Here is a 288,358-nt window from a genome sequence, read left to right on the forward strand (position 1 = left end):
TAGGTTAGTGGTGGATCCGAGGATGATGAGTTCTGTCTTGTCATCATTCAGGCATAGACTGTGGGAGACCATCCATGCCTGGATGATGAGATACACCCTGTTCACCAAGACCAAATCCCTGTTGTAATCTCCCGTCAGCGGGATGAGGATCTGGGTATCATCTGCATAGTTGGTGTAGGTGATACCCAGACCGTCAAGATCATCAAAAAGGGGCTTAGTGAACACGTTGTACAGTGTGGGGGAGACGCATGATCCCTGTGGGACTCCGCAAGTGATGGGGATGGGGTCAGCTGATGCTGTGGTAGAGAAAACACGCATAGATCGGTTGCTCAAGAACGACTCAATCCAATTAATGGCTTCTTGAGAGAAGTGGGCAGCCGAGTCCAGGTGTTTGCAGAGAATTTTGTGATCTACTAGATCAAATGCTGCAGAAAGGTCCAACAAGAGCAGTAGAGCAGTTTTCCCATCGTCTCTTAGGGTATCAATTTGGGCCTTAAGATCGATGAGGGCTGTCTCTGTCCCATGTTGGGGTCTGAAGCCAGATTTTCGGATTCCCAGGAGATAGTTCAGTTCAAAGTATTTTTGAATTTGTAGATAAGCTGTCCTATCTAGTATTTTGAGGAGGAATGGAACGGTGGTAATGGGTCTGTAGTTAGTGGGTATAGAGGGGTCAAGGGATAGTTTTTTGAGTAGGGGGAGGACCCAGGAATCTTTTAGATTGTTAGGGATGATGCCTGAGGCAATCATCTTGGATATCACTACTGAGGAACTCTATTGGAAGTACATCACGAGATGAGAGTGGGCAAAAGGTTGAGTTGAGGTTGGGGGTTGTAGTGTGGTGATTGCTTGCTCCAAACACATTGTGTGAGCTACATTGAATATTTTCTGCGCAGGTGCTGGAGCCCCTCTCCCTTTTCTCCCTTCCTACACTCTCACCATATATAGTTTTTCCCTCAGCTAACTTTGCAAATCTGTGCAAAGTCCAAGCGCAAGATCCTAACTTTGAGGCGAAAGCTGGTAACATACCCCCCTCGACATGAAGTGGAGCATGTCACAGGCACGGACACTGTTTTTGCAGAAAAAGACTGCAGCCCATTTAAAATAACGGGAGAGGCCGATTTCTTAATAAAAGAAATACACCAGTTTTTAGGGTCTAACCAGGATGCTTTGGTGGGGTAGTAAATAAATCAGCATTTCATCATGGAGGAAAGACAATTAGCAGCTTGGGGGGTGGGGGGGGGGTCTGACTGGCGTATGTCTCAAAGAAAACCTTACAGCCAAAATCCAAAATGAACCACAATCAATTGAAGACCTGTTGAATATTTTAGTACCCCCTATCTGCCCTCATAATGTCAATGACTAAGATAAAGATATTGGTAGTGTAAATGGCTTTTTGTTAACGGCTTCTGCCAAAATCTCCCCGCACCACAAACCCACTGTTGCCCTCCCGCCCTTTACTAAGGTAACTATCCCCCATCCCACACTAGAGCTGACTACCTATGAGACGGAGCCACAAACAATACCAGAGGTCGGAGATGTAAGTTCAACCTTCCTCACAAGTTGTTATCCTTCTCGGACACAGGAGGGGTGGGGGACTCTCCACTTAAGAACATTTTCAAGAGCAATTGCTTGGTCCTTGAGATTTCATCTGTGCCTGGCCCAACCCAAGTGGTTAACAGTCTTCCCCACATTCGCAGAGAAATGTAGTCCTCTGGACCCAATGGCCCAAATGGATTCGGAGGCAGATGACGTGCTCGAAGATAAGTTCTCTCTCACCAGTAGCGTGTGGAGTGAGAATATGATGAATATGTGTTCAGTGAACAGCTCTTTTCTCTGCCTAACCCCATTAAGGAGTTCCAAGAAAATTAGCCAATGTATAAGACCCAATCCTGACTTATTTGCTAAGGAAGACTGCATCGTTCAAGGATGCATTTATAAACAAGTGCTATCTGAAATTGCAGACATCAAAAAGCTCCTACTGGTCCTGTTAGAATCTCAAGCGAAGGGAAGAGGGGGACCTACGGGGAGCCTCACACTGATCCATGGGATGTAAAGGGGTTTCACAAATCACCCCTGGAACATCCTCAGAAGTTAGATATTCATGGTACATTGACAGCTGAAGATAAGGCTGATTCCCACAAATCTGATATTATGAGTCAACCCAAGGTTTGCCAGCCCAATGTGCATATCCATCTGACACCGCACCATGGTGAGCAATCTTTCCAGAAGCATATATCCAGGGAGGCAAACAAGGTCCCTAATGTTAACACTATGCACACTATACAGGAGGACTGGGACACAAACCTAGCGGGTACCCAAGGCCCTAGTTTAGTAGAAAATAGAGCACACTGACCCTGTTTTAGGGAATGCATGATCAGTTGCCAAGACTATGGGGGCTAAGGAAGGACATAGTATTTCTTCATGGGGTTCCCAAACTGCCTCCGAATAAGTGAGTACCAATGGGTGCACTTTCAAATAAATGCTTGCATTGGCTTCGTACTGTAAGGGGCTGTGCTTTTGTAACCAGGGAAGCCAAAGCAAGCTGCCATAGAGTGCGGAACAAGGGTGATCACTCTTGTGACTAAGTCGAGCTGGAATTTTGGGATCAAAGAGTGGCCAATGGAGTTCTGGGTACAGCCAGGAGTTGTGGATGGACTGTAAATAGCAGGATTGCAATCAGTCCTCACGCCCACCCTAGAACTGCTTGACTATTCGGAAGCATCTCATATAATTATCTGGTGCAAATCTAGCACCATTGGGGAAAAGGTCCAATGGCAACTGTTGTGGCTCTGGCCTGTGGTGGTTAGAATTCTTGCGTAAAAATCAAAAAGGGATTTTTTCTACTTTTTGGACTTTGTGTCCCATTAAGATCAGCAGGTCTTGGGGGCCATGACCAACGCCATACTGATCCTTTCTTATGCTTCCCTTCTGATGTGATGCATTGTTAAATTTAAGTAACTGTTTTGTTGTGTTAGGATGTACTTTGATGGCCTGACGGCCGAATAATGTTATTTGATGAGGCTATATGTTCTTAAACCTGAAAGTGCATGCTCACTCCTGACTAGCCTCGGTGGCCCCAAAGACCTTTATTTAGTGCTGTCCCTTAGAGTGTAGTCCAAGGCCTCGCCAGATTTGATGGCCTGTACATTATGATGAATTCTCTATTACTGGAGCGCAGTCCCACCCAGGACAAGCATTGATGGCCCCAAATGCTTGATGAGGCCTAACAACTGAGCATAATCCCTTGGTTGCCATGGTTTCCAGATGACACGCCATACCTGAATTCTCTGGAGCCTTTGGTTACCATAGCTGCATTGTTAGATACGACCACTGGTGTCTGACTAAGAACAGAGCAATCTTTTTTCCTCCCTCCTTTCTCATCACAAAGCTCTGCCCTGAGCCAATCGGAAGACACAATGAGCGGTAAGTGAGGTGACCAGTCAGGCTTAGGTCTGAGAGTCATCAATTCTGAAGGTGTATTTTCAACCTCTCAACTGTGCTTTACAGATGGAGTCTTTGTTCTGGGGCCTGTTCGTGCTATGGCTCGTCAGCAGTGCAGGTAGGTGTTTGAGTGGCTCAACCCAACCACACATTGTTTCTCTCCATGCACAAAATGTGTACATAGTGCTCATGGGGCTCATTCTGATTATATACAATAATAATAATAATAATAATAATAATAATAATAATAATAATGCCATGTTTGTACATAGCACTTCATACCTGGGCCCTCCCACTTCCAAGTCTTATAATAATCGGTTTTATTATATTATTACCCAGTGCAGTCAGTGTGTTATGCTGGGGGACATAGTGTAAATGGGGCTGCAGCTCATGTCGGTTTAGGTATTTGATAGAGGCTGGAGACAATAAGGCTTTCTCTGTGCCCTTTCACCTCACAGATTTGTTAGATATCAGCAATCGAAGTCAAGATCACTAGACTAAAGCATTATTAACACCAATAGTGCATTCTTGCCAACATTCTGTGACCAAAAAGATGTAGGATTTTTCAAGTTTCAAAAATAATACTTTGCATAACAATTTCTTCACTGGAAAATACAAAACATACATTGTTGCCACCACTGGAGCATTCTAAAATACGCAACCCATCAAACAGCACAACATGGAAAGATGTTCAAATGGTTAAAATGTATAATTCTGAATGGTAAATTAACACTGAATTCAATTACCTAATTTCACAGAAGGTAATCACACAGAGCTGTTGGGCATCCTTTGCCACTGTTCTGTAGCAGCATCCTGGGCAATACATATGTATTCCTGCAGTGCAAGATGAATAACTGAACACCATGGAGACTGATACCCTCCTCAGTCTCATATGCAGATGCTGTGTGATGGTGGTCCGCTCTGCCACTTGCCTTCACTGGTGGGTCACCTAAGGCCTGTCCCGACCAGAGTGCAGGGCAGAGTCATGTAGCTGTGAGGTCAGTGGATTGGTCTGTGCCCATCACTCAAAGTAATCACTTACATGCCCACTGCACACACCGACTAATGTGTTGCATGCTTTGTCCTGGGCCGGTCTCAAGCAGCCTGCCTAAGAGTCACATACATTGCCTGCCCCTGTAAAAAGCAGTAGGATCTGTCATCCAAATCTGTAGGCGATAGGACTGCTTAAAAAGCAGTAGCCTACTGCCTAAATCAGTAGGGTTGGCAAGTATGATACTGTTGCCCTGTATTTAGTGGCACGCTTCCTTATGTTAAGGCAAAGGAATAAGGAGGGTGCAGAATGAAGGAGCAAAGCAGAAGAGGCACAGGGGGAAGGAGCATGACTGTAGCAAAGTATGTCATGGAAACACTGCTGTCCATCCACAGGGGGAGGAGCACAGAAGGATGGGCACAGAGGAGGGTAGACTAATATAACCAGAAGCAGCCCAATGTGTCCATGTAATATATCAATATTTATTTATTCATTTATTTGCATTTGTATAAGCGCTCACACAGCCCAGGGGCATCAAGGCGCTGTTACATGAATATGTCTTAGTTGCAGCATAGAAAAGGGCGATCTGTTACATTAGCCCACATACATGTGTTGGTACAGTGTTTTGGTAAGTGGCTTGGTTACAATTGCCTTTCATTGGTCAGACAATCTTGAGTGGTTCTCTTATTACAGAGAGGCTTGGATACATTGTTAGGCACAAATGAGCTGCGGACATCCTACAGAATCATCTTTTAGATAAACAGTCTGGTTTTCACTGCCTTGCGGAAGGGTATCAGGTAATATTATCCCCATATATATGGTCGCCGTAAATAATATCGCCGGGAAAAGGTTGCGGCAATATTACATGGGTGACCATATATATGGGGACAGGGGCAAAAAAAAAAATTAAAAAAGAAAAAAAAAGTTTGGGGGTTGCGGGGGTGTCCCCCGCATGTTCCATGCAATAATGTCACCACAAAAAACTGCCATTTTTCAGCGATATTTTTGCATGGCGAGATTTTTGTGGCAACATTATTACATGGAACCTGCGGAAGGCAAGATGAGAGGGTTAATTTCTGATGGACTGAGGCAGTGAGTTTCATTGTCTGGATGCAATGAAGGGGAAGCTTGCACCACCACCTCTTGCCCGTTTAATTCTTGGTACTGGTAGTAGGTTGGCATATGGGGTTCTAATAGGTCTTGCTGCTGGAGGCAGGAGGACTCTATCGGAGAGGTAGGAAGGTGCGGTGTGATGGATGCACCTATGAGTGATGGCTAGTGTCTTAAACAGGATGCGCTGGCGGACAGGCAAGCAGTGAGCATCTTGTCAGGATGCAGATATATGTTCCCTTTTGGAGATGCCCAGTGCTGCACGGAGGGCATTATTCTGGATGGTTTGCAATTTGTCTAGGTGACGGAGTGTGAGAAGCCTAGAGTTTCTAGTGCATTGGCAAGGTTTTTTGCTGGAGTGTTCTTGGGGTCGTGAAGCCCTAGGTTTAGGTCACCTGCTAGGATGACCTTGGATGAGGTCATCTATTTATGGGAGCACTCATGCCCAGATACTAAGGAAGGCTACCTTCCAATTTCAACCTATCTCCGAATCTGTGCTTACACAGAACAGGTAAACACCATCAACCCTCCAGACTACCCACAGAGTCCTTAGTGCGGATGTAAGTGGGTAGTGACCGAGGAGGCACCTCAAAAACGTCCGTTGGCATCCTGCCTCTTACAGTCAAAGCAGGGACATAAACTAGAGGGGAGTTGTAGACGCAAATAGAACAGATCAAAGATAAGGCCTTGCTCTGATCTGGCACAATTATTGCTTAGCCATCCATTTGTCCTGTAGAGGAGGGTAGAGCATCCGTGCAAGGCACCTGCAGCAGCAGGCCTGGGTCCTTAGGCACTCTTTGGTTTACATACTAGTAAATCACTCCATATTTCCCTGCTCATATTGAGGCACTATATGTTTTGGAGAAATTGCACACATTAGTATGCTATCCCAGAGGCCTGCCCAACAGATAAAACGTTGTGACAGGGGGGAAGAAAATAGTGTGTTTAGGCAAGATATATAACATCTCCCTCAACAGCACGGAATCTCAAGATGAGTTATTTATGTCTCAGAGCTGATTTGGCCCCAATCTATCTTCAATACTGATCACACATAGCCTTTAGAGATGCCGTTTATCATATCTCCACTAGTTGGCTCCTTGACATTCAACAGGGGCGCAAGAACCTATTCCTTCATGCGCTGGCAGCAGGAATTCTGCAAGTGGGAGGAGAGTGTGACATAGGCATTCTTTCAAGCACATAGGTGTTGAACCGCCCATTGCTCTATGTAACAGTGGTGACTTCCGGGTTCAAAGCTTACCCTGTGTACCTATGATAGCGTCCGGTCCGTGGGACCTGCTGGACCCTACACATCAACAAGAGTGCCTTGTTTTCAACTAATTGATATGAGATCGTTGTGATCCCACCATCTTCTTTTACTGCCACGGAAAAGTTTGCATGGGAAATGCACCAACACAAAATGTTCGTACACCCACCCACACCCCAACACACCCCCACCCCCACACCCCCACCCACACCCCAACACACCCCCCACCCACACCCCCACCCACACCCCCCACCCTCACCCCAACACACCCCCCACCCACACCCCCACCCACACCCCAACACACCCCCACCCACACCCCAACACACCCTCCACCCACACCCCCACCCACACCCCAACACACCCCCACCCACACCCCAACACACCCCCACCCACACCCCCACCCACACCCCAACACACCCCCCACCCACACCCCCACCCACACCCCAACACACCCCCACCCACACCCCAACACACCCCCCACCCACACCCCCACCCACACCCCAACACACCCCCACCCACACCCCAACACACCCCCCACCCACACCCCCACCCACACCCCAACACCCCCCACCCACACCCCAACACACCCCCACCCCAACACACCCCCACCCACACCCCAACACATCCCCCACCCACACCCCCACCCACACCCCAACACACCCCCACCCACACCCCAACACACCCACACCCACACCCCCACCCACACCCCAACACACCCCGACTCACACCCCAACACACCCCCCACCCACACCCCCACCCACACCCCAACACACCCCCCACCCACACCCCCACCCACACCCCAACACACCCTCACCCACACCCCAACACACCCCCACCCCACACCCCCACCCACACCCCAACACACCCCCACCCACACCCCAACACACCCCAACACACCCCCACCCCCACCCCAACACACCCCCACCCACACCCCCACCCACACGCACCCCCAACCCACACCCCAACACACCCCCCACCCACACCCCAACACACCCCCACCCACACCCCCACGCACACCCCCCACCCACACCCCAACACACCCCCACCCACACCCCCACGCACACCCCCACCCACATCCCAACACACCCCCACGCACACCCCCCACCCACACCCCAACACACCCCCACCCACACCCCAACACACCCCCACCCACACCCCCATGCACACCCCCCACCCACACCCCAACACACCCCCACCCACACCCCAACACACCCCCCACCCACACCCCCACCCACACCCCAACACACCCCCACCCACACCCCAACACACCCCCACCCCAACACACCCCCCACCCACACCCCAACACACCCCCACCCACACCCCCACCCACACCCCAACACACCCCCCACCCACACCCCCCCTCCCCAACACACCCCCACCCACACCCCAACACACCCCCACCCACACCCCAACACACCCCCACCCACACCCCCACGCACACCCTACTTACCTTGCACCAGTTCCCTTTCACTTTTGTGAACTGGAACCGGCGCTGCAGGGTCCTTTTATTTCTTATTCTTTTTTTGCGGACAGCTGCAGGGGTTACCCTCTGCAATCCCCATTCCCCATACTGTATAGTATGGGGAGCGGGGTGCTGCGGAGGACACCCCCGCGGCCCCCGCAGTGTTTTTTTTTAAATGCATGCCACCAAAGGTTCGAACTTTTAGTGTTCGAACCTTTGGTGTCATGCATTTGTGACCTTTTTGTATAGGTCAAACTTTTTTTCGGTAATTTCTATCGATACTGAACCTGGCAACCCCCAAGGGAATGGAGAAGTGGCGAAAATAACAAACACAGATTCTAAGCTTCCTTTTCTTGCAGTATCTGCAGGTGTGAGAAATGAGAGCAAGGTATGCATGCGATACCTCCTTATAATACCCACTCTCCCAGACTCCAAGGATGTTCAGTGCCTGAGCTCCTCTGCTAAGAGCAGAGCAGAGAATTTGTAGGTACATTCCAGGAATGCTTGAACCTGAGACCAAACTTTTAGTTAACATAAGTTCATGTGAATCCAATTTCTTACAGTCTTTTCTCTCTGGATGAAACTTTACATGAAGACTTTCTAAGAAACTGTCCCTATTTAACTCTTACTAACTAGCCAAGAATTATCTAGTAATCACTTGTGCAATTTCCACTGCTCAGTCAGTAACCTTCTTGGCAACTCTTGAATAGCGTCTTCTGTTTTTACCAAGAAGATAGTCTCTCTCTGTTTATGAATGTTCAATAACTTCCTCAGAAATCAAAATAAAGAATACAGAGATTTCTACTTTTCAGATGAACAAGCACTGCCCTAGTTTTCTGTCCAGTGTTAGCGGAGACACTGATCTACGTGCGTTTTACCAAGGGCTGCCTTTTTCTTTCAAAGAAGAAATGCTGCCCAGAGCCCCGCAGAGGCGCTGTTCTCTGTGGTGTAAGGCGTCTTCCGAAAAGATCTCTGTTTTACACACTCCTGGGCACACACGTTCCTTTATGCCGTTCTGCTTGGCAATGGCTCTCACTGGCTTCATTTTACCCCGGCTGCTCTGCCTCCAAAGAATTAAGAGATGCAGGCTGAGCTCAAACTTTTTCAACGGAATGAGGCATTTAGGAAATTCTGATCTCCAGTTTATTCGATGGTATGAGGAATCGAACTGATAATATTCTGAGCAAGTAAGCAGCAACTACCAAGTCAATAAACTCAGAATTTTCCTGATACCTAAATTCTGATGCACTCCCACCAAAGTCACTGCAATGTCCCTCGAAGTGTCCCAGTTTCTTTCGTGTAATGTGGGCTTGGGCCTAGTAAATTGGAGCTTCTTGAAAAGAGGACCTTCCTGCTGGACACATACTAATGAACGACAGTTTCGAATGCTGTATGTTACCTCTTTGTTCAGACTCCAGCCAATCAGCAAACAGATTCTTCTCCACCATGTTGGCTTGGGAGAGTTTATATATTCTGAATGTGACGGGTTAAGGCCTATATCAACTAACTTCTTCCACCCAAAGAAAATGTAATATATTCAAGAAAACATAATTATAAATTCTAGTGAGTAAAGCGGCCACCCACCCTGTGCACCACCTCTATAAAATATTGTGACCTGACAGACTGGGAACTAGAGTTCGAACCTGGTGTGAGCCTGAGCAACTGGGCAAACACCTCATGAATTGGGTGACCCTTAATCAACTGGGTCCAGGATTTCATCCACCAACCATTGATTTATTAATGCATTCGTGATTCGTTTCAGTTTTATTTCGGTAATTTTACTATTAAAGCCAACATATTAAAAAGATTATCATGTTAAAACACAGTGCCATCTCAAAGCAACAGAACGGAAGAACACATCATACAAAGGATAACATCGAGACCAATCGCAGGGATACTCTGGTCAGTGTACTTAGGACACCGAAGCAGGAAATGGACCATCATGTCTTCCCTGGGGCCCGAGCAGTGGGGGCAACATGGGTTAGAGTTGGTGTTCCACCTGGACCTCACTGCAGCTAAGGGCAATATGTTATGTTATGTTATGTTATTTAGCATTTATATAGCGCCTTATATACCATTGGTATGGTCTGAAGGCGCTGGTAGGTTGAACGCCCTTGGGAACCGAAGTTCAGGTCAGTAGAGAGAGTAGAGAGAGTCCAAAAGTGCGTGTGCGCACCAGGTATGTGTGCAGCAGGTGCGGAATTCAAGTGGTAGCTGCTTCTTAGCTGTAGGTGTGGTGGTTGAGAGATCAGGAGTATGTGTTCGCTCTGGTCGGCTTTATCCAGAACGAGTGTGGCTGCGTTAGGCCTGAGGAGAACGCCTGGCTGGGGGTGTGAAACCAGCAATGTTTACTTAGAGTGATGTGGAGTAAGCGGGAGATATATGAGAACAGTTATACCGAATGGTGTCATAGTATCTCTGTGTTCTAGATGAGTGGTGGTGTAAGGGAGAGAGTAAGCGTGGGGTGTGGTATGATGTATGTTTTCAAGTGTTTCCTTCATTCCAAAGCATATTAAGTATGTCACGCTGTTACGTGTGGGCAGGTCCGTCTATGCATTTTTGTTCATTTCAGGTGTTCGATTGTCCTACACATTCACGTCTTATTCATGTGCTCTGGTTCACGTTGCGAGCTCAAGTCTGACCTTCATTCTCCAGTGTGCTTCACTCATGCTCTCATGTGTTCCATCCGAATGCAATCCTGTCCTTCTTGCGTATGCACACCAGTCTACCCTGCGCTTGTACTTTTGTCTGCTTACACGCTCATCTGCTCAAACACTCATTCGCTCCATATACACATCCGCTCCATACGCTCATCCACACTACACATTCACTTTTTCGCTCTCCTCATTCATCCGCTCTCGACACTCATCCGCTCTCGACACTCATGCGCTCTCCACACTCATCTGCTCTCCACACTCATCAGCTCCCCACTCATCCGCTCCTCGTTCATCTGCTCTCCACACTCATCTGGTCTCGACACTCATCCATTCTCCACCTTCCTCCGCTCTCCACACTCCTCCGCTCTCTTCTGCTCCCCACATTCAACCGCTCTCCACACTCGACCGCTCACTGCACTCAACCGATCTCCACATTCATCTGCTCTCCACGCTCATCAGCTCCCCACACTCATCCGCTCGCCACACTCATCCGCTCTCCACACTCATCCGCTCTCCACACTCATCCGCTCTCCACACTCATCCGCTCCCCACACTCCTCCGTTCTCTACATTCCTCCGCTCTCCACACTCCTCTGCTCTCCATAGTCCTCCGTTCTTATCGGCTTCCCACACTCATCCGCTCTCCACACTCAGTCGCTCTCCACACTCAGTCACTCTCCACACTCGGTCACTCTCCACACTCAACTGCATCATACATCTCTGCGTTCTTCGCATTCGGTCGCTCTCCACACTCGCTTCTGCGCTTTCCACATTCAGATGTTGTTCACTATCAACTGCTCTCCACGCTCCTCCGCTCTCCATGCTCCTCCGCTCTCCATGCTCATCCGCTCTCCACGCTCATCAGCGCTCATCCGCTCTCGGCGCTCATCCGCTCTCCACGCTCATCCGCTCTCCACGCTCATCCGCTCTCCAAACTCATCCACTCTCCACACTCATCCGGTCGCTCTTCATACTCAACTGCATCATAAGTCTCTGCGTACTTCGCATTCAGTCGCTCTCCACACTCGCTTCTGCGTTTTCCACATTCAGACGTTGTTGACTATCAACTGTTCTCCACGCTCCTCCGCTCTCTACACTCATCCGCTCTCCACACTCATCCGCTCTCCACAGTCATCCACTCTCCACACTCATCCGCTCTCCCCACTCATCTGCTCTCCACACTCATCCGCTCTCCACACTCATCTGCTATCCAGACTCATCCGCTCTCCACACTCATCCACTCTCCACACTTATCTGCTCTGCACACTCATCCGCTCTCCACACTCATCCGCCCTCCACATTCATCAGCTCTGCACACTCATCCGCTCTCCAAACTCATCCGCTTTCCAGTCTCATCCGCTCTCCAGTCTCATCCGCTCTCCAGTCTCATCCGCTCACCCGCTCTCCATGCCCATCCGCTCTCCATGCTCATCCGATCTCAGCGCACATTCGATCTTCACGCTCATCCGCACTCGACGATCATCCGCTCTCAATGTTCGTCCGTTCTTTACGCTCACCCGTTCTCCACGCTCATCCGCTCTTCATGCTCATCCGGTCCCCATGCTCGTCCTCTCTACTTGTTCGTTCGCTCTCACACGTTTGACTGGCCGAATGTTCATCAAGTCTATATGTTTGTCCGTTCAATATAGTTCTACGCCCTCGCCCTCTTGCTCTTTCCGGTTGAGTTCTATGCACTTTTGCGTTTTGTTTGCTTCTCTTTATTTGCGTAGTCGTTAATTCTACACGAAAACATCAACTCAATACGCTCAGCCGCTCTATACACCCAACCATTCTTCATAATGATTGGCATTATTATGCTCAACTGATTCATCCGGTCATCATACTTATTTGATCTTTCTAGTCGTCTGTTCTTCCACTCATGCACACTTCCACTTAGTGTATTCGTCTGTTCTTTACGCTTCATCCATTCTAACTATTTCATTTATGTCATTCACTGTATTCCCTTCTCATTCATTATGTCCCTTTCATCGGTTCAGATCTCCTAAGTTTCTCAATGACTTATTCCTATTTTCTGTTTCACTGTTTTGATCTTCTTTACTCGTTTAGGCCTGTTTGTCTTTCTAGTTTACATTCAAGTTTATTTAGCTGTCATTTCTCGCTTCAGGTAGTTTGATGGGTCGTTATTATTGTGATGATGCTAGATTGGTTTTATGGGAAGAGACAGGTTTTCAGTAGTTTGCGGAAGGACGTTAGGTCCTCAGTTAGGCGGATGTGGTGTGGGAGTGAGTTCCACAGGGTTGAAGCCAGGGCAGAGAATGATGATCCGCCTAGCCTGATTGAGTTTGTCTTGTGAATTACTAGGAGGCCGGCTGAGCTTGATCTTAGGGTGCGAGTGGGATGATAAGGTATTAGTTTGTCTTGCAGATATTGCGGTCCAGTTTTATGTAGTGCTCGATGGGAGAGGCATAAGGTTTTGAAAGCCACCCTACGGGCTACTGGAAGCCAATGCAGTGTTTTAAGCGCTGGGGATATGTGGTCTCTTGGACTGAGCGCAAGTAGCATTTTGGCCGCCGCATTTTGTGCTCTTTGGAGTTTATTCAGTTGGTAGGCATGGATTCCGAGGTATAGGCGGTTTCCGTAGTCCAGTCTGGATATAACGATTGATTGGACAGCAGAGACTCTGTTGGTAAATGAGAGGTATGGAAAGACGCGCCTAAGGGTTTTAAGGTGGTAGTGGCAGGACTTTGAGACATTGTTGACTTGGCGCGAGAGTGTTAGGTCGGAGTCGAGGGTGCATCCAAGATTTTTCACTGTTTTGGAGGGTGTCGGTGAGTTGCCCATGGCAGGTGGCCAGGGTAGTGGGTGCGGAAGAAGGTCGGAGTTGCCGCAGACCATGATTTCTGTTTTGGAGGGGTTTAACAAGCAGTGGCTTTGGGTCATCCAGCGCTCTATGTTAAGGAGGCAGGATGCCAGGTCGGGTTGGGAGTTGGGTTTCGAGTTCAGGAATTTTAGAATTAGTTGAGTGTCGTCTGCGTAGTTGTAACATAGGATGTTGTGTGAACGAATTATTGGTGGGAGGGTGATCAGGTAGAGATTGAACAGGAGGGCGGATAGACATGCTCCTTGAGGGACTCCCGTGTCGACTGGTCGAGCTTGGGAGGTAAAGCTGGACAGTGTCGTTATTTGGTGCCTGTCTTTGAAGAATGAGGCTGCCCATTTAAGAGCGGTTCCACAAATTCCTAGGGAGTGGAGGCGGTCTAGGAGGATTGAGTGATTGATCGTGTCAAAGGCAGCGGATAGGTTGAGAAGGATTAGAGCGGCACATCCCGCCGAGTCTGCTGTCATTTTAAGGTCGTCCCAGATCGAGGTTATGGGGGTTTCAGTTCCGTGACGTGTTCTGAAACCTGATTGGGCGGGGTCAAGGAGATTGTTGGCTCCGACAAAGGCGTTTAGTTGGGAGTAGGCGGTTCGGACAATGAGTTTGGCAAGGAATCTGGTGTTTGAGATTGGGCGGTAGTTTTTGGGCTCGAGAGGGTCGAGCGAAGGTTTTTTAATTAGAGGTTTGACGTGTACCATTTTGAATGCTTCGGGAAAAATACCGGAGGAAAGGGAGGCATTTATGATAGACCTCGCGTGTTCTCCTGTGCAGGTGGAAGCAAAAATGTCTTTAAGGGTTGTGGCTGGGCAGGGGTCTAGAGGGGATCCAGATGGTTTGCGGGCGGATAGGAGTTTGAGAAATTGTTCTGGTGATATTGGACTAAAGGATTCGAACGTTGGTTGAGTAGACGTTGCAGTTGACGGGCTGGCCGTTACGGGTGGAGGATTGTCAATTGGCTGTAAGAGAGCCAGTTTGGTGTTTAGAGTTTTTGTCATTTCAATAGCTGTGGTGTAAAAGTGGAGGGAGAGTGAGTCACACAGTGATTGTGACGGGGTTGGGACGGTTGTATTACAAATTGGATTGGTGAATTCGGAGATGATTTTGTGGAGTTCTTTGCTCGGGTTTTTGCAGTTTAGGATTCGGGTGTTGTAGTGGGCTTTTTTAGCTTTCCGGGTTTCGGCCTTGTACCGGTACAAGTGTCGGGCCAAGGTGGTCCTGCTCTCGTGGGTTTTCTCTTTTTGCCAATTGCGTTCTAGGTATTTGTAGTGTCGTTTAGTGGTCTTCAGCTCAGGAGTGAACCATCTGGGGAACGGGCCACGGCGGGTTGATGGTTTGCACGGGGGGGTGAGTCGCATCAGAGATGCGTTGAGCCATGAGTCAAAGGCCTCAGGTGTTAGTTGGTTGTTAGGGCGGCAGGTAGGTGGTGGAGACTGGAGGAGTGCCTCGGCTAGGTCCGGGGTGATTATTAGTTTTTTCCAGCATTTGCGTAGGTTCGGAGGTTCAGATGCGGGTACGGGAAAGGGGCCGGGTGTGGGGATGGCAAACGAGAGAATGAAGTGATCGGACCAGATGGTAGGAGTGGGGGGCTTTAACTGAATCTGGGTGTTGGAGCTAAAGATGGCATCGAGAGTGTGTCCAGTCAGGCCGTTTATGTGGGGTTGGAGATTAATTGCATCTAGACCATCAATCAGGGCGTATGTCATAGGATTGGTGGGGATGTCGAGCCATATGTTGAAGTCTCCGAGAAGGGTGAGGTTGGGATGCTTTATTTGGAAGGTGGCAATAGAGTCGCAAAGGTTGTTTGTGAAATGTCTATCGTAGCCAGGGGGCCTGTAGATTATTAGGAAGGTGTGTGAGAGCGACGGGGAGAGGGATAGTTTAACCAGGAGGGATTCGCAGGATGGAATGGAGGGTTGGTTGTCCATGATTGAGGCGCGGAAGAGAGATTTGAAGACGAATGCTACTCCCCCTCCCCTGGACGGACGGTTCAGTGGGGTGAGGCAGTAGTCAGGCGGAAAGGCTTCATTTGCGATTGGGCTGAAGTCATCAGAGAACCAGGTTTCAGTGATGAAAACTAGGTCTGGTTTGACAGAGGTGAGGAGGTCAAAGATGCAATGTCTGTTTTTTGCTACAGAGCGGGCGTTAAATAGGATACAGTTCACATCGGCAGGGAAGGTTGGCTTTGGTGCTGGAGAGGGATTGGGCGGAGCGGGAGAGTAGAGGGAGAGGGGTAGGGTTGGTGATGCTAGGGAAAAGTGGGCGAGCCCAATCGTGCTGTGATAAAGAGAGATCTCATCATATTAGGATACATTGGGTCCAGGTAATCTTCCTAGCTCTGGTTCTGCTTCATGGCCCAATATCTGCAGAACCGGGATGACAACTGGATTTCCCTTCCAATATCTGCTTCTTTTTCAGCCATGAAAGCACGCCGTACACTGCTCTTTGAATTAACATAAATAGTGGCCGCGTTGGTCCAGAAGTATGGAAGGCCAAGAACTAGGAATTCCTTTTTATTTTACTGCCCCCTGGCATTTAAGCAGGTTCACATTATTCCATAGCCTTAGCCAGAAGAAAACCGTCTTTGCCCAACATAGTTTTTAAATGGGCTGCAAATCCAAGTCAAGTCAAATCTGGAAATGTGGGTAGGGGGTCAGACGGCCCAGTATGTTTTTCAAGAATCCTTTTTCAATTACAGACAAATTGGAGGAACTGCCCCACACCCATGGCTCAGCACCAAAGACTGCAGCTTGTCGTTGTGTCGCTGTGTGTGTAGCCCTTGTAGGCCTCCAGGGCTACACACACAGCCCCAAATCCATGTTCTTTGGCAAAGTTGGCTATTACACCGCTGTACCTGGTTACCGTGAGTCCTGCTTTCAGTTGATTCTTAGGCCCAGGTAATTGTATGTTTTAACCTGCTCAATTCGTACTTTACCCAGTACCTGGTTAATTGTAGCAGGTTTTTCCCCCCCTTTCCCTCTGAGGGCCCTGGCCTTGGTCTTTTGAATGGTGATTGTCAGGGCATTTTCACTACAGAAGTCCGCAAAGGGGTCCAGCCGGAGGCGCATTCCCGTAGGAGTAAATGACAGTAGGACTGCGTCGCCAGCAAACATCAGGACAGGAATCATGACTCGTGCCAGTGTGGGGGCATTAGAAAGAGTCTTTAGGAGTTCATTGATTACACCATTTATAAATAGGTAAAAGAGTAGGGGGGCCAGGACACAGCTCTGGTGCACCGCCATTTAAATATTCACTCTCCTAGACAGGGCCCCATCTAACCCACAACAGATTTTCGCACTATTGCCCTGGTGTAATATCCTAATGGCATCTAAGAGATTTTTGGGGATACCCAGATGCATTCATTAATTCATACATTTCACATCTGTAGCACTTATTACATGTTGTGATGGAGTCCCCTGCATAAACTTGGAATCCCTCAATGGGGTGGTCAGCGGGGCTTGGTGCCACCCAGAGCTAGTTGTTGCTGGACTTGGAGGAGGCATACAGAAGATCCCTAGACCACCCCACCTCGATTCCTGATCTGATGCAGGGGGTGGTCATAGGAAGGTTTACCTTCTCACTCCCCCTACAGACATGCAGCTTCACCAAGTTGATAGTAACAGGGACCCTTACAAGCCCCCATTACCTCATTCAGTCAATGGTGGACCCCAAGAAAGGGAGCTGGCCATGACCCTCAGAAAGGCTCCTTTTGCTAAAGTAAACTTGCCCAGAGAGCCATTCTAGCTCCTTGATCAGACACAAGACTCAAGTGTGAGAAAATAAACCTTTCCTTTAACATTAAAACATTTCAGTGTCCCCAACATACAAGGACATACATGTGTTGATCTGGTGGGGATAAAGGAGAACCAGTTGACGTTATGCCTTGTAGCTGTGCTGCCTGTGGTGACCCTACTGTTACACAGCCATGCCCCAACCCTAGAGAAGATAACGTGGGAGGAGTCATGACATAAAAAAACAAACACCTTATTATTCCAGTGTTGTGGGAAATACCAGTTTACAAGTTCCCTGCGACAAGAGAGGGTTAGACATAATTAATAATTCAAAATGGCGGCTGGTCCTCCTATAGAACTAGGCGAGACACCTTTCAAGACACAACCCCCAATCTATCGCTATCGCCCAATCACCTACAGCACATCCCTCAGAACCCTGGTGTTCCCACTACTCTTAGGCACACCTCAAGGGGAGGGGAAATCCTACTCTCTAAGAAAGCCAGATAAGTTTGGCTGCACAGGTTGTGTGAGTAGAGTTGGAAGATGGAGTTTGGTAAAGAGTGCCATGAAATATCAGTAATGAGATATAATATGATATAAGTCATAGTTGGAAGATGGAGTTTGGTTAAGAGTGCCATGAAATATCAGTAATGAGATATAATATGATATAAGTCATTTATAACGCACCTGCACACAGGTGTTTATAGGCGCGACAAGACAAGGGAGGGAAGACAGAGGTAGAACAAAACAGTGGATCTTACTAGGCCTTGCGTTATTCAGACTGTGCAAGTGCAACAACGTAAAGTGGAGGAGGAAGGGAGGAGGGGGAAGTGCCAGGGAGATGGAAGGGGGAAGTGCAATCAGGGCTGCAATTCTCTGAGTAAGTGCAGCCAGGGCAGCACGGCTCTGGGTAAGTGCAAGGAGGCAGGGGGCTGTAGGGTTAGAGATACAGCCTCTAAGTGCACAGTGGGCTCGGAGGCAGTGTAGGGGAGACTGATCATGGAAGAGCCTGGTACCGAGTAAAACTCTAAGGGTAATAAAGCAACCAGTCGGCACAGCAGACAGGTAGGTCAGCAGGGGAGAGAGAAAGAGAAAGTAGATGAGAAAAGGATGGTCTTGAACTGCTTCTAAAACTTTAGGTGGCCCGGCTCAAGTTTGAGAGGAGGAGGGAGGACATTCCAGCGAAAGCCACCTGCAGAGGAGAGAGATCTACCCCCACTCTCTGCCTGGAGAAGCATCTGACCCTCAGAGAGTAGCCGAGTGAAGGGCTCTAGAAGGAAGGTATTTTGGAAGAGAGAGTTGGATGTAGTGCGGGCCCTTGTGGATGATGCAGAGGGTATTGAACGTGATCCTTGCAACCACCAGGAGCCAGTGGAGAGATTTCAGGGCTGGAGAGATACAGTCCCTGGCCTTGAGGCCAAGGGCAAGCCTTGCAGTCCTGTGCAGGATTCTGAGAAAGAGACTGTTGCAGTAGTCTAGCCGAGAGAGTACCAGGGCTCTGGGGAAAGTGAGAAAAGAAAGAATACCTCTGAGCAGGGGCAGCTGGTTTCTTAGCAAGGCCCATGATGTGAGGAGAGAAGGAGAGAGTGGAGTCGAAGAAGACACCAAGGTTTTTAGCCTCACAGGAAGGCAAAGGAAGAGGGCGGTTAGAGAGAGAGAGAGAGAGAGAGAGACAGGGAAAGCGGGAGCAGAGTCCCAATGAGAACGATCTCTGTCTTACTGGCATTAAGGCAGAGATCATTGGAGGCACACCAATCCTGAATCGCGGATAGACAGACAGGAATGAGCGAGAGAGGAGAGGAGGCTGAGGGGAGCCTGAAAGTGAGCGAAGTGTCATCCGCATTACACTGAAAGTTAGAGGAGAGGGTAGAGATCAGGTGGGCCAAAGGGGCTAAGTAGGCATTGAAGAGCCAGGGTGAGAGGATATAGCCCTAGGAAACCACATGTTGAGAGAAAGGTGGTGGAGAGAAAGGATCCAAGTTGGACCTGGAGGGTGGGTCAGGAGGAAGGAGGTCAACCACTCCAGGCCTGATCCGTGATGTCCAGGCACTAGCATAACATGGGCCCCCGCAGCCCCTGCGGTGCAGGGGCCCCCGCAAGCACAAGTGCTGGGAGGGGGCCCCACTTGAAAGAAAAAAAAATAGATATTTTTTTCTCAACAAAAAAAAATAAAGTTTTGTTTTGAATTCACCCTGCATTAATAAAGAAATTATTTCTGTAACAGAAATAATTTCTTTATGAAGGCAGAGTGACTACAAAAAGAAACTTTCTTTTTGAAGGCCGAGGGCTCCCCCCAACCCATGACATGGAAGACCCTAGTCTGGAGGGTTCGATGTCATGGGGTGGGGGTGGGGCCCTATGACTTCAAAAATAAATAGTTTATTTTTGAAGTCACTCTGCCTTCATAAAGAAATTATTTCCGTTATGGTTCGGTCCTTAACTGATTAATTTCTTAATGAAGTTAGAGTGACTTCAAAAAGAAATAATGGGGCTCATTCTGACCATACTGGCCTGGAAACAACGGTGCTGGTAATCTTACCGGCACCATTTTTTCCGGACTGGCAAATTACAGGTCTACCTGCTGGGGTCGCTGTGCCCGACAGGTCTGACCCTGCCAGGCACAGCTGCCACGGTAGGCAGTCCCGTCACGGAAGCACCTGCACCGTTAACAATGGTGCCGGTGCTTCCGTGTCCCCAATCCCATGGAGTCCTATGGGACTCTGAGGGAATGGGGATTACCGAAATTACCGGCACCTGACTTCCCAGCCGCTGGACTGATAAGAGCCCGGTGGCACCGGGAAGTCAGGCGCTGGTAATTTTTTAGGGGTCTATCGGCAAGCCACCGGTAGCACCGGCATGGTTACTGCCGGACCTGTAATGAGCCCCAATTTCTTTTTGAAGTAATAAGGCTCCCCTCAACCCCATGACATGTGTGTGTGTAAGTGTATGGTGAAAGGGTGCACACTTAAATCTATAGGTGGCTGCTTGTCTGAGTGTATGGTAAAAGGGTGTACACAAATGTATGGGTCACTGGGTGTGCGTGTGTGCGTGTACAGTGAAAGGGTGCACACTTAAATGTATTGGTGGCTGCCTGGGTGTGCCTGTATGGTGAAAGGGTGCACCCTTAAATGTACGGGTGGCTGACTCAGTGTGCCTGTATGGTGAAAGGGTGCACACTTACGTGTATGGATGGCTGCCTGGGTGTGCCTGTATGGTGAAAGAGTGCACACTTAAATGTATGGATGGCTGGGTGTGTATATGGTGAATGGGTTGTGTGCTTGTGTACAGGGGAACAACAAAACCTTCATTTCAGGGGGCTAACCTTTCAAATGTTGGGAGAGGCACTAACTTCATGGGTGGTGGGGTCGGGCAACTTTATTTGTGTGGGGGCATCTAACTTCTTTACGCATTTAAATGAGACTATTCAAGTGCAGCAAGCAGTTAACTCTCTCCTTTAAGTCTCCATTCTCTCTCCACCCTTCCAATCACTCCCCTGGCATGCAAGTACTAGACCCACATCGTGATTTCAATTGCCTAAAAAATGTGGCATTTCAACGCAGTTACTAAAAGTGAAATGCTTTACGCTGGTAATTGCTGGGCCCTTATTAACAGCAAAACTCGGGTGCCATTTAACATCTGTGTCCTGTTCTGTCCAGCAACTGCTCTTAAGATCAGCCAGATCGAGTCAAAATAGCCCAAAATGTCAGGGGGAGGAGTGCTGAAGTCCAGTCAACTGAATGGTGTTGCACCACTACTTGTGTTTAATGCCTTGATTACTGCTAGCCCTTTTCTTCCTCGTCCCAGTACTTAGGTATGAGGCAGTACTTGTATACTCTGCCTCATAAACAAGTACTGGGATGAGGTAGAGGTAAATGGAGGTAATGCCTGATTTAGCTACCTGTAATATTCATTACTCCTAGTCCCACTTCCTCATCCCAGTACTTACCTATGAGGCAAGGAGCCTCATACATAAGTTCTGGGACAAGGAAGAGGGACTGGAGGTAATTATTGGCCAAGGAGCTGATTTTGGAGGTTGGGGTAAGGGGTGGGAGTGAGAGGGGATGTATGGGGCGGTGGGATTGTGCGGTAAATCATAATGGTTGTCCATGTCCAGGCTAAGCAGGCATGATATGTGCTATTAGTGGCTAGAGAGGCATTTTGGTGCAGCCCGTCTAGTCATTCCTCAGTTTGGTATGACTTTCTTTTAAATGGGAATTTCTGATAAAGCAGTCCTGCTAAGTGTAATTACCTGGCTAGATTGGCATTTGGGTGCTGCCAGTCTAGCCATTTCTTACTGCGGCAAAATGATATGATAAAAGTCATTTATAACGCGCCTGTACTCAAGTGTTTCTAGGCGCGACAAGAAAAGGGAAGGAAGATAGAGGGAGGACAAGACAAACTATCTCACTAGGCCTTGTGTCATTGTGAGAATGAGAGGTGCAAGAGGAAAGGGAGGGGGGAAGTGCTAGGGAGAGGGGAGGGGAAAACAGGGATGCAATGCTCTGAGTATGTGCAGCCAGGGCAGCGCAGCTATGGGTAGTGGAAGGAGAACAAGGGGCTGCAGGGTTATAGTTACAGCTCCTAAGTGCATGATAGGCACAGAGACAGTGCAAGGGTGACCGATCAAGAAAGAGCCTGGACTCAGAGAGACTCTGAGGGTATCCAAGTAACCGGTTGGTACAGCAGACAGGTAGGTCAACAGGTGAGGGAGAGAGAGAAAGCAGAGGAGAAAATTAAAGTTTTGAGCTGCTTCCAAAACTTCAGATGGTCTGGCTCAAGTTTGAAACTAGCAGGGAGGCCATTCCAGAGGGAGGCACCAGCAGAGGAGAGAGATCCATCCCCCACTCTCTGCCTGGAGAAGCGTCTAACCTTTAGAGAGTAGGAGGTAGCTGAGCGGAGGGCTCGAGAAGGATGGTATTTTGCAAGAGAGCGTTGGATGTAGTGCGGGCCCCATCCCCAGAAAGCCTTGTGGACAATGTAAAGGGTCTTGAACTTGATCCTTGCAGCCAACGGGAGCCAGTGGAGAGATTTCAGGGCTGGAAAGATATGATCCCTGGGCTTGAGGCCAAGGATAAATCTTGCAGTTCTGTTCTGGATTAGTTGCAGATGATGGATAGTAGAGGAAGGCAGAATGAAAAAGAGGCTGTTGCAGAAGTCCAGCCTAGAGAGAAGCCGGGCTCTGGAGACAGTGCGCTTCTGGTGGAAAATGAGAAAGGGAAGTGTCCCTTTGAGGGGGAGCAGCTGGTAGTGGAACTTCTTGGTGACATCTGAGATGTGAGGAGAGAAAGAGAGAGTGGCATAGAAGATGACACCAAGGTTTTTTGCCTCGCAGGAAGATGAAGGAAGAGGACCCAAGACGGACGGTCAGAGTGAGAGAGGGAAAGCTGGTGCCAGGGTCCCAATGAGAAGTATCTCCATCTTACTGGCATTAAGGCACCAATCCTGAATCGCGGATAGACAGTCAGGAATGAGCGAGAGAGGAGAGGAGGTTGAGGGGAGCTTGAAGGAAAGCTGAGTTATCCACATAACACAGAAAGTTGGAGGAGAAGGTAGAGATCAGGTGGGCCAAAGGTGCCAAGTAGAGGTTGAAAAACCTGGGTGAGAGTATAGAGCCCTGGGGAACGCCACAGGTAGAGAGAGGTGGCAGAGAGATTGGGACCAGGTTGAACCTGGGAGGGGTGGGGGCGTCCAAGAGGAAGGAGGTCAGTCACTCCAGGGCCTGATTCATGATGCCCAGGTTCTCACGGAGTTGATTGATCAGGATGGCGTTGTTGACCGTGTTGAAAGCAGAGGAAAGAAGGAGGGTGAGAACAGAAGGAATGCTGGAATCAAGGTTAGAGAGCAGATCTTCACGGGTGTTCAGGAGAGCAGTTTCCATACCTCTGGCAGCTCTAAAGCCAGACTGATGGTCATGGAGACAACCAACATATTAAGTGTGGTGAGTAAGCTGGGAAATGCCCAGCTTTTCCAAGAGCTTTCCCAAGAAAGGAGTGATGGAGATTGGGCAACAGTTTGCCAGGCAGGTAGGATCAGCAGACGGCTTCTTGAGGAGTGGGTGTACAAGGGAGTACTTAAGGGGAGAGGGGAACGTTCCAGTGGCTAAATAGTGGTTACAGAAATCGGCCAAGGCTGGAGTGAGGGTGTCAATATGGTCCTTGATGGTTCTGGAGGAGCAGGGGAGCACCTGTGTGGACGAAGCTTTCATAGATCGGACTTGTCTAGAAACCTCGTCAGGTGTTGTCAGAGAGAAAGAGGAAAAAGGAAGGGGAGAGATAGAGATGGCCAAAGGGGGCCGAGAGAGGAAGAGGGAGAGGAAGATGAGATAGAGGACAGAATGTCCTCAGATTTAGCGGAGAAGTGAGAGGCCAGAGCCATACAGAGGGCTTTGGAGGGAACAGGAGAGGTAGAGACCGCAAGAGGATTGACCAGTTCCTTGCAGATTTGAAAGAGTTTGGCCGTGTTGGTAGAGGCAGCGGAGACACAGGCTTTAATGTGTGCTCTCTTCTTGATGAGTATTATTGCTTTGACTGGCATTTTGGTGCAACCAGTCTAGGTATGTCTAAATGTGGCATGGCATGCGTTACTGTAATGTTATTACATGTCTACACTGGTCTACATTGTGCAGCCAGTTGGACATGTTTTCATTGTGGCATGGCATTTTTAATAGCAAAGCATTAATGTTCTTGTGCACTGTTGGTGACTTACATATATTGGATTGGTGTTACCCTGCAAAACAATTGCAAACACTGTGGCTTTATAGCCAATTTTTCTCAGAAAGTGTGCTGTATATTGCATCAAAATACATATGTATATCTTTCTCCTAGTGCAGTGTGCGGCATACCCCTTCAGCAGCACGTTTGTGTATATTGCGCAAGTGTGACAATCTAGGCCGGCCCAGAGTGTGGCGCAACCCGTGATTTGTTGCCGAGTTGGCGGGGGCCCCCTCAGCATGGCTTGCAGGGGGACCCCCACATTTTGTGTTACACCACTATAGTCCAGGTTCTCAGTGTCGTTTGATCAGGATGGCATGATTGACCGTGTTAATAGCTGAGGAAAGGCCGAGGAGGATGAGGACAGAAGGAAGGCTAGAACCAAGATTAGTGAGCAGATCTTCACGGGTGTTTAGAAGAACAGTTTCTGTGACTCTGGCTGCTCTAAAGCCAGACTGATGTGTTCTATGTGAATAGACCTCTTTTTAAAGGTCTCAAGAGAAAACTACCGATTTACATTGCCCAATTTTCTTTTGATCGGACGACCAGCATTGTAAACGTCTTTTTCTCTTGAGACCTTTAAAATGCGGTTTCCCTTTTTCTTTTTTTACATATACAGGGGGTTTCACCCCATGAGCCCCCCATTGTTGCTCCCCATCCCCCACCCCCAGCCCCCAAACCAAAACACATGCATACACACACAAACCAACACACATACACCAATGAACCCCCATCTCTCAGTCCCAGCCCCCTCGCCCCAGATCCCCACCCCTAAACCAAAACACATACATACATTCACACACACCATCACACACGCACCCTCACACTTACCCGTTCTGTTGGTCCTTTACTTCTAGGTCCCGGCCTGCCTGTCAGCCCTGCGTGCACTTGTGTGCGGCAGGGATCTGACAGTTGGATTTAGAAAAACTACTCCACGCAGTCATGTAACAGTCTTTCTAAATCGTTTTTTAAGTGGAAAGATTTTTTCAAAAAGATGTTTTCACTTAGGACCAACTGATATTCATGGAGACAACCAACCGATTCAGTGTGGAGAGTAAACTGGGGGATGGCCAGTTTTTACAAGAGTCTGTCCAGGAAAGGATAGCGATCGGTCGATAGTTGGACAGACGGGTAGGATCAGCTTGAGGAGAGAGGGGAATGATCCAGTGGTGAAAGAGTGATTGCAGAAATCAGCTACAGCTAGAGCGAGCATGTCAGTCAATGTGGTCCTTGATGGTTCTGGAGGAGCAGGGGAGCGCCTGTTTGGACGAAGCTTTCATAGATTGGACTTGTCTAGACCCATTGTTAGGTGTTATCAGAGAGAAAGAGGAGAAAGTGGAAGGAGAGGGAGTGATGGCCAGAGGTGCGACAAGAGGGGTAGAGGAGTGAGAGGACAGGCTGTCCTGAGTTTTTGAGGGGAAATGAGAAGCCAGAGCCACACAGAGGGCCTTGGAGGGAACAGGAAAGGTGGAAACTGGGGAAAGATTGGTCAGATCTTTGCAGATATTAAAGATGTTTGGCCGTGCTGTTAGAGCCTGCAGAGATGCAGGTTTCAATGTGGACTCTCTTCTTGGACAGGACAGAGAGTCTGTATTGCCTTTGGAGCAGGCGGCAGGCCAGTTTGTCAGAGGATGCGCCCAAAGCCCTCCACTTCCTCTCAGCCATCCTGCACTTGTGTTTCAGGGCGGCGAGGTCGGAGTCATACCAAGAGTTGCACTTGGAGCTAGGCTTCAGAAGAATTCTCATGAGATGGACAAGGACATTCAAAGTGTTGGCGATAGAAAGATGCAGGTTAGAGAGGGCAAGCAAGAGTTGTCATCAGGGGGAGATGAGGTGTTCAGAGTAGAGGAAGTTCAGAAAGGATAAAGTTGGCATTCAGTGGAAGAGGAGGAGGAGAAGAGTTGGCTGAGAGTGGAGGAGTTGGATTATTTGCAGGAGATAGACACTGGTGTGGACGTTGGGCAAGAGGTTTCATGAAGAAACCCATCTCATAAGAGGAGAGAGAGGATATGCAGGCCTTCAAAACCTGTGGCAAATTTAAAGGAGCTAGAGGGAGAGATATCATCACCAGACTTGAGGAGATGGGAGGAGACCAGATGTCCCCTCTAGCCGGAGAAAAGGGAGATTACAGCATCCTGGGTTGGTCCAGGATAGAACTCTGAGGAGCTGGGTGGAGGTAGGAGATGGTGCAAACTCACTTGGGTCCAGGGAGATTATTTTAAGAGAAGTCAGAAAGGGACGCTTCAGGGTCCAAAATTCTAGTGCAAGAAGGTGCCCAAGAAAAAGCCAGGTTCCAACTCCAGAGATCAGCCAGGGAGAGGGCCCACCCTAGCAAAGCTCACCCACTGAATAAACCTCCTGGAGGTGTCCCAACGACTGATCCAAGCCAAGACTGCAACAGCCAAGAAGGGCTCACCTAAGTACTCAATCAAAAACTAAATTGAGCACTCCGAAAATCCACAAGCTGAAGACAAAGACCAGGGTTTGAATAAAAAACAAAAATGACCTATTGTGCAGTACACTTTTTTTTATAAATCCCATTCCACTACACTACCTTACTCAAAAGCGGTGTTTGGTTCAAGTGCAAAACAAAGGGGGGTCTGGGAGTCTCTCTACCAGCATGAACACAGCCCATTGACCTGTTCTTGGGTGGATGGCCCCTGGAAGAGTCTCAACCAAGCTTTAGCTCACTGTCCCTTTCACAGAGGAGAAATATCCCTGCATATCAGTCTTTGTCCTGCCCAGGGGCAGTCCGGCACCGAAATGCTAGGCAATTCTTCTCTGAACAAGAGTACCAACAGCAACCCCATACAAGTGTTTCAGCCTTATTGGGCATCATCAGTGAGGTGGAGCTGTGCCTCTCTGAGAACAGTGAGCAAGGGGTCCACGTCTGGATTCCCCAGGTAACTTAGGGTGAGACCCTAAGTCACTTAATATGCAAAACAAAGGGGGGAGGGTCTGGGAGTCTCTCTACCAGCATGAACACTCCCCATTGACCTGTTCTTGGGTGGATGGCCCCGGGAGAGTCTTAACCAAGTCTTTAGCTCACTGTCCCTTTCACAGAGGAGAAATATCCCTGCATATCAGTCTTTGTCCTGCCCTGGGGCATTCCAGCACCAAAATGCTAGGCAATTCTTCTCTGAACAAGAGTACCAACAGCAAACCCATACACATGTTTCAGCCTTGTTGGGCATCATCAGTGAGGTGGAGCTGTGCCTCTCTGAGAACAGTGAGCAAGGGGTCCACGTCTGGATTCCCCTGGTAACTTAGGGTGAGACCCAAAGTCACTTAATATGCTAAACAAAGGGGGGTCTGTTAGTCTCTATACCAGCAGGAACACGGCCCATTGACCTGTTCTTGGGTAGATGGCCCCTGGGAGAGTCTCAAACAAGTCTTTAGCTCACTGTCCCTTTCACAGAGGAGAAATATCCCTGCATATCAGTCTTTGTCCTGCCTGGGGCAGCCCAGCACGAAAATGCTAAGCAATTCTTCTCTGAACAAGAGTACCAACAGCAACCCCTGACACCAGACCATCAAACTGGTTGCATTCTGCCAAACCTGTGCCATCCCAATGGAACAGACCCTTCATCATCACCTAATGGAATGTGAAGGGACTCTGGCCCTGAGGATAGACAAACTTGGAAGATTCGCTAGGGAGGTGGATAGATTCACGTCTGAGCATATATGCAATAGGATGATATCGGGCCAGGAAATCCTCCTCACATCAGCAGTGGTAGAAGTAATGAGGGCTCTCAATCTCATAAACTAGTTCGCTGAAAGTGAAGAAGGGAGGCCACATAAATACAAACCTGAAGCAAATAAGTGAGAAGAATAACCAGAGACTGTGATCTGATAGAATACAGCTGTTCAGAATTTTGCCACGTGGACATGTTTATTCTGTTTTAATTATTTATTTTCTATTTTTATCCTTTGAGCTTTTTATGCATTTGAAGGAATCTAATGAAAAACAATTTTGTAAAGGTTTAAATGCTACCAAACCAAATACAAATAAAAAAAAATTTAAAAAAAGATTGAGGTTAAAAAAGTCGGGTTTCCAGAATTGGAGATGCACGTGGAAGCGCTACTCTCCAGTTTAAGGTGGTGTCAAGCTTCATGCAGGCCAGCCAAACAAACATCCCCTGATTGAGTCCCCAGTGTGAGCTATTGCACTGTGGCAAGCTGGTGGTATAGACTTTGCGATGATCCACCAGAACCGTCACTGCACTGTAAATTCTTGTTGAGTTCTCAGGGTGTCCTAAGGTGTGGTTTTTGAATCTACTGCAGCTGAAATTATAATAGCAGTTCTGTCAGAAGTATTTGTGCTCATGGACTGCTGCTAACTCTGAGGTGGTCCCCCGTTCCAGAGCAAAACATTTAAGGATTACATGCTAGCATTTGGTATCAAGCACATATGCATTACACCATGCTGGCCCCATGAGAATGGTGAGGTGGAGCGATGTATGCACTCATTAAAAAAGCTCTTAGACATAGCCCTTGAACATGCTATAGTGCTCAACAAATCACTGGTGACGTCCTACTGGCATATTGGACAACCCTGCAAGAGCCACACCTCTTTATGTCACCACCGCAGCCCAGGGGCTCTAAAAGGCTTTTCAGGTATGCCTGCGCTTAAGTTGTGCTGTTTGTGGTCGGTGTTCTGAGGCGTGGATAGCTATTTTTGATCCGTGGGCAGTCCCTGTTTTACGACATTAGAAATGGGGAAACAAATTTCCAGTAAGCCGTGATAATTTATCAGTCCCTAAAAACCTGCTATTGCCAGGACCAAAAGTGCTGAAAAGAATGACTTAATTTCAGAAATAGAAACCCTTTCAGTGGATTTTTAATCTATTGGAACAGTGAATTTGAAAGATGTATCTGCAGTTGCAAACAAGTCTATGATTATACAAGACCAATCACCATCCCCACATGCATCCTTACACCAAATGGCCGACCAGACTTTAGGTATGATTTAAAGAAATAAAGAAAAGAAAGAAATACTGTAGACAAGATGGCGGTCGTTTGCTCTCTCCCATTTGAGATCCCTGACTCTTGTTTCCCGAAACAGGACCCAACTATTCCCAATTAGGACTGTCAACAGGATAAAAATGACAAGTTAGATAATAATGAGCGTGCTGAAGAGGGCGAAGCCCAACTCTGGATTGATGAAGGAGTGACGCTTACTAATAGGTTTAGCGCACTGTTACATTGTTTCCCTAATGATGGCAAGGAGCCCCCCTCCCCGACCCCAATGTGTACCTAAGGTCAAAAATGCAACAAAACAGACCCATCAAATGCCAATTAATACCATGGACTCTGCTATTGATTTCTTGTCGGTTTTAAAACTGTCTGCTGTGACATTTTAAGGAGATTTCTTAGAGCAGTAGAGGTGTTAAACAAATTAACTAATGTGATCTGTTCAGGTTTTTTAACAATTGCAAAGCCAAAACGACAGATGTATGCAGGATAATCATTTTATAGTTAACCAGGTCAAAGAAGAAGTCAGGAATAAGGGTGTTGGAAAGTTGACTGGTGAGCTTACAGGAAAAGTGCACACGAGTTCCGAGCCTGTAGCAACTATACCCGCAGGGCAGATTTCCTAAAATACAGCCGCACTCTCAGCCCATAAGTTAGTGGTGATTGGTGCCAATGGTGGCAGAAGTAAGGGGGTGCAAGCCAGATCTGATGGTTGGAGGAATACAAAGTTGAAAAGCTGAGCCGGTGGGGGCGATGGCAGAACATTTTATATTGCAAAGGTAAGAAAAGTCCCAGGAAACCAATGGGAACGACCAGATTCTTTGACAAACAAAGTCATACATTGGATTTCATTATGTAAAAGGTTGCTGCGGTATAATTAGAGAAGATTTAATGAATATTTCAGGTTACAAGAACCAACAAAACAGCTATATGATATAATTAAGGTTGATTTGAATAATCCGGAACTGGTGGAGGATTTACTTGCTGTTAATTGTCACTGCTTACCCCCATAGAGGATATAGATGGTGTTACGGAAAAATATAAGGGAGGATGCAGCTATGCCCGATCATATTTTGCCAACTACCCCAAGGAAAGAGGTGTCCAAGAGATATTCTACTTGTGTGGCTGAAATCAGTGTAAATGTTTGTTCTAACCTCACTTGACATCATTACCCCACATTGGGCCTCATCACAAGTTGGGCGGTATCCCGGTGGTAATTGTGCCGGGATACGCCCAACGCAATTAGCGCTACCGCTACTCGACCCTGTGCAATTTGCGCCATATCATGAGTAGTTGTAAGGTGATAAATCCCCATTTCCCATTGGGTCCAGTGGACCCAATGGGGATGGGTGGCCCAATTACTGGAGATGAAAATACCACAGCGGTAATAGCACCAAAAATGCCCATACCACTGGCGCATTCACCTCCAGCTCAGAGCTGTAGGCGAATGCATTGAGGTAGGGCCATACTCAGGTTTTTCTCTAGCTGTACAGAATACTATTCTCTTTAAGAAAGGAGAGAAAGGTTTGACTATAGTTACCTGGAACATAGCAGGCTTGAGCCCAAACATAGAAGACACTAACTGGCACAATTATATCAAAACTTTTAATATAATTTGTTTCCAAGAGACATGGTCCACATCAGTACATATCTTAACTGGGTACCAGGTTTGCTGGCTTCTGGCTCCTAAGGGCCAGTTGGGTAGACACTTTGGTAGCCCAAGTGGGGGTCTGACTATAAGTAATCGTGCAAACTTGGGATATGAAATTGTAGCATGTCCTATACATAATCCTGGCATCTCTGTCGAAGGTTTTGTGAAAATAAGGTCCAGCAGTTTATCTGATGTAATATTTATTTAAGAACAAGTAAAGGGCGTGTTGAACTTGGACCCATAAAAGTTTTGAAAACCTCTTCAGATCAACCTAATGCTTCACTACCAAATAGCATTGGGACTAGGATTTGTATAGCAGGGGACTTAAATATACATTATGAAGCCACAGCCATATTGGAAGCTATATCGACTAAGGAGGATATATCTTGGAAAATATTGGATTTAATGGGTCATCTAATTAAATGCCAATGTAGAGATTCCACTGAATTTGACACTATGGTCATGGAATAAGGCCTGTGATGTCTCCTGCAGAGTCATCACAGAATCCCAGCCTAAAGTCGCCTCCCATGTGGCCAGTGAAAAGCAGATGTTATCTGATCCTAACCCTGGGGGTGGTATCAGGAGGGAGGATCACATGTGAGGAGCAGGCTGTCAAGGGAATGTGATGACTCTGTCAGGGGAGACACAGTATTCATCCTCTTCTGAGGATAAGGTTTTGCTAATGACTGAGTATTTAACGGCATGTTGTCACAATAGGGGCTCCCCTCCCGGGCTTAACCAAGGTGTCAAGTATGAGATCCCTTTTTGTAACCATAACAAATGACTATAAGGGAAAGGGAGTTAATGCAACTGCTTTTAGTAGTTATGATTCTACATTGTGCTTGGATTATAAATCCAAAAGAAAACCAACTAAGAACATTATGGACTTCAAGTCCCACAGTGCTCTTGGTACTGACTGTAGGAAGAGTGGTCCAGAGTTACCAGACTGGAGTGTGCGGTCTAGAGGTTTCAATGATCCACACCTGAGTGGGACCTTTAAACATTTAAAGGCCCTTGAGGTACAGGCCATGCGGTAGAAGCAGCAGGAGGAAGCAGAGGTAGGCGCCGTTGCTTTACCAATAGCGGGACGCTGTGCCGAAAAAGTGGCAGAGGTTGTGGTGCCTGGGAGATGCAGAGGATGTGCAGTGGAAAGCAGCGTTGAGGCCAGCTGTCCTGAAGGAGAAAAGCTCTCTGTGTTCTGCATCTCGTCCCAGTGTGAGATTTTTACTGGAGCGAGGGTGGAGCAGCATGTGCTCCTTTGATCGATGACGCGAACAGTGGAAGGCTGACTGTAGCTGTCAAATGCCAGGAAAGACCCGACGAGTGAAGAAGCAGCATCAGCGAGTCAGAAGGAGACACCGGGATATACTGATGAGTTGACCTGGTCTAGGTGACCACAAGGAACTCTGAAGTAGACCAGTGTGCAATAAAGCATTTTTTGAACACCAAACCTGTAAATTAAAGCAGACTGAATGTAATTTCCCAAAAGGGAGATGTTGAATAGAAGAACGTATGTAAAAGGAGAGACCCAAAAAGGAAATATTGTAACACGCATTGTCAAAGCCAAAGAGGAGCAATAATAAAACAAAGGGGATACAATTTTCCAAAGAGGGATCCACCCAGAGGACATTATAACCTGCATTGCCAAAGCCAAGGAAAATCAACGCAATTTGAATGTAGAAGTCCCAGAAGCTGTACACCACATTACCAACATTCAATAGGTTGTGTATAAAGAAATCAGAGACTGCAGGAGAAAAGCCCTCCTTGTAGAAAGGATCAATGGGTAGATAACTGTAACCTGCATAGACGATGGTAAACTGATCCATGTGAGAATCATTCATTATTGATATGATATGGCATTTGTAACGCGCGCCTATACACAAGTGTTTCAAGGCGCGATGAGGCAGGGGGGGACAAGGGGAAGACAGACAACGATCGTACTAGGCCAGGTATCATTCAGACCGCGCAAGTGCAGGGGTAGGGGAAGGGAAAAGTGCAAGGGGAAGGGGAGGGGGAAGTGCAGTACAAGTAAGTAGAATAAAAATAAATAAATAAATAGGGCCAGCTGGTGGCAAGTGCAAGGTAAGTGCAGGCAAGTGCTGGGAAGGGGGGGCTGTAGGGATACAGAGACAGTCCCGCAGTGCAGGGGATGCGATGCCAGGGAGGCAGTGCAAGTGGAGAGTGGCTGGGCCCAGGACCGAGGTCGGTGACGGTGGCCCAGTTGCAGATTCAGTGCAATTTCAGTGTAGAATTTAGCAGGGGAGAGGGACAGAGAAGGCAGAGGCAAAGAGGAAGGTTTTGAGGTGCTTCCGGAACCGGAGATGGTTCTCCTCAAGTTTCAGGGAGGCAGGAAGGCTGTTCCAGAGGGAGGCCCCTGCCGCGGAGAGAGATCTACCCCCAGCTCGTTGCTTTGAGAAGCGGCTGACCCTGAGGGAGTTGGAGACGGATGAGCGAAGGGCTCGGGAAGGAAGATATTTAGGGAGAGAGAGTTGAAGGTATTTTGGCCCCAGGTCCCAGAAGGCCTTGTGGATAATGCAGAGGGTTTTGAACTTAATCCTCGCAGCCACTGGGAGCCAGTGTAGAGATTTCAGCCCTGGAGCGATACGGTCCCTGGGCTTGAGGCCAAGGACAAGTCTCGCAGTTCTGTTCTGGATGAGTTGCAGAGGGCGGAGAGTGGAGGCAGGCAGATTAAGATAGAGGCTGTTACAGTAGAGAGAACCAGGGCTCGGGAGACAGTGAGTTTCTGGGGGAAGGAGAGGAAGGGAAGAATACCTCTGAGGAGGTGCAGCTGGTAGTGTGACTTCTTAGAGACATCAGATATGTGAGGAGAGAAGGAGAGTGTAGAGTCGAAGATGACCCCGAGATTTTTAGCCTTGCAGTTAGGAGCAGGAAGAGGGCCAAGAGAGGCCGGCCAGAGAGCTGCAGGGAAGGAGGGAGTGGGTGTGCCAATGAGTAGAATCTCAGTCTTACTGTCATTAAGGCAGAGGTCATTGGCGGCACACCATACCTGGATAGCAGACAGACAGTCAGAGATGAGGGAAGGAGAGGAGGAGGCCGAGGGTAGCCTGAAAATGAGCTGGGTATCGTCCGCATAGCACTGAAAGTTGGGGCAGAGGGCGGCGATGCAGTGAGCAAGGAGTGACAGGTACTGGTTGAAAAGCCAGGGAGAGAGATTAGATCCCTGGGGAACACCACAGGTGGAGAAGAAGACGTCAGAGAGGAAGGACCCAAGTTGGACCTGGGAGTGTCGATTGGAAAGGAAAGAAGTCAGCCACGCCAGAGCCTGACCAGTGATACCCATGTTATCACGGAGACGGTTGAGCAGGATGGCATGGTTGACAGTATCAAAGGCAGAAGAGAGATCGAGCAAAATGAGAACACAAGGAGTGTTAGAATCAAGGTTGGAGAGTAAGTCTTCACGGATGTTCAGGGGAGCAGTTTCCGTGCTTCTGGCAGCTCTGAAGCCAGACTGATGGTCATGAAGGCTACCAACAGATTCAGCATGGAGGTTAAGCTGGGAGATGGCCAGTTTCTCCAGGAGCTTGCCCAGGAAGGGAGTGATGGAGATTGGGCAATAGTTAGCCGGGCAGGAGGGGTCGGAAGAGGGTTTCTTAAGAAGAGGGTGCACAAGGGAGTGCTTGAGGGGGGATGGGAAGACTCCAGAGGCGAAGGCGTGGTTGCAAAAGTCAGCCAGGGCGGGAGCCAGGGAGTCGATGTGGTCCTTGATAGTTTTGGAGGAACAGGGGTGAACCTGTTTAGACGAGACTTTCATAGATCGGACTTGTCTGGAGACCTCGTCAGCAGAAAAAAGGGGAAAGGCAGAGAAGGAGGGAGGAGGGGTGGCTGCAGAAGGGCCAGAGGAAGAGCAGGGAAGAGAGGGAGGGAAGTGATAGGAGGAGAGTGAGGACAGGATGTCCTGAGTTTTAGAGATGAAGTGAGAGGCCAGTGCCGTGCAGAGGGCCTGGGAGGGGACAGGAGAGGTAGAGACTGCAGCAGGGTTGGCAAGCTCCTTGCAGATTTTAAAGAGTTCAGCCGAGTTGTTAGATGCCGCAGAGATGCGGGCTTGGATAAGGGCTCTCTTGTTGATGAGAACGGAGAGACGGTATTGCCTTTGGAGCAGGCGGCAGGCCAGTTTGTCAGAGGATGAACACGAAGCACGCCATTTCCTCTCTGCCACCCTGCACTTGTGTTTAAGGGTGACGAGATCTGAGTCATACCAGGAGTTACATTTGGCTTTGGGCTTCAGGCGGATTCTCATGACAGGGGCAAGGATATCAAGAGTATCAGATATAGCAGAGTGGAGCATGGAGAGGGCTGTGTCAGGGTGGGAGTCAGCCGAAAGGGGAGGAGGGGCGAGAAGGTGGCAGCGAAAGCCTCAACTGACACGCGCTTCATGGGTCGGATGGCCGAGAAGGTGGGTGGCGATGATGACGGTGGCTTTGCCTGAGGGGTAGGGAGGGTGAGGTGGGAGGATAGGAGAATGTGATCACTCCAGGAGAGAGGAATAGAGAGAGGGACGGAGAGGGGAAGGTCAGAAGAGATCAGAGCATCAAGAGTGTGCCCTGCAGAATGAGTAGGCCCAGACGGGAGAATAGAGAGTGAGAGAGAGTCGCATAGGTCACGAAAGAGTCCAGTGGGGGGACAGGAGGCATCTAGGTGGATGTTGAAGTCACCAAGAAAGAGGAGTTGAGTGGTAGCGGACAGGAGTGACGAGGAGAGGTCAGCCCACTCAGAGAGGAAGGAGGAAATTTGACCAGGTGGCCGATAGATGGTAGCCACGGTAAGGGAATGGCTGGGAGAGATAGAGAGTCGGCAGACAAGACATTAAAAAGAGGAGTAGGTCTGTGTAGGAATGACAGTGGCAGGAATCCACTCAGGGAAGATAAGGGCAACACCCCCCCAGCACGGTTAGGCCTGGGAACGGAGAGGATCATGTAACCATCAGGTAGGAGTGTGTAAAAGCTAGTGACAGAGCTGGCTGTGAACCATGTCTCAGTGAGACTGAGGACGTCAAGGTCCCGTTCCTCGAGAAGGCTACAGATATCAGAGGAATGCTTGATGGCAGAGCGAGAGTTAAGAGTGGCAATTAAGAGTGGCTGCCAACCTTGAAGGCCTTCCGGGGAGGGGTACAGATCAGAGGTACGCCCTGCGGAAGTGTAGAAGAAGGAGGTGAAGAAGGAGCATGAGAGGGGGTAGGGAGGGAGGGTAGAGGCAAGGTAGACGAGGACAGAGGAGGGGGGACAGCAGGAGAGGAAAGGAAGTTGATGAGGCGTGGGAAGCGTCACAGTATTAGGTATTCTTTTGTGAAGCATGTTTGTGGAAGAAGTTGTAAGCCGATTGTGTTGCAAGTCAAAAGACTTACCCCAGAAGTTGTTGTTGGTTCAACTTTGCCCATTTATGATTTAAGGGTGGAAAGTTTGTAACAAGCATCCCCACTGAGTACGAATTGTGGAAGTAGGAGCTTTATCTTGGCAGGCGAGTACACCAGGAAAGGGAAAAGTTATGGTTAGTCCTAGCAGGTGGGTAGACCAGGAAGAAGGGGATTTGAATCACTCTGAATGTGGTGGAAGGTTGTGGTGGAAGAGAAGTGGCAATTCCACTGCTGTGTTTCTGATGAAGAATTGTATAACCATCCTGACTAAGGTATTACTTATGAAGAAAAAAAGATGATGTGATAAAAAGTGATTGGTTTTCAGAGAAAATAACTTTTACATTGACTTTCAATTTGATGTATGAAGAAAGAGTCAATTTGGTGTGCCAAGCAGAAGGTTGTGACAACTTTAACAATTGTCTTAAGTGTGAGAAACCTTTTTCAATTATTATTGGGTGCAAATAACTGTGTATTTTACCTTAGGTGGTACTTGGCTAGTGAAAAGAACTTCCCTGAAATTGAACTTTGGTTTGAATCATCCTGAATTGATCCAGGGGAAGGTGGATCCAATCCTGGTCACAGAGATTTCTGTTTTACATTTTTATGTTTGAATGCATATGTTATTCTGTGCAGTTTGAAGTGGCAGATACATTTGGACATTGGGTCATTTCCCTTCAGCCTTAGATTGATAGGTAGGGAACTCCTTGTTAGGTTAGGGAAATATAGTCATTTGTCTCACTCTTTATCATTTAATAAATGGCAACTTGTGAGAAAACTCAACCTATGTGTCCGTCACCCATGTCTGACTCCTCATAGGGCTCAGACCAGCCAATGGCCATTTACTAAGAGATAGGCCTGCCCTACCAACATATAGAAGGGACGGCTAAGATCACACATTAATTATATTCAAGTTGGATAGGAATGTTCCAAATTTCTCAATGATTTATGTGTTGATATGAGACCAGAGAGCAATCATGATCCAGTGTGGTTGAGTTTTTGTAACATACAAAAATGTAATAATACTGTTAACAATGAGGTATGGATATGGGAAACGCAATATGTGGTGCTACACATAGGATAATATTAATAACATTGACTTAGATGAGAAAGTTCTGCTTATCTATTCTAAAGTCCCAGTTTTTAACATACAAATGACAGAAAACAGTGTTGATATAAATACAGTTTTATGATGTGTTGACACATGGCATTTTATCTTTTGTTACTAGCTGTAGTAGGTCAGCAAGATTGAAAACAAATTATGGTAGTGGTTGGTTTGACGATGATTTTAAAAGCGCTAAAGATAATTTGAAAACTTGTATGATTGTAACCCAAGTGAGATCTCAAAATGGTGAAAACAATATAAAGAGCAATTGAAGAATAAAAAGAAGCTTGTAGTGAAAAATGTATGTACTTCTTTAAAGATGCGGCGCATTGCAAAGATCAAAAACCTTTTGGAACATTGTTGCTAAAAGGCAAGATAGTATGCATGTAGGTGTGTTACCAACAACAATATTACCAGAAATGTGGCATACATATTTCAAGAATGTATATAGTAATTTTAATCTCGCCACGGATTCTATCGGTAAAGAATACCAAGGGGCTAACCAAAAGGTCTAGTTTGCTACTTGATTTTTACAAAATCAGAAGTTAAATCTGCATTATATTATTAAAAAAATAGGACTGCTCATGGGCCAGATAAGATTCCTGTTGAGCTGTAATTGAGCAAATCAACAATCTGGATGCCATTGCTGACCCTCTTTTTCAGTGTTACTGTCACAGAGGCAAATATACCTACAGGTTGGCTAGTATCAGAAAAATTCCTGATTTTTAAAAAAGGGGACAAAGATTCTCTAGGAAATTGTCGTCTGATATCATTAACTGATAGTGTGGCCAAAATGTACTGCAAAATTCTGCAAACTACATTGGCGACATGGGTCTGAGAATCAGATATTTTGTCAGTCCAACAGGGTGGGCTTTAGAGAACAGAGGGGCACAATTGAACATTGATTTCTCATTTGGGCACTAAAGTAAACATTCTGTACTCTAAAGACCATGTTATTATATCTTGTTTTTATATATTTTAAAGCTCCATTCGACAAAATTCACAGAGTTCGCTTATGGTTAGTAAATTACAGGCACCAACATTGATCCTAAATGTGAATGCGATTAAAAAGCGCTATATGAATGTAACCAAGCAAAGATTTTGTGTGGACAGGTAAGTGAGTGAACCGCTGCCTTTGACATAGATAAGGGATTAAGTCAAGGATGTGCCTTGTTACCATTGTAATTTTCCCTATATATAAATACCCCAGCAGAAATGATCCAAAATTATGAATGTGAAGCACCAAGGCTTAATAATGAGTAAATTGCAATTCTGTTATAAGCAGATGATGTGGTGTTGTTATCACAAACCCCTATGGGAATAGCAAAGCAAGCCTGTTTTTTGGAAACATTCTATAATAACTGGGCTATGAAAATAAACATGACACAAACAGTAGCAATGGTGTGCCATGAAGAGCTAAAGAAAAAAACCTTCGATTCCAATATAAGGGTATGGCTATCCAACAAGTCAAACATTTTGATTATTTGGGAGTGGGGTTAGCATCCAATGGGCAAACCAGATAGAATGCCACAGCTGCATATTGCGACAACCTGCTTGCGTAACCCAAGAGTTGGCTAGGACATTTGTAGCCCAAATTTGGGACCTATGACAAGAATATCTAAGCTTGAAAAATAATTGGGCCTGTGAACAATAATTAGGAGTGATGAATTGTCCAAGAAAGCGAGCATTGTTTAACAAATTCAGATTTAATCTTTTACCCATTACAAGTCTGCTGACAAAATGGGACACAACAAAAACAGTCTTGACCCACATGTAAAAATGTCAAGGAAACTATCCATCACTCCTTATATATATGTCCTACATATGATGATTTAAGACACATATTTGTAATACTGCTTATTATAACAAATTGTCTTTTTAATACAAATGTTGCTAGAGGATTTTTTAAAGTGTCTATTAATCCAGAAATAGTTTGTGTATTTGTTAACTTTTAAAAATTGCTCGCCAAAAAGGTGAGGTCATGATGAAATCTGTAAAGTAATGTGTGGGTTTGGAATTTTAGCATGTTGTATTTGTGTTGTTGCAACAGTTTTTATGATAATGTATTGTTTTCCTTTGATGGATTAATGTTATCCGAATAAAACATATTTTGATAGATAAAAAAAGGATAGACATAGTTTTGCTTGCGGCAAACCAGCTCGGCATTGGACAAGTAAAAAATAGCTGGGCATCTTTTCTCCCTCAGTTACTTGGCATCAATTGCGCGTTCCCACTTTCTTTCCAACGATAATACTTTTTCTCTGCAGTCCAAAATAGCCTATCGATGGTAAAGAAATGTTTCCTCTTGAAATGTGCAGGCTTAATAATATTCTGTAAAATGTTAATACCTGCTTGGCAGAAGTTTTCATTCTCCAGCCTCAGCAAGCATCTTTCTCACATTAACCAAGTAGGTTAATCTTCTCTTCTTTCAAAACTAAAAGTTCTTTGTGTCATCAAATGGTTTCTTTTTATCGATTGTCCGTGGTATGACTTTCCTGCTTGTAAGATAAATTTAGCCTCATTGCAAGTTGGGTGGTAATCTGGTGGTAAATCCACTGGAATACCACCCAAAGGAATTACGGTTACCACCACTTGGTCCGGCGGAATTACTGCTGGTTTACAAGTCAAAGTGGCAGAGTTAATCCCCATTTTTTGAGAGTCCATTGGCATTTTTGGCAGAATTACCACTGGCAGAATTACTGCTATGGTAATTCTGCCGGTTTGCTGATTTTCAGCGGAAAGTGGGATGATTTACCTCCAGCATGTGGCTGGAGATAGATTCCTCACTTCAGGGCCATAGCATAGTTTTATATGATATGATAGGTTATTTCTAACATGCTTAATACCCAGAGGTTTCTAAGCGTGGACCGGGGAATCAAACCTGTGTCGCTCTGCTATCCTCACGGGACTAATTGGCACAGCTGAAAAAATGGTGGCAATTGCGTTACCACCACACTTGTAATGAACCCCTATATCCTTTCAGAGGCCAATACCTGAGACAATGAACTCAATATATGTTGATATGTGAACAATTAGCAAGTCTAAAGATGTTTTTGTATGTCATACCAAAGGGATCTTACGTTTTGATTTCTTGTACAGATTGGGCTATGTACTTCTGTACTGCTGGATATATTTTAGGGTTATTTCTATTACTTTGTATTTTATTTTATTATGGTGGTATTTTGTCATTCTTGGCAATATATTGTGGTCACCTGTTGGGGTATTTTTATAGCGGTGAGACTTATTTCAGAATACTGCTTAATAATTATTTTTACTAGGATCACCAACAACAAACAAAATACTGGACTTGATACACTCTGGATCGGTGGCTCATGCCCTCCTGTGGTACCATATGTGCAATACCACACTACGCACTTTTAGCTGAGTTTCAACAATTGTAAAGCATGCATTTGGAATAATGCACATTGATTCAATCTCTCTCTCTATAGGTAACCAGCTCACGGTGGCTACTTCACTTTGAGATATTTCTTACCGCACATCTGTCTCTCTAAGCATGTCAACTGAAGGGGACTGAATGCAGAATAAATGTTATTAGACTAAGTTACTTTTGACATTTTTTTCTTTATCGTAAAATAGATATACGCAAGTTACACAGAATGACACTTATGCCCACATTGTATTTCACAGTTAAGTATATTTCTCCTTGTAATCACTTTCAGCGCTTTATCTGTCTAAAGCCCTGCCAGCTGTCCTTGGCATCGTGGAAATTGGCAAGAGAAATACACCTTAAAAAAACACAGTAAGACTTTGAGAAATATAAACGCAGTATTACATGCACATTACAAATAGACAGCACCTAAAATTAAATGAACTATGTCACCTAAGCTATCTGTTTGCACGGTTAAATTCCCATTTCCAGAGCATCATGCATTTTCTCAATCTGCATTCAGCTTATTTCATCATGGACTAATTTGCACTAAATGTTATTAAGGGATTCAGTTACATGCTAACTGGGGTTGGGTTAAATTAGTATGTTAATTTATGTTAGTATTATATTTAATGCAGCTCAGTTCATTGGAATATCATCCCGAAGCAAAGTGCAATTTCAAGCATGTGCTCTGCTGTGCATTAGCATCTATGTAATTCTTCCTGAGACTCACACTCTCCAGTCCAGTAATGATTTCCACACTCTGGGCCCCAGTTGCAGTTCAAACCCACGCTAACATGTGCATGCTGAAATGATTAACCTGACTGTTAAAATCCAGAGCCCCTGCTCCTACAGTACATAGCAAAACAAAAGAGGTGATGGCTGGAAGGCTTAAAATTAATCTTAACCTCAGACATTGCTCTGGGCAACCCTCCAGACCATTATTCTTCACCTGCCAAGCCATTACAAAAGGAGAAAGAACGTAGGCAAATCAGGCTTGGTCCCACCCCAAAAGAGGCACCCCAACCCGAACTGCTTGGCCACATCCATTCTGCATGAGACTACAAGTACCACACATGTTTCGGCCTTGTTGGACCCCATCAGTGAGGGGAGCTTAGGTCTCCAGGCCTTGCAGTCACAGGACCCACATCTGGGCATACCTGTCCCACTTGGGGTGACTATACCAAAACAAAATAGGTGATGGCTGTAAGGTTTAGAGTTAATCTTGACCTCTGGCTTTGCTGTGGGCAATCCCCCATAATAGTAACAAAACCATCAAACCCGCTGATAAAAGGGGCGGAATTGTGGTCATGGACACCACCAAATACATACAGATGGTGAGAACTCTGATTGACAATGCTCACCTCTATACGCTAATTCGAAGTGATCCGACTAACTCCATCATAGAGAGGTTACAGGAACTATGTCTGGCAGGGGTTGAAAGTTGAAAGTGGTTTTCTAAGCCCCAAAGAGGCTATGTTCTTAACACCAAGCGAAGTGTGCACTCAAAATATATATGCGTTACCCAAAATCCACAAAAACCAAGACAACCCTCTGGGTCGACCGATTGTATCATTGTGCGGTTCTGTCCTAGAACCATGTGGTAAGTACATAAATAACTTTCTGCAACCACTAGTTCCAGATTCTCCTTCATACCTCAAAGACACTGAAGCTACAATTCTACACTTAGAAGGTAAATCCTACAACAATACCACTGACACTTTATTAACATGCAATATAGCAGCATTATATATGAACATCCCCCAGGAGGAAGCAATCAGAGTAATTAGGATCAGGTTGGATCAATGCCCACAACCTCACAACATGCCCACCTCCTTCCTGGTGGAACTACTTCAGATCGCCCTATGCAAAAACGTATTTCGATTTTCAAATGATTTATTTTCACAATGCAAAGGCACAGCTATGGGGGTGGCCTTTGCCACCAGCCTAGCCAACTTATTTATATCTGAATTTAAGAGCTTGCACATCCTTTGCCAAAACAATTCCTTCTCTTTGAAAGTGAGTCATTGGAAGAGATATATTGACGATGTGTTTTCTATATGGCATGGAATGGATGCAGAGCTCCAAAGGTTCATTGATTGGCTTAATAGACACAATGAAAATCTAGAGTTTGCCCACCAGTGGAATAAAGACACCATACCATTCTTGCACCTCCTCATTCAACGCAACCTGGCACTAGATATAAGAAATTCACTGACAGGAATGCAATACTTTTGTACAGCAGTCAACATCCTAAATCCTTAAGAGATAATCTCCCATACAGCCAACTGCTCAGGGTGCAGAGGACCTGTTCACATAAGGACATTTCACACTTTATGCCAACACTATGATACCTCAAACTCATGAAAGGGGTTATCTCTTCAAAATTCTGAAAAATGCCGCCAAGTAGACATATCATATGGATTGAGCTGTTCTTTTAGTTACATATGATCATATTCCAACTGATGATCGATTGGTGTGCATTACCACTTTCTCCCAGAACACTGTTGGAATTAAGAAACTAGTAATAAAGTACTGGAACCTTGTTCTCAGCACTGATTGTACCGACAACCATCCCTCTGTTTGCTCACAAATGTGGGTGATTCATGCAAAGCTTCCCTTACGTCCTACTGGACCGAATACCTTGCCTGCCCTCTGGGCGATAACAAGACAACCTATTGTTGCCCATTATCCGTGGGCCTCTTGTTCTGCCTGTGAATTCTGTATTACTTGTGATGTCTTTACTCACAATGACATAAACTGGTCTCTTAGATTCCACTCTAATTGTAATACCACGAATGTCATCTACATAATCACATGTCCGGGTCAGAAAATGTATGTGGGCATGGCAATCAGGAGAGTCTCCACTCGATTTGGAATGCAATTATTTCGCTTTGAACAACAGTGGATATACCGCTTGAAATCCCATCGGCATGGGTCCATGCTTTTGTGAGGTTCTCCTTCATCACTAGAGGTATTACGTGTTTTCCTGACACATTAGCACTTAACTTCAAAGTCCGGGCTGAGAGACATATGTGAATATCCACCACAGTATTCACAGACCGGAGTATTTGAATTGTTTGACGTGTTTTTCAATCTTATTGACCACAGATGCCACAATCTAGTCTGTGTGTTACAACAGTCCCTTCTTAGTATACAGGGTTGTGTAGGAAGAAAGGAGGTTCCACATTTTACCGAGGTCAGCATTTCAACAAAGATGAAAACTGATTCTATTTGTGAACAAGAGTGTGAGACTCAGGTGTGAGATTATGGACTGAATCAAGTGTATGTGAGTATTGTGAATGCACAACGCACATGCCAGCTAAAGAGGGGTTTCAATTTGGCACTGCATAACAGCTGGTATTATAATTTTGCACCACAGCACAGTAATATGGAATGATTTGCACTGAAGCATAAAGACTAACAATTACTAACTACTACCCATTAACATATCCCAAACTAAGATTCAAGGTAGCTTAGTCCATAACCTTTGGTGCAAACTTTGGTGCAGATTGATATACTAAATGAAATGGCAAACACAGGCCAACAAACCTTGAGAATCCCTTTTTCATGTGGCCAGGACACAGCGATCGCTGTTGGATTCAGTGCCTGGGGGTAGACCAGTGGGGGAGGATCATCTGGGTAGGGGAACCCAGGGTTATGCTCAAGGGAATACCCCAAGTGAGATGTGGAAACATCATGGAAAGAATGGTGAGGGGAAGGACGTTTCAGAAGCTTTTATAGGATATTCCCACTCATCATCTCTTCCACCCATTGAATCTCCCTTACCAAAAGGTAAAGCCAACAACCTATTCTCATCTGGTGAACTTGTTAAGAACAACAACTCCCATAATCCCGCTTTTCCTGGTTCCTGATCACTCTTCTCTTCAACCCTTCTCTAAGAGCTGTACCCAATGTCAACTTGGAGTCTGCGGAACTAATCTCAGTCAAGCTACCTCTAACGCCCAACCAAACTGCCACCCTACACCTTATCTACAGACCACCTGGCCCAGCTTCCTCCTTTGAGGATGGCATATCTACCTCATTACTAGATAAAGCTAAACATAACTCGCAAATCATTCTCTAGACCTTAATCTGGGATTCTGTGACCTTAATGACCCTAGTGCCATTGACCTTGCGAATACTATAACCGACCTTGGATTCATCCTAGAACCTACACACATTAAAGGTAGGACACTTGACTGGCTTGCTGATACCAATTGCAACATCAAGGTTCTATCTAATACACCTTGCCTTTGGTCGGACCACCATATCATTACCTTTACGATTGAAGCAGCCTTACACCCTCCACCTACAACGGCGCCTGCCCTCCCGACCAGAAACAAAAGGGACATAACTAGAGAGAAATGACTCCCTCTTTTACTCCCCTCCTTTAAAAAGGTCACATACTCCTGCTCCGATCCAACAATCCTTGCAGACACCTACAATCAAGCGATGCTCTCAGCTTTAAACTCCATTGTCCCCATTAAACTGAGAAAGCCTAAATCGCATGTGCACCTTAAATCTTGGTTTACACCGCAGTTAAGAGTGCTCTGCAAAGTTAAACTCTGCGCTGAAAACCGTTGGAGAAGCCATCAGTCAGATGTTCATGAGGATGGCCTTATCCTAGCCACCCTTAACTATAAAGAAGCCATTTACCTTGGTAAAAAAGAATCTTTTAATACCCGTATCTTGCAAGCAGACTCGAATACCAGAGAACTATTCAAGATCTTAAAGGAACTTGAATCTCCTGCCACACCGCCTGACACTTCTATCAAAGTTGGTGTACTAATATCCAGACAGCCCTACTGAATAAAATCGCTTCCCTCCAAGCTAAAATGAAAGATAAACAAATTGGATTGAAGCTGGATAATCGTCAGCACACTCCAATCACGACTCCTCCCTTAGCATCACCTAAGATCAAACCGTTTGCCTTCTAGCCACTCACAATTGCCGAAGTGGAAGTCATCATTAATAGAATGAAATAGTCCAACTGCCAAGGTGATTCCTGCCCTGCATCCATCATCAAGGAATCGGTTCATGACCTCGCCCCTTTCATAACGGCCTTCATCAACTCCTCCTTTAAAACAGGTTTTGTTCCTGACAATCTCAAGGATTCTTGGGTGATCCCTCTGCTAAAAAAAACCTTCCTTAGACCCGAGTATACCAACTAATTATAGGCCTATCACAACTGTCCCGTTCATGCTCAAATTACTTGATCGTGCAGCCTACCTGCAGTTTCAAGACTATTTGGAACTTAATAACCTCCTTGGACTAAGACAATCCGGCTTCCGTCGCAGGCATGGGACCGAAACGGCTCTGATAGATTTGAAAACTCAAATCAAAGTTCTGAAAGATAATGGGAAATTAGCTTTGCTATTACTCCTAGACCTGTCTGCGGCCTTCGATTTGGTCAATCACAAATTCCTGTGCCAGCACCTCCGCTCTGCCGCTTACTTCTCCGATTCAGCCACTGCATGGATCATATCCTTTCTCAGCAACAGACACATGAGAGTCTTCTCCCCTTCATCAGCTGCTGACCCAGTCCCTATCCAATGTGGGGTCCCTTGAGGCTCGTGTGTGTCAACCACACTTTACAATGTGTTCACCAAACCACTCTTTGACGTTCTTGATTATCTGGGTGTCTCTTATACTAATTATGCGGATGACACCCAGATACTCATCCCCATCACAGGTGACCACATTGTGGACACCAAGGCATTGAATGAAGTATATTTGGTAATCCAGTCTTGGATGGCCCAACACAAACTTTGTCTCAATGATGATAAGACAGAGCTTCTCATCTTGGGCTCCTCTCAACGGCTTAACAAATTAGATCACCTGTATCAGTCCTTCATCATTGATGGTAATGTCATTAAAGTGTCCAAGGATACTAAAACCTTGGGCATCTATCTTGACTCCACCCTGTCCCTGACAAGACAAACTAATGCCGTCAGATCAGCGTCGGCATATACCTGCAAACTCATTGCGGCCTGCAGACCTTTTCTAACCACCCCGAATAGCATCACTTTAGCTAGAACGCTCATCATGTCTAAGATTGATTACTGCAGTGCCTTTTTCTTGGGGACCAGCCAGGTCAACCTCAACAAATTGCAAATTACCCAGAACAACGCCATTAGAGCGGCATTAAATATTCCACGAAACCAACACATTTCCGACATTAGGACTAACCTGCATTGGCTCCCTGTCAAACAGAGAATTGCGCTGAAAACATTGGCCCTTACCCACAAATGTTTGACGAACAAGGCCCCCCTCTACCTTTCCAACCGCCTCTCCCTCCACACTTCCTCTCGACCCCAAAGAACTGCCCAGACACACAGTTTATCCTTGCCTAGTTTTAAACTCCAAAAAGCCGGGGGTGTGAGCTTCCCTGTTCTGGCCACTAAGCTTTGGAACACTTTTCCTTCCACTATCAGGACTGAGCCTTCATTCAATTCATTCAAAATGAAAACCAAATCTTGGCTTGTTGCTCAAATCTAAGATAGCCTTCTGCCTGTAGTAATCAACTTGAGTTTTTCCTCTAAACTTTGCTTAGCCTAAACTTTGCTCTTATGTTTATTGCTCATGGTGATCACCTCTGTATTATACTGTAAATGTATGTTCTGTGCTTTATTTTGTATATGATGTGTATTCTATGTCAATATGCTTACCAAGTTCTTCGCGTCCGGATGCCTCTGGGCCTGACGCGTGCTACAAATAAAACACATACAAATAAAAAAATAAAATTAAAAAAACCTCTGCTTATTATTTCCTGAATACCAAATCCACCTTGACATAACTCTATGTCCCGTCACTCTGATTATCATTTCCTGCAAACCCAACCTGCTCAGACAAAACACTACAATTCCCGTGCCCAGGCCCAACCGTTCAGGGGGTGGTGTTGCCCTTATCTTCCCTGAGTGGATTCCTGCCACTGTCACTCCTACGCAGACCTACTCCTCTTTTGAATGTCTTGTCTGCCGACTTTCTCTCTCTCCTAGCTATTCCCTTACCGTGGCTACTATCTATCGGCCACCTGGCCAAATTTCCTCCTTCCTCTCTGAGTGGGCTGACCTCTCCTCCTCACTCCTGTCCTCAACCACCCAACTCCTCTTTCTCGGTGACTTCAACATCCACCTCGATGCCTCCTGTCCCCCCTCAGGTCTCTTCCGCGAACTCTGCAACTCTCTCTCACTCTCTATTCTCCCGTCTGGGCCTACTCACTCTGCAGGGCACACTCTTGATGCTCTGATCTCTTCTGACCTTCCCCTCTCCCTCCCTCTCTCCACTCCTCTCTCTTGGAGCGATCACTTTCTCCTATCCTCCCACCTCTCCCTCCCTACCCCACAGGCAAAGCCACCCTCCTCACTGCCACCCACCTTCTCGGTCATCCGACCCATGAAGCGCGTGTCAGCTGAGGCCTTCGCTGCTACCTTCTCAGCCCCTTCTCCCCCCTCGGCTGACTCCCACCCTGACGCAGCCCTCTCCATGCTCTACTCCTCTATATCTGATACTCTCGATATCCTTGCCCCCGTCATGAGAATCCGCCTGAAGCCCAAAGCCAAATGCAACTCCTGGTATGACTCGGATCTTGTCACCCTAAAACGCAAGTGCAGGGTGGCAGAGAGGAAATGGCGTGCTTCATGTTCATCCTCTGACAAACTGGCCTGCCGCCTGCTCCAAAGGCAATACCGGCTCTCCGTTCTCACCAAGAAGAGAGCCCTTATCCAAGCCCGCATCTCTGAGGCATCTAACAACTCGGCCGAACTCTTTAAAATCTGCAAGGAGCTGGCCAACCCTGCTGCAGTCTCTACCTCTCCTGTCCCCTCCCAGGCCCTCTGCACTGCACTGGCCTCGCACTTCATCTCAAAAACTCAGGACATCCTGTCCTCGCTCTCCTCCTCTCTCCTCCCTCCCTCTCTTCCCTGCTCTTCCTCTTGCTCTCTTGCAGCCGCCCCTCCGCCCTCCTTCTCTGCTTTTCCACCTTTTTCTGCTGATGAGGTTTCCAGACAAGTCCGATCTATGAAAACCTCGTCTAAACAGGTTCACCCCTGTTCCTCCAAAACCATCAAGGACCACATCGACTCCCTGGCTCCTGCCCTAGCTGACTTTTGCAACCACTCATTCGCCTCTGGAGTCTTCCCATCCCCCCTCAAGCACTCCCTTGTGCACCCCCTGCTCAAGAAACCCTCTTCTGACCCCTCCTGCCCGGCCAACTATCGCCCAATCTCCATCACTCCCTTCCTGGGCAAGCTCCTGGAGAAATTGGCCATCTCCCAGCTTAACCTCCATGCTGAATACGTTGGTAATCTTCATGACCATCAATCCGGCTTCAGAGCGGCCAGAAGCACGGAAACTGCTCTCCTGAACATCCGTGAGGACCTGCTCCTGAACCTCGATTCCAACACTCCCTGTGTTCTCATTCTGCTCGATCTCTCCTCTGCCTTTGACACTGTCAACCATGCCATCCTGCTCAACCGTCTCCGTGATAACCTGGGTATCACTGGTCAGGCTCTGGCATGGCTGACCTCTTTCCTTTCTGGTCGACCCTCCCAGGTCCAAATGGGCTCCTTCCTCTCTGACATCTTTTTCTCCACCTGTGGTGTCCCCCAGGGATCCAACCTCTCTCCCTGGCTCTTCAATCAGTATCTGGCACTCCTTGCCCACCGCATCGCCGCTCTCTGCCCCCACTTTCAGTGCTATGCGGACGATACCCAGCTCATTTTCAGGCTACCCTCGGCCTCCTCCTCTCCTTCCCTCATCTCCGACTGTCTGTCTTCTATCCAGGAATGGTGTGCCGCCAATGACCTCTGCCTTAACGCCAGTAAGACTGAGATTCTACTCATCGGCACACCCACTCCCTCCTTTCCTGCAGCTCTCTGGCCGGCCTCCCTTGGCCCCCTTCCTGCCACTACCTGCAAAGCTAAAAACCTCGGGGTCATCTTCGACTCCACACTCTCCTTCTCTCCTCATATTTCCGACGTCTCTAAGAAGTCACATTACCAGCTGCACCTCCTCAGAGGTATTCTTCCCTTCCTCTCCTTCCCCCAGAAGCTCACTGTCTCCCGAGCCCTGGTTCTCTCAAGGCTGGACTACTGTAATAGCCTCTATCTTAATCTGCCTGCCTCCACTCTCCGCCCTCTGCAACTTATCCAGAACAGAACTGCGAGACTTGTCCTTGGCCTCAAGCCCAGGGACCGTATCTCTCCAGGACTGAAATCTCTTCACTGGCTCCCAGTGGCTGCGAGGATTAAGTTCAAAACCCTCTGCATTGTCCACAAGGCCTTCTGGGGCCTGGGGCCACAATACCTTCAACTCTCTCTTCCTAAATATCTGCCTTCACGAGCCCTTCGCTCATCCGTCTCCAACTCTCTCATGGTCAGCCGCTTCTCGAAGCAACGAGCTGGGGGCAGATCTCTCTCAGCAGCAGGGGCCTCCCTCTGGAACAGCCTTCCTGCCTCCCTGAAACTTGAGGAGAACCATCTCCGGTTCCGGAAGCACCTCAAAACCTTCCTCTTCGCTTCTGCCTTCTCTCTCCCTCTCCCCTGCTAAACCTCCTTAACTCCCCTTCGAAGTCTGCACTTAACCTGCATCTGGGCCACTCTGTGACCTCGGCCCAGGGCCCAGCCACTCTCCACTTGCACTGCCTCCCTGGCTCCCCCTGCACTTCGGGACTGTCACTGCATCCCTACAGCCGCCTTCCCAGCACTTGCTCTGCACTTACCTCGCACTTGCCACCAGCTGGCCCTTTTATTTATTATTTATTATTTTATTACGCTACTTACCCTGTATTGCACTTTCCCCCCCACCTCCTCCCCCTGCACTTCTCCTTTTCCCATTACCTCTGCACTTGCGCGATCTGAATGACACCTGGCCTAGTAGGATCGTTTGTCTGTCTTCCCCTTGTTTCCCCCCCTCCCTGCCTCGTCGCGCCTTGAAACACTCGTGTATAGGCGCGTTACAAATACCATATCATATCATATCATATCATAATTGCAGTTTGTTGCACATACCCATCAAATCTCACCCTTCTGAATGTATCCAAATCTCTAGCAGGAAAAAGGCATACAACACCCCTTCCTCTCTATACCCCGTCGGTTATTCGAAATCTCTAACTTCCCCCGTTTCCGATACGAACACCTTTCAACAACAGACTTGTAATAGGACTGTTTACCTGACCTGTGCCGGCATGAGGGTCAGGCAAGGTCAGGCAATTGACTTGAAGCACGCACACCTGACAGCCCTTTCCTTTCACCCTAGGGATAAAAGGTGGAGCAAGAGGGTCCAGTACGAGCACGGCAGACAGCACAACAAGACGGCTAATCAGGTGAGGCAGATGAAGAGAAGAAGAAAGGCGGCAGGAATCAAATTTGGCAAGCAGAGAAGTGACCTTGCCCTTTTTGTCCCAGGCCCGCTGAACCTTTGTGGAAGAGTGCCAAAGACAATGAATAATAGCACAAGTGTCTTGCAGCAGATGTCAACGGTACATGGGGCAAGCCTATGCCACTAAGCAGGAGCAAGGTAAGCTCCCGCAAGCAGGGTACCGGCTTTTACTGCAATGAAGAAGAAAAGACAAGCAGTTCATCATAGCCGGTGAGTCGAAAAGGGAAAACGATAAGAACCGGGCTGTGTTGAGTGAGACTTGCAAAGTGGCAAGTTTGAAACAAGGTCTATTAACTGTGAAAGAGCTGTAACCAGTGTTAAAGGGGAAACCAGTTGTAGAGGGAAACCGGCACCATGTGGGTGCTAACTCAAGAGACTCTGGTCGAGCCCCATATGAGAGAAACTACAGATACCAGAAGGCCGTAGGAGAGCCAGCAGAATAGGTCAAAGTGGTCATAAGGAGGGTCAAGCAAAGTTCCCATACAATTGAAAGACTTTGATCTACAAGCCAAGAGGAAACAAGGGAAGCGAACCCCAAGAGAGGCAAAGTCTAAAGTCCCGGGAAGCAGTGTTTTGGCAGAAGTGAACCCGGCAGAGGGAGGTCCACTATGAACTGTTTGAAAATACATTGAAAGGGAAGTAAGTCCTGCGAAAGAGAAAAGAAGGTCTGAGCCCGACCGAGGGAGATCCAGAGAAGAGAGTGGTCCTAGCGCGACCAAGGGAGACCCAGGGAGTGTAGCCATCTCCCAAGCATTGGCAGTCAAGAGGGGTCCGAGCCCGACCGAGGGAGATCCAAGGGTAAAGCTATCACCCAAAGGTTAATTCAGAAAGGACTGTCATATAATTTGTGCAATGAGATATGCAAGAAGGGTCAGCGCCCAGAAGAGGGGGCCCCAGGGGTGAAGCCATTATCCTACGTGAAACTGTGGTAAATAATTGAGAAGGGTCAGCACCCAGAAGAGGGCATATACATTTGTTTTAGAATATTGCCACCTTTCTATCTCTCAACAGACCACTTTAATGCAGTTTTTCCTTTTTGATCTCAAATTCCTTTTACTTCTTCCTGATCTTGATTTTATCTTCTGCTACCTTTGTTGTGCCTTTCCTGAGCAAATATCCACCCTTCTCTTTTGATATGATTAGATCATTTATAACGCGCCTGTACACAAGTGTTTCTAGTGGCGACAGGACAAGGCAGGAGATACAAAGGGAGGACAAAATAAACGATCTTGATAAGCCTTGTATCATTCAGATTGTGCAAGGGGGAAGAGAGAGGAGAAGTGCAAGGGGGAGGGAAGGGAGACAGGCTCAGGTAAGTGCTACCAGGGTGGCCGGCTCAAGTAAGTGCAAGAAGGCAGGGGACTGTAGGGTTACAGATACAGTCCCAAGTGTGTTGGAGGTCCGGAGGCAGTGAAGGGGACTACTGGTCGTGAAGGAGCCAGGTGCCTGTTAAGGTACAGAGGGTAGCCAGGTAACCAGTTAGTGCAGCAGACAGGTAAATCAGCAGGGGGAGAGAGAGAGAAAGCAGAGGTGAAAAGGAAGGTCTTGAGTTGCTTCCGGAACCTGAGAGAGGCAAGGAGGCTGTTCCAGAAGGAGGCCCCAGCTGAGGACAGAGATCTACCCCCGCTCTCTGCCTGGAGAAGCGCCTGACCCTCTGTGAGTTGGAGGTGGATGAGCGGAGGGCTCGAGAAGGGAAATGCCTAGGAAGAGAGAGTTGGATGTAGTGTGGTCCCCGGCCCCAGAAAGCCATATGGACACCACAGAGGGTCTTGAATTTGATTGCAGCCACTGGGAGCCAGTGGAGAGATTTCAGGGCTGGAGCAATATGATCCCTGGGCATAAGGCCAAAGACAGTTCTTGTGGTCCTGTTCTGGATTAGTTGCAAAGGGGCGAAGATTAGAGGCAGGCAGATTTAGAAAAAGTCTGTTGCAATAGTCCAGCCTAGAGAGAACCAGGGCTCTGGAGACCGTGAACTTCTGGGTGAAAATGAGAAAAGGAATAATACCTCTGAGGAGGTGCAGCAGGTAGTGGGATTTCTTAGAGATGTCCGTGATGTGAGGCGAGAAGGAGTGGGTGGAGTCGAAGATGACAAAAAGGTTTTTTGCTTCACAGGATGGCGCAGTTAGAGGGCCCAAGGAGGGCAGCCAGAGTGAAAGAGACGATTGATCTGGATGGCATGGTCGACCATGTTGAAAGCGGAGGATAGATCAAGGAGGATGAGGATAGAAGGAAGGCTAGAGTCGAAATTAGAGAACAAGTCTACACGACTGTTCAGCAGAGCAGTTTCCATGCATCTGGCTGCACTAAACCTAGACTGGTGGCCATGGACAAAACCAACAGATTCAGTATGTAGGGTAAGCTAGGCGAGGGCCAGCCTTTCCAGGACTTTGCCCAAGAAAGGAGTGATAGAGATCAGGCTATAGTTTTCCGGTGAGGAAGGATCGGCACAGTGCTTCTTAAGGAGGGGGTGCACAAGGGAGTACTTTGTGGAGAGGAGGAAATTCCAGTGGCAAAAGCGTGATTGCAGAAATTGGCCAAGGCTGGAGTGAAGGTGTTGATGTGGTCCTTGATGGTTCTGGAGCAGCAGGGGAGCACCTGCTTGGATGAGACTTTCAAAGATCGGACTTGTCTAGGAACATCATCAGGAGAGAACACAGGGAAAGAGGAGAAAGGAGGAAGAGAGAGGGGCCGAGAGAGGTACAGCGAGAGGAAAAGGAGAGTTAAGTCAGGATGCTTTAGTGGTGAAGTGAGAAGCCAGTGCCGTGCAAAGGACCAGGAAGGGGACAGGAGAGGTGGAGACTGCAGCAGGATTGGCCAGTCCCTTGCAGATTTTGAAGAATTCGACCGTATTGTTATAAGCCGCACAGATGCGGGTGTAGATGCACGCTCTCTTCCTTGACAGAACAGAGATTCTGTATTGCCTTTGGAGCAGGAGGCAGGCCAGTTTGTCAGAGGATGAGCCTGAAGCCCTCCATTTCCTCTCAGTTACCCTGCACTTGCTTTTAAGGGTGGCGAGGTCGGAGTCATACCAAGAGTTGCACTTGGAAGTGGGCTTCAAACGGATCCTCATGACAAGGGCAAGGACATCAAGAGTGTTAGTGATAGAGAGTTGCAGGTTGGAGAGGGCTGTGTCATATTGCGAATCAGCAGCAGGCATAAGGAGGAGAGAAAGTAGCTATGAAAGCCTCCACTGACACGCTTCATGGGCCGGATGACCGAGAAGGTGGGTGGCAGTGCTGGAGTCGGCTTCACTTGGGGGACAAAGAGCGACAGGTGCGAGGAGAGTAGAAAGTGGTCAGTCCAAGAGAGAGGAGTGGTGAGAGTGTTAGAGAGGGGGATGTCGGAAGAAGTGAGAATTTCCAGGGTGTGCCCGGCAGAGTGTGTCGAGCCAGAGGTTAGAATACAAAAAAAGAGAGAGTCACAGAGATTGCGCAAGAGCCTTGAGGAGGGGTTAGAAGCATCCAGATAGATGTTGAGATCTCCGAGGAGGAGAAGTTGAGGGGTGGAAGCAAGGAGAGAGGAGGAGATGTTGGCCCACTCGGAGAGTAAAGAGGGCGACCTGGCCAGGTGGCCTATAGATGATGGCCACATTTAGTGAGAGGCCAGGAGAGATATAGAGCCTGCACACCAGGCATTCAAAGAAGGAGTAGGCCTGCGGAGGAATGACAGAAGCAGGAATCCACTCCAGGAAGATCAAGGCTACTCCACCTCCTGGACGGTTGGTTCTGGGTTCAGAGAGGATCTTGTAGCCATCAGGGAGGAGAGTGTCAAAACTCGTGACAGAGCTGGCCATGAACCATGTCTCTGTGAGACCAAGGACATCCAGATCAAGTTCTTCAAGGAGTCAGCAGATGTCGGAGGAGTATTTGACAGCAGAGAGAAAGTTAAGAGTAGCAATGTGGAGCAGATGGCCACATTTGAAAGACTTCCATGGAGGGGTACAGGCATAAGGTACGCCCTGCAGAGGCGGTAGAGGTGCCTGAGAGTGATCAGAGGAGGAAGAAGGAGATTGCAGAGTAGTCAGAGAGGATGAGGAGGATGCCAGAGAGGTGGCGGAAGAGGGAGGTGGTGGAGGAACCAGAGAGGTATAGGTAGGAGTCGAAGAAGGACGGACGTTGATAAGACGTGGGAAACGTTTATCGAAAAGGAGGAGGTTGGGATGAGGGCCCTGGACCAAGACGGTGCCATTCAGATAGACATTAATGATGGTCTTGGAGGAGTGGACGGAAGCCAAGCAGACCTCTCGTCCAGTGCCACCATTAGCGGGAGAGGATAAGAAAGAGGAGAGAACAGAGACCATATGGGGGTACATAGGCCTGGAGAGGGAACAACAAAGAGGATGTCTGGAGGAGGCACTGATGTAGGTATCAATGATAGGGAGGGCTGGGTTGGAGACCAGGATCACCTTTTGAAATTCTTTCTACTAGACTTAATGAAAGGGATAAGATAGGATATAGAGTAGCAGTGGAGAAGTTAAGGGAGCCTGAGAGCACCATAGGGGGTATGTGGAGCAGCAGGAAGAGAAGGGAGCACAAGCAGGAGGGTGTGGAGGAAGGTCACACACTAGGGGCACATAAAGGGGAGAGCACACGGTGAGGACGGGTACAGTTAATGCAGAATTTTGTTATAACAAACCACTCTCAGACATAACTTTCAAGCCTATAATAGGCTGTTGGTACAAATATGCTAAAAATAATAATATTTTGGCAACATCACTTTCTTTTTTCTTTTTCTTTTTTTTGATGTTTTTTTTTTATAAACTTTATTTTTCTTGCACACAGGTAACATTACTGCTTACATATATTGCACATTGCTTCAATACAGTTTACAACATCAGTCAGTTTCCGATCTTGAGTCATCTCGCTCTGCCTTATCCAACAGGTATTGTTTATATCTGTCCCATATGTTCCTTGGTCTGGATTGGGGCAGTACCGAGTCCATGTAGCTTTCTTCTGTATCATTAGTCCACATCATGTCCTTGTCCCAATCTGCCTTTGTTGGGGTGTGTGCACTCTTCCATTTCATCAAAATTGCCCTTTTGGCTATTAGTAGGCTCAAATTCAACAGTCTACGCCAAGTCGGGTTCATTTTCCCAACTGCTCCCAGTAAGCATATCTTGGGTGACCATTCCAGTGGTTGGTCAGCCATCTCATCCAAGGCAGCACCGATCTCTTCCCAGTAACCCCTTAGCTTTGTACATGACCATAGCATATGATAAATATTTGCATCCTCTGTCTGACATCTAGGGCAGGTCCCTGACATGTTGGGATATAGTTGTTTAAGTTTTGCTGGGGTGTAATGTGTTCTCTGCACTATTTTGTAGTGAATTACCTTGTATCTGGAATTACACGATATTTGCTTGGTGAGCGAACAAATCTGTGCCCATTCCTGGTCATCAAACTGCTGTCCCGGGTCTTGTTCCCATTGACTCTTAGTCGCGGTGTTCTCTATTGGGCGTGTTTGAAGTAGTAGCTTATACAATGCCGCCGCAGAGACTTTTTGTGACCCCCCTGTGAATATGTAGCCGAAACCTATATTTATCGCTGGTTCGCTGGGGAATGTGGGGCATGTTTCTTGTACGGCCGATCGCACTTCGGTGTACTGTTGTTTATGTCTATGTGTGTTTCCCACAACCTCTCTGATGTCCGCCCACTGGATGAAGTTCTGGTCAGGGAAGAGTTCTCCCCACTGGGTGATCCCTTTGGATGCCCAATGCATCATGATTTGACTATCTGCACTGAAGGGTGTTTGTGGGTCTCCCCAGAGTGGCATACTTGGGTGGTATAGTCTGTTGGTTTCGAACATATCGGCTATTTTGGCCCATGCAGTGGTCGTCACCTTCGCTGGTTCTATAGTGTTATAGTGCTTGGGGGTAGATCTGCTCATTTTGTGGAGTGCTGTTATCGCTTTGCGCCCTATACAACCGGGCATTGAGGTCGCAGGGTTGAGGAATTGCATCGCCCAATGGGAGGCATGGTGTGCCTGTGCAGCCAGGTAATACAACTCCAAGTCAGGTGCCATCAACCCTCCTCTAGAGTATGTATCAGATAGCTTTTTCCAGCTCACTCTGGGATGTCCTCCCCACACAAACGAGGTGCATGCGCCAGTCAGTGTGGTAAATAAAGAGCGGCCCGGCCAGACAGGTATAGTGCTGAACAAATAAAAAAGCATAGGTAATATAATCATTTTAATCAGTGCTATCCTGCCCATCAATGATATGGGGAGGGCGTTTTATTTTCACGCATAGGGTCTCAGTTAGAACGCAATAGTTCAATGTGCGGGAGAGCTGTGCTGTTCTGGCAATATGTGCGCCCAAATAAAGTATATGAGTAGGGCTCCAGACCAGGCCATATAAGTCGTGTGGTTGCAGTGTATTTTCTGTGATTGGGAATATCTCTGATTTGCTAGGATTAAGACGTAGACCCGCATGTTCCCCAAACCGTTTGACCTCAGCCAGTACCTTGCCCAAGGTTCGATCCGGATTTTTTAGATATAGCAGAATGTCATCTGCATATAGAGTTATAATGTGTAATTCACCGTCTAGCCTGAGTCCTGCTGAGCTGTACCGGGCCTTGAGGATATCTGCCAAAGGTTCAATTATTAATGCGAATAATAATGGCGACAATGGGCATCCTTGTCGCGTTCCCCCCTTCAGTTCTAGTTTGTTTGTTAAAACCCCATTGATTCTTATTTTTGCATGTGGGCGTGTGTACAGTATTTTTATCCATTTCAGAAAATTGGGGCCAAACCCATAGTTGCGCAGTACCCCGAAGAGAAAGGGCCACAAAACCATGTCGAAGGCCTTATGCATATCTAAGGAAACAGCCATGACCTGGACCTCAGGGGATATAGTGGCTAAGATGTTATGGCACCTTCTAACATTGGTTGCAGTGGATCTTCCCCTAACAAAGCCTGCCTGGTCTTTGTGGACCATATACGGCATCAAAGGTGTCAGTCTAGTTGCCAGTATTTTTGCCACTATCTTTGCATCGGTGTTTATTAATGATAATGGTCTATATGACCCACACTCCTCAGGGGGTTTCCCCGGCTTGAGTAAGAGTGTAATTACTGCTTCCCTAGTGGTTTCGGAGAGTTCTCCTTTATGTTGGGCTTCACTCCATACTGCCATTAATCTGGGGACCAGTAGGGGACCAAACTCCTTATAAAACTCAGCCCCCAGTCCGTCAGCGCCTGGTGCTTTCCCGTTAGGTAATGCCTTTATCGCCTCTAACATTTCCGCCTCGGTAATTGCCATCTCTTGCGACTCCCTAGTGTCATCGGCCAGCAATGTTGTCGGTATTTGTGACAGGTATCGATCAATTTCTTCGTCTGTGGAATCAGATTGCGGGGAATAGAGATTTTTATAAAATGTATGAAACATTTCTTCAATCTTGTCTCGGTCAGTGGTAACCGAACCATCTGGCCTTTGCACGCATGGTATGATTGTTGGTCCCCTCTCTCCCTTCACTGTCCTGGCCAGTAACCTCCCGGGGCGCTCGCCCTCCCCGTATCTGCGTGCTGCAACTGGCTTATCAAAAAATTGGATTTCTTGATCTGCTGCCTCATTGTATTCATCTAGTTTTGCTTTCATTTCGGAACTGAGGTGAGATGATGGGGCTTGTGCATATTGTGATTGCAGTGATGCTATATGCGATTCCAATCTGTTCAGTCTACCCCTGATGTCTTTAAGAATTCAATTTTCTGTCGATATTGAGCTTCCCCTTATATAGGCCTTAAATGCTTGCCATACTATTGCTTGACTGGGCACTGAGTTTTCATTGATTTCAAAATATTCCTGTATTTGTTGTTCCACAGCGTTCCTATAGACCAAGTCACGCAACGCTGCAGGTTTAAATCTCCACATTGGTCGCGCTGCTATGGTGCCTGGAATTCGTAATATTAACTGGATTGGGGAGTGATCTGAATATGTTCTGGGATAATGCTGTGCTGCTAGGACCCAGGAAAGGACTACATTATCTACCAGCCACAAGTCTATTCTGGAGTGCATGTCGTGCACCGTCGAGTAATATGTATATTCCCTCTTAGTAGGATTTAATGTTTTCCAGGCGTCCTTCAGACCTAGGTCTCTCATATGTGTAGTTATAGTCTGCGCTGCTTTGGTCAATGTCCTGGCCTGTGTCGATGTGCGGTCCGTTTGGACGTCTAAGATAGTGTTAAAGTCCCCTCCGCATATCAATTGTGCCGTGGGGTAGGCGGCCAATCTCTCGAATATTTGGGAGAAAAACTCTGGATCGTCCACATTTGGTCCGTATATGTTTAGGAGAACTATCTCCTTGTTACAGAGTGTACCATGGAGTAGGACAAACCTCCCTTCAGGATCACATTTCGCTTCTATACATTCAAACTGGAGGGTTTTATGTACTAGAATCACAGTCCCCCTTGCCCGTTTAGAGTATGTTGTGAAGTACTGGTGCGTTCCCCAATTCGGGATTAATTGTCCCCCCTGTTGAGGTCCCACATGAGTTTCCTGTAGGAAAATTATCTTAGTGCCCAGTCTATTGATATATGCCAGGATTTTCCTCTTCTTGACTCTGGACCCCAGGCCTCGGACATTCCAACTTAGTACTTTGATACTTCCATCATTATTTCCAGCCATAACCTATGAAGCAGTTATCGATGTGTGCAAAAAAGCATGTTTCTATTAGGAGCTTGTTGGCCATCATGTTCACTACCTGTGTGCATTTTATTTTATTACCATCCTTAACATAACCGTAACCCAACATTACCAACTTGTTCCCTCCCCTCACCCTCACAGTTCCTCCAACTTCAACTGTGTTCATAGGATCCCAACCCTTCCTTCCCATCACTGTTGTGCACCTGCTACAGGGGGGGGACCTGCGGCATGTACCAATGGCCATGCCATCTTGAGGCTGGTAAACGGTAGACCGGTTCAACTTGGTTGCTCACACGCATATCGTAACCTGTGGGGGCAACACAATTACACAAATCCTGTGATTTCAGCCATATGTACTCCCTGTAAAGGCCGTCCCTGGATGGGGGGGGCGGCTAAAGCTTCGGGAATTGTACATTACATAGCAGAAACATGCCCATATTCACATAATCACAAGTTTCGTTAAGTCTCCCCTATCCTGGGATGATCATTCGGAGCAGGAATATGTGTTTCCACAAAATGTACAGCTTCCTCTGGGAACGTAAAGAAGTGGATCTTGTTTTGGAAATGGATTTTGAGTCTCGCTCGGTACAACATAGCGTACTGAATCTGTCTTTCTCGTAGCAGTTTTTTGACCCCCGTAAACATCTTCCTCTCCTGTTGTACCGCAAGGGTAAAGTCTGGAAAGATGCGTATTATATTAGCTTCCCAACGTAATTCTTTCTTTTCTCTTGCCGCTTTCAGAATTAAATCTCTATCCCTGTAGTTCATCACTCGGGCAATTATAGGCCTATCGTAGGCTCCTGGCTTCGGCTTCGGGGCAAGGGATCTGTGGGCCCGCTCTATGATGAACATCGTCGACCACCCCGGATCACCCAAGAGGGCACGTAAAAGTTCCTCCACTGTCTTTTCCATGGGTGCTTTTATCGCTTCTTCTGGAACTCCAATTATTCGAATATTATTGCGTCTTGACCTCGCTTCTAAATCCCCGCATTTGGACTTCACAGTCCCCAGGTCGATCGCCATCTTCGAGACCGTGGTCTTCAGGGTTTCAAGTGTGTCTTCCGTGGCCGAGATTCTCGTCTCGGCCTCGGTCATGCGTGAAGTGGTTTTGTCCAGTTGTGTTTTGATGGCCGCCACGTTCGCCGTTATCCCATCTAGTTTGTCATTGAGAGCCGAAAAGCCCTGTTGCATGGCGAGGAAGACGGCTTGGGGTTCCATCATCGTTGCCGGAGGGGTCTGTTGTTCGTGTAGGATCGTGCTCTCTGCCATCGTCAGGCCTGGTTCTTTCTGCAGTGGTGGCGTGAACTTATCAATGGAACCCTAACTCTTCTTGGGGCCAAAGCCCTTTGGCATTGTTCCCTCGGGGTCAATTAGTCTGCGATACGAGCTGCAATGTGCCCTTCTCTGCGCTACGGTTCTGTGGCGTGATACTCTGATTTACTTCTGGGAAAGCGTGCCGAGTGGAGGAGTGCCGCCCGTCCCCCTATAAAGTGATCCCATGAGCCCGCACCAACATGGCCAACCTCGCCTCGCGGTTGAGTTACGTGGTTATAGGGAGTTGTGTCTGTTATTTGCAGTTGTCCACGGGGAGCCCGTTTTGGCCCGAATCCGATCCGTGCGTATCACGGAGGTATTGTTGGAAGAGGGTAAGAGGGGAGGATCGCCGGCGTTCTGGGGGTACACATAAATCTTACAGCTCACTGTGCGTCCCCCCCGTTATGACCGTCCCACTTATCTGATCGAGTTTGTCTGGTTCACCTCCTGGGGGCTCCGCAGTTCCCGCGCGCGCTTCACGCGCGACACCTCTTCGGGCCGCTGCCGCAGGAGTCTGATGGGGGTATTGAAGGGGGGCCACTCGCGGGTTGCTCAACGAGGAGCGGAGCGCCCACGGCCTTTCCAAGCTGGTTGTTGCACCGTCCGTTGCCAGCGAGTATCCGCGTTGTCGCTCGCCAGGCTCCTCCTCTCGCTCCTCGGCTGTCCCCAGGCGCCGCTTCCCTCCGCACGTGAGGTACTAATCCCAATTTTTCTCTGAAATTTTTCAATTGCCAGACTCCAAACTTTCCCAGTTTGTTCCGCCGATGTTGCCACACCTTCTGTACAGTTTCTGTCAGGAACCGGTCATCGCAGGCGGTTATGTCGGCATTACGGTCTTGGTCCACGCCGGAGCTCACACGAGAGCGACCATTTTCTCTCGCCGGCAACATCACTTTCTAACATGGGCTTCAAGTGCTTGATATCACATTTTGTTGTAGCATATGCTCACTGCTGCCTGATGTTTCATTACAGCTTAACATCATGTGGCTTTGTTTTTGATGTGGTTTTTCGATGATATCTATTGCATATGAACATCTTTTTTTGTAGAAGATTGTATAATAGAGCCCTTGCATCCTCATGGAATATATGCCAACACGCAATGTGCCCTTATCCCTGATGTGGTGCTACGCAGAAACTGTGCTGCCCATGCACAAGGTTTTTTATTGCAGCGGCGTAAGGGCACCTCCCTGATATGAGGGTGTTAACCTTCTGTTCCAGCTGATCAAAGTGGAACATACATCCATGGTCAGCGAATATTTTCTGATACCTCTGTATTGTAAACGATCATGCATTGACAATTTGCATGGGTGTATAGGAATATGGTGGGTCGAAATGAGGAATAACAATGTAGTAAGTTGTTTTTTCTTTAGTTGGAAAGGGTTGGGGCATTGAAATAAGGAATGACTCAGTGGTAATCATTCCTTTTCTTTGGTTGGCGTAGGGTGAAGACAGTGACCCTCATTCCGAGCTAGGAGGTAAGTACAGGTACTTTCCGGCATGGCGGAAAGTACGACACCTGCCTAGTGTCAGACCGCTAATTTGCGGCCCATTCCGACCTCGCGGACATGCGCTTTTCGCCATGCCGGAAAAGTACCTAGCGGCATGCCGCTAAATGACCCGAAAAACCCCCTACCGGCATGCTGCGACACGTATATAACAACACCGCCTTGGAAGCAGCAGCGTCTGTAAATAACGGTGACCGTAATTTCCAGATCCCGTAAATTACGGTCACTGCAAAACAGCGGAACTGGAAATTTCATCATTGCACAGGAACGGGAAAGAGCGCTGCGGCCATCTTTAAAAACACAATACATTGACATCTTCATCAGGCAGCACCCCTGAGAGCAATCCAAAGTCGGGGAAAGGACCACACAACCAGGAACTATGCCAAAAGCCCCAAAGAAGTCTGTGGACCGGCTCCGCAAGAAGAGATTCAGCCCTGAAGAGCTGCAGGCCATGGTGGACTACCTGGCAGAGCATGCTGACGTTGTGTTCAGCCCCGACATGCGGAGAGAGTCAGTAATCCGTAAGAAAAACATCTGGGCACAAATCGCCCAGAGGGTGAGCGCAGTAGGCACCACCCCCCGCACCCGCAAGCGGTGGGATGACTTGCGGGTGCGGGTGCGGGGCCTCCTCTCCACCAACCGGAGTCAGGCAATGCAGACTGGAGGGGGCCCAAGTTCCCCAGTGAGAGTTGAGCCATGGGAGGAGGCATGTGCAGCGTTGATCGGGACGGAATCGATTGAGGGCGTCGGCGAGATAGAGTGTGGGGCAACGTCGTCTGCCAAAGGAGGTGAGTGTCCAAAGTCAACACTGCCAATGGCAATTGCATGATGTATACTCCCCCAAGGGCCATCAAAGGCGCCTTGTCATGTTGCCTTCCCCCCATCCAACTAATGCAGAGCCAACTGCCACGCAATCAAGGGCCAAGTGCAAGTACATAACGCACATCAACCATAGTGCACTAACTTGCACATCCCATCATTCACACTGTGCAGCAGGTTCGGCAGCGTGCCAGCCAGACAGCACATTACCTGGCCAGGATGAGTCACTCCGAAACCTGCATACATATCATACTCATGCACATGTACCACTGCTGTTGCTACACCCAAAAGGCCACAAACCCCAAATGACTGAAATGTGAATGCAGCATGTATGCTATTAGGACATCATACAATCACTCATGTTGGCCCTCTCTTCTACCCCCACAGGCACTGATCATGAGAGCGGCGAGCCACAGACAAGGCGTCCAACCACCTCCATGGGCAGTGGCAGGGTCCGGCGCATTACAGCACCAAAATAAACACCCACCCCTGCTCCTGAAAGGTCAGTGGAGGCTGCACCACCCCAATCCCTCCCAGCATCTGCACCTGCCACAATGGCCACCCCAACGTCAGCAGAGTCCAGTATTGCTGGGGAGGTTGCAGCTACGGGCCCCGAAGAGAATGTGGACAGCCCTTCATCAATCTGTGAGGTGTCCAGGAAGGAGTTTTACCCCACAGTCCACACCCCGGAGCCCAGCAATGTCCCCATGGCATCATGCAGTGACTCTGGGGATCCTGAAATACCTGGCCGTACTGCTCCAACAGACACATAGGGGTACGATGATCGTGGCCCAAGTTCACCAGTCCAGTCCATGCCAGAGCACGTAGGGCCAAGTCACTCCAGTGATGAACACCCATCATCTGATGCACGTCGTGCGACTCAGCTGATTTACCTCATCACTGTGTTCATGGAGGACAACCGCCAGGCCAGGGTGGAATGGCTAAATGAACTCCGGGAAATGCGTCAGGCAGTCACTGAAAGCACTAACAGGTTGTGTGACATCCTAGGACGCATAGCTGATGCCCTTGAGGCTCCACATTCCAATCTGCAGCATCAGCAGGAGGACACAGCCACATCCAGTTGTGACACACCGGCAACTCCTCCGCGACGCACTCTGCGTTCCATGCGGCGCCGGGACATGCCTCCCCCGGGCCCCGGGAGCATGCATTAATCGTCATTGCTGCCACATGTGACCTTAATGTACAACATTGGAGTACTGTTGTGGAGTTGGGGGGAGGGGGGAGTGGGGTGAGGGTTTGTTGTAGAGTTGGGGGGCAGGTAGGAGGGGGGAGGGTTTGTTGTGGGGTTGGGGGGAGGTGGTTGGGCGGGTGGAGGGATTGTTTACACTCATCCTGACAGTGCATGGTCTACAAGTATACACACACCCAGGGCCCTGTGTGCCCATATAATGCCGGCCTCTGCTGTCTTGTGTTTTGGTTATTATGTCCAAACATTGTAAGCCACACGACATGTCCCTCCCATGCACCGCCTCCATGATGATGTCTTGCCCCTTCCTCCTCCTCCTTCACTCAATCTTTATCTGGTACTAGCAGTCCCATGTCAGGGGACAGAGCCACATTCCAAGGGATGCACAATTTGTTTAGTTGTACACATGACATGGGGGTCTTGGACAGCACATGGCAGTAGATGGGTCCCCCACCAGTCCAGCTTCGGCAACTCATATGTGCCTTATGCAAGCAAGGTGGCTGTTTGATCTCCACGCATGCACGGGTATGGCCATTATAATAGGGCTCCCTGGCCCTGGTCTGTGGGTTTCTGACAGGGGTCCGGTACCATGGTGTCAAGGGACAGCTGCCAACACCTGCATCTGTAGCCAATTTTGGTAAGTGTCTGGACTGTCATGTAGGGGAACTGTTCTTGCTTGCATTGCTTTCCGTCTGCACATTGGGGGAATGGCATTGCTTGCGGCTGTGATCCGCCACATGCATGCCATGCAGGTCAACCTAATCCATGTGGGTGCTGTCAGGGGCACCCATGTCATTTGGCATGCCTGCCAATGCATGAGGGCCAACTTCTGTGTCGTATATCTCCTGGGAAGTCCTTGTTATGGATTTGTAGCCCCTTGTGTGCCTGAGGAGGTGCTCCAGCCCTTCGTTCTGCGTCCGTGTACTGGACGGTTGTGACATGCCATGCATGGGTCCAACTGTGTGCTGATAGGTGCCTGTGGCATGGGTGTGGGGCACAGGCACCACCTTCAACTGTGCCGGGAGAGTGGTGTGTATTTGTATGCTGCTCACTTATCTAGTAATTTAGCCACCAAATTATGGTGGTGAGGCTGTCACATTCTAGCGTGTAGGGGGTGTGTGTCTGCTCAGGGGTTTCCTTGAGGTACAGGACCTGCTGCATGGGAATGGGGGCTGCTGGGGTGGTGGCGGAGGCTGCACTGGTGCTGCATGCTGGGCCTGTCTCCCCTTCCTTCTCCCCCTGTGTCTCCTCAGTTGGGTGGCCTGGTGTTTTTGGTGTAGTTCTAGTGGTTGTGACCTTGCTGGCAGGTGTGGGAGGGGGTTGGTGGTGTGTGGGTGTGGTCCTTTTGTGCTCTGGCACACTCCATTGCCTCCACCTGTGCTGATTGTGTGTCTGTGGCTCTGTGGACCACTGCTCAGGGTTCTTTACTCCTTCTCTGAGATGCCTGTGTGTACTCCATGCCGGTAAGTGACTTTACGGCCTTAATGAGGCCGTTATTTACGTGTGCTCCATACTTGTGATCAGCTCCGGTTTACGCCATGCTGCTAATTTCGGCATGGTGGGGCGCGCGGCCCAAGACCGGTATTTACAGCATCGTAGATTAGGGTGCCGTAAATAGTGGTCTGACCGGTCGGATTGGCCCATAGCGGTAAGCGATGCCGGTAATCCTTTACCAGCATCGTTTTTCCCTTTACTCCAACCTCGGAATGACCCCCAGTGGTTGTTTATTCCTTCTGGTATGTGTTCTGTCTAATGCATGGGAGGAAAGGTATTCAAATACATTGACCTGTGGCCTTCTGACCTTACGACCTTGAGTCTTGGAGGATAGCTCTGGGGCAACATGCTCGCCTTGGAAGCAAGATGACACAGAGCAACACAGGTTTGATCCCTGAGTCCGTGCTTAGAAACCTCTGGGTATTAAGTGCATTATAAATAACCAATCAATCAATCAATCTATCCAAAGTGTACCAGAATTTTGTTTGTTGTTAACGACCTTGGTAAAAATAATTATTAGGCAGTATTCTGAAATAAGTCTCACCACTATCAGAATACCCCAACAGTTTACCACAATATACTGCCAAGGATTATAAAATAGCACCAAATACCACCATAATATCATGAAGACAGGTCCGCCTCCAGCACAAGTGTGCAGCTGGTATGGACCTGTGAATTTCAGCAATTGTTATTGTATGAAGGTACAGGAAAAGGGTTATTTTAATAGTCACAATGCTATATTTGACCTTTTTGTAGTTTGTGTGTGCGGTTAGATCATAGAACACTATGTTAGCTTGGTTTCAGGGATATTAGACAGCATATTCTGCAGCATACTTTCCCCTGATCAGTATAGAAATGCTGTGTGCAGAACTTTGCATTTTGCAGATCCCAACTATGTGCGGATTGTACGATAAGGACATATCATAACAATAAAAAGTTGAGGCCTCTGTATGTTTTTTACTGCAGCTTCCATGACCCCCAACCATTAACCACGCGGGCTAGGGCAGATGGAACCTGCAGTCCAAAACATCTGGAGAGCAGAAGGGTGTAGATGCATGATTAGTGCAGTGGCAATAAGGTGCCTCACTAACGCCATCATATGTTTTTGATGATTTGAATTATGCAGTTTCAGTCTGTGAATGGTGCACAGCTATGACCCTGATTAGCAAAATATACCTCCATGCAGGGACTGAAAATCTGCCTTTGGGATCTTATCCTGTCCTTTGACAGAACAAAGGCTGTTTGTCCGAGAGCTTGCCTCACCATCGTCACAGACTGGTGTGGTATAAACATTTTACATTTTTAATATTGCACTAACCTTAGCACTGTAGGAGAGGTTATGAGCTAAAGAATGTGTGCAGTATATTCTGTATGTAGTTTAATACATTGATACAAACACGTAGGGCCTGATTCACAGAAGTGTTTTATAATGGCGCAATCCCATAGAAAAACACTTGGTGAATCAGGCCCTTAGTGTTGGGGTAAATAGAGTGTGTTAGGCCAGAAAAGTGCTGGCATAGAAGCAGGCGCAAAAACACAAACACATTGCTAGGTACAGAAAATAAAGCAGAATTAAAAAGCTGAAAGTGGAGGAAAGATTCAGAGCACGCAATGTAACAGCGTGATGGCCCTTGAACCTGGCAGCTTATTGTTCATACTAAGGCAAATGCAGGGAGGGTAGAAGGAAGTAAAAATGTTGCACATTCCTCTGGGCCACAGGATGGGGTGATGAATGAAAATGCTGTTCAGAGGTAACCAGCGTAAAGACTGGGAAATTACAAGGGGTTGTGATAGGTGACATCACAGAGTAGGAGGGAAAATGTTCAAGAAGACATACAGAGCCATATGAAGGGAGAAGTGTTGGTTGAAAGTGGTTAAAAAGTTACAGTGAAAGAACAAGAAAGAAAGGATTTTGACTTCGGTTTGGGCTAATTTGGCTGGGCTTTTTACTGGAGTTGAAAACTGTTGGGTTTTTGAGCAGACTAGCTCTGTTGCCTCCGATCGAATCTAGTGAGAAACCTTGTGACTGGCTCATTGATTTTGCTACTCTTGGACATAAAGTCTTTGATTTTCTTGCTATTCCTGGTCGAAACTGGGAGGTTGTGAAAGGCTTCCTGGAGAGAGAGGGCTGTGCTGCGTGGATGGAGATTTGACAAGGATCATGTGCTTGGATGCCAATCAGAGTTGCTGGGAGTTGGAGCTGCCGAGGGAATTCTATGAAGGCTGTGGATTGATTCCGAGGCGACATCTTGGCAGGGAGGGGCAGAGACACGCCTACATGCAAGAAGGGTGCTGGCAAGCCAAGGTTGGGGCAACCCTTCTGAAAGGCAGAGAGTCCAGCAATCGTTCCAGGGGTGAGTGTAAATAGGTGAACAATTAAATAGGACCCCTCCGACAGACTAAGTGGCAAGGTGTCAGACTGGACACAAAGGGCATTACTTCCTTAATCTTTACAGGTACCAAAAGAATAATGGAGTAGCCAGTTTTAAAACTATGAAGGAGAGTTTGTCCCTTTAGTGCGGGGGAGTCATGATCTAACAACCCCTCCAATGATAAGCAAGCGAAGGAAGAAATATAACGTATTCCAGAAAATAACTGAATCCATAATGCTTTTATACGGCTTGCATAGCAGCTGAATATTTTGGGTTCGTCTAAACTAAAAAAAGATATGTTTATTCTAAAGTAAGTCAAAATAAGGCATGTTGTGTTCTGTGCATTTACTCCATGATAAAGTTTCTCTTTCTTTGTTAGTATTATCATACAGGTAAATTATACAATGACAGTGCGTGTTTCTTGCTGATGGAATTGAATATATAAAGTGTCTTACTTTAGAAGTGTGTAGTGGTTTTCCTTGCGTCTAGAGTTTGTCCATTTTGTTGCATATAGAGGTAATTGGGCAAAATGAATGAAAGGCGCAGTGTGAAGCCTGAAGATTCCTAGCTAAGGTCCTGTGGTATAAAAAGAAAGGAAGAGGCAGGCTAACTCTTCCTACAGCACCAAAGCATTCAGACACCTGTCTGAATGCCAAAATGCTTGAAAGGATACATACGTCACAGTCTCCTCCTACTCACTGTATATCTGTGGCCTAGGCCGGCACATAAAGATACATGTGCTCCCACCCTGTTGAATGGCAAGAATCCGCATAGTAGGGAAATGATAAACAGCTTCTTGAAAGGATCTGGGCCATCAATATCGAAGAAAGGTTGGGACCAAACCAGCGCCGAGATCTGTGGCCAAACCATCCAATTCAGCCAATTAATAAAGTGATACGGGCAAAATCGACTGAAAGATAATGTAAAAGAAAGATAATTACTTTTCCTACAAGAATAAGAGACACCCACATCCAAACCTTTCCTCGCACTCTCTCCTCCCTTCTATGTCTCTTTCACCCTCTGTAGCCCTGGTTTCTTCTCCATTCCTCTCTCTACATGTCCCTCGTTCTCTCTCCTTCTCTAGTTCCTTCTCCTTCTCAATTTTCTCTCACTACCTGTTTCTTTTCCCTTTCTATCTTCCAAAAATATCTGATCACGTGGTGATGTAGGCTGTGATGATGTCATGGTGATGTCGAGATAAGCATTGTGGTCATATATTTTAGACATTTCAGAAGGAACAGTGTACTCAATTTGGCTATGGAATTATCAAATTGTCCTTTTACATATATATATATATATATATATATATATATATATATATATATATATATATATATATATATATATATATTTATTGTTTCTTAAACCCACTCTATGTGTTTCTCATCTAATAGATACTAAAACGGTGCTCCGATGAAGAACTAATTTGTCCTGAAATGCGTTGAGCTGGGATCTTTATGAGCAAAACTCATTTTATTATTAAAACTTTTTTCATAAAACTATTGGATGAAATATGTTTGTGTTGTTTGACCACATGTATAATTGTGTTTGAAATTCACAACTTTTTGATTGAATATTGCATTCATGAGACCATACACATTTTTCTTACACTTTAAACATTGTGATATATTGACTTAAAGTCCCATACTTTTCCCATAATATTTGGCTTTTTGGAGACCCTTGGGAGTGTGCAGGGACGGGTGTATCCTTTACCCTATGATACTTGGTCTCTTTACAAGTTTTACTCTCTCCATCTTTCTCAAACTAATTTTCGGAATGTCTCTCTTAATGATGTATTCCACTTAAGTGTTATTCCTGTTATAATACCGTCTAGTTTGCTTGCTTGAGAGCTTCAAAATATGCTCCCATTTTGTCTCTTCTTCATTGACAAAGATATTATGCCTGGGCGTCCCTCCAATGGGTTTATGGTATAGACTCTGTTTGCTTTCCCTCTTGGGATCAAGGATTCCTTAGGCGTCAGGACATTAAGACTGTGTTTCCTCTCCAACAGATTCTGCTATCCATAAGAAGGAGGCTGAAAGGATCCAGGCCCTTTATGACCAAACAGTTTCCCTTCCATGCTTCGTGCCCAGCTTGCAGAATGCCGAATGGTTTTCTCTGTATTGGTTCCGCCGACAGGATGGCGTCTCTCGGCTAGTGAATGTTTACCGAAGCAGCCTGTACAGTTTCACGCCCATCGCAGAGGTGCCATCCAACCGGACACAGCTGTGTCCCAGACGAATGCGGGATGGCAATGCTTCCCTGAGGATCCAGCATGTTCGAGTTTCAGATGCTGGCATGTACACCTGCTTTGCTCTGGTCAACAATTTGACCATTGTTATACAGGACGTCATGCTGGAGGTTTCAGGTAGGTGCCACAGAGTTAGACAGAAGAAAGTGGTCAGGTTTAATGCTGGATTACTAATTGTGTGCAGAATCAGGCGACAGAATCAGGTGCCAAGAACCCTTTCACTTAAGGCAGTGGGTGGGGCGAATAACCTGGGAATATAGCATGTGGTGGGACCAAAGGGACAGTCACAGTTGCATCTGAGATGAGTCTATGTTTGATAGCAATCCCTTTGGACCTATGAATAGTTCATATATACTAAACCCTGTGCCACTGTGGGCTGACACTAATGCCCAGATATACAGTGATGGGGAAGGAGGGGCTGGTGTACAGTTTATACACTTTCTGTGACACTCATTTCACAGGTTATAGAGCCCCAGGACAGACACCAGGAATCCTGAGATTATCAGGCACTTTGTAAATCGCCGAAAAGTCAACGATGTGATTAGTGCACAACCAATATAGCCTTGAGGGGCAGTCACCAGGATGGGCGAGCTTAGAACACAGAAGTCAGAGCTCTTGTATATCTCTACAGCTGTTACACACCAATCCACAGTCAGGGTTGTAAACGGAGGGTAACAATAATTGCGGTATTGTACAGCATCTAGTATAGTAGTCAGAGGGACCAGCAATCCTTAGGCAGTTAGCTAGTGTGCAAGATATAGTTCTTTGTAAACTCAGCAATACACCTTAAATCTGTGAAAAATGGTCAGGGGCCATCACTAACCTTCGTATGGTCATGTGCCCACAGCCCCCTACAGTCGCCCTGAAATCACTGTGTCCAGACTGGGGCCCATCTTCCTGATGAAATGTAGCTCTCATGGGGGATACCCAGAAGCCTCGGTACAGTGGCATGATGGCAAACGACAGTTCTTCGACACCCTGAATACCCTGCAGGTGCAGAACAGGCTGGGACTGTATGAGCTGCAGAGCCACATGCTGCTGGAGCCACCCAGAGACCAGATGGTGTGCTGCTCCATCAGCAACAAGCTTCTTCTCAGCATCAATACGGTGTGCACCAAGCTGAGTGGTGAGTCTTTCTTTGAAAACACTGCTTATTGGGTACGTCTGGGCTCTGGGAAAGAGCCGGAGTTCAGAGGTCCTGCTCTTTTTGATTGATTTTTTGATATTCAACTATGCCATCTCTACAGCCAAGAATGGAGCTGTTAAAGTTGTCTAATTGCTAGTGTCTGTTGTCAATCATTCTCATGTTTTTCCCTGCAGTAAAGGGCTGCTCTTGCTCTTCTCCCCAATGAAGGAAGGAACGTCAAAAAAGTTCACATATCTACATACAGTTTTTACCTCCATATCCTGGGTGGAGGTAAACATTGGAAGTTTTGGTGAGCTATTTCTTAGGGAGATATTCATTAAGCCCTGTGCTCAGGGTCTTTAGGTATGTCTTCCTGACTTGGTTACCAGTGATTTCCTCAAGATCCCCCCCCCTTCTAAGTGGTACTGTTGCAGAACAAACAACCCTGGCCTAACTCTCAGATGGTAGAGTGGGGGTGGTTAACAGGCACATCATGCAATTTTCACAAATAGCAAATGAAAGAAGGTCTGCACATTATGTGTATACACACTATCGGGCCAATTCATAGATTTCAGCGCAGAGGCAGCGCACGCGAGCAGCGCAGAGAGGGAGCGTGCGCCTTCGTGCGCCAACCGTGTGCGCTAAACAGCATTTTGGCGCACCACGTATTCATGGAATTACCAAGCCATATTGAGCGCTGGCGCAGTGAACATCCCGCAGTGCCAGTTACGCCCCCAAGAACGCCTCTTGCGCAAGGAAAAGCCATCGATTTGCCCAATGCAGCGCAAAGGGCTGTGCTAACCCTGGACCAGTTTACAGGGCTGCTACACTGTAATCGCGTGAAAATACTACGCGTCCCCGCTCTGGCCAGCCAAAACACTTGAAAATGTACTAGCGCACCCCTCGGAATACGCGTACCCCGCTCGCGTCAGGTAAATTGCATAGAAAAAGTAGCCCCTGTGGTGTGGGCTGCCTGTGGGGCATGACCAGGGTGGATGGGCTGCCTGCGGGGCATGGAGAGGGTGAGTGGGCTGCCTGTGGGCCATGCCCAGGGTGGATGGGGTGGCTGTGTGAATTTTGTGGATGCGCGGGGAGTTTCACACGTGCTAGGGATTGGGAGAGCAGGGTATGTGTATTTTGGGGCTACGTGGGGAGTTTCACACGCGATAGGCCTTGGGCGAGCATGTTACATGTCTGATTTGGGTATGCGGGAAGTTCCACATGCGATAGGCCTTGGGTGAGAAGGGTATGTGTATTTTGGGGGTACGCAGGGAGTTTCACATGCGATAGGCCTTGGGCGAGCGTGGTACGTGTATGACTGGGGTACGCGGGGAGTCTCACACACGATAGGCCATGAGCGAGCGTGGTACATGTATGACTGGGGTACGCAGGGAGTTCCACACGCAATAGGCCTTGGTCGAGCAGGGTACGTGTATTTTGGGGGTATGCGGGGAGTGTCACACGCGATAGGCCTTGGGCGAGCAGGGTACATGTATTTTGAAGTACGCAGAGAGTTTCACACACGATAGGCCTTGGGCGAGCGTGGTTAGTGTATGACTGGGGTGGGCGGGGAGTCTCACACGCGATAGGCCATGGGCGAGTGTGGTGTGTGTATGACTGGGGTACACGGGGAGTTCCACACGTGATAGGACTTGGGCGAGCAGGGTACGTGTATTTTGGGGGTACGCGGGGAGTGTCAAACGCGATAGGCCTTGGGCGAGCAGGGTACGTGTATTTTGCGGGTACGCAGGGAGTTTCACACGTGATAGGCCTTGGGCGAGCGTGGTACGTGTATGACTGGGGTACGCGGAGAGTCTCACATCCGATAGGCCATGGGCAAGCGTGGTACGTGTATTACTGGGGTACGCAGGGAGTTCCACACGCAATAGGCCTTGGGTGAGCAGGGTACGTGTATTTTGGGGGTACGCGGGGAGTGTCATACGCGATAGGCCTTGGGCGAGCAGGGTACGTGTATTTTGGGGGTACGCAGGGAGTCTCACACACGATAGGCCATGGGCGAGCGTGGTACGTGTATGACTGGGGTACGTGGGGAGTTCCACACGTGATAGGCCTTGGGCGAGCAGGGTATGTGTATTTTGGGGGTACGCGGGGAGTTTCACACGTAATTGTGCTTTGTGGTCCCTCCCGGGTGTGGCCTTCCCCCCTCCCCACGCCCTGCAGGCAGCCCACATCACCGGGGACTAGCCTACAATCCCCCCATGCCCTGCAAGCAGCCCACATGCAACCATGTACGCCTGAGCGCACCTGTGAGCCCCGACTCATGTCCCCCTCCCACTCACCCACCCAGCAGTGATGGGCACCTGCCAGCAAGCCCCCACTCATGTCCCCCCACCCACTCACCCAGCAGTGATGGGCACCTGCCAGCAGGCCCCGACTCATGTCCCCCCACCCACTCACCCACCCAGCAGTGATGGGCACCTGCCAGCAGGCCCTAACTCATGTCCCCCCACCCACTCTCCCACCCACCAGTGATGGGCACCTGCCAGCAGGCCCCCACTCATGTCCCCCCCAACATGTCATCATGATCCACAATCATGGCCCTTATGGCCACCCAAATCCCACCGCACGCCACCCCGGCCCAAAGAACCAACCAAGTAGTACATCCACCCCACATTGAAATGCCCATAACATGATACAACCCAAATGGGAAGTATGTACATCAACACATGTCCGTCACACACACACACACAATGGGTGTGTGTGAAAACCCACATCGTGACATGCATGAAACCAATGAGCGAATACCACACATTGAAGTCTGAAACAAAAATGTATTCAACAAAAAATGAAGGGAATTAAATGAAAACACACAATAATGGAAATAAGAAATAAAATGCAGTATGTCCCAAAATGAAAAAATACAGGAAATCAGAATCCAAAAGAATCAAAATGAAAATGTGTCCAAAGTCTACATCCAACAAAGCAAATCAAAAGTGAAAGAAATAAGTAAAATCCATTGCTCCATGGTGAAATTGAAAAAAAAAAGATGATATATCCACTGTTCAACTATATACAAATAACAAATCCAGGGTCCATGAGCCCAACTATAGAAATGAAACCTACCAACGGCTCACTTCTTGATGTCCCGGGTCAGGGCATCATCAAACTCCCGTTCAACCTCCTGGAGGCGGGCTGGCCCCGAGGTCTCGCAGGGATAATGCCATGTTCACCTCCAAATCCCCTGAGGCACTCAGCCCGCCTCAGCGCCCTGCGCATGGAGTTCTCCGCCCTGACCATAGTGATCCGTGCCTCTTCCGCCCGCCGCCGCTCCGCATCTATGGCCTGGCCCAACCTCTGCCTCACGGAAGACACTCCCAATCCAGGGTCCTCCTGCCCTCCGGCCGATGCCTGCCCCTTTGATGTTGATGTCCCCGAACCATCATCGCTCCCACCTTGAGCCTGCTGCTGCCGTGCATGTCCCCTGCTTTGTGATGCCTGAACGTCCTCCTCCTGCTGGGGTCCAGTTATTGTGGTGGCCACCTCTGCTGGACCTCCGACTCCCGACTGTGGCAGGGATGTGTCCTCCACCAGCCTGGCCGCTGGGTCAGGGCCAGCTCCGCAGGGTGCCTGGGTGACACTTGGGCAGGAAGATGGCACGGATGACGACTGGCGCATAGGGGGTCCAGTTGAGGAGGGGGTCGGTAGAAGCTCCAGCACACGATGGAACCCAGCACCGGTGATCTCTCCTAGCCGGTCGACACGGTCTTCAATGCATTCGAAATGATGTATATTGTCCTCACGAGAACCCTGCACGTCACCCCGAATGTCACGAACACACAACGCCACCCCAGCCAGGACAGGCTGAACACGGTCCCGGATTGCCACGTCCGCAGGGAGAGGAAGGCCAGTTTTTGTGCGGCTATCCCCTCCCTGAAAATGGGTCTGGACGAAGGCATCCCTGCTGGTGCCGGATGATGCAGTCACAGGATCGGGGACAGGATTACACACATGCACCTCCGCGGCAGCCTGTGCTGCCTCCGGTCCCTGCCCCTGGACTGCAACACTGGCACCAGTGGAATCCCCCCTCCAGGCCCCGTGCGTGTGACTTCCACGGCCTCCTCCTCAACCAAACCCCTCACCAACCTGGATGACTCTGTGCCATCTTCCTCCGTAGGCCCCTGTGGGGTCTCAGCTGACCCTTCTGCTGCCGCGGAGTCCACCTCCGACCTCCGCCTCTTGGACCTACCCCCGGCAGCTGCGGACGCGGCACCAGACTCCTCACTCCCCGAAGAGATGTCAACCTGGGAGGGGAGCTGGGCCTTGCGTCTCCGGCTGGCGGTGGAATCCCTGCCGCTGTGCTCCACAGCACCGTCCCCGCCCTCTTCATCAGTTGACGCTGCAGACGGAGAGAGACAGAACACAGGCATCAGGGCAATGTACAATGGTCTGATACACACATGACAGTTGCAGATGAGTGGCAGTCGCAAACTTCAGACAAGGCATCACACTCCCCAACACATGTCATTTCAACTCACAAACATGAGCAAAGCAACAGGAATGTTGCACCAGGCAGCACCATCCATACACAAACAATAGCATGAGTAGCCGAAGGTGAGCCTGATGTCACATGCAACACAGGGAGTGCAGAACACATGCACATACGCCACCAGACATACATGCATCTGTACATCTCCACCACCTGTCGCAGTGATAACCTCGCCATCCATGTCACATCTGGCAATCAACCTCTTACATGTCAGTGTCACATGCATCCATGGTGTATCACAGTTGCACACTTGTCAAATACACACACATGCACATAGTGCAGATACATGCAGGTGGAACCAGCATCCATGTGTGACACCACAACCATGCCACAGTACATACACAGAAATTCGTAAATGTGTGCACCCACACCTGCATTTGGCCAGCATGCTTACCAACACATACACACAATGTCGGCGCGCAAACTTCCAAAGAGGGCATCATACTGCCCCAGGACTTGCTCCACCAGGATACCAACTTCATTGGCACTGAAGCTGGTAGCCCTATGCCTCCCTGCTGGGGGGTTGTCACTGGTGCCAGATGGTGTTGTGTCCGACATCACAACCCCGAGGCAGGTGTGGGTGGGCAACTGGGTCCTGGGGCTGGGCTGTGGAGCGATGGAATCCCAGTCGGGAGTCTTCTGTTCCAGCAGGGGTGGTCACAGCAACTGGACCCCTGCAGATGGTTGATGTGCAGGCACCAAAGAGCTGGGCAGGTGTTTTGCAGGCAGGCAGGCAGCAGCAGATGGCAGGTGGGAGCGTGCTCGGGGCTGTGGGGGCAGGTAAATGGCCTTCTGGGCAGGAGCGTGGTCTTCTGTGTGTTGTCGCGTGGCCAGCTTGATACAGAGTGACTTGGCAGGTGAAAAGAGTGCACGTCAGCGTGTTTTTCGAGGAAAGGCCCTTAGCGCGTAAGCACATCTGTGATGTTAGGCTCGCGGGCGTTTCCCTCGTGACGGGTGCATAGTGAATCAGCACGTGAAGAAACAGCAGGTACACGTCTTAATGCGTGTAATTGGAGGAAAGGCCCTTAGCGGGTACACGCGTAAGTGACGTTGCACGTGTGGGCTGGTTTAAAAGGTACGCGTAGGACGCCATTTTCTTGTACGTGCTTTTTGTGGAGAGCGAGCGGGTGATTCTTGTACTTCTTGTCGGTTCACACGCGATTACTTCACAACGGTTCCAGTTCGTACTCCTTGTATACTCAGACAGTGTTCTATTCTTCTTTTGGCAGGGGTGTTGCCAACGCGCACACGCACATATTTTTCACTTTCTTTTTCCAGGCAGGCGGTGAGTCGCGCTCGTATTTTCCAACTGTGGTTGCCCCCATGTGTCGCGTACCCATTCAGAGGTCATTGTAGCCTGCGTGTACCACGAGTATGCTTATTTTTGTGTTTCTGGGTGCCACAGCGTAGTGCAGGTTCTTTTTTCCACGCATGTGGTCTACCAGGGGTCGTGTGCACGTTAAATTTTGTTTTCGGGGTGACAGTGCGTTGCATGACCCGTCATCTTTTCCCAGGGGTCACAGACAGCCTTGCTAGAGCACTAGGGTACGAATTCCATCTAGTACCCTACCCCTTTCACCCCAATTGTCCAGGACAATTGTTTACTGCAACTCCCATTCGCACAACAAAATCAGTGCCATGGTTGGGAGGCGACCAAGCAGTAAGGGAGGCAAAGGTGGCTGAGCTCAAAGAGGTGGGTGCGATAGGGGACGTGGCCAGGATGTGCAGGGTGGCCCAAGAGGCCAGGGTGTGGAGGACCAATCAGGGACACCTATGCCCCCCCCTCCCAATGGGTCGGGGAGATGCAGCTGACACCATCCCAGCTCATCCCTTGTTAATCCCACCCATATTGTCAACTGAACCGGCACAGGATGACTTCCAGGCGGAATTCCGTGTCACCAAGTCAAAGCCATGTGTGGGGGTGAAAGTTGCTGTCATCTGCTGCCCCAAGTAGCCAGGGTGAGGAGGCTGCAGGGGCAGTTGCACCTCAATCAACCCCAGCTCCGAGTCACCCAGCCAGGATAGTGTTGGTCCAAGTCCATCACACAGAGGTTGGTCCTGCCAACATCACCCAGCAGCCAATGCCTGCAGTGAGACCTTTGGTCATCGTGCCTTTGGATGCTTCCAGTGCCCAGTCCACCTGTGCTCCTGCCCCTACCAACCAGAGCGGCGTGAGCCACTCAGGGTCTGCACCACCTCTCAAGAAGAAGAAGGGTGCTCTTGCGGTACAGACTGGGACCCCAGCCACGGCTACCCACTCCGGCACGTCAAGGAAGCCTAGTTTCAATGATGCAGAACTAGATGCACTTGTGGGCTACGTGTCGGCCCATGGCCGCAAAATGGTGGTGACTGCAGGGTGCAAGACTACGCCTGCTCAACGTAGGGCCCACTGGCAGACCATCGCGGACCACATTAGTGCCCTTGGATTTGTGAGGCGCACAGCTGATGATTGCTCTAAGCGGTGGAATGACCTGAAACGCAGAGCAAAGAACAAGCTGGCTTTCAATCATGCCTCTATTCTGGTGACTGGCGGTGGGTCTCCACCAGAGGACGACCAACTCCCTGAACATGAGTCTGTCGCTGGAGCCTTCATCACAGAGGATCAGATCCGAGGCGTGGGAGACCTACCAGATCTTGAAGCATTGTCCGGTGAGTGCCCATGCATGTGTGTGCAATCCATGTGTATGTTGCTTGGGTGATGTGTTCTGATTGAGTGCCAGGTGAGGCTGTGTAGTCATGACTTGTATGGGTCACCCATGTGGTCCCTTCAAACCATTCCCCGGCCTTGGGTTTGGGTATTACAGTATCCCTTCTGACCACAGTTGCCGATTTGCACCTGATTACTGCAGTTGCCCTTCAACTGTCATCTTGCAACAACATTGTTCAAAATGTTTTCCTGTTCATTCAGCCTGATTGATTTAATCCTTGCCATTTTTACCACACATTTTTATGCCATACTGCCACAAATGTAACATACTTCAGTCATATCTTACACCCCACAATGGCCCACATTTATTACCTTGTTATGGAAATGATTTCACCATTCAGGCTGATTAAGTAATGTGCACCTGTTTGAATGTTGAACATGACTGTTGAAGTGACCAACCATTGATGTATCCATGTGCCTGCCATCACTGCATCAGTGAACACTGGCTTTATTGCAGCGTGTGGCAAATGCGTGTTTTGTCACACTATTTTGGATGTTTTATCTCATGATGTCCATCTCACATGGATGGGTGACAGTACTGATTTCCTCCCATCTGGCTGTACTTGTCAAATGTACCATGGCTATGCTACGTGCCATCTGTGTGCTGGCATGTGTCATGTATGTGTATTGGCCATGCCACTCACAGGCTAATGTGTGATGCCAGTGCTATCCAGCATGCAGCACATGTGTTGCTTTTCCATCTTGGAGTCCTCAGTGTCTGCTTTTTGCCTCCCCTTCCAACTCATTGACAGTGCATGCATGCCAGAGTTATTGTCATGTGTGACATGTGTCATTTATGCACTGGATGTCTGCCTTGTCATGCCTATGTGTGTGGGCTATGTTGCTTATGCCTGTTTTCATTACTTTTCTTTTGTGTTTTTGCAGGTGATGAGGCACTTGATGCTGTGAGGAGGAGGAGATGGTGCAGAGCCAAGAGGACTCACAGCCACAAACGGGCACCAGTGGAGTGGAGGACTCACAGCCACAACCGGGCACCAGTGGAGTGGAGGACGTGGGGTGGTGGTAGGTGAAAACCCAATCCTCCTGCAGACCATACTGTCCACGGGTGTCTCTGGGTACACCTCCGCAGACCTCTGTGAATCAGGTGCTGAATCAGACATTGAGACATATGTCCCGTCGCAGGTGAGTGTTTCTGGCAGGTATGCTGTTCTGTCAGACCCACCTGCACCACGGGTAGACCCCTCTATGGAGATTTCAGTGTTGGAAAGTTCTCCTGTGGCGGTTACGGATGCAGGGCCACACTCCACAATATTTGCTCCTGTTCCTGGGCCAGCAGATCAAAGGAGGAATGCAGTCCTGCAGCCTTAGGCAGTGCCAGCACAGCAAGGTGCACATCACCTTGCCCCAAACAGGTGTGTGCCCGCCAACACGGTGGCCGTGCGCCACCAGGCAATACTGTGTGAGAACTCCATCTACATTATAGCAGCACAACAGGGGGCATTGTGTGAAATGATGGCTCAGGCAATGGATAGGGTGGCCACTTCCATTCTCCCCCCTGAAAGGCAGATGGAGCTCCAGCAGCAGGCAACAGAGTCCATTTGCCACTCACACAGAGAGGACATGTTGGCCTCTGACAGGGAGCGTCGGGCTGGACTGGAGACTCTGCGCACAGCCATATCTGTAGAGTCACAGGCCCACAGGGAAGCCCTCAGGTTAGAACACAGCTCCCTCAGAGATACTCTGGGTGAACTTGAGGTGACCCGGAGTACAAAGGCAGAACAGCAGCTGGAGTAGCTGACACGTACACTGTCAGCTGAGCTCCAGGCAACCCGTCAGGAGAGCCGGGCATCACGCGAGGCCATGCAGGCAGAAATGCGTGCTACCCATGAGGTGCTGCATGGGGATCTCCGTACCATCATCCTGCAGAACCAATCCTTTCAGACCCGCATGCTTCCTACCATGGAGGAGCATGCCAGGGCTTTGCGTGGTCTGCCTCCCATATCACGCCCACCTTCTGATGTACTACCAGAGGGTGAAGACAGCGATGGCAGTTCTTCCACTGTAGCGTAGCTGTGCAGGCCATGAGCCCATGGAGGTAATTTTTTTTTCTCAACATCCACGCATGTGGGTGTTGGGGTGCACTCTGTACCTCGTCCCTCCTGGGTGGCCGACTCCCCCCCCCCGGTCCACACATGGCCATTTTATTTTTAACAGTCTGGTGCTTTGTGTGGCTCCCGTAGGCATCCACTGTGTATTCCAGCTGCGCACATGCAGGATTGTCCTGTCTTTGGGTTAGATGCTTGGGTTCCTGACACACACACCCCTCCTGCTTCCCCTTTTCATGGGCTTGCAAAGGGTGTGACCAAGTGACAGTAACTTACACAGTGACATTGGGCTCCCATAAATTGTGTGGACAGTCTGTAGTCAAAACTGTGTATACATTCCTAGTGGGTATTGTTGTAGTAACCTCCACTGCATGGTAGATTTATGTATGGTTCTACATCCCTGACTTTTTCCTTATATACATGTACCTTCTTCATGTCTTAACAAGACCATCTACTTTGCAGATGCAGTTCACGTTGTATGCAGTTCACTCATACATATGCCTTCCAGCAACAATCTGCAGTTGGAAGGGGTCGATGTGCTGCCTTAGTCAGGTTGTGACACTTGCACTACTTTTATTTTTGATTGTAATATATTGCCACTGTTTGACCATGTACTGATGTTTTCTCTTGCTGGTAATTATTTGTTCATGTGTGTTGTTTTTGTATTCATTGTTGAGGGCAAATTGTCTGTGGCCTGTTTCCATTTTGGACAGTGCAGTTTGTGACACTTGTGTCATGTGTTGTGCATTCATCTGGTTGCTTTCACATTGCATGACATGCCATGGTGTGTTGGGGAAGTGTTGGGTGACATGCCACTATTTGGATGTGATATTTTGCAAGGGGGTAGTCCTTCATGCTGGATGATTTAGTGCATTTTTGTGACACAGCATTGGGTGTCTTTGAGTAGCTAGGGATGCACACAATGTAGCACTTCCCTGTGAAAAATCTCAGGTTGGTATGTTTGTGACAGTCGACTGTCCCTTTTGTCATCATCATTGATTGTGAGCTGGTATGTGCCAGACCTGTGTGCACCCCGCAGGGGTGGGATTTTAGGTGAAGTAATTTGCCACAAGCTGGGTCCGGGCTGCCTCACCACGTGCCCTTTCACCTCCCATGCGCAGCGGGCGTGCATGTGGTTGGGGATGTGGGGGCACCACCATGTCCACTGGCACGCCCCGCTGGGTTGCAACATTGTGTAGGACACATGCTGCCACTATGATCCTGCACACTACTGGGGTAGCATATAGCAGCTGCCCACTAGAGCGGTTAAGGGAGCGAAAGCGTGACTTGAGCACTCCGAATGTGCGCTCCACTATGCCCCGGGTTGCAATATGGGCTGTGTTGTATCTTACCTCGGGTGGTGTGGTGGGGTTCCGAATTGGCGTCATCATGTAGGTGCTCCCCTGGGGAGGTGATAATGGTTGTCATTAGTGGGCTTTTCACATTTCTCAGTTTGTGACATGCATACATGTGCAGAGGCATTTATACTCACCAATTAGCCATGTGTCGCCATGGCGGCCAGCTTCCAGGTCCCGGTTTAGGGGTGATATTCTGAATATGAAACTATCATGGCTGGACCCTGGATAGTTGGCATATACTGAGGTGATGATTCTCTTGGCATCACATACGACCTGCACGTTGATGGAATGCCAGAGCTTGAGGTTCCGATAGATATGCTCAGTGGCCCTGGGAGGACGTAGAGCCACATGGGTGCAATCAATGGCACCTAGGACTTTGGGGAAGTGTGCCACCCTATAAAATTGCTGGACAACAGCCTGCCTTTCTGCATGTGTTCTGGGCATGTATATGTGCCTGTGGACTGAGGGACGTGATGGCCAACACCTGGTGTAGGCAGTGGGACTGCGTGGCCTGTGACACACCCCCCACTATGGCACTTGTCCGCTGAAATAAACCAGTAGCCAAGAAGTGCAGTGAATTCAGCACCTTTTCAAAGGGGCTCAGTGCTTGCGAGCACAGCGTGGGTGATGTGAGGTCATCCTCCTACTCCCTCACCAGGTCTAGGATTATGTGGGGTGGAAACCTGTACCTTCCATACATCTGGTCATCAGGCATCCCAAAAAGGCTGGTCCTGGGTAAAAAAAATGCGGTGCCTTGCTATCCTCCTCCTACTGCGGTGTCCCGCGATCACTGCTGCGAGGAACGGTATATTCATCGTAGCGTCTGAGCTTGTTTGTTGTTTGCGCGCACTTTTATGCTGCACAGGGCCGCTTGCGCCTGCTTCTTGCTGGCGTACGTGTTTCTGGATTAGCGCATCTTTTTTGGCGCTCGCCTTTCCCCTGTTCGATTCCATGAATACGTGTTGTTAGCGTGCATGTGGGCGTTGTGAGCATTTACCTCCTGTACTTCCCCCGTAACGGCCACATTTTCACACGTTGTTCCCCATTCCGTGTGTTACGCCCCATGTTCCGCCCACTTTTCTTGTGTGCGCTATGCTATGTGCGCTTTCCCTGTGTGCGTAGCGCACGCCGTTTAGTGACGTGTGCGCCCGCGTGCGCCACCCACGGATTTGGCGCACATCCCTGCTTTTACTAGCGCAGCGCATTCCATGAATCATGCAACGGCTGCGTGCGCGGCTTTGGCACGCGTGCACTGCGATTTTCACGCTTGTGCTCCCCTTTTCGGCGCACATTTATTCCATGAATTACCCTGTATATTCGTTATATATATGAAAAGACAAGAGATGTAACACTGCACTATCAGGTAAGCAAACTTTACAAAATAAATGTGCACCACTGGTAATCGATAAGTAGCAACAGCTTCAGAGATCTTAAATGTTCCATGAAGAGTCTTTGCTAGAATTAAAAATGCAATCATAGTTGAGTAAAAAAGACTTGCAAACAAGGCAGGAAGTTTGGGAGGAGACCACTGGAAAGCAGTTGTGTGGATTTCTGCATCTTTGGTGGCAAAGAGTCTACTGCTGAAAAGGGTCCAGAAAAGCAGTTTCAAAACATCGAGTGGAGTTGGGGCCACATACGAGCCTTGGTGATGAAAGGGGCAACCAGGCATGAAGATTCAAGTGAATAAAGGACTCACCAGCAGTGACAAAGTATTGGGAGAGCAGTACCCTGGTTCAAACGGGCAGTTCTGCAGCATGTGGTTTCCAAAGACAGTCACTGTGCATGTTGTTTGGTGAGAACTATAGGTGGCAGCAATAACACAACAGTGCAGGGAAGACCCCAGAACCCTGCAAAAGATTATTGTTGAAGATGCAGCAGTTTTAGGGTTGAGGGTGACCGCCAGAGGAGCAGAAAAACAACGAAGCTGCGGTCGGCAGTAGTCAGTAATTCAGGGTTCTTTAGTCGCCCTTGGGCACAGGATTTGGCTTCTGAGGCTGAGGTGTGGCTTGAGAAACCCACATGGAATCAATAATCATATTAAATATTTGCTTTCAAATTCACATTGGGTAGGAGCCAGCTGCAAAAGAAGGACCAGGAGGAGAGTTCAGCAATGCCATGGAAGGACAAAGGGCAGCAGAGAACCCTGTAACTTTCCAGATGGTGAGATGGAGCCAGGGTGCTTGCCTGATGATGTGGGATGAAGAAACACATGTCCAAATGGTGAGAAGAGTCCTCAGGATCGCAGTACAGAAGGAGCTCCCACTTCTGTATCTGGTGATGCAAGTGCTGTCAGGAGCTTCAGGGAGACAACACCTTTAAGCAAGGGCTGTGATATAATTGTCACCACGGGATCAGTGGAAAGGAGCACCACAGTAAGTTGCTTCTGGTCTTCTGGAGAAGCAGATCTTCACTGTTGGATTCAGTGGAGGGTCAAAGGATGCTGGAGCAGAGCATCAGCCCTTCCACAAGCAGCAGCGCCTTCCAAGAGTGCAGGTACAGATTACGAGCAGTAGACAAGGTGAGTGGGTAAGTGGTCTCCTTATTATCTCCCTTACACAGGACCCAATCACAAACCAAGCATTATTTAACCAGAGGAGTGGGGGGGGGGGTCAGACAATGGCTAGCCATCCCTCCAGCACACCCGGCACTCAGAAAGGCCTCTCCTTTACAATGCAAGATGATTCACACTCTTCCAGAAAGACATCTGCATATGCCAGTCAGAATTGGCTTCAGGGTGACTACTGTCTCCAGTTCTAGGATGCATGCCTGTGTTGGCCAAAGATGACCATTCCTCCTCCCACCCACACACACACACTCAAAGAGGGACAACACAACATGCAAACAGCATTCATACAACATTCACTTGCTCATTCACACACGCACCCATCCACCATACACACGCTCATTCGCGCACACACACACCCAACCGACCATTCATCATACACTGGCTCATTCACACGTGCATATATACAAACATAAAACATACATATATATCTTATTACAACATTCTACACTTACCTTCAACCCCTGTCTGGATGCTGCTACTGCTGAGATTCTCTGATGAGTCTCTTGATGCGGGCCCTCCAGCTCTCATGCACAATAACAGGAAAAGGAAGCATAGCACGCTTCCTGCACATGCACGCGGGAGCCAGAGTGCCCAATTGTCAGCCCCCAAACTGTTTCAACGTGCAGAGAGGTGCATGAGTTCCCCCTAGCACATTCAGATGTGTAGCTCCCCAGCCTGCATCACCAAAGGGCCATGCATGGCTGGGGAAGCAAATGCCCGCAGCCATCATGTTCCATTGGACATAAGCTCTGGGGAACATAAACTGTCAAAGTGAACCCACGTTTCCCTTTAACAGTTTAAGCTATGGCTACTCCATAAGGGTTGAGTGTACAGGTGGATTGGTGCCCCCTCACACATTATGGACACGCTACCCCAGAGAAAGGGTACAGGGGGCCTCCTCATCAGGTAAAAAGTGGTCTTTCTACATAACACCAGTGGTCGAAGTGTATAAAAAGAAGTACTGGAACTATGTTCCCTGCTGGCGTGGCCCCGCTCCCCACAAATCCCATCACCAGGCACCCCGTTGCGCAACCTAAAACCCAAACAAACACATCCGATATTTAAGAAACTGTCCAGTGCAGTGCCCTGTATTGCAAGTTTCAACTTCTTTCTCCACTTCTGTTTTAAAACTAAACCTTTTCGGAATGGTTTCTTTTTAAAATAAAAGTATAGGAACAGTAAAACGTTTTTTTTAAAGTAGAGGAGTGCCGCTCTCAACCACTCCCACCCGCTTCGACCACTGACTAGAACTCACCCCTTTCCCAGACTAAGGACAGGAGAACAAACCCCCCACCGCCCGCCTGGGTGATGAGTTGTCATAGTCATGCCCAGGCTTGTGCATAATAGTGAAGACCATGCCCTGGAGGCTAATGGCCTACCTAAGCAGCTTTGGGATTCCCCTTCGTGTGCATTAATTGAATTTATTTAATTGTATATAGTTCTAAAAAAGAACTTTTACAATCAACATCATTACATACAAATATATCAATACATATTATAATCCATTCTCATCATCCAATTTATACAATAAATACAAAATTAACCTGTCACTTATATAATAGTGATTCCAATCGACAATTCATTATCTCATTGCATATTTACACATCAGCACATACATGATATCGTCTCCTCATAACACCATTTAATCAATGCCTCGGAAGTACCCGAAAGTACTGTTTGCTGTCTCTGCTCGCTGTTCGCTGTTCGAGTCCCTGCTGGTGCTACATTTCCCTCGTATTGCCGACGGCGCTGTCTTGGGAATTGATCATCTTCGGCTGCCGGAGGAACTATTTTACAGTAACACTTGTTTGTGTTTACTGCTTTAAGAAAAGTTGTGAGCCGGACCTACGCCCGCCCCCTCCTTCTGTGGTGGGCGGCATAAATACTGCTGCTCCCGCGCACTCGCGCGCGCACCGCGGAAGTACCCGAAAGTACTGTTTGCTGTCTCTGCTCGCTGTTCGCTGTTCGAGTCCCTGCTGGTGCTACATTTCCCTCGTATTGCCGACGGCGCTGTCTTGGGAATTGATCATCCTCGGCTGCCGGAGGAACTATTTTACAGTAACACTTGTTTGTGTTTACTGCTTTAAGAAAAGTAAGCCCAACTAACTCTACCTTACTTCACACAAACCTAAGACTTGGAAAGACTTGGAAAGACACTGAAAGACACGGAGTCTCCTCCCTTCCCTTTTCTTTGGCCTCGTGTTTCTCCACTACACCTCCTTTTTACACTGTGTCCTCTCTTTGTGTCTTTAGGTTGTGAGCCGGACCTACGCCCGCCCCCTCCTTCTGTGGTGGGCGGCATAAATACTGCTGCTCCCGCGCACTCGCGCGCGCACCGCGGAAGTACCCGAAAGTACTGTTTGCTGTCTCTGCTCGCTGTTCGCTGTTCGAGTCCCTGCTGGTGCTACATTTCCCTCGTATTGCCGACGGCGCTGTCTTGGGAATTGATCATCCTCGGCTGCCGGAGGAACTATTTTACAGTAACACTTGTTTGTGTTTACTGCTTTAAGAAAAGTAAGCCCAACTAACTCTACCTTACTTCACACAAACCTAAGACTTGGAAAGACTTGGAAAGACACTGAAAGACACGGAGTCTCCTCCCTTCCCTTTTCTTTGGCCTCGTGTTTCTCCACTACACCTCCTTTTTACACTGTGTCCTCTCTTTGTGTCTTTAGGTTGTGAGCCGGACCTACGCCCGCCCCCTCCTTCTGTGGTGGGCGGCATAAATACTGCTGCTCCCGCGCACTCGCGCGCGCACCGCGGAAGTACCCGAAAGTACTGTTTGCTGTTCGCGGTGCGCGGCGCGTTTTAGCGCTGACACATCGTTACTTGGCTCTACCCTTGAGATTCATAATAAGTAAGTTGGCTTTTCAAGTGGTTAAGTTTAAAATACCCAGCAAAATTAACTTTGTTTCTGTGGTCGCCTTTAACCCTTAACTCTCAAAATATGAGACATCTTCACACACTAAGCTCTGGAATGCCAGTGCTTCCTAATGTTTGGAGACTTGAACATGAACCTGATAAAACCAAAATGGATGATACCCCTATTAACATCAAGAGTGTTCCTAGCACTGCTATTGCATGCTCCACTCCTAGACTAGTACCTGAGAACAGAAGGTGTACTAGCAAAAAAGTTTCTGGTAATAATACATCAGATATTCGATCCTTCTGCTTTCCTGTTGCTCCTCCCAACACTGGCATTGCTATTAAAACTCCTCTATCAAGTGTCAACACTAAAAGTGGCTTGCCCAAAGATAAAGTCATCGTGAGTTTTGACGAGGATGCAATAATAGAAATATCAGGTTGCGACATCTCTCTTTCAGACAGCACTGTGCTAAGAGAGGCTTCAAATGCTCATAACAACGCTGACCTGAATAGCTGTCCTTCTCCTCCTCACAGTGAGGTGACTATGTCAATCGATTTAGCAAACCCAAAAAATGATACTTCTAATCATGTGCTGGAAGAAAAATTATCCTTTTCTCCTAACATTTCTGCAATCACTTATCAGAATCAATGTGTGTCCAGTTCTTCATTCATAAATCCCACTCCTCGTAGACAAACAGAATCACACAGTCATCCTGGGCAAGAGGGCGTATCTAGGGCTGTTATCATATCATTTGAAGCTATGCAAACAACTATGAACATCTTACTTAAATTATTTGATACCCTAAATGACAAGATTAAGACCCAAACTGATTTACTCAACCTAGTAATATCTTGGCAAACCAAACAAGATGCGGCAGTTGCAACGCGTAACAATATAACAACGTCTGATTCAAAAGTAACTCAACATCCAACGACAGTGGATTCAGCTGCCCCATCTGTCTTTGAAGTGGATGTTAATACTCGCCCTGACACTAGCACATGGACCCCTGTCCTCCCTTGTTTCCCCAACATCATTGGTGATCAGGTAACTAATGCTACAGTTGCCTCGGTTCCAATGGTTAAACAAAAGATTAAAAATCCTTCAAGTACAAAAGACATTAATGTATACACTATCTTTTCAAATAAGGAACAAAAGACAATGCAATCGGGCGCAAAAAAGGTGCCCAATAGAGCGATTAAAAAACCTAAAAATATGATAGGTCCCACCCAGCCTATGACAGCTGCATCCAAACAGTTTATTAAACGTCTTACAATGCCGAATAAGAGTACACAAGTAGCCTCCTCTGCTGTAGCAAAAAAATACCAGTTGTTAGCACAAACCCGCAAACAACATTCGATTATTTCCTCTCTGCTTAATCAAAAAGCAACTCATTACGAGCCGCTTGACGATCTGATTAAGGCAGTAGATTCCCATGCAAGCTTACATGCATCGACATCTGATCAGTCGAGCAACCTAGCCAATAGCTCAATGAGTAATGCGGCAACCCGGCGTGACGAGATCAGGAAAGCTGTGGATGCCTATATGGCCCAATGTCCAGCCCAAAGAAATCTTATAACCCCCTTATCTTCAAACTCACCCGCTTTGTCCGCTTCATCGTGTGAGTTACAAGTCTCGAGTGATCGACCAAATATAGAGGCTGCTAGCAAATCTACATATTCTGATGCCATAAACATTAAATCCCCTTGTGCTGGCGCCCATATAGATGGCAAGTTTTCCTCCCCCCATCGTAAGGACAAACATGAATCAGAAATAGCTCAATTGGTCAAAGCTCTATTGCCAATAAAAAACAACGGCGAAACTTGCACTAGACCGTCGATACTACTGAATCATAATAGGTCTACTGCCCATGAAAAACCACAACCAAAACCTTATCACCCTGATTTAGGATCATTGGTGTTGAGCTGTCGCCCCAACCCTTATACTCAATATACTCTAAACCGCCAAACTATTCTTGAAATATTTTTTGAGATAGACTCTTTGAATGATGTCATTAGTTCTGACATTGAACAAGTTGAATTTATAATGCCCAAACAACAGAGCATAGTCAGACTATGGTTTCGCTCAAGAGTAATCAAAAATTTAGTTTGGCAGGCAAGGGACGTCCTCTTTTCCATGGGTTTCCTGGTAATTTGTGAATCGCAAAGAGAGCTTGAGGTTAGCCACCTTTCTAAAGAAAGTGTAAAAAAGAATGTCACTTGGCGCAGCGATGTTGACAATCATGACTCAAACCATGTCATAAGCGGAAAATGTAATTGCCATTGTAAAACTAATGAAAGCTAACTAGAGCAAGAGAACGTGAATGTTGTTATATCCCTTGTCTCGTGGAACACACGTGGTTTTGGTCATCTCTTGGGAAATAACAATAAATCACTTTGGGAGTTTGATGTCGTAATGCTACAGGAAACTTGGATTGCGAAACAAATTCTATGGGACAATCACGAGCTTCACAATACGTTAGCTTTGAAAAATCCAAGAGGCCGTCCTATGTGTGGCCTGGTGACTGCTATTAAAAGCAGTGCAAACATATCCATCATACACAAATATTCTCCAAACCATTTTTCGCAACTAACGATTGTATCTATCAATTCCGTTCTGTATGCTCTAGTTAACCTGTATTGGAACCCTCTCAAAATTGATGACTCTGAATTTATCTCTGCTGTATCAGCTTTACTGAATTATCTAACGGCTGTACCTAAAATATCTCACACAATTGTAGCAGGTGATCTAAATCTTCACTGTATCACAAAATTGAGAGCATCTGAGCAAAATCGTAGAATCTCATGGGACCACCTTATGAAGTCAAGAGGATTTCAAATGATGAATGGATTAGGACCCCATGATGATCCTCCACAAAACACATGGTCACAAAGAGAGAGTAGTGGAATCATTGACTACATTTACGTTTCTGATTCACTATTCTTGCTTTCTCCTGTTTTCAAAATTGATCAATCCCAAAATAGCGATCATAATTTGCTATGCCTTCAATGGATCATACCTCATTGACAATTAGCAATCAATGAAACAAAATGGAAGCATTCTATTGCGATAAACAACGGTATTAACAGAGTGCGTTGGACACCAGACACTATTACCCAATTTGGTATGATGCTGGACTCTGCTTTTGACAGATCTCATGGTGGCACCGTGCAAAGTTCAGCTTACTATGACATCTTACAAAAAATGTCCCAAGCTCATACCATACCGAGACCCCATAAGACACACTCCCATGTGTTTGACTGGGAAATCAAAGAGAAGAAAGCAATTCTCAGGAAAGCAAAGCGCGAAGCCATGCTATTGCCAATATGCGACCGCTTCCAAAAACTTAAACAGTTAAAAACAAACTTTAAAAACTGGATGCGACACCATAAAGCCCAGATGCTACAAACAGATGGAGAACACATGTTAGAACTGACAAAAGACAAGAACACCGCACGTACATGGAAAGCCATAAACGAGTTATCCTCAACCTCACAATTCTGTAAACAAATTCAACAGGTCTCGGAATCCACATGGATTGAATACTTTCAGAGAATCCTTTCGCTGCTCAATCATGATATCCCAGTATCCTCCCAAACTAAGGCTAGTCCTTTCTTTCTCAAAATAGACAGAACGGACATTTTGTATTACATTCAAACTATAAGTCCCTCAAGAGCTCCAGGGCCAGATGGGTTGTCTAATTACATCTTTAAACAAAACCCTGAATTGTGGTCCAACATTTTATTTTCCTTGTTTCAACAAATTAATTATTCCCAAACTCTACCCAGATCGTGGAAACATTCCATCATAGTCCCATTGTATAAAAAGGGTAATCGTGAAAGACCTGAAAGCTACAGACCCATTGCGTTGCTCGATGCACCTGGCAAAATTTATACCAGGATTGTTCTTAAAGAACTGAACATTTGGATGAACCTAGCTAATATGCGTGATCCCTTCCAAACCGGTTTCGTCTCAGGTCTTGGCACGACGCCGAACATGTTTGTTCTTAATCTACTAAGAACTAAATACATCAATCGCAATCAAAATCTCTTTATGGCATTCGTTGACTTTCGCGGTGCCTTTGACTCCGTTGACAGAAATTTGTTATTTTCCAAACTAAGAAGGTTTGGTTGTCCATATTCAATACTACGCATCATTGAGGAACTTCACTCAGACACAACGATTCAGATCAGGTTATCTACTGAAGGATCATTATCCAGAAGTGTAAAATCAGAAAGAGGGGTAAAACAAGGATGCATTTTAGCTTCAACGCTCTTCAATCTATTCCTTCTAGATCTTGGAATGGATTTTGAGGAAATAGTAAGTGATGCGCCTAAATTAGGATCACAAAGAATTCAATGGATACTTTATGCTGACGACCTAGTATTGGTATCCCAAACTCCCAGAGGCCTTCAAAATCTGATCCAATGTCTTGAAAAATATTGCAGAACGAATAATTTGATAATCAACACAGAAAAAACGCAGGTGTTGATTTGTCAAAAAAACAATAAAGTCAAGGCAAAATTCAAACGTTGCAAATGGAGACTAAATAATGAAAATCTCTGCCTAGTTAACACCTACAAATACTTAGGCATACACTTTACTGGAAGCCCGGCGCCCCAGTTACAACTATCTATTCTAAAAGCAAAAATTCAGTCCTTAGCCTCACAAGCCTCCATTATTTTGCATAAATATGGGAAATTTACAACTAAACATGTGCTGGTTTTTTATAAACAAAAAGTAATTCCCATCATATCTTACGGAGCTGATTCCCAACAAGTGCACTCTAGAAAATATTGGGATAAGCTTGAAGGCACTTTTTGGAAATTGGTATTCAGACTACCTAACTGCACACCAACGGCATTGTTGAGACTTGAACTGGGCTTAAATTCGATCCATTGTTATGTCATATGGAAAATGTGTTGCTTCTTTAGGAAATGTCTAATTGGTGTCTCTGAGAAAAATGTGTTAAACACTCTAGCACACTATTTGCTAACATCTGTTGACAGATTTCCAAAAGCTTGGCTTCAAAATGTAATTAACACACTTATTGAAGCTAATATCTCTTTGCAGATGTTAATCTCAAATCCAACCAAAGCGAAAAAAACTTTGCTCTTACACGATTGGATTGTGACCCAAGATCTTTGCAAAAACTTAGTTGATTTCTCCTGGACCATCTTTTATCCCAAAAAAGTGGGTATAATGGAAAAATATTTACAACAGTGTCCTTCACACTTTGTACGAGCTCAGATGATGAGAATACGCTTTAATCTTCTTCCCACACACGAAATTCTATCCAGACGTGATAAGAATCAAACGCAAAACCAATGGTGTCGGTATTGTAATGACAACAACTGTATTGAAACCCTCAAACATTTAGTAGTATCTTGCTCCACATTAGAAACACTACGGCAAATATATTTTAAAACTTCCCTACAGCTCTACTGCTCTCGTTCTGAGGATGAAATTTGGGGCCTACTAATCAATAGTGAACGCCCAGCGATTTTAATCGCTTTAGTTAAATTCATAACTACTATCCTCCATTAGATGAAATTGTTGCAAATATAAGGAGGTATTAGACAATTTCATGTCGCTTTGTATGTTAAAGATGAAATGTATTGAATTTTAAGTGTTATATGTTGTTAGATTCAAAATAACTCCTTTCTTCTTGTGTTTTATTGTGTTTGTTTTATATTAAATATTTGAAAGGTTGAATATCAGCCAAACAAATAAAAAAAAAAAAAAAAAAAATAATCAATGCCTCATTGCATATTGACAAATCAACATATCACAGACATACAAGGTATTGTTTCCTCATAAAACCATTTCATCATTGTCACACAGTACTAACTCATTTAATAAAAGAAAAAGAAAACTTCCACCAGGGTACTTTAAAAATAATATATTAACTCCCGTGTATTAATCATGGAGATATATAAAACACTTCTCCATACCCTGTACAGGGCCAAATGGACCATGCTTGATTCAGTGTTAAGGCAGAATGACCATAACTCATCCGATTTTATCGAGTTATACTCATGAACAAGGGATCCCAACTTAACCATATACAACAGGTCCATGCGTAGGCCTTCGGTAAGGACGTGTTTGGCAGACTGTTGGGTAAGAATTGATGCAGTCACACTGTGTGAGACTACACAACACTTATCTGCTTGGTATTTGGTAACCCACCTTTTGGTATAGGTCTGTACTACACAAGTTCGTAGAGTGACTGAGAAGCCAGGCCTATCTCCAGAGGGATAAATGTGACCTGTAGAGCTGTACAAATGAAATGTGTAAATACAAGTAGCCAAGTAACACTAATACTCAAGGCTTCTGTTATAAATAGTTATTTATTTAATTAACATACATTTTTAAGTAAGCGTTCTTTAAAAAGCCAATTCATGTTATAATGTAAATATACTTTAAAATGACTTTTCAGAATCAAAACAAATTAGTGGATAATCTTTGGATATGCTTCTTACACAATTCCTACACCCTGAGGTGACTTCAATCACAAGGTCAGTAATGGCATTTATATGTCACACTAGTTATACTTGGCAGATTCTGAGGTTGCAGAAAGGAATGGTTAGGGAAGGAAAAAGGTAAGGCGGTTTCTCGGGATATGTGAGGACAACTAACTCTTTCAATGAAATCTAGATAAGCCTTTCCCAGCAGTAACAGTATACACAAGCTACCACCTGTGGGGGACAAACAGTATAAAAGTCAATGGACTAGAAGAGTTTTCAGGGAGCCAAGACAGCCAAAGTCAATTGGAGCATAGTCTATGGATCTGAGGCACTTCCTAAATCAAAGTCTTGCACAAAGTTAGAGAGTCTGTAGAAAAATAAAATCACTTGTAGGGTCACAAGTTAAGCCTGTGAAAAGAGAGTTGGAATCAAATCTAGAAGGTAAGCCATTGCAATTCTCAACTGAGAAAAGCACAGCTAAAAGGCAAAGAGGTAAACAGTACCTCTGGTTTGACGAAGAGTGGTCCAGCTGGATTCTGTCTTGCTCCAGCGGTGCAGACCCTTGTTCCTGAGCCTCGGTCATCGGGACAAGAGGGAGGACGTCTGGAGGGCTCCTGTGGCTGTACTTGGGAGGTTGTTGGCAGCTTTTGGTTCTGCAGCACTTCGCGGTTTCAGTGCTTAGCAAATAGCACCATCACGGATCTCAGATACCGGTTGGGCTTCCTTCACTCCTTGGGTCCTGCACTCTGGTGAGGGGACTCAGAATCTGGTCGTCCTGCTTCTCAAGGGTCATTGGGTGTCTCCTGGAGCTTTTAGCTGTATTTCTTACCGCTTCAGACGTATCACTCGACTACAGATACTCGACCCCTGGCATTGGGCTTCCAAAGCAACAGAGAGGCACAGCAAGTCGGGGGTGATGGTCCCCCTGAGTTCGTCTCGGGGTTAGTTGGTCCCACTAACCGAAGGAGAGAAGTGGTTCCATCCAGGAGGATGCAGCAAGCTTTGTTCATCGTTTCTTCATTTGGTGTTTCTCCCAGTGGTCGACTCTGCCTCTAGTCCCAAAACCCTCGCCTTTTAAGCAGGTTTATTTCATTCATTCACAGCCTAGGCTGTCAATCACACAGCAGGGTGATGGGGGAGTTTCAGAACCCTCCCTCACATCCTGTCCTTAGAAACACTGGAGCCATGGGCGGACCTCAGGACTGAAGCCCGCCAAAGGCAAGACAAACAAATAGCTCAAACCTGTCTCAACCCAAAACCCAAGAAAGACCTCACAGACAGAAAATGGTGAAAAAAGAAGACAGGGGTCATTTTGATAAAATGGTCCCCATGGGTGCTGTACTGCAGCTGAGGCTTCAGCCTGCGGTAGAAAAGCACAAAGGTAGGAAACATTAAATCACTGCCAGCAGCCATTTAAAGTAGGGAGGGTAACATAAAAATGTTACATGAGAAAGTAGGATAAGGGGCTACTAAGTAACCCCCCATCACTCCACATAAAATGCTGTGTGCTGGAGTTACAAAGAGAAAAGGTAAGTAAAGTCAATTTCACACAAGAAAAGGTAGTTAAACCTTGTCAGAAATCTAAAAGGATTTCTCTGTGGCACTGCACTGAAGGTGCTGCGTGTCACCATACAAAATGTATATGCCTATGGAGTTTGTCAGACTCCAAAAACAGTGAAAACACAAAAATCCAAATCAGGTAAAAACACATGAGGGAGTGAGAAAAAAAGTCTCACTCACTCCAGGGTTAAAATTAAAAAGTCCTAAATCCAGCAAAAGAGCTGGGAGTTTCTAAGGTTGAAGGAAATTAGCACCGAGATGAGAATTCTCCCTAACACAGACTCAGGGTTAGTTTTACATTTTGCATACTCTACAGAATCTGTCCTCTTTGGGGAGGTTCCACTTTGCTCCACAGACAGCCCAAATGGGTAACTGATTAGCGCGCATTTTCAAACGAAAACTAGGCACTGCTGGGTCAGGGCAGAGTAGCAGGTATAGTTTGGGTTTCAAATATCGATGAACCACCTGTGCCACATACTCATAACCTTTTAATTTAGAGAGGTGCACATAATTACATTGCCAATACCATTTTGCCATGAGTCTGCCAAACACACCTTTTAGTGTTGGACAGTCTGGGCCTCATTACGAGTATGAAGGTAGCCTCCATACCGGGTTCCAGTACCAGGTTCCTCCAATGAGGACTTACCGGGCTATTCCAACCTTGGAGGACCCAGTAAATCCTCATTGGAAAAACCCATCCCCATTCCCATTTGAGACCCAATAGGGCTCAATGGGAATGGGGCGGGAGCTAATAACGGGCCCATTAATAACAGGCCCATTAATAACAGGCCCATTATTAGCTCCCGGGTCCCGCAAAGGGAACCTCGTGATAGGGCGTCCCATAATGGTATGGGACCGGCACCCTTCATTACAGGAGCACCTGCCTCGTAATGTGGCCATCTGAACATCTCTTAAAATCGGGACCAATCAATAGCATCACACAATTCCTTGAAACATTTTCCACATGGCCCAGAAGCACAGTGAGCCGACTCCAAACCTTAAGTCTTAGCCAACTTAGCCGATAGGGGGCAGCTGGGTGCCATAATTGCCTTTAGCACTAATGCACCCCTGCGAATCAACAATTGCGATTTTAATGCAATCAGCCCTAATTCCAGGCGCACAAAACAATTCGATGTTGACCTAGGTAACTCCAATAAGTTTCTCCAGAAGTAGGCCTCAGCCATTTCAAATCCTTCAAAACCAGCGCCACTATCCCATACAGAATCGCAGGGCAAAACCACTGTTTGTAAAGCGCCAAAACCCCACTGAGTGAAAACCCAGCATGTTCCCTAGTACATTTTCTCGTCAAGCAAGTAATTTGCCTTGCCCTTCTTGATTTGGTTTCAATGATGTCCCCATGCCCCAGGGTAGTGGATATCTCCAGTCCCAAATATTTGTATGTTTCCATATAGTCAACAGAGACCACGGTTGCAACAATCGTACGTCTGTTCATTTTCCTGGCAGACACCAGCCTTATCTTTGTTTTATTTAAATTGACCAAAAGCTGGTTCTCCCTTAAGTACAGCCCCAGTTTGTTTAACACAGACATCATACCGATCAGCATATGATCAAAGGTTTCCAGGTCATCAGCGTACAGCATCGCCGAGATCTGACACGCACCAACTTTAGGAGAGCACCATGCCCTACCTTTCAGCAGGAGCAAGAGATTGGATATGTAGATGTTTACCAGCAGGGGGGCAAGCATGCAAACTTGCCTTACCCCCTGGCTAATTCTCATCGGCCTTAACACTCGACCATCAGCGCTCAGCCTAAACTAGGCAGTTGTATCGGCATGCAGGGCCATGATTATTTCCAGCAACCAACTTGGACAGCCCCACCTTTGCATTTTCATCCATAGAGCCTACGATCCATCTGATCAAAAGCGGACCTAAAGTCCACATAAGCAATATACACAGAAGGACTGTGATCCTTTTTCGCTTGAGAAATTATACTTTCCTGGGCTCGGATATTATGTATTGTGCACGACTCAGGACGAAACCCGGTTTGGAAAGGATGCAGAATGTTATTATTGCTCACGCAAGACTGCAGGTGTTCCAACATGTGCATTAACCACTTGAGGGGTTGGTGGTCTGTTTGGATCGTGACGGTTGATTCAAAGAGGTAGGGTCTTAACCTTGTAAAGGCAGACACAATTGTAAAGCACTCTTTCTTAACTGTAGCCCACCTAAGCTCTGTGCTCATGAAATTTTTATCAATGAAGATGGGATGGTCCTGCTGTTTTCATGAAGTTAGGAGAGTGCGGCCCCTATACCACTTTCAGAAGAATTTGTTTGAAAAATAAAGGGATTATTATTTAGGAGCCTTCAGAACAGATGCCTTACACAAGGCTTCCCTCAAGCCATCAAAGGCCTGGTGTCATAGTCAGCCATGAAGTTACCAATTTCCTCATTCTGGGCCCTTTTCACCTAACAATTTATAACATGCTTTTATAAAATGGACCAAGGCCACGTAAGGATTGTGATGCTCTCCATTCAGGAGTTTGTACCATAATGCCTCCTCCTCTATGATCTGTAAATCCATTTAAAATCAGCCTAAAAATGTATTACGAATGTCAAATGTGCCTTTGGAAAATAGAAATAAGTGCTTCCAGTTTTCCAATATACCCGGCGTCTTGCATATAAGGCACACCCGCGGATTACTTAATATTCCTCTTCTTGGGCCCCAGGCATCCACTATACACAATTGATTTGATCTGCAGTGCATAAAAGTCTGCCAATTAAATGGATCTACTGAACGTTTCAAATAATCAGGGATCGTATCAAAACACTGCATTTCTTTCTTGTACTCCTTCAAGGAACAGTATTGTACCAATTTGTCCCACTGTTTCACCCAGTCAAATTCTTTAGCTTGTTTTTTTACTCTTGTGGATTATATGTTAGTTGATCAGTGTAACCACCTATTTCGCTTAGGACACACATGCACTCATAAAAAGAGGTGAATGTAATACTTCTCTTTTTAGATAACATAATTCCTAACTCCGTATACAGGCATACTTCAGGAGGGTTTAGTATTTTATGTAAGGTCATAGGTTTCCATAGATAAACATAGGAATATAGCGATTGGATACCTAATGCTATCCTTATGGCTAGCATAGGTACACAATTAGGAAGGCTTTGTTTTTCTTTTCAAAATAATACTTCCCATACGGTTGAAATCCTTTTCTTTTGGTAAATCAATAGATTTGGAACCATAAAGAAGTATCAGAATAATGTTTGGTTTAGAATAAGTGATATGTTGTATTAACATATGCCTACAGTATTTGGCCTTGATTTTTTTTAAATGGAGCCACCAGAGCTAGCAGTTTCCCTAACATCCTAGATCTGGTGTTGGCAACACCAATGGTGTTATTAATCGTAAATCCCAAATACACATTTGAATAACAGCCTTGAATTTCACCATCGCAAAAATATCACTTTGCTCCAATCAGCCTCCAGCTGTCCTTTTGGTGTTAATGCTTAAATTGTTAATGGTTAGTGTGAGAAACCTGAGGGTATTCTTCCGGTAAGACCTCTAGAATCCCTTATTTAGGTGGCCACGATTCAGCCATCGCTGTTGGATCCATTTCCTGGGGGTGGACCAGTGGGGGAGGATCACCGAGGTAGGGGAACCCGGGGTTATGCTTGGGGGAATATCCAAGGTGAGATGCAGTATTATGCCGAAGAAAGGGACAGGGAAGACGATATTCCGGAAGCATTTATAGGTTGCACCAACTCAACCTCCCTTTCACCTAAAAGATCCTTCTTAATTAGATCCAACAACCCTTGTGCGTAATCAGTCCTCTAAGGTCCCAAACCCTGTTACACGCAAAAAGTATAACTCCAAGAATCCTTGTTTTACCGGTCTCAATTCGAATACTCCCCATCCTTCTTCTTCCCGTCCTTCTGATTATAATTTTCCGCATTCCCAACATGATCGGACAAAACACTTCAATTCCCGCAATCCCCTTTGTTCATGTCACGACCCCAGTTATTCACGCTTACCCCGCAAACCATACCAATCCTGTCCCTCTGAGTATCATCTTCCAAAATCCCAATCTGCTATGACAGAATACTACCATTCCCATAATCCCCTATGTTCTGTTCTTCATCCTGGTCATTCTCGTCCATTGCACAAATCTTCCCTCTCCCGTCCCGTAGGCTACTCTGACACTCCAACCCCCTCCTTTTCCGATACAAATACATTTTCACACCCAAGACAATGGACTGATGTGAAACCTGTTTACCTGACATGCCCCAACTCAAGGGTCGGGCAAAGTCAGGAAATGGACTCAAATCGCACACACCTGACGGCCCTTCCTTTTCCCCACAGTGATAAAAGGTGGAGCAGGAGAGTGCACTACGAGTAAGGCGAGTACAACAGACAGCACAACGAGACAATTACGATACAGCAGTTCAAGAGATGGAGAAAGGTGCCAGAATCGAGGGGGTGGTGAGGAGAGATGTGACCTTGCCCTTTTCATCCCAGGGCCGGGGAACCTTTGTGGAGGAGAGCCAAAGACTGTGACAATAGCACAAGTGGCCTGCAGCAGATGTCAATGGTACACGAGGCAAGCCTATGCTCATAGGCTGGAGCAAGGGAAGCTCCTGCGCCGGTGGTGCCAGCCTTGACTCCAGAGAAGCCAAAAGCCAAGCGGTTCATCACAGCCGGTGAGTCGAGGGGAGAACCGATAAGAACCGGGCTGTGATGAGTGAGAACCGTAAAGTGGCAAGTTATGAACCAAAGCTGATGAACTTTGAATGAACTGTTAAAAGTGTGATGGGAGACCAGCAGCAGAAGGAAAGCGGCACCACATGGGTGCTAACTCGAGAGACTCTGGTCAAGCCCCATATGAGAGAAACTACAAGTACCAGAAGGCCGTAGGAGGGCTGGCGAAATAGGTCAAAGTGGTCAGATAGACGGTCAAGCAAAATCCCAGTACAATCGAAAGACTTTGATCTACAAGCAATGTGAGGAAAAGGGAAGTGAATCCCACAGCGAAAGTGTACATTGATAAACCAAGGGAATTGAATCTTGTTAAAGTCGAGAGAGGTCCGAGCCCAACCGAGGGAGATCCAGGGGTGAAGCCATCACCCAAGAATATAAAGGCAAGAGGAGTCCGAGCCCAACCGAGGGAGATCCAAGGGTGAAGCCATCACCCAAGAAGATAAAAAGAGAAGAGGGGTCCGAGCCTGACCGAGGGAGATCCAGGGGTAAAGCTATCACCCAAAGTTGTTTGATAAAGGAACAGTGATATATTTTGGAATATGGTTGAGTAGGGTCAGTGTCCAGAAGAGGGGGACCCAGGGGTGAAATCATCACCTTACGTCAAAACTGTGATAAACATTTTACAGGGGTCAGAGCCCAGAAGAGGGGGGGGCCCAGGGTTGAACGCATTACCAAGCAAACATTGGAACAAACTTTCATTTGTTAAAGGAACTTTTGGTTTGTTGTTTGAACACATCAGGTCCTCGAAGGCAAGAGACTTTCAAGTGAAATGGGACTTGGTCATCAAAGGCCCTGGTAACTGAAAGCTTGAGGGTTAAAAGTTGAACTGACATATTGTGCTTGGAAAGCATAAGAGTGTGTCCTGAGAGCTGCCATTGGAACTGTCATCTCATGCTGGAAAAGCCAGAGAATATACTGTGCTTCAAGCTCCCATCTTACCCTGTGTCAAAAACATGGGGAAGGGAGGCCCGGGCTACTGCATCCTGATGTATTATTTGAGAACACTTCTTTCTTTTTTTGAGAACTATCCCAAATCCCTTTTTGTATTAGTTGTGAGGCTTGGAAATAGGTTTCTTAGTATAGGCCTTTTGATTTGATACGACAGGACTGCATTGTTTTTCATTCGATGGTTGACGCTTGCTTTAGCTTTAGGTTTAGATTAGGCCTTTTTCCAACCTGCAAACAGCCTTCATTGTTCAATAAACACCCTTGAACTGTGATCACTTGTATCTGTCTTACTTGTTGTCACTATGAGTTCCTCACATTAGATAATCCACGATTTGTGATTAAAGATCGCCACATAGCCGGCATATGCCAGATATCTCAGAGGCAGATGTCCAATTTCTGGAGGGAATGATCTAGTGCATACTAGCTCCCTGCCTAGATCCTAAATCACTCAAATAGAGATTAAATAGGCAAAGAGCCAGAACACAACCTCGTCACAGGCACAATGTGGTGGTAATTTCTTCAGTATAGAAACCTCCCATATTTGTTCTAACCTGAATTGTGGTGTTGGGATATAGCAGCATCAACATTTTTAGAAATACCTCCAGGATATTCATGCTCCACATCTTGTTCCACAATCGATCACGATCTACACCATCAAAAGCAGCATGTAAATCCAAAATCGCCACATGCAGAATTTGGCCCTTATCCTTTAATTCTTTGTTTCTCAATAATTTCACTATTAAACCGTTCAAATCTGTCTCCACACCCTTCCTAAACCCAGTTTGGAACATTGATGAACTGTTTGCCTCCCTGGCCTACCTTACCGAATCATCTGAGTCGATGGGGGAGGCAAAGACTTTACTTGCAGAATCCAGGAGGAGGATAGGGTGATAGTTCCTAGGTAGATTATGATATGGCATTTATAACACACCTGTATACAAGTGTTGGTCACCCTTCTTATAAAAAGAGACAATATGACTTTTGTACCATGACTCAGGGAGAATGCTTGCTTTCAATAGGTTTAAATAAACAGGTTGCAGCCATTGGGCCCATAATCCTGGATTTGTTTTAAGTGTTACAGTAGACAGGTTATCAGGGCCCGTAGCCCGAGAATCTGTGCTCAGGATGATCCTCCTTTCCACATCCTTTAACATGAAGGACGCTTTCCAATGCGGTAAAAGTATCTCTCTTATAAGCATCTTTGTAGGTGCAGTATTAGAAAAATAAATTCTGTAGTAATTTACCCACGTAATTTCTGCAATAGGATTAGTTGCGGTTTTCCTGCTCCTCCTTTCCACATTATTCACATAGTCCCAGAAGGTTTTTATATTTTTTGTAACCATTGTTAGCCTGTTTGCTCTGTCCCTCAAGTTCATAATGGCCTTGTAGTACCTCATCCAATTCATGTGTGTTTGCTGTATTTCCCAGGCCTTTTCTAACGGCACTGCTTTATCGTTCTTAACATCTGTAATTGCTTTCTTAGATAGACGTTTCCTCCTTGCTACTTTACTATCAAGACTGTGAACTTTATTTATCACAAGCTGTATACAATGCTCTTTAAGCAACCATTTCAGGGTTCTAGTGCAATTAGTAATGGAGAACATGTCTAAGGATTCTCCCTCCTCCTTTTGCTTAACCTTATAAAGTAGCCTTTCTATCTTGACCGTGCTGGTTCGATGATCTATCGCTAGTCTATTCCCCAGGTAATGAACTTAAGAAGGGTTAGCTGTTTGGGGGGCTATCCTTGAAGGTGCCTTCATGGTCATAACTAGGTGAGCATGGTCACCTTTCCTTGTTTCTCCTATTGCTAATGAAATTATTTTATTAAACCAGGTTTTAGATATGTAGACATAATAGATTGTTGAGTGACTCTCACCCCTCCTCCAAGTAGGGTGGGCCGGGATGTCTCCCTTGATATTGCCATTTCATTTTTATTAAATTCCAGTTGTCCATCAGCTGGGCCAAAGCTATTCCTCGCCTATTTAATTGCTTGTTGAAGATTTTACTAACATTCAACTCCTCCATATCATCTATGTCAGAGCACTGGCAGTTCAAATCACCAGCAATAAATCTCCTCGCTAAATTTCTATTCATGGTCTGTTCATATAGTAGAACATTCAGAGCCTCAAAAAGTATTTCCCTACTAGTTTTCAACGGATTCCAGTACACATGTACTAAAAGAAGGTGATAATCATCTCTTTCCACACTAATCGGCAGAATAAAACTGTTATGCGTAGAACATTCCTTGATTGTCAGTCCCCAGATAATTTTCACACCAATTAATAAACCACCCTGAAGGCCTGCCTTTGATCCCCTTTTTGGCCTCTTTTAAAAAGATTGAATATCCATCAAATTTGGGGGAGAACGACAGCCATACTTCCTGTAGGAATAGTATGTTGTATTTTATAATATATACTGGGTTGAGATCTTTTGTAAGAAAGCTATTGTATCCCTGAGAGTTCCAACTTAAAATTTGTATCTGTTCTTGGTTTTAAGATTCAGGTGTCCAGATAACGTGTCTGACCTAGTTTAGTTTAGTTTAGTTTATTTGCTTATATAGTGCACCTAACCCGAGGCTATCTGAGCGCTTTTTCTTATGAAAACAACAAAAGTTACATGCATATGGGACAGTACTCATATTACAGATATAGAAATTATGTGAAACAGAAGAGGAGAGGCAGTTATCTTGTGTTACATATCAAGGTAACTGGCCTAGCCTGGCAGGAGGGTTAAGTGCAGAAAATAATAAATAGAGTAGCAGGCATCTGGTGTTACATATCTAGACCCAGATACTCAGGTAAGGATCAGTGCTGTGTTAGTTTGTAGTTCTTAATGGAGCTGGGAAAAGAGCCATGTTTTTACCATGTTTGTGAAGCCCCAGAAAGAAGGTTCAGCTCTTAGGTAGGGAATTCCAAGTGTCAGCTGCAAGTACTGGGAAGCTGGACCCACCAGCTTTTTGTAGTTTGAATTTGGGGATATTGAGGCAGTGAGAATAGTTGGATCTGATAGGTCTGCTGGAATGCTTTCTGGAAAATGTGTCAACCACATATTTGGGGGCCGAGTTTGAGAGGCATTTGTGGGTGATCATTAAAGTTCTGAATGTGATCCTGTCTTGGATTTGGAGCCAATTAGTGTTACGTCTAGTTTGTGAAATGTGATTGGAAACAGGGATTGTTTAGAGCAGTTCTGAGAGCGTTGTTTAGTAACACTTGTAGATTGTTCAGATTGCGCTAGATTGCGCTTACTGGTGCCTAAGTATAAGGTATTACAGTAGTCCAGTTTCAAGAGTACAAGCTAGCCAAGGTGATACAGTTGTTAGTGGAGAAGAAGGGCCTGCATTCATTAATAAGTTTAGAAGTGTAAGCCGTTGCTGATTCTGTTGCGTTAATTTGTCTGGAGAGGAAGAGGGTGGAGTCCAAGTACACTCCTAACGTTTTGACCTCATTGGATACTTTGATGTTGTTCCCATCAATGTTGAAAGAGTTATATTGTGAGTCTAAGTTATTATGTTGTGACCTCGACCTGTTGAGTAGTATCTCAGTTTTCTCATCATTGAGACATAGGCCATGATTGGCCATCCAACCCTGGATTCTGAGGTAAGTTTTGTTCTGTAGTTTGGAGTCTTTGTCATAGGAGCCTGAGAGAGTGATGAGGTTTGGTGTGTTGTCCTCATTATTCGTGTAGGAGACACCCAAGTCGTCTAGGTAGTCGAACAATATCTTTGTAAATATATTGTAAAGAGTTGGGGAGACTCAGGAGCCCTGTGGGACTCTGCATGTGATTGGAGGAGGTTCTGGTGAGGCTGTTGGCGCAAAGACCCTCATGGTTCTGTAAGCAAGGAAGGACTAAATCCAGGTAGCAGCTTTACGAGAGAATGAGGCTGCTTCAGTTAGATGTTTAGTTAGGATATTGTGATCGACTAAATCGAAAACTGCTGATAAGTCTAGCAGAAGGAGACGTGCCGGGTTTCCATTGTCTTAAGATTCATCCATCTGGATTTTTATATCCAACAAGGCTGACTCTGTACCATGTCATGGTCTGAACCCTGATTGGTGGAGACCCAGAAGGTTGTTCATTTCGAGATGGTTTTCAATTTGGATATAATCCACTTTGTCAGGTATTTTCAGCAGGAATGGCACAGTTGTAATAGGTCTGAAGATAGTTGGAATACTAGGGTCAAGATTTATTTATCAGGAGAGGCATGACCCAAGCATCCTTGAGATTTTTAGGGACAGTGCATGATTCAAAAGAAGCATTAATGTGGGAGGTGATGAATGGAGCGAATTTCTTCACCCCTTCCTTTATGATTGTTACTGGGCTGATGTCCCCTTAGCATCGTGATGGTTTTAGGCTGGCAATGATAGCTTCAACCTCTGTCGTAGTGACTGGTGGGAATTCCAATAGGCTACCAGTTTTAGGGGGGGAGGATATGTGTGTCTCCCTAGGTTTGGATGTGAGGCTATGTTTTTTTCCTTCTATTTTTGCTTGTAGAGTGGCAATTTTGTCTAGAAGTGCTTTTGGAATGTTGGCGCACCAAGAAGCATCTTTGATGCACGATTTAGGAGGAGCAACTGGTGATTCCAACTCTCTGAGAATCGTGAAAAGCTCTTTGGAATTAGATTTAGCATTAAGAATGCTATCATTAAAGGTGTCACTTTTGGTTTTTAGAATGGCAGCTTTGTAGGCAGTGGAGGCCAAGGTGAATTTTTCCTGGTTTTGGGCCGAAGGTTTTTTTTTCCAGAGGCCTTCAGAGCGTGTTTTGGATTTGCTTAGGGCTTTTGGTTCTGTGGAGAACCATTTGTTTAGATGTGCTGATGGTTTGGCTTTTCTTTGTTTGAGAGGGGCTAGTTGGTCTAAGGCTTGGAGAAGATTTAGATTGTATCGGTCCACCATACTAGTAGGATCCTTATCTAGCTTCTCTTGGAAGTCGGTGATAGGCTGAATTTTAGGAAGTAAGTTCTCCAAAGTTATCAGTCGGTTGTTGCGAGTTAAGGCAGCGGGCACTTGTGAGTCGCTGTCAAAAACCTGCTTATCCTCCCCCAACCCACTGCTGTCCTCTTCCTCCTCACCTGAGTTACTTGACTCAGAGCTGTCCTGAACCAGACTTCGTCGTGAAAGGTAGTCCTTTTCTTTCTTGAGAGGAACGGACCTGGCTTGGGAAGAAGCCACAGTGGCCGCCTGTGAGCTGTTGCCCTGTGGCCCCTTTCCCGGAGCAGGCTTGAGGTGGGGGAAAAAGCTGTAAAGGCAGAAAAACCCTGTTGGAGTGGTTGAAGTGTAGAATCAGGGATGGCAGAATCACCAATAGTCTTCAACAGGAAGAGGGTCCAGGTAGGATATGCAGGATCCAAGGGTGAGTGTCCAAGTGGAAGACCAGGCAGACTAGCAGTATGTGCCCTGTGTCAGCTCCTGTGTGAGCAGACGAAAACAGACCGAAACGGCAGCAGAGAAGAGGGCGTGACTGAAGAAGCAGTCACAGAGAGCGGGTGGCTGGAGATGTGGCAGAGGAGCCACCCGAGGGGAGCCACAGGCGGAGAAACCTGAAGAGTACCCGGCAAAATAGAGGAGCCAGTCGAGACAGGAAACAGAAAGAAAAGGAGTGGAAAGAACGAAAGACCCAGAGTGGGAGAACCCGGAAGGTAAGAGAAGGGAGAGCCGCGGGGAAGCGAGACCTGCTAAGAAGGCAGAAGACCGGCAGCGCCAGAAAAAAGAGGACTTGATAGGGTGTTTCGGTGCGGAACAAAAAGCCGAAATACACGAAGCGTGTTTACCGAGAAAGGTGAAACACCTAGCGGTTGCAAAGCGCCGGCCGCTGGGATTATCCAGAATAAGTACGTTCGAGCGGCGGCCATGACAGATGTAAACTAGACTGCTACTACCCAGCGTAGCGAAACGTGAAGGAGCAATCAATGGCGACGCATGCGCCATTGGTGCCACAGGCGCCAATAGCCTGGGCGCATGATAGTCGCTAGGAGTATGGTGGATGGTATCCTGGATCTCAAAGGATATGATTTGGTGGTCGGACCAGGGGCAAGGAGAGTTAGAGAATATCTTATTAGTGCAGTTTAAGTCTGCTAACCAATTAAAGGTTCTGCCTTTATTATGCATTGGTTTTGAAATGCGGTGTGAAAATCCAAGCTCAGTGAGAGTGTGCTCTACGGTTGTGGCGTTGGCATCTTAGATGTCATGAAGGCCTAAGTTGAGGTCACCCAATAGCATGATTTGGGAGCCTGGTTTGGTGTTCTGTGTGAGAAGGTGTGTGATATCTTCCTCAAATGAGGAGGTGGGACCTAGTGGTCTGTACAATATGTGGATGAGTAGTGTGTGTGCCATTGATAGAGGGAGTTTGACGGAGAGTAGTTCTCCCAATGCAAATGGTTTGTTGCGAACTTCTCTAAGGCCGAGCTGGTTTTTGGCAATAAATGCTACTCCACCACATCTGCTGGCTGTCCTATCAGCTCTGATAATTGTATACTTGTCAGGTAATACTAGTGTAAGGGAGGGTCCCGCGGCTGGGTGTAACCAAGTTTCTGTGACTGCTAAGAAATCTAGGTGATTAGAAGATATGAGGTCTGCTATGTCTAGCGCGTGGGCAATCAAGGGCCTGGAGTTGATGAGGGCTCTTTTAAAATGAGGGACTTCAGCTGGGGGTGGGCTGGTAGGAGGGACGTTAGATGCCTGGATAGGCGAGGAGTTATTGGATGCATATTGGGCTTTGTTGATTGATGTGCGTTTAGAGAGAGGTGCCTTGTTGTTTAGGGCAGTCTTGTAGTGTGTACTGACAGGCCTAGGTATGCTGAGGCGAGAACCTAGCCTGTTATTTCTGAGGCCAGTGAGGCAAGGTATGTTGGGGGTGGTCCATGCGGTGTAACTTGGACCGTTGACTTGGTGCGATGGGACAGTAACTTCCCAAGGAGTCTCCTGGGTTTAGGGTTGTCATGGGTATACTAGGAGAGAAGGGGGGAGGAATTTAGTAGGCGCTATAGTGTTAAAAAGGGGTAAGAGGGTGGCCATGGTGATGGTCATGGCTCGGGGGTTGGCCATGGGAGCCTGTGGATTGGAGGTAGATCCGTAATGTGAGGTAAAGTATGGCGGCCTAACAATTGGAAGCTCAGTCGTGACAAGTTTGTTCATATATGCTCAATAAGGCTAGTATAGCTGTTGTGAGGCACAGTAGAACAGGCAAGCCTGTGCTTGCTGATATATTATGGGCAAGATAGCATGATAATATATCTAGCAAAATGTGACAAAAGCAGCCTAATAGCACATTAGTAACAGGCAATTAACAGTGTACACAGTCATCTGGAGAAACACAATGTATATTTAGCAACACTTAACACTCAAATGTTTGGAAGAAGACAGTGTGTGCTGGCCGCACTCAATCTAGTCCGGTCACTGAGCTTATGGACACACAGGGAGGAGGGACCTCGGGCTTAGAGCTGCGAGCGGAAGACAGAGTGCGGATGGCCCTAGTGAAGTAGGTGTTACAGCGAGGGTGGGTGGAGTGATGTTGTAGCAACGATCGGGGAGGTAGAGCCGGAATCGAGGGGTGATGGTTCCGATCCAGTGTTGGGGTAGGAGGTAAACTAAGGCTGCTCGAATTTCAGTTGGAGCTGGTTTAGAGGATAGGGGTGGGTGATAATACAATAGGAGGGAAGACAAGGACTTTTAGCAACAGGAGAGGCTATTGGCATGTATCAGGGGCACAATGGCACATAAGTGAGATGCAATGTAAGCGTACAGGCGTGGATACAAGCCAAGGAGACGTGGAGTGGTTCTTGGTCATTAGGAGCACTCTTATCCTTTAAGTGGCATCCGGTGGAAGTTGCAGTCTTGTGGATTCATGAGGAAGTGGTGTGTGCAGCCAGAGTTCTAGACAAAGCGACAGGCACAGGTATAGTCATAAATGACAAGCGAGCATGCAGCGGCCTCTCAGTCCGCCCGGCTCCGACAGGCCTGGGACAGGGTCTTAAAGAGCGGGCCTTTGACAGTGGGCTGGCTTCTGCCTGCTGGCAGATAGTATTGGCTGAAATAGCCTACGTGATCAAATGGTTGCTTAGCAACCTGAAGAAGCAATCGAACAGCAGGCAAGGATCACGCCGAGTATGGCAGCCATCTTAGATATGGCAAAATGCCTCGGGACAATGGTGGGTTCATCGGGTACACCACGGAGCCGGTGCTCCACGTGGTATTCAGGCTGAGGGAAGCCTGAGAGTTAAATATGCTGTGCGCGGGGTTCTTCGGATGAAATTAAATATACAATCAGCTGTGGATGGTAAAGAGGCCATGATCCAACTGCAGTCTTTCCTCACATCCCCTCCCTTTGCTCAGAGGCCTCCCAGCAAACTTTCCTGGGGCCTTTTCGATGAAACAGCACAAATTATAAGATCTTTAGGGGTCCTTAATTTGTTGTCATGCTTGCTTTCTGACTTAGTTGTCCTTGCTGAAACCAAGATGAAGTGAAATCTCTAGGTAAGTATGGTGCTCTTATCCCCTGGAAGCCCAGTCTGTAGACTCCTTTCCTAGGATCCCAGGGGGTTTCTAAACAAACCTAAATTGGCTAACTACCACTGCACGAGTTCCTCCGAGGTTCCCTCTCACATGGTTAATACTGGCCATTAGGCCAATGGGCCAAGAGCTGGTCAGAGTCTGGCACCAGAGGTAACACTGAGGTTGCTTTGAGGCACAGAAAGGGTATTGGAGCTGGTGCCACAAAAGCTCATCCCGAGGGCCCGCACCATGATATGGGTTTGCCCCGAGGTTCCCCATTGCACTGAGCAGTTGCTCTCCAGAATGCTAAAACAGGTTCAGAACCTCCATTATTTCCTCCGGAGATGCAGATCTGATACATGAGGAATATGGTGAGAAGGGCTGATAATACATTCACATGCAGGGAATCATCTCAGTATGGCTCTGTTCAAGAATATCTTTTGGCTTGGGCCGATAAAACAGCAAGAAGTGTCTTCCTCGCCGTGAGGCTTTGCCTGTCGCTCACTCCACTGGCCGCTTCATGTAACTTTTTGCAGCTGCCCAGCACAACGCTTTACCCCCTCGGTCCTTTCCATTTTCCTTCTCCTGACACGTTTGTGGTACAGAGATTACACCCTCCTGACCACGTTGCTTTAGTTTCGGTTTCAAACGAGGAATGGTGGGGACAGAGACACTCCTCCTGCACTGGCTGCCATCTTGGAATTCCTTGATGTGATTTTTAACCGTAACTCAGTAGAATTTAAAACTGCATATTTTTTATGGGCTCCAAAAAGAAATTGTCTCCCAATTAATCTGTGAATCTGACCGGGAAAAACCATTAGAATGGATAATTGGACAGGTCACCAAACTGTATGAGGTGATATTTAATCAGAAAGGGCAGGGGTCTAGAAATAAGGAGACAAAATCAACGTCTTAGGAATCCACACCTGTGATTTTGGATGTAAAAATCACAGCCCAAACTCAGGCAAAAAATAACATGACACATAATCAAAGGGGCGTGGCTCCACAGAGAACACCACCCCAGGCTCCTATCTTCCAATCCATTGATCCCAGCGACAGAAATTCTTACATTAGTCCTCGTTACCTTGGTATTTCTCCCAGCGTGGGGTTTCGCCATGATATTCCAGGCCTAAATAACAATCAGAATCAGATGTACAACAGCCCATACCAGACATTAGGGGACGAGGCTAGATTGGACCCAAACACAATGGTGTATGGCCACCAAGAAAGACCAACGTATGTGTATAGATTCATTGAAAACGGAAATCAGCATAGCAAACAGTTCCCACCAAATGAAAGGCAAAATACGAATTATGTACCTCGCCAATTTTGTCAGTCTCCACCACGGGTTGACCATGGACAGAGGATGGTCGCACTATGTTCTCTACCTCCTGTGTCATGAGAATTCATGGGAAACACAAACAGAAATCAATCTCCTGAAATGTACCAGAACAGGTCTAATAATGGTGAATTTAACAACAACCGGGCCAGACCATAAAGAGACATGGACAGGTTTCAGTGATTAGAGCCCCAAATTAAAATGTTGTCTGAGCAGATAGGAAAATGATGTGCAGCTCAAAAGCAACAGCCAAGTGTAGGTGCAGAAGGTCATAGGAGTGATCTTGCACATAGGGGCAAGTGACTAGCTAGTCAACTCTGCCCTGATGAAAACATGTTTGCCCATGAATCACCTTTGAATAAAAATAGTGAATTGCTTGCCGATTTAAAAACAAGTAAACAGACCAATGAAAATGAGACAGGGAATTATAACACATGCAAAAAAAGAGTGTAGTTTAACTTGGAGTTGAACCAGACCAGTCAGATGTGTGAACATGAAGACCAAAAAGGAGAAAATGAGCAGGAAAAACCCAAAGAACAGAGAGGTAGATTTAAAGAGACTAAGCAATGTGAAAATGAAACACAAAATGAAGAGTCAGGATCAACAGATAGTTTACCCTTACCAGATAATGAAAATACTGTTGATACCCTCACAGAAATAACATTTCCCCCAAAGGCAGGTGCAGGTCAGTCACCTGAGGAGTATTGTGAACTACATATATCCCAAGAGACAGAAATGACAGATACCATACAAAATGCAGGTAAGTGTCGCACACAGAAACTGATATGCTGACTACAGAACCTCCTTCCCATCAGCATCAGGCTCACTCCTGCACTCCTACAATTAAGAAAACAAATCAAGACCCACCTCTTCAATGAGTCTCTCCTCCTCAACACCTAGGCCATCACGTCGCCTCCCTGTGCCACCCGACTTGCTAGACGCCGTCCTCTCCTCTCCTCCCCATCATCCTGTACAGCTGTACCCCTCCTCTGTGCCCCTCTGTATCCTACCCCTGCTGTGTATGTGTTCTGTTGTTTCCTCGGAAAAAGCACTCTGTTATGCATCTGTACTGTTGTTCACCTCTGTAAAGCACTTAGTTGTGTAACTATATTGTTGTATACCTCTGTAAGGCACTCCATTGCTTCTCAAAGCTAGGTGCACGCTAAACGAAAATACCATAGTATTAATAATAATAATAATAATCTAGCAGTGGGGAACATCTGATATTAAGGGGCTCACTTTATAGAAAGTGGCAACTAACGTAGGCACTTATGTGCTGGTGTGTCCCCGGTATGCAATTTCCCACATTTACAGAATGGAGCGGAACATAGAAATGTAAGAACAGGTGAAATTGCCTGTGTTCATTTAGTTCACCCTCTGTTTTGTGGAAGATGTACATGCTGCCAGCAAATTACCTTTTGGAGACAGCATGGATTCCGCCTGTTTATAGCAGGTGTGAAATGCAGGAGGATTCCATAGTACGTCATTTGTTTTCTGCGGGCGTGAAAGTGGCATTCATGTGTAAAACTGTGCGCTTTTACAGGCGGGACGGAATGAGGAGGCAGAAACTCATTTCTCCTTGTCTCCCTCTCTGCCTGCAAACATTTTGTGAAATGCCCCAAAGCGTAACATACGTTTCTACACTTATTTCACAGCTCTGCAACTTTTTAAAATTAGCCGCTGAGTAATCAAAGATAGAAATACAGTCGGACCGTAATCAATATGGTGTTCTAGCATAACACTTTTATGGAACCCAATTCATTTCATACAATCAAGCGGTAAAGTAAAGTTGGACAGAGACTAGCCAGGCTTTATAAATCTATCTTGCAATGGCATGCTATTACTATTTTTTGATCAAGGAACTCAGTACATCATATAGGTAACTAAGGCGTCGGTGTGGAAAGCAGTCTAACAGTGTACGGATCACCCTAGCAATGCAACCATTCAACAATATGCAATCAAATGGTGGGAACTACATTTGGGTAATAACTAATCTTGCTTTGCAAACAGTTAATATTATGCAGTCAAGGAGTGCAGTACAGTTGGGCAGTAACTAATCTAACAGTGCATAGTCAATCTAGCAATGTGTCAATAACACACAATAGTGGGGAAGAGAGATCATCACTCTCCCCCGAACCACAGAAGCCGAATGATTTCAACCCTCCCAGCGTGGTTGGCACAGGCACCTGATAGATATTAAACAGGTTACCACGTGGCAGCCAGTGGGGGGAAGAGGAGTTAGGGAGAGGTTGTGGATAGGGTAGGGGAATTTAGGAACACCGGATAGAGGTTAAGGGAACACCTAGGTTGGATAGGGAAGAGGAAACACCAGGGAAAAACCCCAACCTATCTAGACATAGGCCTACCATTTTTCCTATAACTTAATTACCATAAACACTAGTAGTCCTGATCTAAACATACACCATACACCTGCTCCCTGCCTGTACCTGATTAAGCACACCTTAATACATGTGCTAGACCATTACCAAACACAGAATGAACACATTTTGCACAAAAGCATGATGAAAACAAACAAATGGGAATATTTCCCCAAATTGATGGACGACACACATGGCCCTTTGGGCAAGCTCAAGCAACATGTACAGAACAGTCATAAACCCTAACTAGTTTGCAGCACTAGTTGGCGTTGAATTGATTCACACATGTATTTGAACTCATATACTCATGTGGGAAGCAGATTGCTTAATTCCGCGTGTGAGCACTGAAATCAAAACGGTTAGCAATGTGCCTGCTTCATGTTTGCTAGCAATGTTTTTTCGTAATCACCGCAGACCATAGAACAGATTTGAGTCCTCATTTCAGCATAACAATTCAGGGAGCACAAAACCCCCACCCCTCGAATCCCTCCGGTACTTATCTGCAGTCCGGGAAGCCCCGTGGGTCTTCCCGAACGAAGCTTTGTACGGCAATCAGGCAGCCCGGCAGCGTCCTCGCCCTTGCGAGCTGCAATCCAACAGAGAAGTCAGCAAACCAGCATTCCACAAAGCGTGCAAACCCCTCCTTCCTGCTCCGACACCAACCGCTCCATAGTTCGAATAAGCCACACCTGCCTTGCACCGTTGCCTGTAATAAGCTGTCAGCTGGCAAAGCGCGCGTGGCTACAAACTACACTTTTCCCAAGTGCTGCTGGGAAATGTAGTCTTTCAGTCTTCCCCAAGCTCCTTGTCCTTAATAAGCAAATTTGAGCACACCCTTCCTGTTCCAGCACTTATTCCTGACACAATGTAAAAAAGGATTCAGCAGTTCAACACGGTTGGAACTATGCAATCAATCATTGAAGCACAAATGGGGGATAACTAATGACGTTATGAAGAAAAATACTGGCAAAAAAAGTAATATTATACAGTCAGGGTGACCAGAGACTACTGAAACTGTTAAAACCAATCTAGTAGTTTAATAATAAATGTAGCAATGCACAACAAATCACATTATGCAATCAGTGATTGTAAGGAACTCATGGTGGCAACAGTAAAGACAGACATAAGTGATCACAGTTCAAGGGTGTTTATTAAACAGTATGCAGGGTTGAGGAAAACGCCTGATCTAAACCAAAAGTTAAGATGGGAGCAAGCTACGACCATCAAATAATAATAAGGCAGTCCTAGTAGCGTCTTGTAAAATATAAAGGGCCTATATTAAAAAAGAACTTTTGCCAATCCTTACCACTAAGATACAAAAAGAGTGTGGGATTATGTTCACCAGAAAAGAAAGAAGTGTTCTCAATATGTTAAGTCAGGATGGTATGTCTGGGTCTCCCTTCCCCACGTTTCAACCATGGTACAAGGCGGAACTCCTGAGCACAGCACACTCTTGGGCCTCTCCAGCATGAGGCTCACACTTCCAGTTCAACGATACCAGAACTTTCAGGGGCTAAGTCTCTTTCCTCAAAGTCTCTTGCCTTAGAAGGGCTGATAGTTCAAAACAACAAACAAATAAAAGTTCCTTTGGTGGTCTTGCACCTGGGCGATGGCTCTTCGCACCTAGGACCGCCCTACACCGGGCTTGGATGCTCCTTGTTCAATGACCCCCCACCCAAGGATTCATCACGGCCTTTCAAATACAGCTTGTAACATTGAGGAGCCTCAATGGCTTTTAAACATACACCACTGTGGACAAACCTCAACCGGGTTCACTTTCGTCGACACAATGTATATTACTCTTCACCCCAACTCGCAGGCATCCCTCATCCGGATTCACGTTCGCCAAATATACAGTTTACTCTGCATTCTCTCAATGCGGGATTCACTCTTAGTAGTTTTCCCCTTGGGATCCCTTCATCGGGCTGACATACCCATCTTTCGATAGTTCATGATTTGCTCAATTTCATCAGAAAGCGTTGGTTCCCTTCTACTAGCTCTCCCTCGGCATGCCTTCGTCGGGTTCACACTTGCCTTATTTTACAGTTCACAATCTTATCAGAAAGCGGGGTTCCCTTTCACTAGCTTTCTCTCAGCCCTGGGTCAGAGACTTTCGAATGAACAAAGGATTTGATATGACCTTTGTAGGACCACTCTGACATCTCATGTCGCCCTTTCCTATGGCCTTCTGGTACTTGTAGCTTTCAACACAAAAGGGGCCAGCGAGAGTCCTTCGACTGAGCGCTCCTGTTGCGCCTGACCACTCTGCAGCTGGCCCTTCTCTGGGCTTTCACAAAAGTTCAAACACACACAAGTTCTTTTTTCCAAGTTCCTGCGTTCATCTAAAGTTGCCACTTGCAACCTTGGGCTTAACACACGACAGTTTGGTATCAGCTTCCTCCAACTCACCGGCTGTATTGATCCCGTAGGTTTGTCTTGCCTCTGGAGTCAAGGACGGTACCACAGTAACCAGCACGCCTATCAATGAGGGAGGCCCCAGTGCACCGTAGACATCTGCACCTCCACACGCCAGCTGTAACTCTCGGTCTTATGAGTTCTCTCTCTGACTTGTCTGTAACGGTCTAAGAAAGTGTTCGTGTCGCAAAGGGGGAGTAGAGTTTTTAAATATCCTACAGGGTTGAATGGGAAAAAGGTGTTACAGGGAATGGGGTACCGTGTCTCGCCCGTCAGTGTCCCACTTCCACTCCCCAAAGACCCCCCCCATCCTGGTGATCCTCCCTCAGACCCAGGAACTGGATCCAACAGCGATGGCCATGTCCTGGCCACCTGGATGACAGATCCCTGGGGACTAGTAAGTGAAATACCTTCAGGTTTTTCAAATGAGCCATGTGCAGTTAATCAGCAGTAGCTTTTTCGTCTGAATCAGTCTAGCATCACAGAACAATTGATGTAATGCCATCAAAAGAAGTACGGTAGGGTGATAAATAATATCACATAATCAAAGAACTCAATACATGTGGGTGGGCACAATGTGTATAATCAATCTAGCTGTGTAAGAATTGACCTAGCTGCACTGTAGCCAATATGCCATCAAAACTTCTTCAATCAGTCTTGGAGTGATCTTGCAATGCAGAAATATTAATATTATGCAATTAAGAAGCGAAGTACAGTACACACCAGTCGAGTCCTGCAATAATTAAAACTTGCAGAGCAACTAATCTGAATCACAATGTACCCAATAGTATAGGTCACCAGGAGCAGAGCTAAACGGTTTGTTGTCCCTCATTTGAATGTAGCTTGGTGTGTTGCATCTGGTGTGGGAGAAGAAAGTGCTAGTTGCCAGGCAAGGGCAGCATCAATGAATACCTCACACACAGAGGCGTTGCTAGGGGGGTCTGAGGGGCCTATATCCCAGGGTCTTTTGGTTGTAACCCTGTATAGAATCTCAGGGGCTACGACTAAGAGGCTAGCTAGCCCCGAGTCCTGACAGTCCCAACATTAGTGCAGCCCCGGAACTTTTCCAGACTTAGCACCACACCTGCTCACACTGCTGTCTCGTTCACATCCAAGTGTGGATAACGAGCAGGTATCGAAAACTAAATCCTGGCCAAATTGAGTTTTTGTTCCTCTGCAAACCAGCTCAGCAAACACTCATCAAACAATGACTATGTGACATGAATCTTGAAGGGTTCACGCTAAACCCAGCCAGGAACATCACATCAACGGCCCCCACATACCGTTTCGAAATGGGTGGGTATTTTATTTCCATATTTTCTGAGGTTGGGAGTAAACATATTGTTTAGGGTAGGGAGTACAAAAGTAATTTCCGTTTCCACTGAAAGTTCCTTTTAGGCCACTACATAATACATTTTAACTCTACTACATTTTCTTTTGTAATCAATAATCCTTTTCACATAGCAATAGATGTGGGTTTTTACCAGAAAGTTCCTCTTCAGATGAGGCGGTAATAGTAGACCTCCATGTGGCACTGCCCTGCTGGTACCACTGATCCAACCATGTCTGTGCAGCCGGGTGGATGGAAGCAGCCGACACGATGCTCCTATATGTGTAGTGTTTCCTATTTTTGTGGGGAGCATTTTATATAGTATTATATGTAATGGAAATCAATGGCCTGTGTAATTCTCCCTCAAATGCTTGACTAACATGTGTTTTCCTGTGCTTCTTCTCGTGCAGTGATCCACAAACTCAGCAGCTGGGGGTCTTGCCCACTGTTACAAGGAGTCTTGTTCCTGCTTATTGTAGTTTGGCTTATTTCCCTACTCAGGGGCTGGCGGAGGAAACACAGTAAGTATCTGAGGTGTGAACAGGCAGGTGTTTTGCATAGCTGTCAAATTACCTTCCTTTGAATAATCTGGCAAGCATTAGGCACTCTTTTTTTAAAAAAAAATACTTGCTTCCTGCAGTAACGCTGCAAAATAGTCCTCTAGTCAAATAACTTTCAGTGCAAATGGCAATTAGGACCAGCATTTCAAAAATGAAACATACTCAATTAACATTTAAATGATTGCGTCACTCAGAGATTATGGCTGACATAACCCTGGGGAAGTAAAATGCTGCTTTTGTGTGGTTATTTTGATCAGTTTCCGCTTCTTGTCAAAGCTTGCAGCAACAGCTGAGAATTCTGCAAGCAAAAACTTCTTTAAGCTGACTGAGCCATCTTGCCCTGTAAAACTGACTGCTTGGAAACCAGGTGACCTCATCACAAAACAAAATCCCTGTGCTTGTTTGCCAAAACAGCAAGAGTTGACTCCCTGTATGAGCTTGCTAGGGCCATAGGCCAGAACCCAATCACTTCAGAGGTAAACTACTAAGCATCTTTCACTTCCCGAACCCATCCCTGTTCTACACCCGCTATCTACACAGCCAAGGCTCTTGTGTATCGCCAACCTGTACAACATGTATACCAAACCCCTCTTTGACCACCTCGATGCTATTGGTATCTCATATACCAACTATGCGGACAGTGCAAAAATCCTCATACCTCTCTCTGGAGACTACCCTACAGACACACTTTGCATCAATGCCATCTACGAAACCATTCAGGCCTGGATGGCAGCTCACAGCCTTTGCCTCAATGATGAGCGTTGGCCCAGCATCACACCTGGCCAAATTACACCAGGATTACAATACCTTCACCATTGACGGCCACAAGATTCCAGTAGCAACGTCCATCAAAACCCTTGGCGTCTTCCTTGATTCCTCCCTAACCATGACCCGCCACGTCAACTACGTTGCCACCCCCTCAGGATACGCAATCAAACTAATCAACTCTAGCAAGCCATTTATCTCAAAACAGAATCATGTAGGATCCAAACTGGTCTATTGCAACGCCTTATTATGTGGAACTTCAGAAAGAAATCCAAACCACCCAAAACAATGCTCTACGGGAAGCCTTGACATTGAAAGGCATGCCCACATCTTGGAAGTCAGAAAATCAGTTCACTGGCTCCCAGTTAAGGACAGAATGAAATTCAAGATACTTTCTATCACCTTCAAATGAATTGCCAATGAGGCTCCCCAATACCTCATGGATACCATCAAAAAACACTCTTCCTCAGACCCACCACGGCTCCCTACAAACACTGCCTCCTCACTCCTCGCTACAACAGGAAAAGAGCAGGGGGTGCCAGCTTCTTTGCCCGTGCCCCAGCGATTTGGAACAAACTACCTCCTTACCTATGAAACAAACCATGTACCATGTCTTCAGAAAACACCTCAAAACTTTCCTATTAAACTGATAGATGACTTTCATGTAGCTTGTTTCCACCTCTACCTGGTACTTCCCTCCCCATCAACTCGCGTAACCAGTGCTTAGATGCCTGTGGGTTTTACGCGCTCCTCCAAATGTACAAAATAAAATAAAATAAACAACTAAAATAAATGTATGAACTTGAACCCCAAACTATCACAAACCTCCTCAATACTGACACACACACAACAATCCCACCAAAACTCCTACTCACACTCACCAATGCGCAATTTGCTTACAAAAGTCCCTCCAACATGCAGAACTTCATTATGCACACAGCCTAGACGTTCTCTTAAAATGTTGTTTGTCATGACATGCACATCTATGTTGGAGTAGCTAATGCCTCATGGTTGTTAAATCCACCACAACAAACGAAACCAAAAGACAGGTAGTGCCCTTGCCATCATTCACAAATCCACATTAACATTCATCAGTTTCCCTCCACACTTCTCCAACTTAGAAGGCCTCTGTGGTTTCCTCACACTGCCATGCCTATCACCTGCCACACTGACTACCTCTAATTGGGCCACAAAAAGAGCCTCATTGAGGGTATCACCATCTTTCTATTATCTGCTTCCATTAACCACACAGACAATACTTGCCTCATAGTAACCTCCCAGACACCTCGCCCTCTAAAACCACGAAAGCTGTCTCCTTGACCTATAAACCTAATTCCACCTCACTTCACACATCACATATTCACTCCAAGGAAAACATCTTAGTATTATCTCAGCTATCACAACCCTTTACTGTATCCCACCCGCCTCTCTTGAATGACCTGACCACCACTCATTGATCAATCCACAGCAGGCCACCCCAATCCCCTGGGGAAGCCTAATCCATAACATATCACCACAAAATTAGCAGTAACTTCCCAATGTGGCATGAAGGCATATAGTAAATGTAAATATTACAGGACCCGCAGTAGTTATGGCTATGTTGCTCAACCCACAGGAAGAACACTTTTTGGGCGGCTTATAACTTCGCCCCCCTCGGACCCCAGACGAATCCTCACGAAACTTTGCAAAAACATATATTGCCCATCAGATTGATTTTGTTGAGGTTTCATCAAGGGGGGGGGGGGCAAAGTTATAGGGGGTTCCCAAAATGTGTGGTTTTTCCGTTAGACGCAATGGATATAAAATGTGCTCACACCTAAAGCCCAAACCGCTAGACAGGTGTTCAGCAAATTTGCAGCAGGAGTGGCGGCTTGGTCCCGAAAGCGTGCTTTTGTAAATTTGGTGTATATCCGTCTAGCAATGGTGTTAAGGTGTGCATGGCCACCAGGGACCGGCTATGTGGTAAAGTCTTTTAAAAATTGTGATAGGTTTGAAATGGAAAACAAATGTGCTTGTGGGTACAAGTTGAAGTGCTGGTGGGATTGCAGCAAATATTTTCAAGGAGGGTCAGCAAGAACTGGAAAGCATGGTTTTGCAAATATGTCCTGTGTTTCGTATTTTGCTTATTGGTGCATGTGGCATGGCCGAAGTAAGCTGTAGGTTTGAATGGGAAAAAATATTCTGCTTGCGGTTACAGCCTGAAGTGGTGGGCTAGACTACAACAAACCTGCGTGATAAGCATTAGCAAGGACCTGAAAGGACATTTTTGGGAATATGTCTTGTGTTTAATTTTTCGAAAGTGTAGGACTGTAAGTAGAAAAACTGGTGATATACCTTGGTGCCTGGGTAGTGGGCCTGGTCCGCGGCAAACGCAAATGTGTACTCTGGTTTGCTCGTCTGGGAATGCGGCATGGCCGAAGACTATGGGCCATTAGTTACATTATTAGGATGAAGTGGACAATGAGCTAGAATGCAGGGTAGGTGCAATGTTCCAGGGCTGTTACCAGGGTACAAATAGTCTTCTTTTTGTTTTCTTATTGGTGGAAATGTGGGGGTGACCCTTTAATCACCTTAACCAAAAACAGGCCCACCACTTAAGAAGAGAGTAAATGGTTGTATATAAAGCAAGTTTATTGTACAAAAGCTCTGGGGAGCGGTTAGATGGTGTTGCAGGACCAAACTAACCCAAGTCTGAACAATACAACATCAGTTGGCAGTTTATAAACTTTTTTGCATCAAAAAACACTCCCAGATACACTTTATTACTCTCAACCCACCAAATATGATTGGGCAAAACCTTGTCAAAGAAATCCCATCTTTCCCCAATTCTTCCATTTACATTGGTCAGGCTTATATTCATTGTTATCTTCAGATCATATTTTAAAGCTCAACTCTTCTTGGGAATGGTTGTAGTAGGTAGGTCCTGACGTTGGTGCATAGTTTAAACATTACTATTGAAAACCTTTAATCTTTAAGTATGATTGCACATGGTATTGCTGACTTATTTCAGCAAATAGAGGAAGGTCTGCTAAATTATTGTTTCCCTTGGACTATAGATAGCGATCGCCATTCCACAGACTTCTGGCACCTTTAAAAAGACCTTCGAAGTTGGCAGCTACATACAACCTCAGATGACCTGGAAAAATACTTAACTGAACAAATGACTAATCTGCTCTCAAGATTTTAATACAGAGGGCAAGATAGCGTCTGTTCCTTTGCAACTTTTCCAATCTACAAGGCTCCCACTTTATCGCACAAATTGAAATAACTAAATAGCTTTAGGCATTTAGCTTATCCAGTGTTTTACTACTGATCAGAATAAACAAAAAAACTCTTTTGTTCACGCTCTCAAACATCAGGAGATTATACCTACTATCTACAAGACTTAGACCATAAACGCAAGTCTATTTCTGCAGATGACGACCGCAAAAGGTTGGGCCATCATTTACCTGCCTTCTGTGTCTGAAAACATGTTTAGAAGAAGTAAAAAGTGCATTTGCAAGAGATCCCTAACCACCATGTTCTGATTCATTGTAGAAGGGCACATATACTGAGATTAATGAATTGTCCATGTATTTGTATTAAGGTACATGTATGTTTGTACATTTGGTAGATTTGATACTTCATCTTTCTGCGCCCATGCAAGCCAATATTGTATCAGTTCTAAACAAAACATTAACCGCGCTCAGTTTGCCGCACCCCCAGTCATCAAAATGGCACTCGCAACATGAACTCCTCATAATAGAAGGGACCCTCTTTGGCCACCTCGACATTGCCCCCTTCAGCTAATACTTTAACTAATCATAATCATCTTCTTGGGGAACATCTCTACAGCCATCTCTCACCCCGGTCTCAATATGGTTGTACTCCTCCAATGAATCAACCTGACTCGTCCCCCCACCATTTCGACAATCTACCCCATCACACAAGCATGCCAATTTGGTTGGGGAAACAAAGCAGCTTTAGTTGGAGTACTCATATGGGATGAAGTAGTGGTGGACCTAGTCTTGGACAGAGTTACGATCATCATGGCCGCACCTGTTGGTACCTGGGCAGAGCAAAAACGCAAAACGATTTGGGAGGAGCAACAAAGAAAAAAGAAGAAGAAGTAAAAGACAAAATGCAGAGCAGTGATAGTTCCGGTGAGCGTGCCATTCTCAGTGTCATTTGGAGGCACAAATGTACAGCAGGTACTTCCGGCATACTCTGGCCTCCATTGCCAAGAAGAGGTCGAGTATGTACCGGTTTTGCAAAGTTATGAACCTTAGTGCCTGTAATTCTTCCTCGATGGCACTAAACGTTGACTCAGAAGTGTTCATAAAGAGCAAGAGTTCATACCTGGTCACCTGAAGCCATTTGGTATTTGCTGCTGCTTGAATGCCAGGTGCCAGGAGGGAGGAAAAAAGGTTTCTGTGTGGCTAGATAACCAATATCCATCCGGAACGTCTGCCAAGGCCCGTGCGGATGCTGCTGAGAGGTAGTTGGACCTTTTCCTTAGTAATAATTGTCTGAGATTTTCTCCATCAAGAATAGTCTCTGATTTGTCCTTATGTGGTGATAAAGGGGACACAAGGGCCACAGCGGACAAAGGGGGTACAGATTTCAGGCATTGGATGAGCCAAAATCAAATGCTCTTGAGGTATTACAAGGACAGGCACATGAAGGGTTGAGAGACTGCACACACCTCGCCAGGCTGGAGGCAACTGTCTGCTTGCACGCTGTACACAGATCCAGAAATTGTCGAGAAGGTCAGCCGTACCTTCAGCCAAATCCGCAATGCGCAGAATGTTACTGCAGTTCCCATTTGTGCCAACAGGCACCGTGCCATTGCCATTAAAACATAGAGGAAAATGGGTAAGTGTCTGTATCTTAACAGGTTTTTCTGGTTCTTTAAGCCATGTCAGCAGTTTGGCATGGTAAGAATCCATTGGCATAATTATGTGCACAGAAGGAGGAAATACCCCAGTATCTCCCAGTGGTTAGAAGGGCGAGACGGGGTGATGGTGCAGAAAAAGGTGTTAGGCGCAATAAATAATAGCAGCCTAAAATAGTAATTACGGCCTAAGAGCTGTTGTCCCAGTAACTTTATTCCAGTCCCACTAGCCATGGCCTCCGGTCGTGGCCACTCAACATATTGGAATTGGAATTCGTTATTTATAACGCGCTTAATACCAAGAGGTTTCTAAGCACAGACCCGGGGATTGGAACTGTGTTCGCACATTCCCAGCCAATCTCTCTGACCCTGTTACAGCTTTATGTCCAAACTAAATATTTAATCTGTGTCCCACCAATAACATTCAGTGCTTCACAGTGTTGTAGATAGGGTGCGGCATTAGGGGGCAAGGCCCACCCTCATCGCCTTAGGACACACACAGACATTCTTGCTAGGTTCAACAGTGTTCAAAGTTGTCCCTAACAGCTGATGGGAAGGCATTTTTGCTTCTTTGCTGTGCAAAAACTATGTTTAACTTTTCTTTTCCTGGAATTTCAAATTGATATTCGTGTTCTGCATAACCACGAGCTACATGTATGTCTGTGTCCAAAATGACTAATCATGTGATTTTATTAAACAAGCTCTTCCAGGGTGTGTCTTGAAAGTAGTTCATCTCACTGGACAGGATCTTGGGTTGTCTCACGTGGGTATGAAATAATCAACCAGTCTAGCTTCTAGGCACACATCGTATTGCACTCTGGCAGTTGTAGTTCGATATCCATGAACTACAAAGCAAGGCAAAATGGCATGTGCTATAAATGCCAGGATTTACAGAACATGGTTTCAGCATATGTTCACCAGACAAGAGTCTTGATGAAGTAGATGGGTGAGGAAGTGGGCAGTGCTTTGTCTTCATTACTGACTTTCGAATGCTCACCCTTAGCAATTATGTATCTGCATATGATTATTATTTATTTATTTATTTATTTGTATTTGTAGAGCACACTACAGCCCGCAGGCATCGAGGCGCTATATTATTGTGTGGCTTAAGGGAAAACACTGTACTAACTTTGCATGTGTGGGACTCGTTCGATGCGGTCCCACCCTGAGCAATGGAGAGCTGTACAAAAATGGGGGAAAGTGGAGACCGAGAATGACTGGGTGAGCAGGGGAAGGGGGGCTATGGAAGAGGATCCATCCCATAGGAGTCACGTTTACATGTGTGCAGATCTCCGGAGATCGTTGTGGAACCTGCATGCGCATATTCTAATTAGGCTCCTTTCTGCCTTTCCGTCTTACACCTGAGCCACATTTAGTTGAGTAATAGTAACTTCTATTATTTGCAATGCAATTAATATATCCTATACAATCTCAAAAGTCCACCTGGACTGCAGGAGTGACAAAAGAAACACACTGATAAACATGGATGTATCATCTTATTTTGCATGTGTAGACCACTCAGGCCCACCCTGTAATGCAATTCTGGCTTTACCACTGGGGCCTCACCTCACCAAATAATTGGGCCAACATGCCCCCCATGTCGACAACCAGTATGAAACCGTTACAAATCGCTTAGAAAAGCCCCCTAGAATTACCAAGAAGTGCCCCAAATCCTGACACTTTAAGCCCTGCAGTGCACCAATTGCTTGGGCTATGGGGGAGGAGAGGGTAAACATGGGAAGATGGCCGATTCCTAAACATCTCTTTTCAAGCCCCATGTTTTAATTTACAGTATAACTTGTCTCTTCATAGTTTTGTGTTTTTACATTTTGACACTCATCTACCACCATCATTAACGAACAAGTTTTCCTAACACAGGTGAATCCCGGACCTTGGACGTCAGTGTTCTCCAGGACATGAGGAAAAGCTAGCAACCGAGCCCTGTGCCTGCAGGCCACACCTCAAGACCACGTGATACACTGGAGACAGGTCATTGGACAGCACAATTACTGGACACAATGCAAGACTAGGTTTTTTTTTCTAAAACAAGTCATTAAAAGAATCTTTTTGAGGAGTCCCAATTCGAAGTCATATTATATGATATTTATAACGCGCTTAATATCCAGAGATTTCTAAGCATCGACCCTTGGGATCGAACCTGTGGTGCTCTGTGTCGTTTTGCTTCCAAGGTGCGCACGTGTCTCCTGACCTAACCTCCCAAGACAACTTAGAAATGTATTTACAGCTTCGAAAAGAAGAGAATAACCTAATGTGGCATTGGGGAATTGCTAAAAAAAAATACACCGACACATGAATGGGCACTCTTTCTAGCTGCACGGTGCCAAAGGGAAAAAAAACATTTTCCAAAGATTTCATGAGGGCTTGTCCTTAACAGGCTGGGTGTGCACAGCACCCTTCCGCCCATGGCCAAAGCGAGTGTATGTAGAGAGAAGAGCACAGGAGTTTTCCCTGCAGCAACCCTGTGCTGCTGCTCATGCTCAATGGGGCATGCATGGAATGGGCATACTGCTCCACCAGCCAGGCATGACCCCTTGGTAACTTCGGACTAGATATCCTCGTGGTCGGGGCGGGGTGGCGGGTGGGGAGGGGATGGGAACATCTGTGATGCCTTTTCACTGCGAAGCAAATAGGAACATTAAGGGCAGACAGTCTGCATGCCTAGGGCGCTCAAACGTTAGGCTCCTAATGCTTACAAGGGATAAGGGTTTGAATATGGAGGCAGAGCAGAAGGGCCAGGCTGAGCTAAGCAACAGGCAGCTGCATTTGAAAAAAGTGTATGCACGTGGGTGTGCTTGCGCGTGGGTGTGTTTGTGTGTGTGTATGGTCTGTTCAAGATCGTCTAATTGTTGTGGCAGTTACACATGAAAACCTGCTTTGCAGGGTATTAATGGAATGTATTATTGTGGACACTTGCATTCCAAATGCATAACACAGTGGCAATGTTGGCATACATTCTAGAGACAGTTCTAGCTCTCCATACATTTTGAGCCAATCACAACCTCCTTTGTATACAGTGTCTGTTCATGTTTTTATTTTGTGGGCATTGTGTGCTGGGTGACAGGTGTGAATCCTCATGACTTTCTGGACCTGAGTTGCAATATCAATGACTTTCATTGGTCAGTCTTCCTGACTGCATGGGACCATTCCTCACATCATGGGCAGTGTGGTGGCCAAATAGCTGTGTAACAGGAGAGGACACATAGTTGTGTGGCAGGTGAAGGGGCCGATTACAGAAGTGTAAGTGACAGCTTGGACAGTTGGGACTGAAGGCTGCTCACTGGTAGAAGTAAGTTTGTGACTGCAGCCAAGAATGACCAGTTAGTTTCTGGTAAGGGGAACACATTTTAGGACTAGAATGTTTTCCTTTGAACAACACCTGGGACTTCAATATAGAGAAATTCTCTGTTCTACCTTTCAAGAGGGAAAATATTTGGGCGTTCGCCTAAATATCACCCCGGTGAAGATCTGGCACAATTGAGATGGATTTAAAGACTTTACAGACTAAATGGCAAAATTAGTCTAAAGTTTAATATTGTTACTGATTACAGGTTAAGGGTTGAGAGGCATATAAATTCCCAGAGGAAATACAGGGTGGAATTATACTTATGTCGGAAATGGTTCCGGTTATAGCTGACCCCCAAACGATCCTTCACATTCATATTTCAGATGTTGTATGCCATAGCTGACCTTGTGAGCATCTGTCATATTTCTGTTTTCAAGGGTGTGGAGCATAGCTAACCCCCAAAACATTGCTAATATTTATATTCTAAGAGTGTGAGGTTTCATAATTCCCATAGGCATGCCCTCTGAGTTATTATTTTCTATTACCACAGTGAAAGGCTCACTAATCACTCCTGCATATCATATATTTATTTGCGATATGCATCAAGACAAAATGGAACATTTGGGGTTCATCAGTCCATTTCTGTATGCTAAAGTTGAACAAAAGGTGCCATACATATTGACCCCTCCTGCCTGGCTAAATATCACCCTATCACCATCACCCCCTTCCTGGGTAAACTCTTGGAGAAGTTGGTCCTCTCCTAATTGATCCTTCGTACTGAACTTGTTGGTTGCCTCCATGGGCATCAATCTGGATTCAGACATCCAGAGGCATGGAAACTGCTCTCCTGAACACCCGTCAGGTCATGCTTGCAAATCTTGACTCCAATTCTTCGGCTGGTCTCATTCTCCTCAACCTCTCCTCTGCCTTTAACACAGGCAACCATTCTATCCTCATGAAACGGCTCAGTGATACTCTCGTCATCCCAGACCAGGCACTGGATTGGCTTACTTCCTTCCTCGCTAACCGCCCTTCCGAGTTGCACTGGGCCCTTTGTCCTCCACCACCTCACTCTCTACCTGTGGTGTCCCCCAAGGCTTTATCCTATTGCCGTGGCTCTTCCATATCTATCTCGCCCCTCTTGCCCACCTGATCTCCTCCTTCTCTCCTCATTTCCAGTGTTATGCTGATTGATGACACACAGCTTTCCTTCAAACTTCCCTCTACTACCTCCTCTTCTTCCTCTCTCACCCCTGACTGTCTGACTGACATTCAGGCATGGTGTGCGGCTAACGATCTCTGTCTTAATGCCAGTAAGATGGCAATCCTTCTCATTGGGACACCTGCACCCCGCTTCCCTCCTACCCTTGGTCCCTCCACCCTCACCATCCCATGAGGCCATACACCTTGGGGTCATCTTCAACTCTGCTCTCTCCTTCTCTCCTCACATCTTGGACCTTGCCAAGAAGGCCCACTTCCAGCTTCACCTCCTTAAAGGCATTCTCCCTTTCCTCACCTTTCCCCGGAAACTCAATGTCTTCAGAGTTCTGCTCCTCTCTCGGCTGGACTACTGCAACATCCTGTTTTTCAATCTCCCCCTCTCATCCCTTGGCCCCCTTCAGCTAACCCAGAATAGGGCTACAAGACTTATCCCTGGCCTCAAGCCCAGGGACTGTATCTCTCCAGCCCTAAAATCTCTCCGCTGGCTCCCGCTGGCTGCAAGGATCAAATTCAAGACCCTCTGCATCATCCACAAGGCTTTCAGGGGCCTGGGACCACGCCATGTCCAACTTTCCCTCCCAGATTACCTCCCTGCTAGAGCCCTCCGCTCTTCTAACTCCAACTCCCTACTTGTCAAACTCTTCTCCAAGCAGAGAGTGGGTGGGCAGGTCTCTCTCTTCAGCTGGTGCCTCTCTTTGTAACAGCCTCCCTGCCCCTCTCAGACATGAGTCGGACCTCCTTGCGTTCCGGAAACGTCTCAAAACTCTGCTTTTCTCTACCTCTTTCCCTTCCCTGCTAATCACCCGACTGCCGCTGAGACTGGCAGCCTGGTCCCTCATGAATCTCTCAGGTTACCAGGCCTACTCGCCATTCAACACCAGCATCCTCCACCCCACCTCTGAACTGCCTTCTGGGCCCCCTGCTCGGCAGCTGTGCATTCCTCCCTTGGGATTCCTCCATTCCTCTGCCCTAGCACTTAGCCTGTGGCCTCCTCCCTGGCTCCCCTTTGTACTTCCCTCCTGGGCTCCCACAATCACTTGCCCATACCTTCTCCCTCCCGCCCTCCTTTCCCTATCTACTGCATGTCTCTTCATTGCACTTGCACGTCCGAATGCCACAAGGCCTAGTAGGACCACGATTGTATATTTCCTTTTTTTGTTTTGCTACTGTCAATTCCTCTCCTTGTTCCATTCCCACTTTCAGCTTGTGGCACCTAGAAACACCATTCTATTGTATAGGTGCCAAATAAATGGCCAATAAATAAATACATAAATACAAGTAGCCCATAATGTAGGTAATGGGTCTGCCACCTGTGACTGTACAGATGTTTTGGGTTATGACTCCTTTGATGCCTATACTATGGATTATGCTAGCTAGGAATGTATGACTTGCATCCCAACATATTTGGCAATCCAAAGGTTGCATATCCCTAGTCATGTTTCTTGTTAATTGATTAGTATACAAATCACCGGCTACCCTGTGTGTCACAGTATATTGACTCTAGTTATTTCTCAAGTGCTGTCAAATTGTCTGTGGCACAATTCTTACTGAGGTGCCCATCAGGCGGTTTAGTATGAAAGTGCCTAACAGCACATCTTGCATTTGGTGGGTGGATCACTGTCTCACAAGATATATTTAAATCCATAAAGAAATATCATGTGGCTTATATTGATGCATACGTTCATATTTGAAGACTCAGGTGACTTATGTGTTGTCCCTATTCTGGTCACCAGCAGTTCTTTCACTGCTCCTTCCTTCATCAACTGAGGGTGGTAGGCTTGTTTACAACATACACAAGGAAATTTTCAAAAACTTACAACTTCCCCTTTCTCTATGCCCAACTCCTCCTCACCTGAATCTCCGGTGGAGCTAGTAGAAGTCGACCAATCCTGTCTTCTTCGGTATTTCTTTGATTCCTTCTTTTTGGTTCTCTTTTGACGTAAATAAGGACATGGCTCCTCGGAGGCCACCTTGACCGGATGGGTACAAAATCCGGTGATCTCCCAGGAGCCAGTCCCAAAACTCCAGGGAAAAAGCCGTTGGCAAAAAACCCTGTGTAGCAGATCTTCTTCAGGGTACTGCCGGAAAGGAGAAGTACCAGTAGAAAGACGTAATCCTATCTGTTAACTGTGATTCCCGCTGTGGTGACAAAGGGTTTTAGGAGTTGTAGATATGCTGAAGAAGGTGATGCAATCAAAGGACAAGAACAGACTTGTAGTATGGGAGAAACTACAAGATCCAGCATGCACCACAGGAGGCCGACACAGTTCGAGGAGAACTGCAATCCAGAAGGCATCGCAGAAGGCAGACGTTGTCTGGGGAAACTGCAAGATCCGGCAGGCACCGCAGGAGGCAGGCGGTGCGTAGGACCAGCGGCTCCGTAGGAAACTGCGGCACCAAGAACTGAGGCAGTGAAGAATAATTGCAGCGGCGAGAGAGAGCACTGGTAGAGGAACTGGAAGCAGACAGAGCCTCGGAAAGGCGAAAAGGCAGAACAAGAAGGAAAATGGAAAAAAGAGGTAGTAGATAAGGCAGAATTAGAAAGATTGTAGAAGGTAATATACAAGTAAAGGGACAGAAAACCGAAGAAAGGAGAAAAGAAACTCCCGTGAACTTACCAGAATATACCGCTGAATGAGTAATACACCTGAAAGGGGTAACACCGCGAGTGATTGCAGGAAGGGAAAAAAGGCTAAAGGCAAGGGGGAGGAGGTAAGGTTTTCTGTGTAACAGAATAGCACGAGCAAAAGGGGCAACAAACAAAGTTAGTAGTTAACGATGATACAACGCACCGTTGTTACTGTGCGTGATGCGTATATATGCTCCGGACGCCATCTTGGTTGAAGACTAGACCGTTAACTGGACATAGAAGCCATCCATGTTAGGTATATCTCCACCTATACCATAACTTCCATGGCAGGTGCATAACAGTATGCCCCCTTCGATGCTGGAACCCTCCCGGTTTACCGGGATACAGTCTGTGAAACTTCTCAATTAGTTCTGGGGCATATATATGCGACCTAGGCTCCCAAGTTCTTTTGGAAATCGGGTAACCCTTCCAATGGACGAGGTATTGCAATGTCCCTTGTTTGTAACGTGAATCCATCAATCTGGCTACGTCATACTCTTCAGGGATCGGGGACGTCTTGATGTCCTTCTTCCTAGTTCTTCTGTGAAAAGGATCCTCGATATGTTCCTTCAACAAGGAAGTATGGAATACAGGGTGTATTCTACTGAAAAGAGCAGGTAGCTTTAGTTTGTATGCCACAGGATTGATCTTAGTCTCTATCCGAAAAGGACCGATATATCTTGGGGTGAATTCGCCTAACCTCGCCCACATGGGTAAGTACCAGGTGGATAGCCAGACTAGTGACCCTGGACCCCATTGAGGGACTGGTCTTCTCTTAGTGTCAGCGTACTTCTTGGAGTTCTTTCTGCTCTCTTCCAAGGTATGTAGAGTAGAGGCATGTATTTGTTGGATCTCAGCCAATGTTTTGTCCACAGACGGCGCCTTGGTATCGCTAAAACCGATCTTGGGGAAGAAGTGAGGGTGATAGCCTTAGGTACACAAAAACAGACTCATACCGATAGATGTGTGATAAGTATTTTTGTATACAAATTCTGCCATGGGGATCAAAGAATCCCAATCGTCCTGTTCCTTATTACAGAAACAACGGAGGTACTCTTCAAGAGTGGCATTGAGTCTCTCCGTCTGTCCATTTGACTGTGGGTGATAACCCGATGACATTGCTCTATGAATTCCTAGCTCCTTACAAAGTATGGACCAGAACTTTGAAGTGAACTAAACGCCCCTATCAGAAATGATCACTCACTCGAGGTAGTCCATGTAGCCTTACTATGGCTCTAAGAAATACCGAGGCAGTTTCTGCTGCCGAGGGTACTCCTTTCAGAGAAGATAAATGGGCTTGTTTGGAAAACGAATCAATCGTTACCATTATTGCTGTCTTTCCCTGAGGGGAGGGAAGGTCCACAATAAAATCCATAGTGATGTTTTCCCAGGGGCGAGTGGGCAGCTCATGTTGTTGTAACAGACCGATAGGTTTCTGCCTAGATACCTTAGAACTGGCACAAACTGAACACGACCAGACATATGACTTAACGTCAGAATTTACCAAAGGCCACCAGAAACTTCGAGTTAGTAGCTCATGTGTGGCCTTCTGGCCTCTTATGTCCAGCCAGTGGAAGGTCATGACATAAACTGAGTGCTTGTTCTTGAAGTTCTGGAGTGGGTAGAAAAAGAGCTGACTTGTAAAACCATAACCCTTCTATCTCTTGTAGATCCTTGGAGGTAGGTGTCTGTTTCGTGCAGGATTTATAACCTTCCTGTACCTTTTGGAGATAAAGATTGATCACGGCTATGAATCTTTGTTTGGGTAACAACTTCTCTTCATTGACCAACACAGTCCTCTCCTGTCCGGGCTCAGGCCAACTTCGGGTAAGAGCATCAGCTACTTCGTTCAATGTACCTGGTATGTAGGTAATCTGGAAATCAAAGGTCGAAAAGTAATAGGCCCAGCAGACATGACGAGAGTTATGGCATTCCATCTGCTGAAGGACTCTTAGGTTTCTGTGGTCGGTACGTATGAGGAATGGATTGGTTGCTCCTTGTAAGAGGTGTCTCCACTCTTCACAAGCCATTCTCATGGCCAACAACTCTCGCTCAAGTACAGAATAATTCCGCTCACAGATGGTAAGGGTTCGTGAGTAATAGGCGATAGGGTGTTCCTGACCTTCTTTGTCTTCCTGTTAGAGTACAGCTCTCAGAGCGCCGCCGGAGGCATCAGTCTCAACTATGAAAGGCTTTGACTGGTCAGGTTGTATAAGAACAGGGGCTGTAGTAAACAGTTCCTTTAGTGTGGCAAATGCTTTCTGGGCCGCTGGATTCCAGGAAAAAAGAACTCCCTTCTTAAGGAGTGAGGTTAGAGGTAACACTATCTCAGAGAAATGTGGAATAAAGCGGCGGTAGAAATTCGCCAGTCCGAGAAAGCGTTGAACCTCCTTGACAGATGAGAGATCAGGCCATCTCAGAATGGCCTTAACCTTATCTGGATCCATCCGTATACCTGTAGATGAGATTATGAATCCAAGATAAGGTATCTCTGTAACCTCAAATGAACACTTCTCAGGTTTGGTGAACAGATCGTTCTCTCTTAGCCTACGAAGAACCTCTTTAACCTGAGTACGGTGTTCATGTAGTGAGCTGGAAAATACCAGGATATCATCCAGATATACTACAACAGATATGTTGAGCAAGTCTGAAAACACCCGATCCAGGAATCTCTGAAACACCGCTGGGGCATTAACTAGACCAAAAGGCATTACGCAATACTCAAACAACCCCAACGGTGTTCGAAAGGCGGTCTTCTATTCATCGCCATGACATATCCTTAGCAAATGATAGGCTCCTCGTAAGTCAATTTTAGTGAAGAATTGTGAGTCCTTAACAGCTTCTACGATATCCCTGATGAGGGGCATGGGTATCTGTTCCGAACAGTAATACTGTTCAATCCATGGTAATCGATACAGGGCGGAGTTCTTTGGTAACCTTCTTTGCTACAAAAAACAAAGATGCACCGCCTGAGGACTTCGAACTTCTTATCAGTCCGTTGCTGAGGTTGGAATCGAGATATTCCTTAAGTGCAGTCCGTTCCAGTTGGGATAATGGATACATCCTTCCAAAGGGCAAGGGTACGTCTTCTTTAAACTCGATGCTGCAGTCCTCTGGGCGATGAGGTGGGAGGAGTTTAGGCAGAACATCTTCGAATACGTCCTCGTATTCCTTGTATTGCACCGGAATAGCTGATATCGTCAACTGAGGTTGGGCTACCAGGTTGGTGGATTGTACCTCTGGTTGTGGTACCTTGATACAGTTGTTACCGCAGAATTCAGAATCAAAACTCAATCGGTTGGTACTCCAGTTGATGCACGGGTTGTGAAGTCTCAACCAAGGTATTCCCAGTATGAGAGGGAAGTGTGCTGCTCTAATCACATCAAAAACAACCTCTTTGTGATGGTTACCCATTGATATCTGCATGGGTAGCGTTTCCATGGTGATAGGTCCAGAGGATAAAGGACAGCCGTCTACTCCCTCTACTGGTATTACCTTCTTCTTGGGTTGGAGAATGATCATGTTGTCCTTAGCCCAGGAGATATCAATAAAGTTGCCTGCTGCTTCGCAGTCCAACATGGCTAGAACCGAAATACAACTTCCAGTTGTTGTGGTTAACGATACTTGAAAAATCATTAAACTGTTATCCTCTACTCCTTTTCCAGATCCTGTGGGGTTGCAAGGACTTGTGCTACTCTCCCCGTTACCTCCCTTGCAGAGGGACGAGGTTGAGCATTTCCCAAACGCCGGAAAGGAATCTCGGTAAAGTCCTTCAATTGATGTTTGGAGGACCCACAGTACATACACAAGTTTAGTTCGCACCTGCGTCTTCTTTCGTCTGATGTCAAAGGTCCACGAGCAGCACCATCTGCATTGGTTCCTCAGTGGAGGATCTATCCTTTGGAATTGAAGGAGGGTTATAGTTCAGCTGACCTCCTCGGACTCTCTTCCTCTCATGGCGTCTCTCATTTATTCTGAATTCGATCCGTAGAACCAGGGTTACTAGTTCAGCAAAAGTGTCTGGTCTGGCTACTCGAGCTAATTCGTCTTTTATCTCCTCTTGGAGACCTCTACGGAATATTGTCTGCTGAGCCGTATCCGGCCATCCGGCCAAGGTAGCCAACCCTTGGAATTGAGATGCGTAGGATTGCACATCTTGATTCCCCTGTCTAACATCCAACAGTGCCTCATATGTTGAGTACTGGACTTCTGGCCTCTCAAACCGTGTCTGTAAATTGCGAACAAACAAGGCATAGTCGTTCACTGACGGATCGTCAGCCGTCACCAAAGGTGTTGCCCATCTCAAGGCATTACCTGTCAGGTTGGAAATCAAGAACCCTACCCGGGCTCTTCCGGACTCAAAAGCTCTCTTTCTGAAAGAAAAGTATACTGAGCATGCATCAAGGAAATCCTTTATACCTTTTGGGTTTCCGTCGTACTTGGGCATAGAAAAAGGCATTGCCGGTAATTCACCTCTTCCTTCATCCCTGATTGCGGCTTGGTTACGCAATGCTTGGTTTTCAGCCTGGAGTGCTTGCATATCGACTCGTAGGCCTTGCATGGCATTACACATCTCCTGTATCTGTTCTGGAGTAGCCATTAGGGTTTTCTCTTGGCGTTGTATACTGTCAAAACTTACAACTTCCCCTTTCTCTATGCCCAACTCCTCCTCACCTGAATCTCCGGTGGAGCTAGTAGAAGTCGACCAATCCTGTATTCTTCGGTATTTATTTGATTCCTTCTTCTTTTTGGTTCTCATTTGACGTAAATAAGGACGTGGCTCCTCGGAGGTCACCTTGACCGGATGGGTACCAAATCCGGTAATCTCCCAGGAGCCAGTCCCAAAAGTCCAGGGAAAAAGCCGTCGGCAAAAAACCCTGTATAGCAGATCTTCTTCAGGGCACTGCCGGAAAGGAGAAGTACCAGTAGAAAGACGTAATCCTATCTGTTAACTGTGATTCCCGCTGTGGTGACAAAAGGTTGAGTTGTAGATATGCTGAAGAAGGTGATGCAATCAAAGGACAAGAACAGACTTGTAGTATGGGAGAAACTACAAGATCCAGCATGCACCGCAGGAGGCAGACACAGTTCGAGGAGAAACTGCAATCCAGAAGGCACCGCAGAAGGCAGACGTTGTCTGGGGAAACTGCAAGATCCGGCAGGCACCGCAGGAGGCAGGCGATGCGTAGGACCAGCGGCTCTGTAGGAAACTGTGGCACCAAGAACTGCGGCAGCGAAGAATAATTGAAGCGGCGAGAGAGAGCACTGGTAGAGGAACTGGAAGCAGACAGAGCCTCGGAAAGGCGAAAAGGCAGAACAAGAAGGAAAATGGAAAAAAAGGTAGTAGATAAGGCAGAATTAGAAAGATAGTAGAAGGTAATATACAAGTAAAGGGACAGAAAACTGAAGAAAGGAGAAAAGAAACTCCCGTGAACTTAGCAGAATATACCGCTGAATGAGTAATACACCTGAAAGGGGTAACACCGCGAGTGATTGCAGAAAGGGAAAAAAGGCTAAAGGCAAGGGGGAGGAGGTAAGGTTTTCTATGTAACAGAATAACACGAGCAAAAGGGGCAACTGTTACTGTGCGTGATGCGTATATACTCTCCGGACGCCATCTTGGTGGAAGACTAGACCGTTAACTGGACATAGAAGGCATCCATGTTAGGTGTATCTCCACCTATACCATAGCTTCCATGGCTGGTGCATAACAGAAATAGTTACGCATGCATCATGATAATCTGTTAGACAGGACAATTCTGGCATATATTGTGGGCATGTGTTTCATGAAAGTGCTTAAGAGTGGCATTGTTGACATATATTGTTGGCATATGCATCTTTAGAGTGTTTTATGGTGACAGTGCTGGCATATATTGTGGGCACAGGCATCATGAAAATTACTTTAAAGTTGAAATGGTGGCATGTATTGTGGGCATGTGTTTCATGAAAGTGCTTAAGAGTGGCATTGTTGACATATATTGTTGGCATATGCATGTTTAGAGTGTTTTATGGTGACAGTGCTGGCATATATTGTGGGCACAGGCATCATGAAAATTACTTTAAAGTTGAAATGGTGGCATATATGTGGGTACAGGTATTCTGAAGTATGTTTTACAAAAGCAATAGTGCCATATCTTTTGGGTGCAAGAATCATTAAAGTCTTTCACAGTGGCAGTACTGGCATGTACTGCGAGTACAGTCATCAGGAAAATGTGTTTTACAGTGCCAGTGCTGATATATATTGTGTGCATAGGCGTCATGAAGTGTGTTGCAAAATTTTCGCAAGTACTGTTGGTGACCTGGCATTCACTAGATTATTCCAACAAACAAGGAGGAAGGGGGGAAACTGCTTAGCCAAACTCACCCCCTGACTTAGGTAAACCTATACACAATATACATCAGGTTTGGTGAACAGTATGTTGACACAGGTGAAACATCCACCTCCCACTGCAACAAGCCTCAGTGAAAGGTTATAACAACCCTAAATGGTATTTGGAAAGCTAAACATCCAACTTACCACTGTGCATACACATTAGGCAAAGTATTAATATATACATTTTATTTTTGCTGTTACCAATATTTAAAAGTCACTGATTAACAGGACAACGTACCTTCAAAGGTTATTAAAATTCATCGACACTATACAATAAAAATTGCAGAAATAGACATACAGAAAAAAGTACACAGGAAAAGAAAGTGTAAATAAACCACAATAAATCGGGTTTCAAAAACAAAGATAAATGTGAAAATCACTATCTGAAGTCAAACAAAACTAAATAAAGTTGACCAATATCGAGTTATACTATATTCAATTAAACACTAAATCTCACACTCCTTCACTCCCATTCAACCCAACATGTTTCATTCCTCACTCATTCAAAACACACACAGTAAAGGGAAATTCATCAGGGGTGTGCACTAATATTATTTCATGTTTTTTGCTACAGAATCTTTTGTACATTGCATGGCTTTTTATTCAATTTTCAGAAATGTTGGAGTACAAAATGCACCATTTCAACCATTGGTTGCATCGGGGAAACTGCTTTGGCTCCCTTTGCTGTGCTTTCATTCTCTGGCTAATTTGTGGGAAATTAAGACAATACATCACCTGTGCATGTATACAGAGGGAGGGAATCAAGGTGCCTATATTTCTGGTTAGAAATTGATAGGCTGAAAGATGTGAGGCTTTGTGAAATGCACCTGGCCAACATGGATACCGTTTCATGGGCAGCAGGAAGACGAACCAAATAAAGGTAATCTTCTGTGCCATGGCTGTATTGTATTGTATTTATTTTTGTTACGCGCCGAAAGCCCGCGGGCATCAGGGCACGGACATAAAGACAGAGGACTACATGTAAAACAAGGCGGGAACGATCTGCTGGTTGCACACCAGGAGAGGAAAAACATGCCCTACGTGACAACATTTCTAGTCCGTTAAGAGAGAGCTCTTTTATAAACCCATTTAAGGAATGGAGTGCTACCAACAAAGATATTTAAAAGCATACTTCATTTATCAGCACAAATTGATCTGAAAAGCACTTATATTGAATAGGGCCCAGTGAGGATAGCACTAAAGAACATTTGATGAAAAAAAAGGATGCAAAACTAGTCTGTACTAGTTGACGGGTCATAAAATAATACATTTGAAAGAAAATGGCTATAGTACTGTAGGCTCAAAAGTCACCCACACCCACATCAAAGAGCAGCTCCAAAAAGTTGGCCCAGTCAATGAGTGAAAGTAGATATGGAATTTTACAACAGAGCTCAGCGAATGTCCAGGGACAATGTCCAATAACCCCGCCACCATTTATAGCCTTGACCTTTGTTGACATGTCAGTAGATAGCCAAGGCCCTGCGTTATCAGAAGTAAGGGGAGTGCCCAAGTGTCTACTGGAAGGACTGATAATACAGCGCCCTACGACTCTGTTCCAATGAAACTGGCATGGGCGTATGTTGACATCTGGCAGGATTGCTCAGTCTGGAGAATTCGATAAGAGGCCAAGGAACCACATGCGAGCAATGAGGAGGCACAAAAATGTGACTTGAAACTGCATCCCAAAATCGTACAGTATGCCAGCAGTGCATGAACTGTTCTCACAACCAAAACAATATCCCCCCATGTTTGCTCTCTCACGCCCAATTGATGCCATCCCACGGCTCATCAGTGAAAGCTGAGTTGCAAAACGTGCAGGACACTTTTGCTTGTGTCTCCCACCAAATGAAGCACTTTCTATAGAACAATGCATAGTTTGTTATCCTACTTATTCTTGTAGAGTTCATGATCCTGTACTAAGGTTGACCTGTCCTATAGCAGTGAGGATTCAGGACCCTTTCCGACCAAGACCGCCCAAATGAGTCTCATTAATGCTATTAGCACCCCTGGGCCTTCCTCCAGGGTGCTTATGGTGTTTTTAAAGGAACTGGCACTGTGCATTTTGACTCTGACCTATTTCCTTAAAAAAATACAAAGGAAGATGGCTAGCTGAGGAAATAGCAAGGGGAATAGCAGGTGAGACAGAGGAAGGGGCCATGTTCGTCCTCAGTAGAGGGGCACCCGCAACTTTGTATATTTTTAAAGACATGAGGTTTTATCCTACGTCACTAAAGATAATCCAGATGTGGAGCTGATTGCTCAGCTTCACCTCGCTGATGAGTCCAAAACATGTGTCTATGGCTTCTGATGGTGCTCTTGTTCAGAGTAGAATTGCCTAACATTTTGGGGCTGGACTGACCCTGTGGGTGGGATCAGACTAATATGCAAATGGACATTTCTCCTTTGTGAAGGGTGCAGTGAGCTACAATGTGGTTGTCGTGGAAGAAATTCCACAGAACAGGCTATTTGACCCTTGTTTGCTCTCGGTAGAGGGGCTCCCACAATGTTTTATAGGTAAGTGAGGGTTGTGGGGTGTGGGATGGCGTATTAGGCGGTGAAGCGGGCAAGGTGAGGGAGAAAATACACTGCAGTGGCCGGGTGGAAAACATGGCAGCTAGGGGTAGTGGCACATGATTCAGCAATGCAACACCGCCTTATACAGAAAGATATAGCCCACATTCCTTGCTTCCAGATTGACTACCCCAGGTGCTAAAGTCTGCTATATTTTGTCTGCTTGTTTGTAATTTGCCTCCATTTATGAATCAACAAAGGCCAGTAGTTCTATACATTAAACTTGTATCTCGTTGGTTCCTGTCCCCTTACTATCCACCCTCTTATCTTGTGGGTCTACTTTTCCACATTCATTGTTTTCTCTCCTCTTCCTGTGTCTCGTACCCTCCCAGTGCCTCCTCTTCCTTTCTTTCCTGTATGTGTTTCTCTGCCCACAAATGTATCTTGGTTTCATTCCACTCTCTCTCAGCTGCCCTTATTTCCTTCTCAAACTACTCTCTCTCTCTCTTCCTTTCTCTTTCATTCCCTATCCCATCTTTATTTTGTCCTCCCTTTATCAGTATCCTTGGATAGCTACTGTTCATTATCTTGTCAAGTATAGAGCCAGAAGGTCAGCACGGATGAACATTGGAAGATAGGTACCTGGAACACGCGAGGTTCCAGTCATCGATTCAGTGATTTATGTCCAAAAATATTAGATGCTGATAACGTGTTTACAGGAGACCTGGCTAAAAAAACACTGCACCTGGATGGCTATACTATCTATCTAAATCCAGCAAGAGGTGGAAACAAAGGTAGACCATCAGCTGGTCTAATATTACTGATAAAAAAGACCAGAGCTTTCCAAATTACGCAAAAAAAGAACCCAAATCCATATATTCAGACAATGAGGATACAGCACAAAATAAAACCATCACAGGAAAAGTTTTAAACATAATGAACCTGTACTGGAATCCAAATGCAAAAGAGGGATCAACATTTTTGGATACAGTTATCGATCTAAGAGACTGCGCATTGGGAGATGACCCAAATGCAGGATTCTTCATCAGTGGAGATTTAAATTCAAATTGTCTTAAAGAAAGTCAAAGTGGGAAACAAAAACATAGGCCTAGAGAATCATTGACGGATAAAAGAGGAAAAGGATGGCTAGAAGAGATGAAGCTAAGAGATCTCCACATGCTAAATGGTAACATCGAAAGGGACATGCCGGCAGCCCCCACTTGGTTGAACGGCAAAACTCAGGTGACAATTGATTATTGTTTTGTAGCATGCAACATATTACCAAATGTGTTGAGAATGAAGGTCGAGAAGTCCACTTAAATTGACCATAATTCTGTAAGTGTGACCTTGAGAGGAACAGTGATAAATCAAAGGCCTGGTTGGCATCATAAAATAGAAGTAGAAACAGGAGGAAACAGAATTTGCATTCGTCCAGAAGATACTGTGAGAGTGGCCGACAAACTAAGATATTCCTTTAATATCAATAAAAAAGAAGTGGAATACGAAGATACTCTGACAATCTATAGAGAAATCAACAAAGGTCTATTAAAACCAAAGTTTATACACGTGCCTGTATATAACAAAAACTAAATGAACAGAAATAACTGCCAAGAAAAGACATAAAGACACTAATAGAAATATATCCACTCAACAGTAAAGCCTATTTAAAGAAAAGACTGCAAAAGTATAAAAACTGCTTAAATAATGAAAAAGCCAGTATCCTGCAAAACGATGCAGAAAAAATGTTAAGATCCCTTTCTTCTGCAAATAGTAGATACTTTTGGCAATTATGTAAGGAAAAAGGTGAATCACCACTTCAACTCTGGATAACCTGATATCGGAAAATATATGGACATCTCACTTTGAAGAGCTACTTGGAAACTTGAATGAAAAACCACATATGAGTACGATCAATCCTGAATCGATAGAGACTCGTGTATGGCTTCTGGCTTCTGATAAAGAAGAAATGCAGAGACTAATTAAGAGATCTAGCTCATCAAGGACACCAGGCGCAAATGGGCTATCTAATGCCATCATGAAAGAGGCACCGGATAATTGGGCCTCTTATTGAGAAATTCTCTATGCAAGAATATTTCAAGAAAAAGGAATCCCACAATTTTGGAAGAATGCACCAATACTTCCTATTTTCAAGCAGGGTGATAGGCATGAGCCCAAAAACTACAAACCCATGGGCTTATTAGGAATGATAGGGAAGCTTTTAGCTATGGTAATCTTAAAAAGGCTTAAGGAATGGATCAAAGATTCAGACTATATTGACGTCCACCAAAATGAGTTTGTGAGTGATGTAATCTAAACCTGCAACTCTTAAATCTGCTGAAACCGCGTGCCATCAAAAACAAAGAAAAAGTCTATCTTGCAAGCGTCGACTTAAGACAGGCCTTTGAGAGCATCCACTACACCCTGCTTTGGAAAAAACTAAAAGAAAAGGGATGCCCAGATGACTTATTGGAAGCCATCCAGGAATTGTATTCAAATACAATCTTATAAGTAAGATTGGACAGACCGGGTAATCTGTCGAAAAAAATAGGAACATCAAAGGATTTGAACTAGGGCTGCCCGCTGGTAGCAACCCTTTTTAGCTTCTTTATCCATGACGTCAAAGTAGATCTAACTATCAAAAGAACTTTTCTACCAAAAATAAATGGGAGAGAGGTAGGATGGCTCCTATATGCAGATGACATAATCTTGCTAGAGATTACCAAAATTGGCCTACAAAGAAAATTGCTACTCCTTCAATCCTATATTGAAAGAAAACATTTAAAGATAAATGTAGAGAAAACGGTCATCATGGTATATGGTGAGATGTCTCATCAAAAACACCTGAAAAACATCTGGTGGTTAGATAATGTAAAATTCCATGCAGTCAAAGAGATTAAATATCATGGAGCCCACATAAACACATATAAAAGTGAAATTCCATGGATAGAAATTCTATGGAAAAAAACAAGACAGCTGACTGCGCAAGGGAGAGCCATGGATAAGAAATTCAGAAAATTCTCCCTGACACCGATCCTGAATTTCTATGAGCTGAAAGTAAAACCTGCTCTGATCTATGGAGCCGAAGCCTGTCCAGGCATACAGAAAGAGACATCGGACCGTCTTGAAGGCCATTTTTGGAAGAAGATCTTACAGCTACCCCAAACCATACCCGTTACCATCATACTCCATGAACTAGGTCTCAACGCTGCATATGCCATAATCCAATGGAATAATCTTGCTTTATACAGGAAAACCACAATTTATAGTGCTAATCAGCAAAGAGAATGGGGAAGATGAAGCTGTCATTAAGAGTTGGAAGTTAAAATGTGACGCTATGCTCGCTGACATGGGCTTATTGAAAGAAACTCTGTAAAAATACAATGCTAATAAAAAAAAACATATTGGCAAATGATTGGGATTAAACAACAAGCAAACAACTGTCTTCAAAAACTCATTGCCTAAGTAAGAACTCTATTGGCAAGTTAAATCAAACAAGACCGTATCTGAGAAAGTTCCCAAATAGTCTTGATCGAAACCTGCTAATGAGATTCCAGCTAAACGTACTGCAAAACAGAACTACCCTAAAATAATACAAAAAAAGAGGAAGCAGATGGGTGTAGATTATGTAACAAAGAGAGCAAAACACTGAAGCATCTCTGTCTCCTCTGTCCAAACCTAAAGGATTTGAAATCCGTCCACCTGGTAAACGTAATATACAAAAAGGTCGGTCTGGATGCAGAAAAATGGTGGTATTTGATATATGAAATGGCAGATCCGAAAGTGAATTACGCCATTATCAATTTTTTAAAATCAATGTTCCATGCCTTGGAGATAAAGACCAATAATCAGGAAAAGTGAACGCAATAAGACAACACTATTAATGGAAGACTGTACGATAAATTGAGTGATCTCCTCCTTGCTGGAGCATTATTTTATTTTATTTTATCTCTACTTTCTTTTTCTTTCTTTTGTGTGTTTTTTTCTTTCTAAAGAATTGTAAGGATATCACAGACATTTTACGATGATAAAGAGAGATGTTGAAATAAAAAATTAAAAAAAAATTGTAAAAGTTTGTAATAAACTATATACAATGAAAAAAAAATACCTTGCCAATTTCTGTCTTTCTCTTCTCTATATTTCCCTTCTACCCTCCTCTGTTTCTCCTGTATCTCATCTTATAGGCATTACGATGATATGCCTTGGTGTATTACACCCTAGAACTCCACTTTAATATTAAAACGTATGCAACATATGCACAGATACCCCTATCATATAGACAGACATGCCTGTGTCTCATCATCTTGCATGCACACGTCACATGTGCTTGCACCTACATTGCCTCCTCGCACCTCTTCCTTGTCCCAGTCCTAACAGAATAAGGAATCCATGTCTATCCCGACAGGCAACTCCCTACATTTTTATCAATATACATTCCTCCGAAAACTTGGGTGACCCCTGACCTTTCACCTGAAAAAGGAAGTGAATGCCACCCCAGCCTGGGGGAATTTTGGTTGGTTGAAATGGAGAGTTGCCCGTCTCGAGAGGCCTGGATGCCTCATTCTTCAAAGAATGGGACAAGGCAGAGAAGGACACAGAGGAATGGGAATACTAGTAAGTAATCAAAACATTCACACAAGCCCAAATGCGCACCCTCAGACCCACTATCAGGCACTCATACGTGTTAAGCAAAAGCACACAATCACAATTACATTTCACACAAACCCAAAAACAAAAGGACACACGCATTGAGACACAAGCAGCCCCCCTCATGGGAAGTAACATGCACACACGTCCATATGCACACAGTTGTGCACAAACAACCAAACAGTTGGATAGAAAGTGGTACTGAATAGTTTACTATAGTGTGAGCCGTTAATACACGATTCATGTGATTATTGTGTAGGCCTCTTTGTGCCAGGGTTTCGCTTTTCCTTAAAGGGCCAGCGCCGTTAACCCATGACATGGTTCAACAAGGAATAAGTGGCAAATACAATATGGTCTTATGTTTGTTCTATGGCCATAGAGGACCAAACGTTCTACACAAGAGACACCCATTTTGTGTAACACTTCGCCTTCACAGTGCAAGATCCACTTTGCTGGTGATTCTGTCATCTCAGTCTTCCCTGAGTCTCCTAAAGCATCCTGTGCCTGTGGAGGTTCAGTGATGCTGCCAGTAGGCCTAGTTTCAATTGCGGCCCATCTGTTCTCTAGTTGGGGAGAGTGTGCTCTGTTGTACCCATCGTGTAAACCAAAAATGTGGCTGAAGTGATCCAGCTAGTTTTCTTTTTTCTTAGAATGATGAGCGATTCTGATGACACCTTTGCTACCTCGATCACTGTGTGTGCCTGGCATGCTGCTACTTCTAATCTTACATCCCACTGCCTTTGTGTCCTTTCCTCTCAATACATAGTAGCACTGGTTCTCCTTAGTCTTTTGGGGCTTGATATCTCTATTTCATGTTTCTTCCATGCAATGTACAATACATAATTCCCATTATTTCACTCCCAGGCAATCTAATGACCTAATTCTTTTACTTCTCTCTCAATCTATTGTGCCAACCCCATCACTTCTCTTCCAGCCAATCTATTGTACCCACTCCAGATCTTTACTCTGAGCCAATCTGTTTTCCCCTCTGTGGAGAGTTGGATGAAACCACAGAACTCCCCATTTTAACTTGTGTGGGAAGTGACCCACCAGAAATGGGGTGGTCCGACTTCTACCCGAAGTGCATCCTAGCGGGTGGATGAGGAGGAATCCTGCAGATTTTCTGTCCCCACAGAGACACAGTAAATTGCCCTGATGATATTGCACTAGAGAACTCCATCTACCAGAAGAAACCACAATGAAGGTTATTCACACTCCAGTTTCCACTCTGGCATCTTGAAACGTTGAATGATGCTAAACACGTAACCATGCTAGAATGGACTCCGCAACAATCAAGCTTAACAGAAAGTGAGGCCTTAATACCAGGCCGCAATTACCAGTAGCGACCGCTGAACACGCAACCATGCTAGAATGGACTCCACAACAATCAAGCTTAACAGAAAGTGAGGCCTTAATAACAGGCCGCAATTACCAGTAGCAACTGCTGAACACGCAACCATGCTAGAATGGACTCCACAACAATCAAGCTTGACAGAAAGTGAGGCCTTAATACCAGGCTGCAATTACCAGTAGCGAACGCTGAATATGCAAACATGCTAGAATGGACTCCACAACAATCAAGCTTGACAGAAAGTGAGGCCTTAATACCAGGCTGCAATTACCAGTAGCTAGCATGGCAAGAGGTCATGCCCATAATTTGCCCAATGGAACCATGAACCAGCAACTCCTCTAGCTGCTAGAAGCTATCAATTAATTCAAATCCAACTTCTGCCTCAAAAACTAATAAATGGAAACATAACAATTATGGGCATCAATATTCTGCCTCAAAAGCAATTTCCAACGGCACTTTACCAATTATGCCCTGAAGAAGCTAGTTATGATTGAAACATGAATATGCTTGATACAGCTAAGGACCGGCTAACAACGGCTAGCACTCCGGTGTATTGATCATAATTGAAGTGTATACAAAGCTTGACAAAGCAGAATCTACCGCAATAAATTCACAATAACATTCTCCCATGTTATTGACTTTTTAGTTTTGCTCTACCTGCTCTGCAGAAACCAGATTGTCAACTTTAAAAGTAGGATTAAAAGTTTTTTTGTTTTCACAATAGACTAGGGGGTATCCAGTGTGCTGCAAATTGATGGTTACCTTTTGTTGTCTCAACCTGACACTAGTTTGAATAGAAGCTCTTACGTCTGCTCGCTATATGGTAGGGTAGAGGCACAGAACACCCAAGCAAGGCTCTCAATCTGGTAGCAATGGACGAGCAGCCAGGCTTAAGCTTTCAGGAGGTGATGCAGGCTGGTTCTTAAGTACAGTGTTTCCCCAAAGCCCCCACAAAGGAACGTCCGCACACTATGTTAGGTCATAACACAGCTTCTTTATATAAAATAAGGGTTCAGGAATCTATACACATAGAAATAATAACAATGTATACTTGGAATACCTATTCAAAGAATGGTAAATATATACATTCTATGTCGTACCACACATGACTTAAATCTAGTGATAGATGCACTAACTGCAGACAGTTTTAAATAGGCAGGTGGATTAGTAAGTAACAGCATAGAATAGGGAAGAAAGGCAGGTTAGTTATGAACAGTGACAGAATGCTTTCTTTAGACTAGACAAGCAATTCTGAGTAATGATCTCCCCACCCAGGCAACCTGTAAGGGAAAAGTTAGGGAGTAACTTATGTTGACTTTTACAGCCCTGTCCAATAATGTTCAATAACTTTGTGTTTTCTTTTAAAAGGTTCTACTACTCCAAAGAACCTGAGAGGCCACAGGTGAGCATGATCCAAGACGAATCTGGGACCCCTGGACGTCTCCTGAGGCTAGAAGATGCTCTTCAACGTCACAGTACCGTTGGTGCCTTAGCAGGCAAAGTGGCAGAGTTTCTCGGCTTTACTCGTCAATTCCCTCCGAGGATGGAACCCTTTGGAAGAAGGAGCCACTAGGATGCTGATTGCAAGAATAAAAAGGAACCAAAGTCTTTCTGAAGTGCAGCATTTTGGCTATTCGCAGTGCTCTTCTTTGTTTGACGATTCCGCCGACTGTAGAAGTCCTGTGAAGATAAAACTTGCTGTTGGCTCCCTAAAGGCTTGGGAGATGAAAATTCGACCGCTGGGACACTTCAATGACTTCTGGTGGCAACGGGTGTATAGGTCATTTTTTGGTGTCGGGTTCCGGAATATCAGGTTTTTCAAGCTTTCATTTCTTTGGTGCTGCAGCCGAAACACAGACTTCTGGACGGATTCTGGTGACCTGGACTCGACCACTGCAGTGGACCACAGACCCTCGCCAAGTCTGGAGCCACAGGACCTCTTTATTAGCTTTTGGTGGCGGAAAACCCATGGACAGAACTTCCGCAGCACTCAGCGACTCTGGACTCTCTTCAGCAGGAACAAGTGGTCAGTGATGATGGTGAGGATGTCCCTTGTAATGTTCTTAGGCAGTTTGGAACTTTCGCAGCTTCGGGTGTCCAGAAGCACTATGCCAGGGTGCCCCCTCTTCTGGGCGGTAGGCAGCAACAGCTTCCAGCAGTCACCAAACTATCCTCTGGACCTTGGGTGACACCAATGGACTTCTCTGGCTGGAGATGTCCGGCACTCCTCTTCAGAGACCCCTTCTCCGACGGCAGGCACAGAGGACTGGCTTCCAGGATACTTCAATGAAGAACAGCAGCTTTGCACAATGGTCCCTTGTAGCTCGGGGAAAGGTCTCCTTTGCATGTCCTCTCTGGATCAATATTTGAGAGACACAACAGCTTTCTGATTACTTGAAGAAATTGCAGCAACAGACTTTTCAAGCTGGACTTCAAGGAACAGCTTCTTCTTGCTTCAGCTTCGACTTCAGCTTCTGGACAAATTAAGTGCGAGGTCCCCAGATATACACATCTGTTCCCCATTCACTCTGACTGAGGCAGGCTCAGACCATGAGTCCAATCCACTTGTGAGGCTTTAAGGTCATGCCAGTACAAGGCACCCAATATGCCCTTGAGAGTCTTATATATATAGATATATATATAGTGCTATTCCTCGATGCTATACGTGTTCGACCAATATTTTCTTCTACTGAGTAAAAATGCACACTAAATGCCATGAAATTAGTGCTCCTGTGTATTATTGGACCAATATCTTACACCAAACCATTATGTCTTCCCATGCAATGTATTGAGCCCACCCCTATTTCCACTCTCATGGGCAATCTATTGTGCCCACAGGTTACTTTTACCTCATACAATATTTTACACTGACCACCCAATCAATAATACATGTTTCTTTATTGGGGAAGCTGTGTGACAGCATACGTTCAGCTAACTACATAATTCATTAAATACAAACTATCCCTGCTGTTTATAATGATGGCTGTAGAAGGGAGGTTTTGCCGAAAGTGTCACATGCACTTTAGCTATGCTAAATATGCTGAGTTGCATTGTTCTGTCTCTGTTGAGGAAGCCCTGGACTTGATGGGGCAGTAAGAAGGGTTATAATTCCTTGCAGCGAAGCAACCGGAGACCACCCCTGGAAGCTTTGAAACCGGAGGGCACTAGTCCGCTCTGTTGAATGATCAAACTGCATAATCCACTCCTTTTAACTGTATCTCGCTAACCCTAGAGCACTGCTGCATGCCGTTACCCTCCCCCCACTTCTCCAGCAAGAGTAATTGGGGATATTGTGTCTACAGATGTTCACGAGATTAAATGGAGGCCAAAGCAGCTCAAAATGGACTCTGCCCACATGCCTGTTTTTTTCCTGCAAAATTGGATTTTCTGTGCAGGAAATAGCTCTATCCCTCCCTCCGAGCTTTATACTTGAAGAAAAGTGCATCTCTATTCTAAATAATCTGGGTTGCCGGTAACCCCTCCTAAAAATGAAGAACCTTGGCTAGCTCATTCAAAATGAAGAAGTCTTGAAGACAATGTCAGAGCCAGATGTTCCCTCATAACACCCACACTATAGCCAAACATTTCTCTGACATCTATAATCTTCTCTGTGAGGAACAATTAGACTAGCTGTTTATCATAGATACCTGGCGCTCAGAAGACTGAACTACTTGGAGTTTATACAAAAAGCCACCCCCACAGGCTACAAGATATATTTGGTCACCAAATGGTTTACCCTCAAAATTACACTCCTCTTAAAAGAAAATAAAGGATCAAGAAAATTTGGAGAGGAAATGACTGCGCTACAGACATGTTGGCCTACCATTGACAGCTTCAGTTCTATAGAGCAGAAACAATCATATTTTAAACAATCCCATTACGTACACTGAATGGAGTCAACACAATATGCCCAGGAGGAAGTGACCCCAAGAACCCAGCGAGCTACCGAGCAATTTCCAGTATACTGTTCACAGACAAACACCTGGAGAAATGTATCTACCAACGACTATGGGAATACGTTAAAAACAACATCCTCCTGCAGGAGTCACAATTCAGACCAACAAGAGGAACAGAATCCACACTCTGTGTGATAAGGGACATTCTAAAAAAAACATTCTGATGCCCACTCATCTAGTGCACTTATTCTGTTGGACATTTCTGTCACCTTCAACCTTATCAGCCACAGGATCCTACTAAAAAGTCTAGAGGACTTTATATTAAACAGAACCACTGTACACTGGATTGAGAAGACTGACACCCGCAAGCTGACGTGCAGAGTAAGCTTGGCTCCTGCCTCTACTGTTCAACATTTACATGTCACCACTCCAGAAACGTAGTTACAACTCAGTGCTTACCGGCTTCAAATATGCAGGTGACTCCACAATCATCTATAAGCTCATAAACAACTCTACAACAAATGCATATGACCTCAGCACATGGCTCGCAAATGTAGACTCGTTGATGAATACAAACAGGTTGAAACTTAACCCAACCAAAGCAAGATTATGATTTGCTGTGCAACTACACCAAATTGCAGCCCAATCCCCTGGCCAAAATAAATGGTAACTTGCCCTCTCTACGACTGTTAGGTAAGATTTGCCCAGAACTGGTAAATCTTCCTTTCCTGGTTCAACCCCAGACCTTTTTGCTTTATTAGTGGGATATTTTTCATTAATACCTCAGTGAGTGGGAACCTTTTTCCACACTCACATAATCTTTAACTCTTTTTATGGGTGTCATTTTTAAGACTCTCCATAGTGTCTTTTTAAAGTTATCAGCTTTAACAACTTATTGGCAATAAGAGCCTGTTGCTGCTGGGTTCCCCTAGGAGCTCCACTTTTAACTTTCTTCTGCTAACCTTGAGTGAACTACAGTTCCCAAGGGTAGAAAGGATCTTTGGATCCCTCTTACATTTTATTTAGTGAAGCCAGCACACCCCATCTTACGTGGAGTACTGGGGAGATACACTGTATCCCCTTTCACATTAGAACTGTAACAATTCTGTTACAGTAACATGTTTACCTTCAATGGCTGGTGGCAGTGGTTTCATAATGAACTACCATGGTTTGCATCTACCGCGGCTGTTCGCAGCTCCGGTAATGCTAACCGCGGGAGCCATCTTTTTCAAAATGGCGTCCAGCCATCTTTGCTAAAATGGTCCCCGAACTTGTTTGTTTGCCATTTTAGGGTTTCTTGTCATTTCTTCTTCCTTCCCCTGACCTCTAGGGCGAGAAATTCCTTTGTGTGTTTTGTATCTTTGGCGGGAGCCCCCTGGACTCCACGCCCAGGCTCCAGTCTGTCTGTAAGAGCAGGAAGTGAGGGAGGAGTCCAAAACAGTCCTTTGTTTTATACCTTGCTTAAATGGTGACAAATCCCAGTGGGGGGGCTGGCTGTCCTGATTGGACAACCAGACCGCCCCTTCTTGTAAAATGCGGGGAGAGAATGCAGAGGTTGTGCTGTAATTCCTGATAAATACTGTGAACCTGGAAGCTGAAGATATGTCGAACACTGGAACTTAAACCAAAGAGGAATATGAAGGAAAAGCGGCTGAGACAATTTCCAGCGACCAGAGAGCCTGCTGTGTAACCAGAGCCTGCTCTAGCCCTTCCTTCCAATCGACCTGGGACTCCGAAAACGGTGGCCCCGAACCAGAGCCTGGTGAGACCCACTAGACTCAAGAAGGCCTGCATTTTGAGCCATCCGACGTATTGCTACGAGCTTGCGTTTTTGTAATACCCCAATACCCTGAGACCTCAAACCATTGTGCGGTTCACTGTCTTCCGAATTCCACATCTCGCTGAAACTTCGTGGGCATCCTGGTGGATCTCCAGAGACACGAATTGAGTCTGAAAAGTCCCCTCACCAGAGTACTGGACCTTTGTAATGACAAAAATCCAATCGCGATTTTCTGTCTTCTTTTGTGCTCATTGAGAAGGCACCAAATCTGCACAAACGCATTCAGCCCTGAGAGAAACCTTGCCTAGAGCCTTCTTCATCAATCCCTGCTGCAAAGTCCCTTCTGAGGTCTTGTTTTCAGTCTCCACCATAAGGAATCCACTGACCGGGTATTTGGCTGCAGAACCTGAAGTTCTCCTGCTGCAAAATCTTCTTTAATGCTGAGGTACTGTGTTGGCTTGGGTATGTACTTACCTTAAGCCTGTTAGGATTTCTGTGTAGCTATGTGGTGTTTTCTGTGATTGGGAGGTCCCTCGTCCAGCACACCCAGTCCCACTGCCAGAATCCTGCTAGGGTGTCTTCTGCGAAGCCCCTGGACCCTCTTCTAACTCTAAAGTGGAGTACTCACCTGTTTGCCCAGTTTTCCTACGGAACTCTGACTTTTGCTACTAAAGAACCTATTCTGACACTGCCTGTTGGTCACTAGTCCTAGTGACCCCCCTTCTGCCACTGAGAACACTCATGCACCAAGAATAAGGGAAAGACTGTCATGGGATTGGGATCTCTACCTAGAAAAGAAAATAAGTGTTTCAAAGTGACTTACTTGTAAAGAGTTGGTTGGTAACTGTAATTCTAAGAGTGAACAGTTACAAAAGTTCTCACTGATCTTGAATGTGTGATGCACTATTCTTAAAAGTATGGATAACATATTTTCTTCCTTAGCAACTGTGTTGCCAGTCTAAAAGAAAGTAGATGTGTAGGAATTTTACTCTCCTGTGATTAGGTTGTGCCTCTTCCCAAAAGTAAAGTGTTGGTATCACCAGATAAGTCCTTTGAGGATAATTGTATGAGTGTCCCCCAACTGGGTCTTGCTTCCCCTGACCTGCTGCTAGCCTGTCTTTAATAAGTCTGCATTAGGTTGTTGCCTACCTAGAATGACTATTCAGTAAAGTGTAACATTGGGTTTTACTTCCCCCCTTCATTGTTGTCAGGCTTTCTCAAATCTGATGTTGTCCCCGGAAGCTGCTGAACCCCCGCAGTCCCCTTTGGATGCTAACCTCTTAACTGGTATCAAACAGTTCAGTTGAGAGCACCCCCAAGGGAAAGGGGGAAAATGGGACAAAATAATAAACTTCAGGTTTTGCTCAGCTTCTTTATCTGCCAACCTGTTGGTGAAAATAACAACAATTCACTTTAGTCACTAACCTTTGAATTCCTTGGCTCTGACTTCTCTTTATAAATTTAAGTAAATAAACACGCCACCATACCTGATTATCCTCTGTGAATAACGTAGAGGACGTGTATGAATTCTACTGAAGAAAACATAAAAATAGAGTCTTAGATGCTCTTACTGATTTCTTCAATTCGGTTTTGCAAAAAACTGCTAATCTCTCTCAGTTTTAAGGAGTTTGTCTTCAAGCAGTTCAAATGTCTTTTGCCCAAACAACCCGCTGGAAATATTATACATGTAGTTTGTATTGGTGTCTAGCTTCAACACAAATTCCAAGAATGACACTCTAACTATTCAATTTAAAATTGTTTGTTTTCTGAATGTGTAAAAGTGTTCATTAATTGGATCTTTTGCTTGCAAAGAAGATCGCTCGTAAAAGAAGCGTTCCTTTTACCAGAATATGTGCATGCGTGAAGATATTGTTTACTCCTTCTAAAATGGAAGCGCACATGAACAAGGAATGAGTTCAAAAATGAAACTGGCTTGGGCGCATGCGTAAAGGAATAGTCTTCCACTCTTCTTAATATGAATTGCTCAAACAGGAAAGGAGAAATTCCTCAGTTCCGGAGACTAATCCTTGAAGAGGCAGCCCAATGAAGATCGCGCGCCAGGTTAGAATGTTAGTAAATTAAACATAACGCCTCGGAGTCGCGTGGCTACCACACTGTCACTTGCGCAGACAGTGTAAGATGTCTAACGCTAGTCCGACGCTAAGAAAAGCACTGTTACCGACAAAAGGTACAGTACTCAATAAACTTCTATACGGCCGAACAAACACACGACGCTAAAATGAATAACAGACCTCCACACTCCAATTTGCCAGGTGCAAAAAAATGTGACGCAGTTCAATTAATTTAAATACAGTTCTAGAAGTTCAAAAATAAATTCTTGAAAGAACAAAAAGAACTACTATATAAACAAAAACTAAGAAAAACAGGAACAAGTTAATTAATAGTTTTGATATTTAACTCCTGCTTGATAATCATAAAATTCCATAAAAGATAATGAAATCACTTAGCTTGCTTCTTTCTTTCACCGGAACGTTTTCTAAGTTTCTTTTTAAAATCTCCAACACTTTCCTGGTCCAAATAACTAATATTAGGCACAAGGGCCTAACTAAAGTTTTCTAAAACTTAAGAGCTTCAAACATAAGACCTTCCAGCTGGGCTTCTGACAATGAAAGGCGGTTTAGAATGTTCCAACAAGGCCTTTCTTTTACTTCTGGCCAATCACTGATCCTTTTGAAATTCTCCATTTTGACTTGGGAAGCTCTCCACACTCTGCACAGAAAGTTAAGGCCCAAACCATACTTTATGTTAATCATATCCTCATTTCACCTCATTCATCCAAATCCCACGAAACCTGACAATTGTGAGGTTAAGCAAAGTATGTGCATTTTACTTACCTTGTGTTAGCTGTGTGACATCCAAAATAAGTTACAAGAGTTACTGCTTCCCTCAATCCGGGGTTCCCTGATTTCAAAAGCACCTGTAATTGTATATTACATCCTTAGGTGTTACTCACCTAGTATAACCGTGTGTTATGACAAAAGTAATTACAGGTCTTTACTGCACCTAGAATGAGTGTCACACTATTCACCAAAAGTATTTGTCCAGTTGACTGATTAAGTGATTTGTGCTAAGAATCATTATACAACTGGAAGGGTCTACTGCCTTTGCATTACTGAATGTAATTGTAAAAAGTAACCATTGGGGGGAGACCACCAGGGGGCGCGGACGAAATGGCAGCCTAAGCCATCGTCTCCCTCCCCGGGCCGACGTAAGCCGACATTAATGCCCATGCGGAGCGAGTAAACCACCCAAAAAATGTACATTTGTTGAGAGGAACCGAGGGAGCAGCTATGGAATGACTCGCTTCTGGAACCGTGCAGCAAGACCAGCCGAAATCGACTCCAGCTTTCGGCCCCCCGGACCTCCGTTGTGAGCGTGCCGAGATAAAATGGCACCCGCGAATTCTACGTGGTGTCACTGAAGGGGAGAAGAAGAAACGGTGAAAGCCTCCTGCTGCCGGCGTATTGGGCGGAAGACTCCGGCGTATTGGGCGGAAGACTCCGGCCTGCCTCCCAGCCACTAGGATGAGGAGTGGCCATCTGTAGCTCCGTTGGAGGGGGAAGGCTCATAACACCATGGGGGCCCCCCGCAATGCAAGTAAGTTAGTTGCGGGCGCTCCGCCTCGCGTCGAGCGCCTGCATACTCGTCTGCTGCGGCCCCACCCTCCACTTCCTCACACAAGTAGCGTGAACACGTGGGGGAGAGGGTCCGCATTTTTTGCCCCCCCTGCCTCCTTCGAAATAGCATCCCGACTCACCGGCTAACTGGAACGGGAGAGTGACCCCGATCATAGGGGTTGCCGCATTCTGCGGGGGTGCGGTGCCCTACCCAAGACTCTGTCCCGAGTTGCCACATGCGAAGCGGGGACCAAACACACATGCGGTTCTCGTGAGGCACTAACTCCCTTACTGCAACCACACCACGGGAGGGCTTGGATTTTAAAAAGGATATCAAGCAACTTTCACGCATCACAAGAAGGTGATTTGAGAAACGCTGCACAGCACTTCCTCACAGCCCCCATCTTAGTGATCGAAACAATTGCACTCTCCTACCTAGAACTGTGCCTCCGAAATACAGCCTTCTTCCAGCCCGTACACCCTGGACCTGGTGGCTGCCTTCCGCTCTTCCATGGGGCACGCCTCACCGCCATAAGGCTTCATCCTCACACGAGCAGCGCTCTGTTCTCCCTGCATAGTAAAAAGCCAGACCTCACAATATTAGCAATACATTTACCATCCTCAAAAACACTGCAAAGGCGTGGAGGCGTGGTAGCCAGGAAGCTGTATAACTGCCTGCTCTCTGCAACCAAGGTGGTTAACGCAAGCACTCAGAGGCAATAAGGCAGTCGCCTCCATGACAGACTGAGTAATTGCATGTAAAATACAAGCAGTGCAGGTCCACTGTCTGCCAGTCATCCAAACCGTGAATTAGACTCACAGACCCTGCCCAAGTCAAACTGGACCTGCGCACCTTAGCAGCACTGCAGAAGTTTAGCCGCACAAACTCAGCAATGGAAATGGAAGACGTCCAGTGCTCCTCTGACATCCCGGGTAAAGATGGCGACAGTGCTACTAAATCAAATATACGACTTCTCCTCGGGGAAATCAGATCAATAAAGAAGAGCCTTACAGAAACGGTCTCTGGCTTGCAGGCAAAGATGGCAAAGGTAGAGGACCGCCTAGAGGCGGTTGAGAACAATCAGCAGTCGGTAGACATTTCCAACATGCAGTACGAAGCTAGACTCATAGACTTGGAGCAGAAAGAGAGAGATGTGGAGTCCAAACTCGACGATTTGGAGAATCGTGAGCGGCGATCAAACATCCGCATAATGGGCCTAGAGGAGGAAAAAGGTGAAACTCCCGCAAGTCTGGAAAGCAAGGTGAAGGCCCTCATTTTATCTCTTTACAACAGTGTGCCGCCTCCGGCTCTGGAATTTGCCAGAGTGCACAGGGCGGGCGCACCATCCCGGGCCCCCCGCTCGGTGCTAGCCAAATGCCACTACTACGCTCAGAAACAAGATATTTTACAGATAGCCAGAGCCAGAGACATCATAGAGTTCCAGGGTTCGCGGGTGTGACTCTATCAAGATTTATCAGCATTGACATTGGCGAAGAGGAGGGGGTGTCGCCCTCTCACAAGTTCGTTGCAGGAGAAAGCAGTACACTATAGGTGGGGTCACCCCTTTTCCCTTACATTTATGTATGACGGGGAGGAGTTCCGGATTACCTCTGTTGAGGAGGCGGAGCGGGCTCGTCTCCACCTTCAGAAGTCGGCAGAGAGCTTGGATGCGGAGGTTCGCAGGGAACCATCGGGACCTTGTAAAGACATAAAGAATACACCATCGAAATGGAAATACAAATGTCTGAACACTCCCTGAGGGTCTCGACTTGTGCTTTCTCCTTTGCAGGTGTGGCCGCAACCCTAGCTAGTGTGGACCGAGAAAGAGGTTCATCTTACAAACTGAGTGCACACTGAATTGGTGAGGAAGTTGCTTACAGTCTTGTGGAATTGACAGCGCAAGGTTCCTCCTACAAGTCGGAATTAGTTTCTTGTTCTCTTTTTACATGAGCTTACACAGAACTGCCGGCTGTCGCCCAGGAGAGGGGTTTTCCCTCGGTGGCCCTTCTTTGTCAAGGGCGTCTCTCTTCTATTGTTGTTTACTATTCTATTGTTGTTCTTTTTGGTCTAATTGGCAGTTTGTCTTGTTCTTCACCTTTCCCCATTTTTCATTTTATTTCCGGGGTGAGAATGCATTCAGCAGCAGCTCACTCAGAGGAGTTGGGAGGGGGGGAGTTCCTGTTTCCACTCATGATTTTTCACATTGGGCACATATGGTTACTGCGCACACATCACGCATCGTGGAGCTTGTATTTGTGTCCCACCACGATACTTGGGGAGCGGGCGAGCGCAGGGGGTGAACGCCTTTCCCCCACCTCACAGTATGGCTTGCTCTGATGGTATAGTCTTCGGCTCGCTCAATGTCAAAGGTCTGAATTCCCCGCAGAAAAGATTGATGTTAGCGAGGCAATTTACTCAGGCTAAATTAGATGTCCTATTCATCTAGGAATCAAAGTTTATTAGTGGTAAAGAAAGGAAAATCTTTGGTAGGGACATTGGGGAGGCAATCTGGGCATCGGGTCCGCAAAAGAAGGGAGGCGTGGGCATTTTATTGCACATCTCTTTGGGACTGCAGGTAGACCGCATACACAGAGACACGCATGGGAGATTTGTAGCACTCAAAGGTAGACTCAGGACACGCACCATCACACTGTGTGCCGCCTACGCCCCGAACCAAGGTGAATTGGGTTTCATTGAGCCCCTGCTGGACTTCCTTGATACATGGAGGGAGGGTGCGCTAATTTGTGGGGTTGACTTTAATGTAGCCATGGATCGTGACTTAGATTGGCACTCTACACAACAGACTTCTCTATCTCCAAGCAGCCTTCAGGGTGATAGATTTTCGAGTCAGCTAAGAGAACACCATCTTATAGACACCTGGCGAGTCTCCCACCTGACAGAGAGATCCTTCACGTTTTTCTCCCCTCCACATCAAACCTACTCCAGAATTGGTTACTTGCTGTTAGAGGCAGAGAACGAGAATGAGATTCTGAGAACCACCATTCAGATAGTGGCCTGGACTGATCATGACTTATGTACGTTGGAACTGGACCTGGGCCCTCTTCCCACCCCGGACCGCCGATGGCGGTGTAATGATTGGCTATGTAGAGACCCCATCTTTAGAGAATCCCTCACTGATGCCATAACAGAATATTTTGAAATTAATGACACCAAGGGCATGCCGCTGAACACAGTCTGGGAGGCAGCGAAGGCCACTATAAGGGGAATCTTGATATCGGAAGGGGCTGCCAAGAAAAGGCTTTGGTTGCTCAAAGAGAGGAAATTGAAAAGGGATATCACTCGTCTAGAATGCACCCTTAGGGAACATCCGGTAGGTGACCAGGACACCATCCAAAAATCAGAAAATTGAGAGGGGACCTTAAAGATATATGGAATGGTAAGGCCTTTACCCAGCTTAAATACCTTAAGCAGAGATTCTTTGGGAAAGGTGACAAAGCCCACACGATGCTGGCAAATAGGCTTCGCAATCAGAGAGCGGACAGGGCAGTTTATAAGGTTAGAGACGCCCACAGCATCCCGATCATGAACCCTCAAGACATAGTGAACCGCTTTTCTGAGTTTTACTCGGAACTTTATGCCACGGAAAATAGTGACACTGGTTCCAATATAGAGGACTACCTATCTTCTCTGCCACGCCCGCCCATTACATTAGAACACCTAGAGATGCTGAATGCCGCTGTCGCTCCAATAGAGGTGAAGGGTGCAATCTCAGCATTAAAGGCAGGCTCTGCCCCGGGACAAGACGGTTTCACACCTGCTGTTTATAAAAGGAACTCCAGTACACTCGCCCCCTTTCTTGCCAAATTGTTTACATCCATTTTGGAAACTGGTCAGGCCCCCGATTCCTTTACTGAATCCATCATTATTGTAATCCCCAAAGAGGTAAAGGACCCTACAGAACGTGCCTCATATCAGCCAATTTCCCTAATAAACGTAGATGCCAAAATATACTCTAGCATTCTGGCCTCCTGTCTGACCCAGGTTCTCCCCCAACAAGTGCACTCTGACCAGGTGGGGTACGTGAGAGGCCGGCAAGGAGCAGACAACGTTAAAAAAAACCTTGACTTAATGGCAACGCTCCGAGAAGCCGGGGAAGATCCTTTCTTATTATCGGTCGACGCCGAAAAGGCATTCGACCGGGTAGAGTGGCCGTTTTTGAGGGCCGTTCTGAGGTGGTCAGGGCTGGGTGATGCCTGGATACAAGGGGCGCTGGCTCTATACCGACATGCCCGTGCCAGGGTTTCGATCAATGGCCTTTCATCGCTCCCCTTCCCTATAACTAGATGTACAAGGCAGGGGTGCCCACTCCCCCGCCTTATTTTCGCCCTGGTGATGGAGCCTTTCGCCCAGGTTGTCCGGTCCAACCCCATGATTAAAGGAATCCCACGGGGAGGTAGGGAATATAAGCTGGCAATATTTGCTGATGATGTTCTCCTGTACCTCATCTACCCATCTACTACCATCCCTGCCCTCTTGCAAGACTTGACACGGTATGGTGCTCTATCGGGGTTCCAAGTGATTCTACAGAAAACCGTAGCGGTCCCCCTCCGAATTAGCACCGAACTAGTGCAACGTTTAAAGGCAAACTGGAGCTTTCAGATTCGTACTGACTCAGTTTGTTACTTAGGTGTTAATATAACAGTCTCCCTGCATGATCTCTATGAGACCAACTACACTCCACTATGGACTGCCATTCAAAAAGATATTGCGAGGTGACGCAAACTCCCCATGTCTTGGGCAGCGTGCTTCACAGCTATTAAAATGAATATTCTCCCACGATTCTTATTCTTGTTTCAGTCCCTCCCGGTCCTGGTCCCCGACTCTTTCCTGGCAGAGGTTAAGCGTACGTTGTTAAGATTCCTATGGGCCGGCAAGAGGGCTAGAGTCCCATACTCGACATTAATTAAACCTAAGGAAGAGGGAGGTATGAGTTTCCCGGACCTAGGGGAGTACTACAGAGCAACTCAACTTCGGGTGCTCCCGGATCACTTGTGGGAAAATCCCAACTAGCAGTGGGTGGCTATAGAAAATGACATTTTTGCTGCAGTAACGCTAGGAGAGTGCTTGTGGGTCCCCCTGCCTGCCATGACGAGGAGGATTAGAGAACACCCCATCCTCAAGGTGCTGTGGTCCCTATGGCGCCCCTCTTGGGCAATGCAGGGAGAAACCACTTGGCCCTCCCCCTTGAGTTGCATTTGGGCTCCCCCAATCAAAAACTTGTTGTGCTCTGTCCAGCGGTTTCAGCCCTGGTGCGACGCAGGCCTTAGCCGGGCTGGCCAGTTGTGGAAGAAGGAGGGCTTCACTTCCAGGGAGGAACTGAAGGCTGACCTGCAGGGTGTAGATGTCCCCCCCATGCTATTCCTCCAGTTGAGGAGCGTCATGCACGACGCTCGTTGGGGCGACTCCCTTAGGCGACCGCTGACACCGTTTGAACACATTCTGAGCACTCCCCAGGCGTCGAGGGGCCTTGTTTAAAAAATGTATAAGACACTTATCATGAGGGGTCCAAGTCAACGTCTACAGTCGGAAGTAAAGTGGGAGGCGGATTTGGCCACAGAAGTCAGGCCTCAGTTGTGGGAGAGCATATATAGAGCGGTTTGGTCATCTTCTGTTTCCATGCAATACAAGATGCACAATGTGAGACTACTGCTGAGGTAGCACTACACTCCCCTTAGACTGTCCAAGATGTTCCCCGGAATGTCTCCTTACTATTGGAGGGGATGCCAAGAACGATGCGACTACTGGCATCAATGGTGGAAATGCGATAAGGTTCAGGTGTATTGGCGGGAGGTGCTGGGTTGGATCCGAGCAGTGGATGGTATTCATAGAGACATGTCACCTATTTTGGTTCTGTTTGGAGTGGATTCAGAAGACGGGGATACATATGAATCGCTGACGTACTTGCCACGCAATCTTTTACTGGCAGCAAGAGTGTGCTTAACTGTTAAATGGAAATCTACAGTTCTCCCTTCAAAGAGGGAATGGCTACTGCAGGCACACGCTATATACGAAATGGAAAGCCTTACGGCTGCAGTCAATGAACTGCGTAGAAATGTTGATGCTATATGGTTGCCCTTTTTAGAATACTACAACACATGTTGGGAATCCATGGACTAATTGTTATTTGTCGACATAACAGCCAGCGAACAGAGCTGGGGCGGCGTCCCCCACTGACATTTGCTCGTCTGCCCTTAAGGTCTTCGACCGTGGCTTTGATGTTACCACCTGTGGTTAGGACTATGAGACTTTTTCACAATACCTGATGCGAGGACGATGTGTAGGTGGACAACGCTACTTCAAGTACGATGCTTGGTTTTTCTTCAACCCAATGGCTTGTTATGAGTGGTCAGGGGGGTGGGTGGAGGTGGGGAGGGAGATAAGGGACGCCTTTTCGTAATAAGTTACTTGGACATTGTTCCGCTTTTTTTTTTTTCTTTCTCTCTTTCTTTTCATGATGTGATTACTTCATGATGACACTGATGGAAGATACTGTGAAGGCAACATGTATTGATAATGTCGTATGTTTTGTTTTCTGTTGTAAAACGAGAAAAGGTTAATAAAAACACATTCTAAATTTTTTTTAAAAAAAGTAACCATTGGTTTTTACTCCCCAAGAATAGGCTTGGCCTATACTGAATGTGTATGAAAAGGTTTTGACTTCCCTAGAACTACTATTAGGTATTCCAAATAATGTTTATACTTGGATCTGTGTGCTTTCAAGTATAGTGCTGTGTTTTTATACTGTGATTTCTTACAATGTTTTAGTACTTACTTACCCCTAGATTTATCTGGGCCTACCTGTATTTTAATAAATCCTTTATTGTTACAATACATAGTGGGTAATTCATAGAATCCAGCGCAGAAGTGGCGCACGTGGCTGGCGCACAGTGTGCGCATGCGACAGTCTGCCCCAGCCGCGTGCGCCAAAATCCATTTCCGCGCATAGCGTATTCATGGATTTTAACATCCATTACCAGCCGTGACGCAGAGTGGCGCAGCGACCCTGCAGCAGCGCCAGTTACGCCCCAACCCCTCCCCATGCGCCATGTACAGTGCACAAATCCCGTACATGGCGCACAGGCCAGTGGACCAGCAAACAGGCCCCCAACCACGAAAACGCCTATAAAACTCCCCATGCACCTCTCCGAATACACGTACCCTACTGCACGGGAAGAATCACATGCGATTGGCACTGTGCGAGTGGGGTACGTGTATTTCGGCGGTTCACGGGAAGTTTCACACGCGATTGGCCCTGTGCGAGCGGGGTACGTGTATTTCGGGAGTGCGCGGGAAGTTTCACACGCGATTAGCCCTGTGCGAGCGGGGAACGTGTATTTCGGGGGTTCACGGAATGTTCCACACGCGATTGGCCATGTGCGAGCCGGGTATGTGTATTTCGGGGGGGTGCGGGAAGTTTCACATGCGATTGGCTCTGTGCGAGTGGGGTACATTTATTTCGGGGGTTCGCGGGAAGTTTCACACGCGATTGGCCCTGTGCGAGCTGGGTACATGTATTTCGGGGGTGTGCGGGAAGTTTCACTTGCAATTGGCCCTGTGTGAGTGGGGTACGTGTATTTCGGGGGTGCGCGGGAAGTTTCAAACGCGATTGGCCCTGTGCGAGTGGGGTACGTGTATTTCAGAGGTTCGCGGGAAGTTTCACACGCGATTGGCCCTGTGCGAGTGGGGTACATGTATTTCGGGGGTTCGCGGGAAGTTTCACACGTGATTGTCCCTGTGCGAGCGGGGTACGTGTATTTCGGAGGTGCGCAGGAAGTTTCACACGCGATTGGCCCTGTGTGAGCGGGGTATGTGTATTTCGGGGGTGCGCAGGAAGTTTCACACGCAATTGGCCCTGTGTGAGCGGGGTACGTGTATTTCGGGGGTTTGCGGGAAGTTTCACACGCGATTGGCCCTGTGCGAGCGGGGTACGTGTATTACTGGTGTTCGCTGGGAGTTTCACACACAATTTCACTGTCAGAGCGGGGTATGTGTATCCAGTGGGGTGCGCAGGGAGTCCCACACGTGAATTGGCAGTGTGGGTCCTCCCAGGTGTGCCCTCTGCCCCCTCCACGGCCCCTGCAGGCAGCCCACACCACAGGGGACTACCCAGCACCCCTGGTCATGTCCCACACGCAGCCCATCCACCATGGGCATGCCCCCCAGCCAGCCCACATGTCACCTTGCACTAGTGATCACTACCTCTTGCCCCCAAGCACCCCCACCCCCCAGCAGTGAGGGGCAGCTGCCAGCAGGCCCCGACTCATGTCCCCCAGCACCCCCACCCACCCAGCATTGATGGGCACCTGCCAGCAGGCCCTGACTCATGTCCCCCAGCACCCCCACCCCCCAGCAGTGAGGCTCAGGCCCGACTCATGTCCCCCAGCACCCCCACCCCCCAGCAGTGAGGCTCAGGCCCCGACACATGTCCCCCAGCACCCCCACCCACCCAGCATTGACGGGCACCTGCCAGCAGGCCCCGACTCATGTCCCCAAGCACCCCTACCCACCCAGCATTGATGGGCACCTGCCAGCAGGCCCCGACTCATTTCCCCCAGCACCCCCACCCACCCAGCATTGACGGGCACCTGCCAGCAGGCCCCGACTCATGTCCCCCAGCACCCCCACCCCCCAGCAGTGAGGCTCAGGCCCTGACTCATGTCTCCCAGCACCCCCACCCACCCAGCATTGATGGGCACCTGCCAGCAGGCCCCGTCTCATGTCCCCCAGCACCCCCACCCCCCAGCAGTGAGGTGCAGGCCCCGACTCATGTCTCCCAGCACCCCCACCCCCAGCAGTGAGGCTCAGGCCCCGACTCATGTCCCCCAGCACCCCCACCCACCCAGCATTGACGGGCACCTGCCAGCAGGCCCCGACTCATGTCCCCCAGCACCACCACCCCCCAGCAGTGAGGGGCAGCTGCCAGCAGACCCCGACTCATGTCCCCCAGCACCCCCACCCCCCAGCAGTGAGGCTCAGGCCCCGACTCATGTCCCCCAGCACCCCCACCCACCCAGCATTGACAGGCACCTGCCAGAAGACCCCGACTCATGTCCCCCAGCACCCTCACCTCCCAGCAGTGTGGGGCATCTGCCAGCAGGCACCGACTCATGTCCCCCAGCACCCCCACCCCCCAGCAGTGAGGCTCAGGCCCCGACTCATGTCCCCCCAACACGTCATCATGATCCACAATCATGGGCCTCATGGCCTCCCAATGATACAACCCAAATGGCAAGAATGTACATCAACACATGTCTGTCACACACACACAATGGGTGCTGTTGATTGTGAAAACCTACACCGTGACATGCATGAAACCAATGAGAGAATACCACACATCAAAGTAATAAACCAAAATGTATTGAACACAAAAAGAATGTAATCAAATGAAAACATGAAAAAATGTTTGAAAAAAAGATGAAATGCAGCATGTCCAAAACACAAAAATAAAAACATGAAGTCTCAATCCAAATAAATCGAAATGAAAATGTGTCCAAAGTCTCGGGCCACCAAATCAAATCCAAAGGAAACGGAAACAGTAAAATCCATTGCTCCATGGTGAGAAAAATAATAATAGATAAATCCACTGTTCAACTATGTACAAAGAAGTAATCCAGGGTCCATGAGCCCAACGAATGAAATGAAACCTAGCAAATAAACTACCTAATAAAGAACTATATACAAAAAGGCGGGGCATAGTCCAAGCGCCCCAAATGAATGAAAAAGATAAAGGAAACCTAAAACTACAAACTGTATACTATGGTGGCGGGCTAGTCCGACGGCTCACTTCCCGATTTCCCAGGCCAGGGCATCATCGAACTCCTGCTCGATGTCCTGGAGGCAGTCCTCTTCCATGGCCCCGAGGGTTCCAGGGACGATGCCATGTTGGACTCCAACTCCCTGCGAATGGCATCGAGCCACTCGGCCCGCCTCAGTGCCCTCCGCATGGAGTTCTCCACCCTGACCATTGTGAGCCGTGCCTCTTCTGCCCGCCGGCGCTCCGCATCTATACGCCGGCCCAACCGCAGCCACACGGAAGACACACTCATTCCAGGGTTCTCCTGCCCTCTGGCCGATGCTTGCCCCTCTGATGTCGATGGCCCCGAGCCATCATTGCTCCCACCTGGAGCCTGCTGCTGTCCATGTGCCCTGTCCGATGATGCCTGCACATCAACCATCAGCTGGTCTCCAGTTGTTGTGGTGTCCACCCCTGCAGGACTCCGACCCCCGACTGTGGCAGGGATGGGATCTCCACCAAGCTGGCTGTGTTGGTCAGGCCAGGTCCACAGGGGGCCCTGGTGGAATCTGGGCTGGAAGATGGCAGGGAGAACGACTGGCGCATAGTCTCCACAGAGGAGGAGAGGTCCACCAGAGTGCACGACACATGTAGGAACCCACGACCAGGGCCTCTCCCATCAGTGCCATGTCGCGACGCTGTTCTTCGTGATGGCGTGCGTGCTCCGCCCAGGAAGCACGCACATCATCATGAATGTCATGCGTGCGCAACGCGACACCAAACAGGACGGAGCCCATACGGTCGTGGGACCCTCGTCCGCAGGTAGTGGAGAAGGAGATGATGTGGCACTCCCCCCTACCTGCGGACGGGCCTGGGACGGGGCATCCCTGCTGGTACATGGTGGTGTAGTCACAGGGTCAAGGAAAGCGACATGCACAGGCCCCTCCGCGGTGACCTGTGCTGCCTCCTGACCGTGGCCCTGGACTGGACCACTTGCACCAGTGGTACTACCCCCACCAGGCCTCATGTGCGGCTCCGTAGCGGGCTCCTCCTCCTCTGTGGAGACCACCAACCTGGATGTCTCCACACCGTCTTCCGCCATTGCAAGCCCCTGTGGGGGCTCACCCGGCCCTTCCGCTACAGCCGTAGTGGCAGACGCGGCACCAGTCCCCTCGCTCCCGGATGATGGCAATTCCTGGGAGGGTGGCTGGGCCTTGCGTCGCCGCCCGGTGGAGGCATCCCGCCGCTTGGCTCCACAGCGCCGTCTCCGCCCTCTTCTTCACTTGACGCTGCGTAGAGGGAGACATAGAACAGAAGCATCAGGGTACAGTACACTATTCCCCTAGACAGGAAGCAATAACACATGAGTGGCTCTGTCAAATGTCACTTCCATCCTGTCCCTCCACAATACATGGGTGAATGCACGCAACACATGCAGAAACAGGCATGGCGCCTGCAATCAACATCAGCATCCATGTACAAGGGCCTCTTTTTACCAAAATGTTGCCTTAAAACTCACATGCATCATGGCTTGTACACCACAGACACAGTGGATAGACACAGTGGATACAACGGTGACCGCACTGCATGAGTGAATCTACACATCATCACGGACATGTGTCATGCATCCATGGCATTTCAAAGTCACCCACACACTTCTCAGACACACACACATGTGCACCATACATGTACATGAGAGCAGCACCCATCCCTCACCTCCCCTCCATGTCCAAGAACAGAGACTGGCATGCATTCATGTGTGCATTCCGCATACAGCTCCCCATGTTGCATTGGAACACATGCACCATCCATGTGGTTCACACATTACTGGTCTCACATGCATGACCATGATGTCCCTGCATACACACATCCATACATGGCCTATGTCACACATACAGGCAAGTATCAGACTAGCAGCGTACTGCAAAATGCCCTGTCTAACAGAGCAATGCTTGGCCACTTACCGCTCAAGTCCAGACGGGTCTGCCTCCGAAGGATCTGGGTGTGGAGCGCTGGGCCTATGCGTTCCAGGACCCTCATCTGGATGTTTCTCATGCTGACTCGGCCCCCCTTCGGGAGGCGCCGGGCCTTGTAGAGGGTCCTGGACCTGAAGTCCTCCCAGCGCTTCCGCACGTGCTTGATGTCGCGGGTTGCCACCCCCTCCACATTGATGGCAACCACTGCGTCCTCCCAGATCCTCTCCCGTCCTTCCTTGTTGGCGCGTGATGTTCCGAAGAGGGTATCATAATGCCCCAGGACATGCTCCACCAGGACACCAACTTCCTTCTCACTAAAGCTGGTGGCCCTCTGCCTCTCTGGCTGGGGGTCGCCAGTGGTCTCAGATGGTGTTTGCCCCAACATGGCGACCCCCGAGGCAGGCATGGGTGGGCAACTGGGTCCTGGGGCTGGGCTGTGGAGCGATGGTATCCCAGTCGGGAGTCTTCTGTTCCAGCAGGGGTGGACACAGCAACTGGACCCCTGCAGATGGCTGACGTGCAGGCACCAAATAGCAGGGCACGTGGGCAGCAGGCAGGCAGCAGCAGATGGCTGGTGGGAGCGTGCTCGGGGCTCTTAGGGGCAGGAAAATGGCCTTTTGGGTAGGAGCGTGGTCTTCCGTGGGTTTTTGCGTGGCCAGCTTGATACGGAGTGATTTGGCACGTGAAAAAATTGCACGTCAGCGTGTAATTTGAGGAAAGGCCCTTAGCGCGTAAGCACGTCTGTGACGTAGCACACACGGGCGTTTCCCTCGTGACGTGGGCATAATGGTTCAGCGCACGCGTAAAAAAACTGCACGTCCGCGTGTGAATGCATGTAATCCGAGGAAAGGGGCTACGCATGTAAGTGACCTGACGCGAGTGGGCGTTTCCCTCAGCACAGGTTAAAGGTGAGCGGGCCAGCAGTTCGCTGCATGTGCCTTACGTGGAGACCGACGTGTGTTGCTACTTCGTGTTGTTTCGTGCGCCATCACAACTTCACAGCGGATCAAGGACGTATCTCTTCTTTTGGCGGGGGTATTGGCTACCCGTGTTTTTCATTATCACGCTAGTCAGACGGTGAGTCACGCACGCTATTTTTCCCACTGCGGGTGCCCCTGTGTATCGCACCCCTTTTTTTTATGTCATAGTAGCCTGCGTGTCCCACGCGTACGCATTTTTCGTGTTACTGGGTGCCACCGCGTAATGCGGGAGGTTAATTCCATGCACGTAGGCTGCAGGGTTGCGTGCACGGTTTTACTGCAGTTTTGGGGTGCCTGAGCGTTGCGTGACCCGTCACTACATCACCGGGGTCACATACAGCCTTGCAGGTGCAGGGGGGCTGTTAACATCTTCCAACCCACCCCCTTCACCCCAATTGCCCAGGATAATTGTGGTGTACACCTCCCATTGGCACTCCTCCATCTGTGCCGGCACTACTCCATCTGTGCCATGGTTGGGAGGCCACCAGAGGTGAAGGGCGCCTCAGCTGGGCATCATCCTCTTGGCAGGCGTGGTCAGGGATGTGGCCGGGGTGACCAGCGAGTAGGGGGACTCCAGGGTGTCCAGAGTGGCCGCAGAGGGGGAAGAGGCAGGGGTGCGCCACTCGAGCACGATGTTGTGTCATGTGTCGGTGCAGTCATGCCACCACCCCCTGTGGTTCCGGGAGATGCAGCTTCTGCACCTGGCACTGGCGCCCGTGTGACCCGGCAGTCCGTTTCATCAGCTGCCACGGGCCCAAGGGTAGTGGTAGCTGCAGGTGCAGCTGTGGACACCACCACCCAGGCTCAGGGTCTGCCAGCGCAGGCTGCGTTGGCACTTGAAGAGTCCTTGGAAGATTTCCAACAGGCCAATAGGGAAACCGTAGGTGCACACAGGGCTGCCCTGATCAAGACACGTGTCCCTGGGGCAGTAATGTCATCTGCTGCCCCGAACAGCCGGGTGTTGGCAAGTGCAGGGCAGATGCAGCCAACAACACCCTGGTTGTGATTCTGCCAACCAGGACAGTCACGGTCAATGGCCCTGCCACAGCGGATGTTGCTGCGCAGGGTCCATTAGAGGGCACCCAGCTGCCACTGACGCAAGTCAGGCCTTTGGTCGTCCCTCCACCTGCCACTCCCTTGGCTCAATCCACCGGTGCCACTGGCCATACTGATCAGGGCGGAATTTGCCAGCCAGGGTCTGCGCCACAATCCAAGAGGAGGAAGGTTGCACCTGCAGCACAGGCTGGGACCCCACACACAGCCACTACCTTCTGCATGTCGAGGAAGAAGCCTTTCTGCAACCAGGAACTGGACTTCCTCGTGGACTACATGCGGGACCACAGCCGTGACATGCTAGTGGGTCCTAATTGTCAGACTACAGCTGCCCACCGTGATGCCCACTGGAAGCAAGTTGCGGAACATGTGAGTTTATTCGGCCATGAGGTGCGCACGGTGCAAGAGTGCAAAAAGCGTTGGAATGACCTCAAACGCAGCGTTAAGGCTAAGCGTGCCTCAAATTACAACTTGACTCTGGTGACTGGCAGTGGGCCTGCACCTGAGGAGGAAGACCTCACTCCGCATGAGTCACTCGTTGTGGATTTCATACCATCTGAATCGGTCGAAGGAGTGGGAGAGATGCCGGACTTTGATGCCCAGTCCAGTGAGTGTTGCTGTGTGTTTGTTGAGGACATGTGTGTTTTACTCGTGTGATGTGTTGTGCATGACTGGCACTACATGTCACGTGTACATGGTTTTGATGTGCAAGTAATGCAATGCTTCCCTGATGCCTGGCTGCTCTGCTGGATGGTGGACATGTGGAGCGGACGGTGACTGTCCGCATCACCACTATTGCACCCTACTCACATGCTGATCACCAGGATGCCCCTCCAGTCCATGTTCCAGCTCACTCGCCCTTCTGCATGTAGCATGGGGTGACCTTCCTCTCAGCCCAGGGACTATGTCATAGCATGACTGACGTCCATGTGTCCTCTGCCTGCATGTGGGTGCTCCATGTAGGCATGCTCCCTTGCCCCTCCACTCCCCGCTCTGCACCCCAATTCCACCTTTGCACTGGTCTGCTTCAATTTTGCCGTTGAGTACTTCCCTGTTCATGCGTCCTGTGTACATGCTAACTTCCAGCTGCCAATTTGCCAGACATCTGCTGTGTGGTACATCCTTTGTACTTGATGCAGGGTGTCTCACTTAGACTGTGCAGAGGTCAGATGCCCCGCAGGGACATGAGTGCCCATTCATGCTCCATGTGTGTTCCACGCATGCCCCTATGTGTCCTTGACTGGATGATCATTGTAGTACGAGTCCAGGGTGACCTACATTGCATGGCATTTCATCAGCCTTCCCATGTCCACTGTGGCTCAGTCCTGCGTCACACACATGTTTAGGGTGTGACAGTCTGTCTGGGTCACAGGCCTCAGCCTGTTTAATGGCCAATGACTCTGTCCAACTGGTGTAGTGTCTTCTTCACACGTGGGTGTACTCCAGAGGTTTCATCATGTGTCCTGCTTACTGTCCCATCATCATTTGCTATGTTTTCACTTGACTCACATGATGCAGTTGATGCTAGTCAACACTGTCTGTCAATACACAGGTCTCAGGTCAGCCTTTTGATACCATGCTAGGCATCCCTGCATTTGCACTTGGTGGGAGGGGTGGTTTGCTTGTAGCCATGCTACCCATTGAATGCACATTGAACGTGATGCCTGAAGTTGACCTTGCACTGCCTTCACATTTTCTGACACACATCATGAAGTACTTGTACATGTAGATAGTGAGTAACGTACAAATTCGGTGCACTGCATCGACCCACTTCTGTGCAAACTGATACCATTCTACATGCCTAATCACAGAAGCAATGTCAAGTTGACCCAGCATGCATGGCAGGTTCTATTTTGTGTGTGACATGTCTGCTTGATGTGTTTGGTGTCTGTGTGATGTCTGTGTGTGTGTGTGTTGTGTGCTTCTAACATGTGTAGTGACCTTTTTTCTCTCTACTTTTCAGATGATGACGCAATGGAGCCAGAGGATGGTGTTGTCATGCCAGGCACAGCGTTGTTATCACTACAGCAACCCGGCACAAGTGGGGTTAGTGGGGTGGTAGGCCACGAAAACCCACATGTGCTACAGTCTTGTCTCTGGCTGGCAATGAGTCCAGCCCTGATGAACACTCTGTTGGATGTGCATCAGGTCCATATGTCAGGGGTGAGTGATTCTGATGTGGGCACTCCTCTGTCCGCGACACCTGCACTGAGGGGTCAGACAGTGTTGGAACCGCCACCTGTGGTGCATCGGGACACAGGGTCACCCTCCACACCAGTCACTGATGTGCCTGGGACATCATGTCGACGGGGGCACATAGTCGTGCAGCCGTGGACGGTGCCAACACAACGAGGACATCCGGTCCTTGGGCCCCGCAGGGGTCAAGCCCAGAAACGCGGTCGCCGTGCACAACCGCAATATGCTGAGTGGGAGCAAGACAAAACTGCCAATTCTGAACGGCAGGGGGCAGCAATGGAGAACATTGCTGAGAGCATGGAGCGTGTAGCCCAATCTGTGCTCCCCCTGCTAGGCAGGTGCTTCTCCAGCAGCAGACGGCACGGTCCACGGCCCGCTCGCTCAGGCTGGGCATGGCGGCCTCAGACAGGGTACGCCAGGCTGAAATGTTGTCTCTACGTAAAGCAATTGCTGCTCACGCAGAGGCACACATGGAGGCCCAGAGGCAGGAGTATGCTTCCCTCAGATCCACTCTGGGTGTCCTTATGATGTCCCAGAGGGAGCGGGCAGAGGAGAGGTTTGGGCCGCTTGAGTTTACCATCTCGGCTGAGCTACATGCTTGCCGGGAGGTGCAGCAGTTGTCCAGCCAGGCCTTGCAGGAGGAACTCCGTGTTACACGTGCTACCTTGCAAGAGGAGGTTCTGCATGCAGACCTACGTGTCATCGCCACACAGAACCAGGCTCACCTGTCCGGCAGACTTGCTGTCGACGAGGGGCAAGCTGCGGCTAGGCGTGGTCAGGCTCCTGTGTCACGTCCTCCTTTCCAGGAAGAGCCAGACTCGGACGACAATGTATCTCCCACATAGGTCGGGCTGTGCAGGCGTTGAGCCCATGGAGGTTTTCTTTTCGTCAACATCATCGCATGTGGGTGTTGAGCAGCACCCTGTACCTCCCCCCGCGGGTCGTATGTGGCCATTTTTGATTTTTCTTTTAGTTTAGTTAGTTTAGTTTCAATTTGATAGTTAGTTTAATTAGGTAATGTAGGTTTTTCATAGTTAGTGTAATTAGTTAATATAGTTTAAAATTGCTTGTCTATTGTGCTTTCATGTGACAGTGTGGTGCTTTGTGGCTTTTGAAAAAATCCACTGTCTGTTCCAGCTGGGCCCTTCAAGCTTGTCTTGTGTATGTGTTTGCAGCTTGGGGTCCTGACTCACATATGCCACTCCTGCTTCCCTTATCCATGGGCTCGCAAGGATGGTTCGGTGTAACAGCCTATTACACAAGGGCTTTGGACTGTCATGTCTGTGGCATGTCTGCTGCTGTCCAACTTGTGTTAACACCCCTAGTGGAGATGATAGGGGTGTTATTGACCACTGTTCTTCTTTCGCTAGATGGGGGGTTTCCTGATTCATGTGTACATTAATTGCTATGCATTGGGCCTCATTACGACCCTGGCGGAAGACCATGGTGCTATTAGCACCATGGTCCATGCCGGTAAGTTACCGACTCCGCCATGGAGAAAGGGGGAATTACCACCCCGTTACAAGGTTGGCGGGGCGGTAATTCCCCCTTCCTCCATGGCCCTTACCCATTCCCATTTTTGCCCCATAGGGCTCAATGGGAATGGGGAAGGCGCTAAGTACGGTGCCGCAAATTGCGGCACCGTACTTAGCACCAAGGTCCCTTTGCGGGTCCCTACTTTAACGGCTGGTAAAATCAGCCGTTAAGGTCGGGTCCCACAAAGGGACCTCTTAATTAGGCGCTAATAGGTTAACGGCGCTGCAGCCTTTTACGGCGCTGTTAACCCATTAGCGCCTGGGTCGTAATGAGGCTCATTGTGTAGTATGTTTCTTATCTTTACTGTACATGTGCTTGTTGCAATTCATGCCGTAGATAGTGAGTACCACACTTTGCCTGTGAAAGACGCACTGATGGTGTGATTTCTGATGTACGTCTCTGACATGGTCCAGTCATGAAATGCCTAAAGAGACACACACAGATGATTTTAAAGCATTAATCTTGTGTTTCATGCCCTTTCTGCAGGGGGATGAGCCTCCAGACCACCTTTGCCAGCAGACATGACCCATTGGATGTCTGGAAGCTGGACACGTTTGGTGGTGCCGACATGCACATGTGTGTGCAAGCAGAGGCACAGGGATTGCACTCATACATCCAAAAACAGCTGACGTGTTTCAAGGGACTCCAGGCAAGGTGAGCAGCACAGGGGGGCCACAACGCAGCAAACCTTTCACCAGGCCAGTTGCACATGCATGTTTAGTAGCAGCACGGACGGCGAGCTTGGACAAATATTGGTGTTGAAGCGCACAATACAGCTGAGATGCGTTGGTGGACTAATGGCTAGTTGATGAGAAAGTTGTCTGGGGCACCTGCAGAGGCAGTGGCACATACCCTCCGGTCCACCATGGTCCATTGAGGCACTTTTATTAGCCATGTAGCATTCCAAGACATGGAAAGAAGCAGCTCACAGGGACAGACAGCAAGGGACAGACTCGTGTGCAGTGCATTTCATTCCCATGTAGAATTTGACACATGCACTACCTACTTCATTTCGGTCATGGTGGAACACGACTTGTTCTGAAGTCATACCTTGCTATATGTGTCTGGCTGCTTACCCAGGGAACATTGCATGTTGTGTGAATCGTGACACATTGGTCTTCCATTTGCCACGCACCCACCGGCGCCTGACTTACTGCATTGACTGTGTATGAACCATCACAGGGGTAATGTTACGTATGGGTACGAAGCATCCACACCAGATTGTTTGTTTGTAGAGTAGTTTGTTACTTTGGGGCATATATGATGGTGTTTTTGTGTGTTATGGGCATGCACAGATTAGTAACTGTAGCTCTCTTTGCAGCATTGAACTGCTCCTGTTACCGAACCTGAGAGTGCACAGGCAGGAGGCTAGCACTCACCCCAGAGATAAGTTTCTCTTTGTCTTCCATTTGAGTAATTTGTTACTATGTGCATGATGTTCAAGTTTGGTGTAATTGTGTATGTGTTAATGTGAGTAGTACAGTTTTGTGCATTTCCTACTTTCCCGTGTCAATCCTACTCCCCTCTCCTGCCCCTCATTCTGGTTATCCAGTATAGCAATGCCTGTCCCGACTGCATATCCCTGACCCTCCTTCCCCACCAGGGTCTCAGAGGCCTGTGTGAGTTTGACCTTGCAGGCACCCAGACCACAGTGGGGGTGGTTGGTTCGTGCCACTCCTGCGCCTGTACACGGGAGCTGTGACAGTACACATCAGTTCGTGGTGCATCATTCGGTGTTATGTACCACACATGGTACACATTCTGTTGTGACATTGTTTTACTGTGCTGCCTTGGTTGTTATGTCATTGTGGTAGTAATTGGGCTTTGTGACATACTGCTACTTCAAGTCATCTACTGGAGGCTCTTCTGGTTTCTTTTGCTGCCTGCAGGGTTTTTGCTTGGCTTCTGTGTTGGCCTGCTTTGAGTTCTCTTTGATTTGGTGTTTTTGCAAGTCAAGGTGGCCTCTGAGGGTGCTGGACACTTTTACACACAAGGTGGAATATGGCGACAAAGGGGAAGGGTGATCCTGTGCCAGGTGAACTTCAAGGATGAAGGCTACATAACCCAGGTGCAGTTGTTCAGTGGGTCATGGTGATTTGTGAGGGAGGGGGGGTGTTTTGTTGTTGACAGTTGCCTTGCCCTATAGTGTGATGCGCACCCTGACATTGTAATTGTGGTATCCTATGTACATGATGTATTCTGCTGATCAATGCCTGTTCATGTGTTGTGTTTACCTTTCAGGTGTGAGGGAATAGTTGTGGCTTGACATGCTGGGGTGTACACATGGTCAACATTCACATGTGATGTGTAGAGGACACTGATGGTCACTTGATTGCACATGCATATATTGAATGCATGTCCCTACTGACCCGCACACTCGCACTATGATCCACTACATGTACAACCACCCTTCCATGTCCACATGTACACTCTGTTTGCCTTCTGGTGCCACTGTGTCCCTGCAGCACATGATCTATGACCAATTGTGGATCCTGTACATGCGTAATTTGCTTTTTGATGTAGTTTGTCGCTTAGATGTGATGCTCAGGGTGTGCGTCACACACAATGGCTGTTCACTATGCTGTGCGCTGAGCAGTGTGTTGCAGGAGGTGGACACGGCACACAGAAGTTGCAGTGTTGATTTTGCAATGCACAATGTGCATGTAGACAGGCATTCATTGTTATGTTACAACTACAACTGTTGGAATGCATTTGGGTATGACTTCTTTTGGGAGTGAGGTTGTTGGTCAGTCATTTCATCTGATTCCATGTCAGGCATCTTTGTCGGATGCCACTTTACATTTTTCACATGTCAATGTGTACCTTATTGGTACTGTGTTGGTGTATAGCTATTGCTTGTCATGTCATGTTGTGGTTTGGGAGGGTTTGGGTGACATACCAGTGATAGTCATGGCCTGTTTTGCAGGTCTGTGTGATTCACACCTTGCATGTGTGCCTTTTGGTCACACAGGATTGATTATGTTTAAGTAGCTAGGGATGCACACAATGTGGCACTTCCATGGCAACATTCTCAGGGTGGTAAGGTTGTGACAGTTGACTGTCTCTTTGTCATCATCGATTGTCACCTGGTATGTGCCGGGCCTGTGTGCACTCCACAGGGGTGGGAGTTTAGGTCAAAAATGTGGCCACAAGCTGGGTCCGGGCTTCCTCGCCACGTGCCCTATCCCCCTCCCATGGGCAGCGCCTGTGCCTGTGGTTGGGGATGTGGGGGCACCACCATGTCCACCGGTACGCCCTGCCGTGTTACAACATTGTGCAGGACACATGCTGCCACAATGATCCTGCACACTACTGGGGGTGCATAGAGTAGCTGCCCGCCAGAGCGGTCAAGGGAGCGGAAGCGTGACTTGAGCACTCCGAATGTGTGCTCCACTATGGCCCTGGTTGCAATATGGGCCGTGTTGTATCTTACCTGGGGTGGTGTGGTGGGGTTCCAGATTGGCGTCATCATGTGGTTGCTCAGAGGGTAGGCACTGTCCCCTGGAGAGGTGATGATGGTTGTGATTATTGGGGTTTGTGTATTTGTGTGTGTGTGACATGCATGCATGTGCATGTGCATGTGCATTTGTACTCACCTAGGAGCCATGTGTCACCATGCTGCCCAGCTTCCTGGGCCCGGCTCAGGGCGGACAATCTGTATATGAAACTGTCATGGGTGGAGCCAGGGTAATTTGCATAGACAGAGGTGATGATTCCCTTTGCATCGCATACCACCTGCACGTTGATGGAATGCCAGTGCTTGCGGTTTCGGTAGATGTGCTCAGTGGCCCTAGGTCGACATAGGGCCACATGGGTGCAATCTATGGCACCAAGCACTTTGGGGAAGTGTGCCACCCTGTAAAAGTCCTGGACAACGACCTGCCTTTCTGCGGGTGTTCTGGGCATATATATGTGCCTGCGGACTGAGGGGCGCGCTGTCATGATTGCCAAGACCTGGTATAGGCAGCGTGACTGCATGGCCTGTGAGACCCCACCCCCACTATGGCAGTAGTCTGCTAAAATGACCCAGTGGCCAAAAAATGCAGGACATTGAGCACCTTCTCCAAGGGGCTCAATGCTTGGAGCAGAGGGTGGGGGACGTAAGGTTATCTTCCCACTCCCTGATCAGGTCTAGGATGATACGAGGTGGAAACCTATACCTGCCATAGACCTGGTCGTCAGGCATCCCAAAAAGGCTTGTCTGGGGTGAAAAAAATGTGGGTCCTGGCTATTCTCCTCCTCCTGCGGTGTCCCACGATCAGTGTTGCGACAAATGGGGCATTCATCGTAGCTGTATATACGTGTTTGTTGTTTGCGTGCACTTTTATACTGTGCGCGGGGACGCTTCTGCCTGCCTTCGTGTGGCGGACGCGTTGACGCCTATGCGCGTCTTTTACCGTGCTGGGTTTCCCGTATTCGAATCCATGAATACAGGATGTTCGCATGCGTGTGGGCGTTCCGGGAAGTTCCCTGCAGTACATCTCCAGTTACGCCTTCTTTTTCACACGTTGTTCCCCATTCTGCGTTTTATGCTCTGTGTCCCGCCCACTTTTTGGTGTGTGCGTGGATGTTGTGCGCTTTCCCTGTGCGCATCGCGCACAGCGTTCGGGATGTTGCAAAGACGTGTGCGCCCGTGTGCGCCACGCACGGGTTTGGCGCACATTTCGGGAAAAACACGCACAGGGACTTCCATGAATCGCACGTGTGCGGGTGCGCTTCCTTTTTCACGCTTGCGCCAGCTTGCGCCACTTTTTCCGGCGCACGTTTTTTCCATGAATCGGCCCACTAGTGTTTCAGTGTTTCTTTGGATCATTTGTATGACAATTTCACTTGTACTGATTCTACTGCCCTCTCTCCCTCCTAAAATACGCCTGGCTGCTCTGTCTATGCTACCATGAACTCAGGTGGTACAGCCTTATGCTAAGAGTGGAGTCGTGTACTGCCTCAGTTGAATGGTTTTACTAAGCCCTTAGTTGGACTTCAGAAAAACTGTCCTAACAACGACAACTGTCCACAACGTCAGACTCGTGATGGACAGCAACTTTACACTGGGATTGCATATTAAAGGTATTGTAAGTAGTTGCTTATTCCGGCATTGAATGATTAGATCCATGATACCCTACCTGAACTTCACGCACAGGACCATGGCAGTTAGTGCACTTGCACTTTCAAGACTAGACTATGTCAACAGCCTTTACCTACTCAACTTGCTACAAAGAGTCCAACATACAACAGCCAGACTGATCCTAAGGCTTAAATGAAGCAAATGCAGTACCCCAAACTGCTGAAAACCCAACAGGCTCCCAATCAGAGGATTCCCTTCAAAGATCAGTGCAAATCTTCCATTGAAGGGCCCCTAGGAAAGGAATCCACTACCAACCATCAAGAGAACTTTGAGCCAACAACAATGCCTTATAAACAGTGTCTATCTTCAACCGGCAAAGAGGATCCGCCTTCTCCTTCCTCTCAACCAAACATTGGAACTCTCTACTCAAAAACCTTCAAACAGAAGAACGCCACCTGACCTCCATAAAACAGCAAAAGAAAATCGCAGAAAACTTGGCTATTCAACTAAAGCCAGCATGAGACTACCACCAAAATGTGAACCAGCACATAGTGCCAACCTCAACCAACATACTTGAACCCACAGTAACTTTAATCCAAGGGAACATGCCATGAACCCAGACACTACTTACTGACAAAGGACTATTGAGAACGCACTTATATGGGTCAGGCTCCATGTAACCTTAAAGGAATTGACCCAATATATTATTTAAACATACCCACACAAACCCACACACAAGTCGTCATCAAAGGTATATTGTAGAAAAGACTCATTTGGGTTACAACGCAAGATAAACGGAAACAAACCTATACTACTACCAACATACCCCTGGATGGCAGCCAAATATCTTGCTTCCATATGGCGCCCATCGCATTTGTGATCCCCACTACATGTACACCTGGTCTGGCTATCCCCTCACTTAAAATGATTTAGCACTAGCTCCCCACACCACAAGAATGGCTAACCCTGACCCGCACTGCTAGAGTATATTAGACATTGGGCTTCCCCTCTGGATAAATGCATACCATTGAGTCACCGCCAAACTCATAGAACAAGAGAGTCACTCAGGATTTAAATACTTGGGTCAGCCCCCATCAACACCATAGGTTTTGCATCTGCCGCCCCCCTCTATCTCACAAATGCCACCCTCTCACTTGTCTTACAGGACCACATGCAGCGAAGCCACCAACATAGCTGAAGGACCTTTTCAAGGTCACTTTACATTACATTAAAACAATAACTAATAGTCAGAGCTCTGCAGGAATCCGCCCTCTCCAAAAGGGCTTAAATATCTTAGAATTGTTAATAAATATTGTTCTACAAATTCAAAGAGAATTTTTTTTTGTTTTCTATCTCATCTGTTTGGCTGAATTCATAGAAAGAAGTTTATAAACACTTTTAAAATATTTGAAGCTATAAGTATGATTACGGGCATTTCAGTCTTTATTTAGAGAGCTCCTGTAGGTATTTTTAGATTGAGGAGGAGTTAGTAGGAAGATGGCTAAGAAGGTGATGGTCAAAACCTCAAGCAAGATCTAGTAGGCCATTTACAAGCACGCTCTATTTTTTGTTAATTTATAACGTGCTTAATACCAGCAAGGGGTTTCTAAGCTCCATGATCGGGATTCGAACCTTTGTTGCGCCACGTTGTCTTGCTTCCAAGACAAAAACATTGCCCCTGAGCTATCCTTCCTCCACTCCTACATAGCAAAGCAGCTTATTGATGTAAAGGCACCTCCAAATGCTGTAGGAGCTATAACTTTCTTTGCTAAACAAATAAATCAGCAGAGTCATGCACTCCCCCAAAATTGATATAGACCAGACCTTGACTTGCCCCCCAAGGAGAGCATGAGGAAACCCCAGGCCTACATTTGTTGTGACAAACGCAGCCCTTTAAAAAGTATTTTATACCCAATATTTGGCAAACTTGCTCCAAAGTCTGCAGTTAGCACAGAGTAACAGGAAGGAACGTCTTGGGAGGATAGCTCAGCGGCAACGTGCTAGCATTGGAAGCAAGACGACACGGAGCAACACAGGTTCGATCCCCAGGTCCGCGCTTAGAAACCTCTGGGTATTAAGTGTGTTATAAATAACCTATCCTATCATATCAATAAAGGCAGAGGTGAGACAAGCAATATAATAGTGAATTTCCAAGTAGTTATGACTTAGTAACCTTTCCAGTGGGTGAACAATTTTGGTAGATGCTCGTCCACTTTGATCAGGAAAAGTGGACACTGCTTTCCTCTGCTGATTCCAGATTTCTCAAGGTTGTGGAACTCTTTCATACTAAAAGGCAATCAGGGCATCGGTTGCAAAGTTCAACTGTTTCTATCCCAGGATACCTGAGGACTTGTATAGTTGCCTTGGAATCAATAGGAGGGACGGACCAACTTTGTATTGGCCTAGTGGGCAGAGGCGTTGCTAGGGGGGAGGCTTAGGGGGCTATAGCCCCAGGTCTTTTGGTTGTAGCCCCGGATAGAATCTCAGGGGCTACAACCAAAAGGCTAGCTAGCCCTGAGTCCCGGCAGCCTCGACATTAGCTTTTCCAGACCTAGCAACACCCCTGCTAGTGGGTTACTGGTCCTAATGTTGAGTGGTACCCAATCGTAAGTAGAACTTCACTTTAGGATTACTCTGGTGCCTTTCCAAAGGCAATCAGAGTCCTGGGAACCTTGCAGTTGAGATATCTCTGACTATTCCCAACCGCTGACACAGAACGTGCAGGTTCTCGCAAGGTGTGATCCAGTAACGCTTCTGATCGACAATCTGCTATCAAGAAGGGCCCAACTGGAGCCATTGATGTTGATGCTGTGTTGAAGGGGGGCAGAGCTGGTGGATCTAGTGAACAGTGTCGCTGTCAATTACACTTAAGGCGCACCTGTGTCCAGCAGAGGTAATTCAAGTAGAGTTAGATTCCTCTGGGCCCCACGCTAGAGTCAGAGATGTGTATCAGTCGTTGTCTTCCTGTGTTTCTTTTGGGTACCCGTGTTTCAGTCTCCCATGCCTCTGCCTCTTCATGTCAGCACAGAGGCGAGCAGCATGACCTTGGTAGAATCAGGGTAGACTTGACAGTGTGTAACCTGGCTGTGCCTGCCGGGTCAAGGGATTGGATTGGCCGTTGCTTATTTTGTTTTCCTATGCTCTTTCTGGGGTATTCCGATAGCATCGGAAAAGCTCTTGGAAGAGTTCAGGGGTCTACAGTGTTTCCTCATGATACATCTTGGGGCTGTCGACTTCATGTGTGCTCTGGGACTTGTCCCCATGCTCGATCAAGCAAGGGTGCAGATCCCCCTGACCCCCTGTTAAATAGAAACTTCTAGGCCGAGAGGTTTCTCCATTCACAATCGGCAGGTTGAATTAATTCGAACTTTGTTTATGTTATGGGGGGTTTGTACAGCACACCTCTGCCGTCTACATGATTTATGAAGCGGGTGACCTTGTGTCATTGCTGAATTCTGATTCATGCTCCGAAGTCAAGCTGTGACTGAAGGGTCAGAGGGGCGCCCTGGAAGTATGCTAGAAGTCCAGTGACCCTCCCCATCACATTTCAGTCTGGGATTGTGAGGGGCAGTTCCTGGCAGTGTGTCAGACACCCATAAGGGCCTTCCCCATTGAGCAAAGAACCCAGTTTGTCAGGCGTTCAACAGGCGGTTGAGTTCGAAAGAGAATCCCAGTCCATTTGACCCAGAAATGTGTCCAAGTGTTTCCAACAAGCTAGACACTCCCATAATGTCCTCTGTGCCTAAATCATGCATCCTCTTACACCCTGCACACGCCAAAATACCTCTCTCCCTCACTTGGGCTGGTGTTGAGGTTGCTCCAAATTCCTGGGCTGGGGTTCAGTTTTTATGAGATAAAAGCAGGGGCAAGGATGCAGACAGACCAAGAGGAAAGCGATGGGGCTTTTTAAAGGAAAAGGAGAGGGAAGATAGGTTGGCGAGATGACCAGGTGGGGTTGCCTCGTGCTGAAATGGTTGACAGATGTTATGGTGGAGCAGAAAATGGGCCTTTCAGGGTTTGAAAGGCTGAGCAAAGGACTGAGGAAGCTAAGGCAGGCATGATTTCATTACAGGTAGGGAGAGGGAAGGAGGAGGTATTACGATAAATATTCAAGTAGGGCTCTTTAAATATAGATTCAAAACAGTCATCACAGTTGAAAGCATTCACACATGAAGGATAAACCGTGCCTTAAAAGTGCTTGCAACGCACCGAAATGATCCTAAAATTGGGCGAGTTGTATGAAAGCGATAGCATTTCAAAAAACGCAAATACTTGCTTTAGAATCAGACACCCTCGTTTCCAAAACTCCCCTAGCGTAGTGGGAGCGGTTTCTTTATTCTCAACACTTCCAACACCCTCCACTTTACAACGCCAGGTCTCTTCCAACGCCAAACTGCACGTGGCCTCGGCCATCTTGTGTACAATCAGGGTGTAATGGAGGCTTACTCATTTGACTTTCAGAGGACCTTTGACAGGGTGCCTCTCCATGTGTAAATGCAGACTTGAATCCAGACACAATTCAAAATAGGTCATATCTGTTTTTGGCAACTATGCCAGGCAGTAACTATGACCATATAGGTGAACATATGTTTCCCACTCACGTCCTCTAAGGAAACAATGGGCCTCATTATAAGTTTGCCGGTCCGGAAACAAGGGTGTCGGTAAGCTCACCGGCACCCTTGTTTCGGACCGGCAAACTACAAGTCTGCCTGCCGGGGACGCTGTGCCGCACAGGTCTGACCCTGCCGGGTGCAGCGGTCATGATAGGCAGAGTTCTCACAGGAGCACCATCAATGCTGCCGGTGCTCCCATGTCCCCATGGGAATGGGGAATTACAAACATACCAGCGCCTGACTTCCCGGCTGCCAGACTTTGAATGAGCCGGCGACACCGGAAGGTCAGGCATCAGTAAAGTATTCTGAGTCCAGCGGCAATCCGCTGGTAGCACCGGCAGGGTTACCGCTGGACTCGGCATGAGGCCCAATGTCTTGCTGTTGGACTTGGCAATTATTTCACACAAGCGTTTCGGGTAGGGCCAGCCTGGGGCTAAAGCGGGCATTATTTACACATGCTGCCACTGCAACCCACACAGATAATTGTGTGAGCACACTTGCACATGCAATAGACTGACTTTGATGCACCCTACCCCTGCAGGGCTTATGGTTGCCCTGTCGCACTACTGAGATGTGAATCTCCTCAGTGGCCTGTGTTTAGAAGGCATCAGGGAAAAACATAGTCATGGTGGCTATGGTATTCTCATTCTGTGGTCTCTCCGGCCTTCTCAACTTCATGGCAAGGCCTACCCCTAGAACACTATATGCTAGCTCTAAAGATGCTGCTTTAACTCCTTAACTGCTGAGCTTTAATCAAGTCTATGCAAAAAGGCCTTAGCACTTAGCAGCAGTAGAATTTGGACTGCAGAGGCCCTGTGCGCAATCTCTCCATTATGCAACCGAGTACCTGCACTGCCCTATGGAACCGAGCCCCGCCCCCCAAAGAGCAGTTCGCCAATTCACACTGGCATGTGTGCAAGGGAATGGCTGACAGGATGTTGTGGAGGCGGGAGAGCCGGGGAATCACCACGAAGGTCATTATGTTACACCATTCTCGTTCATTTGGTTTTCCCTTCTTCCCATCTTATTGTGCACAAATTAGACAGAACGTCCATGATAGGAAGCATATGACAGGAGGCTTCAAGTAGATAGGTCCTGCAACACTTCCTGGCCAAAAGAATATCACTTGAAGAAAACGTCAAGGCGGTGGTACTTGCCGAACACATGCCCAAGTGGCAGTCTGACGGATCTCCTAAATGGGCGCATGCCTTTGCAAAGCTAAATGCACTGCCTTAGGTCTAGTGTAATGCACAAGAACGCTTTCAGAAATGGGAAGACTGTGCTGCATGCTGCCTTGAGTCAAGGTGAAAGACCAGCGCAAAGGACAAAAACTTTATCCGCCCTACAGAAAGTTTTAGTTCTGTCAAAAAAGAATTTTAACATTTTTGCAACATCCAAATTGCGGGGAATGTCCTCAACCAGAGAACCATAAGGTAGAGACTGGAAAACAGGCAGATACATTTTCTGGTAATAATGGAATTCAAGGACAACCAGGGACGTCATTTCATGAAAATGCCAGGGGTAGCGGAAGTGACATCACATGACCCTTGACTTCTGATGACATCACAGGAAGTGATGTCATTTGACCCCCACCCCTAAGTGACATCACAGGAAGCGATGGAACACGACTGTTTACCCCTTCACAAAACAGGAAGTGGCATCACATAGTATTGTTTCTAAAATGATGGTTACAATATTACTGTAACGTGATATACATTTCATACAGGAATGGCTCACCATATGTATCGACAGAAAAAAACATGCTATAACTGCAACTTGCGAAAAGTAAAATACATGGATGCTTATACTACTCTAAATGCTATTGGAGGATTTTGTCTGCATTGTGAATTTGAGGTGTTTAAAAACAGACTAGATCAGCGACTCACCCCCTGAAGTGTGCCTGAACTAAACCTTTAATGAGTCTAGCAATTATTGTATGGAATTCCAGAAAGACAAATAGCTCAAATAACCACATGGAATTGGGCACAGCCCAGGAACTTCAATTAGTAAAAACATATATATATATATATATATATATTTCTTTCTTTTTTTCTTTTTTTACGGGTAGCAAAGGAGACCTCAGGGTGTCGCAAGTAAGACCCCTGGCAACCCCTAAATGACGTCCCTGGGGAGAACCTTGTGGATGAAGGATGGAAAAGAACTGCTTTGTTGGCACGAAAGACAGTGTAAGAAAGTAGTCTTCTAGAAGAGAAGGATAAGGTCACAACAAGGAATTGGTTCAAACAGTTTCTTCATTAAGGAATCCTAAACCAAGTTCATGTCCCAGGGGGCGGGTGGTCTCCGACAGGAGGGTAAGGTTGAAGGAGTGCTCTAAAGTGGCATCTAATGGCTTCATCCTGCATTTTCAAGTAGACCGCAATAGCTAAAAGATAATGATTAGCAGAGTCCCTTTTGATGTCAAGCTAACCAAATAATACATCAAAGAGATGTCATTATCTATGGATGCCATCACCTACTCTTTAGGGCCGAATGACAGAATCCACTTGCTTTTGTATTGCTTTCTAGTTGTCTTCTTTCTGGCGGCATACAAAAGCTGAATGTTGGACGTAGAAATCACCTCCTCAGTGTAAACTAGCAGGTACCAGGCTGTCACGCTGAGCAATGGTCTGGAATGGAATCATACCAAAATGTTGCCACGATTGTGGCGACATTACTAATACTGTGCCTGAGTGCTTTACAAAAATCCTGACCCCCATTACTGCACCCAAGCGGAGCAGGGGTCGCAGGGGTGTACCCCGCTCTCCTTGGTCGCCACAATGGGAGCCAGAGGTTTCAGGGGTGTCCCCCACTTACCATTACGGGACACATAAGTGGGAGGAACTGATGCTGCAGAAGTGCGCTGCAGTAAAGGTAAGTGGGGGCTGACAGGGTGCAGGCCGGGTCATGCGGCAAAAGTGATCACATATATTTGTATGGAATCATGGAGGAGCGACTCTTTCTCTTGGAACAGAAGGTCTTTCTTCAAAGGTAGACACTGCCTGGTACAAGCATTCGATCTGTGTCTCAAAACTGGGGAGGCCAGTTCTGGGTGACCAAAACCTCGGTAGCGTTTGCACTGTGCCTGCACCTCTGCAGAACCTTGTGAGCAAATGGTATTGGAGGGAAGACATATTGGAACTTGCCCGACACATCCAGTAGAAATATGTTGCCTAAAGCATTCTGACCTTTCCCCATCCAAAAGTATATAACTGACATTTCTTGTTGTGTCTTGCAGCAAATAAATCTGAGGGACTGCCCACTGCAGGAAGTTCTCAATTGTGGGGTGAGTGCTGAAGGAGACCTAATCTCTCTGTGTTGATAGCATCGACCATGACACTGGAAATTGAACAGAGCTTAAAATGGACTGCCATCTTGCACAGTGGACAAGAATGGGCCCCTCTCCTGTTTGTTTTCGTAAAACATTGCAGTGTTGTTGTCTTAGTGAATTTGCACAACATTCCCCAAAAGAACGTTGAGAAATGCATTCATGGCCAAGGGATTGGCCTATGCTTCCAGCACATGTATGTGCTGCTTCTTTTCCTATGATGACCAAAGGTTGTGCACCTCAAAGGTAGCTCATATAACACTTCAACCAAGCTATGGTTGTCAGAGAAATCAGAAGGAAATGACTCCAGAAGGGGACTCCCCTCCCCCCGAAGAGAGGTTGCTTTCCTGGGTCCGCCAAAGAGAAGCCTCTGACAGATGTGTGGAACGCTGTAACAATTTCTGCTGAGGATCCTGATGCTGGTTCCACTGACTAGACACCTGAAACTGGAGCTCCAACATCCTGAGCTGTGTAAAAAGAGCAACTTGAATGCAGAAAGTCATGGTGCCTGAATCATGGTTCTTGATTGAAAATCGTTCATGGTCTCCCTGGTCATGAGAATCCTCTCAGAGGCAGGAAAGGCCATAAGGCACTGTCTAGAGGAAGTAAACCTCTTCACAGAATACAAGTGTGACTTTTATCCCAGTTCACTGAAAGACCTTGACTGAACAAAGTGTGGCCCACCTTCTAAACATGATCCAAGAGTAGGATCCTGGAACGAGCTCTGACCAGGCAGTCATCAAGGGAGGAATACAAGCGAATATCTTAAAGCATAAGCACGATTGCTACAACAGCGCAGACCTTGGTACACATCCCTAGAGTCTCGCTCAGACGAAAGGGGATATATGATATGATATAATAGGTTATTTATAATGCGCTTAATACCCAGAGGTTTCTAAGCGCGGACCCAGGGATCGAAACCTGTGTTGCTTCGAGTCGTCTTGCTTCCAAGATGAGCATGTTGCTCCTGAGCTATCCTCCCGAGACATTTCTATTGATAATGTTGACCTCCATAGTATACCCCGGGAACTTTACATGTTCTTTCCTGATGTTGATATCTGAATAAGTGCCCTGAAGTGTGAGAGACCCCAACCAGTTCCTTCTTGAAGAGACTCCAAGATGTCTGGAATATTTGCCCTATGGATGGTTTCCAACGGAATAAAATCCTTTTCAAATGGAATGAGCAAAGTCTTCAAACCTCCAAAATATGGTGATATCAGGTGTAAATAGGAGGGGCCTGGCATCTTGTCAGGTCTGATGTATCCCTCAAGCCTATCCTGTGTGAAGAACCTGATCACAAACAGGGAGTCTGACAGGATATCCTGTCCCTCAGAGGTATAACTGGCCGGCTGTTCCGTAAAGTAAAGTAGTAAAAGGGGAGCCTCATGCATCAACATATAGTACTGGGCTTTATTTCTTTCTTTATTTATTGTGCATTTGTAAGGCACTTATACATCAAGTAAATTGTTTTTCAAAGCGCCCATAGGGCAGCAGTGAGGGATCATGGGAATGTAAATCAAATGTAACAATGAAAGATAGAAGCGGACCGACTAGGCCTTGTGAACATACAAAACGTAAGTGCATAGAAGGGATGAGGGAGTGGGGGGTAAGTGCTAGGAGTACCAGGAGGTAAGTGCTAGGGAGTGAGCAGCTGTAAGTGTCTAGGTGAGTGGACAGCTCCCAATAAAGTAAGTGCAGGCCTATGGTGGCATGGGCCTGTGGATGCCAAGGCAAGTGATGGGAGCGGGCTGAGGCTGAACGCGATTGAGTGTGGGAGGCCAGGGTCAAGAGACACGTAAGGGCCCTGGTCACCAGTCTCAGCAACTATTAGGGATTAGCAGAGGAGGGGGAAGGGACGGAGGAGGTGAAAAGGAAAGTCTTGAGGAGCTTCACGAATTTGAGAAGGTCCGGCTCTCGATGAAGAGTAAGGGGGAGGCTGTTCCATAGGAGACAGCCTGCTGAGAAAAGAGATCAGCCACCAGCTCGCTGTTTAGCGAAGCTCTTGACAGAGAGAGAGTTGGTGCCAGAGGAACGTAGAGATCTGGAGGGAGAGTATTTAGTAAGAGCATGTTCTAGATAGCTTGTTCCCTTATAGATGATGCAGAGGGATTTGAATTTGATTCTTGCAACAACCGGGAGCCAGTGGAGAGTTTTTAGAGCTGGGGAGATGCCGTCTCTGGGCTTGAGCCCAAGGATAGGTCTGGCAGCGCTATTTTGGATTAGCTGGAGGGGTCGTACATGAAGAGAGAAGATTAAGGAACAGTCTATTGCAGTAGTCTAGCCTAGAGACAACCAAAGCTCTAGAGATATTGAGCTTTTGGGGGAAAGTGAGGAAAGGAAGTATTCCTTTGAGGTGGTAGAGTTGAAAGTGGGCCTTCTTGGCAAGGTCCTGAATGTGAGGAAGGACGAAAAGAGAGGAGTTGAATATGACCCAAGGTTTCTGCTTCAGATGAAGGAGAAAGAGGAGAGCCCATAGAAGATGGCCAACGTGAGGTTAGGAAAGAGGGAGCAGGAGTCCCAATAGGAAGGATCTCAGTCTTGCTGGCATTGAGGCAGAGATCATTGGAAGTACACCAGGACTGGATGGCAGTTAGGCAGTCAGGAATGATAGAGAAAGTGAGGAGAGGGTCAGAAGGAAGTTTGAAGAAGAGTTGTGTCTCATCTGGGTAACACTGCAAGTTAGGGGAGAAGGTGGGAATGAGCAGTGCGAGCAGAGCGAGATAGGTGTTAAAGAGCCGGGGAGAAAGGTTGGAGCCCCGGGGGACACCAGCGGTGGAGATAGAGGTGGGGGAGGAGAAAGATCCCAGAATAACCTGGGACGGATAGTCATTAAGGAAGGAGGTCAGCCAGTCCAGTGCCCGCTCCGAGATACCTAGGGTGTCGTGGAGCCGTTTTATGAGGATGGAGTCATTGACTGTATCCAATGCAGAATAGAGGTCAAGTGGAATGAGAACAGCTGGAGAGTTAGAATCAGGCGATGCAAGCAGCCCCTCACAGGTGTTCAGAAGAGCAGTTTCCGTGCCTCCAGATGCTCAGAATCTAAATTGATGGTCGTGGAGGCAACCAACAAGTTGAGTGTGCTGGGTCAGTTGGGGGAAGACAAGCTTCTTCAAGAATTTCCCAAGGAATGGGGTGATAGATATGGGGCAGTAGTTGGATGGGCAAGAAGGGTCTGCAGAAGATTTTTTAAGGAGGGGACGGACAAGGTAGTTCTTAATGGAGAAGGGGAAAGATCCAGTATCAAAAGAGTGGTTGCAGAAATCAGCAAGTGCAGCGGCAAGATAGCCAATATTGTCCTTAATGGTTCTGCCTGAGCAGGGGCCCTGTTTGGAGGAGACCTTCATGGAGCCGACAACTCTGGTGACCTCATCAGTTGTGAGAGGCGAGAAGGAAGAGAGAAAGGCAGAGGGAGGATGGAGGCCATAGGAGGCAGGGACGTTAAGGAAGGGGGGAGAGAGGGATGCAAGGGTGCTTAGGATGTCCTGAGTTTTTGCAGTGAAGTGTGTGGCCAGTGAGTTGCAGAGGGCCTGGGAAGGAAGAGGTGATGAGGAAACTGCAGAAGGGTTGGCTAGTTCCCTACAGAATTTAAAGAGTTCAGCCGTGTTGTTGGATGCACCAGACACGCAAGGCGGGATGTGGGCCCTTTTCTTGGTGTGGATGGAAAGTCTGTATTTCCTTTAGAGCAGGCGACAGGCCAGCTTGTCAGAGGGTGAGGCTGAGGTCTGCAACTTCCGTTCCACAGATCTGACCTTTCGTTTCAAGACTGCAAGTTCGGAGTCATACCAGGGGTTACGCTTGGAGGCATGTTTCAGGTGGCTCATTATAACTGATTGTCAAGCGTAATAGTAATGGCAAGATGGAGGTTGCTGAGAGCAGAGTCAGTGGTAGAGTCTGTAGTGGGGGTGAGGAGGGATGAAGGTAGATGCGAAAGCAGAAACTGACACTCTTCATCGGACGGATGTTCGTGAATGAGGTTGGCAAGGCTGAGGCGGTGCAGTCAGAGGGTCGAGCGGACCCAGGTGAGAGGAGAAGAGAGAGTGGTCTGGCCAGTAGAGAGGGGTGATCCATAGGGGGAGACTGAAATATCAGTGTGAATGAAGGCATCAAGGGTGTGTTCAGCGAGTGTGTAGGACCAGAAGGGAGAGTGGAGAGGGAGAGTGAAGAGCAGAGGTCACGGAAGAGAGTGGATGCCATGATTGAGGAGTCAAGGTGGATGATGAAATCGCCCACAAGAAGGAGTTTAGAGGTGGTTGTGAGGAGAGAGGAGGAGAAATCAGCCAATTCATAGAGGAACAGGGTAGTAGAGTATGGTGGCCTGTAGATAGTGGCAATGGTCAGAGAGGAGGTGGGAGAGATGACCGGCTTGCAAACCAGGCTTTCAAAGGAAGAGTAAGGCTGGGTAGGTATCAGGGAAGGATGGACCCACTTAGGGAAGATCAGAGCAACCCCACTGCCAGCACGGTTAGGGCGAGACTTGGAGATCATTTTATAGCCATCGGGGAGAAGGGAGTCAAAAGCAGTGACTAAGCTGGCATTGAACCACGTCTCGGTAAAAGCAAGCATAGTGAGGTCAATGTCTTCAAGGACCAGGCAGACATCGGCAGACTGTTTGATGGCAGAACGAGCATATTGCGTGGCTAGATGCAAGAGGTCTCCACCCTTGAAGGTTTTCCAAAGAGGGGTACAGGGGCATGGTACACCAGCCAGAGGGAGAGAGAGAGTGGAAGAAGAAGTAGCAGGTGTGGGAAGGAAGAGGAGGAGTTTGGGTCGAGGACCCTGAACGAAGATATTGCCAGTGGGATGGACATTAATGATACACCTGGATGATGAAAAGCCTGGCAAGACGTCTTCCCATTTAGTGCCACCATTAATGGGTGAGGATTTGAGAGGAGAGAGAGTAGAGATGAGATGAGGAGTCCATAGATCAGGAGAGGGGTCTGAAAACAGAATATCAGTGAAGACCTGTCTGGAAGTTGCGCCGACGTAGTTGTCTGCAATAGGTAGACCAGGATAGTGGTCAGGATATCTATTTTTAAGGTTTTTTCTTCCAGACTCCCTGCGAGAGGGCTGATAGGAGATAGTGTAGCAGTTAGAGAAGATATGGGATATGGTGATTGTCATAGGGGCATCAGCGGATAGTTGGAAGAAATAGGAGGGGCTGCACAGCACAGTTTGAGCACAAGAAGGAGGAAAAGCCAACACAGTGTCTAAACTTCATCGTCATGGGTGGGTTAGACAAAATGCTGAAAATGCACAGGCTTAGCACCACAGGGTTTACCTGGTGATATAGGGAGCCCCTTCGTGGTTTGCCGCCTCGTGGACTTTCTTGGAGGCGGGAGGAGCGACTGCAGGCACTGGAGATCAGAGGAGAAGTGGAAAGAGAGAGCGGGAACAGCCAAAGCCTTATGGGAAGTTAAGTTGCCTTAATGCACAAATATACACAGCACACATGGTTTGCTGTAGCAGTACACATACACATAGTGCATCCTTAGGTCCAGTGCAATGCCCATGGGAAAGTCCTGGAATGTGTGAAGTTTAGATAGCATCGGTAGAAAGACCCCCCTAGGTGGAGTCCTATGCCTGAGAACTCACAACACAACCCACTGTTACAGTGGCTATCAACACACAGATACTAAATGAGGAGGCCGAAGAGGTCTCATACAAAGAACTAAACAAAGATGGCTCTGTGACCCCAGGACTCTGCACACTTCTTACATAAAATGGACAGTTTTAGGCAATATGTTGGGGTGGGAACTGAGTTTTGTAAAATATAGACACGGTTATGGAGAATCTGCATGTTCAGCATCCTGCCAGCAGCCCCGTGACTGGGCCTGCGCGCGATCAGATATGAGGCCTCTTGCAAGTCGTATGCAGAGTTTATCTGCGACGCCCAGGCCGGGCGGGGCACGTGGTCGGTGGCCAAACAGGCTCTCATTAGATAAAGTAGCTGCTGCTTGTTTACAGAGACCGAGGCACTCACGTGTAGTCTTGGTAACGTCTCCGACCCTCAGAGAAGGAATAAGAGAGAAGAAAAGACAGAGAAAGACAGACGTCGAATACGGGCGAAGAGTGGAACAAAAGAGACGGCCATTAACGGAAAATGCCACGCGCAGCCCTGACTATCGGCTTTATCTTCTTGGCTATCAGGACAGTCTGTAAGTCAGCAAGCTATTCAGTTTACCATTCTTATTGTTGTTTATTAGAATGCTTTGCTGTTTTTTTTCCATTCGTTTATGTTAAGCATATTACGTGTTTATGCACAACCCATATTTCATTGTTCGGTGTCGCCCCAAGGACAGAGCTCTAATTTATTCAATGCATATCTCGGGTCCCAGGATTGATGGCTGGACTGGAGAGACGGACATGCAAATGGTGTAAGGCGCAGAGCGTTGCCACGCGAGTGTCGAGCCTCCAGGGAGTCGAAACGTCCCACAGAACAGGCTACGTCAGCCATGTTCTTTCCGTGTAGGGGGGCTTTTTATCGTTGAAAGAGATGGGGTTCCCACCCTAAGTTATGAAGCGAACCCCACTTGTTCTCCTTGCCCAGAGACACCCCCAAGAAGGTAGAAGGTTGTACCGGGGTTGTTGTTATTACTCTTCAGAGTCCCACAGAACATGATATTTAATCCGTGTTCATCCTCAGTAGAGGTGCTCTCATATTTCTAGGCCAAAATTGTGAGACCCCAGATCCACTAAGAAGGAAGAAGGCCGAAACACCTGTTGTATGGGATGGGGCCCATTTAGTAGGGCCCACAGTCATGTTTCAGCTCACTGTGCCACGCCAGACATGACAGGTATCACCCCAGCCACACCCTACCGAATATACCCAATAAGCCAGGGAAAAGCTATCTGGGGTTGTTGCTGGTCCTCTTTTTCAGCGGGGAATTGCGTCACATGTCACTGCTGGACTTTTGTTCCTGGTGAGAACAGACTGATGTGCAAGCGCGTGTATTTCTGCTCTGACGCGGCACAGTGGGCTGAACCCTGATTGAAGACCCACCATCCCATTGCACCGGTTAGTTCCCCTCCTTCGTTCTCAGTAGAGGGGCGCTTACATTTTTGTCAAGGTTTTTTTTTAAACCAAAATGCTAATGTGTCCTTCGCAGGAAAGTGAAATATCAATAATAATAAGATAATAATAATACATTTTAGTAGCATTTAATGTTTTCCGTTTACAAAAACACACAGATGATAAAACAACCCCATATTAATAACGTTGTGACTGCTACATCAGAGACTGTGTTTTTAAATAACCTGCTACAGTGTGTCTGCATCTTGTGGATACACTCATTGTTATAATCCGAGTTCATGCACTGTTACTCAACCCTCTTGTCTATGGATGTGTCGGTTCATGGTTGTTGACAATATAACACAATGGACCAGTAGCTAGAGGATGACACGGTACTCTTACTCACTTTTTGATTTCACAAAACTTGTTTTATTACAAAAAATTATTAAAAAGACATGTTATGTCTATTCCAAATATCTCACAAATGTTATCACACATGTTTTCTCACACTTCATTCTCCCACCAAGCTTCAATACATTTAAAAATATATATATATATTTTCTATTTTTTATAGGGATAGCGAGGACGACCTCAGGGGTAGCAAGAGATACCTCAGGGGTCGTAGGTGTGACCCCTTGCAACTCCCAAATGAGGTCCCTGCTTCTGGTGGTGGATTGCCTCTTATCTTGAAATGGTGGCATGCCACTGTTAAGTCACTTCAGGCTTCCTTTGCTACAAGCATGAACGCGATGGCCCATGGAGTATTCACCCACTGTTATACCTTCTCTCCTCATGAGCTTTGCTACCCAGTTATCCATGCTTTCACTTGCTAAGGGGGCTGGTGTACCCATGTGTGCTCCTTATAGAACGTTACTCTGCACCCTACTACTGTTTAAAGATTACATGGGTCTAGGCTGACCGCTATCAGCTTGTGCATTAAACTGCCCATCCTGTACTCATCTCGTATCTGGGAAGAGCAGGAGTCGGGTGATCGCTTTACTCATCTGAATAAAATGGTGCCTCTAATATATCTCCATGCAACAGGTGGAGGGAGGGGGAGCAAAGGAGCTTCTATGGCATCTCACACGAGATGGCATTCCAGCATCTCCCCCTGGTGAGGAGGGAAGCATCTCCCTCCCTCCTCAGCATGCAGAAAATCACAAGAGACATAAATACAATTCTTAATAGAAGCCTGAACTCAAGTCCAGGGAGTTGGTGGTGTGTACATATTCCACGAATCCTCTAAGAAATGGGCCCACAAGACCAGATTTGGTCAAATCCATTTTCATCCAGATGACCTGCGTCTGCTTGTCCACTATGGATGCGTTGGTGTTTCCTGGATTATCACTGCTTTCTGGGCCCATCCTCGCAGTACCCCCAGGTCTACCGCTGATGGTTACAAGGCAGCCCCCTGCAAGGCATTTTGCATTAAGACCAAGGTAATGACGAACTCCAGTATTCTGGGTAATTTAGAAAGAGATTAGGCCCATTCAGCGGCTCTCCCAAACCTCCATACAGATTTCATTATTAGGGGAGTTGTCTCTGAGGTGCACAAATGAAAGGGCCATAGACACTCTGCCTTCATTTTATTCCTGATCGATATGTTGTGGATCCAGTCCCCTGGATTTAGGGAGATGTAGATAAACTGTGCCACACACAGGGTCTAACGAGATCCACACTTGCTTGAACCATTAAAGATGTTTTCTACCTACCAGTTCCTTTTGGGGTATTGAGGGAATCTTTATAGATAATGGGCCTCATTACAAGTGTGTCGGTCTGGAAAGAAGGGTGCCGGTAATCTTACCGACACCCTTGTTTCTGGACCGCCACACTACGAGTCTGCCTGCCGGGGCTGTTGCGCCTGGCAGGTCTGACCCTGCTGGGCGCAGTGGCCCCGGTAGGCAGATTGGTCACGGAAGCACCGGCACCGTTAGCAACAGTGCCGGTGCTTCCATCTCGCCACTCCCATAGAGTATAGGACTCTATGGACTCCCATAGAGTCCTATGGTACCCTATGGAAATGGGGACTTATGAAATCCGGCGCCTGACTTCCCGTGCCGCTGGGACCTGTATTGTCCGGTGGCACCTGGAAGTCAGGTGCTGGATTTGGTGTTACGGGGTTGGCGGCAACCCGCCGGTTGCACCGGCAGGTTACTGCCAACCTCGTTAGAAAGCCCATTCTCTTTGGTTTGTTGCGGTGGATGCGGTCAAGGGTCCTCCTCCTCCTTCTGCTCCTCTTTATCCTAAACAAAGTCACCTTAAGTGTCTTGCTCCATCAGTTGCCCCATGTTTTGGTGCAAGGGATGGTGCCCTTTATTCTTTCTTAGCTTTCAATCAAGAAGACATGTTTTGTGCCTTTTAACATCACCTTTTTTTAGAGAACTTATTATGGGTATTTCCTTCAGTAAGCAACCATGGGTGTGTGTTTCCCAGCTTGGACCATTCTAGCTCATGTGCCATGCTACAGGAGTTGCCTAGTGGGCATTTATGGTCAGTGCTGCTGATCTCAAAATCTCCACTTCTTTAGTGATGACTTGTTTTAGCACCACTAGTGCAAAGCTTATATATGATGCAGACATTTTGTAAAATAGCCACCTACATTAATCATGCCACCCCATTATTCGCTTGCTTATGTTCCCTCCCATATCTATATTTGGGGACACATCACGAGATGGGACCTGGCCATCTTTGTTGTCACCGTTATCCATTTCACTTGCCCCATTAACCGTTTAATGTTGAATATTAATAATAGTACTTTTTCATATTTCTCTTTCTTTTGAATGATTTTTGTTTTCGGAGAACTTTCCCCATGCCATTTCATTTTTTATTCAGAGAGGGTTGAACAAACCGTACAACTACATCATCTTTTTCTAAAGCACATTTTAACTATAAATAGTGTTTGAAGTATTTATATTCATTTACTAAGAATAGGCTACATAGAAGATCACTTGATATCTAAAAAGTCTCTAGTTTCTTTTCGTTCCACCTTTTGCCCCTTTCTAACAGCTACCTCTGGCCACCAACGCAGAATTCGCTAGTTGTTCACTTTGGTTCAGATTAAGTTTCAGCCACACCCTTCAAAGACTTTCTAATACTTACATTTCAGTCCTGATGGGAAAATTGTTTTAAATAATGGGCACATCAGCATTTTTTGTTCCTTCCTGACACTAGCAACCTGAATAATACATGCTGCAGATTTTCTTTCATTGCCTTACGTTACCCACAGATGCGCAGTTCTTTACGAATCCAGTATCTTGTGCCCAACTACATCTATAGTGGTACATTGCCCATACATAGCACTATAAGCACATGCCAGTAGGGCAGATCTAGCAAATATGTTTTAATGTCCCCATTCTGCCCTAAATCTCCCAGGACTGATGCCGATTTCAGTGAATTTACATATCGCTGTAATTGACCATGCGCCATTTCTTAGTTGTTTCTTTAAAATGTCTTACTATTGCACAATGGGCACTTTGAAACACAATTTATTTATAAGCGCCTTACAAATGCACAACAAATAAATAAATAACATAAATTCAGATTATTAAACAGAAAAAAGTGTCTAAAGACACTGCCGTCCCCTGCACACCATTAAAGCTGATACAGAATCAGTCAAGTGTAATTATAATTTTTACTCAAAAAGATAAATGAAAATTTCTCACAGCAAACAGTTTTGACAATATGGTGACCAGAACACTTCTGGTTAACATTAGAATATGCAGACATCCGAACAATTAAATAAGGCCATTTATGAAGCAAAATACTCTTGGAAAAAATAGATGAAACAATACTTAGTGAAATAAAGAAAGATAGTCAAAGCAAAACAATATTCTTGCGATGAACTGAGGTGCTCGACGCGTTTCGGGGCACACCCCCTTCTTCAGGAGCAAGATAATCTGGAATTATATACATTACAAGTATATAAATGTGGATTGCCTTGTGCATTGTATTTCTCGTTTCATAAATTAGGTTACATTTGGTACATTTTATGCCCTGGATTTCTCAAGTTCTGTGTATACTGTAAACATAACATTGAGTTTATGATACTGATGGTTTCTTTTAATGTATATAATTCCAGATTATCTTGCTCCTGAAGAAGGGGGTGTTTTTCTCCGAAACGCGTAGAGCACCTCAGTTCATCGCAACAATATTGTTTTGCTTTGACTAACTTTCTTTATTTCACTAAGTATTGTTTCATCTATTTTTTCCAAGAGTATTTTGCTTCATAAATGGCCTTATTTAATTGTTCGGATGTCTGCAGGTTGGGGTTGTGGGGAATGAAGAGTTGTTGGCGGGAGGGGAAATGCATTGCAAAATCCTTGGTAAAGAGAGAACAGAGGAAACCATGGTCTGTAAAATACATGGAACTCAAAACTGCGGGACCCCATGTAAGGACTCAAAACCAAACAAGATTTGAGGACAATTTAATGTAATGTATCAGCCCCTAAATATATCCTTTTCTGTATGCATGGTCTTAGTGCTTGTTATATCATTATTCCCTCACTTTTTAGTTTACTTTACTACATTTGTAATGCGCGCCAATGACCCGGGGGTTTAAGGGCGCAGACCAAAAACAAACAGCAAAGCAAGAAAAATAAAAAACAAACATAAACGGTACAACATATGAACAAAGTGTTGAATAGATATCCATTTTGGAAGTTTATAATGAGTTTACCTACCAAATGGGAGGATAGCTCAGGGGCAACGTGCTCGCCTTGGAAGCAAGACGACACTGAGCAACACAGGTTCGATCCTCAGATCAGTGCTTATTAACCTCTGGATATTAAGCACGTTATAAATAACCTATCATATCAAACCCATTGGTTGGCACAACTTTCAGGTGCACTGATGGCATTTTGGGTGGTTTTAGAGCTGCTGATAGTTCATGTTTAGGATACTCTGATTAAGGTTATGTTAAGGTTAATCCAGATTCCCAATGCTTAAATATAATTTTGAATCTGCTCTAGTGTAAGATGCCCGTCCTCATGGTCTTATCTCAATAGCAGTGTGAAGGATCCAGTCTTGAGACCTGCTCCGCACAGCTCTATGGCTTTCATGTTCGGAAGGTTTTGGCTCGTGGTCTTGGGTGTCAGTTCTCTTCATTGTCAGAAGAGGTTCGGAGTCCCTAAACATTAGTGTTTTTTTCTTTATTCTATGGAGGAACATTGTTTCTTTCACAGACTGATGCAATTATCTGGATAGTATAGGCAAAGGTTATACTTGTATAAATACCCTGCTTTTCTATTCTCAAATGATGTAATTTTTCTCTCCCCCCTGGGATCTTATCTCGGTTTGGGCTCAAAGTAATCCGGTATCCAGTGAACATCTCGTCAAGGAACATGCCACCAGGGGGTGACATTTTCCCAAATATGCTCCCTCAGTAAAATCAACCACTTTCTCCAAATATTCTAGGATTGGGGTTTATAATCGTAAATGACACTCCTCCTAGAATATTTGGCCTAAGTATTTTAGGGGCCAAAAAAAGAAATTCACTTCCCTGATGCCATTTTTCAGGCGACATATTCACATGGAACCAGTAATCCTTGCCACAGGTGCTGCCATCCGAGACTCTACTTCGTTGTTATGCACATCATTACTGCCATGTTCCTCTCCACTTGAATTCTGCTCTGTGCAGCGATTTACCACTAGGATGTGACCCACAGTCATTTTACTATGCGCCTGCCCCCTATTGTATTTCTGCTCACCAAGGAGATTTGACTCCTAGGTTAGGCCCACTGCTGTTATGCTCCCCTCTGATTTCACTCTTCATTTATATCTGACTGTGATCTTACATCTAAGTTGTTGTCAATGATGTTGTTACGTCTAAGTGGTGCCCGACTGTGTCTCTGCTTCCCACTATGATCTTGCTTCAACGGTTTTCCCACTATTTATCAGCTCCCCATTGTCATTCCTAGGTGGTATGCCAATGAAATCTCTTCCTAGGTTGTACCCCAATGTATTTCCATTTCCTAGGTTGTGCCTCATGGTATTCCTGCTCCCCATGGCGATTTTACCCTCAGGTTGTGCCCCATTGTTGATTCAGGTAAGCATTTAGGTTTTGCCCCAATATATTCCCCCCCTCCCCTAGTTCATTTTGCACTCAAGTGGTGCTCCTTTGGAATTTTACTATTAGGTTGTGACTGAATATTTGATGCCCCATTGCCATCCTATTCCTATGACGTGTCCCTCTGTATTACGGCTCCCCACTTAGATCTTACTCATTGGTTGTACCCTGCTTGGCATTTACTGATGAATGGCGCGATTGTATTTCTGCCTCCTCTGTTACTCAAATTACACCCCATTGTGATTGAATACATTTCTCTACCCACTGCAATCCCACGCCCAGAATGTGCCTCGCTGCATTTCTGCTCTCAGTTGTGATTTTCCGCCTGTGTTGTGCCCCACTGTTGAGGTTATTACTAGGTTGGTGCCCCACAATATATTCTGATCCTCATTGAGATCTAGCTGTTGTGTTTGGGGGAGCATATAAGGAGACAGGGAATGAAGGGATTCTTGGAGGGGCAGGAGCGGTCTCTGCACTTCCTGCATGGTAGGAGAGGCTTGGCCATTGGGGGTCATCATGGTACCCTTGCAGACACATTATGAAATGTGTGCAATCAAGCACAAGTCTGCCCTGGGATTAGGAGCCTTGGTGTTTGGCCTAGATGAAGGATTCCTATACCTGCTCCACTTTAGACTCACTTCTGGCCTCTGGGATCCAAGTGTTCTGCCTTGCCCAAACTGAACCTGTTGCCCACTCCTACCTTCTCTAGGGTTTCAGGCAAGACTAGGGTGGGATTCCTCTTCCTATAATATATACAGTGATTAACTATAGTGGTGCTGAAATGCTCTCTGGGTTTGGATTGGGTGCAGGTTAATAATACTTGTAAAATATATAGATTATCACAATTTTTTTTTATTGTTGCGTATTCAGTTTACAAAAAACCTTATACAACATGTCAAAAAAACATAAAATACATAATTGATAAAAAAAATCCATATTGCATAATACATCACATAAGCCTGGCTATAAAGTTCATTGCCGAATATAGAAATATATAATACTGGAAAAATATATAGTTTATCACAATCGTATTTTATTTACCCTTTTCGTTAGCTGAGTCTGATCTCTATAACTCCCAATACACATTGTTTCTAATTACCTTAATGCTAGGTCCTGGCTATTATCAAATGTATGTCCAATTGAGTTGCTCTTGGAATGATCATGGCCCTGTTTAGTTTAGTTTACTTCTTATAAAGCGCTAGACGCCATCAGGCCTTAGAGCGTTACAAAAAATATCAACTTACAAACATAACATAAAAACAAGCAGCATACAATAGGCATCGGGAAGCAACAATAAGCAAGTGGTGCCAGTACACTCATTCGGGTAGGCAGTAGAAACAAAACGAGTCCACAAGTCGCAAACTCAATGAGCCCTTAGGCAGATATTGACATACACTTAAAAAGTAAGGCAAATTACTAATTCCGAACCCCACTAATATACAGTCCTTATTCTCCTGAGTGCATCAGTCTTCAATTTCTATCCTACGCAAGATCTTCAGGTCAGAGCTTCTGACGACCCCAGGTCCCATTCTTTGGCAAACCCATGCCAATACCTTATGTTGTAGGGCTTCTCTTGGTTCTCTCTCTGGTGGCTTCCTAGTATTGGTAATAATGAAGTTCCTCTGATTGAAAACAAGATCTCTAATGAACTTATCCTTAGGCAAAGCCATATGAGATATTCCTGTTCGGAGGCTTCGCAGGTTGGCTGGATTATGTCTATGATTCAAAGACCGACCAGGGCCAACCAAGCCTGGCCCTGTACCAGCAAAAGGTGCAGCATTAGAGTTCCTTAATCGCTCTCTTGTTGGAGAAGGTGACGTAACCATCATAAAGGACCTTATTTCGGGACTTTGACAGTCTGATAAATCCAATGTGGTTTGTGAATACTTATCCGATTTCTCAAGCAGTAAATCTTTTTGACAAAAATGGTCTGCTTTATCGGCTTTCGAAAGTAATACAGATGGAAGATGGAAGTCTGATTGTGAACATTTTTCTAATTCTGGACAAATGCCATAAGAGACCTGATGTCCCTGAGATTCCATCGATCTACCAGAATCAGCCAACCCATTGCATTTATTTAGACCATTGATGACAGTGGCCCTCATTACGACCCTGGCGGAATTCGGAAAACGATGGCGGAAATGCAATACCGCCATCGAATAGCGCTCGGTGCGACTATGACCCGTCACCGCAAAGTACGAAGCCACTAGCGACACCGTAGTGAACGCCAACGCCAACTGCACCAAGCACGCGCGCGCGCGCCATGCCAAACCGTAAACACCACCATGGCGCAAGGGTACGCCAATTCCGACCCTAGCGGACATGTACCTAACGCCATCAAGCATGGCGGAATGTACCATTCCGCCATGGTGAGAAGTACGGCATCGCGAATCAACCGTAAACGGCCCCACTGAGTGCCTGTACACCGCTCCCTGCCCACAAAGTACAACTCCCCGTAGGTGCAATGAAGCCACAATGCAACCAGTGAAATGTACAAGTCACCCATGCATGCCAACGAACAAAAGAAACACAACAGGGGCCAATGGGAGCTGCAGGGCACAGATGGCACGAATACAGAAGCCATCCCAATGGACATGACCACAGTCCCCCACCAAGAAACGCACGCAAACACAGGCACCTGTGACCAGCAATATTCCGAAAATCACATCATTCCACCAGTCCACCTGGCTGACCGGCATCTGTTACACAAAACCCAATCCCCCGCCCCTGAGCATGACAACATTCAAACAGTCATATTGGCAGCCCCCATCCCTGACCTCACGGGCTTCGTAGGCAAACGCGCCCAGTACAGTACCACGCAACTAAACACCGAAGCTGGAACCCAATGCAGATCTCCTCACAATACATCGCTCCCCAAATAGGCATATGCCACATCACTTGCAAAGAAGAACGCTACACGGGCCAAATCAGAATAGAAATTTAATGCACAACAAAATCACCAAGCCCATACAGCCATCAGGCCATGAACTCCAAAACACATTTCACCATTGTGGGCTGCATCCGCAAGAAATGACCAGCCACTACTTGTGTGACGCCCTGTTCCATCATGGTACACAGAGCCACATTCACGTACGAAAAGGCAACATGGAAGCGCACAGAACCGCAGGGCCGTCCCGATGGGGAGGCACTAGTCCAGCTGAAAGGCCGAAATGTTGCTCCGAGCCACCAGTACTGCGTAAGGGCATGTGGCCCATTGGCGATCGTCCCATAAGATCGTAATGCTGCTCCACTGATTAACACGAAGCAGCAGGTGTCGGGAGTAAAACCCATCTGCAGGAGTGGCATACAGATGGCAGTGGCAAAAGGGGAGGAGATACCTGTCAACCAAAAGAAAAGAAAAAGAACAGAATGGCCATCAGAACTACATTCCAACAACTCACTTCAATGATCACACTAAATCCACAGCCATATGCATGCTAGCCCACTCCAAAGGTTCATCACCACCCAAAAACCACTTGCGACTCATAACTATCTATATCGAGGTGTAAACACCATCACAAACGAGTGTACCTGTGCATGCGTCTGTCAAAACAGAATCCATCATATGGGATTGGTAACGTGCATGGACACAAGTGTCTGAGGGCGCGTCGAGACAGGGAGGGCTCAACAAGGCCAGATAGACGATGGTCCCACTATGGCAGCCCTGCATCACATAGCGTAGGGGAGGCGGATAGATCCCAAGAAGCCCTGTACATGGCAAACTCTGTATCAAATCACCTGCCCATGCATCCATTCATCATTCCCTCATCCCGGGATTAAAACGCCTGAATATTTACTCACATGACATTAGAAATATCCATTGAGTCTGTGCGTTATGCAGCCTGCGAAATCCACAGTGCCCCAGCCCGTAATTCCAGTGTAGTGAAGTAACATGTATTTGGGAACGTCCGGCCTCATCGCCCACGTCGCCATTGCGCATCCCAAACCATTCATATCAATCATTGCATCCTCGCCATGGCCCCTGTCCCAAGGACATTGAACAATAGTACGTTATATTTGCAGTCAGACCTGTGGGCATTTCCTCGCCGCCAGCTGAAAACCGAAAGCGCCGCCCTTCGAATTCCTCATTTGCAACATCACGTCGAAGAGGCATCTGTGGCCGTTTGAAATCACTAATTAATCCATCGAGTGCGGCTGTGTGTGAAAATGGCAACTGCCTTCACCCACAAATGGGACGCCCCGCCCGTCGTTGCAACTCGGTACAGTGATGCATGAGGGCCCACCGTTACTCGAGTACTAAGTTCCACTGACCCTTCACAAGTCTGTTCGCGACTGCACAGATAGTATGTGAAACAATGGGACCACAGCAGAATGAACATATCAACCAATGTTACACGGCCATCGGGTACAAATACATGATTGCAATAGCAAGATGCCATTCCCCGAATTGCAGCGTTGTGCGCGGGACGTGCTCGGCCAAAGGGGAGAGCAGTTTGCACAGGTGGAATGAATCACCACAGGTGGAGGCCATACAGCCTGATAACACATAAATTGCACAGCCAGTCTCCTCCCACAACCACACCGAAATGCTACCGGCAGGACTCGCGATGTTGGCCCTGGGGGACATGATAGCACTGCAAGTACTCCAACTCCAAGAAGAAGACGAACACCAACTACAACCGGCCGCACGGAGGAGACGCAGGAGGAGGAGGAGGGCAAGGCAGGGCCAGCAAGGGCCGCCAGCACAGCCACTACCACCACGCAGGCAGCCCGCAATCCCACGCCTCCGAGCACATCCGTTCAACCTCACTGATGAGCAGATCCACACCCTCTACCGTCTGGACCGGGACACCATAGCCGCCATTGTGGACATGACACAGGCTGACCTCGTCAGCATGATAGATAGCCCAACCGCCATCCCACCCCTACTGAAGGTGGTGTCTGTACTACACTTCCTGGCCACAGGCACCTACCAGCACACAGTCGGACAGTTGCATGGCATTTCTCAGCCACTGTTCTCACGGACACTATTGCAAGCGCTCGATGCCCTCCTGCTGCACGCAGACGACTACATCTCCCTACCACGCTCGGAGCAGGAAATTACCAACACAAAAGTGGGATTCCATGCACTTGCCGGCATACCGGGTTGCATTGGTGCCATCGACTGCACCCATGTGGAATTGGTCGTCCCACATTCCATGGAGGCCCAGTACCGCAACCGAAAACAATTTCATTCTCTGAATGTACAAATGGTGTGTGACTCCAACAGGATCATTACACATTGTTGTGCCAGATTCCCTGGATCAACCCATGATTCTATGGTCTTGAGGAACTCTACAATACCACGCTACATGGAGCGACACGCAGGGAACAGATCCTGGCTACTCGGTGAGTCTCATTACATGCATGATAATGTGGGGTATGTGATTCGCCAATGACCTGGCAGGAAGGGGGAGGAGGGGGTGTGCGTACGTAGCAATGGCATTCCACATCATACGTTTATTGTCCACATACAGGTGATGCTGGATATCCACTGAAGAGATGGCTCCTCACACCAGTCCGGAACCCACGGGACCAGCATGAGGAGGACTACAACCATGCCCACTCACGTACCCGTGTAGTCATTGAACAGGCATTCGGCCTACTGAAGGGTCGTTTCCGCTGCCTCAGCAGGTCTGGCGGGGCACTCCTGTACCGCCATGAGAAGGTTGCAAAGATGGTGATGGCATGTGTCATGCTCCACAACATGTGCGTACGTAGAAATGTGCCCATGCCCCCTGACGCAGAACTGCAAGCACCTGATGATGGTCATGATGAGGGTGGGGATGTGGCAGCACCTCAAGGAGTCTGCGAGGCACCGGAGGGCCGTGACATTCGTCAGCATCTCATTGATGTATGCTTCTAGCACTCACGCCTGGTGGCTGATACATGGACACGGGACTCGTGGCACTGTGTGTGTCTGGGACATGCACAATATGGACTGTACGCCTATGATGGCCTAGTACACAAAGATCAATGTCCACACATCTCATTGGTTGATCGTGCACTGTTTATGGCATATGTGATATCATGTAGTACACCCTATCGACCCGCCACCCACGTGAGCCCAACACACCCCCTCCACCCTCCTACCTCCCCCCCGAACACCAGTGTCCAAAGATGCTCATTGTCAGTGGGCTGTCGCTATTGCAAGCCCCCTCTGCGGGTATCAGGGGCACCCCTGCCTGTGGAGCGCAGGTTCCTCCCAGATCTACGTTGGGGGCTGCCCTGGACGGAACTTGCAACGGATGATGTCTCTGCCTGCTCACGTCCATGCATGTCCCTAAGGGTTTGCGAGAGCTCAGTGAGCACACGGCGCACTGCGGCAAGTTCGGCACATACGTCCTTGGACGTCGCATGCAGTTCCCCCCTCAGGCTCTCGGTGCTTCTCTCCATTTGGACTCCCAGGCTCTCGGTGCTACTCTCCATTTGTGCCCTTAGTGTCTCTGTACCTCTCTCCATTTCTGCCCTAAGTGTCTCAGTTGATGTTTCTATGTCTGCCTTAGTGCCCCCACATTCATCGGCATGGTCCTTGAGGAGCGTGGCCAGTTGCTGCTGTTGCACGATTAACTGGTCGAGGGACTGTTGCCTCTGCTGGGCCATGGCCATTTGCGGGGGTGTCACAGAGGGGCTGTTGTCCTCATGTTGCCTTGCCACAGGGCTTGTGGGGGATGGCCAGTCGTCGTCTTGTGGGTGCCCCTGCGTGGTATCCTCATGTTGTACGGGATGGGACAGACAGGGGGACTGGGACAGGTCATGGATGGATCTGACTTCGACATCCCCGTCTTCTGTGTCGGAGCATGCTGCCATCAATGGGGTGTCACCTATGGTGCTGCTGCCACCAGAGGCAGTGCCTTCTGTGGCATCCATTGGGGGGACCTGTGGTGGTGGTGTTGTGGGCATGCTGGCTGCTGGGGTGCCTGTTGATGTTCCCTCCTCTGTGCTGCCACCTGATTTGTGCTGCTGCCGTGTCTTGATGCGTGCAGCTGAGGTGGAGGGTCTTTGGCCGTTGGTCTTGGCCCTCTTTGCAGGTGTGCTGGTAGGGGTGTCCTGATGCTCGTCGTTTGGATCGGACCCTGTGGTGGAGTAAAGGAGGGCGAGGGTTATTAATGGGTCTGTGGGTATTGGAATGGCATTGTATCACATGCATTGGGGTGGTACCTGAGGGTGATTTGGGTCGGGGCCTTGGAGGTGCTTTCATTTGTGTGTGGGGTGAGGGTGCAGTTGTTTGGCAGCCTGCAGTTAGGGTGTGCCTGCTGCACGTGTAGTGCGTGTTTTAGGGGTTTTTAATTATTTATGTATTTATTGTGGGTTTTAACGTGCGCTATCAGGCCGATGTGTGTGGACGTTCTCCTGGACATGTGTTTCTGTTGCACTATGTGGACACATGGTACTTCACATGGATGGACTTTGTGGATTTGGCATTGTTTTATTTGGCCCACCTACCTGAATCTTCGGATGTCTGCACTCCTTTCTCCATCCCTCCGACTCCCTCTATGCTCTCCATTCCGATGGTGGAGGCACAGATTTCTTCCCAGGGGGTCAACTTGATGGGTGATTCAGGACCTCCCCCGGTGGCTGTGGCAATGTTGCGGTTGGCAGAGAGTATGCTGCGGACGCGTATCCGCAGGTCGTCCCATCGCTTTCGGCATTGCTGTGGGGTGCGGGGTGCGGTCCCCACCGCACTTACCCGCTGTGCCACCAGAGCCCATATGGCCTTCTTGTTTGCAAGTGCCGTCCTGGTCATTTGCGTGCAGAAGACGACGGCAGCATTCTCCTGGAGGGTCTCTGTTAGCACGGTGAGTTCCTCACGGGAGAAGTGGACCTGCCGCTTGCGATCGCACGCTTTCTTCGCTACTTTTCCCATTTTTCTTGGTTTCGCTAGGGTGGATGTCGGGTTGGGGTGTGTCTCAGGGTAGTGTTTTTAGTGGTTGTGTGGTTTTAGTGGTTTTATAGGTGTACGGCGGGATGTTTCCCGTTCCGGGCCCATGTTTTAACTTCCGTTTCCGTATATTTCCGGTCACCGTACTTTACGGTAGGCGCACACTGCGGTGTCCGCTGTGATGGGTGGCGGTATTGCACCTAGGGCGCCGTACGGCGGCGGTGTGGGCCGTTTTGGGGTCATTTCCGCCATCGCGGACTTTGCACTTCCGCCATGCCGTGGTGCTCGTGCCCGATGGGTCGGAATGGGCCGCACTTTGCTCCTTCGTGCAATGGCGGAAACGCTATTTACGCTGTGGCGGTCCGGTCAGTCACTTTCCGCCAGGGTCGTAATGAGGGCCACTGTCCTTACATTGCCTCCAGTGCTCTGGAGCAACATCCTTCTGAGCGTCTCTCTCTGAGGCAAGTAGGGGCTGAAAAGTGGAGAATAAAGGCAACTCATGTTGTGATTTAGCCTCCCCTTCACCAGTAGGATGTACTATAGTGGGAAAAGACATTGCTGGATCATGAGTGCTTTCTAAAGAAAAAAATCAGAGTTCGTGACACCTATCGTAGATGGATTTTTGGTTAGTTGAGTCAATTCCTGACTACTTTTGTAAATATCCATGCCTCCAACAATGATACCATTATCAGAAGTCACCTCAGTCCTCCCAGCACAAAGTCTCTACCTCCTCTGTGAGCTCAGCGCCAAGACCTGGGATATGCAGTTCCAACTAGGGATAGCCACTGAACTGAGTGCCATAATACTGAATTTTAAGAAGGTCAAAACCAATATAGTGTTAATTAAAAGATTCAAAACTTTCTGGAGCAAAATCACTCAGTATAAGCATGGCATATAAAAATGTGGCACTCTTTAAAACTTACAATTAACAGGGCAAGAGGTCCGACATTCGTTAAACTCACAGTTGGCAGCACAAGCGGTGCGACATTTGTAACAGTAAGCTGCTGCCGACCAAGTACTTGCCTCCCTGAGACGAAGCACACAGGCACCTGGGCACAACCACACCAGCCACGGTGTTGGATAGCCTAACACCAGCACTCAGCACGCAACAGGAACGCTGAAATATTCTGCTGTTAGAACTGGCTGTCTGTCCGATAGTGCAAGGCGATGGGAGGCAGGTTAGAGGAGAGGACCCTGCAGGATTACTGTTGATGCTCCTGGGTCCCTAAATCTGTTGTATTCAGCAACCACAGATGTATGACCAGAAAGATCCATGCGCTGTCATCTTTTCACATTCACTATTCACTGTACAAGCAATTGTACTGATCACCCTTGCATTCTTTAAACTGTCATTTATAGAACATATGCTGCTTATTTGTTTGTGTTGTAAATAAACCTTGTCTTCAGAAAAGCATAGCCATCCTCTGTCTGGATGCTCTGACTGGGCTTTCCTCTGCCTAAATATTATCTCTGTTGATGCCATCCTTCAATACATAGGATATTCTATAGTGATCTACTGGTGGGAAGCTAGGGATCTTGAGGGACTTGAGGGAATGTGCCAAGTAGCTCTTATCCTTATTTCTTGAAGAACCTTACACTACTCCTTCCCTTTGCACCCTTCCCACAGTATGTGGTAATGCAGGTATAGCGCCCTGAGGGACGACGATCCACACACCTGTCCCGTGGAGTAACTTTGCTGAAAATGTTGGGGGAGACATGGCATCTGAAGAAAAGGTGCCCCAGCCAAATGAATGGGGACAAAATGGCGTGCCATGAAAGTTGGGGGGGGGGACAAACAACCCTGTCCCCCCTAAAATTACGCCCATGCACCTGTCTTCTCTCCCATCGTGTCCACCCCATTCTCCTTACACATAGTTAGTGTGGCTTCTGATAGTTAGAGGGCCAATTCCAGAATTATCTCTCTCCAGGGTCCAACAGATTATAGTAACACCAAACAGACAAACATGCCCCAACGTTTCCAGGATACACTTAAGCACATCACACAGTGGCCTTCATTACGACTCAGGCGTTGGACCATGGTGCTAATAGCACCATGGTCCATGCCGGTAACTTACCGACTCCGCCATGGCGGAATGGGGAATTACCGCCCCATTCCGAGGTTGGCGGGGCGGTAATTCCCCATGCCGCCATGGCCCTTCCCCATTCCCATTTTTGCCCCATAGGGCTCAATGGGAATGGGGAAGGCACTAAGTACGGTGCTGCAACGCCTGGGTTGTAATGAGGGCCAGTGACTTACTAACTAAATGTGGTACTTCTCTGTAAGACCTAGAACTGTTGACAAAAGAATACACTCAAATGTATTTGCATAATCATTCAGAATTTTCCTTTTTCCAATCATCGCTATGCTTTGATCATTGTAGTGGTTAGCCATTATTTCAATAGACTAGGAGCCTTGGGTACAAAAGGAACTGCTTTATTTTCTTAGTTACAGAAGTAGGGAAGTACAGGCACCAGCAGTAGCACAAGAGATACGCAATGAGGAGACATACGCCGGCACACCCAATCTCTCAACCAGCCTTTCTCCATCTGTCAAACCTAGAACACTTGACAGGTCACACGCACACATGATTCCACATTCACACCACTCTTGACATCCCAGCATGTAGGATGGAAAGACTGAGTGGGAAGAAAGCACATCACAACAATCCTCTGCACGGATTCTGCAAACTCCATGCCTAAACCCCTACTCCCCTTTGTTATTTGTGTAAGGCTTTTGCAAAATATCTCATCTTCATCCTCTCCAGCATTATTCCTGCTGTGTCCTATGGCCTCCTTTAAGTTTTTGTCTCCCTCTACTTCCTTCTTATTTTTCACCTCTCCTTTTGTCATGTGAGGACTAAGGCAGAGAATATGGAAAGGGAAATGTGCACAAAATCACACAATGAATAGCCTTGAGTCAAACAACCTGCACATAGGAACCAAGACTCATGTATACCAAAACCCAAGAGTGCAAACAGAGTGTGACAACAATGCAAATATATGAAAAGGGATGTGGGGTAAGCACTTAGACACTCCTTATAACTGCAAGGAAAGTCGTCAAGCTCCTTACCCACTATGCTATTACAGATACTGACAGCGCTAAACCCACGTAGAGGGTAAGCAAGGACAGGATCTGTGAGCTAACACTCTTGATGGTATTGAATAAGAGAACTTAAAAACAGTACTCACGAGGACGAGAAATACCACTTGAATGTCAGCGAGCCCACAAACCCTGTTGATCAAACAGGGAACCAGAAAGGCTAAAACAGCAATGGGAGAATAACTAAATACATAAGACTCAAGACAAGGGGAAAGTAGGAATTGTGATTATAGAATAGTGAGTAAAACATAGGCATTCACACAGGAGCTAGCTACAACAGCACACCACACCTGATAATCAATGGGAAATAAATGCAGAAGTGCAAGGGAAAACATGGAATGGATTCCAATGGAAAGTAAAGGAGCAGAAGCAGGGAAAACGAAATTACAAAGGCAAACTTCCCCCACCCAGCCAAGGAAAAAGGCAGGAAGCTAATCTATTAAGAGGAAAGACTAAAGCTTCAAGGTTTACAGCAGCAAAGGACAAAGTCAAAGAAATAAAGAACACAGGCAAACTGGGCTGCACCAAAGGGAAAAGCACTGAGAAAAGCTGCCTGTAAACAGAGGAAGACAGAAAGGGAAATCTGGAAAGCAGAAATCAATTAAGCTCATAGATTCGAAATCCAGGGTAAGGAACAAACAATAGAAAGTAGGAACTAAGCACAAAGCTAAGAACCAAGAACAAGAGCCCAGTCACAAGCGGGAACACTGCATCAATGACCAGTGCTGGACTGAAGCAAACTGAGGCTTTTAAAGCTGCTTAACGAGCACACACCTCAGGTGTGCTGATTGCTGCACCTGCAGCCACAGGTGTTGCCTATCCTCCACCCAACCTTGTCCTGCAAGGGTGGAGGTGAAGCAGTGGGCCAGGCATTCTGGGAAGCATAGTCATTTGATTAAAGAAGCATGCTGGCGGCCGAAAACCTGGAATGGATCTGGAAGGGAAGTAGCTTGGAAAATAGGAATTTAGCACTCCCAATTCATCACAGCACTGTAGCATAAGGTTCGGAGGGAAAGTCCAGTAGGGGATAAACCCCAAATCATGCCCCCAAGTGGTGGGAACGCGAGCGAATCGTGACACCTTTCTTGCACTTTTCCTCCTCCATAATGTTCATCTCCTTCATCTCTTCCTGGATATTCACCCATTCATGTTACTCTCAACTCCTCCGTACTATTCCGAAATTACTTATTCTCCACCTTCTCCTTGACTTTCACCTGCATCTTACTCTCCAATCCCTCATTGATGGTGACCTCCTTGTTATTCTTTGCCTGCCCATTCCTCTTGACTGCTTCAATCCTCCTGTCCTTCCTTCTGGCCCTCTCTCTCCAGACTCCTTCCGCAGCTCTACCTCCGCCTCCTTTATTTTCTGTCTTAAATATGCTCCTGATCAACTCCACCACTGCCTCCAAACGCCCCTACCTTTCTGAAAAGACCAACGGCTTATAAAAGGGTCTGACTCCACTTCTGAGGACTACGATTGGTTAATTGTATGCAGGTGCTCATTAGTTTTCTTCTTCTGATTGGTCAGGTTTTATTTTTCTAGGGCTCTCCTGATGCTCTGGTGGCCCACCCCCCCCTTGTGCAGAAGCACATGCCGAGCCTTCATGTAGGCTAGCTGCTACATTGGAGTACCATTCCTACAAAGGTTTTGAGAGGAACCCGTCTCAACAGAGTTCCGTAGCTCCACATGCCATTGTCTGACCACAAACAAGGGCCTGAGAACTAGCAGTGTTCACGGGCATGGTGGCTCCCAAACAGAATTGAATTCCATCCCCAGCCCAGTGCTCGCCTCACCTGGGAACTTGCCTCCCCCAAAGGGCATGACATTCCCATACTGGATGTCCTAATGTTGCTACCTGCCACTCACTTAGGAAGTGGAAATACCTCTAGTTCAACAAATGGTATGATTGGGAATTGTCATACCCTGGGATGGATCTTGCTTTTTTTCCTTATAACAAGCCCCAGTCATTTGACTGGGGCCTGGTGAGGTAAGTCAGGGGATCCTCGCTGCACCGCCACTAGGCCCTGCCTCACTTAGTAGGCAGAAGCACTTGGCCTCCCAGAGTTAGCCCACTCCTTACCTCAAGAGTCAGAAAGTGGATTTTGTCACATTAGACTAGGGGTCTGCAAGCTTTGGCTCTTCAGATGATTTGGACTAGTTCTCCCAGCAACCCTAGCCAGCATAGTCAATTATGCAAAGTCTTGGGAACTATAGTTCTAAACAGCTGGTTATACGGAGTTTGCTGATCCCTGCACTAGGATATTACCTTTGAAAATTAAATTCTTCTCCTATCAAGTATTTCCTTGCCCATACTTATGGTATTACCTGGGATAGACCCCTAACAGCAAGTATTTCTTCCCCCTTGCTTAGGGTTTTTGTCAGGCTGTAACATTCTAACCCACCAGCCACAGGTCACCTTCCTGGGTCAAGGCTTCCAGCTCTTACAAGGCCCTTGGCTCTTCGTCTTGCCCTCCGGATCCTGCCAGGCACTGAGATACAACTCTCAATAAGTTGGAAGCATTTTGTTCTCCTTTCGTCCTGGTCTCAGTCAGTGTCTGAAATATAGCCACCAGCAGGCCTTAAGCTCCCTCTCTGCACCTACCAGAGGCTATTAAGCCCAGAATGTGCATTGCCTGTAGCCAACCGTGGGCCTGTATGATACTCTTAATAGCCTATGTTGGTTTTCTTATCCCTTTCTCCTGCCATCTTGGCATAGGTTTGGCTTTGATTGCCCACTAATCGGCTCCAGAGGTAGCGCTTTCCTCATTTAGTTTTTCATATTCCGTCCTCTCCCGTTCAGCAATTGTGGCAAATGTTCTTATTCTGTGGGGCTGGGCTATGCCTCAAAAGCACATATTTGGGTGAAATGGGAAAGCTTGGCTCGCTATGCGGCTCTTTGCCCACCCTCTAGGTGCTGGTACTTGCTGAGAGCGGGCCGCAGTTTCAATCGGGTAAATGAACTGCCATTGCGCATGTTGAAGGCTTCTGATGTAAACTGTGGAAATAGGGGTCTCGTGCCGAGCCTCTGTTCCTGGTGTCTGCCCCCAGCAGTCCCTGGGGAGCTGGGACTTGGGTGCCCACTGCGGGATGAGTGTGGGAGCTGGTCTCTGCTGTGTTGGAGAGACGTCAGGTTCATTAGATATGTAAAGCCTATGGATGACCTCTGCTTTTCCTGTTCCTCTAGCCGGGAGGGAAGGGTTGCCTGCAAAAATGCCTGTTCGTCTGAGGAATGATTTTTTTGGAAGGAGTCGAGGGGTTCTCGCATATACCATCTCCAGGTGACAACTCACATAGCTCGTGGGCATCCTAGGCCCCATGGAGTCGCTCTGATTCCCACAGTCAGCTGAGGCCAAGTGACGTTTTCCTTCCTAAAATTGCTTACATTGTCACTTTTAGTACATTTTAAATCTATTAAGTCATTATAACTCTTTTAACTCAAATTACATGTATTATATTTCTTGTATTAAAATATGTTCTCAATAAAACCGGGATCGTTATTGATTCGGCTTGATTGCATTTCCTCTGTAGGGAGATTAAAATATTGAATTGCTCTGTTGGAAAGACAGTAAGGAACAGTTAGGGATAGAAGTTTGAATATGCACCCCCATTCGGGCATTGGCAGTCTGCCAGTTGCATAACGCATCTTGAGAGCCACTCAATACTTTGGAGCACATGTTCAACGGGGATGTAACGTTAATGGAAAGCGTAAATGACTTGCTGTAAGGCTTGTATACCTTCCATTGATGTTACCCCGCACCTCCTTCCTTTCCGCCACACAAACATTTTGCGCTAGAATGGATTGTCATACCAGTGCCAATTAGGGATGTAACGGTATTACGGTATACCGTTAAAGATACCGTGAACCAATTCATTGAACAATAATAACCGTCACATTGTTTACACCGGTATACCGTTCATACCGTTAAGTGTGCTTTTCAATCTGATTTGGAAAGGCTGCAGTAAGCAAGTGCTGCGCAGTCTTGGTCTTGCACTGTTGGATGTGCCGTCTGCCAAGTAGTTTCAGTTTGAGCAATTTTTAATGCCATTCCATAAACCACACGTGCCTGACACAAAATCAATATGTTAGCAATAGGAAGAATAAATACAGTGCCAAGGAGGAAAAGGGTTTGCTTTTTTTTTTATTTATATTTTTTCAAAGTGCTTACACAGCCCGCAGGCATCGCGGCGCTGTTAAAGAAATTGTTTTTGTTTATTTAGTTGTGTAATTGTTTTTGTCTTAGTTGGGTATTTATAACACGCTTAAACACCCAGAGGTTTCTAAGCGCGGACCCGGGGATCGAACCTGTGTTGCTTCGTGTTGTTTTGATTCCAAGGCGTGCACGTTGCCGCTGAGCTATCCTCCCGGGACTTTGGGTTGGCGGCTTTGGGGTTTATATATTTATAATGGATAATGTTTTCTAAACATATGACAATGGGGGATTTCCCTGGTTCTATCATTGAATTTACATATAATAAGTCACACTGCGAAATGTAATCATCTCTGTGGGTGTTCCCTGCTGCCATACCAAAGGGTAACGTGTCCGTGATCACTGAACACCTTGTGGCCCGGAAGTAAACTAAAGGCTGTAATGTAAAGAGAGAGTGTGTGTGCATGCGCACAAGCGTATACTACCATCAGACTCCATTGATCTGTGGCATGCAGGTTATCAAGATGGCAACATGTTCATCTTCACCAGTAGCCAGTGGGGGAGCTAAAAGCCTAAATGACCACTTAAGAAAAGCTATTCAGTTTGCTTTGCCAGTCGCAGCAGGGCCCCCCCCTCCTCCTCCTCTCCACACGTGTGTGTTTGTGTATGGTGGAGGCAAGGGGTGGCATTTCAGTGGAAAGTATGTTGAAAAGCCCAATTCTGGCCCTGAGTGCCTGGTTTTGTTTGTGATGAATAATCTGACAATGTATGACCTTTTAGAAAATATTTGTTAAGATTAGTTAACTCCACCTGCTATACCGCGATAACCATGATATACCGTCATTTGGCAAGAAGGTTATTCTACCGTCATAAAACTAATACCGTGACACCCCTAGTGCCAATGCTGGAGATCCTTATGCGGTTCTCCAGCTTTGTGCACTAGTATAAAGCAGGCTGACCCCATAGGGATCTGTTGTAAATAGCATTAATAGTTAATTCTGAACACTGCTTAACATACACGCATGGTAAGCAGTGTTCACAAATGAAAATGAAACCCTCACAAGCATGCCAGGGTTTAATTGTGATTGTGAACGGCACTCATAATCAAAAGTAGGAACGCAAATTTGATGGGCAAAAGGCACAGTACAAATGACCAAAATTTGGCAGTGGGCACACGCTTATGTTTAAGTGTAAACGTAACGGCTGCCCGCTGCCAAATTACTCAACTGGGAAACCCTCAACCAGAACAAAGGACAGTGTGGTCATTGTCCACAGGTAGCGTCATGGGATGACCATCCCATTCACCTTCCATCCATAACAGAGTCAAGCAAACTGACCACTTCGGGATAAGTGTTTACCAGTAACTGCAAGTAGCCTAATTCCACTAAATCTTTAAAATGAGGCAAGCCTCATCAGGCCCTATTTGGCAGGTTACACCTGCATGTGTTTACGGTGTTTGCTAGTGACGAGCTGGCTTCCAACATTTAGAGACACTATTCCTCGCTGCCTTATGAATCGTCCTCCCCTGTTCTCAGTTCTGATACATTTCTCTTACTGCATCCTTCGCAGATGAGAGGGATGTACAAGTCCTTCACTCATTTTGATCCAGACTGGGTGATGATGAGACAGATGTTGACCTGAAACTCACTGCCTCAGTTGCAGTTGATCATGTGTAATGTAAGTCCCCCTCAAAGTTACCTTTCATCCAATTCAATAGCAGCAATCCTTTGCAGAGCCTACATACGGGTTTCACCACAAAACTTGTCACAGGGAATACTATCCAGTAATCCTTTCTATGTAATGGAGGAATCCAAAATAAAACATGTGAACACTGCCATAGTACTCAGTTAATCAGTTACCTACAACCCAAAGCTTTTGAATTATTCTTTGTGCACCGTTTGCCACTTGCTTCCTACCTGTACAGTAAACTCGCACCTTGCTTCTTCTTAATGAAAAAGCATTCTGTTTGCAAACTTTTAAGTAGAGATCGTTTGCTGAAGATGTGTGTACCTAAAAGACTAAACCACAACCCTGGCTCTTGAGTATCTCCTCTCGTTCCCTATATATTATTTAATTTCTGAGCATAGTTCTAGAGGAGAACACCAGTCACCTTCTCCATTTGGGGTACACATATTTAAACAAATTTTGGCAGCATGTCGATTTGGAGCAATGATTTTAATTAACTGATTTAACCTGGAAATCATCCCATAGTCTACTCACTTGTCTTGTTCTCATGCTTAAATACGCTATACATGAAATAGGTGAAGGGGCTTTAACACAAGAAAATCACAACACATTCTGTTTCTCTTTGATTTTTCTATAACAGTTATTTCTACCATTAATCTAGAATTACCTGTTCTTACTCCAGCTTTACAAAACATATGACTCAAGTATTTTCTTCTTTCACCAAACAGTTTGGGGGAAATTAAAATGAGTCACGTAACAACTTCAATGTAGTTATTTATGAGTTGGGGGTTTTGTGACAGGTTTCTTCTACTTTCCAATTAGTTAGTTGGGCCAGATTAAACAAAGTGAGTTTATGCCGCATACAACTTAAACCCTGCAGGTAATGACGCATTTTCCTGCAATCTCGCGGGCTCTCCATTGTGTGTGCTGATTGGTGCTAACTTGGAGGAAGGGATGTGTGGACAACACCCACTCTGCCTGCGTGTGAGTGAAGCATGTCAAAGCACAGTTGACATGCAATTGGCCATAAAGTGGGTGGTGTGGTGCGTGCCCACAATCAAGGAAAACAACAGGGATATGTTGGAGCCATTATTTGTATTTTTCGCCGCAATACTTGTGGCCACGCCCCTTTCCCCACAAAATCAGCATAAAAACAGCCGTGCATGTGCACCAATGGAGTGCACCACTGATTGCTGTTAGGATTTGGGAATATCCTTTGACATTTGTGGACTGTTTCTGAAACTTTGTGAGTTACAGCAGGAAATTATCAACGTGTGGATTTATACTATGGACTTTTGTTGGATACTTAGGTTAAATTGTTATTTTCTCTTTTTTAGATATGTTGGAGACATTATTTGTATTTATTCCACAATACCTTTGGCCACACACCTTTTTGCCAAAACAGCATGCACCACTGAGTGCTGTTCGGCTGTTGGGCTGTCGGGCGGTTGAAGGTTGGCTTAGGTCTTCATTTTTTAATTCTTCCCCTTTCATTTATTTCACTTTCCTTGATTAGTCACCACGAAGTTAAAGCAGTATATAACACCGTGGAAGTAATCCGTGGATGTATGGGAGATCATAAATGATTGGTTGCCTCGCTATAGTGTTATAAATATTTTGCTGTTGTTGGTGAGAATTGTAATATTTTGGTAAATTATTTGTTGGGTGTTTCCCGACTCTTAGATCCGGCTTACATTTTAGTTTTAGTGATGCTGTCGGTTAGTAAAAAATATCAACTCTGCAGCTCTATAAAAATGGCTTGTAAGTGGGCCAGAGGCATCGGTGAGGGTAAGTAAGCAATTGTTAAAAAATAAAACACAGGAGAAATCTAACTCTAAGCTACAAATGATTTAAAAAAATGTGACTACTATAAATAATGAGAACAGGGGAATGGAACAAGTTATTATTATGCACGAGGAATCAGGTAGGGAGGTATCTCCTTCTTACCTCTTCCTTCGGGGGCTAAATGGGTGAGGCAAAATCTCCCTTTGTCATGTGCAAGGTTGCTCAGAACCTTGCCTCTGTAGACAAGACCTTTCACACAGACTGGGGCCATGTGATTTATGCATTAAGTTCAAGCAATATTGTACATACAGATCTACCTCTTTTATTTGAAAAGGAAGTACAAGAAACTATTTTGTTCTCATGTCTCCTAAAACACACTTTCAATTCAACATACTGCAGTGGTGTACAAACTTGAAATTGAATAGTACTTGAAGTAAACAGTTCGACCAATGTCCATTAAAATACTACTAATTCCTGAGGAAGAAGTTAAATCAACAAAAAGGTTATCTGAGTACCATGAAAAAAACAATTAAGAGAGCCATAACCAAGGCTTTAAAAGTGGAGTTTAAAAGGTGCTGCCATTATCAACTTGACTGCCAGAGACATCACATAAACAGTGAAAAAGATTTCCTGAAGAAAATAATTTTATGTTGGAAAAAGGTAAGCAAGATTAAGAAACAATACAAAGGTGTAATGTATTAAAATAAAACAATGGTACAATTTATTTATTTTTATTGCAATAACAGGATTTTTGTAACACTTTGTTATTGTTTTCTATCTTCCATCAACATACAAGCATTTATGCACTAACCAGCATAGAAATGCCCTCCTTCCCCCACCCACAAAAAACAGTTATTGACATTCCTGTTCATTTCACTAGTAGTATAAGAAGCACAACAAAAGGTTATGTCACATAAGCATGGATAGGGAGATATTGCCCCCTGAGTTCAAGTTTCTAGTCCCTTAATTTGTAAACAGGTCCTTTCGCCTCCCTTTTTGCCATAGAGATGCCCTAGAGGATAGAGCAGAATTTGCTCAAGCCTGTCCCCTGTGTCAGAGTTACCTTGAAATTGTCCACAGTCACATTGTTATCAGAGCTACCCCTATATCAGTTCACCCCTGTCTTTGATCTTATGGCACCCCACTTGGATATTAATCGCCCCCATTCTTCCTGAAAGGATTCCACGTGGTTGTTACTAGGGCCGTCAGTTCTTCCATTATAAATATATCCCAGAGCTTATGTAGCCAGTCTGTCATGTCTGGAATTCTTGAGCTTTTCCATTTTTAGGCCAATGAAGGCTGCCTGCTCAAAACATTGCCTCTTGCATTGTTGGGAACCGGTATTCTTCCTCATCTCTCGGGGGGATTCCAAGTAAGATCTGTAAAGTGTCTAGGGTGAGCTGACATACGTTACCTCCGAAATTCAATTCAGGAGCTCAACCCAGAATATTTGCATTTTAGGACAGGACAATCAGATGTGCGACATTGAGCGTACTTGGCCACATGCTGGGGGCATAGTGGCTATAATCCATTAAACATATTTGATAGTTTCAAAGGGTCCTTTTGCCATCCACGTTACATTTTAAAGGTATGCTCGATTGCTGCTGTAAAGAGATTTCCATGGAACATAACTTTATAGATCTTATCCCAGATCTCATCTGGGATTTCTTCCCCGGCTAGCGCTTCCAAATATGTTTTGAAATTTTGCCTTCCTGATGTATCTGCAATAATGAGTAACTTATATAGTTTAGAGATGATCCCTTTCCTTGAGTCTGCTGTATCTATTAATTTTTCAAACCATGGAAAGTCCCTCGCCAGATTGTCCCTCCATTTTGAGTCAGGTATTTTACCCCTCAATCTCAAGTATTCAAAGATGCTAATGGTATCTCAGCCTAGCATGTTGCTGACACCATCATATACCTTGAATTCTCCCTCCGTTTATAGTTGGCCTGCCCTTTCAAGTACTCTATCAGACCATTTTTGTATGTGGCGAAATTCTTGTCTTGCTAGGTCTATAGGGCCTCCCCATAGTGAGCTCATTGGTGAAGGACAAAGGGATAATTTGTCGTTTAGACCCCTTTTTCTCCAAATTGACCACAATACCTCCAAGGTTGGGTGTTTTCTATCATACCTTGGATGGTGTTCAATGTTACCCATAGAAGGTCCCTCACATTTCTGGAGTGTGTTGCCATTTCTGATCTCGGGAGGATAGCCCAGGGGCAACCTGCTTGCCTTGGAAGCAAGACGACACGGAGCAACACAGGTACGATCCCCAGGTTCGCGCTTAGAACCTCTGGGTATTATGCGCATTATAAATAACATATCATCGTCATTATCATCTTCCAACTATGTCCAATATATACCCAGATCATCTCTCATGTGTTCTAGAAATACACTAAGTTGGGCTGCTTTATAATACTGGTGAAAGTCTGGTAGGCCAAATTCCCTGCATTCCTTTGGAAGGGGTAAGGTCGAATACTTGATCCATGGCCTTTTGCCCTGCCAAATGAATGTACTCAGTATACTTTTCAAGTCCTTAAAAAAGCTCTCTGGTAGCATTGTCGAGATTGCTGAAAAGACATGCAAAAGGCAGGGGAGGGCATTCATTATTACTGAAGTCCCCCTTCAATACCATGAGAGTATGAGCATATCCCATCTCTTTAGGTCACTTCTTTACATTTCAAGAATTGGGTCAAATTTGTTTGTATTATTGCTAGGTCCCAGGGGATTTGAATCCCTAGGTAAGTAGTCACATTTCTCTCAACTCTCATGCTTTGGACCTCAGTTTTGTATTCTAGAGTGGATCCCATCTTCCGTATCGTCATGACACTGGATTTAGCTATGTTAATCTTTAGCCCTCAATACCTAAATATGTTAATCTGGGCCAGATGCTCCGGAAGTGAGTATTTTTTTTCTCGTGGGTAGCACAGATTCTGTTAAGACCTGGTCTGTAGGGTCTCTAGATGTTAAGGCGGGGTGCTTCAAACACCACGATGGAGGAGTTAAACTCCAGGGCGCAGGTCAAAATAGGGGGTTCAGGTCCCATTTCTTTCCCGGTGGGCTAGGAGCGCGTTGGCTATGCTGTTGGCATCCACGCACCCTCTTGTGGCCTCCGACACAGAATTTTACTATTAAAACCTCACACCAATATTGCAATCCACCCCAGAACATGTTCTCTACTTACGGTCCTCAATACCTCACTTTCTTTTTGCCAAATGAACACTACTTTGCACATAAAAGGCAATAGTAAATAGCCACAAAAATCCCTCTGACAAAACCTACCTGTACATAGTGTGCCAATATTGAAGGCAAATCACCCTCCCTTCCTTTTCACACATATATGTCAACATAGAAAGGGGGAACCTGCGTACACCTGTCCACCTCTTACAATCAGGGTAGAGAACCACCTTTACCCGACTTTGACTGACTCCAAAGGACAGGTTGCCCTAACATTCCACGTTGCCAGTTACAAACCACTCAAAATGTTCACAACACAGGAAAACAAATGAATACTTTACGGATGCATTTGAAAAAGGTTGCACTCTTTAACATGTATGACAATCTCTACATTCTTTTTTTAAAACATTATTTTCATATTTGACCAACTATGTAAACCATTTTAAGATTCAGTTCCTTTTGAGGTATTTTTCCATCTATTGAGCCTTCAATTATTTAATGTTTATATCGATTGCATTTTTGTGATTTCAGTATCAGTCTGATACTTTTCAATCCAGTAAACTGGACCAGTTGAGGCAATATGGAATGTTGAACTACACTAAGCTTGGCAGAGTCTACTGCTACCCTGAAGATTACTCCTCCTTCATCTCCTGGAACAAGGACACCTTGCCTGCCAACCCGTGTCCTTTCGGTATCTCCGCAGGGTAATGTTTTAGCTGCCTGTACTTCACACAATATTCACCTCTGCAATTGGTAAAGTAATTTCCTCCTTGCGTTTCCAAACCATCACTTTGACGGTACCCAGATCTTTTCACCTTCCACTAATGCACTCCAGACCTATGTGCTTGCAGCCATGACTGCCTCTCCACCATTTGTCGCTTGCTGGTGCTGTGTTGCCTTTTCCACAGTCCATCTATGGCTGAACGAATCTTCCTTCCATCACCTTAAACTTCACTAGTCCTAACCTCGCTTATTTTATTTCCCTCTGACCTCCTCAATCCATCTTCCAGGCTTGCAACCACATAATCAGAAACCCCAAGCATCTGCAGTTCCTCCTAGCTACCACTGCAGCTGCAAGACTCGCCTGCTAAAATCCATACAATCCAGTGCTGCCCAACCTTTCACTTTTCTCCATCCTCGTCCCCAAGAGACTGATTATTGCTCAAGTCTCCTCATGTAATCTCCCCCTATTCCTTTTCCCCTCTTAACAATGAGGCGAGCTTTTCAACCACACATTCTACAACCTTCCATGATAATCATTCACCTCCGCACACTGTTTTTGGCGGAGTGGCCCCCCGTGCAAAATCATTCAATTGTCATAATCCTTCCACGTCTCTTCAAATATATTCGTGCGATAGTCCCCTTCCCCATCTAGCTGACTCTTTCTCCAGCTACTCCTCCCCTACTTCACCTATATTCCAAGACCTCACCACTACCTCCTCGCCATTTGCTGATTCCCACTTCTGCTTTTTTTACCCTCGTAAACTCCTCATCACTAGACCTCTTAACCCTTTATCCATTAGTCCACCCCACAGTGAATGGTTACACGGCGCCCCTAAAATCGCACCTCCTCTCGATGTACCCCTGAGCCATGTATGGGCTTTGCTTCCCCTCCTTGATCTTCATCACCCCCAACATGTGATTGAAATCGTCATCTGCAGCTACTTGAATATACTGTAAACTGGTTGTTATTCACTATGCATAGTAATCCAATGTTTCCCTGTGCTTTCCCATGTAATAATCCCAATCACCCTCAAACCCCACCTTGTAGTATCTGTTACTTCATTTATGCACTCTTGTAAAGCACCCAGTAATGGGAATGCCCTGTCCACCGTTTGACCTAAGTGATGTGTTTCTGTTTGAAGGACAAGATTTCCTCACTTATAAATAGATTTAAAAAATTGCTTAATACAGAAAGCTAAGCTCTTTTGTGTGTTTGTGATGGTTCCCCATTGATGACTTCAAAAGGTTAAGAAACTCAGGCAATCAGATAGATTTTGGTTGTGGTAGTGACGTAGCCTTTGTGCATTACACAAATCTGTGGGAGGAAGCAAAGGGTTTCAGTGAGCTGAAAAATGTACTGATGTGTCCGCAGGTGCGCAACGGACATGCAGAGAAAAAATACGTGTAGCATTTAACAGTTTTCATTAGGATGTTTTTAAAACTATGTTTGTAGTTTCATGATTCTCTCATTTCCTTGTTAAGAACATGAACATGCTTTTCCTATAAGGAATGAAGTGCCCTTTACTCACTCTACCCAAAATGTGTGTCATTCTGCTTATATATCACAGTCATGTCAGTGTAGTTCACCCGTTGGAGTTCTGTGCTCTGTTTGGTCTCATAATACTGAAGCACTGACCCATTTCTGTAATGGAGTTGTTTTCTGTTGACCCCCTCCTGTTGGAACTTTAAGTGTCTTATTGTGTTCTCCTGTTGGATTCCTGGAATCTTATGTGTCATTTGTTGTGCTCCTCATTTTCCATTTGTGCTCTGGACTCTGAGTGTTACTGTGCTGCCTTGTGTTGATCTTCTCCCATTCAAGTCCTAGAGTTCAGGTGCCACAGGTTTGTAATGGGTTCTCCTATTTAAAATATGGCACTTCATTGTTGCTGATATGCTGATCTCCTTTTGCTTAAGATCCATGCTCCGAGTGAAAAATTGTTATCTTGTGCTTAATTCTCCTCTTTCAAGTCTGGATGCTGTTGTGTTGTCTTCTGTTCACCCCATCCTGTTGGCACTGGAATCAGTGGCTCATTGTGTTGTTCCTTATTTTACTCTCCAAAAGGTGATGTTGTAGACTCTGATTGACAATATTTAGCTTCCTTCTTCTGCCGTTAGATCTCTGAAATGTTTGTGGTGGTGGGTCTCCTCATTCTCTGTTGGAGCTCTGGACTATGAGCATCAATCATGTGCCACTTTGACCTGCTCCGACTAAAGCACTTGATTCTTGATGTCATTATGATGTCTTGAGATGTTCTTCCATTAGAGCTCTGGGCTAAGGGATTTGCAGTGTTGTAATGTGCTGAGCTCCTCTGTTTTGGAGCTGTGTATTGTGAGTGTCTTTATGCCATTGGAGCTCTAGACTCTTGTTTTGTTTTCATATCTTTGTAGTAGACTGTTGGATTCTGCATTTCTTTAGGTTGTCATGTGTTGATCTGGTCCTCATGTGGGAATTCTGGATTACAAATATCAGTGCGTTGTCTTGAGTTGATCGCCTGTTGGCGTTCTGGGCATTGTTTGTGAGTGTGTTATTTTAATGTTCTTTTGGAGCACTCTGCTCTTAACTTTATCATCCTGATCATGTCTTCCAGGTACCAAGATTGATGTGACCGCCGTACCCTCGGCTGTGACAGTGAAACCTGGGGAGGATGTGCTGTTAAGCTGCATATTGACAGTGGAAAACCAGCAGATCGACATGAAGCAGCTGATGGTTCAGTGGTTTCACCGTGGGAAGCAGATTGCAGAGTATGACAACACCGTCACAGTAGAAAGGCCCGAGTATAGCCTGTCCGCCAAGGAGCTGATGAAAGGCAACGTCTCCCTATTCATTTCCAAAGTCAAAGTCGAGGATTCGGGCAACTATCGCTGCTACGTATACTACCAGCATGACTTCAGAATAAAGCAGATTGTTTTGGCTGTGCAAGGTAAGGTAATGCCTGGCTACTATGCTCAAACCAATACATTAAAGGTCACTTCATATCTCCTCTACCAGGGCATCCTCTACTGACCCTCACACCAATTTCTAGATGAAGACACACTTAGCCCAAAATGTTCGGACAGCCCCATTCTGCAATGCCCATAACCACTCAATGCTTGTCGAAGTAACAGGTTGACAACTTACAGAAGGCCATCCAATGGTGCAAGTTATGGGCTCCTGAAAAATCCAAAGTTAGCCAAGTCAGAGAGGGCCCATCTCAATGGAAAGAAGCACCTGCCCCCTTTCTGCATGTTAGCTGCCACTGCCATGACAGCTGGCCCTCATCCTGCTTTCTTGCACAATTCTCCCATTAATGCAAACAGAAGCATCCACTGAATGCCAGCCAACCACTCTGGTAGTGTTTTCCCTGAATATCAGCCCATGCTGCCACATGGTGTCCAAGGCCCCTCTTTTCAGCATGCCAGCAAGCTACCATTGTGGTTTGCTTAAGGTCACCCATTCATGCGAACCAGCCCCACACCATCCATGTTAGTACCCCCCTCTGCTGCATGAATATACACAAGTCCGCCCATTAGCCTGTACATTCCAATGGATTTTATCCAGGCCCAAATAATGTTAAGAGGCTCCTCCTGCTGCATTTCTGCAATGTCCTTCCCTATATAGCAGCAGTCTCATCTACATGTCAATATGAACCTCTCTTAAATGTCAACATGCACATCATTCTGTTGGCATGGTCAGGCTGTGAGAAGAATAGAACTGGGCACTTAAAAAGGGCATTACATTTCAGATCATTTGAAACAAACTGGGCAGTGATTAGGTATACATTTTTTGAGAAATGTGTACAAATGCTGCATATTGAAGACAATACATTCATTGACATTGTCCAAAACTACCAGCTGCCCAGTATACAAAGTCATTTAACTGTCCTGCATAGTGGCACAAACTCGCTGGCCTTTTGGGTCGGCTTCCTATGCTTTAACTTGATTGTGGCAATAGGATATGGTCTGGAATTATCCAAAACCAGTGCAGACCATACTCCTGTGACTTTCAAATGGGAGGATAGGGACAACTACAGAGATATCAAGTAAAGCTGTCCCAGGCCAAGTGTGAGATGTTCAGCCAGTGCTGTTATAGCATCTCTTCACTTTGCAGTCTAGTACTTATAGCAATACATATATAGTGGGAATATAAAACTATATGTTCAGTACAAGTAACGATAAAATGAGCTTAAAAATCAGAATTTGAAAACCATCTCAGACCTGACAGGGGACAATTTAAGAACTTAGCTTCAGATTAACACTGAAAAGAACATGTTGAATAAATAGGCAGCAGCCTCACCCTCAATGGGATTGTCCTGAGTCTAGGTGGTGGGGACAGAGAAGTGGCTACACAGGAAAGCAAGAGACTGTACTTGGACCAATGGCATCCTGGTAGATTGTAGGGTTGCAGAGTTGTGGAGAATATGCACGAGTGCAGGATAGAAAGATGAATGCTGCAGTGGAAGAGAGTATGTGGCAGCAATGAGATTACTTTCAAAAGGTCTCACACGGCGAGAGAGTGTCTACATGGGAAATCAATTCATGGGCATCAGATTGAGATTCCTGGGACACAGACACTGATGGGTAAATACAGCAGGTAAAGAGACTTTCAGAACGTGTAGAGACTGCTAAGGTAGCAAAGACAGCCTGAATGCATACACCTGCAGTCATTTTAACTGGTCTATCTTGGAAACAAAGTGATGGCAATCTACATATGAATGCAGTATGGATGCATGAAGGACTTTATCAATACTTGAGATTCAGATGTAAGAGGTGGGTAAGAATAATGTGGGTGTCACAAAGCAAAGTGGTATCGAACAACTAGGTCGGCAGTTGAGGGTTGATTAAACATGCTCTATCAGAATGATCACAGTTGTTTGGGTCAATGGAAATCATTCCTTTAAACAAAACAGATGGCCTCTCTTCATGTGATGGAATAAAGGGCACTTTAACAGATCCACAACCTGTCACTCAGAGTCTGTATGACTGTCTCTGGGGGGATATGATCACCTCCCTAGTTATTCACTGGAGTCATGGTTGGTCCCCAACCACAAGGTCAAAGTAGGGTGGGATAATTTGGCAACACTAAGCTGTTGCTAATCAGGAGTGATCTCCCTGGCTTTAACAGCTGATTTCAAGGCACAATGCAAGCTCCTCGAAATGAGGGTGCTTGGTCTCCAGTCTGCCAGCTACCTCGCCCTTCAAGCCCTCCTACTCCTGCCAATCACCTGTACCTCATTGCTGCTTTGCCTCATGCTCATTCTTCCACCTTTCCTAAGCTCAACATTTCAGACCAGGGGTGCACCTCAAGAACCTGGCCTGCATCTTAAACTTTCCTGGGCAGACCAACTTCCTTCTTCCTCTTGATGTTACTGTTCTCTCTACTTTCCTCCTTCTTTATGCGCTTAACCTCCTCCTACCCATTATTATTACTATGGTGTTTACTGAGTGCGGACCTAGCTTTGTGAAGAAATGGAGCGCTTTATAGAGGTATACAACATTACAGTTGCATAACAGAGCGCTTTTCAGTGGTAACAACAGAACAGATATACAGTGGAGGTAGGGTACAGAGGGGGACAGAGGAGGGGTATAGCTGAACCAGGTGGCGGGGAGTGTGAGGCAGAAACCTGTGCAGTTTCCTTAGGGACCACTGCAAAAAGTTTAAGGCTACAGGTGTTGGCAGTAAACCCAATTGGTAGCAGTCTGTACCACCCAGATTTACCTGGTAGCTGTGGCTGAGCAGTCAGACTTCTCTCAAGAAGAGTTAGGCAGTATATAGAGTATACACATTAGGTACAAAAATACAGTAGCACAAGCAAACACTGACCAGAGCTTGGGTATAAAAGTAGATAATTATTTATTTAAAAACACACTTGTACAAATACACTGGCACTAATATGTCAAGCAAGTTCAAACACAGTCACTAGAAATATATACACCTCCCTGATTAATTATTCAACAAGTCTTAGGAAAAGAACACCACTTATTATCAATACAGAGGTGAGCGCTTAACCAAGATGGCACTCCAATAATTATTTAAAAAGGGAGGGAAAAGGCAGAATTAGGAAAGCACACAATACCAACACTTTGAAAAGAACCACAGCAAGTCCAGAAAGGCAGAGTCTACTGTAGAGGAAAAACGTTCATAGGCCAGGCCCACTCTTGGAGAGAGCAAGGCGGAATGTGCCCAAGATCACACAGTTGAAGTACACTTTAAAAGTCTTTGCAGATAGTTCAAAAAGGAGTTGGATCAGTTCAGAAAAGTTAGTTAACAGGTCCCAGGTCACCCCAGCATAGAGAGTCAAGGATTTACAGGACACCTTCAACAGTCTGTTGCAAGGGAGACCAGGCGGGACACAGTACCTGAAATGGTGAGAAAGCTCCAGCGCGGGCGGTTGTTCCTGGCAGCGGGTGCAAGTCGGTGTTTCGTCCAGGGGAAGAGAAGATCTCGACGTGGAGGAAAGCTGGAGGTCGTTGCACTGCCAGGGAAGAAACCAGCCGCGGAGTTTCTCGGTTAAAAGGTACTACCCTTTTATTCACGGTAGTGGCGAAGCGTGGCTATCCGGCCGCCGGGGTGCTTGGCACGGGCGATTCGACCACGAGATGATCCAGGAAGGTGAAAAGAGAGCGAACTGGTTAACCCCACCAGTTCAAAGGAAGAAGACTCTCCAGGAAGAAGATCTTCTCTGTCGTTGGGAAGTGGTGAGTCGGTTCAGCAGGACTCCACCGGTGGTGTCGTCGTTGTAGGTCGGCTCAGCTTCTCCCTCTTCGGATTCTTTAGGTCCTGTGGTGACTTCTGAAGTTCCAGTAAGAAAAACAAAGTTCCTATTATCAATAGGAACTCCCGTCCCCTGCACACCAATTGGTATTGGAAATAAATTCCAAACAATATTTAGACAATTTAAATGATTCGAACTAATTATATCTCTATATAAACAAATACAGTTATGATGACATTTTTTAGAGAATGAAGAGTGTTTTCAGTTATATATTTTAGAATATTTTAATTCTGTAAATGAAATTAAAAGTCAAGTAATAATAGTTCACTTCACTGGCTAGGATTGACTTAAATGAGCTCTACGCGTTTCGAGAGTAGATCTCTCTTCTTCAAGAGCAATCAACAATGTTTTTAACAAATTATTTTCAACAACAATTTTCTAAACAGATATTAATGTGTTTACATCAATTCGAATAAGTGTCTATTGTACACTTTGTATTTAGTTCAAGTACAATTGCATTTTCAAACAAAATATTTTGTGTATCCTCAAAGAAGATCAATTGGTTGTGGGATTATGGGAACATCATCTTGTATCGCTGTTCTTCGAAATTCTGTTGACAATATTAACATGTAATATTAGTATTTAGTTGATCAATGCTGATTCTGGTATTCAATCGGTTAAAATATTGGAATACCTGTGCACTGTTGCGGTATGTATTCAAGGGTCTTTGATGTTCATACGTCCTGTCGTTTTAGACAATCATGCCCTATAGAAGTAAGGATATTATGAGTGTATGTCGCTCAATCATTTTCTAATTTGTCAAGTCAAAATATATTAAATACACTCACTTGTTCCCGATTTACTTCTAGTACATGCAGCCAATGTTCTATCCGTGTCTATGGTGGTTCAGCCTTGAGTTTAGCGTCTTATCTTTCTAAATCTTATCTTATACTCCTCCGCCTGAAGTCTGAAGTCCGAAAAGGGGTGGCGATTTCTCGAACCTTCTGCCAACGCACTTGCGCATTGATGAGCAGCCGTTGGTTGCCAGCTGGGTCAACCGACAGTACCCTCAAGGCGCAGAGTGCCTCCCTCCTCTAAAAACAAGCACCACGAAAAACAGTCCCATAGCTCATAACAAGACATAACAAAGTTAGCTTTCCCAGCAGAAATGTCCTTGACTCCATACCAGGTTTGGAAAGCATGTTTTCTTCAGCACAGTGAATCTAACACTCAGCAAAATGTGTGCAGCTTTTCACTACGGCATGAAGTAAATATCCATCATGGCTCAGAACGCTCCCAAAATGCACTGCGCACCAGCGCCATTTTAGTTCAAGCATAAGACATGGTTCTACCCCTTGCAGGTCTGGTGAGCTCCTGTAACCTTTTACTAGGAGGTCTGGGGGTGTGTGACACTACTCCAAGAGTCTTCACGTCATTTCCCCACAGAACCCTTCCTGGTACCTCACTTTGTATGCTGACAGGTATCTTCACAGTCATGTCATTACACTGGATGAGAACTGGTAATTGGGGAAGCATCTGCACAGGCCCTCCAGCTAACTTGGTGAGGCGTTTGGGTGCCTTAGCAACATCCTCTGCCTGAAAAAATGATTTATCCACCACAGTTATGCAGGCCCCAGTGTCCCTAATGGCAGGGGTCTCCTGACCATTCACCTGGACACTGTCCTTATAATACTCTTTAGTATTATCTGGGATAGAATGATATACATCTAAATTCTCTTGTTCCCACAACCCCAGAGACACTAAAGAAACACTGGCTGAGACTCCTATGGGATCATCAGCCAGTAGTAGAAAGTTTCCACTGGCCATCTGTACTTCCTCCTCTGGAGCGAAGGCTAAGGAGACAGTGTGGACCCCTGAAGGTTTACCCTTACATCTGGGATCCCCTTTCACATGTCAGGCGAGCTACAAACATAGCATTTACCAAATGCTTTTTGAAATGGTGGCTTGCTCTGACCTCCTTCTGGTTTGGCACCAGAAGGTACACTAGCCTGATTCGGTTTCCCTTGTGGTTTACGCTTATTGTTTTGTTTGGGGCCCTCTTTGGGATTGGAATTATTAGAATTCTCTTTGGAGTCCTTTTTAGGCTGTTTCCCCCCATCCTTTTTCTGAGTTGCCCCAGAGTCCTTGTGAGTAGCCCTGTTGGCAACCCACAAGTCAGTAGCCTTAGCTAGTCTTCTGGAATCTAATTTCTTTGAATCAGCCAAGTGCTGTCTGAGTGAGTTCAGGAGAGCAGGCATCATAAATTGACTCCAAAATCATCACAAGATTCTTCATTCCCTCATAAGTGGTCACCTTGTAACCCTTAATCCATCCCTTTAAGTTCTTCAAACTTCCACTCACCCAGGTAGCCCAAGGGGTACCATCATGTTTTTTGAGGGTCCTAAACCTCTTAAGGTACTGGGAAGGGGTCTTCCCAAATCTAGCTATCAAAACTAGCTTCACACATTCATAATCCTTCTTATCCACCTCCCCCAACTCCATTACCACATCAGATGCAACAGGGGGGATCCTAGAGAACAACCAGGGAAGTAACTCATTCCCTGAGATGTCCTGGAGCCCATGATTATACTCAAACATAGCCAACCAATCCAACACATCCAACTTAGGCTCATACATACCCACAATCTCTTTAGGCATCCAGGGTCTTTTGGGACTGGAACTCCTAGAGGATCCGGAGAGAGAAGCACTTTCCACGGACCGTTTTTTCATTTCTAGTTCATGGTTAAGCTCTATCTCTCTGCGCCTTAGTTCGGATTGCTCATGTTTGAGCTGCAGTTCTCTGTGTCTTAGTTCAGATTGGGCAGTTAGTTTCTTGAATTCTAATTCAAGCTTCATTTTTTCTAGTTCAAGACATTGAGGACTAAAGTTGGGACCTGGTAAAGGTCCACTAGGTACAACTGGTAGAGCAGACAGAGGCCTAGGGGAGACAGTCACAGCAGCCTCACCCTCCTCTTCTGACTCTTCCTCAGGATTATCAATACTTTGTTCAATATCAATATCATTACTGTTATCTACATTTCCTGGGAGAGTGGGTTCCTCTGAACCATCACAAAGACTTTGGTTTGCTAACAATCTTTTTATTAGCTCCATTTTCTTGCCTTTAGTCAGGAGATTCTTATGCTTACAGAGAACTCTTAAACAATCAGCAGTTTTTGTAGCAAGGGGCTCTTGACTATAACTTTCCATAGCTGACAGGTTAGAAAATAAACTTTTTAGTGCTAAGCTTTGTGGTTAGTTGCACTAAGGTATCTATAAGCACACTAAAATGTATACTCAATACAAATCCCACCGCAGTACACCAGTGTTAGGCAGAAACCTGTGCAGTTCCCTTAAGGACCACTGCAAAAAGTTTAAGACTACAGGTGTTGGCAGTAAATCCAATTGGTAGCAGTCTGTACCACCCAGATTTACCTGGTAGCTGTGGCTGAGCAGTCAGATTTCTCTCAAGAAGAGTTAGGCAGTATATAGAGTGTACACATTAGGTACAAAAATACAGTAGCACAAGAAAACACTGACCAGAGCTTGGGTATAAAAGTAGATAATTATTTATTTAAAAACACAGTTGTAAAAATACACTGGCGCTAATATGTCAAGCAAGTTCAAACACAGTCACTAGAAATATATACACCTCCCTGATTAATTATTCAACAAGTCTTAGGAAAAGAACACCACTTATTATCAATACAGAGGTGAGCGCTTAACCAAGATGGCACTCCAATAATTATTTAAAAAGGGAGGGAAAAGGCAGAATTAGGAAAGCACACAATGCCAACACTTTTAAAAGAACCACAGCAAGTCCAAAAAGGCAGAGTCTACTGTAGAGCAAAAAGCTCATAGGCCAGGCCGACTCTTGGAGAGAGCAAGGCGGAATGTGCCCAAGATCACACAGTTGAAGTACACTTTAAAAGTCTTTGCAGATAGTTCAAAAAGGAGTTGGATCAGTTCAGAAAAGTTAGTTAACAGGTTCCTGGTCACCCCAGGATAGAGAGTCAAGGATTTACGGGACACCTTGAACAGTCTGTTGCAAGGGAGACCAGCCGGGACACAGTACTTGAAATGGTGAGAAAGCTCCAGCGGGGGCAGTTGTTCCTGGCAGCGGGTGCAAGTCGGTGCTTCGTCCAGGGGAAGTAAAGATCTCGACGTGGAGGAAAGCTGGAGGTCGTTGCACTGCCAGGGATGAAACTTCCGCGGAGTTTCCCGGTTAAAAGCTACTACCCTTTTATTTGCTTTAGTGGTGAAGCGTGGCTATCCGGCCGCCGGGTGCTTGGCACAGGCGATTGGACCATGAGACGATCCAGGAAGGCGAAAAGAGGGCGAACTGGTTAACCCCACCAGTTCAAAGGAAGAAGACTCTCCAGGAAGAAGATCTTCTCTGTCGTTGGGAAGTGGTGAGTCGGTTCAGCAGGGCTCCACTGGTGGTGTCATCGTTGCAGGTCGGCTCAGCTTCTCCCTCTTCGGATTCTTTAGGTCCTGTGGCAACTTCTGAAGTTCCAGTCCCCAAAGCCCTGCTTTTATGCAGAAAACCCACATTCATCAGTCCTAGCTGTCACTCAAACATGCTAAGTGGTGAGCCGGGCGGCTCACCACTGGGCCAATCACACAAGAGTGCGACTTGAGTTGCCGAGGCAACTCAGTCCAGGGTGCCTATTCCCCCCCCCTCCCACACATCCTGTAGACCCAGACAGAACGGCACCACTTTTGGAAGCTTCCTTGCAGAAGCCCGCCAAAAGTGGAACAAAGGGCTCGACTTGGGTTGGAGTTATAGAGGCAAACACAAACGCCATTTTAGAACTGAGTCCTGGCAAAAAGACCCAACCGGGGAATAAATATTAATTAAATAACCCAGCGGTATCTTTAACATTGCACTAAAAAAGTGGTGCGTTTAAAATGAATGGGAAAATCCCATAGGAAATATTCCGGTGGAATATTTCATGTGGTAACCACTGCCACCAGCCAGAAACTTGACGAGGGGGGACTGCACAGTGCCCCCTCGAAAAACAGACCCAGGGGCAATCTAATTACCCCTACCAGTACTTCCACAATATGATGGTTTGTACTGGTTCTGTTCACAATTTAAGACTAGTAAAGTCAATGGTGACTTTACATGCCCTGGGAGACAGGAGTCAGTCCCAGGGTATGGAGTCTATGTTTGGGGGTCACTATGACACCCCTGTGTTACTGCACTGAGGGTGCTGTGTAACACACATACCAAAAACACATGAAGCCCTATGGAGTAAAAGACCCCATAGCCCATAAAACAAATTACAAAGTCAAAGGAAATTCTCAAATCATGCCTAAGAGTGGGAGAAAAAAGAGTCTCACTCTTAGAAGGAGAAAAAAATAAACCCCAAAAATCCAGCAAAGCTGCTGGGGGACTCACTAGGTTTGGGAAATTAGCCTATACAGAGAATTCTCCCTAACAGGGAGGAGAGGGGGGGCAGCGTCTACAGAGTCAGGTGGCCCGAGGGGCAACGTGATGGCCTAGTTGTTGAAGAGAAGAGACTCCTTGAAGAGGTGGGTCTTGAGTTCTTTTCTGAATTGTAGGAGCGTGAGGGTGAGTCTGATGCTGATGGGAGGAGGTTTCATAGTCTTGGGGCGTAGGCAGAGAAGGCTTGTTTTCTGGTCCTTTCCTTTTTGCAGCGGCGGATTTCAAGTTTGCACGTGTCCTGGCTTCCGGTGGTGCGCTGTCCACCGGAGATGCAGAATTTAGGCCAGGTCTGTATATCTCGGTATTCTGTGTTTTTGGTGAGGAGTAGGAATTTGGTCTTGGAGGGGTTGAGCTTCAAGCATGCACTGGACATCCAAGTCATACTCAGTCTTCTTAACATGCCTCTACCATCATTCCAATGGCAATTCACTTCCTCTTCTATTTCCAAGATATCTCCTGCAACCCCTTGATAGCAACTTGCCTCCTCTTTGATAACGCCTCAGACCGTGTGATAACAATCTACCTCCTTCTTTCACCCCTTGATAGCTCCCTCATACATCCCATGACAATTCACCTCCTCCTTCCTCCAACTATCCTCTCTCCTCCACTATCCCACTCCTATCTACCTCTCCCTTCCACACTCCACTGCTCCTGTCTCCAACTACCCTTTCTTCAACTCTCCTCCTTATGCCTCTCTCCTCCTGTCCAGGCCTTCACCAAACTCGCCTCTGCTCTGACCCCAAACTACCACATTCTCCCTTCCTGAGTGTTCCTTATTATATGGCTGGATCCACTCCCCAGAGTCAGGCCAAAATCCAGGATCTGCACGTGTGTATTCTTATTGCTACAGTCACAGGATTGGTTTCAATGTAGTGGCCTGATGATTTGTTGAGGTGGGTTCTCCCATGGGAGGGCCACATTATGTAAACTGGACTTCAAAAGGCTGACTATCATCTTGCGTTTATTATGAGACTAGCACCTGTGTGCAGGAGCGGCTGTCTGGACATCTGCCAGAGGAGCTGCTGGTCGCATAGCTCCTCGCTCGCCCTGTTCTCCTTCTCTGAATGTTACCTGACCCACTCTGCACGAGAACAATGTTGGTGATCCCAAACAAAGTTTTCTCACACATTGTGACACATCCAATGTAAAGGGAGCAGTGACAAGCCCACAACGATTGTTTGAAAGGATCATCTGCCTCCTGAATTTTAATAACATGTCTAGAGAGACTGTGTACTTAATCTTTTTGGAGAACAGGGAGTGGCACAGAAAACAAGTGGCCACCCTCTTCTGCTGGTGATCACATGGTGGAGGTAGCTAGGGGATACTCCCCAATTCTGCAATAGGCCCAAAATCACATGGCTTGTGGCAGCATCCCGTCCCCCTTGGCCACCACATCATCTGCCATCAGGCAATCTAGCTCGATGGTGGCATAATGTCCTTCTCATGGCAAGAGCTTTCTACTAATAAACAGGATAGGATAGACTTTTAATTCTTTATCTGTGAAATTACTGCCCCAAGACACACTGTGGAGGCGTCCATTTGTGAAATAAAGGGGCAGTGGAAATCTGGAATGATCAGAGGTGGTCTATGGCACAGGGAGCTCTTCAACCACCTGAAAGCATATTGTGTACTTTCAGACCAGGCTATATGGTGAACAATGAGCCTTTTAGTGGGTTGCTCTGAGGTCCGGTAGTAGTTGAGTAATTTGGAATGAATCTGAAGTAATATCCCACCAAACTGAAAAATGATTGCACTTCCTTCTTAGTTTTGGGTGAAGGGAATTTTTGAACAGCCTACACCATGGCATTCTGTGGCTTCACTGAAGTCAGAGAAACATAAAACTTCCTTGGGTTTCATTTCACTCCTGCCTTATGGAGACTCTGGGTGACTGAGTACATATGACATGTTATTTTTAATGGTTTTCCAGTAGTCAGCTTCCCGGGCCTGTTAACTAAGATCACTCAATACTTTAGCAATTTGATGGGGTCCATGACTTGGGCAGCAATTTGTTTTCTGAACTTGATCACACTATGAGGATATGGTCACCATCCTTGAAGCTTCCTAGTTGGGCCTGCCAATCATACAAATGCTTCTGCTTTTCTTGGCTCCTCCACAAATGCTGGCGAGTGAGGTTCTTGATTAGTCAAGTCTTCCCCTGAGTGGGCTGCACAATTTGGGTTGTCTTTTGCCCACTCTCGTCCAGGTTCTCCTAGTCCTTTCTTGGTTTGTCTAAGTCTCCACATAGCTTCCTGCCATGTACCCATTCAATGGAGGAAAACTAGTGGATGCTTGTCGAGCCTTTCTCATTTTGAAAAGGACTCATGCTTACTGCTCATCCCAGTTCTTAGCGTCTTCCCTGAGCAGTTTTCGTAAATATTTGTTAATGGTTTGGCAGAATCGTTCCAGCAAGCCATTCATCTGAGGTCTGTATATGGAGGTGCAGAGGCTCTCTAATTGTAACAGGTTCTATAACTCACTCATCCACTTTGTCTTAAAGCTGGTCCCCTGATCGATTATTCTATAATATGTTGAGTATTTCTTTTCAAACCCCAACTGCCTACTGTAGGGAACAAGGATGATATGAATCAAGTTATTCCTCAGCAAGATGTCATTTGGGTACTGAGAAACATAATCTACAATGACTAGAATATATTGATTTTAAGCTTCGAAGAGGCTTGGAAGACCTATAGTATCCATCCCTGTTTGTTGCAGTTGCACTTCTAGCAGATGGAACACTCAGCACAATATTTCTCAATGTTTATACATTTCTAACTCGAAGAACCTGAAGTCTGCTGATAGGTGGCAATGTATGAGATTTAAAACATCCTTTTGAAACAGTGATGGTACTAATGGTTGGTACAGAGACTGAATATTTCCCTTAATATTAGTCATGACCTGATACAACAAGAACTCCTGTGCCTGCCCTCTTCTGCAGAAATGGTCTTCTCAATGGAAACCTGCAAAAACAGATCATTCCATTTGGCTGTGGTAAAGTCTGTACATATTGGTAAAGTGTTTTGCGTTCCAGGGACAAAATAGTGGAGTCCTCCCTGTGCGCTGATGGACTCTGTCTCTAAGCCAGATCCGGTCCCTTTTCTGGACTGGTAAAAAAGACCACGGGCAAATGTAGGGGAAGACCGGATGGCCGAAACCACTTCTCACTCCGAACCAAAGGGCACATTCTTCAACTTCCTTTGGTTGGAATGGTAGGTGGGTGAACCATGCATATTTGCTGTGCTATGGAGTAGCCCTCCTGGACAATGAACAGCTCTGGTCCATGATTGAACAAGAGTAACTTTCCTGCTCCTTGGTAGTTCCAGTCTAGCACTTCAGCCCCAACATCTATCCCATATTTAATAGCCACCTCTGTCATGGAGCAAATCTGCCTATAAGTACCCTCAGAAAAATCCATCTTTATCATTTATTTTATTTATTTATTGTATTTTATTTATTCGATTGAGCATTTGTAAGGCACTGTATACAACATAATTGTGTTGCAAAGCGCTAATCATCATCATCATTAATGTTTATTTGGATACAATTAATCCATAAATCATTTTACAATATAACAGACTACATAATCATATATAACACCGAAATTCATGAATGCAAACGAAGATACAATCGGCAATAATACAAAATACAATTATACTACTGGTAAGCAGAACAAATAAACAACTAAAAACAGTACCAGCATACCCGTGCAAATATTGCCTGAAATTCTAATAATTGGTTTCACCTTGGCTATTCTTGCCTCAAATACAAACACAGATTTAAACCACAAAGATACCAAGTGCAATTGTACGGACATATCTTAAAAAAGGAGTTTTTGGTGAGCAGGACAAATGAACAAATAAAGACAGTACCAACGTATGTGTGCAAATATTATCTAAAGTGCTAATAGTTTAGTTTTCCCAGACCATGCTTGCCTCAAATACATCAAGCGAGTCCAGCCCACCTTCGAAGAATCTACTCACACTAGGTAGAATAAAGCTGGATGACACTGAGCAAAACTAGCCTCTTTTAGCAGGGGTATCAATGTATCAATGTACGCCTCCTAATCCATGTATAACCTGAACAAAAAAAATGCCTTACGTGTTCTACCGAGGCTCAGCAAAGTTGATAATAAGAATCGGCCAGAATACCTGACCAGAGCGAGGTCTGTGATCTAAGTCGGAGACATTTGAACCTTGCCTTCGATATAAATATTCTTTGGTTCGGGTTATTAGCCCAGGTCAGGTATTTCTGTGTGAGCTTTACTGAGATTATTGCGTGCTTCTGATTGAAAGATTTTAGTAGCTCTCGTGATTCCTTGTTCTCCTACTATTGAACCCGTGCCATATTCTTAAAGTGAGTGGCTATATTTTTCTCCATAGTCACCGGCTTTCCATCTTTATGTGGCTATTGTAAGGAACTCATGTTGACAACGGTAAGACAGACACAAGTGATCACAGTTCAAGGGTGTTTATTGAACTGTATGTAGGGTGGAAAGATGCCTACTCTAAAACTAAATCTAAAATAGGAACAAGTGTCAACCATGAAATGAAAAATAAAGCAGTCCTTGTGATGTCGTGCCAGATAATAAAAGCCTAAACTAAGAAACCTATTGCCAAACCTCACAACTAATACAAAAAGGGTGTGGGATCGTTTTTAAGAAAAGAAAGGAGTGTTCATAAATAATATGTCAGGATGCGGTAGCTTGGAACTCCCTTCCCCACGTTTGAAGCACAGGAAAGATGGGAGCTTGGAGCACAGCACACACTCGAGCCTTCCCAACATAAGTTAACAGTTCCAATGGCAGCAATCAGGACCGGTGATGGCCAAGTTTAGTTTCTTCTTGAAAACCGGTTGCTACTCACAAAACAAACAAACACAAAGTTTTCTTTGCAGTTCACGTCGCATGATGATTTTACCCCCGGCTACTCCTCTTCTGGGGCTGACCCTTCAAATCTTTTCCTCTTCTTAATGGGTTTTGGGTGAACTTCATCCCTGGATCTCCCTCGTTCAGGCTCGGACCCGTCTCGACTGTTAGCCTCCCTCTGCGGGGTTCCTTATGGCTTTCAACAAGTTTTCCTGCTATTGTTCTCACCAAAAAAAGTCTGTTCAACAGTTTGCTGTAAACCTCCCTTGCTCATTTTCACGTGATTGCTTTACGTATTTTCGAGGTGTTAGCCTTCCACCTCTGGATCTCCCTCTGCTGAGCTTGGATTCTCTATGACAAGAGGGACAACGTACTTCTCCTGTCCGACGGTGCCTCTTGGTTTCTCTCCCGGTAGGGCTCGGATTCCTAACAACCAATGGGACAGTGTACTTCTCTTGTCCAACCTCACCATCTCAATGTCTTCTTAAACAGTTCATAGTGGACATTCCTTGCCTTTGTCAACACACTGTTACTCTGGACTTTAGACTTTGCCCCTCTTCATTAGCACCCCTCTTCTGGGTTCACTCTCGCCAACTTCACTTCACTTTCACTTGTAATGTTCATGGAATTCACTTTCCCCTTTTTACTTTCACGATGCGGGATTCACTTCCCTTACTTCCTCACGTTTGTAGATCAAAGTCTTTCGATTGTACGAAGATTTTACTAGACCTCCAGTACGACCACTTTGATCTCTTCTGGTAACTTTCCTACGGCCTTCTGGTTTCTGTAGTTTTGCTGAGACGGTGATCGACCAGGGTCTCTCGGAGCGACACCCAAGTGGTGCCGGTTACCTCTGCAGCTGGTCTCCACTGGTCTCCTCTCAACACTTCTACATTTCTTTCACAGTTCATTGAAGTTAGGTTCAAACTTGCCACTTTACGTTCCTCATTCAACACAGCCTGGCTCTTATCGGTCCCCTCGACTCACTGGCTGTGATGGACCGCTTGGCTTTCTGCTTTACTGGAATCAAGGCTGGTACCACGGTAGCAGGAGTTTCCCTCGCTCCTGCTTATCAACGTCGACACGCTCTGTGTATCGTTGATATCTGTTGCAAGACACTTTTGCTATTGCCTGCGGTCTTAGGCTCTCCCCCACAAAGGTTCTGCAGGTCTGGGACAAAAAGGGCAAGGTAACTTCTCTCCTCACTACCCTCTTGCTTCCCACCGACTTTCTCCTTCTCTTGAACTGCCACGCCTGCTTAGGTGTCTCGTTGTGCTGTCTGCCGTGCTCGTAGTGTTCTCTCTTCCTCCACCTTTTATCCCTGTGGGGAAAGGAAAGGGCTGTCAGGTGTGTGTGTGTGGTTATCGCCAGTAATTACCTGACTCTACCTGACCCTTGCGTTAGGACATGTCAGGTAAACAGTTCCATCTTTAGTCCATTTTCTATCACAGTAACAAAAAATATTTGTATTGGAAAACGAGGGTGTTAGAGGTTTCGAGTGTCCTACGGGGTAGGATGGGGAAGGTTTGCGAAATGGACGAGATTGACCGGGATGCAGAACAGAACATAGGGAATCGTGGGACCGGTAGTATTCTGTCATAGGAGATTGGGGTTTCAAAAGATGACAATCAGAGGAACGGGAATGGCAGGGTTTGCTAGGAAATAACGGGGTTCGTGATATGAACAAAGGGGATTGTGGGAATCATAGTGTTTTTTCCGATCAGGTTGGGAATGCGAAAAATGATAATGAGAGGGACGGGAAGAAAAGCATGCAAGTATTTGAATGGAGACCAGTGAAACAATGATTCTGGGAGTTTTGCTTTTTGGGTGTAACCGAGTTTTGGACCTTAGAGGATTGATTACGTACGCAGGGGAATGTTAGTTCGGGGCAGGAGAGTTCTAAGGGGTGGAAGGGAGGCAGATGTAATACAGCCCATGAAAGCCTCACATATCTCTCCCTGCTCTCCTCTGGCAAGATACCGTGTCTGCCTTTGGGCATTCGCCTGAGCATAATCCCAGGCTCCCCTACCCAGGTGACCTTTTCCTGCTTGTCTGCCTTTCGTGTCGGGATAAAAGAAGGTCCTCCCTTTCTTGGCCACCTGAATAAGGGACTCTTGAGGTTTGCTAGGTGAGATACCCTAAGATATTTCACACTATGCACAGCATACATTTTCCCGGTGTAGGCCTTTTTGAGACGATCCTTGGAGTAAGAGGATATTGGACTACGGTCAAGACTTTGTTTTAAAAAACCTCAAGAACTCAGTGTATTTTTTTGCAACCGAGACTATTTGGCTTTTTCCCCCAGAGATTCCTACTGTGTTTACCAATAATTGGCTCCCTGGTTTAGGTCCCTGGGTGCCAAGGATAAAGAGAAGGGGCTGCCCAGGTATGACGTCCAAATGACACATGTATGATTAATCATTGGATTGCCCATTGGCGCATAAATTCATTTTCATTGTCTTTAAATGAAATATATTAAAACTTTCATAGAAAACCTTTAGCATCTAAATGCAATATTAGTGCCATTATGAAACCCGGTGTGAGACCTCATGCCTTATGTTATTTCTCAGGTGAAAACCATTTTAATAAGAAAGAATTCAGAAACGTATGTCCGGATTTCTATCTTGCTAGATTAGTTATAAAGCGCTACCCATCAGAAACGGTTATTAAAAATAAACAGTGATAGTCCGCAAGGATGGCACACTAATCAAATGTATAAACACCGTATTGGGAAATTACATTTTTTCAGTCACAATACACTGCCTCGCCTTCCCTTCGCCTCCCCAGAGTAGACCCATCTGACCTGCACCTCTTTCTCCAACAGGCCCGAATCCAGTGAAGGAGGAAGAGGCAGGGGAGCCTCTACCCGAGTCTGCCCCCGAAGAAGATGGCTCTCAGACCCTTAAGTGGGTGATTCAGGTGAAGAAGGCTGTGGACCACCTGCAGGAGACTTTGAACCTCATGAAGACTGATGTAGAGAAGTGTACATCTGGTCCACACTACAAGGCACCACAACCCTGAACCAAAGAGTTGGGGGGCCGCATCACCTTCTATGCTCTGCATTTTATGGCCAAATTGTGTTGCACTGATGCTTAGAATGCTCTATTTTATGCAACAAAAATACACATACATCCCACATACCCACACCTGCTTAGAAGGGTATGGACAAAGGTTTGCTGACTACAAATCATGGTAATCAAAGTTTTAGAAGAGTTTGCAATGTGTGCCTCTGTCACTGTGCAGCTTTTAGAAGGGTTTGCAATGTGTGCCTCTGTCACTGTGCTATGTCATCAATGTCTTCAATTAATATGTGTTGCAATATTCTGAGTAGTGTCACATTTAAAAAAAACACAATGGGCCTCATTACAAGTTTGCCGGTCTGGTAACTACGGTACTGGTAAGCTTGCCGGTACCGTAGTTACCGGGCCGGCAAACTACGAGTTCTGCTCGTGGGTGCCTTTGCACCCACCAGGTCTGACCTGGCGGGGGTACCGGCACCCGCGAGCAGAGCATGTCGGATGCACCGGCACCATTCACAGCAAACTTGTAATGAGGCCCACTCTGTTGAGATTGGGGAAGGGGTTGTTCTGGTGCTTAAAATAGAATTTCCCAGTTTTTAGATTCAGCTTTGTGATTCTATTTCTGATGGATGAGCAGTAATGTATACAGCCCGACAGTATTCATAGATTTATAGGAGTATTTTATAATGTTTGAATTATGTAATACAGAAAAAATATGAACTTTTGCTAATTTCCCACTTTCTTCACTACCTTCAGATAAAATCCAAGGTACTTCCTCGACACATGTCGATGACCTTCAGCACGAGTGGGCGGTATCCGAGCAGTAAATCCGCCGGGATACCATCCAACTCAAATAGCGTTACCGCAACTCGGTCCGGTGCTATTAGCGCCAGATCCTGAGTTGTGCTACAGTGGTAAGTCCCCATTTATATTGGGTCCATTGAACCCAAAGGGGCATTTTGGGCACAATTACTGCAGCGCTAGTAGCGGAAAATGGGCAGAAAGTTGGCAGATTTACCCTCAGCTCAGAGCTGGAGGCGAATCCCCAACTTTCCGCCCAACTCATAGTTGGGCAGACCAGTAATGCAGCGGTAATAGCCTTACCGACGCATTTCTCGCTCCGCCCAACTTGTGAGGAGGCCCAATGTTACTAAGGTGTGATTAACACGTTATGCAGGAACATGGAAAAGACGAGAGTCATGGACGCAGAGTGCCCAAGTACAAGAATGCAAAATATAGCTTTCAGTGATGCCTTGTAAGAATGGGTACAGTAAATTATCCACATCTATTTTTCATTTGCAATATTTCTACTTATTTCTGTGTGTTTTCGTGTAATTGTAACCACTTAAAGAAGATTTGATGTGATACTAATCATTTTTATTAAGATTATACATACACAAATTCTTATTAATGTCAAATGAGGATTGCATTGATCATACCCAGTGCCTGTTGAACCTCTTCCTTACCCTTCTTCATTCTGTCTTTCTACTTCGACTACTATTACTACCTTGTTGTCTTCATTTATATTTAATTCTGTTTCTGTTCCTGTTTCTTGTTTTCTGACCACAAATAAGCATTTGTATGTGCTGCTTTACCAGAAACTGGGCCCAATAGCTCCCATGGATTTAATAAGTCATGCATATGCATTGTCACCACTGTGTGTTTCTTATAACATACTTGATAAGTCTCCCATTAACAGGGGTGGACTGGGAAGTAAAAGAGGTCCTGGAAATAATTACTGACAACCAAAAGACGCCCTGGAAATATTTACTGAGAACCAAAAGAGGCTCTGGAAATTATTTCTGAGAACCAAAAGACGCCCTGGAAATAATTACTGAGAACCAAAAGAGGCCCTGGAAATAATTACTGAGAACCAAAAGAGGCCCTGGAAATAATTAATGAGAACCAAAAGAGGCCCTGGAAATAATTACTGAGAACCAAAATACGCCCTGGAAATAATTGCTGAGAACCAAAAGAGGCCCTGGAAATAATTACTGAGAACCGAAAGAGGCCCTGGAAATAATTACTGAGAACCAAAAGAGGACCTGAAAATAATTAATGAGAACCAAAAGAGAAATAATTACTGAGAACCAAAAGAGGCCCTGGAAATAATTACTGAGAACCAAAAGACGCCCTGGAAATATTTACTGAGAACCAAAAGAGACTCTGGAAATAATTTCTGAGAACCAAAAGACGCCCTGGAAATAATTACTGAGAACCAAAAGCGGCCCTGGAAATAATTACTGAGAACCAAAAGATGCCCTGGAAATAATTACTGAGAACCAAAAGAGGCCCTGGAAATAATTACTGAGAACCGAAAGAGGCCCTGGGAATAATTACTGAGAACCAAAAGAGGCCCTGGAAATAATTACTGAGAACCAAAAGAGGCCCTGGAAATATTTACTGAGAACCAAAAGAGGCTCTGGAAATAATTTCTGAGAACCAAAAGACGCCCTGGAAATAATTACTGAGAACCAAAAGCGGCCCTGGAAATAATTACTGAGAACCAAAAGATGCCCTGGAAATAATTACTGAGAACCAAAAGAGGCCCTGGAAATAATTACTGAGAACCGAAAGAGGCCCTGGGAATAATTACTGAGAACCAAAAGAGGCCCTGGAAATAATTACTGAGAACCAAAAGAAGCCCTGGAAATAATTTTCAAAATGGCCCCATATTACATATTTTCAGCAAGCCCAACGCTTTTCCTATGGGAAAATTTAGAAATACCACACAAAAGATGTCCTACCGGGAAATCTCCAGAGTTCCCTATAGGCCAGTTCACCCCTGCCCATTAATCCTAAAGATACAATTCTTCAACTTTTGGCCCGAACTACCAGTGACATTGCCCCGACTCGATCTATGAAATCATACATTAAGTTCCATTTTCACATGCTTCAACACACTGTTGCACAAGACACCAAAAGAGGACGTGATGAAAATAACACCTGCTCATGAAGTGCGTGATTTGAGAAGCACAGGCGTAATTGACGTCAATGAAGACAGACTGTGTGGTGGGCCTGTAAACTCTCTAAGTCTTATGGTGACGTTTTCTCACTGAACACCCGCCCTCTTCTTTCCATGAACTGTTCTTCTCATGACTCTTTCGGTATCTTTATAAGTTCCTGTTAATTTCTTATGCAATGTGCATTTGTGTCATACAGAGCGAGTGCCTATTTGCAGGAAATGGAGGCGACTCTAAGACAATGGCATCGGAGCGAAAGATTAGATCCAATCTGTATGTGTGATGGTCAAACCCAGACTGTCATCAGTTATGCTGATAAATTGGGAGCAGGACCCCAGGCTGCCTGGGGAAGTCAGGGAAACTGTACTATACATGTGGTTTGTCTTGTCTGAACACATTCCCTGGGAGCCAGGACGTGATTGGGAGAGACAAATTGACCTGGAATCCATTGGAAAGAGGGTATAACAGACGCAATGGGATTTCAAGGGGAGGATGTACAGGACCGCTTTACTTTGCCTGCAACCCTAGCTTCTATGGGCTATTGGGAAAGAGGTTGCCCAGCTATACCAAGTCTCTATGTGCACAGATGTATTTTAAGACAGAACATGATTGGACACAAAGGTGCTCTCACTTTGGCTCTTGGATGATCATGCGAAAAGTTCATGGGTGTCCTTCATAATGTTACTTGGGTCGAGGAGCGAGAAACATTCTGCCTGGGGTCAACAATTTATGCTTTAGGCTTTCGTGGGGGATTCCAGATGGGAAGGCTCATATTAACAGAGAAATCTCCCCAAAAACCAGATGGTCACTTCATTCCACACTCCCCTGTTCGGGTTTATGTTTTTCGGTCAACTGCAACTGGTCAAATTCTTTTTTTTGCCTCAATTCTTTACATAGAACCTCCTTTGGGCCATTCTCTGCAATGCCAGGGAGGTCCATGGATAACTTCTGTCTAATATGGCCTACAATTGTGGGATGGGGTCTCTGAGGGGCATGATTGGCCCATTAAGTTTCTTAGGGTTCTCTGCACGGCTACCTCCTCCAAGGAGAAGCAATACGTTGAATTATAAACTTCAAACCATTGACTGCAATTCAGTGGGCCATAGGGCCTGGGTTGATGAAGGCCTTGGTCGAAGGTCTATTTTGCAACATGGGAGAAGGTATCGTGTGATGGTTCAGGAAATGTTTTGTGTTTTTTTCAGTTCTAAACAATATAAAAGCTTACTTAAAAAGTGTGATCTTCGATGTTCAGTGCTGTACTTATTTCAAATTTCAATACAAAGTATTCATTTATGGGTGTCGATTTCAACAATGATGCTGTTCTGTGAAATCTTCTGACTTGATAGCTAATGCCTAGGCAGAGAGGGAATACCCAGTAACATACATTAAATACATGAGCTGAAATGCATAGAAAGTACTTGGAAATATTCAGTAAGTGAATGGGGTGAGAAGCACAGTATTACAGGAATCAAATTCCTGTCAAAGCGGCCCAGCTATGGAACTCCCTCCCATCATCCTTAAGGTCTGTCCAATCTTATCCACACTTCAGACTTAATTGCATTAAATGGCTCAAAGAAAATGACCTATAACTGACCAGACTAGGACTACTCACGTCTGACCCACCTGTTAATCTGCAGCTGAATGCATACCTCGTTCATTACCCCTGCTTAACCCACCTTGCTCCTTGACATTCAATGTATACTGTGTACACACCCCTGTGTACAATCACCTGTGTATGTAACCATGTATATTGTCATCATTTACTGTTAATGCACCCTGTAACCTTCTGAAATGTGTAACTGTAATATGTAAGCTTAAAGTATTCTTGAACACGCGCCCGGATACCCTCAGGTCTGGCGTGCGCTATAAATAAATAAACAAACAAACAAACAAATTATATTAGAAATATATACAGAAACTAAATCAGGTGATTTGAAAGGACATAAAGAAGGTCCATGAGGCAAGAAGCACAGACATACACAATGTACTTTCTGTTAACAAAAAGGACATAACAGAAATGCATAATGTGGCAAGTAAATTATAATGTTTTACAGGCCCGAGCGAAGCAAATGCCTTAACGTTAGCCCCTGGACATTACCAGACATGTAATGCACCCATCCCGAGGGGTTTATTGCTATTAGGCATCCCGGCTTGTTTTACAGGATACTAATAGATTTTCTTTTAAGTTGAGAAACGGCGTGTTTGCCATTTCTCAACTTGAAAAACACAACAAACCAAGTTGACCACTATGGACAAGTGGGAAGGGAACTACACAGTGGGCCTCATTACGAGGCTGGCGGTAGTCGTGCCTGTAATACAGGCACGGCTGCCGCTGGTATTTTATTTTTTCCGGCGCCCAGAAATGGGCAATTACCGGGCCATTACAGCCTTGCCAGACCCGGTATTTGCCCATTGCTGGGCGCCGTGAAAAATTCTTACCCATTCCCATTTGAGCCCAATACGGCTCAATGGGAATGGGGAAGCCGGATGCACCGGCACCGTTATGAACGGTGCCGGTGCATCCGACAAGCTGTGCTCGCGGGTGCCGCTCTGCCCGCCAGGTCCGACCTGGTGGGCAGAAAGGCACCCGCGAGCACAACTCGTAGTTTGCCGGTCCGGGAACTAGGATACCGGCAAGCTTACCAGTACCGTAGTTCCCGGACCGGCAAACTCATAATGAGGCCCAGTGTCTGTCCCTTTTCCCTTTCTGTGGCAGCCATTGACGCAACGGGATGTGCAGGAACACCTAGTGTTCCCGGCAACATCGATTGTTCCTAGCACCGGCGAGAGACAAGGGAGTGTCAAGTAAGTGGGGCAGAATGGGGGGGGGTTAAGGATGTGGAAGTTGGCAGTGGAGAGTGGGGGGAAGAGGGTCTCGGGGGAACACTGGGCTGACTTACCTGCCTGATTGGCTGCGAGGTCACCTGACCCACCTACCAGAGTACTAATACAAAATAACACGCAGTCATAAGAATGATGCTACACTGAAAAGGCAGGCGGTTAATATTAACAGTTGATAAAACCTGTCGTTCCACTCATTGCTGAGAAGGATCATCCAATGGTAATAGGTGTACTCACCAATGCCAGGTTAGATTACTGTAACACTCTTCTTATGGGGGCTCAAAAATTTCAAATCAAAAGACTACATACAGGTTGCCCAAAACTCTGCTCTCAGGTTGATTTTTTCATAACCCAGAAATACATCTCTCTCACAATATTGGGATCTCCATTAGCTTCTAGTTTAGCAGAGAATTCTGTTTAAAGTACTCTGCTTGATCTTCAAATGCATTCATGGCCTGGCACCAGCCTACCTGACTGCAAAATTCCAGGTGTACTGTCCTCAACGACACCTTCGCTCGAAGGACCAATACCTTCTGCAAGCCCCACTGACAAGAACAACCACTTGGGGTGACAGGCGCTTTTCCTCGTTTGGCACCCGGGCCTGGAAGTCTCGTCACTGGAACTCCGGCGGATCAACTCATTGACCGTTTTCAGGAAACAGTTAAAAACATATCTCCTATAAATTGTCATAAATGACCCGACAGACATATGAGACAGTGTGGTGCAGTTATCCACTTAACCAGTATTTACATCAACGCCTATATGCAGTCAATGCCTGGTCCCCTCAGGGTATGCGCCATATAAATGCCTAAATCAAATCAAATCAAACAGACAAAACAATACAAAAAACAAAATTCACAGGCAGTTTTCTCTAGGAATAATATGCTGTTTAAAGAGACCACAGCTCTCAGCATAAGCCAGGCCTGCTGTTCGATTTATTCCAATATTTAATTTCTATACGTGCACTCAAAGTAAATATTGTGTTTATCATGTATTCTGTATATGTACCAATTGATGTGTGAATCAGATCATCATTATTTTGCATTTGGCAGACAAACCCAGTTGATCAAAAAGGAACTTTGGTTTATCCTTGGTACATTTTCTTGGAAAATGATAAAACACTCTTTATCACACACAGAACAGAGCAGATCTTGTCATCTCAACTAGGCACTTAACTATCTTGGAAAACCTCAGAGACATTTAGGGTCCTTGAAATCATGTAAATCTGAATGTTTGCCTCTACTGAGAAGATTATCTGTATGCATGCTATCCAGGTAATTGATGCAGGCTGTAAACTCCTCTGAAACTAGACAGTAAACCAGATATCCTTACAAAAGTATCTTAGAAAAGAGGTAGAAAGATCACATTCAGGGTTGATCTCGCATCTGTTTTCCATTAGGGACCCAATATTGCAAGAAGACAATTTGTATAATCTGCCAGACTTCACCAAGAGTGTAAAGTGCAGATTTCCTCTGCTTGAGCGATACAGAAAACCAGAAGCTATGTATTCACACTTCCATCCGAGGCTCTGGGGAGCCTACAATATAAAAATGTTAAAGGATTAAAGGCAGTTGTATTACTAAGGATTGTATGAATCTCGTTTTCATCATCATCCTTTAGTTTATTTCGGAATGCCGAATTCCATAAGACTGTACAACAAAGAAAACTCATCATGACATACATTCCAAAATGTATTCCCAAAAGTTACAACCAATTACATCATCATTAAGTACAAAAATAAATTCACCATAAACAGCACATTTAAATGTTCTTGCCAAAGCGCGGCAAATACGACTTACAGCATCATTGATTACACATTGAAATACATTCTAAAATAACATATTTAAACATTCTCAAGTCACCAAGGGAAGCAAATAAAACGTACATCATTGCCAAGAGTTTTCTAATCTTTAAAGCTGGGTGGAGATAAGTTAGCATGGCCCAACCGATTAGTGGATACACAGACCACAGTAGAAAGCCTAGCACAGTACAACATTGATTGAAACCTACACTCCTAACTATGGGCCACAGAGTAATTAAGCAGGGCAAAACATCTTCTCATGAGGCATTGCACTAAAGTTTATTCTCCATGCTAGCAAGACAATTATTTGATCATTTTGCCATTATCAACCTTAAAAGTAGGCAATTGAATCTTGTATGACAAATAACTTATATTTGCATCGCATCAAGAATTCTTGGATGTGGATTGAGGTTAGGATCTCATGCCTACGATTGGAAGGTTCCAAAAGTTCTTTTGACTAACACTCAGTGGAGAAGAAAGTTGCCAGTGCCTATATTAAGTGCCGCTAAGATCTTTGATCTAAATTTCTCTGAGAAGTAATATATTCCAGCTCATTAGCTTGGTCAAAAAATAAATGTTACCTGCCTAAACCATGGAATAGACAGCGCTGTCGGGTTGAGCCTTACAGGCTTAATAACGTGATGAGTCAACATAGCCTTGCTCCATAGTCTTAAAGTGGCTTAAAAAGCAAGTTGATCTTTTAAGAAAAGCAACCCCTCTCCCGTATGTACTGCAAAGTTAGGGGTTGAACTAGGAACAACAAGTATATTTTTTATAAATACATGTTTTGCAGTTTGCAGCTTTGAGGAGTTAGTGCTCTGCCAAATAGCCCCACCATAAATCGCCAACACCTTCACTATTAGAAAATACACACTTATCATTATTTAAATTGGTTGACCCTTAAACATGTTTGCAAATCTATTGATACTACCCAATTCTTGTTTCATCTTTACCAATTATTTGATTATATGACAATCACCATTACATTAGTTGGAACATCTTATGCCTACATAGTCACACTCGGACACAGCTACAATAGGTGTATTGTTAAAGTGGAGAGTGGGTGATTTTATCCTTTTATTCCCAAGATAGCAGGTCAGTACAACTGCTCTAGCAGTGTTAAACCTGAGGTCTCAGCTGTTCATGAATGTGGTGTATACATTGATCAAACTTTGCAATGCATAGGGCGTTCTTGCTATTAAAACCATGTTGTCTGCATTGGCTAATTCTGGAACAAACATTTCTGCCTATTTTTGGGACACCTGCTCCCACTTGGACAAGAGTATTGTATAATCCATTTATAAACAAAGAGTATAATAACGGCACCAGGACAGAGGCCTTGAGTACCCCTGATTTAATGGGAGAAAAATGCGGTGCATTGCCTGTGCACACTACTGCTAACACACCTTGGTATCTTGATGTACATGAATAACAATGTTTAGGACCTCTGATGGACAAATCAAATTTTGTAAAGCCTGACATAATTTAAATCTGTTGACCTTATTGAATGCCATATTTAAGTCCATGAAGGCACAGTATACTGGCTCGTGCGTAACAGACAAGGAACTAGCTATAATTAAATAGAGGTTAAGTGCATGTTTGCTGGTCCCTAGCTCTGCTCAAAAACCCAACTGTACTGAGGACAAAATACTCTTTTCAGAAACCCAATGTTCCAGTTTTTTAAGGAGGGATCTGCCAAAGATCTACGAGATTGGCCTATAACTGGCTGGATTTTATTTTGGTCATTTCTTAAATATGGAACAGAAAATGGCTTGTTTTCAAGAATAAGAGTAATTATATGTGAGCATTGTTGCATTAAAATTCAGACTTAAAATTGGGGCCCAAAGAGGAACTAAGTCTCGGAAAAAATCATCAGGTGTACCATCTGGCCCAAGACAATGATCAGGAGTTTCGGAACGTAAAGCACAGTCGATCTCTGCGGCACAGAATTTTATGGGGCCAAGATCATTAGGGATACCACAGCTCTCTGACAGGGGAAACAGATGTACAAGGGACAATTGCCCACTCCACAATACCACTGGATTCATAAAGGGTGGAAAAATGCTGACTCCATACATGATTTTCAAGATTGGTTTCCATGACTAATAGTGGTCACAAGTACCGCAGGGCATTGGCCATCAATTCCCAGAATTTCAGAGTTGTTCCCTTGCAAAGACTCAAATAGTTCAGACCAAGCATCATTGTGTAATTCTAATTTGCATCTTGTAACACACTTCTTGAAAGAGGATCTCCTTTCTATCCGCATAGGGTCCTTTCAGCACATGCCAGATCTTATTTTCTTTGCTGTTTTTTTTGCTGATTTGCAGTCTCCATTAAACCACCTTTGATCTCTGAGATGAGTCACACTGGAGCAATTTGAGGAGAATGAATACGAAATATGCTGCATGATAGACTCCTAATACACCAAAAGTCATTTCGGATAAAGTGTCAAGTAGGTTCATCATTGGTTCTGAATTTGTTTTCAAGATGTTATCATGAGAGGTACTATGTCTGCCCATCACATTTTACGGAGTGAAGAAGTCACATCTTTATCTAGCTGCACAGCTCTGTTATAATTGACTCCAACAATCTACCATCTGATGTTAAGAGCAATAGGGTGATGGTCACAACATAAGCCCTCAACTACATGGAAGTCAGCCACCTGTGACCATTTTGACAAGTGGACAATAAAGTAATCGATGCTGGTACTTCTCTGATTACCAATGTGAATTTTCCAGGGATGACCCTGCAGAATCATCCATTTGTATTTCGCAGACCCCATTCAGTCATCCATGTATAAATAATTCGACCCTTTTCACAAGCGTGAGGATTCTGCATTGAGGGATTTGTGATTCCATTTACAAAATCCTTAAACGAGAAAAACAAAACGAAGGAAAATCAACCTGGGGCCATTACCAATTTTGACATTAAAGTCAACTCCTACAATTTTCCAATAATTCACCATGACAGTGGATGATATGTAATTATCCATTACACTCTTAAAAAAAATGTAGGCATGTGGAATCCCCAGGTTACAAGGACTGTGATAAAACTAGTTTAAATGCATACCTTCACCCCCCAGAATACTCACACAAAGCACCCGCATAAAGCAGACATCAGGACTTGCTGAGACTATTGGAGCCTTAATAATTAAAATAGCCAGTCTGCACCAGGCTTTTTTACTAGCATTAATTTGATAGGCTTGATACCCATCCAGACTAATATTAAAGGGTCACCAAGTCTCCTGTAGCAAGTTTAAATAATATTTAACTAGTCATTCACAGCATCAGGACATGCCAATCTCCCACATCTACCCGCAATATTCCACAAGATGCACAACATTGAGTCTCTGATTAACTGCTTTTGCTACTGGGGCGGTCAAACCTGCACAGGGCTTTGTTCACTTGTCTTCTTGTTTTGTGGCCCAAATTCCCCACGCCACTATCATGTCCATGCAACAGTTAATCGACTTCCTCTAATGTGGAAAGGGCTTAGAACCTATTTTCGCTTATTATGGAACCCAATCCCAAACTTAATCTCCCATCCTGTATATAAGTACCTCTTGGGTGAATTCTTCCATACGCACTAAAGGTTGATATGATATGATATGGCATTTATAACGTGCTTATACACAAGTGTTTCAAGGCACGACGAGGCAAGGGAGGGGGAACAAAGGGAGGACAGTTAACGATCATACTAGGCCAGGTGTCATTCAGATCACGCAAGTGCATCGGATGGGGCAAGGGGGAAAGTGCAGGGGCGGGGGGGACAGTGCAGTACATGGGAATAGAATAATAACAATAAGTAAAAGTAACGGCCAGCAGGTGGCAAGTGCAAAGGTGAGTGCAGACATAAGGTGTCAAGTGCTGGTGGTGGGACTGAAGGAATACAGAGACAGTCCCCAGGTGCAGGGAATGCCAGGCGGGCAGTGTAGGTTAGTGCTACTGGCAGGGGAGAGACTTGGGCCCGGGATCAGTGCAGATTCCATTTCAGCCAGGAGGTCAGCAGGGGAGAGGAGGAGAAAAGGCAGAAGCAAAGAGAAAGGTTTTGAGGTGCTTCCGGAACCGGAGATGGTTCTCCTCAAGTTTCAGGGAGGCAGGGAGGCTGTTCCAGAGGGAAGCCCCAGCCGAAGAAAGAGATCTACCACCAACTTGTTGCTTGGGGAAGGGACTGACCCTGAGGGAGTTGGAGGCGGATGAGCCAAGAGCTCGAGAAGGCAGATATTTAGGAAGAAAGAGTTGAAGGAATTGAGGCCCCAGGCCCCAGAATGCCTTGTGGACAATGCAGAGGGTTTTTAACTTGATCCTCGCAGCCACTGGGAGCCAGTGCAGGGATTTCAGTCCTGGAGAGATACGATTCCTGGGTTTGAGGCCAAGGACAAGTTTCGCAGTCCTTTTCTGGATGAGTTGCAGAGGGCGGAGAGTAGAGGAAGGCAGATTTAGAAAGAGGCTGTTGCAGTAGTCCACCCTAGAGAGAACCAGAGCTCTGGAGACAGTGAGCTTCTGGGGGAAGGAGAGGAAATGTAGAATACCTCTGAGGAGGTGTAGCTGGTAGTGTGACTTCTTAGAGACGTCAGAGATGTGAGGAGAGAAGGAGAGTGTGGAGTCAAAGATGATCCTGAAGATTTTAGCCTTACAGGTTGGAGCAGGAGGAGGGCCATGAGAGGCTGGCCAGAGAGCGACAGGAAAGGAGGGAGCGGGTGTGCCGATGAGGAGAATCTCAGTCTTACTGGCACTAAGGCAGAGGTCATTGGCGGCACACCACTCCTAGATAGCAGACAGACAGTCAGAGATGAGAGACAGAGAAGAGGTGGCCGAAGGTAGCCTGAAAATGAACTGAGTGTCATCCTCATAGCACTGAAAGTTGGGGCAGAGAGTGGCAATGCGGTGGGCAAGAAGTGGCAGGTATAGGTGGAACAGCCAGGGAGAGAGGTTAGACCCCTGGGGGACACCACAGGTAGAGAAAAAGATAGCGGAGAGGAAGGGCCCACGTTGGACCTGGGAGGGTCGGTCAGAGAGGAAAGAAGTCAGCCACGCCAGGGCCTGACCGGTGATACCCAGGTTATCACAGAGACATTTGAACAGGATGGCATAGTTGACAGTGTCAAAGGCAGAAGAGAGATCAAGCAATATGAGGACACAGGGGGTGTTAGAATCAAGGTTGGAGAGCAGGTCTTCACAGATGTTCAGGAGAGCAGTTTCCGTGCTTCTGGCAGCTCTGAAGCCAGACTGATGGTCATGAAGACAACCAACAGTTCAGTGTGGAAATTAAGCTGGGAGTTGGACAGTTTTTCTAGGAGTTTGCCCAGGAAGGGAGTGATGGAGATTGGGCGATAGTTAGCTGGGCAGGAGGGGTCGGCAGAGGGTTTCTTAAGAAGAGGGTGCACAAGGGAGTGCTTCAGGGGGGATGGGAGGACTCCAGTGGTGAAGGAGTGATTGCAGAAGTCGGCCAGGGCAGGAGCCAGGGAGTCAATGTGGTCCTTGATGGTTTTGGAAGAACAGGGGTGAACCTATTTTGACAAGACTTTCATAGATCAGACTTGTCTCGAAACTTTGTCTGCGGAGAACAGGGGAAAGCGGAGAAGGAGGGAGGAGAGGTCGCTGCAGAAGGGCCAGAGGAAGAGCAGGGAGTAGAGGGAGGGAGGAGAGAGGAGGAGAGTGAAGACAGGATATCCAGAGTTTTAGAGATGAAGTGAGAAGCCAGTGCCGTGCAGAGGGCCTGGGAAGGGATAGGAGAGGTAGAGACTGCGGCAGGATGGTAGTGGCTTGCCTGAGGGGTAGAGAGGGTGAGATGGGATGAAAGGAGAAAGTGAATACTACAGGAGAGAGGAGTGGATGTTAAAGTCTCCAAGAAGGAGGAGTTGAGAGGTCGAGACCAGGAGTGAGGAGGAGAGATCCACCCACTCAGAGAGAAAGGAGGAGATCTGACCAGGTGGCCGATAGATAGTAGCCACAGTAAGGGAATGGCGAGGGGAGAGAGAGAGCCTGCAGACAAGGCATTCAAAAGACGAGTAGGCCTGCGTCGGAAGGACAGAGGCAGGAATCCATGGGGAAAAAATCAGGGCAACTACCCCACTGGAGCGGTTGGGCCTGGGTGTGGAGAGGATCTTGTAGCCGTCAGGGAGGAGCATGTCAAAGCTAGTGACAGAGCTGGCCGTGAACCATGTCTCAGTGAGACCAAGGACATCGAGGTCCAGTTCCTCCAGAAGGCGGCAGATGTCGGAGGAGTGTTTGACAGCTAGTCAAGAGTTAAGAGTGGCAATATGGAGAAGGTTGCCATCCTTGAAGGTCTTCCAGGGAGGGGTACAAATCAGAGGTATGCCCTGCAGAGGTGTAGAAGGAGCCCGCAGGGAGGCAGAGAGGGAAGGAGAGGGCAAGGTAGCCGAGGAGGAGGCAGATGGGGAAGACCGAGGGAGGAGCAGAGAGGGAAGGAGAGGGCAAGGTAGCCGAGGAGGTCGAGAATGCTGTGTAGGAAGGAGAGGGGACAGCAGGAGAAGAAAGGAAATTGATGACGCGTGGGAAGCGTCTATCGAAGAGGTGAAGGTTGGCCTGAGGGCCTTGGACCAGGACGGTGCCATTCACATAGACATTAATGATGACCTTAGAGGAGTGGAAGGAGGCCAGGAGGGCATCCGACCGGGTGCCACTATTAATGGGAGAAGAAGAGAAAGGAGAGAGCACAGAGACCATATGTAGGGTCCATAGGTCAGGAGAGGAACGACAAAGAGGATGTCTGTGAAAGTTTCCCTGGAGGAGGCACTGTATAGGTGTCAGCGATAGGGATGCCTGGGTTGGAGACCAGGATGTCCTTTTTAAACTTCTTCCTAACAGATTTAGTGAGGAGGGCAGGATAGTCAATAGAGAAGCAGTTAAAAAAGATAGGAGAGACCGAGAGCACCATAGAGTAGAAGGGGCAGGGTGCAAGCAGACAAGACAGTGCGAGGCAAGACAATTGCAGCAGAGTTATTGCTAGAAGGCAACAGAGACATAGTAGGACACGTCCCAGGCAGATTTCTAGAGCTCTCGCCCCCACTCCCACAAGGCAGAATCATATTCCTATAGGACTAAAAAGAGAAAGTGGAACAAGTCTCAGTCTTCTATTTGCAGATCACTGTGGTAAATTTGCATTGGTTACACATGCTGCCATTCTGACATTGGCAAATGACACCATTATGCACTTGCTCTGGAAGGTTTTAGGAGTTTTGCCTTTCCAAGCCACCCTTCTGAATATTAGACACACAGTTTTATTCATAAACATAAAAGAGTATTGGCTCGAGGTTGAGGAAAGAGGGTCCACTTCGAGAATGACTCCAATTAGTGGAGCCGCTTGTGGAGGCAGATCAAACGTACCATGGTCAGTTAGCGATCTAGTACCAGCTAGGATTCTTGGCATAACATGGGGAGCGTAGACTGATGCAATTACCTTGTTAAAATCATTAATTGACTTTGGTGCAGGATTCAAATCAGATACCTGGACCGTTAAAGGTGTCATTGTACATTCAGGGCATTCTATCATATTCCATAGATCACCATCAAAAGGCCAAAGGTTTTGTAGGAGCCTGCTGACATGCCATACTAGTAATAGACATAAGCCTATTCTTCTTCAAGTCTCTTAAAATATCATCCATGATAAAAATCCTTTTTTTTAAAAATCAGATAAAAAATCCATTATCTTCTGAATTTTCCTTTTTATACCCAGTAATACTTTTGGAAGCTCTTAACACGGGCCTGCAAATGAGTCTACTTGCATACTGTTCAAAACTATCCCATTGCACAAATCCAGGCATTTAGATCCAAGAGAATCGGACACCTTATCAATAGTAGTTGATAAGGGCACAGCAGAGGTAATAGGCCCTGCTCCCAGCTCCAGGGAACACTGAGTATTGTGAAAAAAGGCAAGGTATCCCAAATTGCGGGATACTCCCATCCCCGCACACCACTACACTGTGAAACACAATCAGACCGTATTAAGAACATTTGAAACTTTTGCATGATTTTTCTGACTCAATAAGTAGACAAATCTTGGGTCCTTTCAATCAACATATGTATAAGATAAACATAGATCAACTAATAACAAAAAAGGTTTCGCTCGATGCATTTTGGGCCAAAAGCCTTTCTTCATGAGCAAAAAATTCCTGAATCTGTATAAAATAATAAAGATTTTGTCAGATTTGATCAAATACGGCATTGATGATACATCTTCAAAATAAGTGGCATTTCAACAGGATTTACCTCCAAGGAACAATCCAGATCTGGTGCTGGACCCCATATTTGTATTAACCCTCTAAAGGGAACAAAGTGTCTGAATGGAAATCTATACATAGAAGGAACAATGATAACATACCACACTTTGAGAAATACTAGCAGTACCTTATCAAAAATTCAGACATGGAACGGTAAACAATCTTCAAACAAGTGTATAAATAATATATAACCTGTGGATAAAAGCATGTGATGAAAATCAAGCTATTCAAAGAAAACAATCAAATTGCACCAAAATATCACAAAAATATCTCAGCGCAAAGCTACAAGCACATACCTTGATGTAAAGGTAAGTGTTCAATAAATTCAATCCTACTTCCTTGTGCATGAAATAATTCTGCTCACTTAAAACAGTTCTATGTCAAAAAACTTCATTTTAAAGGTCTCAAGAGAAAAAGACTGGTTTACAATGCCCGATTTTCTTTTGATCGTAAAAACAGCATTGTAAAGGTCTTTTTCTCTTAAGACCTGTTATATGGGTTTTTATTTTATATATTTGGGGGGATTCTCCACTCGATTCCACCATTGTTCCTTTTAACAATAAAACATTGAACACCATTTCAAGAAAGAACTACCATTTTCTATGACAATCTAGTCTCTGAACGTTGAAACTCTATGCCCCCAGGTAAATCACGTGTAACAGTCCACCAATCCCCTGTCCCAGCACTTCACAACTCTTCATAATTTCCTCTTTCTTTCGCTGACTCGCTGCAACCTCTTAACTCTGGTATAACCCAACTTGCAATGAGGTACCACTTCTGGATCAAATGGGGCTTTGCCCTCAACTGTGCGTCTTCATCCCTGAAGGCTCGCAGGAGCCTGTCTGTTTCGGGTGTGTACCTGTCCGGATAGAATAAAAAGAACCACAACCATGTTCAGGTTAACGGTGGGTGGGCAATCTCTGTTACCGCTATGCTGCGATGCTGCCTGGCCGCGCGACTCGCGCTTGCAGTCAGACCTGCATCTTGCCTCACTGTGCCCTGCCTGCATAGATCTGAGCAATTGAATGGGTGGGATAATACCTAACCTCTGTGTTTTAAATAGAAGCATGACTTTCCTGACCAGAGACTTGTATTGTGCTTGTTTAAAGCTTACTTACCACCAACAAGGCAACCTGGTCAACAGACTTGAAGTAAAAGGTTTTAAAAGCAGACTCACTCGACCAGTCTGCAGCCTTGAGGATGTCTTGCAATCAAGCTCTGCTGACAAAAGCTGTGGAAGCCATGGCCCCTCGTGCAGAATGTGCTCCAAAGCAAGAAGTGTCTATGCCTGCCTCTACATGACCCACCAGGCTAGGGTGATGTTGGATACTGCTTTGAAAGGCCTCCGGAGTGCGATAAACACTCTACTCTTCCCTGCGGGTCTGAGATCTATGGTCTTCTTCTCAAACGTTTTCAGACCCCTGACCGGACAAAGCTTCAGCTGCTCTTGAAATGCAGGGAAGGTAGCCGTCCTGATGGAGGTTTTGTCCTCCTCTTTACATGGAACATAACTCCTTCTGGGGAGAAAGACTTGTTGTCTATTTCCAGCACTCTCATGTCTGACACTCTCTTGCAGGCTACTAAGCACATTTAGCCCGACAGGGCCTTCCTGGTCAAGGCATTGTTGTCTGGCCAACTCAGAAAAAGCTCAATTACATCGTTCACATCCCACAGATGTGAATATTTTGGTGCCGGCGGCCGGATGGCTCTCTCTCCCTTGAGCAGCCTAACCACTAGGGCAGGCTCGCCGATCGGGGCTCTGTAAACTTGTTAGTGCCCCGCTGAAATGGCTGACCTGAACACGTTAACCGTTCGGTAGGCCTTGCCCTGTGCAGCGAGGCTTGCTAGGACATATACCACATGAATAACATACACCGTAGTGGGAGGCACGTCCTTAGCCAAACACCAGCCGCGCCATCTATTCCAAGCCATCCTCTGGGATTGGGCCAATTTGGTAGGCCAGGACTACCAGCTGAAGTGTTCAGCTTCTCCAGATTGTCCCGGCTTTTGCCAGGCACCCATGAAATCACCAAGTCTATCAGTTGCAGGGTTGCTAGCTTGACCAGAGGGTGCTGGAGACCTTCTGGATCTGATAGGATGTATGGTATGTCCAGCAGAAGAATTGGTGTTTTGCAGGCGAGCTCCAGCAGGTCTGGGAACAAAGCTTGACTCTTCCAAGCCTAAGTCACTAAGACTAGCCTCACCTGCTGCTACCTCACGTACGTCAGCGTCCTCGCTATCATCACAACTGGGGGAAAGCTAATTCTTGTGCGGACCTCATCACTGCCGAAATTCTTGTGCGGACCCCATCGCTGCAGAAAGGAGCCTGTGGCTGCCGGAACTGGATCCAGTCTCCAGCCAATTAACTGTTCCTGTTGGCGATTCAATCTGGACCCAAAAGGTCAGTTTCGCGAGGTTTCTCGGAAGACTGTGCTGTTCAATCTCCAGTCGCTGGAATCCTTGAGATGTCTGAATCCTGTCTGCTCCTTGATTAGAGACCACAGGAAGGTATTCCTCTGTGATACTCAGGCCCCTCTCCAAGAAAAAGTACCAAAAATCCTTGGCTAATTCCACCAACCACCTGGACTTGGATCCCTCTAGGCGGTTGATGTACCAAACTGCCAAAATGTTGGGAATTTTCAATAAAATGCAGCATTGCACCCTTCTTGTGTGAAGCATTTGATTGCAAAGGAGCCCAGTAGCAGTTCCAGGCAGTTGATTGAAGCCTGAACTCTTCCAAGGTTCCATCGCCCTCCAGTCATCAGCTCTCCGCAGCTGGCTCCCCAGCCCCTGTGGCTGGAATCCGACTCTATCACTAGGTCCAGAGCGTAGCCTAAGATGGCTCTTCCCTTCCACGCTTCCATGTGTCAGAGCTACCAAGCCATCTCTGCTCTCGCCTCTTGTGACATTGGCACTGAGAGCTCATAAGATATCCCTGTCTAAGGAATTGAATCTTGAGGCATTGAAGGGCATGATAATACAGGGGTCTGGGAAAGATCTCTTGGATAGAAGAGGCTAGCCGCCCCACTATACTTGCCAATTCCCAGAGGGAAATCTGGTCCCTGGTCAAGACTGATCTGATCTCTTTCTTTATGTTGTTCCCTTTCTTCAGGGGCAGACTTAGCATTCCAAGCTCCGAGTCTATGATAAACCCCGGGAACTCCATTTTCTGCTGCGGACTGGTCTCGCACTTCTCACAATTGACGAGGAAACCCAGACTCTCCAGGGCTACCTGTTCTCGTAGCCTGCATGGATCCTGCACCATGAGACACAGGTCATCAAGGTATGCAATCATCCTTACTTCACGTAGGCTCGCCACTATCAGTCTGAGTAGCTTGGTGAAACACCAAGGTGATGAAGCAAGAGCAAAAGAAAGGCATGTGAACTCCTACCTCTGGCCCTGCCAGAGGAATTACAAGAACTGGCGGTATCGCGAATTAGTCCCTCAAATCTATGCAGGCTAACCAATCACCTTTCTGCAGAATATCTCTCAAGAGATGGATGCTCTTCGTCTTGAAGTGCTGGTATGCAAGGAAGGCATTCATTTGTCTGATATTGATCACCAGCCTGACCTTCTGCTTCCTTTTCACTAGAAAGATATTGCTTAGGAAGCCTTGTGCCTCTAGCACTGCTGGCCTTATCCACTGTTTATTTAGAAGCTCACATATATCCTTGCCCATGAGGCATTGGTCTTTCTGTGACATTGCGCATGGGTGTGGTGGCTCACTTATTTATTTATTTATTTTATTTATTTACAGGAGGAACAATGCCATTTTGATCACAAAAGAACATACAATAGATAAGAAATCAGATTTGACAGGAAACAGAGAGCTTCTTACAATGGGGTGAATTTGAGGTACATTCTGACCAGGTTGTGGAGGGGAGTAAATGGAACAGTCACCAGGGACAATACAGAAGGGGACATACATATATTAAGGTGCAGTAGGCAGTACGGCCAGCTGTGCTAGGGACATGACCATGATGGGTAAAGTGCTAGAATGCAGGCAGAGGAAGTGAGAGACAAGGGCAGGTTATAGACGATGGAAAAATGTTAGGTAGCAGGCAGATAAGAGCTAGGTTAAGAGGGTAACTCAGAGGGGAGGAAATAGGCTTTTAGTTTGGTTTTGAACAAATCCATGTGGAATGTTTCTCTGAGGTCCAGGGGAAGAGAATTCCATGCAATGGGAGGGCGAGGAGCCAAAAGGGTAGTCGAGGAGGCAACTCAGAGACTACGAAAAGGCTTATAGAGTTGGATAGAGGAAGATAGATATGATATGACATTCATAACGCGCCTATACACAAGATACAGTGGTTTCTGACCGTGGAAAGATCTGTGAACCAGGAGAAGAAATTTAATTCTTTCCCTGGTTTGCATCATCAGCCATCCAGCCTGGTGACGGTACGAGGAAGTAGGTGTCAAGTGAGGGAGTTCAAAGATAGTCCTGTTAACAAAGTTAATTATCTTGCCGAGAGGACAGAAACCATAGTTGGGGAGACCAAAGAGGTTGCTGGCACAGTAGCACAGTTTAGAGAAGACAAGAGTGGTTAAGAGATGCTTAGTGGTGTTGAATGGAAGGAGGTGCCTGATTTTTCTAATATTTAGGAGGTTGAGGCGAGCTGCTGCTCCAGTTTTGGAGATGAAAGTAGACATGTATGGAGTCTTGAAAAAACTCCAGATGAAACCGCTGCACAGTCTCTAAAACCCAAGAATCCTCAGTGAACTCTTGCCAAGCGTCTGTGTGCATCGCTAGCCTGCCACCAATCACTGGAATTGTTCTGTTTGCCACTGTGCTGGGCACAGGCAACTGTACTCTCACCTGTGCTTGTGGCTTGCATCCTATTGCCACTACGCCAGCCTTCCCCTCTGACCCTTCCACGGGAGGGGAAGAAAGGATTTGGTCTACTGTCTTACTGCCGCCAGTTGTTTCCTCTGTAAGGCCTCTGACTTTCTCTGCAGCTGGCCGAGTGGCCCCTGCCTATGCCAGGCCTGGCTAAAACTCAAGGCGTGAAGACCATTATCAACAATGTCTGGGCTTTATCCAGAGCAGCGACAGTGCTAACAAATCTGGGCATGTCTTTGCCTAAAGCTTCGCCAAACGGGAGCCCTTCCGCCGCTGCTGCGTCCTCGGAGGATGCCAACTCTCTGAGTTTTGGGTCGATCTTTACTAATATCAACCACCTGCGTTCCAAAGCGTTCACTCAGTTGACGTTCCCTAAAAGACACACCACACTCAATGCCCAACCAGCTAAAACCTGCGGATCAACAGGTGTACCTTCTTTGGCCACTTCAGCCATTTTGAGAATTTTTGCCAAAGGACCCATGGCATCTTGAAGCTTGTCGTGCCAAGAGCGATCAATGCCCTTTCCAATCTTTTGTGTACTTTTCCATGAATGTCAACATGCGGTGATCTACTTCAGGGATCTGGTCCACTCTATCTGGTAGAGAGGGCCTGGGAAACTCTGTCCACAATTGGCTTCTGGCTTCCTTGTTTAAAGGGGTGTGCAGGCACTCACATAGGTAATTTGCGACCTTCGCCAGGGGCTCCCACTTTGAAGGATTTTGGGTGAGGCCAGTACACTCTCCCGATTCTTCCTACTGGTTTTCATACGCTTCTTGCATGGCTCGCCATCTTGCGGGGAGTCAGAACTCACTGAGACGTCCAAACTCTCATTCTCACTGCTGGATTCTCTGTGACTCTGTGCCCTCTTGATCTTCCTCTGGGCTAGAGGGTTTGTCACCTCTGCCACGCTTTCCCCTTCGGCCGCTTGCTCTTTGTGTGTTTCTGGCGCGTTGTGGACGGTGACTCGATACAGGATTTATGCTCCTCCTGCCATTGCCTCTTGCAAGCTCTGGGCGTGACAGCTCCTGCACCATGCAAATAAGTGACCCACTCCTGGAGAAAATCCAGGTTATTTGATAGAGGCCCTAGGCTTGCCCAGGCTGCCTTCTCTTTTAACATCCCTAGCGAGGGGTGTTGCAGTGGGTTGAAGGCTCCCCACTAAAAGAATCACTGTCAGAGGATTCTCCTCCTGCAAAGGCCATCTTCTGTACTGTGCAAGGGAGAAACAACTATGTGCCATATGAGGTGACTAGCAGGCTTACTTGGGGCCTGACCACGTAATATAAATTATCCTGGTCTTACACCCGTAAAGCTTGTGAACCCATAATGAGCTGTGTCCGTATGTTTGCTCAGGAGATCTTGGGTCTGCCCTGTCCTGCCCATGAATCTTTCATGTTGCTGATGTATTAATGAGCTCTGGTACTGTCTCAGAAGCTCTTCTCACTCTCCTCAAAGAAAGCTCAGTGACCTGGGCTTTGCCAGTCAAGCACTTCACCGCCAAGGTTACTGTTGGGGCTGTACCTTCCCACTGCCGCTAGGTGGCGTGCAGATGGAAGCGCAGCTTTTCTGCATCAGCTATATGTCACGAGAACCCCTTTGGAGGTGCAGTATGCCTCTCTGTGTCGGCTCGTAGCGACACTTGATCGAAGTGTTAACCTAACAAACGCAGGGAGATGAAACTCTGACGGACGGAACTGTAATGGGGGCCCCGGGGGGAACGCGAAGCGTTTCCCCCCCGGGGAGGTTTTTGGCGCTGCATGCAGCCAGCGAGTGGCTGTGGGGGGCAGAGCGCCTCCCCAGGGTATTTAAGGGTTCAGGGAAGGTTCGGGAGGCAGGCGACGGTTGGACTTGGTGATTGTCAGTCCTGTCGCCTGCTCCCGAGCCTTCCCTGAGTAGCTGGGCCTTCGGTGCTGCAGGGTAGCATAGGTGAGAGGGATAGTGTTTAGCAGTTGGGGGAGGTTAGTTATAGTTAGTAAAGCAATTTTAAATTAGCATAATTTGTTGCTATAGCCGGGGGTACCATAGATAAGGTACCCCCTCTTACTTTATTAGGCTCCGGTTCCAGTGGTGTCCGTTGTTCAGGAGTAGGGGTTTTGTCTTTAGGTCACAGCATTGTGACACAGCATTTCGTCCAGTGCTGCAGGGGGTGGGGGTTAAGTACGGTGCAGGGGAACGCGGTCCGGTAGGGAGAGAAGGTGGGTTTAGCGGGCATTTAGGTGCTGTGCCCCTCGCCCACGGGTTGTTGTGGGGGTTATTAGGTGGGGAACGCCTGGTCCCGTGTTTTTCGGCTGGGAGAGGGGAATTCTGTGCGCGGTAGCCGTCGCGTGACAGAGGGGGCAGTGTGCTCCCATTAAAGGGGCCGCGTTAATTTGGTTTATTTAGGTGCGGTGGTGCTTACACGCCGCCAGGGGGCAGTGTGACACGGACGCATCTCGGCCCCTGTGTTAGTTGGGCTTCTGGTTTTTGGGGCTTTCTTTTGCTCGTGGCACTTTATTGCCAGGGCAGGGGGTTTCAGGTTCTATGGCAGTATTTAAGGGGGTAAATAGAGGTAAATAAAAAATATTATAATGAATTATAATTTTGAGAATAGCATTGGGTATTGTATATTAACGGTTGGGTGCTCGCAAGCGCTTATTTAACTTGTTTCAAAGTTAGTAGTTGGTCAACTGGGGTATAGGTCCACGGGTAGTTTTTGGCTCATGGGGCTTAGGTTTGCTAGGTTAATTTTAAAGGGGTATATATATTTTAGTGCACAACCAGATTAGTAGTGCACAATGGTGGGCCAGGGAGCCAGCAAGAAGAGTCTGGTTGATGCTAAGGTTCTGAGGGAGGCCTTGGAAATAATTAGTAGGGCATCTAGGGCCCAGTTGGAAGGGGCAGTGGGGGAGGTCACTGGTGGAGAGGTCACGGGGGAGGGGGAGATAAGTAGTGGTAGGCCGCAGCGTAGAGCAGCGGCAGATGGGGCTCTCGCGGCAGTGGTGGCTTGCACCCCCGTGGCAGGGAGAGGGGAGGTTTGGGAATCCAGGGGCAGGAAGATGAGGAGGGAGATAGACAGGAGGGCATCCGGGGGAGAAATGATTTCGGGTGGGCAGCCATTGAGGGAGGGAGTGAATGATAGCCCTAGGGAAGCTGGGAGTGCTCAAAAGGAGGTGGCTCAAGGGAACCACAGCGGGCCAGTGATGGGGCGCAGAAGGGGGTGACAGGGCAGAGGGGAAGAGGGGGGTAAATACCTGCAGAAGAGTGCAGGTGGGAGAAGGAGGGAGAGTTCCCCATCAATTGAGGAGGTTAGAGTGGGGCGCGGCATGGCCCCCCCGGGTAGGAGGAGTGAGGGCAGAGGGTGCTGCGCTGCCCCCACTGGTCAGGTGGAGGTAGAGGGTTTTAGAACGGCCCCTCCTTGGTCAGCGCAAGGAGAGCCTAGAGGGTGCAGCACGGCCCCTAGCGATGAGGATTCCAGGGAGGAGGACGGAACGCCTCGCCCGAGAGAAGAGGACCAGGCAGGGGTTTCCGCGGCCCCGCCGAGAAGACATCAAAGGAGTGGCGGGGGGACGCCCCGGGCTCGCAAGAGGAAGATCAACTCAACTCGGGCATGAGCTCGCATCCACAATGGTATTTAAGGGGTGATGAAGTTGGATTGGAGGATTATGTGGGGCAATGGGAGGTAGAAGGTTATAGGGCGGTAAGGGAAAGGGGAAAGGAGAGAAGAAGTTTGATTGGGATCTGGAAAGGCAGGTGCAGGGTGGTCGGGGGGCATGAGGTCGGGGGAACTATTGGCTGTTGTGAGTCTGCTGACATGTTTTGTCCCCGCAGTAGGAGCCCTCTAAGAAAAGAGATGAGGAGCATCGGTGTGTACGCCAGACCGCAGACGGCCTGCGTGGAACGAGGTGAGTGGGAAAGGGAATGGTCATCTGCATGGCAGAGAGGGGTCACAAGAAGGGGGACGGGAAATGAAGGGTCTGGACTGCAAGGGGTAAGGAAAGAAGTTGGTGTACAGGCCATTGGAGTCTTGGGGGTTGAGAAGAGCATTTGCTCAGTGGAGGTCCAAACGGACAAGGTGGTGGAGCCATTGGTGCTCGAGGTGTAAGCTGAAAAAGAAAAGGAGGTGGAAGTGAAAGGCAAGGAGAAAAAACTGCCATACATGGGGATAACAAAACCGTTATGGGCGCACTTGATGGGAGCGACCAAGGAGAAGATTCAGGCGGGGGAATTTGTAGATGTTTTTAAATTGCTCCATAGGGAAGTGAGAGCAAAGGAGGGGTCTAAAGAAGAAGAGAGGGAACTGGCTTCGCGCCCAAGGGTCCCGGTGACTATTGAGAATTGGACGTCGGCATTTATCATTTATGCCAGTGTTTATTGTGAAAAATTCCCGGAGCTTTGCGTGGCCCTGCTTAAATATATGGACGTAATTAGGAAGGCTTTCACGAGTTTTGGGGGCTTTGCCTGGGTAAGGTATGATGAGGAATTCAGAGCGAGAATGGCGGAGGACAGTCAGGCGGTCTGGGGGGAGATAGACATGGATCTTTGGCTGCAATGGATGGCTCCAACAAGGCCTGCCCCGACATTGCACACAGCAAGTGGGCTGCCTGTGCCTTTCCGGCCCTTTCTTGGTCGCTCCGCCCATGAGGGGGAATGGGCGGAGGCAGAGGGCAGTTCTCAGCAGCGTGCTGGGCATTTAATAAGGACGGCTGCACAAGAACCCTGTGTAGGTTCAGGCACGAGTGTAGCAAGTGTGGAGGAAAACACCCTCTCACTCAGTGTTTCCAACAGGGAGACAGGGGGAGGGGGAGAGGTTCAGGTAGAGGGGTTGTGGGGAAAAGCTTTTACTCCAATTAAAGGGGGGGTGCTGCAAAAATGGTTGCAATTTTATCCGGACAGGGAAGGGGCTAAGATTTTGAGTGAGGGGTTTTGTCAGTGTTTCAGATTGGGGTACCAGGGCCCAAAGGTGCGTCGGTGGGCTGAAAATTTGAAGTCAGCCAAAGAAAATGTTGAGGTGGTAAGACAAAAATTGAGCAAAGAAATAGCGGCGGGAAGGATAGTGGGGCCATTTGATGACCTGCCGGGTGACTTAGTTATATCCCCACTGTGGGTGGTGCCCAAGAAAGGTCCGGGGGAGTTCAGATTGATACACCATTTGTCGTGGCCGGAGGGCATGTCAGTCAATGATTTCATTGCCCCGGAAGAATGTGGGGTTGTGTATGCAAGTGTGGACCAGGCGGTGGAGCTGGTAAGGAAAGAAGGGCGAGGGGCCTTCATGGCCAATTGTGACATTAAGGCGGCTTTCAGGTTTTTGCCAGTGCACCCGGATGATTTTTGGTTGTTAGGTTTGCAGTTCGAGGACCGCATATACATAGACAAAGCCTTGCCAATGGGGTGCGCAATTTCCTGCGCTTTGTTTGAACGGTTCAGCTCCTTCTTACAGTGGGTTTTCTCATTTAGCTCGGGTTGGGAGAGTGTGCTGCACTATCTGGATGATTTTCTGTTCATTAGCGGGGCAGAAAGAGAGGGGGATTGCAAGGAAATGCTAAAGTTGTTTCAGGAGCTGATGGAGGAGTTGGGTGTGCCTTTAGCGGAAGACAAAACGAAGGGCCGGCAGTGGTGTTGACATTTCTAGGAATTGAACTGGATTCAGTGGCCATGACCTCACGTTTGCCGCACGACAAGGTGAGCAAATTGGTGGTACTGCTGGAGAAAGCAGTAGGGGCCAAGAAAATGATGCTGGTTGAAATGCAGAGATTAGTATGGCATCTAAATTTTGCATGCACGGTTGTGGCCCCAGGGCAGACGTTTTGCAGGAACATGGCGAGGGCTATGGCCGGAGCAAAGTGCCCACATCATCGGATAAGAGTATCGGGGGCAGTGAGGGAGGATTGCAGAATTTGGCTGCGCTTTTTGGAGAGTTTTAACGGAGTGTCAATGTGGTTGCAGGGAGACCCGGTTACATGGGAAGTACAGATATTTTCTGATGCAGCAGGAGCAGGAGGTTTTGGAGTGTTTTGGGGGGGAAAGTGGTGTGCGGAGAAGTTTCCATCGCTGTGGTTGAAAGAGGGAAGGAGTATAGCATTTCTTGAATTTTTCCCCTTGCTGGTGGCATTGGAGTTGTGGGGGAAGGATTTGCAAAATAAGAAAGTGAATTTCAATGTTGACAATGAATGCGTGGTCCATGTGGTGAACAGGCAGTCAGCTAGGGATCAGAGGGTGGCAAGACTGATGAGAGAATTTGTTCTGCGCTGCATGGAATGGAATGTGGTGTTTAAGGCAACACATGTGCCAGGGAAGGATAATGGCATCGCTGATGCATTATCTCGTTTTCAATGGCAGAGATCCCGTGATTGGCTCCAGATGCGGATCAGGAGGGGCAGCAGATTCCGGAGTTGCTGTGGAAGATAGGAAGCTGAGAGCGCTTGCTTTGGTGGAGGGTTCATTGGCCTCGGCATCTAAGGAGTCATACAGGAGTGCCTGGGAGGATTTTATAGGAGGGGGGGCTTGTAGTTGGAAGGGTAGATGGGATGCGGAAGAGCGGAGGAGGGATGATGTCATGAATTTCCTCCTGAGGTGCATGGACAGGGGCTGGTCAAGGACAACTATAGCAGGGAAGTTAGCCGGGGTTGCTTTTTATGGGAAATGGTTTTGGGGTTTTCAGCCGAGTGGTGGGGAAATGGCGAGTTGGAAGGATGGGCAAGGGAGAGTAAGAGGGACAAGGATAAGAGGAGGCCGATATCGGCGGAATTGCTGCAGAGGTTGATTAAGGCGGTGGGGGGAGTTTGTTGGTCGGTATGGGAAGGGGAGCTGTTTGCGACTTGTTTTACTTGGTTATTCTTTGGGGCTTTCCGGGTTTCTGAGTTGGTCGGGGGAAAAGGGGGTTAGGAGGACTGCAATGGGAAGATGTTCAAATTACAGAAGTAGGTTTGGACATCAAGATTAAAAGGTCTAAGACGGACCAAAAGGGAAGGGGCTCTTGTGTTTTGCTGGGTCGGGGGAGCAAGGATTTATACCCAGTTCAGGCAGGGTGTGGAAGGAGCGTTGTGGGGGTAAGACAGGCTTAGTTTTTCAGCATGTGGATGGGTCGCCGGTTTCAGAGGCGCAAGTTCTGGGGGTATTGCGGAAGGCTCTGGTAGCGGTAGGAGAAAAGGCAGAGGATTTTGGGACACATTCCTTTAGGATGGGCGCAGCATCTGAGGGTAATAGGCTGGGTTTTTCAGAGGATAAGGTGAAAAGTTTGGGGCGTTGGAGGTCCGGGAGATACAAGGGGTATGTCAGGGAGTTTGATAAAGGGGAATTTTTAAGGAAGGTGGCTGAGGACCTTGGTGACAACAGCGTTCTGGTAGAATGTTTTGATTTGTCAGTGATTTTTTAATTTCTTTTTCAGATGCTGTGCGAAAGGAGGGGGAGTTGGCGCAAGTGTGGATTGTCGGCCATTCAATTGTTAAAGGCATGGTCTAGTAAACATTTTTATTGTCCCAACGGGTCGGCCATGTTTTTTTAAGCCTAAGTGGCTCGATTTTAGAAAACTTTCCTGTGGACCTTACCCGAGTTTTCGTCCATTAAACGCACGCGAAAACAAGCACCAGGGAGCCGCCATTTTCTGATAATCCTATCTTTTCCCCGATCGCCCTGGCGGACCTGCTTTTGCGGCACTAAATCAATTCCCCCGCCCCTGAGCCTGTCATCAGCAGACTCGTACCGCCCATTTCCCAACGCCAAAGCACGTTTTGTGTCAACATTCGCTGCGCTTCAGCTAATGACGTGTCGCCATGGAAATGGCAGGACGCCTCTCTCCTCAATAAGTATAAACAGACCGTTTCACAACACACAGCAGCAGATTTTCGATTCCATTCCTCTCTCTGTGTTACTTTGAGTATTGTGTGACTCGTTTCAGTGCTCTGGTCAGCTACCTTCGCCGCTTGTAGCCAGTGTGAACAGATATCAGTACCACCGCTATAAATTATTTTAGTTTGTTTAACACACAATGGCTACAATAATGCCCTACATGTACGAGCCCGAGTATACCGAGGAGGAACTACTGGAAAGGGAAGCACGCGAAAACGATGGGGATTCGGACGGCAGTTGGCAGGACGAATCAACAGATGAAGAGCCTGGGCCTAGTCGAATGGACGGCGTCTCCACCTGGTGCACATGCAATCGGTGCGAGCTAATGCCAACTGAGGACGAGAACTGCTGCTGCCGAGAAAACTCGGGATGCCTGGCCTACATTTCGGAAGGCGAGCCACGACCGCAATGCATCACCGAGCTGCCAGACTTCAGGGCAGCCTGCCTCACACGGGCCGTGTTGAGAATAATGATGGTGCTTATGCACGAACTTCGCGCAACTGTTCGTCCTCGTAATCCGAGTAACGAGTAAGTATACTCTGCTTGTCATGCCACTCCTATTTCATGTTCTTCTACTATATCCAAAATTACATCTACATATCATTGTAACGCATGTAAGTCATTCAATAGTGTGCATTGTCTAGATAGCATTTGTCCGTGTAAAATGCCATTAGTTACAAGAATTGTCATTGACAACAAACGTTTATTAAACTTATCTGGGTCATTTAAAAACAGTTTGTTTCATTCCTTTTCACAGGTGGTACAGGCTGGTGGCCTATCGTTCCTTTACATGGTGGCTTCACGGGAGGCTTGGACACCGCGTTCGAAGAGTGATACCCGCCTGTGCCGTTCATGCCATTAGAGAAACGTTCCCGAGTGACAGCGGTCAGTACAGGGGATTTTCTCTCGCTGTGCTGCAACCTGACCTGTATAATCTTTAAAGTCTTGTATTTTTGTGTCATGAAAATAAGATACAAAATAAAACACCACATATATTTTAACAACGTTTGTCTCGATTTTTTAAATGAATCAAGTGTGTCTCCATTCAAGGATGGACGTCAGACACCTGTGCAGGGTGGTCACTATCTATCTAAGCTAACATAACATATTCTCGATAATGCATGCACTAAATAACACTTGTTCAAAGTCTTTCAGTAGGTTATGTCTCTATAAAAGTCACACATATATCTATACTAACAATTACCATTGGATTATACAGGCCCTAGGGTCTTGGCCACTATAATACACCGGTTGAAGTGTGGGTCTGTGCTCACAAGAATCTCCGGTATGTGGCATTTGTTATTGATAAGCAACGATATACTATCATTGATATAAAGGCGATATACTGTATATTGATATAAAGGCGGTTCGCGCCGGTGGATGCGCGCTGGCATGGGGGCTGTGACGGGCGCAAACGGCCAAGGTGCCAAACTACATGTACACTTCAAAAGGTGTCCCACGCCAAGGGGCCATCGGTCACATGGCCTCCTCAGACCCCGTGTCTCCAGGCAGGCCTCCCCTGAGGCAGGCCGCCCCCCTGCAATCCACATAAGTGTGTCTCCATTCAGCAGTCTTCCTGTGCCTTATCTGCACATCCCAGGGCCATCCATCCCAACCCCCTCTATCAAAGGCGGTTCACACCCGGGGATGAGCGCTGGCATGGGGGGCTGTCCGGGGCGCAAAAGGCCAAGGTGCCAAACTACATGTACACCTCAAAAGGTGTCCCACGCCAAGGGGCCATCGGTCACATGGCCTCCTCAGACCCCGTGTCTCCAGGCAGGCCTCCCCTGAGGCAGGCCGCCCCCCTGCAATCCACATAAGTGTGTCTCCATTCAGCAGTCTTCCTGTGCCTTATCTGCACGCCCCAGGGCCATCCATCCCACCCCCCTCTATCAAAGGCGGTTCACACCCGGGGATGAGCGCTGGCATGGGGGGCTGTCCGGGGCGCGAAAGGCCAAGGTGCCAAACTACATGTACACTTCAAAAGGTGTCCCACGCCAAGGGGCCATCGGTCACATGGCCTCTTCAGACCCCGTGTCTCCAGGCAGGCCTCGCCTGAGGCAGGCCGCCCCCCTAATACCACGACATACATACGTCATTCATTCACAAACACACCCCAGTTTCTAATACTTTAAAAACCACTCGATATGTCTCATGAGAACATCTTTGTGCTTTGCAAGTCAACTCTTGAACGTGCTACCTGGGAACCACTGAGATCTATGCTAATCTGCTTGTCGTCGTGCTATCCGTGAACTCTGTGACCGACCGCTTCGAGCATACCCATCAGTGCGCTACCTGTGGCCATCCACCTATTCTCCCGCAACATACTGCTCTGCTTGCTGAACCCAACTGTTTGTTGGTCAAGGTAAGGCCATGTATCCTGGTTATATTTCGCAGATTTTTAAATTTCTATCTATTTTCCAGTAGAGTACAAAATAGTGCTATGTTCATTGGTCTCATTGGTATTGACTTCAGTTTCCATTGCTATGCTATCAATAGATCTATTTATTTTCATCTGTGACTATTGTGATTGAATTGCATCCTTCGGGGGTCCAGTCAATAATGTTAGCATGTTTCCTTCTCGTGCAAGACAGAACATCCAAGGGACGAGTCACATGTTCAGATTTCAGTCACATCAATTATACATTTCTGCAACTTATGCAAATACTAAGCAGCACATAATGAACTGGTATAGTTCCTGCGACCAAAACAAACCTTGCATTGATCATTGTCTGATTCATTTACTTTTGCATCAAATCTTTACTCTTGAAGATTGTATAATAATGTCGATATTTACTTTTCAGATTCATCAACAATGCCTGCCTGTTCGATTAGCGGTTGCCTTTCGAAGACCCATGCGAAATCTGAAGGAACTACAATGCATGTATTCCCGAAAACTGTTGATCGAATAAGAGAATGGGTCAGACATTGCGGATATCCACTGTATGAGCTGGAAAGTAGAGTCCAACAAGTCTTAGAGGACAAGAGGGGTGATCGATACCGCATCTGCAGCCGGCACTTTTCCTTGGACATGTACACAACTTCTTGGGTAACAAAGAAGAATAAACAGCGAACGACACGGAAATTGCGCGAAAACGCTATTCCCACTCTATTCGTCCACATTCCGCCACCGGTGAGTCAAGTGTCCGGATTTAGCTTTAGGCCTTGCGGTAGTGTGTAGCCGAATGGATTAATAGATATTGTAGGTGTTCTTTCGCTTGTAATAATTTCGATATTGATATGAGTGTTTACTTTTTTGAATAATGACATTTATCAATATATTCTTTTTCGATTTCATAACCCACAAACGCAATGTATATATATATGGGGACAGGGAACTGTGCTGTATTGAGCATTTTTCAAGTATTCTGTCGGCTTACATGGCTATTTTTAATATTGGCATTTCATTATCAATCATTAATTGACCTTTACAACGTCTTGACTATCCCTTGAATCTGAAGAAAGAACATTCTACATCCTTGACGTGGTCGCAGTTATCAACCACTTCTAGCGCGTATCAGGTAATCTTACTAGGCTAATCCGCTACAGACTTGTTTTATGCATGTCAAGTAATAGTTTTATTCTATCGTGTAATTATTTTACAGAATGTTTGGTTACTGCTTTCCAATTAATATACACCTTAGTTATCGTCCAGTGGTGTTTGTTTTCAGTTATAATTAGTGTTATCCATACTAATGCAAGTACTGTCTTTCAGGGAGATGCTGAAGCGTCCGCCACATATACAACGTTTCTAGATGTTCCTCGCCAGCAGGAGGTATGGATACTGACAGCTCCATCGAGCGTCATCATCAGAGCTGGAATTCTTTTCGTTTGATTGTTCTACACAATGTTTCATTCGTGGTTAGCCGTTGATATGTACCTGTGCTGTCGACCCCAGGTGTATTTTATGTTTTCGCAATTGTAATCCTCACTAATGCAAGTACTATGTTTCAGGCAGTTGATGGAGCGTCAACCCCTGCACTTGATGCAGAGCCTGACATTCAAGTATACGAATCGGCGCAACAGCTTTCGGAAGTGCGCACTACATTTGCAACATCCATAGATATTCTTCAGCAGCACGAGGTATGGATAATGACAGCTCCATCATGCGTGATCATATAACGTGATTCCATTTGCTATACTTTCTTCCCTATTAACGCAAGTGCTGTGTTTCAGGGAGACGACGGAGCTTCCACCACAATCACAACATCTCATTTACATGATGCAGAAGTAAAGGAATCGTTGAAATAAGTCGATGAAATGTGATCATATTTGGATTTTCCTTGATTCTTTTGGACAATGCATCTTTCGCGGTTATCTCTTTATATGTACCTGTGCGTTCGACCCCAAGTGTGTGTTATGTTTCCAATATTGAAAACCATACTAATCCAAGTGCTGTGTTTCAGGGAGACGACGGAGCTTCCACCACAATCACAACATCTCATTTAGATGATGCAGATGTAAAGGAATCGTTGAAATAAGTCGATGAAATGTGATCATATTTGGATTTTCCTTGATTATTTTGGACAATGCATCATTTGCGGTTATCTCTTTATATGTACCTGTGCCGTCGACCCCAAGTGTGTGTTGTGTTTCCAATATTGAAAAGCATACTAATGCAAGTACTGTGTTTCAGGGAGATGCGGATGCCTCCTCTCCAATACAACCATTCATGGCAGTCCATGCAGAGCCAGAGGTATGGATACTGACAGTTCCATCGAAATAGATCATCACTGGTCGAATACTTGTCCTTTGATTGTTGCACACAATGTTTAAATCGTATTTGGCTATTGAGATGTACCTGTGTGTTCGTCCTCACGTGTGTTTTATGCTAACAATATTTTGATACATAGTAATGAAAGTACTATGTTTCAGGGAGACGATGGAGCCTCATTCTGCGCTGTCTATGCGGATACAGAAAAGATAGTCCTTGCAGCGCAAGAGGAAGGGAGGACATGCGGAAACGAATCGGAGCTACAGTGTGCAGATGTTGAAGGTCGAGTCAAAAAAGTTGCAAAGAAAAAAAAACAAAAAAAGGTTAGTTACAAACAGTTCATAACTTTAAAAATATTTTTGTGTTGGAGACTATTTTATGTTTTTTTCCAGTCAATTCTACTACACTCCATCTTGTGTTTAAACTGAACATCCCTTTTCCAATATCTCCTCCAGTTACCCGTGGGTGTCAGAACTATACCCACACAGACAGTGAAGCGAATGAGAGATGTGGCTTGCCAGACCGTGTACACTATGGAGGAACTATTAATTGAGGTGAGGCGTGTTCAGGCTCGAGATGCTCATGTCCAATGGCCAGAACATGAATTAACTGTGTTTGGAGACTACAGCAAAGTTGCATTGGACCAAAGCTACAGTGCGACCGGACCACCACAAGAAGATGTTATTGAATGTATTGAAGATAGCTCTGAAGTAGTTGCAGATCAATTTACACAATCTACACCTGCCAAAAATTTGCCACCAAAAAACCTGTCGACATTGTTGTGTTCTCCCATCAATGTTGAAGTAATAGATGTTGAAATGACAGTGAATGAACCAGCCGCAGCATCCATAGACGCATCAGAACTTGATATCAGCGATATTACTTTCCAATGTGTTGAAATCTCCACAACGTCAAAGGCCGAAACAACGTTGACGCAGGATGACAGTCTAATGAAAGAGAGCAAATACATTGTATTCGACAGTTGTTTGATGGAAATTATAAGTATGCTGAAATGTGTGCGTTCCATTACAGGGAATGTATGTGGGAAGCCATTGATTAATGTGACTTGTCAAATAAAAGGCAGTAACGTCAAAATAAATGCCGCCTGTAGATTAAATCATAGGTTCTCATGGTCTGCACAACCAATGCTGGGGAAAATGCCAGCAGGCAATCTACTGTGTGCAGCTGCATCACTTTTTAGTGGCTCCAGTTTTAGAAAGTTAGAGGCTTTCTTTCAGTTTGTGGGACTCCATTTCATTTCTAAAGCGCTGTACTACACATACCAACATGATTATCTGTTTCCGGCCATTAGTGATGCTTGGAAAATTGAACAATTGTCTCTAGCAAGTACATTCAAAGGCAAACGATTCAGGCTAGCCGGCGATGGACAGTGCGATAGCCCTGGATTTTCTGCCAAGTACTGCACCTACCACTTTCAGGACATGGATAGTAAGAAAATTGTGAGTTCGGTGGTCGTGCAGGTAACACAATGTACATCGTCAGTGGCCATGGAGAAACTAGGATTTATAAAATCAGTGGAACATCTACAATTGAGGGGGATGCACATTGACCTCATAGCCACCGATAGACACGTTTCAATTGCCAAGACAATGAGAGAGCAGTTCCCACATATTAAACATCAATTTAACGTATGGCATCTTGCTAAATCAATCAATAAGAAAATCTCGGCTGCAGGAAAAAAAAAAGGTTTTGAAAGTATTTTGCAGTGGTCACATTCTATCACCAACCATCTTTGGTGGAGCTCAAAAACTTGTGAGGGGTCAGTGGAAATACTACTTAAAAAATGGTGGTCACTGATACACCACTGTACCAACGTTCACTGCTGGACAGCAAATGAACATTTCCACCAATGTGAACATGGCCCTTTGTCCCCAGAGGAGGCACGGAAGAAGAAGTGGTTGATTCCATCTTCACCGAAACACAAAGCCATTGAGAAGATTGTTTTCGACAAAACTCTATCAAGAGATTTGAGAGGACTGACAGAATTCTGTCACACAGGAGATTTGGAGGTGTTCCACAATATGTGCCTAAAGTACAGGCCAAAGCGCTTGCATTTTAGCTTTCGGGGCATGAAACATCGCACTCTACTAGCGGTCTTGGCCCATAACAGCAATGTCGGACGTGAACAATCTAGGACTAGGGGTAAAGTAAGGATGCCTCGCTACACTAAGGTGTTTTCAAAACGAAGTAAGCAATGGGTGATCAAACCAGTCTATGATGAAATGCAGTTCGACTTTGTGAAAGGCCTTATTGTTGCTGTGTTAGAGAAGCACAGATATGGAATTTTGGACGTTTCTGTACAGAGCAGTGATCCATTGCCACCGAACATTGCGACTGTGCCATGCCCACCCGATGCACAGCTGATTGTGAAGTACAAATCCCGGTTTAAATAATTGCAATACGATTGTCTTTTTGTAAATAAATGTTATTGTACAGTGTACCTATAAACCTAACCCCTAACTTCACCATCATGGGTGGCGAACAAGCTGGGTGTCATCTTTGAATTCTCTCTATTCACCACACATATGTACATGTATATATTTTTCTCATGTCTCATCTCATGTAAATGTAAATGCTGCGCACTGTTAACGGGGGGAGGCTTGCGTATTGCAAATAATAAAACAAACAAACAAACAATAAATCTCACTTTTAACTCAACTCTTGTGGTACTTTATACTTTCCCTGACCTTCCGCCAAAAATTAAATGTCTCAATTTGGGCTGCAAAGCTCGCAGACAACGGTGACAAAATTGGGGCACTTAGAACGCGCCAGCCAAGCGGGCCGTGGCATTTGGGAGAGAAGCCAGTTACCATTTGCACATTGAGGCACACTACATAGACGGATTCTAAACTTCAAGTTCTCATAGATGCCTATACTACGTGATGTTGCAAATAAAGAATGCAAAGGACAGCGCCACGATGAGGCCCACAAGTCGCACTGGAAGTATAAGGGTCTATTGTTTTTTGACCTTGAGACAGGGACCATGCCGAAAGAACTACATTTGAAGGGAGTGCGCAATAACGTAAGAGACGATAAGGCAGAAAATTCAGAAACTAGACCGAGTTTCAGTTTTAGGTCAGTATACGAAAAATCATTGTTAAGAGCACGGTCCGTTTTACAGACTGCATTACGAAGAGACACAATGGAAATTTCAAATATAATGTAAGTAAATCTTTACACGCTTTTATACCGGAATGAAGATTTAATGAATGGATGCATGAATAAATGAATGAATGAAGAGCTAGGAAAAGCAAGTAAAACTGTTCGTAGTGGGCACATGGGCATGCAGGTCCACTGGTCTCACCGATCTCGCTCCATGGCCCAGCCACTTTTCCCTGCACTACGGGACTGTCTCTGTATCCTTCAGCCCCTTCTCCCGGCATTTACCTTGCACTTGCCACCAGCTGGCCCTATTATTTAATTTGTATTCAACTAACCTTGTACAGCCCATCCCCATGGGCGATCAGAAAGACACCTGGCCTAGTAGGATCGTTGTCTGACTGCCCTTGTTCCCCACCTGCCTCGTCACGCCTAGTAACACTTGAGTATAGGCGCGTTACAAATGCCATATCATATATCATATCATTCCTCACGCATGTAGACTGTCGTTTATCATTGTGTGTTGGCCTCGATTTATCTTGTTACTTTTCGCATTGATTTTAGAGACGAACATACTCCAATGAACTACCCTTGCAAGCAAATAGTTTCTGATCGGCCGTAATAAATAAAATGAGTAATATTAATGAAGTTCGGCTAGCGAGACTAATTATCATTTTTTTGTTTTCATAACAGGTATTTGATCCCTTACTGCCACTGCCATCTGTTTGAGACACCGGCGGATGGATTCTTCAGCAGACACCTGCAGCTTCGTGTCAACAACTGGAGCACGATCACCATATTATGGGACGATCGCCAAGGGCCCACATGCCCTTACGCTGTACTAGTGGCTAGTAGCAACATAACAACCTTTAGGCTGGACTAGTGCCTAGTTGATGGAACAGCCTTGCGGTTCACCGCGCTTCCAAAGTGATTCTTTTTACGAAAATGAACACCCTGTGTACCATAAAGGAACACCGCGTGACTCAAGATGAAACGGAACAGTTATTGCGGATACAGATAAAAGAAAATAAATGGCTTCCGGAGTTCATATGGCAATTGCTGAATATTCTCTAAACATTTAATGTCAAATAAATGTACTTTACCAAATGTACCGTGTTGCTGTTTCATTGTAAAGTACAGTTTCATATTCCGAATTGTGGCGCGCTGTGTTGTGAGTTGATCTGTGTTGGTTTCCGGGTTCTGTGTGGAGTCGCGCAGAAGACGACTGGGCGCGTTTGCCTACGCAGCACAGTAACGTCACGGGGAGAGGCGGGGAATATGAATGTTTTGATAATGTCAGGCTCAGGGGCGGGGGAATTGATTTAGTGCCGCAAAAGCAGGTCTGACAGGGCGATCGGGGAAACGATAGGATTATCAGAAAATGGCGGCTCCCTGGTGCTTGTTTTCACGTGCGTTTAATGGACGAAAACTCGGGTAAGGTCCATAGGAAAGTTTTCTAAAATCGAGCCACTTAGGCTTAAAAAAACATGGCCGACCCGTTGGGACAATAAAAATTTTTACTAGACCATGCCTTTAAGTGGGCTGGGAGAGAAGCGGAGAAAAGGGCTCTTGGTAGGCAACTGGGGTGTAGCTATAAGGATGTGGTGGTAAGATGGCACGGGTTAGGGGGTCTGCGCTGGGATCAGTTGCTTCCTATGTTGGCTGGGTTGAGGGAACGCTATGGGGCTCCAGAGGCGTTGATTATTCATGCTGGGGAGAATGACCTGGTAAGGGATACGGGGGGTGGCTCTTCTAAGGAAAATGAAAAGGGATTTAGTCTGGGTGCGGGAAATGTGGCCTCAAGCAGTTGTGGTGTGGACTAAGTTGTTGCCGCAGAGAGTTTGGAGGGGAGCGAGAAGTGAGGGAGCAATAGATGGGGCTAGGAAGGGGATAAACAGAGAAATGGTTAAGTTTTGTGCCTCAGTGGCGGTACAGGTTATGGACCATAAGGAAATAATCTATGAAGGTTTCATGATCTTTAGAGAGAATGGTGTACACTTGTCGCTTTGTGGGAATAATCATTATCTGGCGGACTTGGGCTCTTGGCTGGGAGATTATGAAGGAGTTGGAGGTAAAGAAAATTGGTGGCGGGAGTGGGGCAGAAAGAACACCTCGGGGGAGGTTTTTTCTGGTGCCGGGGGCCTGGCCACTTTTGATGTGGGGGGAGGGAAGCACAATGGGGGAATGGCGCGGGAAAGGATGGGGTGGCGCTGTTTGCACAAGCAGGCCACCCCGGGGGAACAGGTATTGAGCCTGGAGGGGCATGGCCCCGGGGAGAAAGCGGGACGCCTGGAAATGGGGTAAGGAGACGGTAGGGTCCAATGGATAGTTAGGGAGGAAATGGCTTTATTTAATTATTTAATTGTTGGGGGAAAATTAAAATGTTTAATTATTTAATTGGTTGTTTAAAATATTTCTTTAGTTTGTAAGGCCATGGAGCCAGGTAAGCGTTTAATTGTAAGCTTTGGCCTGTCACATTAAAGCGACCTTTTCCACTTTTAAATGAGTCTGGGTTTTTGTGCAGTAAGCCAAAATGGGAGCCCAGAGGGTAAAACGCGAAGCGTTTCCCCCCGGGGAGGTTTTTGGCGCTGCACACGGCCAGCGAGTGGCCGTGGGGGGCAGAGCGCCTCCCCAGGGTATTTAAGGGTTCACGGAAGGTTCGGGAGGCAGGCGACGGTTGGACTTGGTGATTGTCCCGCCCTCCCACCCCTTCATTTTGGGTTAAGACTGGTGTCTGGTTTTATTAAAGGGGGGGGGGGACACAGTACTTGGGGTTCTGCAGGGGTTTTTAAGTGCCATGTCAAGTTTTATGGGTTTTTTGGTCTGTTAAGGAGTCATGGGTTGGTAGTTTTGTGTGACCGGTCGGGGCATTAGTGAAGTTGTGATGTAAATTTCTGTTGCTGATGTGGCAGGTAAGACTGGCTGCAGGTCATAGGAAGGGGGAGATTGGTGTAGAGGGGAGTATGAGGGGTATTGAAGTGGTTCTGGGCTCCGGGGACATGGCCCCTTTTGATGTGGGGGGAGGGAAGCACGATGGGGGAATGACACCGGAAAGGGTCGGGTGGCGCTGTTTGCACAATCGGGCCACCCCGGGAGATCAGGTATTGAGCCTGGAGGGGCATGGCCCCGGGGAGAAAACAGGACGCCTGGAAAAGGGGTAAGGAGACGGTAGGGTCCAAGGGATAGTTAGGGAGGAAATGACTTTATTTAGTTATTTAATATTGGGGGAAAATGAAAATGTTTAATTATTTAATTGGTTGTTTAAAATATTTCTTTAGTTTGTAAGGCCATGGAGCCAGGTAAGCGTTTAATTGTAAGCTGTGGCCTGTCACATTAAAGCGACCTTTTCCACTTTTAAATGAGTCTGGGTTTTTGTGCACTAAGCCAAAAGTCAGATCTTTGCGCATCTCTGTTTCGATTCCATGTGTTTCATACTGCAGCTATGCGCTGCCGTCTGAAAGGCAACATCACACACATCAAAAGTGTAGAAGCCTAACTATGCGCACTATGCTGCGCCACCGAGCTGTAAAATAATAATAATCACAAAGCCATGAGCAAAGAAACCAAATAGCCCTTATCTGCTGCTCGTGCAGCAAAGAAAGTGGAAGTTATGAGGACGACTGGTGAGCATACCTGCCTACATTCCCGAAAGCAAAACCCAGGGAATGATGTCAATGATACCCCACCCCCTTCCCCAAGACCCCGCCCACCATACTTGACCACTTTAAAAACATAAAAACAAAAAGAAAAAGGGCTGAGAGACATGCGTAAAAAAAAATAAAAGAAAAAGATCCCTCGTTCTTTGTTTTTGTTTGAGTGTGCGCAGGTGTCACTCTTCACATCAGTGCAGGAGATGCTGCTAACTGGGCGCCGGCCTTCAAATCTGTCGCATATCCTTAGTTTCTGCCCACACCTCGATGTGATTGGCCACAAACAGTGTGTCTGTACTCAAGCACATCGAGGCGTGGGTGGATTTCCTTGGATTGCGGGAAACCCCGGAGACTCCACGTTCTTCCCCAGAGACCCCGGAGTAGAGCCTAAAAAACAAGAGTCTCCAGGGTAAACCCAGATACTAGGCAGGTATGCTCATGAGGTGAAGTGACAGAAGCGCCATGATTCGTCTACTGTTGCTCGAGCTTTCAGTACAGAAGAGAAAGCATAATACGATCCTCGGGTCTTGACATAGGGGGTCATTCCGAGTTTGGAGGCAGCCATGGTGCTATCAGCACCATGGCTGCCTCCAAACTCGGGTTCGGGTTCCAGGTGGGCGGAATGGAGACTTACCGGGACATTCCGGCCTATGCGGACCCGGTAAGTCCCCATGCCGAATACCATTCCCCATTCCCATTCGAGCCCCCGTAGGGCTCAATGGGAATGGGGAAGGCACTAAGGGCCCGTTATTTGCTCCCTAGTCCCCTAACGGGACCCGCTAAGGACATCTGGTCTACCTCGCAATAGGGCGGAAAGGGGTTAATGGCACTGGCATCCTTACCTCAGAATGACCCCCATAGTCTCCTAAAAGTCCGCCAAAGAATGACGATATGTGGAGACCTGCCGGTAATATGAAAAACGTAAATCCTAATATCACGAAGAAAAACAAAACACTTCTAAATCCCATCAGAGTTATCAAAAGGAGCTGACTGTACGAAAATGACCTGTCATTAGAAATCATGTCATAAAGAACATCCGCTGCAGACTGAAGCGATGTGTTTAGCAGAAGATTGAGGAAAGCAACAGTTTAGCAACTCGACCGGCATGCACAAAATGCCAGCCATTCATCATGAAATAAAAAACATGCCTGCTTTAAATGGGACCTGGATAAGGTCTACCATAGCGTAATTCGTGAAAGAAGTAACATCTATTAAATGGTTTGCGGTGCCTGTATGCTCCATTTTGGAGTCATTGTTTAGTGAAGGTAATAATCACAAAGTGTATGGGTGCGCACAGTGCAAGTGCAGAGCATTAGACATGTTTTGATCTCTGTGTCCACTAAATACATCTTCAAAGTAAGTTAAGGAATGCCCTTAAAGAAAACTTAAAAGTGCATCTCTGTTAGAAATTAATATAGAGCATGGCCTACTTGGCTATGTTCTGTTCTGTTCTGTTCTGTTATGTTATGTTATGTTATAAGCATTTGTAGAGCGCACGTTCGTCCGAAGACATGATGGCGCGAATGGAAGCAAGAGGGGCAACGGCAGCACAGAACCTACAGCCTAAAACAGTAGTGCTTTCAGAGCGCAATATATGCCAAATGGAAATTAAATAATGCTTTGGCTTTCACAGAAGCAAAATACAACTGGGTCTGCAAGTTACGATGGTCATGCATCTTTCAGATATACAGTGATTAAAAAACCTTTTGCCCTGTGACAACCATTATTTAAATACAAATTTTGACTGAATGTATTTGCTACTCCTTAAACAAATGGGTATGTTGAAAGGGGAAATAAAATCACAATAGTGAACTTTGGATGGATGAGTTTCGATTCTGATTTCCTAAATTCGTGATTGTAAGATATTTAAAAAGTAATGTACCTTGTGTTTTTCAAAACATTTTAAAAAGGAAAATACATTAACATAATGATGTGGTTTTTCTTTACCTCTAATGTTATTATTCTGAAGACATGTCCACTCAGTGATGGAAGGGTGTGTGTTTGTTTCAAATTAATATCGCAAATGGAACTGTATTATAATTGAAGCCACCCCGGTGCTAAGAGCAAAGAAACAAGATGCCCTGGGGCAGAATATGTCCCTGGGAAAGCCTGCAGGCAAAACCCTGGACACCGCCTAGGTGTGATGGCAGGGTCCGACAGATGGTAGTACCAGGTAGGCTGAGGCTGAGATGGCAAAGCGCAGTCTTTGTAGCGAAGCAGAAGGCAGGAGATAGCAGCACAACCAGAAGCAAAGGCAGGTAAGCAAGAGGAGGCATAAAGGGAAGAGAACCAACCAGGAACCTGGCCCCATGCAGGAAACCAGCAGGAAGAGGAGGAAACACAGATACAGCAGCAGGAACTAGAGCAGCAAGAAGAGGGCACAGAGCACAGCGGGACACCCAGTATGCAGAATCTGGAAGCGTTGCACCGTGAGAAATGTTGGGAGGAATCCCGCTATAAGCGCTGATGTGCTGACATCGAGCCGTGTATCGCCAACATCTTGGTGTGGGCAAAAACAGCACTGCCATGTTGGAAAGGGTGGTGCATGGCACCCACGAGACGGCTCAACACCCTGGAACTGGCGAGATGTGCTTGGCGGGGCACAACAGCCACACCTGGGGTGGTGTTTGAATCATTAGGCAAACACCAATTATGACCACATATACCATTAGAGAAACTGCCCCACTCACTATAACAGTCATAGAAGCAATTGATCCAAAAGCCTAACTTACAAAAGAGGTTAAGGCCTCCTGAACGCGACGACGTTATGAGGACAGTGTACCAGAGTTCCATAGGTCTAGAAGAGAGAGGAGAAAAAGGAGAAGAGAGAAAGAACAAGAGGTGGCCAAGCCGAATAGTCCACATTTTGCGAGAGTTACAGACCAGAGGTTTAGAAGGAAGACTAGAGTAAGAAGCCTTATAGGAGCATTAGCCCAAAGGATGGAAAAAGCCAGGGATGTGAATGAGAAGCTTGACAGTAGCCTCACGGCGGCTCTTGCCCGGATACTGGTGACAGCTTCAAAGCCACCAGAGATTTTGAGGCTGGTGGTTAATAATTATTGCAGCCTGCCAACTACTTTGAAGAACCCCTAGGGTCAGAGAGAGAAAACTCAGAGGGCTTGACCCAATAAAGCATGATGAATCTACTAGGGCAAGGAGGAAGGTCTCAGACTCGCCTCGATAAAGCATTAAGAGACACATGCGTTAATGGAACAGAGTAAATCAAGGCTACAGAGTCCTAGAAGACTACACAATGTTGTGATCATCCGCCAATGTCTAGTAAAATAAGTTACCAGTCTGCGCTCTGTAAAGCATCAAGAGACACCTAGGGTAATAGAACAGGTATGCCCTTTAAAAAGCCCATCAGGGCAACAGACTCGCAGGAGACTATAGAACATTGTGATCATCTGCCAAGGCCTCGTAAATGAAGTGTGCTGAGCTGCCTAAAACTTCTCTGAGACTGGCATTCTCCTGGGTGGAGAGACCCCAGAACCATGTGATGTTGCATGGGGACAGGATACTGAACTCAGTAGACGAGGTCCTATTAGCATAGCCCCCTCAGTAAGGTTGCTTTATCCCGTCAACCTGTCACTATTGTCTTAGAATCTCCCTGCTTGAGTTGTTTCCCTGTCAACTAGGCATCCCTCTTTCCTTTCCCATTTGAGAGTAAATTAAGGTGTTAAAACATTCCCACTTCTTGTGTGCTCTGGAGTAACAAACACATGATAAAACATAGGTATATATACCCAGAGAGCCTCTTGTTTAGAAGCAGTGTTTGTGTGTGTGTTTGTGTTTAGGTATAGAAGTGCAACTATAGAACTATGCACACAGCTGTAGATAGTGAAGGTGAAGGGGTGCTTGCATGCCAGTAATGTGGATGGGGAACCGTGAATATAGTGTAAGATAGAAAGGAAACAATTAGCAGGAGTGGTGGTGCTGGAGGAAGGTGTGAGGAATCATTGATAGCAGAATCTAATAGAACAGGAGGCCGTAGGCTGTCCTTGGTTTATTTTGTTAGGATGACTGTTTAATGGTGGTTGTACAGGCATGTGCTAGTGTCCTCATAACCCCCTGGTGAGTGCTTGTGGGGAGTGTCTGTGGTTGATGGGTGAGACCTACACTGTAGCGTTCAGCTAACGGAGTGGGTCTATCAGTAATGTTTTGAAAAAAGAGAGGTCTTCAAATCCTGTGTCCAAAGTGGAGATGCTTAACTGAGACCAAGTGGATTGGGGAGTCTCTGTGTAATGGTTCTATTAGGCCCTACCTGGGCCTGCACTCAAAGAGTGTTGTTGATGTCTTCTGTCAGGTATGTAGGGTGTGACCTACCTGAGTTAGTGTATCCTTGGAAGTCTTTATATTTTGACCAAGTCATGGTTCTCGCTGTGACCCTTCTTGTTATATTCTTCCCCACAATTGACGGTAAAATATAAGTATCCACTAACCTGATCAGAATGTTGGCAAGGAAGCAGCAACTGCAGAAATAAAAAGCCTCCCTGAGGATCCTGAACTCCCCCCCGGGAATGTTACCCCAGCAGGGAAGGAACACGAACCCCAGGGAAACCCTCTGGGGAATAAAACTCTGGATGCGTAGATAGCAGGTCTTGTCGGTGGACGGGTTGCCTAGGCGTAGTACCTCTGAACTGTAGACGGTAGCTCGGGTTCTAATGAAAGAAAAGACAGATAAGTAACCAGAAATAGTCGGAAGAGAGAGACAGAGTAAACAAGAGTAGAGTTGCTCTTACCGAAGGTGTTAATCTGGTTTAGCTACGGGCTAGAGATATGATTACTCGGCGTCGTCGAGGAATGTTGACTGGTGCTCAGAACCCTCCAGGGATTCCTGCGGTAATGGATAGAGATTAGAAACGAGACCAGAGAAGGGGAAAAGAAAAGAGATAACCAGAAGAGTAAACTCACTGAGCCTAGATGACCCGGGAAACCTCTATGTTCAGATCGGGAGGAGGAAAACACGGAATCAGGTAAGGCAGAATATCCCGGAAGAGAGGTCTGTCTCGGAAGAGTCACAGGAAGAGAGCGCTGCAAAGGAATGCTGGATAGAAGGTGATAGAATGGAACGGTAAGCACAGGAAGAGTATCGTAAATACTTGGGAAAGGATTCCTAGAGTTCAAACTTACGGAGCGTCATGCAATTCAGTAGCGACGCGATGAGAAGTGAGTCCTCGGTCTTGAAATGATGTCACGTGACGTGCCGCTGGCGTCAGGTGACCGCGTGAAGGGATCACGTGATTCGCCTCTGACGTTCGTTGACAGCGTGGAACAACTATACCCCTGAGATTGTTATCGTCTGACTTAGTCGTTTCTACAGACGCATAGCAAAAGGCGGAACCACATAGTTTCCTTCTTTGCCACCAGGACCAAGATCGGAAAGGTGTAACACTTCTCATTTTCCTGCGCTGGCAAAGCATCTCTGAGAAGCTGCTAGGCATGCACAGAATGGTTCACTAAGGATCCCCACAACCTTTAAACTGCAAGCTGGGTGAACTGTTATCTTGAGAGACTGTGAATGAAAATTGGGTTAGATGCATAAAGACTTTGATAGACATTTTTGTTGAAGACTTCGAGAAACCAGAAGGTGTTTCACCCAATAGTCCCCGGGTATCTGCCATCCAGGTGCCCAGGACACGGCCATCGCTTTTGGAGCCAGTCCCTGGGGGTGGACCAGTGCGCGAGGATCACCTGGGTGAGGGGTCTTCGGGGAGTGGGAGTGGGACAATGGATGGTGAGATGCAGTATCTCCTTCCCTGTAACACCTTTACCCCATCCTACCTCATAGGATATTTAGGAACTTTACCCCCCTTTTACAACATGAACACTTTCTCACTGACAGCCCGCTCTAAGGGAAAACAGACTAACACCCGAGCAGTATACCTGACATGTACCAATACCATGGTCAGGCGAGGTCAGGCAATTATCGACAATCATTCACACCTGACTTCCATTACACTTCCCCGCACAGATAAAAGACGGAGCACGAGAGCACACTCTGAGCGAGGAAAAACACATGAGGAAACAGCAGTTCCAAGATGGAGTTTAACGAGAAAAGAAAGATGGCGAAATAGAAAGGGATCACAAGGAGGGAAGTACCCCTGACCTTTTCGACGAGGGAGATCATTTGAAAGTGAACAAATAAATGTGAATCGAAGTGGTCCTGCGACGGGTCAAGCATAATCCAGTGCACAGTCGAAAGTCTTCGATTTTGATGAAATAGAGAACATTTGGAAAAATACATGAATCTGGTCCGAGCTCGGCAGAGGGAGACCAATTGAAGATTTTGTGCTAAAGTGGGTTTGAGCCCAGCAGAGGGTCACCCGGGGTGAACATCAGCCAAGAAGGTTTTTTGTTAAAGTGGGTCTGAGCCCGGCAGAGGGGGACACGGGGTGAATCGGATATCACCCAAGAAGTTGTGCACGAGAATCCTGAGTAGAAAGTAACTTTTGAATGTTTGTTTGTCGGAAAAGGCCCTCTGAAGTAAGAGACTTTGGTACAGAAGGTCCTGATATTGAAATTTGAACTGCATCCTCGTGCTAGAGAAGCCAGAGACTGTACTAAGCTCGAGTGTGCCACATTGACCCGTGCTGAAAACGTGAGGAATGGAAGCCAGCGGCTTTAATATCCTGACACATCATTTCTTGAACACTTTTCTTTTGCATAACATTGTTTCCCACACTATTTGTATTTAGAAGTAAGGGTTGGCAATAGGTTAATTAGTATAGGCCCCTTTTATTTTAATTTTATTTTGACAAGACACCCTTAGGACTGCGTTATTATTATTTGATGGTCATAGCTTGCTCCCATCTTTAGATTTAGGATTAGATATGTGTTTTTCAGACCCAGTTGAACTTCAATAAACACCCTTGAACTCTGATCACTTGTGTCTGTCTTACTGTTTGATACCATGCCTTCCTTACAAGACCCAGAGACTATGAAAAACTTCCTTTCTGACAAATGCTTTAAAAACCTTCCTGTTGGAAACATATTTTGGACTTGATTTGAAAGAGAATGTAGAAGCTGGAGGAGGCACTTGTTATTGGGCTTGGAGTGTGATGGAAATAGGCCAAAATAGAAGATACTATGATTTAGTTAACTGTCTTTTTTTAGATTTCGTTTTCACGAACACTTCAGACTAAGGGCCTCATTATGATTGCAGTGGTGCAGAAAATAACTGCCGTACAGTGGTGGTAATTCTGTTACTGC

The 288,358-nt window shown here is 46.5% G+C and overlaps 2 protein-coding genes across 2 annotated transcripts; both read left to right on the forward strand.

The window, feature by feature from the left end:
- The first annotated feature begins 3,191 nt into the window (after positions 1 to 3,191).
- LOC138579647 (CD276 antigen-like) lies at positions 3,192 to 125,788 on the forward strand. The gene is made up of 6 exons (XM_069649899.1): positions 3,192 to 3,423; positions 3,508 to 3,559; positions 70,428 to 70,784; positions 71,515 to 71,793; positions 117,920 to 118,030; positions 125,586 to 125,788. The coding sequence occupies exons 2-6, from the start codon at positions 3,508 to 3,510 to the stop codon at positions 125,636 to 125,638; spliced, it is 852 nt and encodes a 283-aa protein (XP_069506000.1). The 5' UTR covers positions 3,192 to 3,423; the 3' UTR covers positions 125,639 to 125,788.
- A 65,732-nt stretch (positions 125,789 to 191,520) lies between these two features.
- LOC138581095 (programmed cell death 1 ligand 1-like) lies at positions 191,521 to 242,443 on the forward strand. The gene is made up of 3 exons (XM_069652172.1): positions 191,521 to 191,708; positions 223,717 to 224,049; positions 240,955 to 242,443. Exons 1-3 carry the CDS (start codon positions 191,654 to 191,656, stop codon positions 241,149 to 241,151), a joined length of 585 nt encoding a protein of 194 aa, XP_069508273.1. The 5' UTR covers positions 191,521 to 191,653; the 3' UTR covers positions 241,152 to 242,443.
- The last annotated feature ends 45,915 nt before the right edge of the window (positions 242,444 to 288,358 follow it).

This window comes from Ambystoma mexicanum, chromosome 3p (assembly GCF_040938575.1).
Source record: "Ambystoma mexicanum isolate Mex_15411 chromosome 3p, UKY_AmexF1_1, whole genome shotgun sequence".
Classification (NCBI taxonomy): Eukaryota; Metazoa; Chordata; class Amphibia; order Caudata; family Ambystomatidae; genus Ambystoma; species Ambystoma mexicanum.

Bases quoted from the DNA above. Each gene is read 5' to 3' on its own strand.
- LOC138579647 (XM_069649899.1), top strand. From the start codon at position 3,508: ATGGAGTCTTTGTTCTGGGGCCTGTTCGTGCTATGGCTCGTCAGCAGT. The intron at 70,785-71,514 runs GTAGGTGCCACA...ATGTGCCCACAG, and splicing joins CGTCATGCTGGAGGTTTCAG to CCCCCTACAGTCGCCCTGAA. The intron at 118,031-125,585 runs GTAAGTATCTGA...TTCCTAACACAG, and splicing joins GGGCTGGCGGAGGAAACACA to GTGAATCCCGGACCTTGGAC.
- LOC138581095 (XM_069652172.1), top strand. From the start codon at position 191,654: ATGCCACGCGCAGCCCTGACTATCGGCTTTATCTTCTTGGCTATCAGG. The intron at 191,709-223,716 runs GTAAGTCAGCAA...CATGTCTTCCAG, and splicing joins CTTGGCTATCAGGACAGTCT to GTACCAAGATTGATGTGACC. The intron at 224,050-240,954 runs GTAAGGTAATGC...TTTCTCCAACAG, and splicing joins GATTGTTTTGGCTGTGCAAG to GCCCGAATCCAGTGAAGGAG.